The following is a 288,358-nucleotide window of genomic DNA, read 5'->3' as shown; positions in this document are numbered from 1 at the left end:
TTGAGGGTTTTTTTGTTTGTTTTTTTGTTTGTTTCCTTTCAAAGAAAGGAAAACTGGGTAAACAGTCTGGTTGGGGGAAAAATGGATAAGGACACTTTCTAACCAACAATGTAGGATTTTTCTGTTTTTCACATCTGCAATCTTCTCACGCAGAAATAGGCATTCATGAGTCATATCAATGTTCATTATTTATAAAATTCCTGGCATTAATTTATTCTTCTGAAAACTGTGCCACTTACTATGCGTTTCACATGGCTGAAGTCAAGTAATCATAAATAACATCCTAACATCCCTACTTTGAGGGGCAGGTATAGCATATGAAACTTGTGGGATTTTATCTTGAAACCCATTCAAATAAGCTCTAAAGCTGTGACATTTCTTCCTCTTTTTTCTAAACCCATCTAATTTATAGTTACATACTTTCAAAAGTTTTTATATTTTTTTTCCAGTGGTATAACAATACATAATCAAGCTGTCTGGGTTGTTCCTACCATTTCAAAAGTTGCTTAATGAAAGGAAAATACTGGAATTTCCCATGGTTGAAACAGCAGAAATATTTTAATACCCACAGGGTAAAAATTATGGAAGGAATTTCTATGAGTGTAGTTTGTACCTGTGACATCGACACTACTAAGTATGCAAATACAAATATTAAAGAGTTACACAACCACACCACTACAATACATAGAGTGGAAAACACTTTTTTAAGGACACATACTTCTTCTAATCACTCAGGTAATTTGCAGTAATTTGCTTTGTTTCTTCTAAGTGTTCTAATCAGTGAGATAATTTATAGACATTTGCTTTGTTTCTTCTAAGTGCCTGTGTAACACAAGAAAATTTAGTCCTTGAATAACAAAATGAGGGAAAGAAGTTCTGTTTCATCTTAAGAATGAGGGGCAAATATGTACCACCTCTACAGGCTTCAACACACTTTTGTAGTCAATATATGCATTCAGATTCCTATTTTTAAGAACTAATAATTGAACATGCTGGCTATTAGCAATATTGGAAACACAGACATTTTTATTTCAGTAACAGTGGCAAATGCTGCAGAATCTAACCATTTCTACTGACACTACAGATAATCTTCCTGTTTTCTTCCATGAGAGACCATTGCCTCTACCCTCTTGATGATATGGTTATACAATAAATCGTGAACACGCATGCAGAGAAAACTTGCAATGACATCAGGATTAGGATGATAGTCTCTTCCTGAAAATCCTTTGACTCTTCATAGAATCATTTTGGTTGAAAAAGACCCTCAGGATCATCGAGTCCAACCATAACCTAACTCTAGCTCTAAACCATGTCCCTAAGAACCTCATCTAAACACCTTTTAAACACCTCCAGGGACAGTGACCCCACCACTTCCCTGGGCAGCCTGTTCTAATGCCTGACAGCCCTTTCTGTGAAGAATTTTTTCCTAATATCTAATCTGAGCCTCCCCTGGCACAACTTGAGGCTGTTTACTCTTGTCCTATCACTTGCTACTTGTGAGAAGAGACCAACACCCTCCATGCTACAACCTCCTTTCAAGTAGTTGTAGAGAGTGATAACGTCTCCCCTCAGCCTCCTTTTCTCCAGGCTAAACAGCCCCAGTTCCCTCAGCCGTTCATCAGACTTGTGCTCCAGGCCCCTCACCAACCTCATCACCCTCCTCTGCACTGTCTCTACCTCAATGTCCTTCTTATGATGACCGACCCAAAACTGAACACAGGATTCAAGGTAGGACCTCAGCCATGCCGAGTACAGTGGCGCGATCACCTCTCTAGTCCTGCTGGCCACACTGTTCCTGATAATCTTACTACGCATCTATCTAGCCTGGAATGACCGGGCATTGTTCAGCACTGAGGAAGTGTTGGAGTGGAGAAGCAGGCAAAAAAAAAAAAAAAAAAAAGAGTTCTCACTATTGCCTCTGCTCTAACTGTATTTTCATAGAATAGTGGAGCCTAGCGAGCTGTCGGTGTGGCATGTTTCATGACTATCGCTATAAATATACTTAAAAAAAATTGGCCATAAATCATGTTTTGTCATTGGAGAACAGAAAGGGAAATTACAGTTTTTCCACTGACAAAAGCATGGGGGAAAAAAAATATGCTCTAAAGTCACCTCTATTCTTATTTTCCATTCTAATCTAGTATGCTTTTCATTTTGCAGCTGAGCAACTGATTCAGTTAGGCATTAGTTTTCTTGGCTGGCTGGATATCAAAGACTTTAAGTATTTGCAGCCAAAGAGTGGATTCTTTGTTTGAGCAATCAAGGGTTGTACTGCAATGCCTGTGAGGAGGGAGGGTGACAAACCCACTAGTAATACACAAAACCTGGAAACAAAAAAAATCACTTCTACACAGCACAAAAACAAAAAGCTGCAATGGTGTTCTTAATAGCTCTTTTTCACCCCTCTTGACCTCAGCTAATTTTGATATGAAGACTATCTTAATACATACAGTCCAATACACATGTAACCCTTTCAACTTTCATGACCAGCGTTATCCAGAATACGTGAAGACAGTCTCAAAGGTAGCCAACACTGGTATAAAAAATGAGGATTTGGTGAAGACTTTAATGAAATAAGGGAATTAATTAATATATGGTAGCAGAATTTGAGAGAATATGGCAAGTTTCCACCCAAAAACTCATGGTAATATAATATTTTTGTGTTTCTTTATTGTTGTTGACATTTTTCTCTCTCAGCCTTCGTTTTCTTGTACGTATATATCTAGTAATATTTTTGCAGCCATATTGTCTTTTCCATATCAATGACTTCAAAATTCAAATGAAAAAACAACATTGTCAAGAGCTCATGTCTCCATTGTGTGTTCCTGTAGGTGTACACTTATATGATAGCTGGATTTCTATTTTAAATAAACAGTAGTAGACAGAATTTAGAATGTATAGTTTCAATATTAATTAAAATAAAAGTTACTTTTAAATATTGTCATCTTCTATTTTTAAAAATATGGATATTCTTATCTTCTTTAAGCAAGGTGTTTGATGTATTTATTTTCTAAAGTTAATTTCAGTGTAGTACTTCGATTTGTTTGGATTTCATATAAATGATTCATTGCTGATAGGCTTGACACCCAGAATAATTAAAATGGTTCATTTCTTCTGAATGAAACACCTAGATTTGTTAGATGAAGTGCAACCGTATTATGTATTCACCTCACTCATTCCCTTTAGCATTATAGAAAGCCACAATCATTAAAAAATAAATAAATAAATAAATAATACTATATTTCAGAAGGCAGTGTAAATATGCCTACTATTGCATCCTTTCATGCAGTGTAGGTTTCTGGCTCAATTGGATGACAGGCAAACCCTACAATTAAAGGGGAAAATCAAACATGTAGAGGTAGGCTATTCTCTTCATTCTCACAGGCACAGGTGCAGGACTTCCACCATTTCTTCTCCTGCTGGGTGTCCAGGTAAAGGCTAAACAGCAGCTGGCCCTATACGGCAATGGGAAGCACGAGTACTCCATTTCTTTTCTGTGTAGTTGATAGGACGCTTCATGATTTGCGGTAAAAGACAACGTGTCATCTGTACACATGGCAGCAAAATTATAACTCCCACCGCTGAGGAAACTGTGTCAAGGCTTTCCTATTGATATGGAGAGTCAGTAAATGTGAGAGCTGGTAGTTTCATGTCACAGTTGAAAAGCCTTATGACTTACAGCCATGGACGCCAGTCTTTTCTTTGAGGATGTGATATCCCATATAAACTTTTCAAAAAGTAACAACTAAAGAAGCACAACTAACTTAGATTTTTTATTTTCTCCTCCTTAATAAATTCATAAATCTAACGTTACAGAAACATATTCCATGACTGATTTCATGTCTTTAAGCAATGTTTCTTCCTCCAACTTCCATGATCCTTCTTTGAAGAGATGTATTTCAGAGATAGGAAAACTGTAGACACTACTGTATAATTCAGAAACAGCACCAAATGAGCATGAGACCAGGAATGATTCCCTTAAACAACTAGAATTCATTGTATTTGTTCTCATAGCACTCACATTCCACACTCGACTCGCAAATATACACATATATAAAAAATACAAAGAGGAGGTCTGCTATTTGTCTGATGGATTATACCTGTCCAAGGGCATCATAGCAGAAGGATTTATTACTCCTAATGATATAGATAAAGAAAGATCACAGGAAACCAGGGAAAAAAAAAAAAAAACAATACTTGTATATTTCCAATTAATTTACCTCAACATGAGCATTTGATCTGGCATAATACACCCAGCAGTTTCAAGCCATTTTCTCTTTGACTGGGTGTCAGTAGCCATCTTATCAAAATATTGCATGAAGTCAAGCCCCAGAATTTACAGCTAATATATCAGATGTAATTTCAGTATGTGACCGAGTTTTGGGTTATAGGGATCCGTAAAATTTCCCCACAGCAGCAAATGATCAGAGTTCAGTTATAAGTAGAAAAACAAGCTTGATAGCTGATCAGTAGTCTCCTATCAGCACATCAGGCACATGAAACTTGAACATAAGGGCAAGGGGGGGAGTGAAAACTTTGAAGAAAGAAAGACTGTACAAGCACAGCAATTTTGAAGAATTAATCAATAAGGGAGAAAATTACATAGAACAATATTTACATGTATCTGTCAAATTATCTGGTGCTGTATTAATCAGAAAGGAGATGCAACAGGCTTAGAAAGAAATAACGTTGTGTCCTCCACTTGCACAGAGTCAGCTTGTAGATGACTTGATCTTCATGACAATTTACAGCATCTGTGACATGTCTGTTCCATTGTGTATGTGCCCATTTCATCCTGCTCCAAATGACAAGTCTGGCAAAACAGTCTGCTTTATGACACTGACTAGCAAGTTGATCAATAGCTGAACAGAAACTCCTGTTTTTAATACCTATGCTAACATAAATATACATCTGCAAAAATAGAGGAAGGTTACTGTCTTTAACTGGCTTTGTAAAGCCTCAAAGGGTAGTTCAGCTTGCACAGAGCATCCAAAAGCTTATAGACAGAGAGGAGAGAGCAATAGTGCCAGTTATCCTGACGTTGGATGAAAAAAAAGCAGCACATTAATTAGCTCCTTTTTCTTCTGGCATGATATTTTATTACAGAAAATAATGTACATTCCCACACACTTGCCAGGAGGGGCTAGACAACCCACTTTCCCACCTGCACCTACTGCTGAAACTAGCTTTAAAACTCTAATGTACTCTGACACTTCTGAGTACCCTGGGAGAGCAGAGCTGTCTTCCTCCAGTAATCCAGGCTGTTAGCAGGTGCTGCAAATCTAGAGGCAGATGTTAATTGTTTCACACTGATGGCTTTGGCAGGTTCAGCTCGTTAGCCTACCCTGAATGTAACTGCAGTCGAGAGTACCTCCCTGTGCAGAGGAATTGAGGGTTAAGTAGTCCTGCTGTGCTAATAAGACTGCCTTAGGAGGCAGATAAGCTTGTGCCTGCTGCTTGTTTGTAACTTTGGCTTATAGTGTAACTGGAGAAAGACCAAAGTATGAAGAGTATGCAGGTATGGGGGATGTTAAGCTCCAGGTGACTTTGCAATTATCCTTCCATGTGCAAGCAACTAAATTTTTAGCTTTGCTTGCTAATCCTGGTTTTGTTTTATCTCTTAAAGTGTTTTGAATTAAAACTATGCTTTACTGCTAGATGCACTGATTAATACTGACTCTGTCCTTAAGGAGTTGTAGTCAAAAGCATTTCAGAATAGGTTGTTACATCCAGTTTGATGGAAATAAGTCTCTGCCTATGCTTTTCCATATCCAGTATCATGATAAAATAAATAGTGGAAAAAGAGATAAAGAATCTGTTCCTATGAGATGCCAAACATTTTTGTTGTCATTGAAAAGACTAGGATTCCCTTTGTGATGTGATCTAAATTAGGAAATGATACTGTATTTTCTTCCTGATGTGAAAGCAAAGAAGATAGATAAATCTGTATGCCTTTATAGGAAACTGCAAATAACAGTAGGCTTCTGTTTCGTGTCAGTCCTAAAATGCCTGTGGTATGCAAAGTCTTGTTTTTTCTTAGACCAAATGCGATGTGAAACTCTATGTGATGTGAAATTCTACTAAAATGTCTGAGGGAAAAAATGTTCAGGTCTTACAACTCTGTATTTTGTTTCATAAACCAGTCATCTTGTGAAGCTGAGAGCACTTTTTTTCTTTTTCTTTAAAGGTATGTTGTACAATTTCTAAGCTTATAAACTAATATTTCCCCAAGACACAGAAAATAACTCTGTGTTTAAACCTAAGGAAAAAAGCAGACTAAAAATAGTTAGGACTGTATTCCTCTGACTGAAGACATTAGCAAATGAGAGTCCTTGTGTCTAGTGAAGATGCAGCTATTGACTCTCATGAAGATGAAATTACTGTGGAAAAGAAATTGCCTATTCTTAAGAAATAGCTCAAAATCCACAGTTTCATTTTAAAATCTTGAAGTAGTGAAAAAGCAGGTAGATTAGTTTTGAAAGTAAGTGTGGAGGAAACCTGATTTTTCATATTATACAAATGGTACCAAAAAAAAGGCACATCTTTGAGTTTCTGACTGGAAATTAAGTAACAATGGAAGTGGAAACCAGAGTATTCTCTTTTCTATCTCAGTTGTTGATATAGTATACCGATCGGATGCTACCTTTTCTCTCTCCTGCTCTTGAAAATCCACAGTGTCAGCTACAGTATGCACTTGATGGTTTTTGTTGTTGCTTAGTTCAGACCCCAAACTTTACTTTCTTTTTTTTGGTTAGTAGATGATGATCAGCTAAATCTCTACCCATTCCCTCTAAATCCATAGCAACAAATGTTTTTGTGTTGTTGTGGCTGTAGAAGGAGAGTGGGAAGAGATGCTAGGTTGTTTAAGTGATCTTGTACTATTATTCAACAGAGATAAGTTTTTAATCCACTACAGAGCAGAAAAGGAGCATTTGTGTGATAAAGGAGATATTGATATGGTGAGAAAGTGAGATAACTGTTGGAAAAGCTGCCTGCAGGGCCTTTTGTGTTTCCAAGTCACCCAGAACTGGAGAAGCATTTGAAGTGTGTCCCTTAATTAATGCATCAGCATGTGATAATTTAGCCTGAGAAGCCAGGGTTTTAAGCTTCCTTTTTTTAATGTGACAAATGAACCAAGAGGAATTGCTTTTTCTCTTTATGGGGAAGGGGGAGTGTGGGGGGGGAATGGCTAGGAGAAGCACTGAATACCTGAACAGATTTGAGCTAAGGTTAGAATTACAAGTGGCAGCTCATTTAACCTAACATGCTGTCTCATATAATAAATGTTATCTAGGCAGTTTTTATGGGTCGAAACAACAAGTAGTTTATGTAATATTTGTGATATCACAGCTTGGACTAAAAAGAATGCAGAAATCTTGAAAACCAGCTATTTCTCTCTCTCTCTCTGGCAGGTGCTGATAGCTTCCAGTCTTTCTGAGTAGATATGCATTTTAGATGTCTCTCTACTTCAATTTACACTGGGCAAGAAACTAACTTAGAAATTTCAGTGGATCAGGAAACATGTTGCCACAGTTGACACATTTCTACCCCTTAACTTATATTTCCAGTATAATTTTCCTTAAGGTAATGGTAACTTCTAATACCTGAAACTGCAGGCTGCTGAAAGTCAGCAGCCAAACAGACTCTGTTGCAAATGGAAGCAGTAAGGACTATCTATTTGCAGTCTTCCCAGGTGCAGTTCTTTGTCTGTGAGACATTTCATTACACTGCAGGTAAAAAAATAATTTTAGAGGAGGAGACATTGTCCCTGCTGTTTAAAAGAGCATGGTGACAATGTACTTTAAGAAGTATTTCTCTCATCACAATTTTATTGGAAAAATTTACAGGAAGTAAAAGCTGGTCTTCATAATGTCTGTGACAAATATCTCTACAGTAAACAGTGGGACTAAAAATAATTTTCTCACCCCCTCTACACTCTTCGGCTTTTATATTTAAATGTTTGCTGCTATCAGATTTGTTGTGTTGTCATTGGTTTTAGTTAATGCTACTGGGCAGCATTATTTATTGTAGAACTACTGACTTCCAGTTGGATGTGTTAACAAGGAAATGACATGATGTAAGTAGTTATTGCTCACTGTTGTCATCCTAAGCCCTATTGCACTATTCAGGTGTATCCTTCTGGTGCATCTGACTATTATTTGACAAATAAAGACCAAACCTGTGATTTAATACAGTGACAGTAGCTTTCCTGTGATAGTCAGTAACATTCCTCAGCATCACGCATGAAAGATGACTCTGGTTGCCATAGTGATATCAGCATCATTTGTCTCAAAAAGCTGACATTACTTTTTTTCCTCAAGCTCTTTAAATGTTTGATTGAAAGACTCTGACAGCTATCTTATATTGATCACTGAATGACTGAATATCCATTCTAAGCAGCAGCATTTTATCATTCACTAAAATGAGCTTTAATGCACAGACTAAGAGACATTTTTTTCCTGAATCTACTTATAATTCTTTTTTTTTAATAATAAATAAGTTTGGCTTTAGTAACTCAGAAGAACAACAATGCTACAGCTTTCTTGTTTTGAGAGTACTTATGGAGATTGGCCACTCGGGTCATCCTGTGATGGCTGAAAGAATCCTTCAAGTAGAAGATAATATTTCTTTGTAGTTTTGTGGTATTTCTTTGTGCACTGCCTTTTTTTTTTTCTTCTTTTTTTTTTTTTTTTTCCATTTTTTTCACCTCTCTTTTGCTGCATGTCTCTTGTTCCAGAGTCTGAGCTGTTGACATTCTTGGGAAAGGTCTTTAACTTTTGCTGGAGTCCTTTGCCCTACCCTCTTCAAGATAATACTTCATTCACACTCAGATTTCTCCTGTCCCACAAATGTCTCTTTTCCAGGGCCAAGCAGAGCTATGATTAATCTGTCAAGAAACACTCTGTTGAGGTTCCAGCAAGTGAAAGAGACAGAATCTGTCCTGTCTTTTTCCTCAGGACTATAAAAAGATTCTTGTTCCGATGGACTGAAATTGTACCTTTTCTTAAATATATGCATTTATTTCTGTATGATTCTTCAGCAGCTGTTTCTCAGGATGGTGATATCAGCTGCATGGTGTTAGGATTTACCACTACATGAAATTTTCTTCTTCTCAAGCATTTCAAAGCAAAACCATTATGTTTCTCCAGGATTTATTCAGTGTCTTGGATTTGTTGCTGTCTGCCAACTACTACTTCATTTGTGATTAATTTAGAGGAGATGTATAGTTGATGTAATACGTTAGTTTTACTAAGTAGTAGAGAAAGGTGATGCCTCCAGCTAAAGACAAATATCTCAACTCTCTGGTCTGTTACTTAGCAGAAAAATCACACTTTTCTTTGAGGGTATGATTGAGCTTGACCACAATAATTCCTGTTCCATTATTGATGAAAGATTTCTTCCCTTGCCTCCTTGTCTTCCAAATGGCCGAGGTTGTAGTGTTTGTGTGTGGCTAGTGATAAAGTGTTAGTTAGTTAGTTCCCTCTAAGGGTGCCTGGTTTAGAGCCTTATGTAACCAATCATGTTAAGAAAAAACAGAACATCACCAAATGCCAAGATAAGACGTTTTACAGCACCTAGCTGTAAATTTGAGGAGACAAGATATAGAAGCTTTACAGCAAAAGGGGGGAAAACAGTTAGGTTTCAATCGACTTGGCAGCTTGGGTTCCAGCCAATTCAACATAATGAGCCACAGGTAAAGTTCACTGTGACCAAGCTGAAGGAGCCTTCATCCACAGATCACTTTTCAGGACCACTAGGTGGCACTGTGCAGGCACAACAGGGGAGGGTCAAGGAGGAGACTGTGGAAATGATTACCTGGGACTCATTTTAATAAAGAAGTGGGGAAAGGTTATGAATATGTATAGGCATTCCTGGGGTTATTATAAATATGTAACACCTTACTGTTTTAAACACACCTCTTATTGTTAGAAGGTGTGCATAAATGGTGGAATGATCCTCCTTGTGCCTGACATCGAATAAACGTATCTGCTTTATAAACTTGTGAGTTGTAAAATTTTATGACTTTATAGGTTGTAAAGTTGTTTCCATGCATCAGTTAGGAGGTGGGGGTTTTTTTCCTCTTTGATACAGAGCTCATTATTGGCTTCCTGCAAACACCCCAAACTTGTGTCTGCATCTGGTCTTCTGGTATGTGCTGTGCTGGACTCTGCTGAGAGTTGCTTAGCAGTACGAGGCAGCTGTTTCTCAGTAAGCCTCCTATTTCTCACTGACTCTGTGAGTGTTTGTCTTTCTGGTCCTGAGCATATTCATTCAGTGTGAAGTGCAAGTTCAGCTGGAAGCCCTGATTGTCTTTCTTCCAGTGTGGTCTTTTGCAGATGTTCGTGTTCCTCATTAATGAGTGAGAAACACCACAGGATACTGACGTGGGTGGGGAATTTTAGGTGCTTTGGCTCTTTGCATCTGACTCTTTCAATGGGCTACTGACTTTTATAGCACTAGTGCTCTGCTGCCTGTATAGTTCTTGGTTCATCCTAGTTCTGTGGGCCTTTTTATGTAAGTACTAGTTTTATTTCTACAACCTATTAGTACACATACAGAGTGTTTCTAGACTATAGAAATTATATATAAGCAAAAGAGCCTCCACAGCTGCAGCTATCAACACAATACATGGTGATGATAAAGTCTATACATGAGCTCATACTAAGGTGCAAGCCTGTGTTACCCTAAATAGACCTATGGCAAGACTTCAGAAACATTATATCTGATTTCATCAGAGTTTGTAGCAGCGACACCAGTGGAACTAATTCTTGGTGACCTTCATTCACTGCTTCTTAGATAAATGCTAGGCTCATTGACAGCAGCTTTTGAAGAACTGAGTTCTCCATGATAAAACATTAGAAATAATAAACTAGGTAACCATATATTTGGAGTGACTGCTTTCTTGCATTGAATTTGTGGCATCTTCCATTTGAGCTTTTTCAGTTATCATCATGGGAAAAGAGACAAATACAGCAACATTAATGTGTTTTGAAAATAATGTTCTTGCAGGGAACAGTTACTGAACAACATGTCAAGTAGTAACAGGAATTCTTCAAGATGCTCTTGAGCCACTGCTATATTTTAATTTCTTTTTAAGACGTTACAAACCAAATGAAATGCACAGGCATTTTCTCGAGTCTTTTCTCTTAGGTGAAAATGTTTTCTTTTCAGAAACTTTGTTATTTATAGTATATGACACAGAGGAGTTCATGCTGGTTTCTGGCCTTCAAGTGCTACTGCAATAATAATGTTTAATAAAAGAGGTCTGTCTAGATACTTTTTTTTTTTTTCTGTTCCTGGCCAAATCTCTCTCCGGAGTTCATTCTTCCTCCTTGCGGTGACTCAGTAGAGTTTTAGGATCTGCATCTTTGACACATCCACATGAGCAAAGTAAGTTCTGTCATCTCACTCAAAAGTTATGCAGAGCCTGCAGAGTTCCACAGACAGACCTTCTATAGTCTGATATTTACTGCTTGAAATAGATCTGTGGCTTCTCTGCTTGCCTTTTTCTTCCCCCACCTTTCCGCCCCCCACCCCCTCCCCAACTCAAAATAAAAGAACCTTCTGTTGATCTATACTTGTTAAATTTGCATGTTTGGAGTCTTACATATTTGCAGTATGATTTGCCTAATTGTGGAACATAAAATTACTAAGTTATCTCAAAATGTTGTCATGGTTTGTGTAGTTTAAAAATAATTTCTCCCAACTTAATAACCGGTAATATTGAATGAGCAGCCTTCAAGATTGTCTGCTTTCTAAAAATTTCATAAAGCGTGTGACCTTGAAGTATAAAAGCTACATTTATTTCAGATACAGAAAGGATAGTTCCTATAGAATTAATGTATCATAGTATGTTTGGGATGGGAAGGGACCTCAAAAGATCATCTAGTCCAATCCCCCTGCTGGAGCAGGAACGCCTAGGTGAGGTTGCACAGGAACATGTCCAGGTGGGTTTTGAATGTCTCCAGAGAAGGAGACTCCACAACCTCCCTGGGCAGCCTGTTCCAGTGCTCTGTCACACTCACTGAGAAGAAGTTTCTTCTCAAATTTAAGTGGAACCTCTTGTGTCCCAGCTTGATCCCATTTCCCCTTGTCCTATCATTGTTTGCCACCAAGAAGAGCCTGGCTCCGTCCTCATGGCACTCACCCTTTATATATTGATAAGCATTAATAAGGTCACCCCTCAGTCTCCTCTTCTCCAAACTAAAAAGACCCAGCTCCCTCAGCATTTCTTCATAAGGGAGGTTCTCCGCTCCCTTATTCATCTTTGTTGCCCTACGCTGGACTCTCTCCAGCAGTCCCCTGTCCTTCTTGAACTGAGGGGCCCAGAACTGGACACAGTATTCCAGATGGGGTCTCACCAGGGCAGAGTAGAGGGGAAGGAGAACCTCTCTCGATCTACTAAACACCCCCCTTGTAGTACACCCCAGGATGCCATTGGCCATCAGCCTAAGGATGGAAAGCCCGAATTAAGAGTGAAATCAGCAGCCCACTTGAAGTGCATGTACACTAATACATGCAGTATGGGCAACAAACTAGAGGAGCTGGAAGCCATCGTGCAGCAAGAAAGCTATGATATAGTTGCCATCACAGAAACATGGTGGGATGACTCATATGACTGGAGTGCTGCTACAAGCTCTTCAGAAAAGATAGGCAGGGTAGGAGAGGTGGAGGGGTGGCTTTATATGTTAGAGAGTCACTCGACTCTGTTAAACTTGAGGTCAGCAGTGACAAGGTTGAGTGCCTGTGGACCAGCATCAGAGGGAAGTTCAACAAGTCTCGTGGGTGTCTGTTATAGACCACCTAACCAGGACGATGAAGGAGATAAATTCTTCTACAAGCAGTTGGCAGATGTCTCAAAATCGACAGCCCTTGTTCTTGTGGGTGACTTTAACCTGCCGGATATCTGCTGGGAGCTCAATACTGCACAGAAGAGGCAGTCTAGGAAGTTCCTAGAGTGTATAGAGGACAATTTCCTTCATCAGCTGGTAAATGAGCCCACCAGGGGCAAGACCCCTCTAGATCTACTGTTTACAAACAGAGAAGGGCTGGTGGGAGATGTAGTGGTTGGAGGCCACCTGGGGCATAGCAACCATGAAATAATAGAATTTTCAATAGTCAGAGATGCAGGGAGAACCATTAACAAAACCTCTACGCTGGACTTCCGGAGGGCAGATTTTTGCCTATTCAGAAGTCTAGTTCAGAGCATAACCTGGGAAACAATGGTTAAAAACAAGGGGGCCCAGGAGGGTTGGACATGCTTCAAGCAGGTGGTTTTGAGTGCACAGGAACAGGCTATACCAGTGTGCCGAAAGGCTAGCCGGCGGGGAAGACAACCGGCTTGGCTAAACAAGGAGATTCTGAATGAAATCAGAAATAAAAAGAGACTTTACTGACTGTGGAAAAAAAGGGCTGGCTACTTATGAAGAATTTGTGGAATAGCTAGATCATGCAGAAAAAAAATCAGGGAAACAAAAGTGCAATTTGAAGTTAATTTGGCCGATTCTGTCAGGAATAATAAAAAGTCTTTCTTCAAATATGTTAATAACAAAAGGAGGGCCAAGGAAAATCTCCACTCTCTGTTGGACTCTGAGGGAAATATAGTTAACAAAGATGAGGAGAAAGCTGAGGTACTTAATACCTACTTTGCCTCAGTTTTTACCAGTAAGACAGGTGGCCCTCAGGACAACTCATCTCTGGAGATGGTTGACAGAGATAGGAAGCCAAATAGGCCCCTTGTATTTCAGGAGGAAATAGTTGGTGATTTACTGAGCCATCTGGATCCTCACAAGTCTATGGGACCAGATGGGATCCATCCTAGGGTGATGAGGGAGCTAGCAGAAGAACTTGCCAAGCTGCTCTCCATCATCTTCCAACAGTCCTGGCTCATTGGGGAGGTCCCATATGATTGGAAATTGGCCAATGCTAACCCAGTCCACAAAAAGGGCTGCAGAGCTGACCTTGGCAACTACAGGCCTGTCAGCCTGACCTCGGTGCCTGGCAGGGTTATGGAGCAGATCATCCTGAATGGAATCACACAGCACCTTCAGGGATCAGGGATCAGCCTGATCAAGGGATCAGACCCAGCCTGGATGGGTTTAGGAGGGGCAGGTCCTGTCTGACCAACCTGATCTCCTTTTATGATCAGGTGACTCACCTGGTGGATGAGGGGAAAGCCGTGGATGTGGTCTATCTGGACTTCAGCAAGGCCTTTAACACTGTCTCCCATAATATACCCCTGCAAAAGCTGGTAGCCCATGGCTTGGACAAGTGTACTCTACGCTGGGTTAAGAACTGGCTGGAGGGCTGGGCCCAGAGAGAGCTGGTGAATGGGGCTGCATCCAGCTGGCGGCCAGTCACTAGTGGTGTTCCCCAGGGGTCAGTGTTGGGTCCAGTCCTGTTTAACATCTTTATTGACGATTTAGATGAGGGGATTGAGACCATCATCAGCAAATTTGCTGATGACACCAAGTTGGGAGGGAGTGTCGACCTGCTGGAAGGCAGGAGGGCTCTGCAGAGGGATCTGGATAGACTGGAAAAATGGGCTGATTCCAATGGGATGAAGTTCAATAAGGCCAAATGCCGGGTGCTGCACTTTAGTCACAACAACCCCCTGCAGCGCTACAGGCTGGGCGCAGAGTGGCTGGAGAGCAGTCAGTCAGAAAGGGACCTGGGGGTACTAATTGACAGGAAGCTCAACGTGAGCCAACAGTGTGCCCAGGTGGCCAAGAAGGCCAACGGTATTCTGTCCCGTATCAAAAATAGCATGGTCAGCAGGACAAGGGAAGTGATCCTTCCCCTGTACTCTGCATTGGTGAGGCCACACCTGGAGTATTGTGTTCAGTTCTGGGCCCCTCAGTTCAGGAAAGATATTGAAGTGCTGGAGCGGGTCCAGAGAAGAGCAACACGACTGGTGAATGGACTTGAACATAAGACCTATGAGGAGAGGCTGAGGGAGCTGGGGTCGTTTAGTCTAGAGAAGAGGAGGCTTAGAGGTGACCTCATCACTCTCTATAACTACCTGAAGGGAAGTTATAGCCAGGTGGGGATTGGTCTCTTCTCCCAGGCAGTTAGCAATAGGACAAGGGGGCATGGGCTTCAACTCTGCCAGGGAAAATTTAGGCTGGATATTAGAAAGAAATTCTTTACAGAGAGAGTGGTCAGGCATTGGAATGGCCTGCCCAGGGAGGCAGTGGACTCGCCGTCCCTAGAGGTTTTTAAACTGAGATTGGACATGGCACTTAGTGCCATGATCTAGTAAACGGACTAGAGTTGGACCAAGGGTTGGACTCGATGATCTCTGAGGTCTTTTCCAACCCAGTCGATTCTGTGATTCTGTGGCCTTTCTGGCCACAAGGGCACAGTGCTGGCTCATGGTCATTCTGTTGTCCATCAGGATCCCCAGGTCCCTTTCCCCTACACTACTCTCTAATATATAATTTCCCAACCTATACTGGAACCTGGGGATGTTCCTGCCCAAATGCAGGACTCTACACTTTCCCTTGTTAAATTTCATCAGGTTATTCCCCGCCCAACTCTCCAGCCTGTCCAGGTCCCACTGGATGGCAGCACAGCCTTCTGGCATGTCAGCCACTCCTCCCAGCTTGGTGTCATCAGCAAACTTGCTGACAGTACACTCTATTCCCTCGTCTAAATCGTTAATGAATGTATTGAATAATATTGGCCCCAGTACTGACCCCTGAGCCACTCCACTAGATACTTATCTGTCTAACCTGACAGTATGGCTACACCTACTGTGTTTGTGAGGTATGTTCTTTACAGCACCCTCATGGGGCAGGGAAGTACTACCATTGCTAATGAAAAGGGGAGGGGGACTCAGTCTGGAAAGACTACAGGTTTGACTGCACTAAAATTATAAGGTCAACCAGGTAAGGACGCAGAAATGCCAGCATGATGAAATTAAAGTGTGATATTCTTATTCAGAAGTAAACTAGACACAAATTATTATGACCTCATTTGTTTTGTTTGGGTTTTTTTGTTATATAGCTAAATGTGTTACCTCAGCAGTAATAGCAGACTTGCTCTAATTTTGCCAAATAACCCCATGTGGAGTTGGCTTTAGGTATTTATGAAGGGTCTAGATTGGAAGTCTAACATGGTAAGCTTGTACTGAGGTGCAGCAGTTCTGCAACTCAAATTAGTTCTATCAGCCATGGGTGATCAGTGTTCCTATATGATCAGAATATGTTTTTCTTATTAAAAATTAATGTACATTTTTACTGTTAATGTTTTTGCTAATCTCATATTAGCAACATGAAGACTGAAAGGAGAAACAAGTGATTCCTGGAGTGTGGTTGAACTATTCACATGGCATCCCTGTTTCTGTTTTCTCATGTATTTATGCATCACGTTTTCTAAATGTCATACCAAAAAAATTACAGAATAAATACTTTAATTTATTTTACTTTTGATTTCCACTCAGTGATTTCTAGAACTATAAAAATATTGTCATATGTTTTCTATGGCTGTGTTTGAACGCTAAAGAATTGAATACAAATTCAGCAGAGGGATGGGTTTAATATTCTGTTGTTTAAACTCCACTGTAATATAAAATACTTAATTTCTGGAAGACTAAATGCATGATTTATTCTACAGTTGTGTGGTGTTGTGCTTGGTTTGTTTTTATATCAGAAGTAAAATTTGTCATGTAACTGATTCTATGAGTTTTTTTCAGTTTTTTTAACATGCTTTTGTTTACATGACATAATTCATAAAGTTCCCCTTTTTGTGAACAGACAACTACAAAAAGGATTGAGAAAAGCACTGCTTAATTCAATGATGCATTTTGTTGCTTCATTTGGTTGCCTATTTGAGGTTTTTTTAATAATAGTAATAAAAAGCTAGGAAATAATTTTTAATTATATACTGCCTTTCTAGTTTTAATCTTATTTGTGGCTTAACTTCATTTCTTGTTGGTTGAAGTTAAAAACAACCACAACGAAGTTTACCAGATATCACAATGGATAATCACATTGGTGGGTATTTATATTAAGATGGGGCAATTACTCAATCAGAATGACAGAAATGTGATAAATTCATTTAAAACAATTTAACATGTTCCTTCTGGAATGTCATTAATGTTCATATTATTAGCTAATAAAAATGTCATCTTAAGTGCTAGATCATTAGGGAAACAATTAAAACCTAATTTAGTAAATAGCTCAGTATGTTTATTTATAATTCCTAAATAATTTAGTTTAGCTGACCATATAATATTATTGCATCTCAGCTCTGTGATTTCTAGGTAATTAAAGTAACACATAACACTTGTTCGTTCCTTCAGATAGCTGATATAGTTTCGAACATTTTAGTCTTTGATAAATAACATTGTACTTCTAGGTGTAAAAAGAAAGATGACTTAAAGCAAAAGTTCTCAACAGAAATAGGTGTCTATTACTGGAATCTATCTTCAATAGAAACTTTCAAAAATAATAAAAAAAATATTTCATAACTAATCATATGGTTGTGATTTCCCCACCACCAACATTACTGTTCTAAGAGGAACTTTTTTAAAATATATGCTGGTTTTGTTGACCTTTCAATTGATTTGCATTAAAGTCTTTCTTCATTAAATAGTCTTAGAATAGCTAAATTGTTATAATCTTTTTTTTCTTTTTTTTTCCTTTTTTTTTTTTGGCAAGACTGTGTTGCTCATTAGCACATCAGTGAAAATTTTATGGATATTCTGAAGGTTCCAGTTCTTCTTTGAGTTATCATCATGCCATCAATTTAACAGAAATTATGAACTTAATCGGAATACTCATTTTGTCTCCGATGTGTACTACCTGTGAATCATAAGTTAATGTGCGTAGCTGGTAGGAAAATATATCTATTGAATCAAGAGTACTCTGTATTACTTGGTAAAACCAAAGAACTGCAGGCTATAAGAGGAGCAGTCCGTCAGTCCTCCAGTTCTGGAAATCAGTGGTTTGGCAAGTGATTAAAAGCCTTAGTTAGAAAGAAAAGTCTATGGGGAAAAATGGATAACCTTCAGAAAGTTCAGGTCAAAATCATCTGCTTGGACTGCCCAAATAAGTCTTTGTTGATACACAGGTGGTGGCCTGAGCTTGTGTGTAGATCTTGCATCCTACCTGGTTGCAGAAGTCATCAGGCTGTGGTTCCTCCCACTGGTCTGGGTTTCAAAGCCATACTGATAAGTGGCAGACAAATAGGGATTTGTTGCACGGCACTTCAACTCCAGTTATTTTTTTTTTTCCTGGTGTTTTTTTGTTTGGTTGGTTTTGGGGGGGGATGGTTTATCAGTAAACATAGGTATTGTGACTGCATTGTCATACTTATTTTTTTAAAATTCTACTTTCAAAATCCGTTAGCATGCCACCCAGAAATAAAGGTTCAGTCTACATTGTATTTCCAGTCTGGTGCCATAGTTGTGGAAATACTTTTATATTTTAATTTATCTGGGCTGACATAGGAATGAAATCTGCTGGTTTTCTCAGCAAAATGAGAAACCAAACTAACCATTAGAAGAAGGTGTTACTTGTTTAGAGGTTGTAGTTCAAATGTTCTTAATGTTGGTTCCCTTTTTGTAATTTTTTTTAAGGGTAATACTTTGTTTTGAAAATATTAGATTGGAAGTTTTTGATCTCTCATAATTTTAATCTGAAAATACCCATCACTGGAGGAAGGAAAGAATAATTTGGGCTCTATCAAAATGACTTTTTCCCCACTAAGCAGATCTAAATCTACTATTTGGAAGAGCACTTATGTGTATTCTCTGCATGCAATTCACTGGCAACAGTGGGTTACAGCAGGTGATTAACACTAGTGAGATTAAACCAGAAATGCTTTTCTGTCTATGCCCAGCACCTCCAGCCTTTCTGTGTTCTCATTACCATTCTGGTAAACAGTCCGTCATTTCTTGTGTAGGTAAGATTTTAAGCAGTTTACACGTAAGTTATACAACCCAGGAAACAGTTTTGTTGTGCTTTTTTCCATTTAATCTTTCTTCAAGAAAAATTAGAAAGCTTTTTATTTTGTTTCTAATACTTTGGTCTTTCTTGATTAAAGTCAACTGCCTGTTATTCCCAGAAGTGATTTTTTCTGTGGCTCTTTCTTAATAGAAAAAGTAAGATTATTCAGCTGGCAGCATCGTCATGGCTGTTACTTCTCAGTGTTATCAATTCCTTGTGGTATCTCATGGTACTTAATGATGATCAAATTTATATGGGGTGATGTTCGGTTCCTCAGACTTTCTTGCCCTTCTGAATTTTTTCTGACAAGAAGGTTGCAAAACTAAACTTGATATGTTTCTCTTATAGGCATATCAATAGTTTAGAAACCCGTTGGCTACATTGAAACTGCTTAGTTGAGCATGTGCAAAAGTAACCTGTCTAGATGTTCAAGTCCAAGGTGTAAACACCTAGTAGTGAGGAGAAGACTAAACTTAATTTTTCTCAGCAGTTAAGACAAAGGGTGTCCCCAGCTTTAGCCTTAGTGAGAAGTGAGGAGTCACTGTGACAGCAATTCCAAACTGATTTTTGAATGAAATATGTGAGCTCTTTCCTATCTTGTTTTGTAGCATTGCAATTGGATTTGATTTTTAAGTAGTGTATTAAGTTACACTGGTATTGAGAATACACTATTGAACCTTTGAAATGAGATATTTAAATTATCCAGAACTTGAATATTTAAACAACCCCAGGGATCTGCTAGTCCCCCCACCCTGTTCCAGTCTAAGTAGATTTAAACTCTTACAAGATTCAGAACCTGGGTGTTCACTTCTGTATGACTCCTGCCACAAAGCTCTCTCTGGCACGGAGACCCTGTATGTTAACATTTCAGTGAAGACTTGAACCATCTGAAAGGTTCTTTGCAAAGATCCGTTGGTATGTATGAATGCTGCAGAAACAGCTGTTTATGAAGATGAGCTTCTGACTGCACAAGCTAAACGAAGTGCAATGAAGGATGAACATATCTGGGGTAAATACAAACAGAAATAAAAGTTTTAGGAAAAGCTCTTAATGTAAACTGGCAAGGTTCTCCTATTCTCCCACCTTCAAATTGGTCTTGAGAAATCTACTCCTTTGGCTTAGTTTATGGGCCTAACCTAGAGACTCTGGTTTCTTCAGGTATTTGGGTATTTCTTTCTGAGATACAGACCCTTGATTCTGGGCATTGCTCAAACATCACTTAGGCTTGCCAGCTTTTGAATGTGGTGGTTTCTTTGTGCTATGGTTACTCTAAAATGATTAGCACCTCACTGTTGGAAGCTTTTGTCACCTGAGAAAGGAAAGCTCAGTGTAAGAAGCATAATGGTACCTCTGGGCATGAGTGCTGGCACCTGATACCAAGAACTAGAAAATTTTGAAACCCTTTGCCCACTAATGATTCCTGATAACTAGGTGAATTCAAGCAATAACCAATTGTCTTCCAGGAAATCAGAGTTCTGAGACAATTGCACCCTCAGAAGAGGTGCTTCATAAGTCCTGTGTCATGTGTGTTGTTTGTCATTTCACTTCCTTATTTTTTCCTCCCTTCTGCTGCTTCTGTGCTCTTTGACATAAGAATGAACTAATCAGCATTACTTGTTCAGCATTTGAACACCCAGACCCATGCTGGGGGGTGCTGAGAAGCCTGCAGCTCTTCTGTTGGCAGTGTCAGGTGCAGCCCATGCTCCCAGTCCAAGCCACAGAGGAGTATTTCTGCAGAATGCTGCCTTCTGCTCCCAGAAAGCAAGAAAGTACTGAGCAGGCTCCTAAACCCACAGTGGGGCTGAGCCAAAAGAACAATTGAGCTTTCACATGCCACAGGCCAACTGAGGAACAACAGTGGCTCTTCTGCCTGAAAAAGCATTTCTAAGGATGCTTATAGGACAGAGTGCAATGGGGCTGTGGTTAACTTGTTCACATAATTTTCTACAGGGTTTTTATAGGATTTTTTCATCAGAAAACAGTGAACATACAGGTATGTATGTGGAATATCTGTCTGTTCCTTTGTGATGTTCCTACCATTTTTATTTTACCCACTTGGGGGCAATCACATCAGTGTGAGGCTGAAGACAGACTTAGTTCCAGTTGAAGGGTTGTATCCATGTTCAGATCTGTCTTTTCAAAAGGTCATACCAAAGTATATATCTGTGTGTCTGCAGAAGTGTACATATGCAAGTAGGGAATAGTTTGCAAATCACCCCTAAGGTTCTGACTTATGAAAGAGAATACTTTGTCTCTGAGTTAATGAGATCTATTAAGTGTTATAGAGCCTTGAGTGTTGTATTATGCATAGTAAACTGATATTAGTGACAAAACTTTCTCAATCACAGATTTTAGTTCACCCTGAACCTTCAGTATGTGTTGTACAAGACTGTGCATGTGATACTCAACTGCATGAACAAGTAAGCTGATTATGGACAAGCCCCTAGCAACTGCAAGATTTTGTTAAACAAGCATTTTCAGGTTCACATACTAGCTGTTTTTCATGTGGAGTTGTTTCACAAAGACAATGCTGATGAGAAGCATTTGCTGTTTGCTCCTACTGTATCACATTCTGTAGTGATAAATGTGTTTTGAACAAAACGATATTGGGTCTATAAAAAGAAATTACTCATGTGTAAATTGTAGTGGAAGCCCTGCCAAGGGAATAATGAGACTCTAGGAGTGTACTCATTGGTATTCAAACAAGAGAAAATGCTAAAGGCAATGGTGTCAGCTGAATTTTCTTCTCTGATCTAAACCTTGAATACTGGTGTAGTCTGTAGCTCTTAGAGAATGTTCAAAAATTAATTCTATAGGAGTACTATATATTGCTTCAGGGCAATATATTTTTTGAGTAAATTCAATTCCTGTAACATAAGACTCATCACTAGTTATATTTTAATTTGGTACATTAATTCCAGCAAATGAATTACTGAGGTGATCAATAAGAAAACTCTTTATATGGATAATAATGTTGAGGGTGATCTGTGGAGAGACAATGAGTCTCATGAGTCTAAGAGGAAAAAACTACATGTAGATGAGGATGGAAGTCTCATTTTTATACTAGTGCTATTTTCATGGAGTCCAGTTTATGTCCATCTTCTCTGCCTTGCCAACTTTTCAGATCAAACTTTGGAATGTTGGACTTTTTAGCTGTTCTTCTCTGGTTTAAAGAAAAGGAAGTTGTTCAGCTGCTATGAGAGAGGTAAGAAACTTATGGCTGTTCTTATATAAGTCCAATGAATTGTGTAGCATTCTGCAGATTAACATGACAGTAAAAACATCCAGGTATCAAAACTTTTATAGAATGGATTATTTATTTGCTAGGTGAGCAAATCTTTGCCTCCATGCACAAGGCAATATTAATTAGTTGGGCTTGGGTTTTGGGGGTGGGAGACTGGTTTACGGGGGAGTGGGGGCAGGAGGGACAGATGATTGCTTTTCTTGGAAAGGGAGGGCTTAACACAGCAGGAGCTACCTCCTCTCAATATTTTCAAAAGGGGTTACGTTTAGATGTATTACTTGGTTTTTTGTTTTGTTTTGATCCTTCTTCACTTAGACACCTGTGAACTTCTAAAGATTGCTAAGCATCTTTAGTTTTTCACCTCCAAGCTTTGGGATGGAATAATAAACTGTCTCAAACACTCAAAACCCAAAGAACTATATTGGTGGTGGTGGTTTTGGTTTTGATTTTTTTTATTTTTTAAGTTTCTTCCTTTTGCTTGAGGAGGACAGCTAAAGCACAAATGCTATTCTAAATGACCCAAATTGTTTTGGATCTGTTGATTAGTTTCCTGACAAATGATGTTGCAGTCTGGATTGAAGCTCTAAAGAAAAAACCCATGAAGTATAACAACAAGGCTCAACTGTATCTTCTGCTGTCTGCCATGGAAACTCTCCTATGATAAGATGTCAAAGGGTAGAAAAGCAGGGTGGAGAAAATAGCCTGACTCAGCCAGAAGCAAAATCCCAGGCTCAGGTGGTGAGTGCTCAAAGAACCAAGTGCTTGTTTATAAACTTAAGTGGTTGGTTTCAGATTAACTAATCAAGTAGCAGGTGTGATAATTGAAGACATGAAGTCTTATTAATCTCCTGAGTCCATGGCCATGAAGCTGTCACTTTGTGTTTGGGAACCACTTCAGGTGGATACAGAGGTAGTGTATAATGCTGTTCCTTCAATGGGAAGCAAGTCACACCTGTTAATCTAAACATTTCTCAGTTTGTCTGGTTTTCCTGGAACACAGACTTCCAACAAGTGGTCTGTGGAGAAACTGGTATGGTTGTGAACATTTAACAGCGGATCATGGAGAATAGAGTTTTATTTTTTAACAATCTTCCTGCTTTTTTCCCCTCTATAAATTATCATTATACTATATCATGATTTTTAGCTGTTCATATCATGTTCGGGATCATATAATTAAGACCTAGCCAATGTGCATTGAAAGGAGTGTTTAGAAAAGGGTAGAAGAGCACTCTAGCAGGCTTTAATCTAAATGCTGATTGCATTTAATCTCCGCTGATATACATGACAACACTTTCCTTTTAGCTAGTGAAATTATTAATTCAGGAAATAGTTACTAATGAGAGAGTAGTCATATGGGAGAGGAAAGATCACAACCCACCAAAGTGCATCACAAATGCTACCAAGCAGCTGAAAGTCTCTTCTTCTGTGGTGCATTCTTTTGTACTACAGGGGTTTTGCTTCAATTTGTTTACAATTTGCATTACTGCTGGTCACAGTACTTTTACCACAGTAGTATTTAAAATATAAAATGTTTTAGTTACAAAAATCTTATAATAGAACAACTTTTCAAATAATTTTAAAGAGTAATGATACACTGAAATGGATTAAGAGAAAAGTAGTTTATTGGTAAGGTAGAGACAAAAATGTGCTCCTTTTTTCCTTATTCTTACAAATTGGAAACAGCTTCTACTTGTATAAGGTTGTCCCCACTTCTCTTTATTACAGTTTGTTAATGTCCTTTTCCTTGCCAAAGCAAACAGATTAAAAATCAAACTAATTTCCATGACTATGACCTGTGTCTTCCTTCCCGATTTACCCACTGAAGCAACAAGGGCAGACTTCAAATTTTGTGTTTATATATTTCTTCTCTTTTAATATTTTTTTAACCTTTCCAAATCACATGTCAAGGTGAACAGGAGATTTTTCTTTTTTCTAACTTTGTACTGTTAACTTCTTTACAGAAAGGTGCAGAACCAGAATACATTTTCAAAGTATTTGAAAAAAATCATCCAAACCATAAGACTTGGTCAAAAATAATAAAGAAGAAAAATAATTTGTTTGACGCATAATTATTCAAAGCATATAAGCAGTTGTAAATGATGTGATATTAGCCAGATTACTCATTCCCTTCCATGATAAACTAAAAATTTATAACCTTATAAATGGATCACCAGGCCTCAAGCCATCAACTCACCATCTTTACTCCACTAGTGCTATTTTTGTTTTGTTTTAAAGAAACTGTGGTTGGCTGGCAGTGTAAAATAACAGGTTCATGTCTACCCTAATTAAAATAATTCTTTCTTATAATTATTTATTCCTTGCAGTGCTTTAGGTAGGTCTTTTATGTTGTAAAACTAGTATTTCTGCCAGAAATTACAAAGTGCATACTGCTACCAAATGCTTTTCTTTGAAGCATGTGAATATAGTACCTGTATGCTTAACAGTTTACACTCATAAATGAATGGGAATTCCCCATGGCTGCATTATCTCTTCTTTAGATGTACTGTTATGTTTCAGAAATGCTAGCCTGAACCAGTTTGTATCAAATGCTATTTTATGACATTAAAGAAACATTTAAAATGTGTCATAAATCAGAGGTAAACTTAGTTTTGCATGCAACCTATTTGCCTTTGGATGTTCTTATTATAATGACTTGGGGGGAAGGGGAACAGAAGATATACTTCCACACTGGGAGCTAGTTGGCTCACTAATGCAATCTGAGTTGTGTATCAACACATTAATGGTAAGGTCATGAAGTTAATGATGTTTAAAACTGTATTATAAAATTTGCCTCAGCAACCTCATAAAAAGTAGCAACTAACAAGGTACCTTTGATTTGTGGTAACACTAACGTTGTTTCTTCAGCATGAAAGCACTATGTTCATAATTGTAGCTGGTGTGCTGCATTGATTTATAATTATTTTTTTTGTTTCTGACTATAATTTTCACACCTATTTTAATGAGCCCAAGACATAGAGAAACAACATCCATCCTTCCAGAAGTTTCAGTCCTGTAGGCAGTACTCAGGGCTTTCACTGAAGCTCAGCACATAGAGCTTCATTTCATGTAAGAACCTTGACATCACCAAATCTGATAACACTATTGCAGTTCACACTGTGTAAGGAAACACTTAGATTCAAAATTATTAAACTACGATTTTTAATTTTTTTTAGAATTCTTGTTACACTAGGATATGCACAACATGGAGCATGGGTAGAGTTTAAGAATTTACTGTTAGTCCAACGAACTTCAACAACTCTAATCATCCAAATTAAATAATGAGTATGGAAAAGCCTCACTAATTAGATGTATAAAATTATTATATATTAAAAAAAAAACAAACAATACAAACAAACAAACAAAACTGTTAGCTTCTGCTTTGTTGTAATGTTGTTATCACTCTTCTAAGGTTCCCTTAGGCTCTAAAGGTGCTACTACAGGCTTCCCTGGGCAAAATCAGGAAGAAAGTTAAAATGAGTACTCCAGCATCCTGAGATTTTTACTAGGACAAGAAGCATTCTCAAGATGAGAGTGACAGGAGAAGCATGATGTTGATGCTTTCTTCCTCCTGACTTTTGGATCTTCTTAGAGCTATTATTACTTCTTCCCACCTATGCCTGCTCCTTTCCCTGCACCCAGGGAAGGGGTGAAAGTTGCCCCCCAGTACCTCACCGCCTGGGTCTGTCAGCCCCTTCCCTAGCAGTGTTCACAGAGCTGGAGCTCAGACAGTTTGGGCAATGGGCACTTGGCCACAGGGAGCCTGATAAAACCAGCTCAGCCCTGCTCAGGCCTGGGGCAATTCAAAGCCTGTGACCTCTTATTGATAACAATTAAAATGCATCTACTAGATTACATATGCTGTTTTGGAGAATTAACTAAAAGAGAAAAAGGTCTTGATACAAATACATTGACATATTATTTTTTTGTGTCTATACATGTACACATGTATTTTGACTCATGTAAATTCCAAGGTGGAGGCAGTGAGTTTGAATACTGAATGCATATTTTATCTTGTATAGATGTAGTTGCAACTATCCAAGAATGAACTGCCAGGAAACTACTAGTTTTCAGAGATATAGCTCCCCTACCTTCAAGCAAAGGAAGCATTTTACTTATCAAATGCTTCCTCATATTCCGTTTGCTAGGGTTTAGCCAGACCTGTTCAAGTCCTCCGAGTTGTATCCTTCTTGCTCTAATTTCTCCCTTGTGCTATAAATTGGAAATCTCTCAATTAGCAGCAATTCAGAAAACTGAAGTATGCATGCAAATCTTCCCTTTAAAAAACTTTTAAAAATCTTCCTAGAAACTAACAGTATTTTTAATAATTTAGGTGAACTCCTGTAATTTTTCTGTCTTATAACTTCATTAGAAATCTATGAGTTATTGGTTGAATAAGGATTAAATGGTCTGGAAAACAAAATTAATAGCTATTTATAAACAGACCTTAATTTTCTATTTTAGATTTATATCAACTGCATTCCATCTGGCTTTACTCATGGATCTGTTAATGTAGGATTATTCTCACAAGCAGTTATATCTATAATAAAAAGTGCATAAATATATTGTATGTGCTCAGTAAGCTGTCTTAGTATATTTTCTCTTATTTTTTCTATTGCTGTACTAATTCTACTTAAATTGTGACAAAGCTGGGTCCAAGAGTATAATTGAATTCTTCCTGAAACTTAATTAGTTCAGTTCTGATATCTTTTCTATTTCTGGCAATAGTTACTAAATATGGTGCATACATCTGTATAAGGAAGGCACTTAAGATATGCTAAAAGAGAGGCATATAGCTACATACAAATGCAATCACAGACAGGGTCTTCCTATGCTGTCCTTAAATCCAAAAGGAAACTTCTTTTAGACTGGCTCTCACTTAGGTAGGGTGATGACAGTTTCAGAGACAGAAGACTAGATCATCTCCTGTCTGCATCTCTCTTTTGAAGGCTACAACCAGTAATTCTTCTGCCTGCAAACAAGAACAGGTCTAGGACTGACTCATAATGATGTTACTGATGAAATATGTTGCTTACAGGGATTATTTTTTATTATCTACATTGATTGGCAAATCAAGTATGTATTAATGCTGAGGCAGTTAAGAGGCAATAGATGATACCTGCATTTCCTAGTCATTTCCTAGTCTGCCTTCTCTCATTTAGATCCTTATCACTTCCAATTAAAACTTCTTTAGCATTCTTTTTAAATCTGAGTCCTATATAACTGCTCTGTACACCTTGTAGATGTTGTTCTCCTGTGCTGAGTCTATAAATCCCACTTGGCTCCTACTTGCAAGTGCTTTGGTTTGTCTCTCTTAGAATGCTCAAGGTGGTTGATCAAGACACCTTTCAAGTCAAACTAGACAGAAAGGTGCACTTAATGCATACCAGTTGCCAAGGAGCATTGAGACCACGGGACCAGACTCTAATTAGTCTGAGGTGTCATGCTGAGACCCAAACTGCTTGAGGTTTTTGGGTTCCCAGAATTAGATGCATTCCTATACAGATCTGGCCCAATTGGTCTGCTCCTTATGCTAACTTCAATGTATGCATTATTGTGTGGTATTAGTTTCATCTTAAAAAAAAAAAAAAAAAAAACAAAAAAACAGTTGCCTATTGATATTTTCTGTGCTGTTGCATTAGCTTCAAACTTGTAAAAGACTTTAAAAAATCAGCTTAACTTCCACAAGCTATATGTAAATTGTTTGTTGCGACTGACTTTTTTCAACACTACTCAATCATTATTTTACTCAGATAAAGCCGAGCTACCACCTTTATTCCTGTTATTACTTTTTCTGACTGTAGATTGACAATTTACAAGGCAATGAAGGAGTGCAAAATTCAAAAGGAAAAGTGAAGCCTCTTTTCATAGCATCTCTGCAGAAAGCTCTGTTTTGTTCTCAAGTGCCTGACACTACAATTTCTTGACACTTCAAAAGCTCTCAGGCTAGGATTTGGTTGAGATTCCTAGAAAAGTTGATTCGCAATCAATATTTTCTTGGTAAAACTGAAAACACTGTACATATGTTTGGAGCTAAAAGTCATTGTTTGCTAAAGCCTTCATTGAACTATCTGATGTTGGAATTAATTAATATAGAAAAAATTCATTAATTGTACTAAAGTATTATATAAAATATTTTTATAGAGATATTGAAATAGTCTTTCTCTTATCTGTCTCTGTTTTCACCTTTCCAGTGTTTCCCTTAATCTCAGGGTCAACTGTTCCTGTACTTCTCAAGAAAAAATGGTGTATTCTATTAACCATTTCCAAGAATTACCAGCAATTTTTCTTCTTCATGGAAGAATTGGTGTGAAAAACAAAATAGGAAATGGTTAATATTCCGAATTTTGACGCTTAGATGTACTTCTCTTTTCTTGCACTTCTTGTGGTGTCTTTTTTAATTGAATTTGATACAAGTGGTCTACCTTGTTAATTAAAAACTTCTTAAGAAAGGGGCAAAATAATAAAAGAAGCTATTGCTGAATCAGTGGAATTAAATATTTAGATAAAACTGTACTAAAAGTGGTATTGGAAACTACCACAAAAATTGAAGTAAAAAAGTATTATTTTTGTGATTAACTTTACAATGACGGTGAACTTCTACTGTGTATGCATGGCTGAAAATGTGTGTTTACTTTTTTCAGCATCAAGTGATTGTGCCCTCATAATGGTAATGCAGATCTAGCACTAGATAAGAACTTGCAATCATCTACATGTCCTCTCCTATGAGGTGGCATTTTCTTCTAACAGTACTTATTTCAAGCCCCTTTCTTCCCTGATTCTTCTGTATTTAAAAGCCAAGTCCAGAAAGACAGGAATCGGTATTTTAAACTTCTGGTTAAAATGAAGTAAGTGGTTGGGGTGGTTTTTAGTACAGTTATAAGGTACAACAGCTCAAGAAGGTCAATATAACTTCCACTAGAGAGAAGTAACATTAAAGTTCACATACTTTGCAAAATAACTCTATGGAATTAACAGAACCTGGGGAAAAGAAACTGCTTAGAATCATAGAAAAACTTCATTGTCTAAGCTGCATGGAGAGTATGCATACATAATTTTTTAAGACTTGGCTTTTTATACTTTTCAATTTTGATTGATCTAAATTGATACAGGACCTTCAACACATAAGAGGACATGTAATTTTAGCTTCACCTTGACTATGTCCTTTCAAAATAAATTGTAACACTATCTTGGGTCATATTCTGCCTCAGTGTAGAACAGCTAAGTGAAGAGCTTGTAGCTTCTATACCTTTCCAAGTAAATTAATTTTACAAGAACACCACAGCTTCTGTCATTACAGTATACAATGAAGAACGGTGTACAGTATCATTTCATTGTACTGTCATTAGTTTCAACATTGTGCAGTCTCAAGAAGTGATATTATCTGAAAAATCTCAGCTCTTCAACACTTGCATCAGTTGAGCTGATGCTTGTAATAAGGAAGACGAAAAAAATGTAATATGCCAGCTGTCAGTGAAAAACGGAGAGTAATAAACTATCCTGGTCTAAATGCAGCAATAGATCAGGACAACTCTCTAACCATAACAGCTGCTGAAGATCTTAGAATGTCTTTTCTATTTAAACATAGCCCAAGGTTTGCTTTAAATATATCTATGAATACATCTAAAAGAAAATGTCTATAGGAATCATATTCACTTTGACCTAAACAACCCATAGTGCAGAACTTCACTTTGTTGCATTCAGAAACTCCACAACATTTCAGTATGAAGGTTGCATGACTGAAACTCTTTGCCTTAAGTTTTTGTGTGACTTTGTGCAGTCTCTGAAATAATGGCTTTTTTTTTTCCCCCCCTCTCTAAGTTTTGCATTATAAGGAGAGAGGATTGTGCTAAAGGATGTAGGAAGGATACTTCTTCCTTTACGTGTTACATGAGTTTGTATATAATCATAGTTGGTAACTCCAGGAGCTGTTGTTACACAAAACTTATCTGAAAAATTGTGATGAGACAGCTTTGTGTTTGCTCTAGCTGCAAAATGCTTAGGTTCATTCAGCAGGGTATGTGAGAAGTCAGTTCCTGCAGTAAAATATTTGTGCTAGAATATATGCAAAGCTAGTGATGCAAAAATCCAAACCTAGTCTGAGAACTGCATGAGCGAATGCTTATGTCTGTGCCTGGGCTGGTAAATGTGGCCGGTGTGAAGGCTCTAATGGCATGAATCGATTTGTCTGCCCATCTGTGCTCATATAAAATAACAGTGTTGAGGAATATTAAATTGCAAGAATGCTAAGGTAGAGAACTGGCTTTATGGAGTTATTTTGGAGCTGGGCAGGCTTACAGCTGTGTGAGTCACAAGGACTTTCTCTCAAATGGGTTCCTGAGAGGATTTGATTTCAAAGGCAAAATTGCCATGCAGGAGCCAGGGTGTGGTATTAACACATCTGAAAGAACATGCATTTTGGTTACTAAAACCATGATGGCTTCTTTAACACTGTAAGTGATGGAGCTATGTCTCCCTTCACTATTTGGTTCCATTACTAAAAGTGCTTCCACTATTTTGAATGGATATATATGTTAGAAGTATAATTTGGTCCATTTCTGTTTCTGAACATTTTGTTTGCAGATCAAGATGATACTTTTACTAGGTTTTATTAATGAATTAAAAAAAAAAAAAATACAGTAGCTTTATTATTTCTGTGGAGAATATCTTAAATTAGTGGAATAATCTTTTTTTATTTCTTTAGTTGGTTTGTTTGGTGGTGTTGTGGTGGTGTTTGTGGTTTTTTTTCCCCCTCACTTTCTAGTATCCAACATACAAAGAATTGTACTGTGCAAAAAGATTGGTGGGCATATTCCCTTTGAGAACATGAAGATCTGAAATTAATCCTGAAGTTGAAATTCCATTCACGAGAAGTTATGGTTTACACTTCTCATGAAGTTGACTTCAAGTATTTTTTTCATATTTAAAGAAAATTTTAAGTGGAATGTATGTGTTTGGATAAAACTGATACTTAAAATGAGAAGGCTTTTTTATAAATTAAGAAGTTTCCTATGCAAATACAAACTTCCTGTTTTGTTTCCACTTATGTCATCTTAATGGAGAAACTTCACTGAAAGTAACTACAAATGTATTTTCACTTTCTTGTTGTTTTTTAAGTTATACTTGAAGCAGGGTTTGCAGAACTCTGCAAACTTGTTTGATATATTTCTAGCTGCACTAGGTTTATTTGAAAACTGTTGTTCAGTGTAATATAATTTTTTCCATAACTGAATTACATTGCAGCCTTCTCTTTGAGAACATAGGTGAATGATAACAATTGCTTAGTATCTTGGACAAAACCAGGACTCTGAAAAGGGAGCAAAAGTAGTTTCCTGTAGTTCAGGAATGAAAAAATGGAAAGTATATGTGGTATATACATGAATCATAGCATTTATGGCTTATTACAAAAATACAGACACAAGCACGAAAATGTTCAAGTCCACAAAGACACAAAGATTAAGAAAAAAAAAAAGTTTAGGATTTTCAGAAAAATATATTCCAAGTCTTATATATTTAGAGTTGCCACTAATGATTGTCTTACCTCACTGACTTTTCTTAGACTTAACTTGCTTCTTAGTGTTGCACACAGTTATGCTTGAACCTTTGTGGAGCTGTGCATTTTTTTGGTTTTATTTTGACTTACCCATTTATTTGTTCATTTTAAAAATCATTAAGCCATTAAATCTTGTGTGTGTAACCATGTTTATGTCTACAAGAATAATATATAGGTGGGCTACTGTAAGAGGCCTAACTAGTATTTTCTGGTTGGTTTGTTTGTTTGTTTTTTCCCAAGGTCTTGGAACTCTGCTGTTAGATCTCTTAGGTATGTCTTCAGCCAAGTAAGGTATAAAACAGAGTAGTTGTCCAGAAATGTCGAAATACACTTCTTGGACTTTTTTTCCCCCCCTACTTCAAAACATCAAAACATCTTTTCTTTGTTTCCTTTCATTTTGTGAAAGAGATGTATAATCCACATTCAGTGTCAGAATATCTTGATATTAACTGTTTACTCTTTCTACTGAAATGATATGTATATAAAGATGCAATGATTAGTTATCATGAACAGTCAAACTCTGATTCCATAACCATTAGACTTGTTTGAGTCATGCTGCTTCATGCCCATCTGCAGAAACAGTGTATCACTTTAAGACTTTGGTAGAATAAACAGACAGACAGACGTGTTATCAGACATATGTTGTTATCACAGCATGGAAGGCTTTATTCTCTTTTTGTTTTAATGGAAAGCTCAAAGACTTCAAGACACAATATTCACTAATTAAGCAAATCTATTAAAAGCTTTTTGAATAGACAATTGTGATAATGGAATAGAAAAATGAATGGAGTTAGAACATTAAAGAAAACAGAGGCAGGAAAGAAGAACAAAGAAGTTGAATTTCCATTGAAAATAATTCCCACATTATCAGGCTCATATGCCATATTTCTTTTGTTGTTTTTTTTTTTTTTTTAAGAACTGTTGAATAGCATTCTGCAAATAACATTTAAAAATTATGCATTTCTTTATGGAGGCGAAAGTCCTTGAAAGTACTTATTCATGGGCACTTGGGGACTATGACTTGTCAGCATTTGTGAGCATTTCCCAGGTAATAACCCTTCAAAGACATTCCAGCATTTCCAAGTTGGTAATGCTCAGCCTTATTGCATGCTAACATCACTCTTACAAGCATTTAAAACAACAGTTAAACCATCAGTCTTTGCAAAAGAGTCATTGCTTTAGTTCCACTTCTGCAAATGAGCTCTCGAATGTTTACTAGGATGGTTACTTAAGTTCTAGTGGCAGTACACAGCTCCTTAAGCATCAAATATCTAATATTTTGTTCATCCTTGATGGGAATGTGTTTAAGAACATTGAAATGTTTTAAGAGAGAGATCATCTACATTGTTAAAATTCAAGATAGCAATATTTTAAATTTAAGGAAGATGAGAAGAGTTTCATGCTTTCTTATCACCTATACCAGCCCAAAGGCTTGACCACTGCTAGTACGGAAACCAGTTATGGATAAAATATTCTCTTGCTCACCCAGTTGTCTGTGTGTACAACTTCCAAATATGAGTTATCACGGCAATCAAACTTAATAGATGCAAGGGTCTGTGAATGTGCAACTGTGTCACAGCTAATAAAATGACAAGAGTCAGAGTAAATAGGAAAAGATTCCATTAAATTTCCTCAGACTTGCATTGTCTGGGTCTGCTATTCTGGTACTTTATAACATCGAGAACTAGCTTCACAAATATATTTTTTCAAGTTATGAGATAGAAAAAAAAAATTGCTAACACTTGACATGTTTGTAAGGGGCTTTTCTAGAATTTTTTGTGTCCCTTCCCCATCATTAGTTCATTGAGATATCCATAGTTATGAAAGTACATATGCTATGAAGCAGTTGTGTTTAAGATCTCTTAGTACTGATGTAGTTAGATAACAGAATCTCAGCCCTAGAGACAGACACTACATCAGTGCTGTAGAATGTGGAAAACAAAAGGTTATGTGTGAACTTTTAAAACCTTTTGCTGTACAAGCAAAGCACTAGAAACTTCTCCTGCATGAAAGGTTTCCTTCTGTAAAGTGGTGTGAATGGGCTTTTGGTCAGGGTTTCCCCATGTCTCACAGGAAGTTATCTGTCCTCTTAAGTCTCCAAGTGAAAGGCAGCATGTTCTCAGCTTTGTTTGTCCTCTGAACATAGAGGAAATTAACTGTAAATGGAGAAATGTGGAAAACGAATGTAAGTTCCTCCATAAGTTATAGCAGTCAGAGCTGCTAGTAGCTTTTTGTTGATTTTAGCCATGAGAGGTCTGGGGTTTTGACCTGAGGCATGCGGAGCTACAGTATTCCTATGGATACAGAAAACATTTCAATTTGTCTTTTTTTTTTTGACAGACTTTGGTTAGAAGCACTTTCACCCTTGAGAATGTATCTTGCAGTCAGAAGATGTTGATTTAGACATCTTGTATATTGCAGCGACCCTTTGATGTGTTTTAATTTTACAACTGGATTAACAAGTCTCATGCTCATGCCCCTATTAAATTTAGAATAACGACATTTATCTTAGCTCAATATCTTTTAACAAAATTGTGTATGTGTTTGCCTGTAACAGCTGACTCAAACACTAAACTCAAGTCCACATAATCTTTCTGAACACCCTATTTTCTCTAATGTCAAACCAGTTAAATGGCTAACAGTGTATTTAACCTTAGACAAACAAATCGTTTTCCCACTTGCAAAATTTTCATTAAACATTGGGTTTAAGTAAATTGTACAAAAGATGAGTTTTCAGACACACTGAATCCAAGGAGCAAGGATGCTTGATAAAATACCTGGCTAGAGCACAAAACTACTTTTTTTTTACCTTAGAAATTACAACATGAATATACAGCATTAGCTATATTTGCTACTTTGCAATAAATTCCTAAAAAGCCTTCCTTTTAATCTGTGTCTGGGCTAAAAGGGTGAAAACAAAATTTGAGTTATCTTCCTCAATTTAGTGAAAATCTGCAGCGCACTAATTTTACTCATAAAGGACTGGAGCCTAATTTCCATCTGCATCTTTAAAATCTATGTAAAAGTCATTAGTTATTAATTATGGAGAGATTGTAATGAATGATTTATTTCTGCATTACGTAACACCATATGACTGTTTGCGAGTGTTTTTTCAGTCGAGCGTATTTCCTGAATGGCATGATTTTGTGTACCTCTCTTGGTTTTAGTGATATAAAAACTGCATTTGCCCTTTTTGATGATTTTTTTTTTTCAATAATATTCTCTATGGCCCAATTGAATTCTTTGCATCCTATCTCTTTAGAAGAATATGTCAGCTCTCAAGTGTCCACTAGTTCTTTTTATCTGATATGGACCCTTTAAAACCCACAAGCATGTCTAGGTTATCAGACTCACTTTAAAATACTGCCATTCATCTGTTCAGTTTAATGCATTCTCAGTTGGGAGTTGCTATATTGGCTAAAGGCTATGCCACTCTGCAGCTTAGAAAATGAGAAAAAAAGGCAGCCAGGCTAACTATACCATTAACTTTCCTTCAGCCTGCAATACATCAACAGAGCATCAGACCTGATCATGTTTTTTATAGCTGCTCTACCACAGCAAATAATGATTAGATATATTTATTCAGAAAGGAACGCTGTTTAGTCCTCTGGAAATTCGTTGTTCTCTTAAACATGATATGCAGTGATTGCCCATTAATCTTATCATACATTTTCTCTTTAAAAAAAAACAAACTATTCATGCTTTGAATGCTAGAGGAAAGGGGAGAGGTGAAGTCTTTACCTGTAAATGGCGAGATAATGTACTTGACTCAACCCACAGAACATCTAAAATAAATGATGTTGTCTTTCCTGCCAGTGAAAATTGTAAAGCCATGTCTATTGATTAACTAGTGACGCAAAACAGCTCTTTTCTGTGTCCTACTGACTGGGTCTATTTGGTACTTACTAATACCTAATAGGGTCTTAGGGTAGCAAAGCTTGCTTTTAGTTTGTAACCAGTTTACTTTCATTCTGTGTTGATAAGACTGGGTTTTAAATATCATGGAAGCACAAGAGTCAAAGATAATTTTACCGGTAAAACTTGAAGAAAGTCAATTTCAGGTAGGATCTCTGCAGAATGTTTAACTACTAGAAGGAAGGACGATGTATCAGTAATAGGAGAAATACTAGTCCACTATGGGATTTCTCTGTGTGTGACTCGTGAAAGACATAGGGTAAATTAAGTGAAAATTACAACAGTGGCCTGCAAATGAGTTTTGTCTGGAGCATGCATTTTGTGGATTTTCTGCTTTAAATAAATGTATACTTAGATACTATCTGCAAAACAAATATATTTGTATTTTAGTTTAGGTTTTGACTTTTCATTCATTCATTTTCACTCATTTTCAACTGACTTTGAGTAAAATGTAAAGGCTTTCTTTTTTATTTTGTTAGAATAAATGTGTGAACAACCATCATTATCATTTGTATAAAACAGATCAAAAAACAATATTCTAATTTCTTTCTTTTCAAATGTGTACCTACAAACCATTGTCTCTGTAATGAATTACTTCGAAAGGTTGTATAAAACTTGGCATATGGCCAGATGTGTTGTGTTTCAGCTGATTGCAGATGTAAGTGGTGTCACTTGAGGCATGCTTCCTCATCTCCTGAAACAAAAATAAAACCAAACATATTGTGGCTAGCAGCCTGCAGGATAGTTAAACCTCAGGCAGCTCCGATGCTGCTCTGTGTGTGCCAGCAGTGGGGGACACAGGAATCCCCAGGAACACAGGGAAAGGCTTCTAAGCAACAACGTGAGACCATTAAGGATCAGTCAACCTCCAGTTGTTGCTGCTTCATGGTACAAAAGCTGCAGATGGCTCCTGAGGCAGTGTCCTGGTGCTGCTGGCCAACCATAGCTACCAAAAGCACCACAGGAATAGCCATCATTTCTCTGTTTCCACCTAGGTGACAGAAAGTCACATCATGGTATCTCACAGGGCTCCCATGAGGATAAGTACTTCATGGTGCTAACAGTGAATGCAGAGAACAAATTATCAAGGTGCCAAAATTATGCAGAAACACCCCATGCTTTTTCCATAACTTATTTATTTTTTCTGTGTTTGTGGTATAAGAAAAAGAAAGGAACTAATTTGACCAAACTTCAGTCTTGACTGTAAGAAGTGAGCAAACTAGTACAGATTACTGTCTGTATAACAGCCCTGAGTCTGAAAAACATATTGAGGCTAAAAGGGATGTAAGGTGTTTTTGAGGTAGTAGATCTGTCTTTTTACTAACGTTCTAGTAACTATATCTTAGTCTTCTGTTTCTTAATATGCTTAGAAAAATTCTTAACATTTTTGAGGATTTCCTGTTGTTCTCCAACTGCCACTGTACAATCATCGTTTGTTCTCAGTATGATAAGCACATACGCACTTGTGGCTCATTTTTTATCCTACCAACTGTACTCTTTCTAGCATGGCTAGAGAATACTGGTGGCACGCTGCTGACAGAAAAAACACTCCCCTGCTCCCCATTGTCCTTGAATTTTGGTGCACGCTTTGACATTGCAGACCTTCTTACCCTCTTGGATCAGTTCTGCTGCTGTGCTGACATGTGATGTCTTTTGGTCACGGTTCCCATGAGGGACAGTCTTTGAGCACGCCTGGTCTCTATTACATAGCCTATCTACAACTATTATTTTTGTGACAATAACTCCTGACCGTTTGCATGTTATAACCTCTTTTGACTCTTCCCTTTTCACTTTTTTCTGTTTGTACTTACAAAATAAGTTGAAGGAGACCTCAGACCTGAAGAGCTAGAAGCAGTGCTTCTCTTGACTAAATAATTTGTTTGCTTTCAGCAGCTGTAAACTTGGTAGCGCTTCTCATCTTTTCATTTTTGTGCTGCCAGTTTGTGTTGTGAGGAAACTGGAGAGGAGCTGGGAAGGGCTAGCTGTTGAATGTTTGAAAAAATGATGGTGTCAGGAAGCTGCAGGAAAATGCCGGATTTTAAAAACCAAGCAGAGAGATATTAGAGTGATAGTGAAGGTCTAGACTTTTGGCACAGAACTGATAGTGGCAGTCACTTTTATACTCTTCCTCACACTCCAAAACAAGGCACGATTAAGGAAGGAGACCTTAAAAGAGCTGTACAGCAAAATTTCTCCATCTCTCCCTTAATATTTTTCTAGAACTGGGAGCTGTGTAATCAAGGGTGCAAAAAAGTTTCCCTCTTAACAACAGCTGCAAAAGTCTTAGCATTTTCTGTTTGAGCTTTTTCTCCCAACCCTGACCAGTTTCCAGGAACATATGAATCTTGGGCTTTACTTACCGAAGGAGATCTAACAAGGCTTCCAAGATGATCTCTCAGATAGATAGGAAATGAGGTTGGGATGGGATAAAATGGACATCAATATGGCTCGTGCCATGATGAAGTGAAGGTATCTTCTGTTTCCATGCTCTTCTTTTGATAGCCACTGTCCTGAAGAATTTCATTATCTCTCTGCTCAGTACCTGCTCATCTTGTTCCTAGCTGGGGACTCTCAGTGCTATTAATAAATACCGGCTTTACTGTGTTTTCTCACCAAGGTTGTTCTGTGAGATTAATTGCAGTAGCCAGTGCCATGGTTCCAGGTTTGGAGATTTGACCTTTAATCACTTGCCTGAATCTGTGCTGCAAATCAACACACGTTGATTTGAAGGGAGCTTTTATAGGAGGCCTGAGAAAAGTAATGTAAGTAAAAATGTGAGTCAAAACCACATCTGTAATTGTCACATGCATTATGTAAAGTCACTTTCTTAAATCTCCACAGAACTTGTTTCCAGAGAAACTCTTCCAAACCGAAATCTATCTTGCCGCTTCAATGCATTCGCTTTTAAACCTATTAAAACTTCTAAATGGAAGTAATAAGCTAGATATGAAATCAGATCTCTCTAGGTTTTTAAACAGTTGATTCTTTTTATTTATTGTAGTAAACTATGCTTAAAGGAAAAATGTTTTATTCATGCAGATCACTTATATATTATGATGTTTCGAATAAACATTGAATTTATTATTTCCTCACTATAGTATGTAATTCATGCTACACACCTTTTACTGAAAACAATTATATAGTTATAAGAAAGCTTGACGAAGAAAACAAAGCATCTAGTTGATAGTTTAATGGCTTGCTCAAAGTGCTATTTTGCTAAGCTTTATGGGGAACACTGTTGTCTCTTTATTTTCTCTATTGCCTCTAGTAAAAATGTGGTTTAAAAATGTCACCTGAGACGATCTTGAGAAAAGAACCTTTTTGTACTTTACGGGTATGCAAATGTATCGTTTTTGTACATGTGGGAACAGATAGCTAGGAATAAATCTCACTTCATTACGGTAATGAGAAATCACACAAAACGGTACGTACACATTTTCTATATGATTGTTTGACTTGTCAGGATAACCTTGTGGCTTGTTCGCATTGAGAGTTTTCATTATACAGGAGATAGCTAAAGAATTTCAATGGCAAGCACTATTATCTTCTAATAGAATTTGAGTCAATACTGTATACGCAGGCTGTATCTTATCAGACAGGCCAGCAGAGAGTAAAATATACTGATTTGAAGAAATGCTTGAGGGAGCAACATTTGTGATACAATGACATATGTTTAATGAGAGAGCTTATGACTTACCAATAAAAAGCTTAACCACATCCACATGTTACTTAGGCATTCTTGTTCAAAATAAGTTAGATTAAATGATTTATTGACTACCTTTAATTATCTTTAAAGAAAATGATTTTTTTCTGTATTTCTCATATATGATTGTAGTCAATATGCTTAATAAGTGTTTCTTATTCCCAAGAAGATTTTTTTCTCCTTTAGTAGTTTAATACAGTTTTAAAAGAAAAGATTCAACAGCAATCTTGCCATAGTTAAACAGTGACAAAAATCTACAGTTTCAAATGGAGAAAATATACCTCAAAATCCACTCTACATGACACATTAGGAGTTAAGTGATCCTGAGAAAGATAGGCTTGCTAACTTCACAGTTCTTAAACATGGTCATTACTCCTACAACAGTGGGTAAATTTAAGAAAGTGCTGAGAAATTGAATTGTAAGAGGTATAATTTCTGCTCCATAGCCATGTCAGCTTGGGAGGCTTGCCTTTTATGCATAAAGCTTAATCACTGCTGGAAATGAAGTAAGCATTAGTCTTCTTGTAATCAGCATAATTGAAAGCCAGCTCCTGTTACTCTGGCACACGTGCTACTCATGGAAAACACATTCAAACCCTGTCCTTAATTAAATTTCCATGTGGCCAAATGCTCTTTAAAGATGTAGTACACGTAGTGTTGGAGTTGCTATATGAGATGTGGTTCTGTCATCAGCATGTTTCCTGTGTTTTGTAAGGGTAGGAATAGCAGAATGTGGAAGAGAAGAAACTGTGCCTATCTGGGTGCTTCATTCCCTTCCTTGGGGAAGCAGTGTGTATTTCAGGTTCTGCTTTCAAAGCACGAATTGCCAGAAACTAACGTAACAGATTCTTCTGACTAATGCTGAATAGACTAAGAGTTCTGTTATTGCTGCTAGCTTTGCTGAGAGCAAGGAAGTAATAGTGTGCTAAAAACACAATAGTTTTTTTCGGTTTTGTTTTTTTGTTTTATTTCAGTATGCCTATTATTTAAGACAAACACTTCTTTAATCATTGTTGAAGGCTTCTAATGTTATCAACATAACCATTAACTGTGATGCCACAATACATTTTTCATTGAGTAAACATTTTTCTAAGCTAATGGAACTATAAATTATGAATAAGCCTTTAATTAAATACATTAATAGGTAATACCAGCTACAATCTCTTATTATTAGCAGCAGAAGATATTGCCTAATGTTATATTTAAGTTATGCAGATCAGAATAATTTGGTGTATCTCAAGTGATAAATTATATTGTTCTGTGCCACCTTAGTTATATCTTTTGACATGAAAAAAGCTATCTGAATGCTTTGCTAATTAATCTCATCATTCTTGACCCAGAAACATACTGTGTGTGGGTTGTTTCAAATTGCTGTGGTTAAAAATACTAAATATATATTTTAATTAATATTGATACCAAAAGTAGTGTAAATCCATCCTGCTGTCAAGGAAAGTTTGAAAGCTGTTTGTTTCTACAGCATCATGCAAATGAGAGGGGTGCAGAATTTATTTACTTCATATAAAAGGTTATTTACTTTATTGTTGCCCACACTTTTTTTTTGCACTGACTGGTCATTCTTTTTCTCCTATCAGTGTCTAAGATGATCAGACAGTTTTGCATGTTGCAAGCATTCAGTGATGCCATTATACCGCAACTCTCTGAACAAATCAACTGCTCTACAGCAATTCTTCCTTTCTGTATCACATCTTTTTAAAAAATACCGTTTGGGTAGGATCTCCTTAAAGACACGGTACTTTTCCAAAGGAAGAAGCTAAAATATATGCATTTGAAACATAAAGCAAAAGCTGTATCTCTTCTCAAGCTCAGGAAACAAAGTAAATGAAAAAGAGTCTTCGACTTCAAGCACTCATTATACTGTCAATAGATCTAACCATTTCTTAACACCTTAGTCGCATAAAACAATAAGATTGGTACTTAATGTATTCAGGGCTCGCTTAGCTATGAATTATCCCCCAGAATCTCTGGATCTGAAGCAGAATCTTGTTGCCTTTCTCTCCTTAATGCAGAGAATATGTTTATTATTTCACTGAGGTCAATCTCTCTTCCAGTGTCAAAAGGATTCATTTATGCATTCTTGGAATACATATACATGTACTTGTAAATGCACACTTAGAAATGGCTTCCTTGCCAGAATAATGGAGTTTAAGATTCCTCAGAGAAGTTCTAGGGAAGATGGTGATTCAGGCCATTTAGATATGTCTCTTCTTGCCACACAGTGGTGTGTGTGCTCCATTGCAGTGCAAGCAGCCCCAAAAAAACCTGTAGTACATGATAGCACAATATAATGAAGACCTTTCTGGTGAATATCTTTGTTTTCCTCCACTGTCAAAGTTCAAAACTGGTGATTGGTGTCAGTCTTTATGTGGTGTTTGTTTGTTTGTTTTCTTGCTTTAGGGTTTTGTTTGTTTTGTTGTTGGTTGGGTTGGGGTTTTGTGTATTTTTATTTGTTTTTCATTTTGCATGTGTTACAGAGGTTGCCTAACTTAAAACTAACTTTCTTTGGAAATAATTGGAGGAGGGATTTTCAGTTGTGGAAATATTCAGAACTTTTCACGGTAGTCTAAGAACTTGCAGCAGAAAATCAAAAGAATAAGTAGATTATGTGAAGTTATATTAAACCCTTTCTACCTAGTTACAAAACTTAGCAGCTTGGTGTATTCTGGATTTGTTTAACTACTTTTGCTCATTCTCTTCTTACCAGAGGTATTAACACCTCCAAGAGTCTGAGTGAGAAACCTTTTCAAATGCAAGCATAACAAAATTGTTTCAGATGTCCATGAGACAGTTGTTGTGGTAGAAACTATTTGGCCATTAGCAAACTAGGTCTACTAAAATTAATGATATAGAGGTGTTCTCATGTTATTATTTATTTGTCAGTATAGTCTTTTTTTCTGAGAAACTCCTTCAGGAATATGACAGAAGGAAAGAAGCCTGTTAAACACCGGGATGTTGTAGAAAACACCTAGGACTGTGTCGTTTCCTTGACAACTTAGAAGGATTTTGAAGAAGTATAATTGCAATCTGTACTGTTTGGAGAAATCTTCCTAGTTCACCAGTTCTGCTCAGTTGGAACTGAGAGATCATTTAAATGCCAAGTTTGGAGAGATTAGCATATCACAACATTAAACTCTCAAAACAGGATCCAGAGTTTTCAACATGAAGATCTTAACTGCTTTAATCTTCAGGCCGGTAATATTCAACCCTTCTCAGTCCCTCAGTAAAGTTACAAGCTGGTCTCCCAGCTGAGATGCCTGTTCCTTGGTCCTACAGAGCACACAGGCACAGAAAGAACAGTAACAGTCATCCAAGGGGGAGAGGGAGAGGGGAAGATAATTTGGGTTATATCAGTTGTAGCTATTTCTGCTAGAGTTTGATCTTGCCTTCTTATAGACAAATGTGTTAAAAAATCTATACCTTGATTTGAAAATAAAAAATGAAAGATTGTTATGCAAAATCTGGATTCTAGCACAGGTTCTGATATATTACATCAATTTCTTTGCCAAACACAGCCAAACAAACAGTTTAGTAAAGTTAGGAAATGTCTGGTGAACTTGTACTGTCAGTTGTCTAAGGCGTTTCCTTTACACTTTTCTCTCTTATTTAGCAGTAGTTTTCCAAAAGACTTTAGTATTGATTAGCTATGCTAAGTTCATATTAAACCAGAGTAAAAAGATTGCAAAGAGATGACAAGCAGTCCTGAAAAACAGATCTATGAGATCCTTAAATGGAAGTTGCAACTATTTTGAGGGATGTCCAGAGTTTTTGGATTAAAAGCTGTAGCACTCCTAGAACCTGGCGGGATCTTTCACTGTCTTTAATCCCTGTTAGGGTATCTCTTAAGGTCAGGATGATGACAAAGGTCAAGAGTCTTATAGTGGGTCCCAAGATGCTGCTGCTAGTGATGCAGATGTGACAGGAAAGTCTAAATTTTAGACTACGTACTTTTATTAATCTCAAATGTAGTGCTGAAAAGAAATAAACTTTCTCATTGCCCCTTGTGCCTGCCTATTAGACCTGCTTCCACATATTTCAATTTTATGATCAGTGAACAGAAACTATCAGTAGACATTTGTTTTTTGAACTATTGTTTTGTTGTTGGTTGTTGTGTTTTTTTTTTTCCCCATTCCACTTTTAACGTTTGACTTCAGAGAAGAAAAGGAAAGAATTACGGCTAAGCTTAGCAGAACCTGTGTTATCTTGGAAAATCAGGTTTCTCCACAAGCTTTATACCACATCATGGAGCTGTACAGACTGTACAACAGATACAGGCACTTTTTTTCCAGTTCTTAACTAGGTATGCTAGCTGGTGTGACGTAATTGTGGCTCCAGACTTCAGTGGGTACTTTCTTCTATTTCAAAAAGTAAGGAATGAACAGACAGAAAATATTTTTCTCAGAGTAGCTGGTATCTACACAAAAAAAAATTAAGTTATGTGGAGGGTAGGGGTAACAATGGACAATGTAGGAGTTTGCCTTGGTTGATAAGGACTGGGTTAGGGACCAATTAAGCAATCTGGATATCCATAAATCCGTGGATCTGGATGGGATGCACCTGTGGGTGCTGAGGAAGCTGGCTGAAGTCATTGCTGGACCACTCTCCATCATCTTTGCCAAGTCTTGGGAAACAGAAGAGGTGCCTGAGGACTGGAGGAAAGCAAATGTCACTCCAGTCTTCAAAAAGGGCAAGAAGGAGGACGAAGGTGACTATAGACCGGTCAGCCTCACCTCCATCCCTGGAAAGTTGATGGAACAACTCATCCTTGGTACCATGTCAAGGCATATCAAGGATAAGAGGGTCATTAGGGACAGTCAACATGTTTTCACCAAGGGGAATTCGTGCTTAACCAACCTTATAGCCTTTTATGAGGACATAACGAGGTGGATAGATGATGGCAAAGCAGTGGATGTGGTATATCTTGATTTCAGTAAAGCATTTGACACAGTCTTCCACAGCATCCTCAAAGCTAAACTGAGGAAGTGTGGTCTGGATGATCAGGTAGTGAGGTGGACTGCAAACTGGCTGAAGGAAAGAAGCCAGAGAGTCGTGGTCAATGGGGTAGAGTCTAGGTGAAGGCCTGTATCTATTGGAGTGCCTCAAGGGTCAGTACTGGGGCCAATATTACTCAATATATTAATCAGTGACTTGCATGAGGGAATAGAGTGTTCTATCAGCAAGTTTGCTGATGGCACCAAGCTGGGAGGAGTGGCTGACACACCAGAAGGCTGTGCTGCCATCCACGGGACCTGGACAGGCTGAAGAGTTGGGCGGGGAAAATTTTAATGAAATAGAACAAGGGCCAGTGTAGAGTCTTTTTTTTTTTTCCTTGGTGTTTCATATAAGCATGTCTCTCTAAAGGGGGGGCCAGGACAGGAACGGGAAAGCTGTCTAGGAGGAAAGAGATTTTTAAACAAAATTTTTAAATGCATTTGGAATAAATTCTTAATTCCTGACATTAAAAATGTACCTTCTTACTTGAAGCATCAATAGTTAGGCTCCCAAACTAGTCAAATACTTTTAGTCAAGCAAAGTGAAATAAAAATGAAATAGTGAAATAAATCTGAAAGTTAATCACAGAATCATAGAGTGGTTGGGGTTGGAAGGGACCTCTGGAGATCATCCAGTCCAACCCACCTTCTAAAGCAGGTTCACCCAGAGCAGATTGCACAAGAATGTGTCCAGGCAGGTCTTGCATATCTCCAGAGAAGGAGACTCCACAACCTCTCTGGGCAGCCTGTTCCAGTGCTCTGGCACCTCAAAGTAAAGAAGTTTCTCCTCATATTCAGATGGAACCTCCTGTGCTTCAGCCTGTGCCCGTTGCCCCTCATCCTATCGCTGGGCACCACTGAAAGGAGTCTGGTCCCATCCTGAGCAGATCCAGCTGTCTCAGCCTTTCCTCATAAGAAAGGCACTCCAGACCCCTAGTCACCTTTGTAGCATCTTTGTAACATTGATAAATAAGTTAGCAAATTTATGTTACCTATAGTCAGAGTTTATTTCAATTCAATAATACAGTAACCATTCTTAGCATACCTCAGATTACAATGAGATCTGTTTTTTATGGGGAAGTATCATAAAACAGGGCCACTGAAAAGGCACTGGTGTAATCAAAATGTTATATATAATGAAATTAAATGAAGTTCAAACAGGAGAATTTGATAATACAAATGCTTAATGGGTGTGGCCTGTGGCTTCAGTAATGCTGGTTTGTAAATGAGCAATAATTACGCCGTTTATTATTTCTGGGGGAACTATTCACTTTCACTCAAAGGTAACTAAATTTTTTCATTAGTCAACAATTTTGAAGACCTAACTGGTGATTACAAGGCTTTCTCAATCTGCTAAGGGGAGTACTGATTCTGTCTTGTTTCTATAAATACAATATATCTTCTTACTGGGGTTTGTTGGACATAGTTAATCTCAAAATATACATTGCTTTTTTGCCTAGATACTGCAGCTCATCTGTTTTGGTTTTCCATTATGTGTATATATATATATATATATAGTGCAATATATATATATATATATATATAGTGCAAATGAGAAAACACACCTATTTGACAAAAGGCACCCCTCTATGCACTTGTCTGTCTTTATCTAGAAAGCAAGAATCATTGCCCTGTAGTAATCATGTCTGTTTAATTAACTCATTAAAAAAAGCATGCAAGAGGATGCTGCAAACACTTTTTTCATTAGTGCCAAGTAGATGAAATTAGAGAGATTCTTTGAATGTCTAAATGTAATATCCTTGTCAGAGAAACTGTTTGCCAGCAGCCATAGTATACCTCCTTCTAGAACAAGATAAAAATACTCCAAATCAAGCAAAAATTATAAAGTTCACTCAGGAGTCAATGTTGCAGTGACATTTTAGTCAAGAGGTGCCAAGTATGTTATGTGACCTAGAAGACAGGTCAGAACTGTGTCAGTCTTTGCTTCCCTTTCTCCTACCTATACTGAGAATATGTGGAGGAAGGGAAAAACTAATGTTCCAAATAAAAGTGATAAAATATTGTCCTGAAGATTTATTTCAGGATACCAGAACTGTCAACTAAATTAAGGGCACATTGGCAGACTGTCTTGGAAGCCTCATCATCTACATGTCTTATAGTCCAAAATCTCTTAATTATTCTGCTTTGGCACAAGTTTATGAGGAACTGTGAGAACCTTCATAGTTAAGCGTTTCCTTGTTTGTGCTATCCTTAAGTGTGCAATGGCATCTTGTTAGTATAGCTCCCCGTAGCGATTTAGGTTTTGTTAGCTAAAAAAAATTAACAGAAATTTATTTTTTTGCAGCCTCATTTGTTTAACTAATGATGCTATATATGTTATTGAATAGTATAATATGGTTTAATTGGAATTATTTTTTGTAGCTTGATGCAGTGTTTTAGTGTCAAGAGTGTCACTTTTTTCTGTCAAAAATCATGGTCAGAGTCTGTCATTAGGTAGAAAGTGCGACCTACAGAACAGGGGTATCGAATTAATTTTTGCTGGGGGCCACAACAGCCTCATGTTTGTCTTCAAAGGACCAAACACAATTTTAGGACTGTATAAATGTAACTACTTTTATGGCGAAAATTACTTTGACACCACTGCTACAGAAGATATTATTTGTCTTAAGTATTCATCACTTCCAATTTTTCCATATCTGTTTTCTCCTCTCAAACACAGAAATACTCTCTATTGTCCATGTAAATTGGTTTTCATCTTCTTTTTCACAGTTTTTCCAAAATAAATGGTAGGCAAACTTTCCAAGTCAGGGCATCAGATCCACTCCTGTCATAACTATGTTTATGACATAAATCAAATCTAAATCTTGGTATATAGTGTTTGATCTGACAACAGGTGAGACAATATCATCCATCCCTTGTATGTGGCCATATTATTTTAAAATATATATGTCAAAACTTCTTTAAAGTTATGAAGTATTAGCTCTTTCTTTGTTATAAATCAGATGCTCACAAATCAGGATGGATATAGAAAGGGCTTTCTCTAAAACATAAAGGCTGAAATACAATTCAGAGTTTTAGAAGGTTGTTTTGTTGTTTTTTTTTTTTTTTACTAAAACAGAAGGTAACCTGGTGTTTGGTGATAATAAGCAAAGATTATGTGGCTTCAGGCTTTTTCTCACACTGTATTATTAAAAATAAAACAGTGGTACAAGCAGGACTTGTTAAACAAAATTTCCATCTCATGGCAAATGTAAACATTTTCAGATTTGCTATAAATGAAGATAGTTGCATTTTCAGAACTTTTAGAAGGAAAACAACTTAAGTATAATATGAATGTAAACATTAAAACAATTAAATTTCATTTCTCTATGATACACAGACGACACACATGAATACAGGACTGAAACTGTCCAGTCAGTATTCTGAGAACTAGTTTCTGGGTTTCCATTTCTGAAATCTTCAGTCATTGACATAGTTTATATTGACTCAGAAGAAGTGGTATAAGTTCCCTTTACACTACATTTAAAATAGTTAAAGAGACTTGCAAATGTTACAAATTATAATATAAAGCAATGAAATCTCAGTAACCCAGAACTGTATAATTATCTGGAAATATCTGGAAGATTCATAGAGTTGAGGACCACAGTTAGTAAACATGAAAATTATTTTTCAAAAAATAAGGATTTTTATTATAGATTTAGTTTTCTAAGTTGTCTGCAGCTTGATCAGGATTCCAAGAGATACTCTAATGAAAAATTACGTTAAGGACCTTCATCTCCTTTTTGGCATCCCTAAAGTTTCCACCACAAACATATATAATATTTTAGCCTACATTCATCCTAATAGACTTCAAATACAAATTTTGCTATTTAATCTGAAAGCTAATTCACATTAATAGCATGTTAATCTATATGGTTAACATTTGTCTTTGGTCATAATTGCTGTTTAGTTTTATAAAGCATACATTAAATGCCTTGCTAAATTACATAAAGATCATAATAGGCATTTAATGGATGTTTTTTAAAATGAAGTAGAAATTACTTTAGATTATAAGTAACTGTAGGTTTATAGAGCCATCATTATATGTCTATTAAGACCATTTAACTTAAGTGTTCCATAATTAGAGAAGAGTCAGAATTTTAATTGTACATTTGAGAACTGCTAGCTAGGACTTCTGAAAAAAGCTCTCCTTGTATCCTAGCCACTGTCGAAGAGAGTTTGCACTTTCTGTAGGTTTTATTTCTGAAAGGTTTTAAAAAAAAAAAAAATTGTGAGTAGTATCCTACTATACTACAGTCAATGATATGGACAGAAATAAGAAGACATCTATAAAAATGGTTCAGTAAAAACTATTTCTACTAATTGAGAAAATAATTATAAGACTTTTTTTGTTAATTGCTAAAATTGAATCTGAATGGGAACTGTTTGGCCCAAAGTGTTGACAAGGGGATGAAGAGTACTTTTACCTCTGGATGATTAGCTGAAAAGAAGCAACATAATAATTTTGCCCAAATCTAGTTCTTTTGGTGTAAATCTCTCTCTTACATAACTGCCCAAATCATAAAAATATACTTGTTCTATTGTATTCAGCGTCACTGGAGATGTTAAATAGCTCTTTCTTTCAATCATGGAGAACATAAATTTTGTTCAGGTCCCAGGTACACTCCATTGTGGAAACCATGTTCTTCAGGACACCAACAATGTCCAAGTCTGTTCTGTTCCATTCAGTTGTTAGACCTTATTTTCATAACAGATTAAACTCAGAATTTTAAATGTTCTTCCATTTTTTAATAAAAAGAGATATTTTTCCACCTAAAATCATCATTAAAAAACAAAAACAAAAACAAACAAACAAAACAAAGCAAAGCAAAACAAACAAACAACAAACTACTTGGACTTTTTCTGCACTTTCATGAAATTACAAAATAGGTCTTCCACAACTGAGAAAATATGTAGAAAGCCCACTGGTGTCTCATTCTTTTCAGAAACATAACTTTGACTTCAGTGATACATCAGATTATATTTCCCAGGGTATTCATGTGGATTCAGAAAGAGAGATGATCTTGGTGCGTTATGGTCTCCCAGGTGAAATATTATATGACCTGATTCTACTAATATTGGTTTGAATGTCCCAACTGTTTATTGATGTTCGTATTTTCTCTTCAATGTATGCTCAAAGCAGAAGCAAAGTATTTGGAAAAACTGCATAAATAGTTAACCTTCATCTCACAGCCATCGCTGCCCCCCATTCCTTTGCAACCATTTTCATTACCCTCAATTTGAGGCTGGCAAAATTACTTTTTCTCTGTTCAGTTTTCTTATGCTTTGTTTTTAAGTCTTGCATCAAACACACTTTGTTAGTGCCTGTGGGCCCTCAAGAGTGAATTAAATGATGTGACTAACATTTCTGAAGGCCGTTTTCTATTAAAATCCAGTTCTCGTTTTCTTTTGTAATACTGATTGGTTGATTTTAACAGGGCTTTTTTCCCACAAATACATTTAGTTTGCTAGCAATTTTGCAGAGTGTACAAGCATTATACTTGGATAAAGGTATGCTTTCCTAGTCTGAAGTTCATCTAATGTTGCATAGATGGGGCAACCTCAGGGAGCTCCTTCTTTTTTAAAAATCTCAGTCTTTGACACTAACAAGTAAGTTCATCAAGAAACTCAGTTACCCTGCAAACTGACTACACCTCTAAGAGGACATTCTTTAAATGTGTTCTCTCGCCAAGTGGTTCTCCAGTTTTTGCCGTCAAGGGTCAATTCCCTCTTTTAACTTAGTCACAGACACACAGTCCTACTGTGGGCACTAAATCCCATATCTTTTCCTAATGCAGTCTTGAGTATCTACCTTGCAAAAAATTTTACTCTTTTCCATTTATTTATCCTGGTAAGTGACGGAGGCATTAAACAGTATAAGGAACTAGAGAAAAAGAGAGTGGTATATCAGAAAACAAGAATGCAAACTGTTTAATGCCTAAAGATTAAAGCAGAAAAGAAGTAATAGCAATTAAATAAACATATGCAAATGACCTTATACTAAGAAAAGAGGAAGATAAAAGCAGAAGATGGGACAACAAGGAGAAAAGAGGAAAGAAAAAAAAAAAAGAGTAATAACTAAGTCTATATACACATATATATTAAAAAAAAAAAAAAAAAAAGGATAAACAAATTGAAGATTTACTCAGGTAGGAGCATGGTAACACATTTAACAGCAAGCCTGTTAAAGACGTTAGTCAGATTAGGTTAAACCCTCCAAATAGAAATAATGTCATCAGTTAACAGTTGCACTTTGGGCAGGGTGTGCTTTGACTTGAGAAGCAGCACAAGGGAATCAGCGTGTTCTAGTAGAGATACTGGTCTTATACTCTTACATAGTGTCATGTATTGCTATAAAAAAAAAGCAGCTATAAAGACCTTAATTTTTCTGCTGAAAGTATTACAAGGTCTGTGCCTGCTGGAGTTGGCATTCAAAAGGAAAATGTTCACAGGTACCGCCTGGGATCTGTCTTGCTAAGAGAAAGCTTTGAGTCTGAGTTGTTTTTTCCTTTGTGCTCAGACCAATTTAGAATTTTGTGTTGTCTTACATATTTCACTTCTGTATTTCAAGTCTATTCCTCCAATAGCTGAGTTCTTAGGCTTTGTTTGAGTAATAACTCTAGAAGAAACCCCTTTGTTTTCTGAATTCCATATTTAGTTCCTGGTCGCTTGATATTTGAAGCACATATGTATTTGTTCTACTGTAATATCTCGGGTGCCACAGGAGTGTTCCAACTTTATTAACTAGTGAAATATTAAAGCAGGATCTTCCTTCTCATATAATTATACTGAAGGTTTAAGATACATTAGTGAGTATGTTTTTTGCCTTCTAAAATCACCAGTAATACTCTGGTTGTGTAAATGTACAAGTAAAGCATTTAGTGCTGGCCAAAACTGCAGTATTATACTGGCAGCCACAAGTGAATGGCTATAGAAATCAAGAGGTGCAGACAGCATCATAATCACGGCATCAGAAATCGTTGTTATGGAAACTGAGTTTCCCAGGACACATCTGCAGATCTTGAAATACTTCATCTTAGCTTGTAGCTAGAAATTTGCAGCTGCTCTCTACTTACAGTATAAGAACTTACTAGCAGCTTTTCAGACGTCTGTAGTACAGCCAAATAGTTGGCAGCCTATTCAGAAATTGCTTTCCTCTGGGAGTCCATCATTTTCCCAAAAATATTCAGTTTTACTAACTTCTCCAAGATGTTGTTGAATACAAACATAGATTTTTTACAAGTATCCTTAAAAGCAGTGAAGAATTACTGACTTCCTACTACGATAATAAACCCTAAAGTCCATGACACTTTCTTTTAAAACTGCAGTTCATCAATTTTGATGTGTTTCTATAGCTCCATAATTTTCACTTCCATGCAATGAATCCTATACTACATCAAACTATTTGGATTAATTTACCTCTTAAATTGACAAATAGATGCATACGAGAGAGTATAAACTCTCTTAAAAGGCAGTACAATGGAAATCTTAGGAAACAAGACTCAGCAGCTGACCATATACAGTGATTTGTTTTCCTGGAAAGGACTTGACAGTCAATATTTGTTCCCTTTTATTTCAATGCCAGAATTCAGCTGGTATTTTTTTTAATTTTCAAAATGCCATAATTCTTCTAGAAATAAAACCGCTTTGCATATACAAGCCTACAATGGTACTGTCTGGTGTTGGAATACATGATTATTCATTAGGCTGTATTAGCTGATACTTATGTGATGTGTTATAGTAAAAAGATAATGAATAGGATATGAGAGAAAATGCCCTAAGGTCAAATTTTGGCTTCAGTGAAAATCAATGGCAAAACTACTATCATCCACCAGTGGGACAAAGACATTTCTGTCCATGTGAGAACTGGAACAAAATTTAATTTCCCCACTTGTGAGAACTTGTACTATGTGATTATTGTATTTGGGCTTAATTCTCTGATATTTCTTCAGGCAAAGCTCCAATTGAAATCTCTTGTCTCTTGCAATCAGTGGGAATTTTTCTTAAGCAGAGTATTTTGCCAGCACTGCACAATTTGTTCTATTTTGTTGTTCATCTTTTGTCCATTTTATTGTTTATCTTATGGGAGAATATGGCAAATAGGTAGCTTTTGGGAACTGAACAAAATGAAAAGAACAACAGGACCACAAAAAAGAATTAAAGATTAAACAGGGTTGATCAAGGTTCAATTTATATTGTGGATGTGGAATTAAGTTTACGCCACTTGCATAGAGGTTCTATCACTCCTTTATTCCTTTCCAAATAAGTGTAAGGAGACAGCATAGTGAAAGGGCTGAAAGAGCTGGCCCTTGAGTCTGTGTGCTCCCTCAGAGCCAGGTTTTCTTATTTTGCCTATGGCTTCCTGCCACACCAAGTCCCCAGGACAACCTCTGGCATCCTTCTCCCAAGTAGCTGCCCCTCCTGAAGGCGGTGCCTGGGGAAGGGGCTGGGTACCAAACCCATCCCCACTTACCATCTTGTTTTGCAGCTCTGGCTGCAGGCACCTCCCTGCCTCTCCCACATCAGCTGTAGTCCTGCTAGCAGCTGCCACCACTAATGGCCCCCTGTTGCCTCTGAGATGCCTTTCCGCATCCCTTGCCAGTGGCAGAGGGTAGCAGCTTGCAGTGCTGCAGGGATGCCAGCCTTCAAGGGGAAGCACCAGCAGTGGCAGAGTGTGTGAGGAGGAGTGGGGATGGGTGAGGAAGGCAGCACTGGTCCACATGTTTTGCAGGGGTGGGTGTTCACCCCCTCCTGCCTGTTGGAGAGGTGTTTGACAGTCAAACAGATACCACACTTGGGGGAAAATGATTGGAGTCAAACCATTTTCTCTCGCTCCCTGTAGCATTCACCTTAAGGACGGAGTCAGGCTGTCTTGTCTGGCACAGATGTGACCTGACCGTGCTGAACTTCTGCTCTCTTTCAAGAACTTGTGCTACAGAGCCTTCTGGAAGTCATCTAATCTTGCCTTAAACACTTATCAGGGACAAACAGAGTCTATTCCTTGTTAGCTAGTGGAGTGGTTGAATTGTCCTTGTTATTGTTGTATCTACTTTCTAGTATTAGCTTGCCTTTACCTGCTGGACTGAAAAATCCAACTATTGATGGTTTTTTGTGTTGTGCCCATCAGAAAAACATGCTGTATTTCAGTAATAACGTCACTATGATATAAGTAATAAAACCTATTCAGGATTAAATCGATATAGGGCCTGTGTTAACACTGTCTACATCACTGCAAAAAAAGGTATAGTTGTGTTAGTCTTTCAGTAATCTCTTACAAACTTGACAAAATGTGCTTGCTAATGTTGTGCGGCAGGTCAGCTATAACTGAAAAACAATGAAAAAATTGGAATAGAATTTACCCCCAAATTACCATGAGACATCAACATTTATTAGTTTTCTTTCCTTCATCTCAGAAATTAGTTTATTGATTTAATAAATAACAATAAAAATGCAGATCTACCAAAATACTTTAGTGTTTCTAACCCAATAATGTAGATACTCTAAAAATGACATTTTTTTCATGTCTTTTGTATTTTTCTCCTGTGGTTCATCTTTTGGTCAACTTTGCAGCATGTCAGAAGTATAAATCATTATAGGCTTTTAACTGCAAACATTTTCCAGCTGATGCCAAAATAAGCCTAAGAAGTTTTATCTTTGTCGTTCCTGTATGTTTAAGCCATTTAAAGGTTCCAATATTATACTTTTTTAAGATTAATTTAAATGTGTATTCTAATTGGTGTAAATTCTCCCATGGAAAAGCAGAAATGGTGATATTAATTTTAAAAAACAAATCCATCCCTTTCTTATACATGTAAGACAGGCAGGATCCTGAAGAAATGGGATGGGGGGGGGCCACTTCTAGTTCTATATTACGTAAGTGTTAAGCAAACCTTCCACTACTTGTTTGATTCTGATGCAAAGAACTGGATCTGGGATGGTGCCATGTGTCCTGAGGGCTAGCTGCAGGTACTAAAAGAAATTGTAAAAGCTCTTTTACTCTTTGTACACCGTTAGAGTCAACTGGAGGAAAAAAAACAGCTTCAAAAAGTGAAGGGGGAAAAAAAGTTCCCTGCAGTGTCCACATATTTTTTGGTACAAAATGATATAGCTCTTCAATTTTTTAGCTTTTGGTTTCATGAAAGAAATTTGAGAAGACTCTTGAAAAGAACAACTTTGCCTGGAAAAAAAATCCTACTATCTACTAGAAAGAGAAAGCAGTTCAGTTTAAAACAGAATTTATAACTAAACCCACAAGATTTCCAAAATGCCTATTACTAGCAATATATCTATAAACACTATAAATAAAATTAAAATGTGATGTGCATTTAGCTGTATAGTAGATCATACACAGCTCACATCAACCATTCTCATATGATAAAAACAGATCACTCATTTTCAGGTTCTCAGTGTGATCTTAGGTTATGTAATGATTTTCTGCTAGGTTTTCCCATTGTTTATGGTGACTCAAATACCTAATCAGTATCTGTCGGGCATAGTCATTATTAACTGCCCTTTGAATGAAATTATACAATAGGACAATAAAATATCATCTCCAGAGAGCTGTAGAAAACAAAGAGAATATGGATGCTGAATTCCATATATAATATACACATTGTTTGTGTGAACGGAAGATATATAGTAGCTTTTTGTTGGGTGTGTTGGACAAATGTCCAAATAATTATGTGTGAAAATAAATATGGGACAATTCCACTGCATTTTATATAACATCAATTATTTTTCTGTTAATAAGGTCAGTACTATTCTGAACTAGTTGTGAAATTAGGAAATTTAACCCCTTTTTACAAGTACTTTAAAGCTCTTACAGTCTAAATGCTGGAGGCAGAGGACAGGTTGACAGCTTTGGGTTTTGGCTAGTATACGCTAACACATTGATGGAAAATATTTACAAAACTTTTTTTCAGTAAAATAGCTGAACTCCATGCCAAAAACAGCTAATGAAGGGAAGAGGGAATAGGACAAGATAAATAAATTATATGGCTGTTGTTTGATTAAAAAACAACAACAACAACAACAACACACCTCTGTGAACTTAATGATTCAGACTCAACTCCTCAGAGTCAGCATTGATTGTAACTTTAAAGTTATGCAAATTTTACCAGATAGTTTAAGAAATTACAGTTATTTACCTGTTTGAAAATTTTGTTATTGAATTGCTGTTGTTTTTTACAGAGTTTTCTTATACCTCTAATTTTAACACTGCCACTGTAAAAACCTACATCTGATATTAATGAAACCAAGTATTTCCAATTCTTATGGATTTTCTTTATTCTCTTCTCACTCGATATCAGATGGCCTCAAATGATCATTCTTTTTTTTCCCCCATTTCTCTGCTAAACCACTAAAAAAAGAACATGTTCCCCATCTGATGCACTGTGGAAACATGGAGGGAAACTGTAACATAACAACAAAGCAGTAGTGAATCCAATTGCAAATCAGTGTGTTCCCAGCGTGCCTTGCTGTTGTATCCAGAAGAAGGACAGCAGAGAAAACAGATGTCCAGGTATGACTTCTAAGACTTTTAAGACAGGTGGAGAAAATGTGACTCTCCAGTTAAATTAGCTTTGAAAACATATCAGAGTTTCAGCACAGAAGGTTCATCTAATGTCAGCATACACGCGCAGTGCCACACTTGAGTAGTTTTAGCAAGCCAGGCCATAACCTAAGTCATGATACCTATGGACTGTCCCACTCAGCGCATTGAAGGTAGAGCTAGCTTTTGAATACTCGGTGCAGTAACCAGGAGTAAAGACAATTACTCAGTGGGTTCAATTAAGACATGAATTTACTAAAAACTCAGTGGAATTATAGTGAATATTGGCTTGGCAAAGGTTTGTAGCTGTATCATAAAACCAAACAAGACTTCAAAAACAAATCTAGCAACAATATTACTCTTACATGCCCAGAATAAAGTTAGAAGGAGAGAAAGTGAGAGAAAGAGGGAAAAGAAAGATAGATTAAGATATCAGAAGAAAAATAAGATTTCACCACTCAAAAGGTTGATACAGCGATGTTTTCTTGGTGGGGGTCCAATGTCCTCAAGGTGATGAATCATCCACAAGTGTCCCAAGTGAGGAAAGTTTATAAGCCAGTGCATTTGCATACAAGATAGGAGAGGGGTAGCTCGTCTCCTGTGTCTGCTCAGTCTTCATGTTCCAGAAATAGGTCGGTGGTCTTGGAAATTAGGTCGGTGGCCTCAAAAGTGCCTAGAAGCGAGTTGTTTTGTCCTCTAGGGGTAGCTGGTGGTTTGTGATTTCTCCTAGTGGTTGATTGTCCTCTAGATGACCCATCTTCAATGAGGGCTAGGACCTTCATATGTCTTCAAAGTTAATTGTCTTTATCTCAGAAATATATACCTTCACTTTGCAAAGGCCTTCAAGAACAGACACAAGTATTGTCTACACAGCACCTTATCTATTCTTGTCAGAAATTGTAAAAAACAAATGTATACATACAAAGACCAGAGTACCCTTTTCCATGAAGTTTTACATACATTTTACTTCACTAATTAGTTTACAGATGTCTGTTTCAGTATGGTACAAAAAAAAAAATTGGATAAAAATATATTTTACAAAGCTGGATGTAATAAGGACTTGAAGTGCATTTTGTTGACCAAGTGCTTGTGTAATACCTCTGCCTCAATTTAGAGCTGTGTTAACTAAATTATTAAGCACTAGTTTATAATAAAAAACACACTATATAAAAGGATTTTTTTCCTTTTGTCGAAGTTGAAGAAGCCAGAAGATTCTTATTCTACTGGAAACACTCAGCACTTGATAGGAATTTTTATATCTCAGAGTCAGTCCAGTGGGAATATTTTTGACATCTCTTAAGAAAAATTCTAAACCCTGTTCCTCACCCTCTCTCACTCACAGGTGACCAGTGAAATGCATAAGCCATTTCTTGTGGCTCAGATATTGTTTGCAGGATCAAAAGGCCACCTATTGTTGTGAAATTCTGCAGACTGAAATGTTGCTGTGTATTTCCAGACACAAGGTTGCACTTCACTGAAACTTCATATTGGAAGTAAATATTCAGAACTTGAAAGAAAAACAGGTGAGTACTAAGAAAAGTGACCTAGATTATTCTAAATGGTTATTAATATTTTTATTCCCACAAAAATTATTCCTCATGTGTTCCTGATTTAACTTCCCTGATTTAGCATGACTGTATCCATTTAATAAGCAGGTTTCACTGTAAAAATAAAATGCAAGCATAGAAACCTCCTGTTATCTCTTTTTGCTCTCATTTTTTAAAATGCGTCTCTATTACATATTTTCAATGTATTTTCTCATTCAGCATGAGAAAGGACTCAAGTGAAACCGAGACCAGAGCTTGGCATTAGGTATTGATTTCACAGAGGTATTGTAGCTGCTTTTAGCATTTGCATTTGGGATTAAAATGATACAATGTCCTTTTATAGGAACATTTTTGATAGTTGCTTCTCTGCCTGTCAGTCAGTTCTCATCCTCTAATCATTAAGGTTCAAGCAATGAATGTCATTAGCAAAGTTGTAGAAAAGTACTACAATAAGACCTTTTAGAAATAAACTTGAAATAAAATAATTTTTTATTATCCGAAAAGACCTTCTAACTGCAGATATAATTATCTTGCATAATGACATTGCAAATTCTTGTGCCAAGGAACAAAATCAAAAAAATTCACAAAGTAGCACAATATTATGAGGCTTTGTACTAGAATTTGGGTTTTATTATCCCCATCTGTTCCTCTCTTGCACACGTGCTCTCACACTCACCTGCTCACACACATGCACACTCACATATACACTGTACTACCTTACAACCAAAGACGTTTCTTTGAAAGTGTTGTTTGAAATACAGGTGGAATAGTCAAATTGTTCACATTTTGAAATCATCAAAGAATGTTAATAAACCTCTTAATGCTCTTTATTTTCTGCTCTCAGATGTTGAGAAGAGGTGCTTTGTTAATGTGGTTGCTTTTGGGGTTTTATTTTCAGATTTCTGAAGTTTTAGTTGTTCTTTGAGGTGTAAATGCAGAGACTGAATTCAAAACAGACTTCAGCTTCTGTCCTACAGTCAGGCTATGGCCCCCACTGTCATTTGCACCAGGCCTGTATGATGTAGATTGTCCCACTACCCAACATTTGACTGGAATCAGACATAGACATGCAAGTCCATTTTTATCAGTTAACCCTGATAATTCAGAGTGCACTTCAGTGTTTATCCTAGTTTTCTGTTTGTTTTGGTTTTTTGGTTGTTTTTTTGATTGTTTTTTTTCTAGTTCTATATCTCATGCAGAAAACCACATGCTTTTTTGTTTGTTTTATGGTGCTTCATGGTGAAAGAATGTCGTAAAACTACCATTGATCTTCTTGAGCTGCAAGATGATTGTATAGAAAGGAAATGCTCTGCCAGCTTTTTAAAGAAGCCTTAGAGCCAGATCGGGTGTCAAACTGCAATCTGAGACTTCTGTGTCTATGAAACAAAAGACATAATCAACACAGTTCCTCATTTCACATCCCTTATTTTTGAATTGTTACCCCTGTGTCACTGATCCCTGCCAGAGGACATCATTATGTCAGGTACTGTACAAGTGAACAACATGGTTTTGTCTCTGATGGTAACTCAATATATGGCTTTCTTCATTCTGTAGAAATCACCTACAAATGATTTTTTTTCATGCTTCATGAAATTATTAGGGTTTTAAATAACTCTGTACTTTCACCCGACTCTCTTTTATGAATCATTACTGGAGCCTCCTAGTTAGTAGGATCCTGACTATCCTTTGTTATATTTTTCTCTAGGTGATGCCCTCATTCTTCCTTTTCTTTGTCCTTGCGTCTTCCTCCTTGGATTATAGTTTCAGAAAGCTTCACTCTAGTTGAACTTTTGAAGCAATTACTATACCAGGTAACTGAAATACTGAAACACCTAAATAGTTGAAATATTAAATTAATTAAAATACTAAAGTGATTACTTATTTTCTGTTATTGTTTTACCATATGTACCTATCACCAGGTTTTGATAAATACATTTCATGAAGTTAGTGTCAGACTGATGTAGAAATGTCAGTATTGTTAATGACAAAGCACTAATTTCTCTGAATTGCAAAACATAATTTATTTTGCTGAACTACAACAAATAATGTAAAATACATGTATATTCTTTGTGTAACAACAGACATCTCAAATCATTTGTCCCACTGATGGGGTGGTAAACACAACCTGGTTATATATGCCATACTGTAACTCCTAGACTCTGGCAAAAATATCGGTAGGAGCAGAAAGATTAGAATCCAATTGCCAGAAATATTAAGGATTCAAGTTTACTGCCTAGTGCATGCAATCATTTCTGAAAGTTGGATTTTCCTAGTTTCATAAATACACAAGATTGTCCCTTTTTTTTCTTTATCGAATCTCTGCTATAACTCAAACACTTGTAAGAACTCACTTATACAGCTTCTGACTGAATAGATATTTGAGAAGAATCATACAAATTGCTTTTTTCCAGTAAGTTGTAGAAGAGTGTAGAAAGGTGTTTCTTCAGACTATTCCAACTGTTCCCACTGCAAAGTAAAATATTATCAAGTTGATTAGGGTCACAAAGTAAAGGAGAAAGGATATCTTACTTTTTTTATATACAAAATTGATATTAAATCTTGCAGTGCATATAAACAACAGCAAAAACAGAGAAAGGAAAAAAATATAGAAAATAAATGTACAAAACAAGCGTTTCTAGCATGCATCCAAAGACTTGTCTTTCTGCCAAGACAGACCTACAGTCTGTGTGAATCTTCACAACTGCAATAGAATTAATGAAGTGATGTGTGTTTACCGCAAACAAAAACTCTGATCCAAAAGCCAAGTGAATATAGTTATTCTTTGAAGAATTAAGAATTTAAGAAAGCCATGCAAATCTCTAACTTAATGATATGCAGTAGCAGAGTACAGGCTTGATATAACAGGTCTCAAAAGCGGAGGCACAGGGGTATGGGCATGGGATGGTAAGAGATGGGGCAGAGACTAGCACTGGAGGACACATGGCTATAAACATTCTTCCAATGACCAGTTAAAGAAGCACAGACCTGGAGCTGGGAAAAGCTAGTTTTAGGGAAGACAGAGAACAAAAATAAAATGTAGTACATGTAGTAAGTTTGAATGTTACATGGAACTGCAGAAGAAAGATTATGGTGGAAGGCATGTTCCCAAACATAAAAATGACTTGTGGCTTTTTCCTCACTCTGGGATATGAAAGCATTAACTTCAACATCAGTTTCCTCCCATGGGGAAGACTCAAGATGCTGACATCTCACCACACCCATCTATTAAAGTCATTGATGTTAGGATCCAGGTGGGCAGTGGCACAGTAAGTCTAAAAACCTGAGGAATGGGCAGATGCCGGGAAGCTTTTGTACAGCAATTTAAACTACATTATTCTGATTTCTTCTTTAAAAAAAAATTATTTTACTGTGTAATACTAGTTACAAAGAAAATATTAATTAATTCTGTTATTAGACTGGTAAGATAACAATTACACTAACAACAAATCCTTGCCTTCATGTTTAAGATGTCTCATTTTTGCCTATAGCAAGCCTTGCAGCATAAGAGACAGAATGTTGTCAGTTTCCTAGACACAAATTAATGGAAACAGTTACTTGGGAAACAAATTTTTAAGACAAACAGTGTTTTTTTCCATCTCTTCAGTGTTTTTAGATCGCAACAATTTGCCTTTCCAGAAAACATAGTTTAATCAAATGTAATTTACAAATTAGTGCAACATAAATCATTTGGTTTACTATAGAGGTGACTCCATAAAACATATCAATAAGAAACAAGATATCAGACTGTACAATCTACTGATCTCATCTGACCTTAAATTCCATAATTTTATGTGGAAATGGTGTTTCTGTAATGTGAACTTATCCATCTGCTTCTTCCATGAACTGCTGTACTCTTCTGAGCTCCTGGAATGCAATCAATTCAGCTTGAGTAACACCTGTGACTGATGGAGTTCCATTGACTATTCTGGGACTCAATGGCACTCTAATGCTTTGGTCCACAGAGTGTATTCTTGTAAGAAGAATTTTATAATTAATTTTAAAAAATAAAAGGAAAACAGATTGAAAAATATCTTATTATTTATTGCATCCTCATACTTTTAGCATATTCATTTATTGACTTTTTAGTCAATTTTTTTTTTTGCTTTGTTACAAGGTTAAAAATCCCATATGCAAAGGAATAGTAAGCAAGTTGACACAAGGTTTTGTTGTTTGTCTTCTTGGTTTTTTTCCTTTAGAGAGATCTTTTCCGGCTGCTCCTTGATGTTTAGAAAACAGATGGTACTTAATAAGTTAAACTCTAATTGCAATCAAGAGTGAATGATGATCAAATTTAAAATTAAATTATGTTTGCATAAGTATCCTGATATCTTGTTTTGCAAAATATTATATTGCTTCCTTTTTAAAACCCTAGTATTGATCAATGATGGTTGAACGTATATGTGTCACGGAGGCATCCCAAAAGTCAATTTTAGGCAGACAACAAGTTCCAAAACAGACTTTATTCTAGCTGAAAAAGTATAGCAAATAAAACAGCTAGAAACAAGGTTTATACAATTATTTAGCACTCCAACAACATAAAATACAGGTTTGGATATGAGTTGAGGAGATAATTTGGATTACAACAACATAAGAATAATGAGGATCCACAACGTGCACTCATACACTCATAAGAAACAAAACCAGAGGCCTCTCACTCCAGGGTACACGCAAGAAATAATCACTCACCTGGGTTGGGCAAGGACTCATTCAAGGCTATAAGTAAATAACCACTCACCAAACAAGGAGGTGAGTTGCTCTCAATCCCAGGAAGTCTCCTTAGACAGCATCCCAGTCTAAGGGGAGGGCTCCAGTTCACAGACCCGCTGCTCCAAGAAGACCACTCAAAGGGGGTCTTTGGCAGGGATCCTGTTTTATAGCCCAGTCAGATCTGTCTGTAGTCATTACAACATAGTCCAGAAGCTTCTCAGCTACTCTGGGCACCTCCTTTGTTAAGGACCCTGTCAACTGACTGAGGGTCTTACTTCTCCTGTCCCCCCAGCTGGGTAGAGGTGAAGTCACCCTGCCCAGAGGAGGATGTGACTGTCAGCACCTTGTTATCACCCTAAATGTGTACACGGACAGGCACAGTGGGGCACAAAAGGTGCTAAAGAGCCATCAAATGTCCCATTGATGGATCAGGATCTCAGGGGAATGTGCAAATGCCATAGTACCCTCATAAGTTTTACACAATATTCTAATCCTCCTCATCTGAAAACAGTATATTATGGAATAAGAATTCAGAATGAAGGCTAATCTAAAAATTGTGCATCTACTGTAAATATAGTTTTCATATGGCTATAAAATTGCATACGGAATATGGATGCATTTTACTGAGATGAGCATGGTGATGGTAGTAGTCAACACAGGCTCATCTGTTCCCAGTCCAACGGAAGAGAGATGACCCAATCTGAGTTAATACATCCAATCTAAAAGAGAGTGGCTGGGAAAACTAATAGGAATAATACCCAAGCTAGTTGTGACACAGAATTAAGTTTAGTGTTTGTACGAAAACTTTGTAAGTCATACTTTTTGCCTGCAACAATGGATTGCTTATTTTACAGAGAATGTCACAAAAATTACTATTGAACTAGGTAATCCTCTGCTCTGTTATCTAGGCTATCTTCTGTCCATAATTGTTTCATTTCATTATTTCTAAAACATCTGTGATAGATGTTCATATCCAGTCTGCGTAGCCTCTGAATGTTTCTAGCTATGGCAATTCTGTGATTTTCTGCTAGAATATAATTATTTGACTGTCTATTTTGAAAGCTTATTGGCTATTTCATTCTGTTCGATTGAGTCTGTTTTTCATTGGCATATTTTTTTTATTCTCCTTAACTCACTTCTGACATCCAAAGCAGCATGTGAAAATACTATGTAACTGTAAAGATCAGCAAAGGGAAGAGAGAAAATTGAGCACATGCTTCTTTTTTCTCGTGATATATAGAGGAGATTTGAAGAGCAGGACATACAGGTCAATGTAATAGCAAGAAGTGAGATCAGGAAATGGAGGCAAAACATACCTGAAAACTTGGCAGAGAGGCAACAGGTAGGATTACACATTAGAAATACTGATCAAATTAAATCAGAATAACTGTGGATGGAGAGGTTTAAACTGTTAAAATACATATTTTGATGTCTTTTTTGATGAAATAATTTATAAATTCTAAAAAACACTATGAGAAAATAATTCTCTTCTCCAACAGAACGGTGTATTTGACTGATATCTCTGAGTAATTATTCCTGGTTGAAGGAGTGAGATGCATAGCTGTGTGGAGCATATATTAGTTAAGCTGTCTTGTATAGAAATTCTGTGTGCGTATTAGAAATAGAGGTTTGAAAAATTCCAAGGACAACTTCCTGTCAACATCCCCGGTGAAGGCACATGGACATCTCAAGGGACACCTGTGAGCTGCACTGCTTCTGTATCTAGCAAAACCAAATATGTTAGGAGATGAAAGTGGAGAGGAGACCAGTAAGACCCTGAGGCGTGGTGGGTCAGCTTTGGCGAGTGGCCAGAAGCCCACCCAGCTGCTCACTCACTCTTCATCCTCAAACAGCACAGGGGAGGAAAATAAGAAGGAAAGTCTCATGGATTTGGACAAAAGACAGGGAGATCACTTACCAGTTACTGTTATGGGCAAAACAGACTCACTTTGGGGAAAAGTGAATTTATTGTCTCCTAAATAGATTTGGGTAGTGAGTAACAAAGGAAAAAAATAAAAAACATCACCTCCCCCAAAACATTTTTTTTTACAGGCTCATCTTCTCTCCTTTATGCCTGACTCCTCTACCTCCTCCCTATCAAGGGCAAATGTGGAACTGAGAGTTGTGATCAGTTGTCTCACAGCTCCTCTCTGATGGTCCTTCCTCCTCACACTTTTCCCATTCTCCCACTTGGGGTCCTCTCCACAGGTTTCAGTCCTTCAGGATAAACCTGCTCCACCATGGTCTCTCCAAGGGCTGCAGGGGACCTAGAGCACCTCATCCTCCTCCGCCTCTGCCCTCAGGGCTCACAGGGCTGTTTCTCACACTTTTCCCCTCACCTCTCACCATCAGACAGCACTTTTTCCTTCCTTACACAGACTCTCCCCAAGGTGCTGCCATGGTGGCTCTGGGGCTCAGCCATGCCCTGCGGTGGGTGAGTTGTTGCCGCTGCAAGCGGCTGTGTCCGGCATGGGGCAGCCCCAGCCACTCCTCACAGAGGCCCCTGCAGCCCCTGGGCACCTGAGCCCAGTGCAAGGAGTCTGGGTGTTGCTTGAGGTTAAACCTTTTTTACTCTGTCCATGAGAAGAGGGCAGAACCACCAGGGCTTCTGGTGAGCTGACCAGAGAAGCAATACAAATGAGCAAACCTTCCGGCAGCAGCTTCGCTTCTAGATCTCAAACTGTGAATTTAGGTGTTTATTTAAACACAAATAAAGGATAGGGTGTAATAAAATATATGAGCAAGTTAACTGAACACAGACAGAAATTAGGAGGAATATGTCTGAGAGAAATGCTATCCTACTGGGTATTCTGACTTCAGAGACAATGAAGGAAGCTGCTTTGTGACTACTGGAGACATGAAAAATACACTGTAGTAATAAAGTAGAAATAACAATGAAATAGGGCTGGTTTATGATTGTTCACTATTTTTTATTGTTGCTAGGAACACAGAATAATTACTCTTGAAATCTTCGTAGCTTTCGAGAATTGTTGATATATGTTTTTACAGTGAAATTTTCTTTTATGTTATCAAAATCCACATCTTATTAAAAAAAAAAAGAAAAAAAATAATTTAAAAATATTTTAAAACCCTAGCTATGGTAAAGTAAGTAGCTAAGGGCTTAACCACCTGTTTTGATAGTCAGAGGCCCCTTTATTGTCCAGCTGCAGATGAAAGAGTGACTTTGAAGGTAGCTGGCACTGGAGCTGGAATGAAGACAAAGGAATTTTTCCCATGGTAGCCATTGGCCATTACCTCTCTTTGATTTGAGGTCAGGTAGGGACTTTTCTGCTCAGTCAAAGTATCTGTCAAAAAGATCTATGCTTTATGCAGTGTGAGAGAAGAGCTGACCAGCACACTGATGTAAATCTAGTGCATGGTATCTTTCTGGTGGCTGTGTCCTGGTTTTGTTAAAAACAAGTTTCTCTTTTTGTGAATGTGCCTGTCAGCTAAAGCCTTCATATTAGCTGCATTTTCCTGGAGAACCAGATACATGTTTTGGTAAACATAGCAATAGAATGCGAGCTTATTGATAAGGACAGATTCACATCTCGCAAGAGGGGCAACGAGAAACCGGTGACCAAGAAACTGACCAACTCTGTATAACATTCCATTCATGTGAATACTTCATATAAAAGTGGGAGATCATGAGGATCTCTTTCTTTCTTTTTGCCTTTTGCTTATGGCCAACATTAGGAGAGAACCTTGCTAGTCGTCCCTGCGAACTGGGGCCTAGTGACAGACTGAATCCAGCTCTGGTTGGCTGCAGAGTCCAATCCAGGACTTTGGTTGCCGGCTCTGCAGTTGCTGAGACTTTCAAGATTGGTTTTGTATATTTTGTATTATTTTCTCTATTCTTATTAGTAGCATTAGTAAAACATTGTTAATTTTTCCAACTCTCTTCTCTCTGTCCTTCTTTCCCTCCCAATCGCCTGTCCTGAGTGGGAAGGGGGGAGAGGGAGGGGCTGAAAGGGGAAGGAGGGGAGAGGGGGTTAACAATACATCTGCCACGGTTTTATTGTCACCCCGCAATCAAAACCCTCGACACTGTGAAACAGAAACCTTCCTTTGGTTCAGTCACAACATTGTCCAAGTGTTTTGTAACACATTTGGGTGGGATACAGATTATGAGCTCTACTAACTTGCAGAACTTTTATGAAAATGCATATGCTAAAGGCAGAAGAAGGTTGCTCCTGTTAAAAGGCCAGTAGTGTTTAAAGCTGATGTTGCATTGCCATCTGCTCCACAGTTCTAGTTCCTCTGTGAAATCAAAGGCAAAGCAAACTTAAGGGGTGTTTTGGTTTTGTTGGTTGGTTCTGGGTTTATTTTCAGACATACATTATAATAATCTGGAATTACATGGCTTCTGTATAGTAAACAGTTAATGCTTGTTATACTAAACAATGAAATTGTCAGGGATGCATTGCACCTGGTCTTTGTATCATTCTTTCATTAGAGAATATATAGTAATCCAAACCACTAAGAACAGTTTCTGCTTCACATTTTCTGTGACAGCTAGGCTTTAAAAAGTTGATCAAATTAATTTAATTAAAGATGGACCAGGACAGCAAACAATTTCTAATTATGGAGAAAGTTACAAAAAAAATCTAGCATTATGTCTGTAAACTTGTGTAATATACATGGTTTAACCATTTTCCTTACTTGGTCACATGTTAAACTTCTCTTCTGCATGTTTTTTGATATTTGCTAAGTCAAATATTTGCTCATATTTGATATAGTTTGCTTAGCTGTTGTAGTACAAGTGTGCTGGTCAGCCATGGAGACACTTCAATTGAAAAAAAAAAAAACAGAGGAGTTGACAATGATGCAATTAATATTGGAGTATTCTAAAACTAAGATTTACAAGCTTCAGATGAAATTTTGCTTCAGGTATTTCTGGAGTAAACATATTAATTTCAGAGAAGCACAGGTAAATGAAGAGTAACTGTTTCTCAGATCTATGAAAAAAATAAAGAGACAAGCAAAATGAAAAGCCTGGGGAAAGAAACATAATAGACCGAAGAAAGACACTGTACGTGCAAATAGCTTCTCTGTACATGCAAATAGCTTCTTCTGAACCATTCTGAACTTCTAGGTAAATCAGAAAACAGAAGTCTGAGTAAACTGAATAAGAATATGTATCATGGCTTGTTTAAATATTTCAGTTCCTCTGAAGCTGTTTCTGCTATCTGAAGAGGGATAGACAATGCACCACACTTCTATTTTCATGATTGCTGGATGGAGTACCTCATGATCCCCATCTCTTTTCCAGTCATTTGAATCTGTGTGGTACATTATGAGAATTATGTAACTATAGCATGACCCGGTGACACATAAATAAGATTGTACTGGAACTCAAATAGTTTATCTCACCTACAGTCTTCCCTGATTTGGGCTCATCAGTCTCGTAAGCGGGTCGTGATAGACACCCCTCAGAAATAGCTGAGCTCAGGTAAATCAGCAGAGGCTGCAGTGTAGCTGCCTGAGGTATATTGACAGTCACTCGTGGTGGAGATGGTGGTAGATTAGATGAAAAAAAGATTGTCATGAAGGTAGTACTTTAATCAACAAATGCAGAAACACTTGCTTTTGATAAGAAATGTTGTGAGCTTTCATTACATTAGACTCTTGCTGCTTCGGTTTCTGCCTTGATTGATGGTTGAAACAAACCTGAGAACAGGAGGCATTCCCAGAGAAGGTGATTCACAGTCCAAGCCATACAGACACAGCAATTCTTCAAAACATCGCAGCCAGCATTTTCTTAACTGATCACTCAATATGAATTAAGTAAAGTTAATCTTTAGCAGAAAATAAATATGCATACCTGAAGAACTCTCCCCTTTGAGCCAACTGCTGATCAGAATCAGCTTTGGAAAAGCCTGTTCTAAAACTCCTTTAATCAAAATTCCAAAGATGAAAACTAAAATCCTGTAGCTGTGACTTTTCTCCTGTTTATTGGTTTGAAACTCAGCCTCAGAATGCTAATAAACATTGCAAAAGGATTTTTTTAATAAACTGCATACTACAGTAACAAGAATTCATCCTGCTGATAAAATCTTGTAACATGTTTCATTACATGGTCTATTTATTATTTATGGTTTTAGAAAACATTCTCCTGGAGAAGGTCACTAACAGCTGGCTGTATTAATGTGTGCATATTAGTTGCTGTTAATGGTGTCAATGATGTAGAGCCACATCTTTTTCAATTTTTCTGACAAACTATGTTTATAATTAAGGTCTCAGTTTGCACTACAATCTTACCAGAATAATGATCAGAACACAAGTCTATAGCAGTACAAGTAATATTAAAACCAGTAGTTTCTTACATTTGAGATGCTGATAAACTAAATAACTTGGTCTAATATTTGATTCTGCAGCCACTAGATTATTGCTCCAAGGATATTAAAATGCAATTTTAAACGGAGGTTCCTACATATCACCAGCAACGGTACTACAGTGGAAGGTTTCCTGGGCAATCTCAAATATCAGTTATTGGCCAAAGAATTACACCTGCACATCTGAAGATGACTTCGCTAGGTTGCCTTGGTACCAACCTCAGCCCCATCTTGCTCTGCATGGACGCTGGAGCCTTTGTTGTCCACTGGCCTAGAGTTCTTACTTGGGAACCTACTTCCTCATCTGGAAGTTTGAAGTCTTCTTTTTCTGACTTCCTCCAGACATTCAAAGGTTTTGTTTGGTTTTATATGAAGCTCAGGGATAAGGGACTCTGGCTAGTCATGTATTGTTCAGAAACGTTGTGTAAGAAACCCAGTATGACCGATAGTGGAAAGCATGCATATTTTGCAAGTCTAAAATTTTCACATATAAATATACTGTCAAACAAGGAGAAAACTCTCAGTCTTGATATTTCATAGATCTTTTATAGCTTCAGCCTCCTAAAATGAGAATAATGACCTTATGCAAATAAAATAAAATCCAAAACAAACAAACAAACAAACAAAAACACTAAAAAAAACCTAAAAATCACACACAAACTTAGTTGTTTTAGCTGTTCACAGAAATCTAATTTATTTGATTTATTTGTGTGCAGATGCAGGGCCCAATTAGGCTACAGATAAAGGTGCTCAGACACATATAGCATTTTCTGGTTCTGATTTATATTTTAAAAGTAGATACTTTGAATATATGCTTATATGCAACTCCAAGTTCACATTCAGCACATAGTAGCCTTTCTGCGTATGTCATGGTCTATTGCACTGTGTACCTTACCAGATGAATTCCAGTGGGCCGGGGCTTACTTATGTTAAATAGTCTATAAAAAAGTAAGTTAGAGTCCTGGAACTTTTCTAAGGCTAAAAGAAATTTTTATGTACAGGGTGACAAAGTAAATGTGTTTGCTGGAATATCTCTTCTTATGTTATTCAGATGTAATTCTAGCCTGCTTCTGCAGAATATTCCTGATAGCATAGTTGACAGTAGAGCAAATTCTTGATATCTTATTTCTCCCACCTGAACCAATACCAAACTAGTCATAACTAAGGCATTCTCAGTGGAGCGAAATTGCATGGGGGGGAAGGAAAAAAAAAATAAGTTTCTATTATTTTCTTTTATATGACAAATTAAAGCTGAGGTAACTGGAGTATATTTGCTTTTCAAGTCTATATGGCTTGGTTTGGTTTGTCTCCAGAACCCACCTCTTGCTTCTTGGTATTCTAGACTAGATTAAATTTGGAGTTACTGGTACATCTCCCTATATGAAAGTACCACTGAAATCATATATCTTGGAATCTAATTAGAACAATTTGAGGAGTGCTTTAGCCAGCCAAGACTTCCAGCTCTTCAGAGTCACAGCAACATTCATTTTCCAAGATCTGCTACTAAATGAGTATTAATGGTTCCTTGTGCTGAAGCTTGGTCACTTGACAAGCTTAATAGCCTTCTGGAAGCAATTGGGTGTCATTCCAAGTCCCTGCCCATCAGATAAATATATTTGTCCATGTATGTCCTTTTCTAAAGACTGAATAATAATAGAGAAATGTGAAGAGGGACTGTGGGATGCTGAGTCAACTAATACCTTTCTGTAAAGAGATATTTCATTCTTCTCTGTAAAGATAACTATCTTCAGAAATTATGTTCAGGTGTTATTAGGTATGTATTCAAGATGACTTAAGCTTGCCCATTTCGTAAGTCATAAGTATTCACTAGTGGACTCTGAAACTCTATATGCTTGGCAACAGCAGTTGCAGTTTGCCTTGGTTTGCAGATTACTTATTTTCCCTTCTACTTGCTATCATCTCTCATCACTTTGAATAAAAGTCTCCTTAGATAAGCTATCAGCAGATACCAGGGCCGTGTAGGAAACATGACCTGCTTACAAATTACATCTCATCCTGTGTAGATGTATTCTTTTGACACCACAGGATACACAGAATAACACCTTTCTATTTACCTCAGGGAACTGCAACTTCTGCTGAGAAAACAAGTGTAAAGAAATGAAAGGATTCAAATACTTTGTAGAAATACCTCATGCCCCGTTTGAAGCCAGGGAATCTTTCATGCTGTAGGCATGACAAATCTCTGCCGCCATCGCAGCAGTCTAGCAGTGTACGTCTAATCTTGAGTGATGTGGCTCAGACTAAATGGATTCTCTCCTTTCAAAATTACTAACCCAGATTCAGGGGAAAATCCAGGTGGCTCCTTAGCAGATAGGGGTGAGGGCATGTGATCTGTCTTGCAGGGTGAAGCCTGTAAAGTATGGAGGATCTCATTTAAAATACCCCTCTGGTATCTTCTGGGGGCTCTGGGAACAAGGCCTAGGGCCACCAGGGCTCTGTGTGGTGGGATCAGGGTCTGGATAGTGCCCAGCTCAGTGGGTCCCAGAGCTGGACAGGGACAGGGCTGCAGTGGGGCCAGGCATGGGCCAGCAGCAGCCCCAAGAAGGTATCTCCCTGCCTGCCCATCCCCTCACAGCCACACTTTCAAGACCTCCTGAAGCCTGGAGCCTTTTTGCTACAAGAAACACCCATCCTGCCCCAGGCACCACCTCCTGCAGCTGAGATTCTGCCCTGCCCACAGCCCAGGAGCAGGCCTGCGCTCATCACTTATTCAGAGGTGGCTTTCTCCTGGAGGTGTCCCATCTACACCAGAGCTGTCCCTGTGGTGCCCGGCTGGGGAACCCCTATGGTGCTCCTGAGCTAAACTGCTACCAGAAGGAAGAGGGGGAGTCTGGAGCACTAACAAAGCAGCTCAGGAATGACCAACCTCAATCATTCCCATATGCAAAGCTTTCTCCCAAGAGAGGTGACTGAACCTGGAACATTTAAGTTTTCAAATAATGAGCTCATAGCTGAGCTATATTATGTATATTGTGGGGCTGCTGGTTCTCAGATTGGCTGAGTTTGTGGTATCAGTCACTTCATTTTTTTAATGCCTTTTCCTGAACAGTGTTTCGGTTTGCTAGCAAGCTTTTTCTAAGCATGTGGTTTCCTTGATGAGTTCCTTAAGTGTGTTCTGATATAGACTCCTGCCTCTTTTTTGCATTTGTGGAATTAACAAAGAACTGGAAATATTCATGAGACTGCATTTCCTTGACAAGCTTTTACTCTTTTCAGATGAGTGGCTCATTGTCACGTATCCAAAAGAAGTTTCATTCCTCTGACAAAAAGTGTTTAAAGTCCAAAGTAATGTATCTGGAATTTATACTGCAATCTACAGTACCTGTCTTTTTTGTTGTCACGTGCAAGAGTAATTTAACGAAAGTTCTGTTTTTCCCATAGGGCATTACAATGCCTATGACATTGCTTTTTCCAAGCAGCAATGTTAAAGGAAAGAATGCTCTGTCCAAACCCATTTATTTACTCAATGGAGATGACCTGTAACAGGAGAGTATCTTTTATTAGACTTTAAAAAAAACCAGACACATTTGAAAGTGATGAATGAGTGACTTCAGATTTGGAGAAAATACATATAATCTGAGCCACATAAATATTCTTTTTCCTTCTCCAAAAAACTACTGTGTTCACACACAGCTAAAACCTCTGTAAATAATTCCATATTGTCTAGACAGTATAAGCATGATTGTTTCTTCAGACTTCCATAAAACTAGTGTAACGCCTTTGACTTCAGTGGCATTACCACTGATTTAAATTGGTTAATTTAAATTGGAAACAATCTTGTAACTATTGCGTGAATTTTGTAATTATGGGGTGCATACTGAAATTTTTCTTCAGAAGAAGTTCCCTCTTGAAGTTTTACTTCCAGAAACAGTAGAATTTGATGGGGTATACAAAATTCATTTGCCATGGTGTGTACCTTACATTATAATATTATAATACTACTGACTACAGTATATTGTAATGCATACTGTCTTGATTTTTTTTTTTTGCAGACATTAAAATAGGTTGGCTTTGTTTTCGGGGTTTTTTTTGTTGTTGTTTTGGGGTGGGGTTTGGGATTTTGTTTGTTTGATTGGTTTGTTTTCCCTCAAGTGCATCATTCTATCATAACAATAATAAAATTGAGGACAGATTGTGATATTTCACATAGTTAGACAAATCTGGAGCAATCCTACTGAGATTATGTAATGGCCTGAGACTAACAGAAATTTAAATGTAGATTTGCTCTAGATTTACAGCACTGAAGCTGAGTTTACTTTCTAATTTTAACAACTACAGAATTTACTTTAGTCAGGTGTATGATAACTTTTCATGACTGATCTAGTTGTGCATACCACTCCTATTAAAAAATCCAAATGCACCTACTATGATTTTAAATTACCTTTCTGGGCTAAGACTACCACTGATTACGATTTTTTTAGAAACTATTTGTGTAAGCTTCCACTAGCTGTACACAAGACCGCTCATTTCATGATTCAAGCTGATTAAAAGGCATGGCATGAAGCTGAAGTAAATATACCTAGCATTTATATGGATTTATTAGCATATTCACTGAAATGTAGTGATCACTAATCACATCCACATAACAATCAGTCATGCCAAAGACTGGGCAGAATTGATAATTCACCTGTTTGAAGCATGGCAGAGAGACTGGATCCAGGAAAGCTTAAATCCTTTCACTATACACATTGAGTATTTAAAAAGAACTGCATAGAGCCCCATGGCAACATTGCTTTTCGATTTGCAGCATCACATATTTCAGAGTGTTACATTGAGCTCTGGTTAAACTGAAGGTATCTATTTAGCTTATATTTCTGTATATTACTCTATCGATTTCAGTTGGCCCAAACCTCATATGTGTTGGAAAATGTTTTGCCCCAGGAGTGTCTGTGGCTTACAGAATTCAAACCATTTTCATAGTATCTCCTACCACTGAAACCTGATCAGGAAAATCAATCACTGAAAAATTTTTGCTCCCTCTAAAATAATTGTGAACTCATTTCATCAGCCTGACTCCTTTGCAGAAACAGGCAAGCTACTCTGAGCTGCTTTGTGCAAAAAAGTTACATTTTCTAAGGTACCTACTGTTATTCCTTTTACTTTCTCCAGCAAAAACTAATGCAAGTTAGAAATACATCACAACTTAAAATAAAACCACAGTGAACAAAAGGCGCTTTTTTTTTCTTCATTTAGCAGGCTACTATTGGAAGCCAGAGTTACTTCGTAAAGATTTTTATTGAATATTTCTCCACTGAATATTGTCTATATACTGTTTAGCAACTGGCCAAAGCAGACTTGTCTATGGTTTTGATAGACCTGATTCAGATCTCAGCACAGTATAAATCTAAGGATCCTTTAAAATCCTATAAATCTAAATCCTTTAATCTAAGGATTAAAATCAATAGTATGTCATTTGTGCAGAGCTGACAAAATGGTAATTACTGGAAATTATAACGTACCAAGTTAATTTTAAGTATTGTTACTCCTTACATTATTTTGTTTGACTTCTTAGAAATGGTGTATTCAAAACAAATTATTTTGGTTTTAAAGCATATATTACTGCAATGCTACTACTGTAAATTTTCCTCAATCTGTAATTGAATGACTAATCTGGTTCTTCTGGATTTCTTCATCTTTTTCTCCCAAGTGACTGCTTAGCAATAGAATAACAAATACCAGATGTCTTAACAGCAGGCCTTGAATGACATGTGTCAGCTAAGCCCAGCTAAAACCATTGCTTAATATCAGTGCATTTTGACATTGTAGTCAGGAATGTTTGTGTTCCACATAGTACTTTCTTTTCTTTTTGCATGTAAACATGTAAAATCTGAAATTTGCATTTTCTTTCAAAATATAAGACTGAGGAAGTCACTTGCAACAAAAAGCTGGTTGGTTATTTGCCTGAAGGAAGCGAACTATTTGAACTAATAAACTAATTAGACTCTTAGGCATTTGTATTTTACCCTGAAGTCTCTAGTTGGGCATACCTATTTAAATCTTTTTGGAATGGCCTGTAATGAAAGCGGAAGCATGTTTTTAATCCATCTAGTTTGACTTTTACTTTGTTATTAAATATATAACGTGATAGGCACCTGTTTTTACACACACACAGTACCTCATAAATCTGGTTTTATTTCCATTATGCCTCCTACTTACACTCAATTTTTAGAAAATATTTTTTTCTTAAGTTTTCTTTTTTATTGTTGTAGACCAAAAGTCATTTGCATTGACCAACGCAAGTATTAGAAAAATATTTTTTCCTATCATAGCTACATATTATCAGAATTATAGATGTATGGAACTGATGAAACAAGAAAAAAAAAAATATTTTGCTCAACATTTGGAAGTTGTGGATAGGACTTAGTAATATGTTGCAGTCTATTGCCCAAGAAGTCCTGGCAAGTGCAAAGTATACTAGATTAGCAGCTCCTTCTCAACTCTTCCATTTATTGTTTAAAGGTATCCTTTTACAATTTTGAAATCTATCAAACAAATATGCTTAAAATATTTCCTGCTTGCTATGTTCCATGTGTGGCAAAGGCAGATTTCTGCATCCAGGGTGGACTAACCCCTCCAGCAGGATAAGCTAGGAACGTGACTGGCTGGGCAGCTGTTCTAGCTCAAAGCTGAAATCTGGAGGTCCTGGTGGATGGTGAGCTGAGCAGGAATAAGTAGCGCACTCTGGCAGCATCCTGGGCTATATAAACAGGAGCATGGCTGCTAGAATTAGGGAAGTCACTATTTCCCTCACTCAGTTCTTGTTAAATCACATCAGAATTACTGAGTCCAGTTTTGCTTGCCCCCACCTTCTACCCCACCAGTGTATCAACAAACTGGAGCAAGGTCAGGGAAGGGCCACCAAGCTGGTTAGTCCTGGAGCACTTGCCCTCTGAAAAGAGCCTGAGAAACCAGAACTTGTTTGCCCTGGATACATGTGTGTGTGTGTGCCAGTGTAACCTAAGAGCTGCCTGCCCATATCATGGACATGGAGAAGATGGAGCCAAGCCCCTCACAGCAGAGGCTGTTGGGAGGATGAAGGGTATACACTGAGAAAGGGAAGATTCAGAATGATTATAAAGACAAAACATGAGCACAAACAGCAGAACAGGCTGCACCAGGGAGGTGCATTCTCCTTCAGTGGAGACTTTCCAGATTCAGCTTGACAGGCATTGAGCAATCTGGTCTGAATTCAAAGGTGGCCCTGCCTTGAACAGGAGGATGGAACAGAGGCCTAATGGAGACCCCTTCCAACCTAAAAGGTTCTGTATGTACCTTGTTTGAAAACAGCAGTGATGTACAAACTCCTACAATAGTTACCTGTAGGAAGCTGATTTTTGCATTAGCATATTTTTCCTTCTGCCTTACTTCTCACTCAATCAGACAAAGGTAGTACCAGAGGGTTGTTGGTTCTTTATCGACTCACTTTCTAAAGACACAGAACTAGCTATCTAGAATGACATTTTGCTTATTCTATTTTGGCATCTCTGTTCATCATGTTCTTCCAATATTGCAGATATCGATTTATTCCTCTAAAATCTTTAGAGAATCTTGAAGATTGCCATTTTATGGGGAGTGGTTCAGAACCAGCACAGTGGGGTTTTTGTTTTACCTTGGTCTGCATTTTTTCCAAGGGGACTGGACTTTCTTGTGATTTAGAACCATAAAAATCAAGAAAGTTATGCTCTTCTCCAGTGATCCTTGAGTTGTATGGAACCACGGTGATGAATTGCAGAGATATTTACAGAGAAAACTCAAATCGACAAGTTATTTTTGGAGATTACTGTACAGGGCAAAAATTTTCTGAACTCTTAAAGGGATACCCAAACCCCTGAAAAAATCATGTTATGCTTTTGAAATTCATTTTTCCTGACCTTCCCACCTACTTTAGACGTGGCTGATTGCTTGAATTGAATATGGCATATTTTACCTTGATACTTCACCTGTTATCTTTAAAGTATCACAGAACACTTCATAAAGCTGTAAATGAAATACTGATAGTGCACTAAATGTATAAGTAAATGTATCAGCAGTGTGTACTCAGCCATGGCTTATGCTTATGCTAAGGTATGCACTTTAGAATTTCTTTTATTAGGAGAAATGCTGGCAGCAATTCCCAAGTCATGCCCTAACCTTTGAGAGGAGTGGTTCATGCTACCACCTGAACAGACCAGATTTTAAAGATGGACAGAGATTGTCTTATACTAAATCTACCCTTGAAATGTAGGTATGACTGTATAACTCTCAATGTCGTGATGACTGAGATGCACATCCAGTTGTCCACCAGAATGGATGGAAATTCCTAGTATTCCTAGATTCCTACTGTTGGCACAAGCAGGAAAAATGTAAGTACCTTGCACTTCTATTGCTTTCAGACTATTCTAAATTTGCAAGAGCATTTTGATAGTAACTTAGTATTTTAACCACCTGAAGAGCTCTGACTCAGACTCAACTTTTTTCTGATGAGCTGAGTTGCTCTCTGGAGATGTCAGGGTTTTTTTCTCCATAAAGCAGAGAGTGAAACTAGAACAACTAGATTCTAACTTAATGCTTTAACTTAACAGGGACAAATCTGGACTAGAGATGATTGACTAGATTACTACTTTAACTTGACCTACTTCCATTATCTTCTAATCTCAAGAGAGACATTTCCTTTATCAATCAATCCTTGGGGACAGCAGTGGGCATCCAGTTTTGATCTATGACACAATTTAGAGTAGCCTCTGACATTTCTAAAGATTACTGATGAAAATTTTTGCTTATAGGCACTGTGACCTAGTCACATCCTCTCTTGCATCCCATATTTTCATGATGCTGAACCAGTCATTATGGTCTTGAGAAGATGTCTGTAGTGAATGGCCTGTGTGTCTTTTTTGGTCATTCTTATAATCTCTTTCATAGTGACTGTTGAGATCACCCTATCAGATAAGCACGGGAATGTAGCAGATTCCTTCCCCGTTGTCTCCTGTACCCATGTTGGTCTCTAGGGCCCAGGATCCTCCTAGTCCACTTCAGTCCTTGGACTCCCCTATTGCAAGACTGGGCACACATTCGTGACAGAGTGTTTATGCTATATACAATACAGATATACATATATACACCAATGGCCACACGAATAAGATACAGAGAGTACTCACAGGAGCAGTGACAGCATCTGTTTTCTCCTCATGCTGCCCTCTCTGACTGGTCAGGATGGATTTCAACTACTAAAAGTAAGTATATATGTACATATATGTGGAAGGGAGATCTCTCCAGCAGCGGGGTCCAGACACTGGTCTCTGGACCCCTGTCTCTCCATTTGCTGACACCAGGATATACAAACCCCTGCAGCCACAACCCCACTGCAGTAGCTGATACAGACATCCCACCTGCCCCCCTCTTTCACACACACTCCCCTAGCCTCGATATCTGACTGCCTGTGCTCTTGCCTGTAGAGATACACAGGCGCTTTTACAACTCAGAGCCATTGCTTGGAAACTTGTATGTCTTCTTGGCCCTCAGACCTCTACAGCTGCTTGCCAGCAAACAGTTTACACATGACCACCCTTTTTATCCTCTTACCCCACTGTTTTCTCACACTTGTACCTCCTCAAATCACCTAAGACCATCACTTACCCACTTTGGTTCCTCCCTGAAACATCCCGTAAATCATGTGCAATCCCAAAACGCTCTTCCACTGAATCCCATGGAGGTGATGGGTTTCTGCTGGGACAGCCCTAAGAGGGGCCCAGACAAAGTGCTTGCTCCTCCAGAATCTGCAATTTGTGTTCCCACCTGCCATCATGCCTCTCTGTTTGTCAAGGTTTGTGGTGCTGAGCCTTTGATGAGATAGTGTTGCTCCTGTGATGGCCTGGCAGCTGAGGCAGGTTATTAATCAAGTTACTCCTCCTGACATTGGTCCTCTCTGCTTTCTTTGTGTTCAGATGAGTTTCTTATCACTGAACCTAAACTAATCACACAGCGCAGTACTTTTCAGATAGGAACTCCAAATATCATATTGTGTTGGCAAATATATACCACCAACCAGTTAGACACACAATTGTACTCATTTTACAGACTTCAAAAATCAGAAATGTTCAGAAATTAATGAACTAGTGTTGTGGGAAATAGGAAATGTTGATGATAAAAGAAGTGAGATTTCCCTCATTTCTCTTGAGACTGTTGAACATGTTTGAACATGAGTTACCAGTGTTTGGACGTGAGCCAACAGTGTCCCTGACAGCCAAGAGGGCCACCTGTGTCCTGGAGTGCATCCAGCACAGCATTGCCAGACAGGTGAGGGAGGTGATTGTCCTGCTCTGCTCTGACGCGGCCTCATCTGGAGCACTGTGTGCAATTCTGGGACCCATAGGACAAAAAAGATATAAAGCTACTGGAGAGTGTCCAGAAGAGGGCTGTGAAGTCAGTGAAGGGTTTGGAGGGGAAGCTGCATGACGAGCGGCTAAAGACACTTGGTTTATTCAGCCTGGAGAAGAAGAGACTGAGGGGAGACCTCATGGTGGCTACAGCTTCCTCACAAGGGGAGGAGGAGGGGCAGATGCTGATCTCTTCTCTCTGTCACCCAATGACAGAACTGAGGGAATGGCAAGAAGATGTGCCAGGGGAGGTTTAGGTTGGACATACGGAAAAGTTTCTTCCCCAGAGGGTGGTGGAGCACTGGAACCGGCTCCCAGGGAGGCAGTCATGGCCCCAAGCCTGACAGTGTTCAAGAAGAGACTGGACAACGTCCTCAGACACATGGTGTGAACTGTGGGGTTGTCATATGCAGGGATGGGTGTTGGACTCAATGATCCTTGTGGGTCCCTTCCAACTCAGGACTTCTAGGATTCTATTTTCATGATTTCCATCATGGCCCATTCTTCACAGGAAGGCTTGTCAGGCATTGGAACAGGCTGCCCAGGGAAGTGGTGGAGTCACCATCCCTCGAGGTGTTTAAAAGACATGTAGACGAGGATCTTAGCAACAAGGTTTAGTGCTAGAGTTAGATTATGGTTGTACTGGATGATTCTGAGGGTCTCTTCCAACTGAAATGATTCTATATGTATTTCCACTACAGTAGTCTGAATGCTATCGGTATTTTTACTAAAATTATTAATGAGAGCAAAATTTTGGGGCAAATATCTGAAGATATGTTCTTACTATCGATAAAAGCATGCAAAGAAAAGCTGTTGTCTAAGAGGAATAAAAGAAAAATAAAGTAGATATATATACAAAGTAAAAACAAAACAAAACAACTTAAACTAAGTTTGAACTTCCAGTCATACTGTTTTAATGTTTGAAGACAAAGCCTCTACAAGGCAGGGGCATGCATACCACATATTTCTCCAAGTGACCAATATTCTGTGAATCTAGGTTACTTATTTTTTCATATTTCTAGTTTATAAATATATTTTTGAGCCTGTCGTGTTTTCATTTTAAAAAATAAAAAGGTAAAGCAAGCAGAAAAATCCAACATTTGTGTGAAGGTCTCATGGTAGTAAACACACCTATTGTTATATATGCAAGCAATAGAGCAAAATTATTAAGAATAATTATTAATAGAATAGCATATTCTGTGATACTACTTCTTCATGCCTTGCAAAACTGCATTTTTAACTCTAATCAAACGCATAGTCTCATAAATGTACCTAAATTACTTCAGATGTCAGATGATGTCACATGTCACCCACAGAGGAATAACAAGGAATCACAGAATGTCAGAGATTGGAAGGGACCTTGAAAGATCATCTAGTCCAATCCCCCTGCCAGAGCAGGAACACCTAGATGAGGTTACACAGGAAGGCGTCCAGGCGGGTTTTGAATGTCTCCAGAGAAGGAGACTCCACAACCCCCCTGGGCAGCCTGTTCCAGTACTCTGGCACCCTCACTGAGAAGAAGTTTCTTCTCAAATTTAAGTGGAACGTTTTGTGTTCCAGTCTGTACCCATTACCCCTTGTCCTATCATTGGTTGTCACCAAGAAGAGCCTGGCTCCATCCTCGTGACGCTCACCCTTTTTATATCTGTAAACATTAATGAGGTCACCCCTCAGTCTCCTCCAAGCTAAAGAGACCCAGCTCCCTCAGCCTTTCCTCATAAGGGGGATGCTCCACTCCTTTAATCATCTTCGTTGCCCTAGGATACTGTACTTCTGGTCACAGGTCACCTCTTAATGTAAAATCCTTTAATTTTATCTCTGTATTATTGTCTAGTGACTGTTTTCCATTTGCCTTTACATAAAAAATACGTGCTTCTTAAGTCTTTTTTTGAATAAGCAAAACAGTTAATATATATATTTAATTGAAAAGCAATATTTCTCTCAAACAATAGTGCAGTTCTCATCTTCTGACTTGCTTTAGGCTTCCCAGCTTTATTCAAAAACCATACTACAGCAAAATCCTTCCTATTTCTTTTCCACCTAGCTCTCACTAGCAAAAAGTGGTAAGTTTTCTCAAGATGCAGACTGCAGTTGAACCTACAAATGATACTGTGGCAGCAGAAATAATTGGCAGGCTTTGTTCCACTCCTCTTTGTCTGGAGGGCCAAGATATGATAATTCATGCTGACTTTGATGTGGTACCTATTTCCCAGTGCACATATAAACATCCTAGGGAGAAGAAAGTTAACAAAAAAAAAATCTCCCTTCCTCATACAGAAATAGTATAATAACTCAGTCTGGTCTGACTGATTACACTCAAACCCATATGTATGTTAGGCTAATTCACCCCCCATAACTACAATGTGTTTGTTTTAACTCATAATTGTATAAATTTTAGTTAATACATGGTTGTGATTTGGGCTGAATTTATTACACATGCTCTAGTTAGGAGGTTGATTTTTCAATCTAGTACTTCCCAGAGTAATTATTGGCAGTATATAAAGTCATTGGAAAACATCTCATTAAAGAGTTTGTAAAGACTCAAAGATGCATTCGGTCCTGTTTATTTTTATCTTTTACAAGACTTTATGTTCTTTAAGTTATGTTTTCTATACACATTTATGTTTTTCATGTTTATAAGATACACAACCTATAGAGGTTTGCATAAAAGCTTAAAAAACCTATGAAAAATAGGTAATTTTATAGTAAATGTAAGAGTAGCTAATGAACATATGATTTTATCTCCTTTCCCTGCAATCCTCCTTCATTAATCTTTCTTCTAGCTACACAAGCAAAGTATTACATTCCCCAGGGACTTTGAGGTCATCCAGTTGAGTCTATCAAAACTTTCAGCGCCTATCTGACAACTTAGGCAAGAAGATTAAGTTCAGCTTTGGACTAACATTTCACCACTGTCACAGAGTGGACTCAAGAGAGAACCGAGTCACTGGTCCACAGAGGCAAAGAATGAGAGAAAAAACATTCCAAGGGATACCAAAAGCAGATTGCAGGTGATGAAACTTTCCACATTCCTCCATGGAGTTTAGGTCCACAGGGCTACAGTAATGGCAGCTGCTTAGCCAGGAAAAAATGTTAAATAGAATACTTCAAGTGAAAGTATACTTTGCAGAGTAAAACGACATCTAATAAATATTTTAAAAGTGGTCAGGCCTTTTCTTAAAGCAAAATGATTGAACAACATTATAGCTGAGAGAGTCGTGGACTTTGTGCTATGAGAGGATGTCTGCTGGGCATCCTATGGCTGCATTTTGTATAGACAGCTGGGTGTGGATCTCTCCCACTGGGTCCCATTCATCCTTCTGTCCGCACCAGGAAGAAAGCTACAGCTGTAGTTTGACCTCTGGTTTGGACTGTATGAGACCCGTCACCTGATGGGGTAGAACACGTTAGCCCTTATGTCACAGTCTTATATTTTGAAGCCAAGACTTTAACAAGGTTCTAAAAGAAACTGGAAATTTATGTGGGTATTCAAGCTATCGTTTCACTTCAAGATTTAAGACGGAAGATTAATCCATATTTCCCATGAGGGTCGTATACAGACATCTGAAGCACTTGAGCTACTCTCAGCAGTTTACTGAGGATACAGGGTTCAGTGAACCCTGACTTTGATGCAGCACAGCAATTACATGTTCTTAACTCTTCCCTAAGGAATCAAGGTGGCTCAAGCTGACCCTTACAGTGAGTCAGACTCACTGGTAGACTATATCCTGATCTGAAAGAATCCTATATAATCAATGAGCTTACTGCAAGGTCATATTTATGCATCTTTTTTGCATGTCCAGATTGCAGAACTATGACAACGGCTCAAGGGACCTGCTCTAAGGAAAAGTCATTCCAGTGTTTAGGCTGGTCAGAGGCTGTTCTGCAAACAAGAAGTGCCTGGGAGAAGAAGAAACAGAAAATTTATTCTTTAATTGTAATAAATGACTGTTTCCAGACCTGAGAATTGCATTAAAAAAAAAAAAAAAAGTGTTAGTACATCATCAAACACTTTTATTCTATTAAAATACAGTTAGTCTTGCATCTAGAGTTGCACATTTGAAAACTGACATTACTCTGTCCTTTAAAAGGAAGAATTTAGAACAGGTGCAGCATTATGGACTTCAGAATGTTATTATGGAAACATGAATAATATCATTCAGAAGGTTAGCCATCTGCTTTCTGAATATCTGTCACTGATGCAGCAGCAGCAATGTAAAAGTGATGCATGGGGGTGTTTCTGCAATGGATTTAACACAAAGATTGTGCTTTTTGTGGAGAAAAATATGTTCCATTTTCAGTTTGTTTTATCAAGCCTATGTAGAGTATGTGTTTTGTAAATATTGTAAAGATGACTATAGTGTGATGCTTTTTACTAGTGCAATTTGCATGCTATTTTACTGCTTTTTAGCACAACCTTTTGTGCAAGATTAAAAATAAAAATCAGGAGTTTTGTGATTTAGGATAATTTTACTGAAAAGTGAGTATTTACGAAATATAAAATGTTAGAAAAAGCATACTTTAGATTTCAAACACTAACTACAGATAGCATATTTCTAGAGCACTGGTTGTGACATTAGTACTAAGTTAACACCCAAGATTTGAGGCAACTGTCATATGATAAAGAACAGAAATGTGAGAGGACAAGCTAACTTCAAAAAGCAGTAGAATCTATCAGTTGGAGTCAGCATTTACAGGAGCACTGTTATACTATATTTATGAACAAGCTTTTTGAAAATGACAGAAATACCACCTCTTAATGTTGTGAATAACAAGTAAATCTGTCTTTACGGGGACAAAATGTTTTCATTATTGCACAGAAAGTGAAACCTTCCTAGAAACTGACAGGAAACAAGGAAAACTAAATAACTGCTTAGAGACATGCAGCAGAAAAATAAATTTTAACAAGGTCAGGGCAGAATTCATATTGTGCTGTAAACACCACACTAAAAAACTGCAGATGCAGTGCTGGCTGCCAGGGATACAGCAATCACAGCTGCCCTAAACACATATTTACAACACAGAAACTTCTAGAAGTATTTAGTGACTGATAATGAGGGTCCAATTATATCAAAGAAATTCAAAACTTACATCAGACAATGTTGTGAAGCACTGGAGCAATGATAGAGGAAACAAGCCAACTGTGAGTGCAGAAGATAGAAATCAGACCACAGAAAGCAATTTGACTTGCTCAGCCAGAGTAGAAACATGTCATGGGGGAAAACAGTGAAATTCTTTTTAGGTGGTTGATGAAGTGCTCTGCACATGGCCTGATCACAGACATCAGCTCCCCAAAAGGAGGGCTTACCTGTTTTTGTGTTGTACAGATGGGGAAATCAGGAGAGGGAGTTCATCAGTTGCAGGATCAGGACCCCCAATTACTGTAAGAAATTTCAAAGGTACCTAATGCGGGCAGCTCCCTCTGTGAGCTGTGGCGGCACAAGTACAGACCTGGGTGCCCAGCAGCGCGACTCGTTGCTCTGCTGAGGCCTCCCAGCTGTGTGGGAAGAAGCCACTCACTGTACAGGCACGTGCTTATTCATTGCCATGAGGGAGGCAATCAAAACAAGATCTGACCAGGGCACTACATATGCATCCTGGAGCTTCAGGCAGAATGACAGGAAAAAGAAAAAATTCCAGCTACAGCCCCGGAGTGGATGATCTTCACTATTTGAAGCAAACTGGGCTCAGTGCAAGGACTGTGTAGTTAACCAAAACATCATATTGCCTACGCACGAGGGAGTTCAATTACAGTTGATAAGAATACAACAATTTGACTTTTCCTTGTTATGGAGTATTTGGCTGTTCAGCTTTAATACTCCTTTAATGCAGGTTTTTGTTTCCATAATTCCTTTTGGTTGCATTTCTTTATTTTTACTGCATATAAACATGCCATCGATCTCTAACTTACCTCAATACTGAAGAATGAGAAGGTCAGTCATGATGAAAACTAGACATTGCACTATTAAATAGTTAGCTGACAGATGGGAAAACTACTGCATAGCAGCTGAAACAGCTAGGCAAGGAAAGGAATCCACTGTGATATGCCTTTGAATTTCCCTTTGTCTGGATGAGAAAACACTACAACCAAGAGCGCCTTATAAATTTCACCATACACATCAGCATTTCTCTTTGTACAAAATATTGGATTAAAATTAAGGATTAGGAACACATTATTTAATGAAGAATTAGAAAATCATGGATTCATTACTAAGATTCACAAATCCTATTCTTACTGGTATTTCTTTCTGTAGTACTATGGTAGTAAAGCAATTGGGTTTTGAGGCTTAGAGTTAAAAAGTAAGAACAATATGTGTGACGTTTCTAAACTGAAGAAGAATAAACATGATTTTATAGGTCTTTTCCAACCAGAATGATTCTATGATTCTATCACACAGGAGGAAAAACAACCCCATCCACAATAACTGGGGGAACATTTGGACCAACTCGGGCAGCGATACTAGTCCCACGTGCAAGTAGTGACTGATGCCTGCTTCTGCCTGGGTTTCTCTAGAAGTCAGGATTCAGGCCATATGTGGAAAAACTAATCAACAAGATTTCTACTTACTGAGATGTGTGAAATGGAATGAAAGAGGTCAAGTAAGTGCTTTACTTTTTGTGAAGCATGGTTATGTATTTCCTTTATTTTTTTCCTCCACTTTGAAAAAAGGCAATTCCTTTCATTCAGGCATGTAAATGTTTTCTTTTTGCATGCCCAGAGACACTATTCTCCTAATTTCTGTGTCCTGGGCCATTCAGTCAGTTTACAGTTTAGCTCATTTCCCAAGTCAGTGGCGAGTGGCCAGCACAGCAGCAGCTACAGAGCAACCGTGGGAGATTTAAACGCGGTGAACCGACATCCACAGCAGCAACTACAGTAAGAGCTGAGGCTGGGCATAGATTGAAGAGATGAGGAGGAGATCCTGGAGCCATGGTCCTGCCAAGAGAATCACCGTGAAAGTGGGTGTACTCTTCAATGGATAAAGAACTGGCTGGATGGACAGGCCTAAAGAGTTGTGGTGAACGGAGCCAAATCCAGTCGACAGCTGGTCACAAGTGGTGTTCCCCAGGGCTCAGTATTTGGGACAGTTCTGTTTAATCTCTTTATCAGTGATCTGGATGAGGTGATTGAGTGTACCCTCAGTAAGTTTGCAGATGATACCAAATTGGATGGGTGTGTTGAACTACTGGAGGTCAGGAAGGCCATATAGAGGGATCTGGACTGGCTGGACCCTTGTGCTGAGGCCAATTGCATGAGGTTTAACAAGGCCAAGTGCAGGTTCCTGCTCTTGGGTCACAACAACCCCAGGCAGTGCTACAGGCTCGGGGAAGAGTGGCTAGAAAGCTGCCTGGTGGAAAAGGACCTGGGGGTGTTGATTGAGAGCTTGCTGAACATGAGACAGCAGTGTGCACAGGTGGCCAAAATGGCCAACAGCATCCTGGCTTGTATCAGGAATAGTGTGGTCAGCAGGACTAGAGAAGTGACTGTGCCAATGTACTTGGCACTGATGAGGCCCCACCTTGAATCCTGTGTTCAGTTTGGGGCCACCCATCATAAGAAGGACATTGAGGTACTAGAGACAGTGCAGAGGAGGGTGATGAGGCTGGTGAGGGGTTTGGAGCACAAGTCTGATGAGAAGCAGCTGAGGCAACTGGGGCTGTTCAGTCTGAAGAAAAGGAGGCTGAGGGGAGACCTTATCGCTGTCTACAACTACCTGAAAGAAGGTTGTAGCATGGAGGGGGTTGGTCTCTTCTCCCAAGCAGCAAGTGACAGGACAAGAGGAAATGGCCTCAAGTTGCACCAGGGGAGGTTTAGATTGGATATGAAGAAAAAATTATTCACAGAAAGGGTTGTCAGGCATTGGAACAGGCTGCCCAGGGAAGTGGTGGAGTCACCATCCCTGGAGGTGTTTAAAAGGCATTTAGATGAGGTTCTTAGGGAAATAGTTTAGTGCTAGAGTTAGGTTAGGTTATGGTTGGACCTGATGACCCTGAGGGTCTCTTCCAACCGAAATGATTCTATGATTCAATTCACTTGCATGATACAATATGGTCATGATTACATCGCACAGTAACTATTCACAGATTTACCAGAAACAGGCCCATAATTGTAATGCTGCCTATAGAAACGAAATAGCTGAAAACAGAAGAACAAATAGAGTATTTAAATAAAATTCCAAATAAATCAAACCTGGAGTAGTTTGTTTCATGAGATTAAACTTAGAATGGAACTCACCAGACCAAATACTCATCTTGAGCTACCTGTATTGACCCCCTCTGCAGTCACCTTCTATGTAGTTTACTTTAAGGCAAATATTTAGAAGAGGTCAATGTGAACAGTATTTTTAAAATGTATTTACACTGGCTATATAGTAATAATTATTATTACTGTTATTATTATAATCATCATCACCATTATTATTGCTTTTGTTGTTGTTATTGTTATTATTAACTAGCAGTATATCAGCTGCCTAGTTTCTTGAAAGAAAGTAGTGAACCTGAAAAACATATTTAAACTGAGAGGTAACTATGGCCTCTGACTGTCTTTGGTCAAGGAAGCCATTTGTATGCAAACACAATAGTGATATCAGATAAGGAGCATTCTGACTTACCATGAAGAATAGGGAACTTGATAAGAAGCTGAAGTTTACAAAGAAAAAGGCTAGAATGTAGGAGAAACATTCAAAGGGAAGGAAGGCACATTTCAAAATCCCAGGAGAAAGTTTTAAAATTTGGTGAAAAGGCAGCAAAAGGGATAGGGGGAATGATAAAGCCTTAAATCATGTTTTCTTTGAAGACGATAATTTAGTGAACTTTGCCTCTCAGCTGTGCTCATGCAAAGGACTGTTAGCAGAGACACAACCATCACCATTATGCCCTGAGTCTTAAATCATGTCAAATGGTCACTGTTCATCATACTTCTGTTAACATAAAAACTCTATGCCTACTGTTAAGACAGTAAATACAGTGCTGTGAAACTAACCAGGTTTTTAGTATTTATTTTTATCCCAAATGTAGAATTCTAAAATTTGGGAATACCCCATGACCTAACTCTACAGTGAGTCTGACACCACTAAGTAAAATTATGCGTTGTGGGTTATATATGTATATATATGCATGAAGCACTTGAAGATACAGAGTATTTACCTGGATCATATTTTGTAACTTCATACTATGTATTTTTTTCAAGTCAAGTTATATATCTGTAAGTAGCACAAATGCAACGGTCTGCATGTGAGATGAACTAGCCTTATTCACAATAAAATATGCATCTTTGCTTTTCAGATTTATTTTTTTTCTCTCCACAGAAATTCTCAGTAGAAGCTGTGTTGGGTTTTGGTAGCCAAATGGCTGCTGGATTGAATTCTATGAGAAGGCACCAGGAGTTGCCCCCATGCCAGAAAGAGCCAGTTTCAATCAGCCCCAAGACACGCCTGCCACCAGCCAAAGCTGAGCCCATCAGCGATATTGGTGGTGCCTCTGTGATAATGCTTTTAAGAAAGGGTAAACAATGCTTCATTAACAGCAGTTGAGAGAGAGGGGTGAGCAAATGGGAAGAGAAACAACCCTGCAGACAACAATGTGAGAGAAGGAGTGGGATGAGGTGCTCCAGGCACTGGAGCAGAGATTCCCCTGGAGTCCATGGAGGACCACAGCGTAGCAGATATCCACACTGCATCCCACTGAGGACCTGAGAACATGGATATGCTCTGAAGGCAGCTGCAACCTGTGGAAAGACCACACTGGAACAGGCTTCTTGCAGGAACTGTGGCCTATGGAAAGGAGCCCGTGAAGAATCACTGTGGCATGTGGGGGACCCACGCTGGAGCAGTGTGTTCCTGAAGGACTGTACTCTGTGGAAAGGTACCAGACTGGAGCAGTTCTTGAAGAACTGCAGCCCATGGGAAGGACATGTTGGAGAAGCTCATGAAAGTCTGCCTCCTGTGGGAGGCACCCTATTCTGGAATAAGAGAAGAGCATGAGGAGGAAAGAGTGACAGTGATTGAGCATTATAGACTGACCATGGCACCCAATTCCTCATCCCCCTGCACCACTCACGATTTAAGAGTGAAGGAGAACCTGGGAAGAAGGGAGGTGGAAGGTGTTATTAGTTTTGTTCTTATTTCTCACTATCCTCCTATGTTACAATTAATTGGCAATACCTTAATTTTCCCAAATCACATCTGTTTAGCTGATGACAGTAATTCATAAGTAATCTGCTCGATTTATCACAACCCAAGAGCTTTTCATTGCATTTTGTCCCCCTGTCCTGTTGAGGAAGGTGAGTGATAGAACATCTTGGTGGGCATCTGGTGGCCAACCAAGGTCAACCCACCACAGAGGCTTTAAAGTGTTGTTCTGCACAGTAATACTGAACTTCTTGTTTTTATCTCTGGTGATTCAGATTATCACTTTAGGGTGGTTACCTGAATTTCTGTCAGAAAAAGGATTTAAAACCCAACAGTAGGGAGTCTCTTTTTTTCCTTCCTGGGAGAGCAATTCAAACACAGTAAATCAGGTTATTCTTAAATAAAAAATGAAAGAAATCACAGAAAGAACAAAAAATGAAAATTAAAGAAAACTCCACTCCATAAAAAGTAGCACTATCTACAGTTTCTTGCAAAGTGAAACATTTTGTCTGTTAGTTTATTTCTCTAAAAACAATGCTAGAAGTTAATAGTCCAATCCTACATTTTTAAAATACTTTAAATAATGGGCTGGGTCTGTCTAGTTGTTGTTTATGCTTGAGGATACTTTTCTAAGGTATGCACTCACCACTAGCAAGACCAGTCTAGCTTTTCCCTTCCTACTGAAATATATGTCCCTTTCAGCTAAATCAGTTTTCTCTGTGGCAAACCCCTGCACATGAACACGTCGCTTATTCATTTTAAGGAGTATTATCTAGTGTGTGATAAACTCACCGGGGAAATGCGAGGTCTGGAAAAAAAAGTGGTCAGAAATCTTTTAAATGAGATTTGCCACCAGAGAAACTGTGACATGAAATTTCACCCTGGGACCTCCTGCTCACCCTCAGTTACCGTCCACCACGAGGGCATATTGGTGCTCAGCTTTATTGATGAGTAGTCAGTGGTGTCAGAGTGAAGGGACAGGAATCTTCTCCACTGTCTTTTATTGAGTGACCCCAAAGGACACACATTCTAAAGCTGCTGTCAAATTTGTGTGAAATGCAGCTACACGTTTACTTATATTTACTTGTATATAAACGTGATTGACTGTTTATTAATCCTTTCTACAGAGAGAACTAGATTGTTAAAGGGTAGCATAGAAAAAAAACCCAACGTGTATGTTAGGAAAGGAAAACATACATTGTTGCATACTCATGTTTGTTTTAAAATTAGTCAATTTTATCTGCTTCATTACACATATTTTGCTTATCAGATAATTGTTAAACTGTCTGAATGCAGTCAGTCTTGTTATTAACACGATTTAAATAGGAATTAACCTTTTTCTAGCCCATAGTCTTAAAAGAATGATCTTCATGTCTGTAGACTAATTGCACTGAGAAAGTTCACTACAAAGACATAATTAATAGTCCATAATGTTTGGGAAGGTGACATTTCCTACTTTCTTTGAACTCTCAGTTTGGCATTTGAAAGCCAGTATAAGGTATTGAATCTAGGATATTTAATCTGGAGTGGTGTCTAGTTGGTAGTTAACTGAAACTGCTTCCTTTCCCCTAACAGCAATAAACTAGAAAGGACTAATTACCCCATTTTATAGGTGCAATTTGAACTTAAAACCCTAGAGAGAACACGAGTAGTAAACCACTGTTATAGTCAATTTCACCATCTGCACCTCAAAATTGGGACTGTGGAACTAGCAAAAGCATACGCAGAATTCAGAACTGAAATCCCCTAAATAAATGTTGTTGGTTTTGTAAGGAAAATTGTCACAAGGCGGTGATAACTCACTAGTAGCTTTTGATTCCTTTTAAAACCACTTTCTTTAAATAAATACATATTCCATTTAATCCATCATTAGTACTTAATTTAAACTCATTCATCTAAAGATGATGATGTATAGATGTTGTTGTGAGTTTAATGAACCCCGGTACACTAATATATTTTTTGCTTCAGCCTATCTGAAGAAAGAAGCCTTAGAAGATTCCTCTAGCAAGAATGGCAACCATCACTTTTCTAAATCTAGCAGAACTTATTACTATATTTTTGTTTTCTTTTGTTGTTTTTATTTCTATGAATACGCAGGATTTATTAACTTCAATATAATTCCTTAGGCTGAATATTTTTTCTGCTAAATTGCAAAGTTCTTTATGTTACTTTACCTTTGTAGTTGTTTCCATAAATGAGAAGCTATAAAACTTGTTTGTGGCTTCTTAAACATGCTTTTTTGTTAGGCTGGAGTTGTCAGAAAAAGAGCAAGTTTTGTGATTGTCAGCTGAAGAGTTGTCCTCTTTCATCATGTTACCATTCCTCTCTCCCTCTGCTGCAGATTTTGGAGTCCTGAATGTGGTAAACTCTGCATTATTTTCAAAATTTCTAGCTCTTGCTCAGAGATTTTGTTTGCCGGTAGTGTTACCAAGCCACCTCATTAACATTTCCTGAAATATTGCAGGCTTCTGCAGTACAGGGTATGATTGTGGCCCCTTGATTGTATAAATTTCCATTTGAATTGTCTTAGTATCTAGAAGAACTTCCTGTCCTGAATCTGAACTGCTTAGAAAGCAGAAAAAATTCATTTTCGACAATACTTTTACTCTTCTTTTTTTTCCTTTCCATGCATACCTCACTCACCTCCCCCCGCCTGCTCCCCCAGTAGTTTTTCTCCTTCCACACTTTCCTGAAATAAATAGGCAATCTAGAACTATGTCAAAAGGTAAAAGTCAGAGTTTGTCACCATTCCTCTTAACATAAACTGTTGGTCATATGGGGAAGAGATTCCTTTTGGTTTTGGGGGGTTGTTGTTGATGTTGTTATGGGTTTTTTTTAGCAAAAGATCTCTGAAATTTCAGGAAAAGTAATATAAGTGATAACCGCAATATTTTAGAGGATCAAAAAATCTCACAGCCTCCAAGGAGCATTGCTTTGCCTTCTCATAGTATGTGGGTGACGCTATTTTGTTCTATCCATTGACTTAATACAAAGTCCAATAAATGCTTCTGACTGTGTGTCTTTCTCAAGTATGCCTGGAAATGAAATTACACTTTAAAGGGGTTTTATCTTCAGTTGATAGTAGCCTGAAAATTGAGAGAGACAAGCAAAAGGTTCAAAGCAATTTTGCCAGAGAGGCAAAAAATAATGTAAATATATTGCTAGTGCAGGGTAAACTTTGAAACAGAGAAAACACAATATGATTTTGACCGGTTTCTGTAAAGCGTAGCTTGATTGATTTTGAGGGATAGAGGACTTAATTAGTACTTCATGATGTCATGTATTTGCACATGTAGCTGTTGCTGTACATAGAGTTGGCTTAGTCATGAATGTCTTTAATTCACAATGAATTTTTTTATATATAGTGTTTTATATATACATACGTGTATAAGCCATATAGAGGTAGTCTTAGATGGTTTAAAAACAATACTTGACAAATTAATTTAACTAGAATTTCTCTAATACATATATGCAAGGACTAATTTTATCCTTTTTTTGAAGTCTCACTGTTCTGCCTCAAATTATCTCCCAAACTTGAGTATACATATAGGGCTTGAGGTCTATTTTGCACGTGTTTAATTTACTAGACCAGTCAGGTTAAACACACAGTCTCTTACCATTCCATGTAGTAACCATAATATACAAACAAATATGAAGGATCTCTAAAAAACAAAAGAAAAATAATATTTGATAAATTCACAAAGTTCTCAAAAAACTTTCTTTAAATAATATGTTGTTAGAATAATAGCTTTTGATTTCTTTCACTGACTATAATTGCTTAGTTAAACATAAGATGCACAAAAGTAGAAAATATGTCCTTTTGTTTACAAAATTTTTTATTGATCCATCAATCCATTGTTTGTGACTTTGCCATAATCAATAAGTTCTGACAGTATCTAATTGGGGATGACTGCTGTCTCTTAATTTGCTAGAAGTCTAAGAAAATCTTGACAAAATTCTGTGAATTGAGATTTGAGCGTGAAGAAATCTTTTTAGTTGATAAGAGAAATAACATTATTTTTAAATTCATTTGAAATAATTCAAAATGTGAAATCTAGAATCCATCCTATTTTTTAGCTAGAGAGTCTACAAGAAATTGTTAAAAATCTTTTTTCTGGTGGATTTTTAAAAACCAACACAGAGGTTCCTGAGCCTAGAAGGCAAAGTATTGTTAAAACCAGAAAGAAAATAAACAACTGAGAAAATGTAGCTCTTTAAATAGGTACTTTTCATCAGATTTTGTCAGAGCTGGGAGCAATAAATGACAGACAGGAGAAAACATGGCACTGGACCTAACATACTGGAGATGATAAATTTTTCTAGACCAAACAATGTTCTTTTCTCTTTCATTTCCAGACATTCCAGTTTATTCCTAACATGCGCTCTGGGACAAAGTTGTGTTTCTTTTGATTTACATTGCCTCAGAGCATTCTTCTCGCCAATACTGTTGGCTGATGCTTCTTGCCATGAGCTGTGGTTCTAATGTGAGGATATGCCAGGAGATAGGAGAAGAAAATTAAGAAGTTAGAAGAAGGAGGGGCAATTTGATCAGAAATTTTGGCCTGAACTGTGTTTTTTCTCCTCATGCACAAAATATATATATGGAGAGATTCTCTTATGCATAAGGAGCACAGGAGATGTAGGAGCTTGTTTGGTTTAATTCTCCACTTTTCCGAATGTTTATCTTGAGGTTTGGGGTCTGCAAGAGTACGAGTGAGTTGAAATTGCAGCCATCTCAGCTGGAGATTGAATTTGTTATGTGTGAGGGAACATAAGATTCCCCTCTAGTCAAACATACAGACGCAATAGCATAGCCCCAGCTCGCCTAATCATCTCTGTGGTGCTCTCAATTGACTAACCACCTTTGAGCTGTTGCAGTAGGAAGACTTCACCCCTACAAATTCATCTTCAGTGGCCAGAGACAGTGCAAATGCAATGATCCTTTATAATAGCTACTTTTGAGAACTGTCTCGTTTGTCCTGTCAGAGGTCAAGGAGATACCTGGAGTACCTAAGAAGTCTGATGTAGAGGAGGGCAGTCCTAGGACTTTCTGTCCGAGGAGCTCTCTTATAATTCCTCAAATGACACAGGAAGGGACTGAGTTATCTTGAGGTGAAGAAATCAGCTGACAAAACAGAAAATTAAAAAATGTACTTGGAATTTCCCAGCGCCTAATACAGTACAAGATGTGATCAAGCTTTTCCCACAGCCGAGACACTTGCAACATGTCCTGAAAGGGGGAGTCTCTGATTTGTAATAAGGGGCAAACCCATGTTGCAGTCTTTCTTGTGCTGGAAACCAAGACATACCCACCTCAGGGCATGGCTGAGCCCCACAGCCACGATGGGGGTGCCTTGGGCAGAGTCTGTGTGAGCAAGGGCAAAACGCTGCCCAGCAACCAGGGTGGAGGGGGAAAGTGCGAGAAACAGCCCTATGACCCCTGAGGAGGAAGGGAGAAAAGGGGCAGAAAGTGCTCAGATACCCCAGCAGGGCTCCCCTGCAGCCTCTGAAGAACACCACATTGGAACTGAAGAAATAAATAAGAAGAAAGGAGCAGCAGAGAAAAACTGCTATGTATTGACCAGAACCCGCTTCCTGCACCAGAGGCAGTGAGTATAATCTAAGGCAATAAGATGGGAAGGAGAGGTGCTTGGGGAGGAACCCACACTGGAGCTTTTCATCTTATTTTTCCCCTCTATTTTGTTGAGGCAGGGGAGTGAGAGCGCAGCTGGGTGGGCTTCTGGCAGCCAATCAAGGTCAACCCACCACAAGATAAAACATATCATTTTTACTTGATCTGGGATAAATCTAGTTACTATGCTCCTCAGAGGGGTGTATAACCTTTCCAGTCAAGACCCAGCTCCAGATTCTGTAACAGCTATTATTCTTCTTATTGTTATTATTATTACACACTTCTGTAATAGAAACAATTGAGAAATTTATGTTACACTTTTTCACTTTCTCATATAGAAATTTCCATTACATCCGGCTGTAAAACAAAACAGCATAGACACTTGGTTTTGGTTTAAAATTGGAAAAAAAAAAAAAAAATGAAAACAACATTCATCTCTTCTCCAACCCCAATGACAATAGGTACATATACACAAGTGCATGCACATATAAACTGAAATAAAAAGAAAATACTTTAAACAACACTGAAGTACTGCAGAAATATAAGTAATTAAGTCCAGATTCAATACATCCCGTGTTTTTCTTCAAGGAATATCACATGAAGGTAATATATTCTTGGGACAACCCAGTGCCATCATGAAAGTAAATATGTTTGAATGTCATCATATTATTACACATTTAGATTAAATTAATGCATATAATTTTTTCAATATAAGTGAAAGCTGAAGTACAGTTTCACTTTCTAAGTTCATCTCTAAGATTGAGTTTTTAAAGTTTACAGAATATTAAAGCTACCAAAATGTTAAATTCAAGAGGAAAAATATTTTTCTTTCTCTTTAAAGAAAAAAGTATGTCTTAAGCAGACTTTCTAGTCAGGGATGTGGATACTATACCTGCAGGCGTGACACTATAAGCAAGCATCTTACCAGACATCTTCTGATAAATATGTCTTACTGGAGAATGTTAGTTCATCTCAGCTGAAATTAAATTACTTTCATAATTAGAATTGTATTTGAAAATGTTAAAAAGTTATATGTTGTGTTTGTTTGTTTGTTTTTTCTAAGGGCACTGATTTGTTGTTTCAAATAACATCTAAAGCCAAATTTAATCCATTTGTTGTGAAGTTTGTGTATTGAAATCGAAAATAAATAATTTGATTACCTTAGAAATGAATACAAAAACAATTGAACTTAAATATTCCCAAAAATATGCAAAAATAAGATTGATTTTAAAAAGCAGATGAATATTAAATTCTCCTGAATATGTTTCACAGTACTGATAGATAATCACATCAGGACCTTGAAACATTAATTTTAGGATAATTTGGCATAAGTAGACAATAATAATAGTAATAATAATAATAATAATAGCAGTCTAATCACACTTGTACCGCTGTAACTTTTGACATTTTAAACTTTCTGGTAGATTAACCTCCTCCAGCTTCAATGTTATAGTAAATAGTCAATAATTGCTACCTTTCCACCTTCTATTGTTTATTTTCCTAATGCCCTCTCTCATCTCTTTGCTAGGCTCAAGAATCTCAGTGTATTTTGATCTTCAACATATGGAAGTTTCTCCTGAATCTCACTATCCTTTTCTGGGCCTTTTCTAGTTTTATCATGCCTTTTGAGAGAGAGTGAATTTGGGAGCTATAGAACTGCCACTGTTTTTTACCAGTTCAGTTTTTATTTCATATGTGTGTACACGATCTATTTATACTATAGCACAGTGAATATTTTAGGATTTGTTCTTTTCCTTATTAATTGGCAAGTCTCTTCTAGTGGTCATATTGTGTCTTATATTTTGTCTGGTGGTGGAAGGGACTGCCACAGGTTTAAGGGCATAAGAATTTTCATATCCTAAAAGCAGAACGTCTGGGTTTGGGTTTGTTTGTTGGGGGTTTTTTGTGTCGATTACTGCCATTTGTATATAAACAAAGTCATTAGCAGCCTTCCCTGTAAGCAACCAGAAATAAAACAAAATCCCGCTCATATCTATCAAAATGTAAACCAAGAGGTTTCTCTCTGTTTCATTCCACTGACAAACCATCCTTTTGTTTATACAGATTCATGACTGGGAACCAATTCGTAAAGGTAATGCTCTCATTATGCACTATTCTATTTTCAGGATATATGTATCTTCGTATCTGTACCCAGATTCCCAAAGATTCTGTTCAGATTCAGTTTTCTCTGTTAGACACAGAATCATACAGTGTCCCTTTTTGAAGTTGTTATATGATAGGCTGTAGCTCTTTGTACCCTTTCATAGTTTTGTTTTGGAGAATAATGTTTTTATGATGAAAAAATATTCCCTTTATTTATTTTTTCATTTGTATTTCCACTGCCTTCAAATGTTTTCTAGGATTATGTATATGGGAAGCAGTTTTTACTTGTATGAATTTAACAAATTGAAATTTTAATGGTTTAAAAATACAAATAAATGCAGAACTAAGTAGTCTAAAATTCCTTAGGTAAGTATAAGGTTCTAATGGCTCTGAAAGAGTCAGATAAAAATATTGGTAAGAATAAAATAAAAAATATCTGCTTTTATGGTACAGATATACTAGGAGCCTTAATGTGATACATACATTTTTGGATGGATAGCTGGGGGATATGTGTCAGAAATACTGACTGCTGGTTCACTTTGAGGCTGTTAACAGCTGATCGTAACCCCAGTCACATATTCCATCTCTGGTGTCTGTAAAGGAGAGTGTAAAAGAGTGCAGGTGGAACTGTTGCTTTTGCGTTTGTTATTGACTTTGAGGCTGGGTTTAAAATCTCCATAGACTGAGACGCTCTTTGTGTGTGAAGAAAAAAGAAAGAAAACTGAGCCATATACAAGTTGAGCAACGAGACAGAGGTTTGAATATGTCATTGCCCTCATCTTCTTTTCTTTTTAAATCTGTTATGAAAGCAGGTTTAAAGAGATGTGAAAAGGAGTGTCTGTAAGTGAAGAGATTGTTGAAGAAATGTAGTAAATACCAGCTAGAGGGAAGACACAGACAGCTCACTAGCTCGTTTGCTTGCTTATTAGCAGTGATACTGCAAACACAAGACTGAAAACCCCACCTCAATTACTACACTGCTCACAGCCATGTTGTGGGCTCTTGCCTCTGAAGAGTTCCTGGAATACGTACTTCATTTATCTTCCCAGGACCCTCTGACACATGTAAATTCCTTAGTCAAGGACATAATCTACAACTATACAAACCAAAGGAAAACACTGGGAGATATTAAGACCAGTATCTAAAGTACCAGATACCTGCTGAGTCAGGAAATCTATGGGGTGGTGATAACAATCCTAGGAAGCAAGTTCCCAACTGTGTTACAAAGAAAGGGAGGGGAAAAACCGCTCAACAATAACACCCCACCAGTCTTTTCCAAACTAGCATGGGGAGATATCCTGTCCTGATCTTTAATCATCAGCTAAGACAGGGGGCAGGTTGGAAGAGCTCGTGTTTCCACGTTGTGTCAAGGACATTAAAAGAGGAGAAAGCTCCTTCCTCCTATGGCTTTTGCTCCCATGTTAAAGAGACAATCTTCTACTGATATTTCTGGGTGCTTTGTTTGTTTGTTTTTATACACCAGTCCTTACCTGTAGTGGGATTAGCTGTTTAGGATAGGGGCTCTGGATTTCATTCATCCAACAGCTCATGTGAGTCCAAGTTCTGATCTCAAGATCAGCTGCTGCTGTTAAAATCAGACTGTGGGATCCACCTTCACAAGCAGTATCTGCAGGATCACCTTAGTCCTTTCTACTAATTGGCAGAGGAGCTATCAGTACCACAGGTGATCCTAGAGTAAAGCTGGAGCCCAGAAGTGTTAGAAATGGTATTCCTCTCTACTTATCTGCTTGCAGATTTTTGCCATTCAGGGTGACTCACCTAGGTGTTCCTGCTCCAGCAGGGGGATTGGACTAGATGATCTTTTGAGGTCCCTTCCAATCCCTAACATACTGTGATACTGTGTGATGCTGTAGCACAGTACTGCAGGGAAGAGATTTAACTTCTCCCTCGATTTTCTTTTCTTGCTGAACTTCCACAGCTAACAATGAAAGGAAGATGGAAAAGCTTCATAACCCCTTGTCTGTTACCTAAATACTGTTTAAATTCCAAAGCAGAGGTAAGCCATTCCAACCACCTGAACTCTGTCCCAAGGCTCTCCTGAGTCTCAGGTGAGCACTTCACCAGTCTAAAGAGGAGATTAATTAACCTGGACTTTGTGTTCATTTTGAATATATACCATGGCATTGAAGATTCCAATGTAAATATATGTCTAGCATCTCAATATTCACCATATGTCTTTCAGGGCTGTACAGATCAGCATCGTCCCCATGCAGACACATACCTGCAGTTCATAGTCAGACCCCAAATAAATATGTTTTTAATGGATGCTGGGGAAAGTCACTGCAATTAGGATTCTCAAAGGTACTGCAACAGCACTGGATATTGTAGGAACTTCTGGATGTACAGTCCCTCTGCAGTTTCATTAACATAATTGGAACTGGAACTTACTTTAGTGCTACTCAAATTTGGATTCATTATATAATTGGATGATAATAGTAATGCTTAGCACTTTAACAGTGCTTTACATGGTCAGAGAGCTGTGCAAACATTAACTAAATAATCTTCACAGTGCCCCTGTGAGGTAGTAATTAGAGATGGAAAAGGCCCATTACTAGATCATAAAATTCCATTCTCTTGCCAGGGCAGAATACATTCGCCCAGTAGAGGACATAGCAGATATTAAACTACTGCTATGTTCGATCTTTGCTCCCCTTGTGACATTATTTCAATCTGGGACTCCCTCAAGACTGTAAAGGGACTTTGCAAAGTTTTTAAATAGTGTTGTAACTTCAGTGCTTCTTTTCAATGAAGGCAAAATAGACTTTTACTGTCCTTCTCCTTGAGTACTTTTCAATGTCAGTGGAAAGTAGTGGATTTGATTCTCCTCAAAAGGAATAAAGAAAAGGACGAAGCTGTTTAAACATGGGTTAGCAATCTCTTGCTTAGAATAAAAAGAGATGGGAAAGACTTCTGTCTCTCCAAAATAAGCTCCCCTGATACTACCTACCTGCCAACAGTTCAACATTGATGGTATAAGAGTGAGACATTTCATCAGTAACTATATAAAATGTCTTTCCATTACCAGATGCTTGGATGGAAGCATCACTCAATGTTTATATCCTGTATTTCATCAGGTTTCCAAGGCTGCAAAGCTCTTTGGATGTTAAATACCTGCTCAAAATACAATAATCAATACAATGATAACCTTCACCACTATCAATCTTTGTCTTTTTAATGTTGTTTTGACCAGCTGCTTTTCTTGATAGTTGCTATAAATCGACTATAATCATGACAAAACACCTCTTCTGAATAATTGCTGAAATTGTATCCATAAGATAACTTTCAGTGTGTTCAAGGCCATTTTATTGTGTTTGCATGAATATCCATGCATGATGTAACTCTTTGTATAACCGTGGGAAGTGCAGGTCTCAGGAGCACATGTGCTCTGCCACTGATGCTTGCGGCATTAGCAACAGGTCTGTTCAGGGTGATGAGCCAGGGGAACTGGAAGTAGCTGCTCTTGGCCTGGGACAAAGCTCAGCCCATAATTTGCACAAGGTGGTGCCTGAGGAGTCACCCAGGGAATGTGAATGAGGCAAGGGTATAGGAGGAAAAAGAAGAGCAACGCTTCAGGAGGGAGGAGGGGCAAGTTCATACCACTACATCTAATTTATTCTATAATAGTGATAGATAGCAACCTTAATACAAATAAAGGGAAAAATATAGACTAAATATAACTTGCCTATTTGTCAACAGTGTTGATTCAAATAGGATTAAAGAGTTTCTTTTCCTCACTCTTGGTCAGAAGATGGACTTCATACAAGCTTTGGCAAGTTTTCTTATATCAGTGCTGATATCTTAATGTTATGCTTTTAATATACAGAGGTTTAGATGACAACCTTTATCAATTAACATCTGGGCTCGTGTCTGTCCATAGGCTTTTCTTGAACTTTTTTGCTTTTTACTGATGTAAAAAAAAAAGATGTTTATAAGTTTAAATAAGGTATACAGTACAGATTAGACAAGTTTCTCCTTGAGTTCATGACTTTCAGAGTATTAGTTTTTGACCCACATTAGCGACTCTGAAACTCCAGGCAGCCAGCTGTAGAAGCTGGATAACTAAGGACCTTGGTTGGTAATTTTCCAGGAAGACCAGGCTGGAAAGTGAGACAAGTAGAAGCCAGGAAATTGGGGGCACTTATCTGACATACCGTTGTGCTGATAAGCACAAAAACCTTAAGTACTTCTTAGCTCCTTCAGCTTGTAATTTTCAAGTAATATTCATTATAGAATCAACAGAAATCATTATCTGTGAGTGCAATAGCACCCTTGTAAACAAAAGCTTGGGTTTTAAATTATCACAGTTTTGCTGTGGTTTTGTTATCAGTCAGAAGCATTACTTCTTATCTACGTCAGTGTAACAGTGGCAACACCCGAACTATTAAGAATCAGAGGGAAAAAAGTCATATTTAAGTCACATTCACAGTTAGTTATAGTTACTATAGTATTAGCTTCCATGTTAGCATTAGGTTCCTTTTGCCAAACACATTTGAGACTGAGCTTATTTCCATCAGTCAAGTTTTATTGAGCTAATAATAACTGCAACTATCTTTTTCCAATGTTAACAGCTGTCTTGGTGCCTTAATTATTGTTAAGTAGCTTTGAATAGAAGCCAATCACACCTGTGGCATAATTGTGGTTATTTTTCATTTTGGATGTTAAGGAATAATTGTAGAGAGTGTCAACTGGCGGGGGGGGGCAGGGAAGGAAAATATAGAAAACATTATTGGTGAACATGAACTGAGTGACTCCTTATGAACATTTCAATAGTTGTATAAACATTGTAAGGTTACAGAAAAAAAATCTGTTTACTTCAAAGTAGATCAACAACAATAAAATATGCTTTTTATCTTTTTTAATACATCTAACTTTGAGTTAGTTACAGATAAACACAATTCGAGGATGTGCTAGATTGAAAAGGCCATTTACACATTGTTTTTGAGAAAGAGTAGCCCTGATTTTAGGCAACGCTTTTTTCAATTACTAAATGAAATGTCTGTAAGACTTGACTAAAGTCAGAACACTACTGTGAAAAGCATTATTCAAACAGAACAAGAAATGTGACATGGTTTGAAGATCTTAAAATTCCATTATTTGTAAATTTACACACTTAAAATATACTAGCAAAATAAAAGAGTCATTGATAAATTTTGAAACATTTTAAATACATTTGAAGATCTTTTGTTGTCTGCTTTTGATTATTTTAGAAATCGCACTCTCAAACTCTTTTTGCACCCTTAATAAAAATCTCTAAAACAACAAAGCTGGCATTTCAATCATATGACCTTTATATCTGCAAATCAGATTCATAACAACAGTGTGTGAGAGCTGGCAACTAAAAAAAAAAGTAGCAAAATGAGATGGTGTCTTAATTCATGAAGTATATCACTGATAAAGCTAGGAGTATAATCCAGGACACAAAGCAGTCACTTGTGCCATGAGCATCAGACTGTCTTGGCTACGTCTGACATTTTAAGGTTGAGCTTTACCAATTTAGGTGCCTTTTTTTATCAAAGGAACATGAGGATAGAAATCCCCTTCTTAAACTGTTCTAGTAGATATTAAAAGTAGATAGAAGATGGTAAGGGTCCTGCCAATGCTTTTATTTGGGAAAAGGAAATTGCTTTTGTTTTGTTATGAGTTTTGAGCTAGCTAACTTGATAATGCACAGGGCAAACTTGATCCTGCTCTAGCAAGTGCAAAGTCATTCTTTGGGAATAAATTTACACAATGATGATGCAGAAAATGAAAAACTTGAATGAGTTTTGATAGACTAGAATAAAATAAAATAAATGTTGTTGGAATTTGACCTTGATACTGTAGCTGACAAGGCTACTGTATTTTATGAAAGCATAAAATGAGTGATACCAAGGTCATACCTTATTCCTCTGAACTTAAATTATCCTATAAACTAGACTGGTCCTATTCAAAACACATTTCAAATAATTGGTTAAAATTATTTGGATATTTTCAAGATTTATGGTAAGTATATCATACCTGATTAATGGATTTAGCTGAAGATAAATTCTGTGCCTCCTTTTATTAAATTGTAGCTAATCTGAGGTACAGCTGTTTGATCTAAAATAGGAGAAAGACTGAGGATCCCGGGTTCAAATCTGGAAGAATTTTTGTTTTATTTCCCTTCGTGCTTTTGCTGTCTTTCATACTTCAGATTGTTCCATTTCTTTCATTTTCTAAAGTGGTGATTGAATGGAAATGGATACACATTTGAATGGATCTGTGCAGGTATTTTAGGAAAGTGTCACAACTACACGTGACAATGTAAAAGACGTTCATTTTCAACGGATCCACGGAATCTAGTCTAGTGGCCTAGGTATATAAAGCCATAATGATAAGAAAAAGATGAAATCTGAGCATACTGAATCTGATAAACTGACTCTTGTAATTTTATTTTTTCACCTGTACTGGAGAACGTACACTGGGAGGTAAAATTTCTAAGGGTTTTCTTAGCTTTTATTTGTTGGTTAGTGTTGTTTAATATATTTTAATGAATAATCTGAGGAAAAAAAATACTTGTCAAGATGCTGAGGTGTATTTGCAACACAGTTCCCTTCTAATAGAATAGAGGAGAACAAAGAGTGCTAAAGTAAATGTCCAAATAGGAAATCTATACTGTGCTTGCAACTTAGTTTTCTTAAGTGTTTTGTGAGCTTGTTTATAGTGTTACCATGACCTTCAGTTGTGTAGGACTGTTCAGATGAATATCTGTCCTCATTTTAGTAGCTGTATGGGCTCTGTAGCATATTTCATCTCTTATACAGATGAATAAAAGACTAAAGAAATTCTATTGTCATGCTCGGAACAATGCTTCTTTACATTATGTTGCTTTAATATCCATTGACATGGTTGTAAATGTGTTGTTTTCAGAGGGCTGTATATTAACTGAATATCCAGTGGAGGATAAAGCTATTCCAATGTCTAAACTTTGATTCAGAACTCGTGGCACTATGCATGACACCAGAAATCTGCCAATCAAAACTTTCCTTATCCCTTGAACACGTGTCCTTGACCCAAGGTCAGTATGTTAAACTTTCCTCCTCTCTGTACCACACAACTTTGTACTGTAGAGTTGATGAAAATCAAACCAAGCTTGAGTCCATTAGTGAGACAGACTGCTATACTTCTCTGAGAGCGCAAATGTCTGGTTTTTTTAAAAAGACAAACTGTTTTGGATATCGCTTTCACTTGAGAAAGTGCAATTTATTCTCTGCAGATTCAATTCTCTCTTGTATAATTTAATTAATGGGGATCCAGGTCCAACCTCATTACAATTTCCCTTTTGTTTGGATTGTGATCGGTATTATAACAGTAAATGAAGGCAAATGACGAATGACTGAAGATACAGTGTCTTTACAGCATCTCTCTTGCAGCTAAGGAAAAGGTTTTATTGATAACCTGGACAGCTGCGCTGTCTGCTGCTTGGTCATTTTTGAGCTATCCAAAAAAGTCTTCTCCCAAAGAACAACCCTTAAAGTGACTTCCTTTAACAAGGCTTCTCTGCTAGCACAGAGTACAGGACTAAGCCTGGTGTGGTATATCTTGTGATGTGCTTTAACAGATTAAAAAATTAGTTTGTCATCAAAAAAAAGAAAAAAAAAAGTCTTTAATACCTTTACATTTTATATCAGTTAGTTATTTGGAATGACAAGGGTGATGTTTCTTTCCATAACCTCTGGTTTCTAAATCTTTAATCCTTCTCAGCTGATTTCACATTAGAAAGTGCTGGGTTTAATTGAAAACTCACATTCCTCCAGTCTCCCTTGTTATGCCAAAAGCATGAGAGGTGATAACGCTCCTGTGTGGCAGATGCACACAATAGCGGCAACCATGATTCTGTCACTGTGTGTAGGATGCGATGCTGCAGGTAAAGTAGTTCAATATAATATTTTCTTCACTGTGTCAGAAAAGTTACACTTGAAGTAACATCTGATAAACGATTATATTTTAGAAAAGTAAACAGTAAAAAAAGCATGTAGAATAGGAAGTGACTTGAACTGAAATTGCATTGCTAAGATGTCAGCATGGTGTGGTGGCTCAGTGATGTTATTTCCTGCCAGCATTTATACATTTATCTTGTTTTGCTTCTTAATAGAACTTCTAAAAGCTTTTTACTCTCTGATCTCCAGCTGTCAGTAGTGACCACCAACAGTATTTCATAGTTTTGTTTTGTTGGGGTTTTTTATAGCAACAATTGTGCAAACATATGTAGATTGGACATACTAAACAGCTTTTTTTTAATTCCATTTTGGGCATCACTTAAGATAAATTCCCAGAAAGATCCACAGAGGTTTGAGCCTTTTCTGTGGCTTGCCAAATATGTTTTCTGTTCACTGCTAACAACTAAATGCTTCAGGAAAATTCACCCTTGGTTCTGTGGGGGTGGAGAAAACATTTTACAAGAGTTTATGCAAAGGTGATTTGAACTAGCAGCAAAGTCAATGTTGGTGCTGCACATGCACAGATGTTTTAAGAAAAAAAAACACTGAAGCATGCACATAATTTTTAGCAATTGATGTGGTGGCAACCACTGAAAGATAAAATTTTAAAGTATCATTTTATAGAACACTGCATTGACACATACTAAATTTGTGGTGGTGTGATTGTAAATGAGATTATTTCCCACACAGTACACAAACATGCCTTTATATACTTTCAGGCAGTCATCTGTTGCTTGTTAGATTGTTATCGTTTTTTTACCCTAATGATCCCCCAGCCACTATCCTCTCCGAGTATCCTAAATTATGGGCAACAAATGAGCTATGGGAAACATATCCTGTTCCCCAGGCTCCTGTTAGTTCATTTGCACAACTCTGACCCTAACCCATGGATCTGAAGTGCTGAATCATTGGCATAGTGTCCTGACTTTTCCCTTTTCAAGCTGGCAAGCACCTGCAAAAAGTAGCCATCTGGCTTTGGCATAACAGATTGAGACATTCCCTGCTCGGCAAAAAGATGGCTGCCAGGTCTGACTCAGCTGTGCAGTGTAATTAAAGGTCTCAGGAGTGAGCAAAAACCATATTATAAAATTTCCAAGCTGAGGATTGGCTCCTGTTTATTTACATTAGCAGTTTACTAAAGCTCCTACCATAGGATTGTCTGGTTATGCTAGTGCTGTAAGAGATGCATAGTGAGCTCAAATAAAATAGACACCACCACTGACTGAACTTCTAAGCCAGAAAAAAATTATAGTGAATATTTCTAAATCTTTTCTTGGGCCTTTGGGTCTTGAAAAATCGAGGTTTTAATGGAAAGGCTGATATGGGAAAATTGGTCCTCGCATTTTTTTTTTTTTTTTTTGTCAGAAGATTACTAATGATTTACCTTTTCCAAAAATGCTACAATCAGCCAGCACAACAAAAAGTGACTTCTGAATCACCCTGCATTTAAGTCTTTGGTTTGAGGGACAGGATAATGATAAATTTCCAGGTATTAAGAACAACCTACTTTTACTAATCTAATCTAATTTAAACTGAAGGAAGGTTCCAGACAGAATCTCCCTTGCAGTGCTGCTCCTTATTTTCAACATGAGAATAATTATCAAATGCCAGGATAATATAGGCAGTGATATTACTCTTGGCACGTCTTTATCCAGTGGAATGAAAAGGCATCCTATACTTTAAATACGTGGTAGCTGCCTGGAAATACAAAAATGATCGAGACTCAAAAGCTTTCCTTATTTTGTTTCCTGCTAAATTCCAACCTTTCAAGCCAACAAAGGTAATTAACCTAATACTAACTACTCTGTGTATTCTTATTGTAATCCTGATAGACCTAATTTACCACTGACAGCACTAAAAGGATTTCCCTTTTCACTTGTTCTCCCATTCCCCTGATAACTCATTAGTGAGCCCTGGCTTTGCTTAGTGTCTGCAACACAAAGAGTAAATTGGTTTGCATAAATCATTCACTACCTTCAAGGGACAAAATATTTTGGCACACTCTGAGTTTGTATTTCCTTGGTTTTCTGTTCAATGGATTTAGAGGCCAATTTTACATTTTCCCCACAGGCAGACCCTGTGTCTAGTTTGGTACAGTGAACACTGAATTTATGTTAAAGTAGGGCCATATCAGTAAGCAAAGTGTTTAAATGTGAGTCTGTCACGAAATAGAATTGCATCTGTGGGATTCAGCAGTGACTAGAGCCGCCTGTTCACTGATGCACTGAATGTAACAAACAGGAATAATGATAACAGCTCTAAAAGGGACATCTTGAATTTCCTTCTGGATATTACCAACTGCTCAGAAAATCTCTACATTTCCTATTTCAGCATACAGATATTTCTAATTTATAAAGTAAATTTTGAATAGTACAGACTGATGTTGTTATGTCAGAGAATGCATATAAAGCCCGAGTAAAATTATGGGGAATTATTGAAAAATGTAGCTAATCAAATTTAAAAGAATTTTCAAGTTAGCTCACAATCACTGAGCAGAACAGTTAACTAAAGTTGAACCTGCAAACATATTTTGGTGCATGTTAACAATCTTTATATGAAGTATTTTTTTTATTATAAAATGAAAGGCTTTTCAAATTTACTGTTGTTATAACATTTGTCTAAATGGAGTTGAAACCCAAGGGAGTTTCTCTCCTTTCTTCTCTGATTTTCCTTACTTTTGCCTCATGTTTTTATTCTACAACTCCCCTTCCAAAACTGTGGTATCTCCTTTCCTCCCTGCACTGCTTATCTTGGTTTTGGCTTTGATAGTCATTTTGGTGTATTTGGGAGTACATTCTGCCTGTTTATAGTCCCTTTTGCTTAACTTGTCCTCTTTCTGACAACTTTTTTTGTTTAACTTAGATGTCTCTGACGTGACTATACCTGTCTTTTTGGTGCCTCTAGTGGTCACATTACTCACATACTTAGGTAAAAAGTTTATACAAAACTTATATATTACCTCTTACACTGTTTTAGTATGTTTATATTTGAATTCAGTGCAAGGTAATGTTAATTACAACTCTATTTGTAATTTATAGTTGTCACAGGCCTCCAATTTATCTATATCCCCCAAATTACTTTCTGACAGAAAAATGCATACTGAAGGAATTTTTGGTGATTAGGGATTTCCAGCTGTATGATAGTTCCTGTGCAGTTCATCTTGACATCTCTATGAGTTTTTTGGTTGTCTCTGTAATGCACATGCAGGCCTACTGTACCGCACATGTGGAACACATCTAGAAACACTGGATTTATTATAGATGAGCTCCACAGAGTGTGCATGCATCTTTGTGTCTGAAATCTAAGAAAAACGTTACAGTATTTGTCAGTTGAATAGATTTTTGCCTGTCCTTTTGAAGTAGTGGTTGTTTTAATCCCAGTTACCATGTTCATGTGACTTAACTCATCTTCCTGCTCATGGGTGAGGACCATATAATGTAGAGATAATATGAGATACGATGTTGCCTAGCCTAGTTTGTGTTACTGAAGATTCTCGTTCATAAATGTGCAATAGTTTTGTTTAAATGGAGTCGAGACTTCGTAAAAGCTCAAGAACTGAGCAAACAAACTTAAAGAAGAGAGGCTAGAGCAATATGATATAAAAGATTAAGTATACATGCTTCCTAAGATGAAGTATACTGAGGTTCACGAGGCACTACAGTGACAGCACTACTGTTGTAAATGAACATAGTAAAACAGTCATAGGATCTGTTGGGGAAAAGAAGTGAAAATGGAGTATGTTTTCAGCAGAAAACCCCTTATTTAGGGTCAGAGTCGAGAGAAATGCCACAGGAAAGCACGTTATATGCCCTCCTAAGAAATGTATCTGTTTGTCCCCTAGGGCTAGTGAATTCCTTCACTTCCAGCCTTGGACTCTGAGTCCAATACGGCAGATTTGGGAGACTGTGTAGCCTTTGTCTTGTTGCTACAAATGTTAGTTGTATTATTGGGTATTTTGTCTCAAGGCTGAAGGGGATGGAAACACATTAGCAGTTAATGCTCTGAAAGGCAAGTGGAGCTATTTCTATGAAAATATATAAAGGAGAAAAATCAAAGCAACTTCAAGGCCAATAAAAATAATGAATGAGCTATGCTGCCCCATTAGATGTCTTCTTTTTTTTTTTGTTAGCTAAATAACAAGTTTATGCCTTACTGTTTCTTTTTGATTTTGCTTCCTCCCACCCCATCAGGAAATCTTCTGACAAAAGGGAAGACATTTTTCTTTCATCCCTAGGTGTATGGCATAAGCCTTAAAGGGACCATAAAGCAACTTCCTAATAATTTCTTAATAATACCTTATACAGCACTAAAGGCAGTAACACATTTAATTACCTTATGACTAATGTGAGTCTCTGCCAGACTCCCACCCAAAAAATGCACAACTTGTTAAAAAGAGAGCTCAACAGATTTATGTCTCAGATGCTTCTCATTTAATTCTCACGGGCACCTGCCCCCACAAGGAAATCTGTATTGATTACCACAGTGATCTACCACTCATTTTGAATAGAATAGATGGCAAGCTTGAACGTCAGGCAGATTAAATTCTTTCAGCCATCAAAAAGAAACTTTTAAAAATTGAGACTCAATTTTGTAGAAGATTGTAAGTAGCCTGAATGTCTGTCTGAATGCATAATATAAAGGAAAGCCCTTGCATGATCAGGGAAATTAGGGGTATAAAGGGGGAATTTGGATTATTCCTAAACAGAACCAAAAATACTCCCTTTTTTGTTCCTGTTGTTTTTCTAAGCCACAAAGTATGCACTTGAAATGTCCAGAACTTAATATGTTCACAGAGATCTGTATGAAAGAGCAGCTCCGTGAGCGCTCTCAGTACACATTGCACACTGTATGTAAAAAGCCTGATCCTTCAGCAACTGAGAATGGCTGAAAGACTTTCAGGCTTTAGACCATGATAGTGTACCAAGTCAGCTGCTCACAGGCTAAAATCATAAACAGGCCTTGATGACTACTATGGCTAGTTAGGTAAGAAATATTTAGGGGTTTTTTAAGAGTTCTATAATAATGTATTTTTACAGGCAATTTCTTGCAGAATAGATTATTCCTATTTCAGAAAAATCTTTGATTGTGAGATTTTTGTTGGAAATGATCATACCTCCACTAGCCGATATTACAAACTGCAAAAATACTACCCTATGAGGGTGTAGAGAAGCACTGGTCCAGAGAGGGAAGAATGAAGCTAACAGGAGAAAGAGCTAAAAGATGATAAATAAAGAGGCTCCTACCTGTTGGTGGAACTGTTAGAAGATGGTGAGGATCTTCCCCGTCCTTCACACTTTATGAGGTATTTTGGAGGGGAAGAAGAGGCTGCAAGATCTTGTTTAAACTTCACCTCAGCTTTTGTTTGAACATACATATTTTACAACATAAAGATCGTCACAGGCATTTTTTAAATATATGACCTAAAGTTCTCACAGCTAAATAGATGTTAAAACCTGACATCTGTTCCCCTCAGAGGCTGTAATGGCTCTGGAGGAAATAGTTTCTACTGAGAAAGTTTGAAGAACTTTCATATTATCTTTTAGTCTTTTATGCAAAAAGAAACTATGCTCTAGTAAAAATTTTTAAATATCAAAAAGAAGTGAACTGACAATTACTTCTCTCAAATGTAATAAAAGCCATGCTGTCCCACTGACACTGTTGCCAGATTCATGCACCAAACAAAAAGTAATGTACTTTCTTCAGACATTTCCCTTAATCAACATCAAGCTTGAAATAAAAGCTATATCTGATTATTAGCCTTAAATCTTAATCTACTTTCCTTGTCAGGTCCCTGACATTATTTTAGAATGTTTAAATATAGATTAATAGAGGGAAGGCATGTCTATCCTGTGTAATCATGTAGCAATTAGAAGAGCAAATATCTTAACAGCTCAAACAGAAGAGAAACCAAAGTTTAAATTCAGCAGAATGCAGTTTTCAATTTAGAGGAAACCAGGGTGGATTATGAGTTGTTTGTGACTGCCACCTCACTGTTTATTTTGCTGAAGATTTGTAGAGGTAATTAAACGATGACTTCCAAGTACTGCTGAGTATGCATGGAAGTAAATAGAGCCTGACTTTATAGACACAGAGATGAAACAAAGGTATTTGTGGAGTGAGAATTTATTTGTAATACTGTGCAAATAGCTGTCTTAATTTAAAATATTTGTTTATTTGCAATTTCTGTGGTTTCATTTTTGGTCTTGTAGAGGGAAAACAGACTTTTAGGTGTTTAAAATACCCCCCAAAACTTTCCACTGCACAGTGTCTTCACAGGATACTTACAGCAGAGTTCAGTTCAGAGACAGTTTTAGACTGAAATTATCAAGGTATTTGCAAATTATGGGAAAATTATCCCTGGTTCTGATGTCTAGGAGTTTTCAGAACATCATTCTGTCAGGATAACTCTATTGCAATTGAAGAATAGCAGCTTTTTCACTCTTTTTGTTCCATTGTTTTCAACCCTTTAGTTCTCTTCCCTATTCTTTGACCACTGTAACAATAGGTATAGTCCTTGGACAGTTGCATGCTCAGTACAATGGTACAAAATAGGAATTTTCCTTTGACTGGATTCTCACCACTTGGTCTGATTTTTCATTAAAATGCTGTTCCCATTTCAGCTGGATAAGGTTGGGTTTGATCAGAAAACAGGACAAATTTCCATTCTCTCCTAAAAACAACACAAACAAACAAACAAACCAACCAGCAACAAAAACAAAACCCCAAAACACTGCAAGAAGTGATAGTTTATGTTCAGACCCAAATGTTATGCCTACTTTGTGTCACTGTTGTGCTTCCAATTGCATATGGAGTACTCCTGAGAGAAAATCCGTTCTCTTCCTCAAATTAGCAAAGGAAGAAAAAATGAGCATCTGGTTTATTCTTCTGGCTCCCATCTGGATGTAAAGCGTCCAGGGCTCATTGAGACCATTTTGATATGATTGTTGTCCTGCCCCCTTTTCATTTCTCATAACAAATATATGTCAAACAATGTTTCCAGATTTTTTTATAATCTCCTGGTTTGGCAACTGTTTTTGTTCTTTCTTTTCCTCATTTTAAGGCTACATTGACAGTGTCTTTCAAAGCATTTGAAAAATATATTTCTTCTTATAGCACTCTCCAGGCTTAAGTAACCAAGAATAAAAGTAGAAAATATGATGCTAAAACATAATTACGAATGTCTACATTGCCTGCACTTGTGACTGGGGAGTTTTTCTTGCAAAAAGCAGGCAATCTTGGTTGGTTGGTTGGTTAGTTGGTTGGTTGGTTTGTTTGTTTGCTTCTGAGAAGGAGGTTCCCTTTTGTCCCCTCTTCCTTCAATGAGTATAAAAGGATTCAACAGTAAACTAAGTGCAAGAGTTAGGTATAGGAGGGCCTGTCTAGCTACAGCGTAGTTGGAAAACAGTACCAAACATTGTATATCTTTACATGGGTAATATGGACAATAGAATGGCACATTTTTACGACCTGCCTTATGGGGATCTGATGCTAGTCAAGCAATTAAACTAAATGTAAAAATAGTTTTGATCTCTCAGTGATTTCATCATGAGAGTGTTATCCTACTTGGCCAGACAGTTGAACAGACATAGAGCTGTCTGCCTAATGGGTATTTCTAGGTGCTTCCCAGAGATTTAGGAGATGAAAGCATGAACAGCAAGTTCTCACTGTGCTTCCAAAGCACTGCATTAGTGATGTTCCTTGGTAGAAACAAATGACACTTCTGAGTCCGGGTCTGATTAATGAGAAGTTTTCATACTATAAAAAAAATACAAGATTTTGGGAGTGAGAGTGAATACTACACATTTTCAAAATTATTTTTGCTTGGCTAAAACAAAAGTAAATATCTAAAAATATCTCAATGCAATTTTTATTAAAGTATAGTAAGCACAGAATCAATCATATTTATCACACATTTGGAACTAGTGGCAATGAAATTTTTTCAAATGTTCTGGGTTTGTGTTTTGCTCTTGTATGTGTTTGCACACATAACTGCACAACATTTTTGCCACGAGGGACCTCCAGGCCTCTAGTACTTGTGAGAAGAATTAGAGCAGTAGATCTTTTATGTTTTAATGTGGGAGCTTTCATTTACATTTCTCTTCCACCATCGACCAGCAATGCATTTGTGGGAGTATCTCCCTCATGTCTGTGTATGTGACAATGAGATGCACACAGAAGATACATATCACATTTTTCTCTCTGAGGTATCTCCTTTCTGATTTCTCATGGCATCTTTCTAGACTCTAAAACAAATGTCATCATACACTGATTCCACATGGCTGACCTTGAACTCTGGAAAAAGTTCGCATATGGACTACCAGCGATTAAGAGAGCCAAGAAAAGAGGAATCATTGTTTGCAGCATCTCTGGATGAGCCATTTCAGAGTGCATCATGGATCCACTACGGAAGCAATGGCAGATTACTGAGCAGTTTTAGAGGTTCTACTTGAATTCAGTGATCCACTGATTTGTCTATAAAATATGGCATTTGGCCCTGCAGGCCTCAATAAAGGAAAAGAATTTACCTTTACTATGCTTGATGTAATATGAACTGAAGTCCTAAATCACAAGAATTATAGGAACAAACATAGAACGGAATTGTTACATATACATTCATGGATGAACTTAAAAGTACACATTATTTCGGTCATAGATGTGTTCTCAGATTGCAGCATTTTCTTATAAAAGTTTCAAATAGAAAGCTAAATTTTGTTATGTCCTGATGAGAGCAGCTATTAACAGTATCACACTTCCAAAGCAAGTGATCTAAATCTGTCCTAATTCAAGCAGAAGAATAAGAACAAAGTAAGTGATGCAGTGCTAAGTGTTTCTCCAGGGGGAAGACTGAAGAGCACTGAAAAGAGGAATACCACAGTTTAATAGCTGTGGGCTTGTGTATCAGAGTACCAGCAATTATCGTACTGACTCCTGAAACCTGGACTATGCTACTTAGGAAAGCACAAATGGTCATTAGCCAAGCAGGGATACAACCTTCAAGATATACTTGCCACATAATTTCTGTGCAATAAAGAAGAATTTTCACAAAAGGGCTGGATTCACCCTCTTTTTCCAGTAACATATTTCAAACCAGGGTTGTGAATGTCTGTAAAATTATTGATCAGTCCAATGGAAAAAGCTTCTTCTCAGTCTACCTACTTCATTTTTGGTTTCCTAGCCTGTGGTCTCCATAGACTGACTGAAATGTCATCAGGAGAATTGATTTCATTTTCTACCTAATCAAAGATACCTTATGCTCTCCTAACAGCTCTTTTTTCTTCTTTTTTTTTAATTCATTTGTCTTTCCCCAAGATGATAGTTGCTCGCAGCTGCTATCCTTTCTAGATGCTTGGCAGTCCCTCTTCTGTCATGCTGAGAACAAACACCTGGTCATGGAACTGAGGGTCTACTGGACCCTTTGGAAGGATGACAACTAAGCACCAGCTGTAATCACTAAAACAGTTCATCCTTCTTTCATTCCTCTTCTCACCATTTCCTGAAATGCCTAGAGGAAAAAGCAGTGACCAAGAGTGGGCTGAACTAATCGTTCTGTTCGACACAGCCTACTCCTAGCTGCCTTCTTTCCACAGGGGATTAGTAGCATATGTGCACTAGGTCAGTTGGTTTCTAGAAAAATGTGGTCTTGCTGTGCCTGTACAATATAATTTGTGTACAGGTTTACCAGGCTCATAACATCTATACTTCTGCTCCTAAAGGCTGTGTACTCTGTCAAGCTAGAAAGACTGAATGCAGTTGCTCTGTTTTGTTCCAAGTCTCATGCTGTTTCTATTCCAACAATGCTAGAGAACTTTTACTGCAGTTTAAACTTTTGCTAAAAAATACCAGGTTTCTAACTCTCATCCCAGTCACTCACTTACTTGTCAACTGTAAGCAAGCCCAGACTGTCAGGATTGATACACAGGAAACAGACAAAGATTCTGTTTAAATTCTAGTTAAAAAATGGCAGATCAGGCCTCATCTTGAAACTTCAGGAGAATTTAATTACATTTTTGGGGTTCATTGAGCGGATTTTCTCTGTTTACTAGTATCAATCATTTGACTTTCTCTACTTTTTCAAATACAGGAAAGGAAAAACCACCCCAAAGTAGAATGTATCTTATTAGATAACCATCTCTATCACTGTAGCTAGAACTATTTCACAGTCCACTTCTCTAACGAGATTATGAGGCAACTGCTACGTCAGCTGGTGGCTTTCTTTCTATCGTGGAGTACTCGTCGTGTTCATAGTTTGCTCTTCTGAAGGTTTTGCCTGGTAGCAAGCCCTTACCTAAGCTGCAGCTGATCCAATGCCTTGAGCTGTTTCTCTTCTGTCACCTATTCCTTACTTCTCACACTTCTGCCTTTTGGTCAGCCATTCCCTACCTCACCGGTCGTTCCTTGCTGTCCCTTCCCTAATCGCTGCTTGCTCAGCAAGCTGTTCTGATTACTGCAGTTTTACCAGTAATTTCTGTTAATTCAGCTAGTATAATACAAACGTTGTTGAGGGTTGACACAGCCTATGCAACATCACTTATCCCACTTTGACTGTTTACTGGAAACTCTTAAGTAAAATATCCCGCTTTTCTTTTTTTTGCATACACAGCACTACAGAATTTCTGCTTAAGGTGAGCATTTCCTTCAGAGTTGTGAGTTGGCCTGAATTTTCTTTCTTGTTTTCTTACAGCTTCAAACTTTTCTCTGGTTAGCTATGGACCTCCTTTTCAATAACTACCAAGCACAATAAAATAGCATATGTTTAAAAAGATCACATTTGTTAGTCATTTCCATCTATCTTCTTTTCTCTCTAGCATATATCCACAGAGCATTCTTCTCTATGCTCTCTGAAAATCTCCTGTGAGTTTCTTTTAGGATCTAGTCACCACATTTAATTGAGAATGCAGAATTTCCACTCCGCAATTGTAGGACTACAGTAGTATATGGAATAGGATGAACACCATTCTCTCATCCCAAAACTAATTTTGAGCCATCTGGGTGTGAAATTTCCTTATCTGCCTTTTTCCTTGAATGTTTTATTCCATTCAAAATTCGGAAGATATCTAGTACAAAAGTAGGTTTCCATCCAGTAGAAGTTAGAAAAGCAGCATCAGAATAAATTACAAAGCCACCAGATTTAGGTCACACTCTCTGAATTCCTCACTAATCTCAATTTAATCAATAGAGGGAAAGCCTACACTAGTAATAGAAATAGAAATAGTTGGTCAAAACATAGAAAAGTGAGTAAGGAAAGGAATCCATTTCAAATGGATGAAACAATCAAAGAGGAAAAATCTTGATTTTAGGAAGATTAGGCATACCAATTCAGTGTTGTATCTGATTGATCGTAACATAGCATGCTGTGGACAGCCAGTAATATTAGTCATTTTAAGAGAAATGGAGTTCAACAGTGTAGCACCACTCTTCTCCTTCAACAACCTAGTGTTCTCAGATAGCATCACTAAAAATGCCCTAGCCATATATATGGCTGTCACAGAATACCAGTTTGTCATCCCACTGACAGCACAGCTTGGTCTGAATAAAAGCAGTAAAATTGTTTGCTGAGGAAACATATTCGTTTTTGAAGGTCATTAGGTTTCTCCTCCAAATTTGTGTTGACTGGGCTGTTCTGGGAAAATCGTATTTGCCTTCCTGGAAAAAGAGTAAGCACTTGCTTTTCATACAATTCCATAAAAGTCTCAGTAGCTCCCATTACTGCTGTGATGTATCACAGACCTATTCGGTACTCCCTCTCAAACAGCCGCAAGCCTTTAATGGATTAAGATATTTACAGTTCATCACACAGAAGCAAATTCTCTATCTCTATCGAAACTCAGAACTTGCTGCTGAGTATCATACACCTGGCTGTTTCCACATGCAGTGTTCCTTGCACTGTTTGCTGGATGCACCACTTTTTTTCCTTTCTTTCTCAGCAAGTAATATTCTCCATTTTCTCCTGATCTTTTTACTTTGTGCTGGCACTGGACTGCACATGCTGTGAAGAACGTATGTGTTAAGTCACCTTCAAAGCTAGAGAAAGGTTTTTCTAAGAAAAGGCTGGCAAATGCAAGCTCCACATTCACAGTAATAACAGTGATGTTTTCTACCTTAGTCTTCTTTTACTGAGAGATACCTTCATAATACCTGTACTTTCTAAAGGTGTTGACTGGCTCTACCTTTTTCTTGGTGTGAGTCGGCTACAATACCTGTGGGCTATGGACAATAACCCTGACACAAGCAGCTGCTTCTGTCTGTCCTGAGAAAGGACAAAAATGCTGGACTGTCCTCCCTTCAGCACTGACAGAAGGAATGCCTGATAGCAAGAACTCAGGGTGGAGGAAGAGCCTTCAAAGAAAACAAGTATATTTTATAGACTGCTATGTACTATTTTCGTGCTTAGTGACAAGAGAGTTTGCAGTACCCCCAAGGGTGCTGACGTTCAACAACAAACAGACCCTTGCCTAGTCAAGAAAAAGGTGTACAGTGCTTTGTACCATCTTTCTAGCTGCTTCATTATTTAAAGTAGCTGAGTCTCACCCAGAATCTAATATTTTGCAAGAAGTGTACTTTTGCAATTGAATAGATAGTATTTCTTGAACAGATACTACCAAACGGGTGTGGCTGCCCTATGTGCCAGAGGTGCCTCATATCTTCTGCAGAGTGACAACTAGATACTAATTTTAAATCTCTGAAGATCTGTCCTAGAACAAATTATTTAAGCCAGTTTGGTTTTGACCTTTCTCCTGGTGAGTGCTATGCTCAGAGTGGGAATCTGGCATTCAGAAGATATTTGGTATCACACATTCAAAGGGCAAGTGAATAATCATCTGGTTTGAAATGACTGACAGTAGGCCGAGGCATTGAAGTTAATAGGGCTTTAGCAAAAGTTTCCTGCAAGGAAATGATCCTTCTGGTCCGCCCATGAGGGTACCTTAAACACTTGAGTAAAAATCTGTTCGAAGCAGGCAGTAATATGGAAGTAGGCTGAAAATTTCTGTCAGAAGTATTGATAGAAACTGCCTTAGATGATGTCATTAATGGCTGGTAAAATGGAGTTGGGTGTTTAAGTAAAGCAATTCCAGCTGAGCAATATATATTTAAATTGGCTGCTAGGCTGGCTGTGAAGAAAAAAATGTCTCCTTGAAGAAAATGTTACTTTTCATTTTTCACAAAGTTCTTGCCTGTTGAGATCTCTTCTTCAGCACACTTGACTTAATTGAGTTTCTAAAAGTAAGAAATGTGTTTTGTTGAAGATGTGAGACTTAATAACCGTGTAAAGTTAAGTTATATTTGGAGTATGAATATGCAGTATGGCACAGGTATTTTAACTTGAGCACATCTCCTTATTCAGAGGAAATATTGTTGTATCTACAATGAACCTGTTAATTCATTCTAACTGATACTTACCTAATGCAAATAAACAGCCACTGGTATGTACATTTGTCTAGTATTTGCCATGAAAATGAACATGGATTTCCCTGGAGAAGCATCTAGCATGCATACCATTTTGAGCTTGAACTCTTTTAGCAACAGCTCCATTTGACTTACGCAGAAAGGAGGTTTAGCATGCTCATTCACAGTGCTCTCACAAAAATGTAACTCTTGATCAATTACTGCCAGCATGACCTTGGAGTCTTAATTATTAAATTGTTTTATATTATTCCTTGCAGAGATGACATTTACTCATTAATTTCTCTTCACTCCTCATTCTCAAGATATTTTTCACCAAAGGACTAGCAATTTTATTTGGCTGCTTATTATCTTGATTTACAGGTTGCTTATATAGATTATAGACTGTATCTATTTAGGGCATTAATATTTATCATTTAGATGCAGCAAATAACCCCAAGTGTATGGTCATTTACTGTCCTGTAAACGATCCTATTTGTCACAGCAGTTAGATTGAGCTGGGGGGATGTAACCTCTGAATGCTGTGTGCTTTCCGTAGCAAAACTTGTTAGCAGAAGACAACTACCTACTTTTGCCTGCCCTGAATGGATGTGGCAGCAGCAGCAATATCCAGAAGATGCTTAATATGATGTTGCTCGTGTTAGAAAAATGGCAAAGGTTAATTGTGAGCATATGTGAAGAAAAGCATGAAGTCCAGTCTTTAAATATGATTTCTTTTAACTCTAGCTGTGTTTTCCCAAGGGTTTACTAGCACAGGAGGCTTGAGAATTATGTTCACATGATGTATATGTTGAATTTTCCTTGGTAGCCACTATTTCCTGCACTCCTTACTCAGTGACTCCTCCTGAGCAATATAAAAAAGGATGAAGTCACTACTTCTTGTCTGCCAGTCAATATCAAACAGGTCTGTTCAAAAGGTTTTCTTTCCATGACCTCCATATTTACTCTTTCACAGTCATTGCTTATTTTAGTCTGTGGAAATGTCTCTTCATTTTGCTTGGCCTTAGGTGTTCCTTCTTCAACATCCAAGGAAGGGCGAGGGACCCTGGCCACCCCCCAGGGAGAGGGTATTTTGTTCTAGGCTAGGCAAGAGGACCACCCACATGTTTTCTTTCTTGTATTCCTCGTCTCACCCTTCCCCTCCATAAAAGATGCATCACTGCACATTAACCCCAAGACTGGAAAGACTAGCAGTTTCAGAGTTAGCCCTTTTTTAAGCTTCGCTTCATCATCCTCCTCCTCACACCAGAGATTGAGAGAGAGAATTGTCATAGGATGCCCAGGGAGAAAAAGCAAGAAACGTGGTTAAACCATCACCGTCTGATAGAACAATGTACTCACTTTGTCTTCTGGGACAGGAGCTGACTCCAGGACTCTTGCGTTAGTCATATACAACATAAACCGTTCTGGAATTATAATGATATCTTTCTGCTGCTTCCCTAACAAATTTAGTTTCTCATTAATCTGATAAAATACTGTAGTTGTTGAACTTACGTGTGACTGTTTGACCGAGTGCTGAGGTTATGAAAACCGCTTACCTGCACTTAATAAAGAGCATTCGCAGCCATTTTAAGAGTATCTTGGCCATTCAAGTCTTGTCTTCTGAATATATTGTGGATATGAAACAAACAAATCTGCATTTTCTTTTAAAATTTCATCAAAGGCATAGTTCTTGAAAGTGACTAGATTTCTGATGGTCCAGGAGTGCCACCCACAGGATGAAATTCATATTTTTTTTGTGCAACCTCATTTCTTTAATCCTGTTCTCAGAAAATAACAGTTTAAAGAAAAAAAATATATAAATTCAGCAATTTAATTTTGATATCACTTAATAATTTACATTGCACTAGGAAAACCTTTCTCTCAGCCAACTTGCCCCTTTTTGCTGGAATTGGCTGACAGGCAAAAATATGAATCAGATCTTTAAACAATTGATAATTGATTTTTAACAGTTCATGGAAAGTTAATAGTACAAATATATTAGAGTTTGGTTTTCCACCAAATAACTTAGCTATGATGTATTTTATTTCAAAGACTGTCCTATGACATTGATACAGAACATACTACTTCTGTACTAACTGAAATCACTCAAGGAAATAGCACTTTGCTTAAAGAGTTCATTGGATATTAAAACCATGAACTTCTGCAGGTCTGGATTATCTAGCTAAGATAACAGTGCATAAAAGCCTATTTCCTAAACCAAGATTATATTCTCTGAGATAACTGCTTAAATAAGAAAACAGTAATTCTTTCAGGTATGATCCTTTGTTAAGTCTAACACTGTCTTAATAAACTGAAAAAAAAAAATAACGGGAGTTTTGTTAAATGTAGGAGGAAAAAAATTACTGCTTAAGTAGAAGGAAATCTGCAAGTAAAATGCTCATTTATTTATGCTTATTAAAAGGTAACTGTGCAGAAACTGTTGTAAATTTCAAAATACCTGTGAGTTAATTTACCTTTAATATTTTTATAGTGTGAGTTCACATACAGAAATTACTTGAAATTACATTTTTTCAACATGAAAAATCATTGAAGTACAGCTTTACGATATTTTTGGCCAGTGTCAGTAGCCAAAGTGTCTAAATCAGGCTCTGATGGGGAGTCATAAATTGTCTTGGGAGGGTCTTATACCATTAGTGATATTTGTACCATAGTTCTGGAATTGCTGGCCTGAAATTTTTTTCAACCTTCTATTAGTTGAAATAAAACAAGAGATGAACAGCTGTTCAACATCTTCTTATTATCAGAAAAAGTTATCCTTGTCTTTTCCTTTCCCTACTCTCTTTCCTCCATTATTGTTTTCTCTGCCTGTTATGTTTCACCAACTCACACTAAATATGCTTTCTTTCCTCTCCTCTGTGCATATTTTTCTGTTTTACTACCTTTTCTGGTTTTGCCCAGTACAAGGCTGTGTGCTGCTCCAAAGAATTAGGTATGAAAAAATGATGAATGACCTCAAGTCAGTACTTTCTGAATCTGTTTGTTCACTTCTTTGGCCTTGAATGTACTTTATCTTAGGACAATTGCTAACACAATAAGTGTAATTATCTCCCTACTGTCTGAATTCTTCCCACACTGTATGTTTTTTATACTGTTTGGTCAAGCACACCACATTTTGTTTCCAATCTACAAAATATGTTCCAAAAGATTCCAAAGCAGAAGTGATTTTGATCCAGGTATCATTTTGGTTTGAGAAGCAAGTGGGATTGATTTGATTAGAATATTTTTGCAAAATCTAAGCCAGGGAAGCTGAAGACCAATAAGCTTTTCAATTGCCCAGAATACCTTGCAGAATTAACCTTCCATAATTAATTAACCGTCTCTACTCTCGGCTGTAATTAGGGTGGATGGGACAGGACTGCTTAAGTGCAATTGTACATACATGTAGAAATACAATTATTAGGACTGACCCAAGAATACACTATCTAGATGGTCTGATTCCTAGCTAAAACTGCGAGAATGGTAATTTCAGATTTGTTAGAGTATTGGGCAAAAGCAACTAAGGGAAGTATGCAGAAACAATCATTATTGGTCCCATAATCTTATTGTACAGAATAGTAATTCAGAATATTCTCCCTGCAAAGTGTGACCCAGAAATGTATGCTATTTTTTTATTTGTCAAACTGCTGGTTGCCATTGCATAGGTCAGTGCTCAAATAATGCGTCACTTCAAGGGTTATTCTCCCTGCTTCATTTCTGATGGAGAGTAAGCTCTGGTATCATGGGAGTTCTTTGTTTACGCTATTAATCTCTATTAAGTTCACTGCTGAAAATGGAGAATAATCCTGGACTGTAGAGAGAAAAATGTCTCAACAGTTTTAAGCATTTTACTGGACTTCAGATATTTTTCAGGGTTTTTTTCCTTGAAAAATCTATAAGGTTTCATCACTAGACAAGCAACATCTTGTATCTGTTTCTTTCTTTCTACACTCTCTGCAGCCTCACTCCTTGATATCCAACCCTGCAAGCAACTCTGTTTGTAAGTACTGATATCTTACTCTGTTGCCAACAACATGTATTAAGCTGACCAAAACGTCTCATTTTCTTTCAATTATCCTATGTCATTACTGACAGTCTTGTACTCAGCTTGGAGCTTTTCATAACTTGGGAGGTCTTTTTCTTTTTTTTTTGTTTTGATTTGTTTTGTTTTGTATTTGCATAGTATTCATTACAATAGAATCTTGGCCCATAATTAAAGATGCAAAAGGCTACAGTTATATAGGTGTTGGTTAACACTAATAAAACAACCCTTCCCAGAAATAGGTACCCCTTCTAGGATCATAAAGAAAGACTAGAAAGAGAGAAATATAACTGTTAATGTAGCTATGTACAAGATTTAAATCAAAGGTTCTCTGAGATACTCAGCTACTGTGTTCTACATAAAGAATGCATAGTGACCAAGAGAAGTGTGTCACCAGTACACACTACAATAGTTTGCTATAATTTTAACATACAGAACATAACCACTGAGAATTCTACCAGCCATTAGTTTCCAATCAAGCCACATGTATTGCCTGATCAAATACTGACATGATGAGAGGTTATACTCTTTTCTGAAACCCCAGTAGCAACCTGTATACTGAGGAGGCGGTGGCTCCAGCATTATTTTTAAACTTGGCCACTTTAGAAATTCTTGACTAAGATATCCACAAATAATAAGTATCTCAGGACCAGCCTAAAAACATCGAATTCACTCTGAGCTGCTGGTCTTGGCAAAAACAGATTCCAAATGGTGGAGGACATGTGATTTCCTCAGACTTCTGTTTCAGGACAGCTCACAGCATTATGGAACAGAAATGCTGATGAATTTTAGGTGGTCTCATTTGAGAGTTAATCTTCAAAAGTAACCTTCCCAAACCTGCAGGGGAGATGAGCCCATTGAATATTAACCAGTTTCTGAAGCAAGGGCAGGGACTGCTGGGGGAAGGTCTAAGGCTGCAAGGAATTGTCATCTTTGTTTGCAGAGTTTAAGGCTGAGTAAATGAACAGGAAAAGTAAAAAATAAATTGCACACTAGGCCAAGGACAGATTTATTTACCTTACAGGCAGTACAGAGCACGGTGCATTATAAGCACACTTAACAGGTTGCTTGGGAACCATCTCAGACATTTATAACATGATATGCCAACCTCTGCTCAAATTTGTGCAATACCAGCCTGGATGCAGCTGTTCCAAGAGCTCCTTATCTTGCTTTTCCACCTGGTCCATGAATACAGCAATCATTAACAATTTTACTGACCCCATGGCTCTTGCTACTAATGATAACTAATAATAAATTTAATATGAACATTCATAGTATTATTATTTGTTCTAAACACAATATCACCTATGCAGCAGAGGAATGTGAGGTCCTATTTTACAGAACGTTATTGTCATGGTCTGTTTGAATATCTCAAATTTACAGGACAATGTACTCCATAAATTAATCGTTATTTTATGAACTCATTAGCAAAAAGAAAACCAAACAAGACAGTGTCTCAATTCCCTGCATACAGACTAGTCTAACACATGAATTCAGTCATTCTTTATTTCTTTAATTCGTGGATTCTCTTACAAGTTCCCTAATTCCTAACTTGCACAACTATAAAGAGAATGGTTGCCTAGCTGATGGCAAGAGATCTCATTCTTCCTCCTCCTCCCCTGCATCGTTCTGGGAAGCATGAATGCCTCAGCAGTCCCACTGCTGTTGGATCTGCTTCAAAAGCTTTTTTGGGTAAGCTGATGTATTTCTACCTTCCAGCTTGGAAGTTTGGTCTATACCATTTCCATTAGTTAGTGGATTATGAAGAAACTTCCAGGCAACTGCTCCGCAAGGATGCAGGATGTGTTATCTGCAGTAGACAGCAAGCTGCTGGTGACCATGGCTGCATAGTGACCTCTATCCTCCCTGTCCATTGCATCCAGCCAACATGTTGGTCTGGCTTTGACCTAATGGCACTGCACCTGGTATACATCAGTCCTTGGTATGAGCTATATGTCAGGCCAAAACTGAAGCAAGAGTTAACAGTCAGTGTTATGCAGTCTTAAAGTGTTTCAATAATCCAGATCCTAGGAAGACAGAACTTACAGAATTCACAAGTTGTTTTGAATACGACTTAATGCAATGCAACATCTGAGTAATGTAGTGAGCTAGAACATTCAGTCAAGAAAAGACTCTAACCAAAAAAAAAGTGTTAGTCAAAAAGAGGACCATATTTCTATAGGAAAATCATCTCAAAGTTTAATGGAAATAAAAGCGGTGAAAAACTTTGGTGAAAACTAAAAACATTAACATGGAAAACTTGCATACAAGATCCAGGGTCTTGTCACACTGAAAACCTGACTGAAATGTGAGGATATGATTGATCATTTTCAGAAGTCATATCAAATCACACAGCTCATCCCCATTACATGTATTTAGTTTCAACACTAGAGGGAAGGAACATTCCATCTTATCTTCTGTTCACTATTGCTCCTTTCTGTAATGTTTAGTGTTTCTCATGCCTGATACAGCACCATTGTGTTTATCTGTAGTACCACGGAGGAAAACTGTAATGTTAGCTGAAGTCCGATGACACCAAGTAAGGTTCTTGTTTGTCTATTTTCCTTGAGCCTCATGTCATGGTCCAGAGGTCTTAATCTAAATTAACAGAAATAATTTTTTGAAAGTGATTAGTGGACATCACAATAATCAGAAAGTTTGAAAATATGAAAGAGTTTCCTCTCACATTGCAGATGAGAGTGTATCTCTGGTGCACTTTTATACAGTTGTTAAAGAGTATTTTTTCATAGTCTGATCTATAACTGGCATTAGCAGAGTAGTGGGGAAGGATGTGAAAGTCCTTAAAGATCACAACATTGCCAAGAATTCTAGCTTCGAATGTCTTTGAGATCCATTGTTCAGATATGTGCACATCTGACATCAACCTTATTAATGCCGTATAAACTTAAATTTTGCTCATTCTGTTCAGTAGCACTGAATCTTGTCTTCCATGAGTCATCAAAGTTACTAATATTATCCATACACCTGGACATCTTAGTAAAGAAAGATAGGAAGTTAGCCTGATGACACCTAATTTCCATGAATGTAGATGCCACTAGCATTGAAGATCATCAGTCTACTCAAATACTTGTGTGCAAGGTTCAGTGTTCTGCTTACCAAGGTGCCCCTGGATAATCAATAGCCAAAGGGACTCAGCAGACTCTACAACATTAAGGCACTTCTAATTACGCTGTCATTACATTTCCAGAAAGAATTAATGGGGCAGCTCGGGAAAAATATCAGAAATTCTGTAAGTGGTAGATTGTGCTAGATTTGTAATTAATGTGAAAATGCCCATCTGGCAACCTTTGACTTTTCAGATAGTTAACAAGTGTGTATTTCAGAAGCTATATCATATCCTCCATTATTTTCCATGAAAAATATAGGTAGTTATTTGTGAATTTTATCATCTCACATGAACTCTATGTTATCAATGATCTTTGGAGCAGAGATTATAATATAGACAATGCACTTTTTCAAAGGTTCAAACAATCATCACCACATTCTTGCTGATTGCCTAAGATAACATTCCTGTTTTTACTGCAGCGACAGGTAAACAGGTTTTATCTTCTGGTGGTTCCTCAGTTGAAGTACTAAGCTTCTCAAAGTCTGGTGGGAAAAGTATTCTGTCTCATATAATTCCATTTTCTGTACCTATGGATTGAAATGAAAATTTCCAAAAATAGTCAAAGAGATTGTCGGCTGCTATAATGTTTTCTTTATTCAAATGAGAACTCATAAGGACATTTTGGTATTTTATAGGTCACATAGGAAGGGCTATATGTAATGTATTAGCCTCAAATGCTATGGAAGTGTCTAAAAGACCACCAATAGCAATTTCAGCCTCTTCAAAAACAAAGCCATTTTAGAAGTAGTATTCAAATAGAGTATTCTATAACTGAGATATCACAACTGACCCAGGAAACTGGTTGGTGGCTGTTCAGAACTTCTGTGACAGGAGCTGCAGGCATCTGCTACCATGGGCAATGCCAAGATGTTTTCTTTATAGACTAATTACTTACCTTTTTAAGACAGGTCCATTTTTGCTATCTCTTGTCTGATCAGAGTAAATATTTTTTACACAGCTAGAGATAGCCTATTAAATGATCTTGCTATCAGAGAGCATGAAGACTTGGAGTCTTGGATAATTTGGAGGGGAGGAAGAAAGAGAGGGGAAAAGGAAAGTTTTTCCAAGTGAAAAGCTGTCACTTAAGTAAGAGAAACAAAAAGTAATATCCTTTCTTCCAGTCTGAGCTAATTTATTCTTCTAGATTAATTACTGACTGTACATGCTAAATCTTCTCTTCCAAAGACATTATTAAAAAAGATAATATAACCTATCATTTTCCATATGTACATCTTCTGGATCCACTCATGGGAGTAGCCTGACTGTGGAAGAAAAGCTCTTCCTACTGCTGTGCAAAAAGTAACTAATTACTGTGGTTTTAAAATACATTAGAAGGGGTTTTTTTTCATTCTTTTGGCTATTAACTTTAGCAAAAATCAACTTTCCAATATAAAATTGGGTATCTCTGGTGTTTCTTCATATTTTTCTTCCAATTTCTAGAAAACATTAGGGTGAGTTGATGTTCTAACAATTACTCCAGTCATTAAAATAGATGTCATTTATATTTGGAACAGAATGTTTTCTTGCTGTACCAAATGAAAAATTATTTTTATGACCCTTGAATGTATTATCATAATGTATACATTATATTTAGAGATAGCATGAACAAAAAAAAATTGTAATAGTCGTCACCAGCTAAGCCTTAGGACAACCTCACATAACTCACTCAGAAAGGTCAGTGATATCTTTTTCTTATGGGTTTTACTTGCACTGTTCTGCTTGGGCAGGGCTAGGCAGGGCTGCCCTAGGCCTGAGCAGGGCTGAGCTGGGTTTACCAGGTGGCCCATGGCCAGGTGCCCATTGCCCAGCCTGTCTGAGCTCCAGCTCTGTGAGCACCACTGGGGAAGGGGCTGACAGAGCCAGGCTGTGCCTGCTGGACAAATGGCACCTGGGGATACTGGGGAGCTGCAGGACAGCTTTCACCCCTTCCCTAGAAGTGGGGGTGAGGGACCAGGTGGGGCAAAGAAAATCCACCATCAGCATCAGTGTCTTGAGAAGAATTAGGGATACCAATGTCTCCCTGCATCTCTCTGCTTTAAGAAAACTGTCGCCTTTGACCCTACCATCCAGTGGAAAGGTGAACATAGGATAGATAAGCATAGATAACTAGTGACTCTCCCTGTACAACTGTTGGAAGGGTATTATTGTCAGTGAATTTTTCCTTTACTAGTTTGAACTATGAACATTAGTATTTAGTAACTGGATTAACTACTACTTCATTTTCATTAGAGTGTCAAGATTACCCTGAAAGTAATTTCTTGGCTCTATGTATAAGGTGTGTTCCCTTCCACCCATAACAAGGTTTTTAACAGTGTACACTGCCATTCATACTGAAGCTGCGTACAGAGCAATAAGCAAAAATTATTAACACATCTACTTCCAAGTCACAGCAAATTCTGAGGCAAAATTAAGGCATAGCATGACATATGTAATAAGAGTGGAAGATAAGGGATGCATGTATATGAAACTTTGGAGGAGTTCATATGTGGTAGTGGAAACTATAGCTATATCTGCAGATTTCACTTGCCTTCATTGCAAGAAAAAATGAACTCTGATTTAAAATAAAGCTGAAGCAATAGAAAAGTAAGAAAAAGACACCAGTAGACACATGAGTCACAGAGATGCTGTTAATAAACTGACAGCTATTTTTCTTCTTATTTTTCTTCAAATCAAAGCCCTTGTTGATGATGTCAGTAGCATCTGAGATACAAAGGACATTTTGCAGGTGATTTGTGGCTATTTAGCTCTCCATGTTTCTTGTTAAAAGGTTAAGAGTGAGTTTTCTTATTTATTAATTCATTGTAGTCTATGTGCTTAAAATCCCTTAGCAGAAAAAAAAAAGAAAAAAAAAAAAAGGAATAATGCTTTAGGAAAGGTCTCTCTTTCTCCTCATGGTTTCTGATTGTAGTTCAACATTATTAAAACATCCGAATAGAAAAATATGGAAAAATAAGGGTGGAATTTGTTGTGGAGCTAAAAAAGTCAGTGAATTTGGAAGACACAGTGATTTTATTAGAATTGAGCTGAGGATTGAGAAGCAAGCTGGAAGGCGACAATATAAAAATTCTCAGAGATGCAGACCCCTGTCATTACTATGCAAAACTTGTCCTAATTTAATATCAGATCAGGTCTTGCCTTTGCAGCTATGAGAAGCTCAGGTGGTGTCAACAGAGAGTCAACAAACCCAGACAGAGCCAACAGGGAGCTACAGTTTCAGTATCCAAAGCCTTTAAAATGGCAATATGAGCAAGAGTGAGTAGAAAATGATAAACAAACAGATGTAATCAGAGTATCACTGGATTCACTAATCTTTATATGATAAATTCTTCCTAGAAATTATTTTTCAAGCATCAAGTGAATTTTGCAATTAAAATAAACAAGCAGACAAACTAGGGCTATGAGTTCACAATCAAGTCATCCTTATTCTTATCATTATACCCTTTTTAAACCTATGTGACTGGATCAGAGTTTCAGGACCATAACTCTTTCCCCAGGATCGTTCTCATTTTGTTGTGCCCAGAAATAACAATTTACATAGAGATCTCCTCTGTCATATACAACCTTGTTCCCTTGTTCCACCACTACTGATGAGCTTGGTTGTACTTTGTTATAAATCCTATAGAAAATAAAATTGTGCATAAAATCACCACCATGCTGGAGATGTTACCACTTCAGAAAGCCTTTTGGGATATTTCTGGGTTTTGTAAGCAAGGTTTCCATTAAGAAAAAATTTTGAGGCTTTATTTTTCCATGCTGGAAAGCCTGAGTGATTATAGCCCATTGTGCCCCCCTTCATACATTTGAAGTTAATAAAACAGCAATATTTACACAGTTAGTGGTAAAGCAGAACCTGAGAAATGCTTGTCTCATCTTAATGTGCAGAGCTGAAGGTGAGAATTAATGCTGCAAAAAAGTATCTCTATCTCTCTGAATAAAAAACTGCACTAGCTTTCACTCTTTTTTTTTTTTTAATCTTTCTTAAACTGAAAGATTTCAACCAAAAAAAAATCTGAATTCATTTTGTTGGTATGTTCCATTGTTTTCAAGGATTTTAATAGAAAGTGGATCTTGCAGATACATAGGTGCATGTGTTACTGAAAGATTCATACCAAGGAGTTCATGCAGCCATCTGGAATTCATTTCCTTTTCTGATCTTTTTATGAAGAGGCAAACATTTTATAAAGAGGCGGAATTGTTCTTGCATAGCGTATGTGATAGTCCGTTTCCAAGTGAATGAAAGAAGCAAATAATTTTGGTAATTACTCAGAGACCAAAATGTAATGTTTAAAGCATAAGTGGAACAATTTCTGCTAACTGTACCTTTTCTCAGAAAAAAAAAATGTTTGCAGCAGTTTTATAAAATTTAATAACTGTAACAGTAACAACAAAACAGCAGCAACTGTGCTTTGGAGCAGGAAATCAAGGCTGTCACTTTCAGAAATATAATTTATTGTTAAATTATTCCATTTTTGTGTAGCTTAAACTGAGATCCATTATTTCTATCAAAGTTGCATAGACTTAATGTAGTCAAAACCAGGATGAAACTGTAAATTGCCGAAGCATGCCTAAAAAGCATCCACGCGTAATGTGTAGCTGCCTATCCACTGGTTAATTAACTACATACAGAATGTAGCTTTCTGTGGGAACGTTCCTGTGCATTTTCCCTATTCTAAACTGCCAGTGCAATAACGGGAACAGATCTTTTCAGAGCTGCACTCTGAAACCCAGGTTTGTTATGGTTGTCCTTTTTAAATTCCAAATAGCCGAGAAGAATTAAAAAAAATAAAACAAAAAAGAGAAAGAAATTGGCGAAGAGCAGCACTGCCCTCCGGTGGCCACATTAATGCTACACAGAGGTAGGGCTTAGTTTTTCCTTCATCACTTGGAACAGATTTGAAAAGCGGTGCATAAAACTGTACTGCCAGACCAACATATGTGCGTGGGGTTGAAACTTTCAAGTTAGGGTTTCAATATGAATAACGAAACCCCTTTTTTTGTAGTTGTTGAGGGTCTTGCAGAAATCTATAAAATATTTTTAGCCAAGATTAGAAATCACTGCAAAATAGAAGTGGAGTAAAATTTTCTTTGTGACCTATATGCACTACAGTGTCAGTAAAGATGAGTTCATTTGCTTCATGTGTCACGCTCCGTCTCGTGAGTTTTATTCACTGTCTCACAAGTTTGCAACCCTGAGATGAAACATAAGGATTTGTCATGAACCTTTTTAGAATAAAATATTCAGCTTTTGGAGATCTTAATCTTTTAGTCATTGGACAAAACACAGGAGACACTAGCTCAGATAAAGAGCAAAAATAGTCCTAGTTGAATCTAATCAGAAAGAAGCAGGAGAATTAAATGTGTGTATTTTAAGATTGTGTACATATAACTATGTTTACACAGAAATAATTTCATTGAGCAGTTGTTTCTTCTTAAAAGTAATCCTTACAAAACCCTTTCACAGCTATTCTTCCAGTTACTGAATCACTAATGGCAGCCTTCTGAAAATTAATTTTCAAAAGCTTTGCATCCACCTTGCAAAATTTTATTATAATAAATTTTCATAAAAATCAAAATCAGAAGTCTACTTAAGCCAAAACATCTGACTGACCCAATATACCACCTTGTCTACTCCAGGCAAAAAAAAGATAAATTAGACTGTTCTGACTGAATTGTTCTTGAAATGTCCATGTTCTAACTTCTCTGTTTTCCTAACTTCTCTGTTTCATTTGGGATGCTTTAGGATGCTTACAACTAGTTGGTGTACCTTTTCCTTTTTTTTTTTTTTAATATGTTTGTCCCAGGAATTGAACCTGCACTGAGAGTTTTGTGGGTTTCACCCAGCTGTTTCTTTCTTTTTGTACACATATTACACGGTAGTCCTCCAACCTCATTCAGCATTTGTATTTTAACATTCCTTTAGAGAGGCGTTTTGGAGTTTTTTAAGTACCTTAAGAAAAAGTTCCTCAGATCCAGTTAGCCAAAAACACCTAACTAATCCAAACTACTCTTTAACCTGTTTTTTTTCCCCACATACTTCAGGCTGAGGCCTTGACCCACTCTTGTTAATGTTCATTTCTTTAGCCACATGAATATGGCTGAAATGTCTAATAAAGGAGTAATATTTACTCCTTTGCTCTATTTACTGGCTCATCTTTCCTTAAAAGTGTATTTTTCAAGCTCCAACATCATTTTTACCTTCATATATTTTCCCTGGATCAACAGAAATTCCTCAGAGGGAGAATTTTTTACTCCCCTTGTTCTTCACCTCACTCTCTGATCTGACTTTACCAGGTCTATGACAGTATAAGATGCATGGAATTCTTGACTGTGACATACGCTTGTGTTTCTTGTTCATTCAGATGCCATCTGTTTTACATTAAGAAGAAAACAAACACATTCTACATGATCTTCATTTTCAGACAGATCTTTGTCTGCCATCATCATCTCCTAGTATCTTAGTTTTCTGGACAGATTGCCACTTCTCCCTGCCCATCTTCTCAAAAGATGTAAACTCATACTTTAAATCTTACGCTGGGGCATCTCTTTTTTTAGCATGTTCTCTATTTTAATTTATTCTTTCATGTTGGCTGTACATTACAGACAGGATTAAGCAAAGTATGATAGAACATGCTTAGCTTTAAGCATATGTTTCCATGCTATACTGAATCAAAGCTAAAATTATGAGTTAAGTTTAATTTTCTCTTGATGATTTTCTAAATATTGTGGCAATATGTTTCCCTCAACAACTGATTCGTTTCATATTCATGAACATGAAAGATATTTTTAAACTATTCTCAAGTTGAACATCAGCTTATCCCACCTAAACACTTTTTAAAACGTAGGACTATACATCACTGATTTTTATGTAGACTGATTAGTCAAAAAATGTAGAGATTTTAATGTAGAGATTTTAGCTTCTTTTTAAGTATTGACAGATCAAAGATCAGCTGACACATTTATAAATACAGTAACTGAACAATATACATTACCTTTTTAATTACTTTTAAACATGTTTTCTTAATTAAATATGTATTTAAGAAGTTGCATTTGGATACAGATTTGAAATACCACTGAAATCTGTGATGTTCACAGTGAATTTAGATTTTAATTAACTGCTATAAGCGTGTAATGCAGCAAGATTCAAGTGCAAGTATGATTTTTTTTTAAACACAATCACATCTTTGTGATCTCCTAGGGCTTTCCTCACAACCAGTTGACATCAGTGATGGCAGCAAAGATGATGCCAGTGAGAGCCTCCACATTCAAGTGGGCTTTGAATCAGGCCTGTTAGCATAATTTTCAACTATGACCAACTGTTAGTTGACATAATTCTAAAAAATCTGTGGGCTATTCCTCAAGAAATAAATGCATTACACCCCTAAGCTTAGCTGATCCTCCCAGATATTAGAACAGGTAACTTAATTATCTGTATCTCTACATTTTGGGTGATAAAAGAGACGTATCTCCTTGCTATATAAATGCCAGTATACAAAAAAGACCTAATGAAGCTGGACCCACAGCTCCAGGAAATAACATTTTAGTTCTATTATTCTGCAAAATTGCAAGACTAATACAGCCTGGGGAAGATTGTAGAATGAATTATCCTTAGCTGCGCTTTCCTTTATGGCCTGATTCCAAAGCAAAGCACTTTCCTTTCATTCCCTATAAATATCTTTTTTTGTCATCCCCTAGTTTATTTTACTTTAGGGACATGAGCAGCTTTTACCTGCTTTTTAAATATCCATTTCTGACAGCAGGTAGTGGCATTTGGAACCTTTTGCCTTCACTATCACTTTAGATGTTTTTTGCCATGAAATTGGCCTTTTTTTTCCTTCTTAGTTTGGAGATAGTGAAAGCTAATGCATCAGCCTCCTTGATGTTTCCTGCTGGGGACCAAGAAATGACCAGGCAAGAAGCCAAGTCCGAATGAGATCAACACAGAGACAAAAAACTCAACAATGTAGTATTTTCCTCAACTTTTCATTTAGCTAGAATTTCATATTGACTTTACAAAGTAGGAAAGACTGACTCTCTCCAAAAACACTTTGTTTAACAACCAAAAGCCGAAGTCCTTCTTTACTGTGGATGAAGGACACACTCCATAATTAGTTTCGTCACTTTACACACGATGATGTCTAAGTTCAAGGGAGCAATGAATGACTTGGTGCTTGCAGGGCTGCCAGACTCTGGTTCCCTATATAGTCCACTGGATTGATCCTGAATATAGATCCTGAATTCATCTCCTTTGTCCATGCTACTTAACCTATATATCCCTTCATCAGAACCAGAATCCCCATGATCCATCTGCCTGGATACACATGGCTGTTGGTAGGCAGTATGGGGAGTCCATGTGCTGTGTTCTGTGAGCAGCTCAGTGGTATGGAGTCAAGGATTAACGCTCTCCAACCTCTCCCCAGTCATGTCTGGCACAGCTGAGCCAGTGCAAGGAGCACAATTACAATCTGACATAACACGGAGGGGGAAAAAAAGGAGAAGAAGAAGAGGAGATAAGGGAAAGGGAAAGGGAAAGGGAAAGGGAAAGGGAAAGGGAAAGGGAAAGGGAAAGGGAAAGGGAAAGGGAAAGGAAAGGAAAGGAAAGGAAAGGAAAGGAAAGGAAAGGAAAGGAAAGGAAAGGAAAGGAAAGGAAAGGAAAGGAAAGGAAAGTCTGTCTCCTTCAAAGAACCCATAAAGCACGTAAAAGCCATAAAAGGTTGTGTGACAAAGAGAAATATGTCTGGGGTACAGTTTTTATGGGCTTTATCTAAATCTCTACTTAACCCTTATGAGTAACAGAAAAATGTCATACATGGTCTTAGTACAACTGAAAATAAGCTGTTTCACACCCACATTGAAAGAAAAATATTATGTATTATCTTTAGGCACTCCTTATGTTATAGAATGAAAAATTATGTCAAGAAATTTGTAAAAGAAACAGGAAAAGCATGATTAAACCAATTAATAATTTGTTGGAGAATATTAGATTTATAAAATGAAATCAGGGATATTTTTCATTAACATGTAATTTTATGTTCATAATTTTCTATTTATTAAAGATTTTTTAGAAGTTCATGTCTACTTAAATTATATTCATCACAGTATACATAAAGTACATAAACGCATTGTTTGGAAATAGGTAATATTTGATTAAAGTTCTAATTTCAAATTTGTATTAGAGAGAAAAGCACAATATCACTAAAGTTAATTATTAACTGAATTAAGTAACTGCGTTACGAATAAGAAATAATAGAAAATTAGAAAGTAAAATTTGCCTACAGAAAATTTAAGGAAAACACTTGAAGCTTTCCAATGTGTATTCTTCTGGGAAAATCTGTCTTAATCTTTAATATACATGATAATGAAGAGAAATGTTCAGGAACTCTCATAAGTTCTTGGAGAAGTTCCTTTGACATATCATGAGCGTAAAATCCGTGTAAATTAACCACTTCTTAGAAAAGAGGGCTTTTAGAATGATGCATCTTACAGTGGCTGAAAACAGACTCCTATTAGGAAGGTTCCAAAATGGTCACTACTAAAATGGTGTTCAGTGAGCACAGTGTACAGGCTGCAGTCAACTGTCTGATTGTAATTTGTAAGATCTACTTCAGTGCACAGTGAAGCATCACAATGAAAGTTAAACGGAAGAGTTGATTACTGTTACTACTGTAGCGCAATGCAGAAATCCTAGTGAATCACATGGTAATACAAAACCTCATCACTCAGAATCAAAAATCTTGTTTTCTAATCATGGAAGAAGAAGAAGAAAACTATGTTTTATTCATCTGAATTAAAACAGGAATAATGTGAAAAGAGTAAGATTCAACAATAAACAAAGTTGCTGCCTCCTGACACCTAATATGTTTTTCCCAAGGAATGCCAAATCAAGCAGAGAGCATGATTTTTAACATAGGAAAGACACTGAAGTTGAAAATAAAAATGTTTTAGTTTGTCGTCTTTTGGAGCTGCACTAATGAGCAGAACAAAATTCACAAGAGTGACTAGTAAGTAGTTCTCTTTTTCAGAACAAGGGCCAGAACCAAAAGTTTTGGTGCAGCTTCCTGAGAAATTAAACTCTATTCCTTAACAAATTATGAGTAAAATTTGGCATGTATTAGTCTTAACACTTTGGATTTTAATGCCTTAGAGCACATACCAGACGGGGGTTTTTTTATTAAGTCATGGTAAGGACTATACATAAAGCTGGAAAGAGTATCACAGAGAGTACATATACCTATCTCTGCCTATGGGGCAGAGAACAGAAGCATGGGGTGAACATGGATGAAAAACTGTGTGGCTTTGGTTGTAAGCCTAACTATTCCATTCTTCCATGTACTGCCATGTTCAATAGATGAAGTCATTTCATATATATCCTTCAGTAGTTTCCTACGTGAAGTGTGGATAGTATAGGTTAGCAAACTATCTGGCAGTAGAAGAGCAGTGATAAACTAGCCAGCATATCTAAATCATATTAATAAATATTATGAAATGTCAATCTGTAAGAGATATGGTACTAATTCAAATTATGAGTAAAGGTTCAACATATAAAGCATGAAATTAAAAGTGCATTTTAATAACCAAAGTGCTGAATAAGATTACATAATGTTCCTGTACTGTAGTGTCATAGAAGAATTAACTTGTCACATCATATATTATCTGTGTTAGTCATGGTAAATGGTCAGGAAATGACATAAAAAAGAATTTATCAAGTGTCATCCACTTGTAACTCTGTTTCATTCTATCATGGGATTTACATTCTAAAGTCATATGTTTCACTAAAACTGTTCAGATAAAATCTTCTGTTATATAATGTATTTCCCCTTTCAGTGCAATCAGAAACTAATTTTTTGTATTTTAAAGTCTAGGAATTTTCTGCTTTATCTTGATATTATTAGTTTAATTTTCAATACCTTTTATAATGAATTATATAAACTGAAACGGATAGAAAGTGACAGCAGAGAAAAAAAAAAATACCTTAAACACAGGCAGAGAGGTAACAAATAAGTATATAGACTATGATGAGTCTGGTATTCTCTGCTCTTACATCCTTTGCCAGTTGTTGCAAAAATGTAAAGATATACCTTTTCATAATAAGTTGCTAAGAAATATGATTGAAAAGAAAGTATTTTATTTTAATGAATATTCCTGTAATTTAGAGTTATACATTTGAACTTAATAAGCACCAGTACTTTACTGGTTCTGCTGAATAAGTAAAATATAATTTTCATTGACACATTACTTTCAGAGGAATTTTAAGGAACCTAATAATTAATGAAATATCCCTGGTCATGTGTCCATCCAATTGAATGTCATGTCTAATCACAGAATAACAGAATGTTTTGGGTTGGAAGGAACCCTCAAAGATCATTTAATTCCAGCCCCCCTGCCATGGGCAGGGACACCTCCCACTAGATCAGGTTGCTCAAAGCCCCGTCCAACCTGGCCTTGAACACTTCCAGGGATGGGGCATCCACAAATTCTCTGGGAAACCTCTTCCAGTGCCTCACCACCCTCATCATCAAGATTTCTGCCTTACACCAAATCAAAACCTACTGTCTTTTAGCTTTAAGCTGTTACCTATTGTTCTATCACTACAGGCGCTGGTGAAAAGCCTGTCCCCATCTTTATTATAAGCCCTCTTTATACACTGAAGGGCTGCAATAAGGTTTCCCAGAGCCTTCTCTTCCCCAGGCTGGATAACCCCAACTGTCTCGACCTGTCCTCACAGGAGAGGTGTTCCAGCCCTCTCATAATGTTTGTGGTCCTCCTCTGGAACTGCTACAACAGGTCCATATCGTTCTTGTGTTGGGTACCCCAAAACTGGATGCTCTACTCCAGGAGTGTCATGAGAGTAAAGCAGAGGGGGAGAATCACTTCCCTGTCTGCTGGCCATGCTTCTTTTTATGCAGCCCAGGATATGATTGGATTTTGAAGAAATAAGGGCTATAGTTTTATATTAGAGGAAATAAAATCCGCACAAGTCAAAAAAATATCATCTTAGAAGGTAAATTTCATGCACCAGTCAACGTTCCGTCAATTCCGGTTTCCTTAAGGAAAGCTTACAGTGGGAAGACTATCTGGAAGAACAGGTGTGCACACATGCACTGACTGGTCAGTCTCCTTAAGATCTGCCATTTGTTAGAATTAATGCACATCATTACTGAATTACAAAAGTAGCTTGTCCCAATCATGGGCATCAAGTATGGATCTTCGAGGTGACTTCCTTAAACCTGTGGGAATGATCATGCTTTGCTTTTTGACATCAAATTCATTGAATATGTCTTGGATAATAAGAAGCTACCTATAAAATTGCACTGTTTATAGTACAGGGTGTTTCAAAAAGATGGACCCAATTTCAAAGCTCTTTCCTTTCAAAGTGGGTCCATCCTTTTGGAACATTTAGTATCTTTAGCTTTTCTATTCTGCATTAAGCTTCTGGTCCTGAATTCTCATCTAAACAGAAATGCCTATTTCCTCACATAAGCTTAAAAAATAAATTAGTACAATTTTACCAGAGTGCAAAACTTGCTCATCTCTGTATGCTGCTGACAACTCATTAAATCCACCTTCCAACATATCATACAGAACTACAATAGCCCATTTTCCAAGAGACATGGCATATAGCTTGCATTTTTTCTATAAATTTGCTCCACAGCTATAAAGTAACATGCTTCATTGTTCTTCTAGTCATTCGCTAAGTTAAGACTAAATTTGCAAGTGCTTTACTTATTAAAACTTTCCTGTGCATTACTCATTTCCTTTATTTGAAACACTTTAGAAGGGAAAAAGTATAACATGAAGACTATATGGCCTTTTTATTATGTCTGTACCTATTTCTTGTAATTGATTGTCTTCTTTCCTTTGGCTGACGATATCAAAATCAATCCCAAGTAACTAGGTAGGTTTTACTCATGCAACATCATGTGTTTTTTCATGCCAAACTATTCAGACAACATTTCTCTTCCTTCTATAGATAATATCTCTTCCAGTGCAAGATCTGAACTGTGCAATTTCTTCTATGAAGACCTAAGCTACTTTCCCTTGATTTTTCTTTTCCCTGTTTTAGCTGGTTTTACTGGCATACTTTGTAGTTCTGTTTTTCTCAGACATCTATTTTTTCATTCTCATCTTTCTCACTAAAATTATTATCATTTGTATTCAGAAGTGGCCATACCTTCCATGTGTTGTATAACCTGAAAAGAATGCCCAAAACAACAAACGCTCAGTATGAAGATTACTCATTATCTTGAAGGTGCAGAAGGCTTCCTTTCATTTTCTCTTATTTATTTTTTGCATAGCAAATCACATCCTGAAAAAGAAAGTTAGATTGTAGCTAAGCAATTGCTACCCATTGTCTGAAATCAGTGGTGTTTGCTTTTATTATGATAATGTCTAGAGATCTTATGAGCGTGGTGCTATCTTGCAATAGGGGGTGTCCAAGGTCACAAAATTACCTCTATTCAGCTTTCTTGTTTCAGTGTCAGCGAAGCTTAAGGACATATTTACAGATAGGTCTGATCTCATATGGTCTTCTAAATTAAGGTCTTAGGCTTTGCTTCAGCAACCAGATCTATGTAGGTGTATAGTGTCATTTCCATGGCCACACAGTTCTCTGCTCACAGGATATGTGATTAAATGCTGAAGTCTTTGCTGAAAAGTTATACTGAATGTGCACATCTGCAGGCAGGTAACCACTGCGCACAAGTCATTAGAAACAGCATGTATACGTTCAAAAAAGTGAGATATGCCACTGCAGCCCTAATTAATAATGGGTAATGTTTGAGCAGATACTGGACTAAAAAGTAAAAAAAAAAAAAAAGGATTTTTAAGGAATACTTTTACTATATACTTTTTTCATTCTTTTAATATATACAATTTTTATTATTTATTTTTGTATGTATTATATAATTTATATAGATATAGATATATATATATAAATATTCCCACACAACCTTAGCAAAGTGTTTTACTACCCAACAGCACGAGAACAGTTAAGGACTTATACCAAAAGTGAGTTGTATCCCACAATGGATGGCACAGGGCTTCTTCAGGAAAAGTAAGGGAGCTGTAGCCTTCTCTGCTCTCTGACTCCAGTATGTATCAGAGTCAGAAAGTTCTGGTGGCTTTTAATTATGTTCATTATTTTTTTCCTGGTTGTGGTTTGTCACCTAAAGGCAACCTCAAATTTCACGTGCTCTAAGTTTAAGTCATGAATACTTCAAATTAATACCAAAAGGATCTGGGGATACAGAAGATAACCTAAAAAATTACTTTAGATTAGATTTATTTAAATCAACTTCAATAAATAGATGTTCCTCTCACAGATGATAGAAGATGATTATTGCCTAGGAAAGAAGGTAAACAAATCCAAGTAACTAAACAGAGAGTGTATGTGTTAAACAAAACAAATCTTAAGAAAAAGAATTGCTAAAACCATGGTCTCAGCATTACACGTTTACTCTGTTCATAATGACAGACAATGACTCAGTCCAATTCCTGCCTGATTTGAGATGCATAAGTGGGAACAGACAAAAATGGGAATGTGCAAACAACACAACAACAATGAAAAGAAGAAAAGAATTCCAGTTTGTTCTCTCTACTAAGTAAGCTGAAATGATCTTAATTTTTCCTGGAAGAATGTGCAGTAGAATAAACATTTCCTTTCCATGCAAGTAAAGGATGCTAGTGAAAGAATATGCCATATGAGCAGAAACTTTCAAATAGTACAAGTAATTTCATGCAACTTTTAGTATTGGTTTAATAAGAGAGGGGATATGACTCTTTCTTGGGTGCAGTAATGGGGGTACAACCCTAAATTCAGAGTCTGTAGTAGCCCTGCTTTTTATATTCAGACAGAACAAGAACTCCCACAGCCCCTTTATGAAAGGAGTGCTGAAAGCCACTGACTTGTGAAGGAATTCTAAATAAGAAGCACTCATTTAAGGCAGCAGCAACATGGCTCCCTCTCTTGTGGCTCGGCCCTCCTAGAGGAATGTTTCTTGCACCACCTGGCTTGTTATTCTCCACTCTGTCCCAGGCTGAGTAGCTTGTAGCAGTTATTTTCCTTTGCCTCCTACTCCTTCCAATGCCCATCCCAAATCAAGCTATTTCCAAAGGGTTTTCTACATAGCACAACAAGCAGAAGTTCCTAATCATAACAACTGCAGCTATAATATAATAATGCCGTTGACTATTAGCCTCTGCCTCCAGTCTGCTCTGATGCCCACAGCTGCTACCACCATGTTAACAAAAAACGGTGAAATGCTATTTGATCTTCATCAGCTCTGCTAATGTAAGAACGCTTCTAGTTGAAAATGCTTCTCTCCACTACCTAAAGTTACCTTCACCTGTCCCACTCTCTCCATAGCACATACCAGCCTGTGCAAAAGATTTCTAAATAACCCCCTCTGGTTTTTGTTTGAGCTTTTTGTTGTAAGTCTCTGGGTGGTTGGTTGTTTGTTTTTAATATGGACCTGACAGTGAAATCAAGAATTCAGCCTATGATTTCACAGATAATAGACTTTGAGCTCAGTGATTACAAGAGCTGAGGCATGTAGATTTTACATTGAACATGAAGTGTTAGGAATGTTAAGACCAAATGTATTTCCTCAGATTCCTATTCTGACACATCCAGATGAGAAGAAGAAATATTTGGCTGCACTCTACTACAATGATGTATTTACAAGACTAGGGTTAATATTATATTTTAAAATCTGTTTTCTGCACTCCATTTTCCTGAATACTACTGGGATTATATGACCTTCTGTTTGAGTTCATTTGTCATCAGAGGCTGAAACTGTCTTGTGCGTTATCATATCATGAGAAGAAACAGCCTGTAAGCCCTTGCTAAGCCTCACAACAGTCCATGATAGCAAAGTGAAGTTAAATGCAAGCAGTTAATAAGCCAGTTACTACCCAAAACTGTGAGCAAGATCTAACAAACCTGCCTTTCTTTGCTGAACAGTAGTTCAGCAGAATCTGGTTTTACTCTCAGGGAAAATACAGTATTTGACTATTACATAGTGTCATAAGTTTCATATGTAGTGTGCTAATTTTCTCTTTGGTAGTGATGTGCCAAATAATATAAAATACAAAGTCTTTCTGTTGGGTGTTACGAGCAAATATGTGAATGGGTTTTTAACATGTGAAATACAGTTGATGTGTTTCAGCTTTTTTTGTCTCTGAAACTGGAGATTTCCATTAATATAAAAAGTTGGAATATCTTATGTACCTTATTCCATAAAGCAAATAAAGACCTTTTTTCTGTTCTTGTATAGATTTACCAGAAGGAGAATTAGGTAGACTTTGTGCCACTTCAGAGTATTTATCTCTTCAAACCACTCTGATGTGGTTTCTTTATGCAGCTGAAACTTCATACGTGTTGTAACCTATGGAATTCCTTTCAGAATGGCTAAATATACATCTCTATACAGAGCCATGGAAAACTTTATTTAGGCCAAATTTCTGAATTCTTGTGGAAAACAGGAAATAAATACATTAATCCTTCATCCACAATATTAAGATTCACAGATTTCAGATCTTTTCATCTCACAAAAGGAGACCATATGGACTTACAAAAAACTTCTTTGAAGATGAATGAGTATTCTGCCGGCTAAAGAAATTTAGGATCAAAGCAAGTGTGACTAATAATTGTTTTCTTCAGAATGTTGTTAATTGTATTGTGTTAATTTAAACCCTCATGTCTTAGTCAAAAATAATTTGTCTAAGTAACTATTTGAAGGTTCTCTACTGTTCCGTTTCATGCAGGAGGTGCATAGCTGAGACTTCAGCAACAAGACATCTCCTCGAAATATGATCCAGGGAGTTACACCTGTCTTCCTTCCTTTCTGTCTTCCTTCCTTTCTGTCTTCCTTCCTTTCTGTCTTCCTTCCTTTCTGTCTTCCTTCCTTTCTGTCTTCCTTTTTCTTCCTTCCTTCCTTCCTTCCTTCCTTTTTTTCTTCCTTTTTCTTCCTTCCTTTCTTCCTTCCTTCCTTCCTTCCTGCCTTCCTTCCTTCCTTTCTCCCTTTCTCCCTCTCTTTCTTTCAACCTAGTATTTAACTTCCATAGTCTGGGGCACTTTAAAATTTTAAAATCTTTCTTGTCTTCTTACCTGTTTCTAAAAAAAATAATATTTAGAATGACTTAACAAAAGGACTGCTTCAAATACTAAACAAAGCAATTCAACAGACTGTGAATACAAGAATATGCTGTTATTATTCATAAAATGTGAAAGCAAGTTTATAAATTTAGATTTAGGAAGAAATTACTTTGGTTATTCGATTTTCTCTTTGCCACATGCTCCCCACTGTCCTCTGTGGCAGAGTACATACAGGAAAAAAAGGACACAAGAAGAAAGCTTAGAGAGAAATAAAAAGGAAAAGTGGCATATGGAACATACTTCAGAAACATGTATTTTTCAGTAGATGGTCCTAAAAAATACACTTTAAAAAATCGAGAACTTTTTGAAAGTGAAATAATTTTAAGTAGCATAGTTACACATTTTCACAAGACATCTCTATCTAGTCTGACAGGGTCTACAAATTAAGGAGACATACTCGTCAAAATTAATACATTTTGCAATTATAAAGTATCTGAAGCACTTCAACCATCTGCCTTTCAGAAGTTACTGACACTTGGTAATGTTTGGTTATTTTCTCTATATTACATTTTGTTGCACATCATCAAACTGATTTAGAACTTATTCAGAATAAGGCATATGGGAAAGTTAACTTCAAAAGAAGTTTTATTTCATTTTTCAGAACAAATCAGATAAATTACTCTTGAAATAACAAAGTTTCCAGGCTGAAACCAAGCATAATATGGGTCTTGGCCACCATTTACTTGCAGGCCTAGTAGACTTTAGTGTAGGAGAATGTAGAAAATTCTATCATGCAATAATTTTTATAGAGTGGATAACTATATTCTTCAAACACTATCATTGTCGCTCCACATTCTTTATTATCTCGTACAAAATACTGTAAAATAGAATAAGGAAGTAGATTAAGAGTAGTCTGACACAGAAAAGCACCACAACACTAACTACACAACAGTGTAGTTGTGTAGTACCTTAGTACTAGGTTGGAGGTGGGTAAGAGATTAGGTAGGGACAGAGCCATGCCAGCTGATACAAATTGGCCATATTCCATGCCATGTAACACCATGCTTTGCAATAAGTAAAAAAATACTCCTGTAATTAATCTTACTGGGGAAATAGCCTTGAACCTTTGTAATTCTTTGCTACTGTTTGGAAGCGGAGGTCTCAACAAAAGAGTGATGGTACCTCCATATGTCAAGGGGAGTCACTTGGTGCAAATGTGGCCATTAATATCGAACTGTACTGCAGAGGTGGCATTTGTTTCAAGAAAGTCACATTCAGGAAAAGAAATTTGGAGCACCTTTTCATAAGCAGATCACTCCTGAGCTGAGAAGGGAGCAGATCACTGGAACCAGACTCAAGCATTGCAGGCAAATGCAGTGCTCTGACACATTTAATAATTACATCAAGCTTTCCACACAAAAATTTAGAGGTGAACAGATTTCTCATTCTCCACCAAGTCAGGATAACCCGCATTCTGTTGAAGGCTCAGTAAACATGTAAACTTTGGATCTTTATTGGACTTGTGTTTAAAAAATAAAGCAACACAATATATGTATATAAAGTTAGCTTTTGAAAAACACAAGGCACAAATAACTTTGTCAGACCAATGGTCCATCTGTCCAGGTAATTTCAACAGGATGGTCTGTCTCTCAATAAGAGATGACACTTAGGAAGCATACAGAAACCTGGTTACTCCCAAACCAAATAACTTTAGTTGCCCTCCTCTGTACCTTCCCTAAGTCAACTCTGTTATTCTTAAGATACAGAGAATGGAAACTGCCCATTCAGCAGAAGCTACAGGCAAGATGAGAGTGCCCCAAGGGTTTTAAGTAGCATTTTAAGTGAATTTTAATGACGTCCTCTTTATTGTTGCCATTAACCCTCTTAATGATGCCCTCAACATTTTCTTTGCTCTCCTGGCTGCCACCGTGCACTGTATTAAAGATTTCAGACAGCTGCTAACAATTCTCCCAGGATCTTTCTCCTGAGTTATAACTCCTACTCCCAGCTTTAGCATCATGTAGTCATATTTTAGATTTTTTTTTCCCCTAGATGTACGATCTTGCACTTATCTACACTGAAGGTCATGTTCTACCTTTTTTACCCATTAACTCAGCTATGAGAGAGAGTTCTAGACTTCCTTGTCGTTAGTGCATCTGACAAGTACCTAAAGCTTAACATCAGCAGCAAGCTTCGAAATTTCACTGATTTCTCCTTTCTTTAGATCATTGCTTTAGGTCATTTAGCTGGCTAAAAAAAAAATTAAACGACAAAAAAAGCACCAGTTCTCGAGGGACTCCATTACAGGCTCTTCTCTACCCTGAAAAGTGAAAATTAAGCTGTCTCCTTTGCTTTCTATACATAAACCAGCTTTATGGGGCTCCATTAAGGGACCTGTCTACCAGTTCTGTAGCAAATTTGTTTCTTTAATATTTCTTCGAGTGAAATCTTGTTAACGTTATTTTGAAAACTAATATATATTTCCACTATATCCCTTTATCTAAATGCCTATTGACACCCTCACAGCACGTATTTCCAAGATACTGATTTAAATATCATGTACAACCATTTCAAAATGACACATGCATTCTGTTCATCCAAAAATATAGACATTCAAAACATTAAAAGTTATTGTTTACATATTCTCCCTCTTATATTCTAAAATTTTAATCAAAAATCATAATTTGTATCCTTGATTTTATCTACAACAAAATTACTACAGTCACAGTTTCTTTCAACACAGCTTCTATTAAAAATTACATTTACTAAATAATTCCTTCACTATTTCATACAAATTTTCACATTACTGTTGAGAAATCAATTAGTTCCTTTAAGAAAGAAAAACTGTAATAATTAATGCCTGAATTACTCCTAGTTGACAGAAAATATTTTTTACACATTATTTATTAGAAATGAGGTGAAAATCCACCTTTTCTACTTTATTTAACTAATCGTTTGTCTCCATGCCTGTGTTTTCTGAATAAGTAGGTGTATTCTGTTGACTTTCCATGGGGCAGTGTAAATATTAACTAACCCATTTTCACTGTTTCAAAAGTGTCCTGTTTTTCATGCTTTTTAAAAAACTAAACAGTTTACAAGTAATTTTTTAAAAAAATCTAATTATTTTATTTTTTCACATAATTCCTGCCCAAAGGAAAACTGAAATTATACAATAGCAATAAATGCTATTTATAATTCCATTATCCATTTGTTACTCAAATTTTTACAGTTTGCGTAAATATTCTTGCTTCTATAGTTGTATTATTACACCATATAATAGGCATTTTACTAGACTGCTTCACTCTGAAAAATTGCTCATTTTCTTTGTATTTGACTGTTAACATTATCACATGAGACTGCAGTGAAAATCATTGTTCTGTGAGATTATGCTCTTTTCAGCCTCCACATAGTCTCTTTTTGAAAACACTATAAAAATGCATGCGATGACACAATTTGACTTTATAATTTATGACCTTCTTTTTTTTCTTGGATAAACTTGGTCTCAAAGATAAAGTCTCAAAAATAACCAGCAAGAACAAATATCACTGGGGACAGGAAAAGAAAATGTATGCTTGTACAAGCAGGACGTTAGTGCCCCCAAATGAAACTGTAAGTTTATTGAAGAAAGTCCGGTGTTTGCTACAGTGTAGGAAAACATTTTATTTACAAAATAAGGAAAAAAAAAAAAAATAATGCCTATTCTTCTAGAAGGGGTCATCTATCATGATTATTCTTTGTTACTTCTTGAAAAAAAAATAGAATTTGTTGTAACAGATGTGGGACTCCACTAATTCAGCATTTACAGATTCTGAATATTACTTCTGCATTGTTCTGCCACCCTAAATCTCTGAAAACCTGTTAGATCAATAGGTTCTTATTCCTCCAGAGCAGTGTCTTGGAGGCCAGTTTCTAGCAGACTGAGCTCAAATATTTTTGTCCCCAAGACAATAGCTCTAATACCTCTGAATATATACGGATTTTTTTCAGTTGGTAGTAATAGGAAAACCTTGGAATATTACCTTGGAGCTGCAACAAAAAGGTATCCTTCACCGTTAAAAACAAACCTTTCTCACTTTTCATTTCTTTTTTCGGTACATTGGTCATAAAAAAATCAAATGCTACATAAGCATTAACAAGTTATTACCAATTGCAGCTGATGGGTAATTTCCCTGAAGGTAATCATTCCTTCCCTACTACTTCAACAAATCATGGGGGCAAACATAAAATAAACCCCTGACTTTCCAGATCCAGCTTCTCCCTGGTGAGCTAGTTCCTTCAGACCTAATCATTCCCACTCATGCCCTGTTGCACAAAGGCTGTGCCTTTTTGGATCCCATTTCCCATTAGGCCTTGCCCTGACTTGACTATGTGCTCCTTCTGGGAGCAGAAAGCCTTAAACTTACCTACTTCCTCTCCTGCTTGCAACCTGATCTTAAAAAGGACCTTCACGTCACCTGAGCTTCATCACTAAACCAATTCCTGTCCTGTGCAACTAATTGTATTTGTTGAAAAGACATTGAGATTAGGCTTACTTGTTGGAGATTCGTATTTTGACTTCTCCATGCAACTTTAGCACTCCACTACGTGCCGTATCATAAAACTTCTACACAGAATGTTTTGAAATCCTTGGAGAACAGCTACATGTCCAGAGAAGGTATTTCTCGGAACTGTCAGCTGTGGAAAATCCATTTTGGCATTCTAGGAGTATTTTCAAAGTCCATGATGCCCTTTGCTAAGGGACTTGTTTCATGTCATCTTTCACTTAATTATTATACTCTTTGGCCTCACTGTATTTCTCCCAGTCTCCAAAAACCAGCACTTAGCTCACCCTCTTTTCAACAGCATGAATGTCCACTACCTCTACTTTTCAGTATTCTGTGTAGCTGTGTCTGAACCGCCAGTGGAGGCCTTAAGTTCCCTGGTTCACCACGTTACATACTTGTTAGTTTATTCCTAGACTGTGAGCTGAAGCAACTTAATTCCCTTGGTCAGGAATCCTGGCCACAGAGAACACTTTGCTTGAAGGCCTTCAGGAAATGGAAACACAAATAGTTCTACATCACCTGACTGGGGAGCATTAGAGATCTTAGACCAGATCTCATGGTCAAGTATTACTGTCTTGCACTGCAATGTGCATACCCACTGCTTTCCCTTCTACATCTTTTCCAGCCTCTTTACTCACATCTTGTCTTTAGTTCTGCTTCATTTTGGCATTTCTAGTATTCCTTTCTGCTGGGAAAACACCCTCAAGTAAATACTACTTTCCCCTGTCCCCCCTTTCAAGAATTTAGAACTCGTTTTCCACTAATCTTCCTTGCTGCACCACTGGTCTCACCATTAATCTCACGTCAGTCTATCTTGTAGATTTTTCATTTTAAGAGATCCCATGTTTCAAGGCCCAGAATTTGCCTCCAGTATTTAGAGACCCTAAATTTTTAATTTCCCTCTCCTTTTATGAAGTGTTGGATTCACAGCTATCAATGGTATTTGACCTGAGGTATAAGAGACAAACCCAGGTGGCTAAACCATTAGGGATGGAGGTAATAGATTTGAAGTGCAAGGAGAATTCTTGGGGTCAAGTATCTGGGACCACTTAGAAGGATCTAGGATTCTTTCTTCCTCCTCTGTTTTGTTTTTCAGAACAACTGAAAGCAGTGCACAGAGGAAACTGACGTGTATCTCATAAGCAGCAACAGGACATTCAGCACCATCAACAAAACGTTTCTTTTGGCTTTGGATCCTTGTGCACAGAACAATGTTGTAAGGAGGACTATATCGTGACAATTTCTGTGATGTAGGAATGATTTTTCTACTGAAATCTGCTTTCACTGTAAGCTGAAACACATTCCTATACAGTCCCTTAATTGTTGTTTTTATTTTGTCCCTTTTTTTTTTTTTTTTTTAAGAAAAAATAAATGTAAAATATGTTTGATTTCTGGTAATTCTGCACCATCTATAAATTTCAGGGTCATAGGAGATTTGGAAAAGCTCCACCAATCTGTCAAACAGTTTTAAGAAAAAATAATTTTGTCTTGACCAAACAAACTATGTGGGGGTTTTTTTTCTCTCTCTCTTGTTGTTGGTTTTTTTTTAATCCAAATAGAAAAAAATATTGTGCTTAGCCTTTTTGGAAGTGTTATGTGCACTGTGCAAAAAATATATCCATAGGGCACACACCAAAATTAGAGGTATTTATTTTTATTATTATTTAATTTTATTTAATTTTTATTTATATTTCTATTATTTTGCTTCTGAATTATTTTTATTTATTGTTAATATAATAACTTAAGAAGGCAAAAGAACTATATTAAATCCATCTTAGGGCTATCCTTTGTTTTCAGTCTCCTGCCTGTCCTCCAGTGGAGCGGCTTTCTCAGTTCTCAGCACTCTGAAACATGCCTCTAGATGGATGGGAAACCCTGATTGTTTTAACATAGCACATAGTTAATGTGGCTGTGGAGACTTGAGCTCATTAGGTCTTCAGTGTGGGTTTTTGACAATGACAACAACTCTTTTTTCCTCTCTTCCACCCCTCTTTCCCCGGTTCCACCCTATCCCGAGAAGAAGCAGAAGAAGAGCAATCAGGCAGGATGACAGGCAGGATGAATATTTCAAGTGTTTTTTCCATTAAATGCTTCAATTTGAAAACTCTAATCCTCATTATATTCCATCTGACACCACGGGTACTTATCAACTCTGTCCTAAATATTCAGAATTCCAAAGTCAGGATCCAAGACAGAGACACAACTTACCCGTTGATATGTCCTGTATATGCTTGTGAGGTTTGTTTTAGTTTTGAAGCAACACATCTACCCATATAGCTTACAGTTTTGCAGAAACTGAAGTAAACAGATGGGAAGCATCTTAAAATGCAAGGAAACAGAAAGGAAATATCATCAAAAAATAAGATTTTTTTTTAATCTCTCCAATACGCAAGTGTAACAACATTCCGATGAACTGATTTCAAGAACAATTTTTCTGATTTATGACCACCCACTGAACAGCATCAATTTCTTTAACAACTTGTGCCCTCTCATATCCTCTATTAATCTTTGTAGATAACAGCTTTAGATTGTAACTATTTAAAATTTCACCATCCATCAGGCAGATAGAAATATTTTTTTATGCTATAACATGCAAGTTTCAGGCTATTGCATGTCTTGGGGCACTGCATTTCACATTAACATCGTTAACTGGGATGCCATGAGGTAGATACAAGATTGTGAAATGCACAGTTTAGGAAATTTTATGCCAGACTGGAGAGAATGACTAACTGCACCCCTGCCACCATCCCCTGGATACAGTCACAATGTCAAATAAGAAAACTACAAAGATAGTACTCCTGTTGTTGTTGTAAAGAAAATTTACACAAGGTAGTCTTTCACAATACTTAGTGGGATAATCTATTTAACTGTAAGAGTCTTATTTCCAAGCCTGTATTATACAAGATGTCAGGATGGACTTAAAAGATGTAAGAAGCAGCAATCTTCAAGTATACCACTGTGGCTCAAATGATTTCCAGATAATGTTGCCAAGGTCTATGAGAGTCAACTGTGAAATTACTCATGTACATCAGAAAAACAAGCAAACAGAAAGAAAAATTAAGAAAGCCAATAGTTATTTCAAATATTAAGTTGTGTTAATTCAGATATTTTGTGTGGCTTAACATTGCTCAGTGAAGTTACTCAGTTTTGTCATAATCTCTTTTTTATTACCTTCATTATTTTTATATTTTCAAAATTGGGATAGAAATAAATTCTTCCTTACAAGTGACAGCAGAATGATTCCAACAAGTTCACTCTTTCAGACAAAGCCTTCTATTTAAACTTTATAGACCCACTTAGCTTCACAAAACTGAGATGAAGTCTGGAGACACCAGAATAATTGGGAAAAAGGATCTCACATGGCACGCTCAGGAACAACTTCCACTATTCACCAAGAACAGAGGCTGATATAAAAGCTTGAAACAAGCCTATAAACCCATGCTTTGGGGCAGAAGTTGGTTTTAAGAGCAGATTAAATTCAGTAAGGAGTTTTTCATAGGAGTTCTATAGCTATCTGAAATTGGTAGAGAAGAAGGACCAGTAGCAAGATGTATGTATATGTACAAATTAATCTAATGATAAGAGGACACGTATACTTTGAAAAATATGCTTTTCAAATAAAAGTATTAGCTACAAAAAGACATGCAAAATATGTCTGCCACTGTATTTTATTTCCTTTCTGAAGTATTAACCCTTGGTTAACAAGGCAAACAAATCCTACTGCTCAGCCTAAAGCTGTAGCCGGTTCTGTTTTACCATGTGAGAAGCCTGCCTGTACAAATGCTTTCTCTTAGCTCAAGTGCATGCTCCTCTCTGATATTTCAGAGAACAATGGCACTGCTCTGGGTCAGGCTGCAGACAGTTTGGGTTTGATGTTGTTTATGGGATGCTATTCTATTCATCACATAAGAGAGTTTTTGTTTCTCCATCAGTTCTATTTGTTTTTTAAGCAGCCACATTTTAAGCTATAGTCTGTCAGGCACCCCAAGGCATCTAAACACTGGGTGCCCCATAAATCTAAAGTTATTGCTGCTCAGTATTGCCATAAATGAGTTAGACATATTTTCTCATAAAAGCAGCAAAGGAATGGACTGAAAATACAATGCAGCTGCACCCTACTTAAAAGCATGTCTTGCAAGAAGTACACGATGTTGACATGCCCTTTCTGAAATTATAGGAGAGTCTGCCCAAACTATAATAACTCATCACAGAATGGCTGAATTAAGCCCTGTCTACACTCAAGAAACAGCCATAGTTAGCTCTTCTTGTGCAACATGGCTGTGGCCAACCTGCCTCCTTCATACAGTGTGGAAGGAGCCCAAGTGAGAAGTGGGAGAGAAAGGAGGACACGGGATGCAGAGCACTCCATCTGCAACTGCTGCTACAGGCCAACCTGTCTAACCAGTGGCTTTTGGAACCCACCCAACACAGCTATACACACAGAGCTTCCTGCAAAGAACAGCACAAGTAGAGTTTCCACTTCCCTTCTCATGCTTTCTTAGAAAGAAGCCATCTTTTTTCTATTTGAAGTTGTTGAATTTTACCATTTGTGTGATAGCTGTTCAGTCTCTGACAAGATCCCATTTGAGAGCATTGCCCATCCCATTGCCATGTCTCAGGTGCAAAATCCCGCACTTGCCCTGGTTGAACTTCATGTGGTTGCTCATTTCCCCAATTTGTCCAGATCCCTCTTTAGGACCTCTCTGCCCTGAAAAGTGTTGACAGCTCCTCCCAATTTTATGTCATCAGCAAACTTACTAAGTATTCCCTCAGGTCCTGTGTCTAAGTAATTTATAAAGGCATTGCAGACTGCTGGCCCAGTGGTGTGAGAACAGGGAGTCCTTTCAATCTGGCGCCATGATTGGCTTCTGCTCCTGCCTCAGGGATGGTTGCACACGAGCTGGCACCGGCTGGTATCCAGTGCCAGAGGCTGAGCTGGGTGGGTCACGTCACCCACAGGATCAGGCTGGGGGGATCTCAGGATGACCCTGGAATCATGCTGGTGGATCTAGAGTCAATCCCGGGGTCATCTTGGGCGGGTCCCATGGCGGGTCTCAGGCTGACCTCAGGGTCATGCAGGGAGGGTCCTTGGAGGGCCCTGTGGTGACCCAGGCATGTCATGGGGGTCTCAGGATGACAACAGGGTCATGCTGGTGGTGTCCTGGGGTGACCCTGGAATCGAGCTGGAGGGGGGTCTCGAAATGACCCCTGGGGTCATGCAGGGAGGGTCCCTGGGGGGTTCTGGGGTGCTGTTGGGGTCATGCTGGGGCTGAGGGGGTGAGTGTCTTGGGATGACCTTGGGGTCATGCTGATACCCCGGGGGGTATCAGAGGCTGAAAAGAATTACCTCAAACTTTGTAGCAAAACCAGTTCCTCCAGCTGCAGGAAAAGGATATAAAGCTACTGGAGAGTGCCCAGAAGAGGGCTATGAAGTTGGTGAAGGGTTCGCAGGTGAAGCTGTATGAGGAGCAGCTAAAGTCACTTGGCTTGTTCATCCTGGAGAAGAGGAGACCGAGGGGAGACCTCATCACAGTCTACAGCTTCCTCACAAGGGGAGGAGGAAGGGCAGGTGCTGAACTCTTCTCTTTAGCGACCAACAACAGAACCCGAGGGAATGACAGGAAGGTGTGCCAGGGGAGGTTTAGGTTAGATATTAGGAAAAGGTTCTTCCCCCAGAGGGTGGTGGAGCATTGGAACAGGCTCCCCAGGGAGGTGTCATGGCCCCAAGCCTGACAGTGTTCAAGAAGAGTCTGGACACTGCCCTCAGACACATGGTGTGAACTGTGGGGTTGTCATGTGTAGGAACAGGAGTTGGACCTGATGGTCCTGTTGGGTCCCTTCCATTTCAGGACATTCTATGATTCTATTATATGATTCTATGAAGGCCCAAGGAACATCTAACAGGCACAAGGCAGACTTCCCAAACTACACAATGACACAGACACAGGCTGGAGCTGCCCTGCCTGGCACAAGCTAGCATTATGCTAAAAAGTTACCTGCACCCTTTAGCTGTCCCAAGGTTGTTCCTGCAACCCCTCCCTGCAGATCCCAGAGCCTCCCCAGCCCCAGTCCATCCACTTAGCTTTTAGAGGGCCAGGGGTCTGAATCCATCCTCCGCAGAAAAAAACACCACATCAACTCACGGGGATCTTCCTGGAGTCACCAGGTTCCTCCTCATCATCTGCAACAAACAAGCAAAACCAAACCAAAACAACAACAAAAAAACCCAAATCACCACACACACCTACTAAGCAAAACAAAAGCCAGACAAAATCCACTTACAAACATTCTTCCTATTATATACACTACTGAACCTTGATTGGTCCTGAAGCTCTTAGCTCAAATACACGCCTCCATTTTTCTAGCTCAGACAGCTCAAAAGCTGCAAACTACTGAAGAGCAGGAACAAAGGAGACACAGAACACCAACACCAAAGCAGCCCAGGAGCAGACTGAGCTCCTTGAGGAGAGGCTGTGACTCATATACCCCAGGCCTTGCCCACCACCCTGACCACAATCACCTGGACACCTACCAGAAATTACAATACCTGCTCTTTTACTACATCTATTGCATCTGCAATGTGACTGAGTAAGAATTTAAACTTAATTTTTCTAGGGCATAGAGAGAAAAAGATAGATGGCATGCTAAACTATGTAAAAATGTAGCTCACTAAATGCAGTAACTATATTATTATTAAAATTCTGTGCTGAAATTTTCTATAAAACATTAAAATGCTATTGCATTACACTGAATTTCTAGCAAGACCACACATACTGCCTAACTTCTACCACAACTACATTCTGGGTAGGACTAAATAACAAAGCAGAATTAGATTCCACAGAATCTTTTCTAAAAAGTAAACCAGGGCTTGCTTTGCCTCCCCAGGACTACAGAAGGACTCCTCTCATCTCCCCAGGGCTTCCCGGATTGTCCCCAGGCCTCGCCTCATCTCCCTAGGGCTCCCCAGAGATCCACAGTCCTCTGCAGGGCTCACCTCAGTTCCCCAAGGCTCCCAAGTCCTGCCCAGTGTGCGCCTTGGTTCCCCAGGGCTACCAAAGCCTTGCTTCATCTCTCTTGGGCTTCCCAGCCCTCTCCAGGGCTCACCATGGTTCCCCAAAACTTGTCTTGGCTCCTCAGGGCTTCCCGTTCCTCTCCAGGGCTCTGCTCAGTTCCCCAGGGCTCCCCAGCCCTTCCCAGGGATTGCCCCGCTGTCATCAACAAGTACCACAAACCCTCGAAGAAATGCAAAAACATGAACACCCCCTGAACTGGATTCTAGGAACTCCCCCAAACTCAGAACCCAACCCTACTCTAGAACCATGTGCTGACCTGGAACCTGCTCTAGAACCCCTGTAAATAAGATTACTTTTATTTATTTACACTCTAACATTTTATTTGTTCCCTTACTACTAAGTGGATTAACCAACACACATTTTTTTATTTTTAATATGAACTAGGGTTTTTTTCTCTACAGGTGGTACTTCTAATTAGTGCTCTGCTATTTTTAATTTTATTTTGTAAGTTGGGGGTAATCACTGCCTGCAGAGTTTTAAGTAATAGAGTAGATTATAGGCATTATTTACTCCCAAAGCCTCTTCTAGTTACTCTTAGTTGAGTTTTTATTCTAAATGTTTCACAGTAATTAAGTAGTTAAAATTAAAATAATAGAAACCAAGCGCCTTGGAATTTTAAGGAAAAAACACCAGAGTGCCTCGATGTGACTGGAGATTGTCGACTGTCGGCTCCGCCAACAACTCATCCAATGAAACCGGGATGCTGCTGAGGCTGTGGCGACATGATGGAAACAACCGTGAGCTGTGGGGAGGACAGATTCACCCCAGCTGGTACGACATGTAACGCTGAAACACCGGGCAGCGCGTCTTTATTTCAAAGACAGAACACATGCGCGCGGCACAAAGAATTTTGTTCTACGTGAGACGCTGGGTTGTCCCGAGCAGCTGCAGAGCAACATCGTCCCTGTGAGCTGGAGTTCTGGTGGAAACTGAGGGAGATCTGCAAGTTGCAGTGGACCCTCACCTGCCAAACCTGCACACAAGAATAACACTTCGCCCATCCGGTGACACCAGAAATTGGGAAGGCTCTGAAAAACTAGGAATAAAAGGAAGAAAAAACTAGGAAAGCAAGGAAAAACTAGGGGAAAATGAAAAAGAAACATTAAAAGAAAGCAAAAGTGGGGGGGGGAGGAAGGAAAAAAGAGGGAGAATAAAAGGAAAAAGATGGAAACATGAAAAGAAAAAAAGAAAAAGTAAATAAGAAGAAAAAGTAAAGGAAAAAAAAAAAAGGAAAATAACGGGGGGAAAGGAATAACAAAAAGGAAAAAAAAGAAGGAGAAAAATAGCCTCTGACAAACTAGGGAGATCCTCAAAAGAATTTACAACGCCACGCTCACACAAACCAGTTATACTCACCTCCTTCACGTTCCCCTCGGACGCCTGGGTGCCCCACAGACACCAGGTCTACCCAGAACCAGCCCCCCGCCGCCAGGGGGCCCCGGTGTGCCCTGTATCACGTCCCCCACTTGCCTCGGTGCCGCCTTTTCTCCCCGCCATGACCCCGTGACCCTGAACTATGGTTCCGCTCAGTGTCACATCAAAACTCTTCCCCTAGGTTCCCTTTTTTTAAAAAAAAAAACCCTTCCCCCAGCTCCCGTTACCCTGAACTTTGGTTCCACTCAACTTTGGTTCTGCTTGGCATCAACCCTTCCCCTCTGTGTCCCCTCTTTTTACCTTCCCCTCACCCCCATGACCCTGAACTTTGGTTCTGCCCAACTGTAGTTCCACCAGGAGTCCTCCTGGATGCCTGGGTTTTCCCCCAGTGGTACCTCTACCTTGCGGTCAATCAGCACGTTGGTGTTGAAGTCATCCCTGTCCTCCCTGAAAAGAGTAATGAGCTCTGCTCTGCAGGCCCATTGTGTCCCAGAGCCCCAGCATGTCCCCAGGCTGTCCCCCTGTTCCAGATGGTGACGAACAAATTATCCATTCCACAGGTCTGCTTTCCATTCAGAAATACCACCTAGAGTCCAACTACAGCCTGCCACTCAAAAAAATAGCAGACATTAAGCCTCACACATACAAGCCTGAACTCCTTTGAGATTAAACCTGCTTCACCCCCTCTGAACACCTCCTCCCAAAAGGCTCCCATCCAGTCCCTAAAACACTAGTGAAGGGGATGTCCACTCACCCTACCCATGGCTACTCCATTCCAGATGACTGTACAACTTTTGCCTACACAATCTAGGTATATCAACAGATTAACCACGGACTCCTAGTGCTAATCCACCCACCTCTGACTCTACACCTCTGGGCAGAGCAGCTCTAAGCCAAACACCCACATGCGCAGACTGACGCTGCACAGAATGCTACAGAAAACGTGACCAAAACAGCACCAAAAATGCTCAACAACAAGAATGAATCCCAGACCAGAAACACCGCTAAGTTAAAGAACCTATGGGGAGGCAGCTGTGAGGCAAGAAGCCTCTAATGCAACTCCAAAAGAAAAATGAGTTGAATGTAATGGCCCCTTACAAGACAGTACTGTCAAAACAGAAACAACGCATGCACGAGAAGCCAGCTCCAAGGACTAAGAACCTCGGGATGCTGGGAAGTGCCAGTCCATTAAACTGGATGGCTAGAGAACAGAGCTGCCGACGCAGCCCGGAATGATGCCAAAACACAACCAACCACATGTTTATTAGTATTGACCGTAGCATTAATATTGGTCTGCTTTCTTTTTAGATATCCATTTAAACATGTCTTACAGTTACGTAAGTCTTGGCCTGTAATATGGTATAGTAAATTCACAGGCTGTTAAATCAGGAGAATCCATGGACCCAAAATGTTCATTTCATGATGATCCAGAAGACCATGGAGAAAGCTGCCAAGACTAGTTGCTGGGTATGCACACATTTCCTAGAAAATTCCAAAAAAGGGTGTCTATATTAGGAATACTCCTTCCTATTAATATATCTTGGGACCAGAGAGACCCGAACAGGCTGGAGAGTTGGGCAGGGAATACCCAGCTCCCTCAGCCTTTCCTCATAACGGAGATGCTCCACTCCTTTAATCATCTTCATTGCCCTGCGCTGGACCCTCTCCAGCAGTTCCCTGTCCTTCTTGAACTGAGGGACCCAGAACTGGACACAATATTCCAGATGTGGTCTCACCAGGGCGGAGTAGAGGGGAAGGAGAACCTCTCTCGATCTACTAACCACCTCCCTTCTAATACACCCCAGATGCCATTGGCCTTCCTGGCCACAAGAGCACAGTGCTGGCTCATGGTCATCCTGCTGTCCACCAGGACCCCCAGGTCCCTTTCCCCTACACTGCTCTCGAATAGGTCATTCCCCAACCTATACTGGAACCTGGGGTTGTTCCTGCCCAGATGCAGGACTCTACATTTGCCCTTGTTATATCTCATTAAATTTTCCCCGCCCAACTCTCCAGCCTGTCCAGGTCTCGCTGGATGGCAGCACAGCCTTCTGGCGTGTCAGCCACTCCTCACAGCTTGGTGTCGTCAGCAAACACTCTAGTCCCTCATCCAAGTCATTGATGAATCCATTGAGGGTCCATTCATCTTTTCTCCACTTTTGGCCAGTGCCACTCGTTAGAGTAGACAAGTCTTTCATCACTTCTGCCCACAAATCACATCTTCTATAGACCATTTTCTCTGATTGCCTGGACTGTCTTTACTGGGTGATAGAGAAGCGCACAAGGAACACCACAGTCAGGAGAAAGGGACATGCTACCTTTAAGATTACCCCATCTTTAAGATTACTGTCTGTCTGTCAAATTTAGCTGAAATCCGTTAAGTGGGTTTTGAAATTATTGGGGAGAATAGAGGAAAGAGAAGTTGTATAAATTATAGTGAAAGTCTTATTGCTGTGAAGAGGAAAACAGCAAGCTTACCAAGTTGGTAGTGTCTGTCAGGGACTGCAACCAAGTTCTTTCTGTGAATGCTCAATGCTCTTATGTAGAGAACTGAGAATTAACATAAGAATTATGGGCAGACGGTGTACAGTGATGCCACTTCTGTGACTCTCTCTGTTCATCAGATTCAGCTAAAATATTAAATAGGACAAAAATCCAAAGTATAGAAGCTAAAGATCTTACATGTCTCTCATTGGTGGCTGTGGGATAAAGTTACAAAGATCTTGAAGTCTTTAAAGGAGGTAAAAATTTAAGAACCTCATCCTTGTGGGGAACCTCATCATTCTGAGCTCCAAAGAGGAGTAAGGAGACTACCAACCTTGCTCCACTTTTGTTCACACCTTAAATCATTTGTAGCTAGCACTTAGAGGTTAGCAAGCTGGTTTTGGAAAAAGGGTCTCCTCTCCTAGATACATGTCATCATATGCGTGACTTCAATTGTTGTATTGTGCACTCCCAGTCACCGCACCCTTCCTTTTGCCTCTTCTCTTATGTATCTGTGTGTTAGGAGAAACTGGGAAAGGCAGTTTAATTGAGGAAGAAAGTTCGTAACTGGGGAAGGAGTTCCCGAGCAAGTGATGTCGAAGCCTACTGGTGAGCTGGTGTGTCATTCTAGCTGGGAGAGGAGTGGCAGACTGAAGAAGAAGCACTTTAGAACAGACTGAGGAAGTAGTGAACCTGTGATGCCATTGTAAAGCACCCCTTCAGCTAAAGCCAGTTACCTGCCCGGCCACCTACAAACTACAAGGAAAAGTGCCTTCCTCATTTCACCAAAGGACAGCTGAGAATGACAGCAATGAAAATACTTTGGCTGTGCGTTTTCAGTGCAAGTGAGTACTAATTTGATTATGTCCTCAAGGGTTGAGTAGAAGGAAACAGCACTACAAAGTCTGCGTGTTCCAATGGACCTTGTGTGTTTCATTTTCGTTTACTAAAAGTTCCTTCATGTTTATGATCAGGCAAGTGTGTTTACCGTCTGTGTGCTGAATGTCCAGACTCACAGGCATCTAAAGCCACGAGACAGTGTTGGGACAGAAGAGAATGCTATTCCTTATCAGGCTGGAAAATATTTTTTAAAAAAACAGTTCTAATGTCTTCCGTTAAATACATTGTTTATCTCTGAAGAAGGAACTTCCTCAACTGGAAGTCCTTGGGTTTTATTCTTTTATACATAAATCTGCATGTAGCATATCTCCATAAGTTTAAATCCTACTGTTTATATGTACTCCAATACAACTTCTGATTTCCGTATATTATTCATGTCAAGGGGATGCACAATGATCCCTACTAACACATATACATCAGTCAGCTTGCCCCTGGCCCTCATCACAGACTTGCCCTTTCTCAACCTGCTTGCAGAGCCTCCCTGCAGTCTCAGTTCCACTGGTGTTCACCTGTTTCATTTTCTTATACCAATGCTCTCACACCTTCTTGCAAGCTTCAAACAAAGCTACACACCTGGAAATCGCTTGTTGGTGCGGAAATCGATTTTTGGTGTGGGTTCTTTCTTTTTTTTTACCAAAAGTCCTAAAAACCTCACTTCAACAATGAGACCCACAAGAAGGAAATTCATAAAGTTTAATGCAATTACAAAGAGTGGATGTGCTCCACATGCAACAAATGTGACTTGGGTTTTGATTTTATGATCATTATGTAAATTGTAATTGGTATGCATTCTCCTTTTTCATTATTCTCACTTTTCATGCTATTCAAATTATAAATGGGAAGCTTTTCAGAGCAGAAATAAGTATGTTGGGTGAAGCTCTTCTTGCTTGTTTCAGTGGGACTCGAATGGTAATAACAATTCAGTGTTAAAATACTGGCCTGTAGAAGTTTTTTTGAGAAGGTGTAGTAGTTTCCTGCGCTGCACCAGAGACAGAAACCGCACGGCACATGGCAGTGCAGTGTTGGGATGCTGGAGCTGCTCTGAGTGAGATGCATCAGGACCTTGGCACAGGCCGACTTCTGCTGTACAGCTTTTCACTGCAGTTGTGTTAATAACTGGTACTATATACTTGCTGAAGGAATAGGCCCTAATGGTCATTCTGAATTAAACAAAATATTTACTTTTAATGCAAATTTCACATTTAAGAGGTTTCCCCTCTCCCACTCTGGAATTAAATTTCAGCTAAATTCTAAGGTATTGAAGAATTAAAATCAGAGCATTTCCTTGTAAAAGCAAAGTAACATATTTCCACTTTTCCTACTTTTCTCACTAGCCAAATCTACCAAGACAAACTAGCAATAATAATTTTGCTTGATTTTTTTCAGCAAACAAAATATTCCTCTAATTGTTTACAGCTCTATCGATTGCCCTTCATTCTGTTTTGACTAACACGACTTTGATTTTCTTCTTTCTTTGTACAAGTACAAATGTTAAGTTGAACAGAGAGAGACAAAGCCTTTCTCTATTTCTTAAAATGCTATAGACATACTAATTAATAACACACAAAAAAGAAATTCTAAGGCTTAAATCTAGGTGACACCACCCTTCTAGTACTACATAGGCTATTTACCCTCTCTCCTTTGCAGAGTTCTTTCAGAATTGGCCCTCTCCTCCCTTCAGCTGTACTTTGAATAAGTTCTGTTTTCTCTCAGAAAAAAACCCAACTCCTGAAGACTAAACCCTAATTTTTAGACATGCTGTGACTGGGTGGCTGTTGGTGACTTTGAAAAAGTAAAATGTGGTGAGAAGATGGAAGGATGAAAATAGCATAAATGGCACCCCAGAATGACACCAGGCAGCTTCCCAAGAGCCAGAAGAAGCCCAGACAAGGGAGTAGTGGGAGCCAGAAAGAAATGCCGTGGGTGAAAAACAGGAGAGCATCAGAGGTCAGAAACTAGGTGGTAGCAACAGAGGAATAAGCAGTCTTGCTTGTTACGGGCTGTGTCTCTTTTACACGATGTTTGGTTCAGCTGTTTCCTGACTCTGCACTGAAGACATGCTTGGAAAAAAACCAGAGATCTTATTTATTGTTTGATTTGAATCACCCAATTGGAAGAAGGAAAAGCACTTGTAAAGGGGAAGCCTTAGGGCTGGGCAGTTTCTTTGCTGCCTCAGGACTAAGTTAATGACCCCGGCCTGGTGGAACGAGTTTTTGAGTGACAAAAGAATCAGAAAATGTGTTTTGCTCCATTTCCTAGTACACATGGTGGTACTTTTCAACTAAATTCAGGAAAGCATCTCTATCCAGTCATGACAGGCAACAAGAAAGTTTTCAGAGGTGTCTCTCATATAGAAGGCATGATGAAAAACAGACAGAAAGAGCCCTGGAGCTACACTAACACAGCCATTGCACTGGGTGCTCCAGAGCAGGGAAAGACGTGGGAGTGGCTGCAATAAAACCATGCTAGAAGTACTTTGCCCTGCTGGTTTCCTTCTCATAGCCATCAGCAGCTGTAAAAAAACCACTACCACCATATCACAGAGGAAAACACTAAAACACACTCTTAACTAATTAACTATGCAAGACCACAGAACAATTTGGTTATGGGACGGGAAATGCAGAAACGTGGGAACTTCAGCTAGAAGCATCCTGCTGTGGTCACTTGGCCCCTCCTTACCAGGACACTAAAAAGCACAGAAGGCAGCCTTTGTAGTCCTGCTGAAAATGCCTGGAGCTTCTTCTGAAGACTGCTGTGGAAGGGAGGGCATGCCTGCCTGGCAGCGAGGACAGAGGGGTGCAGGGGAGGGAAAGGTTTGGCTGCTGTGAATATTCCCATCAAACTCCTCTCAGGAATGGGGAGACGTAGCAGTTCTGTAAGTACAGGCCATTTTTAAGAAGAGGCTTGAGGGATCATTTGCTATGGAGAACAGACTGGATCCGGGAAGCTGTTACAGAATTTCTTGCCTCTCCTGAGGGGGAGCAGATCCCCATGCCAACCGTCCCACATGTCCCAGTGCAAGTATCCGAATTGCTACCAGCAGGTTCCCAGTGCAGTGACAACAAAACCTTTTGGGTCCCTATGTTGTTTTCTAAGGGACACTATCATTCACTGCTGTTAGAGTCAAGGATCTGGCAGTCCTCAGCTTGCCAGTGGCTTACCCTTACTGACCGAATGCACGTGCCTGTGGTCTTTTCCTGACTGAAAAAGCATGTATTCACAATCAGTTTGCAACTCAAGGTGGAATCTAGATGTCCTTTTTCTCTCCCTTAAACATTACATTTCCTTATGGACCTAATCTGGGTAGAGATATGGCAGAATGAGGAGCCAAAGCTGTCTAGATGGTGACTTTTCAGTCAAATCCTCTCTGGGGAACACTGACTCAGTCTGGTTCTTTCGGAAGCAAACCTTCACCACCACACACAGTGTGCCCCTCTCAGGTAGAGCATACAACTCTGCCCTCCACTTTCCTCCTTACTGGACCATCTTCCTCTTTGCCATGGGACTGCCTCTGCGCAGCACGCCCTTTCTTGTCTCCCTGCACTCTGTTTAACTGGTTTTAGACTCAGACTTTTTTCAAATGGTTCAGTCATTTAAAAAACAAAACAAAACAAAAAACCCACACCACCACCACCAACCAACAACAAAACACCTCTAAGGAGAAAGCAGGTGTTTTTAAACATAGGTTGCCACATGAAGGTCACCCATGGCAGGGCAGAGATAAAACTGCAGCCCAATTCTGACAATAATTAAGACCTGCCACTAGCCAATGCTCAGGTTTGATGAATTAGGCATCAAGTCTAATGGAACACAGTGTACAAGAAACACCTAACACTGCGAGCTGCATGCTTCACCAGGGCACAGAGGTACTTCTGTTTTACTCAACCCTCAGCTATTCCTGTGCTCCACAGGCAGCAGCTACAGTTCTTGGAGAAAGGTGACTACTACCCTACTCATTTTTAAAAAACGAGCAGTTATTCTTCTCTTGTCTTTGCTTTTCTAGATTTTTCTCTTTTTAGGGCATTACATGAACAGGTTTTGATTCCCTCTCACAAAATATCATTCCTCTATGAACTTGGATTGAGACAAGTTATTTGATAGTTTTCCTGATCCACGAAATTTGACAAGATCAATTTGTTCACTGAGCCTGAATCCTTAAGACTGCTGATGAACTTGTATTATTTGTTTACCTGCCTCCCTCTTTACATTTAGAACTGTCAAAGCATGTCAGTCACACTGAAGAGGGCTCAAAAAAAATTATCTTTATAAACTCCATAGCAATGTATGTCCAGGTAAAGAAGAGGGAAGCAAGGAACAGAAAGCAGAGTTTAGCTCTTAGCCATCCAGTGCAGTAGCTTTCTATAGTCAATCAGCCACAGCAAACACCACCTCTTGCTCAGTGGGGAATCTCATAGATGCAGAAGGGATATGGGGTTATTATGGCATGTAAGAAAGCCAAAGAGACAAAGCATGGAATCCAGATGTTGTTAATTTTGCTGACTGCAGAATTTATTCTCTTCCTAGTTTTGGCGACTGCTCATGCCCTCACTGTGGAAGCACCTGCCAAGGAAATACAAGTGGCACGCGGGAACAACGTTACTCTCGGCTGTAATTTTAAAACTGATGCTGCTGTTGACTCAGCAGACATTGTTGTCTGGAGTAAAATCAGTACTGCGGTAAATCAACTTGCATAAAGAAACATATTAGGACATGTAAGAGGGGTTGGGAGGAGAGATGCAAGCAGGACTGTGGGTGGGAATGTGTGTTGGAAGAAAAAGATTACTGCATGACTTTCTTTAATCTCCAAACTATACAAACCAAAGTTCTGATTCTAGATGAAACTTATTCCAATCTATTGCATGATCCTAGGCATGCCCACATCCTTCTCTTTTCTCTCTCTTGGTCTTCCATCTGTATACTGAGGATGCATTACTGTATGTACTGTGGGTTTACATCTATTAACATATGTGAAATACTTGGATACTTTCTAAAAATATATTAATATTTTAACTATGTCTATTATACATATGCATATCATTGATGCTATATAAAAAGTTTTAAATTGATGATAATAGTACATGGAGAGAATCTTGAAGTCTCCTACATTCACATGGAATATTTGAAGGTAAAGAAACCTCTGAAGTTCTCCTTGACTTATTGGGAATTAGCAAGAGAGGAAGCAGCCTTTGGAGATCTCTGCCAAGGGTTTCTTCTCTGAAGATCCTTGCTGGAAGAAAGCAAGGGAGTTTGTGTAATCACAGGGAGATTTGATTGACAGATGGATCTCTGTAGACAAGTCTCACAGTGTTGTGTCATGGAGAGAAAAGGTGAATAAGCCCCAGCAAAAGAAGTCAGTTTTCTCTGACTTCAGATAAGGTGGGAGAAGGGAATTCCACACAGAAACCCAGATTGGTTTGAATTTTTATGTTTTTCTTGGCTTTTTGACAAACTAGGATAGCTTAAGACTCTCTTTTCCAAGCTGCTCTTTTCCAAGGGTGGGCTAATCCACTGAGTTAGCTTGTAGGCTCACAAAGAATAAACTAAGATTGATCATTTTCCCTCCCTATCAGGTTGATGTTGTCACTAGGTATTTTGACGGACTTGTACAGTATGGCAACGGCTATGAAAACCGTATACAGTTTAGTGGTGATTTAAACAAAGGAGACATCAGTATCACCATCAATGCAGTGACCATGGAAGACAATGGGACATACGTATGTAGTGTTCGTCTACGGCAAGACCCCCCCAGGCAGGCTGCAACCACGGCTCTTTTAGTCCTTGGTAAGCATGAGGGAGACAACACCAGATCCACTAGATAAAACACTGTCCTTCCTCTAATATTCACATTGCTTTATGCAACAGATTTTTTAAGAGAAAAAAACAAAAATTCCAGGAAGTCATCATCCACAATTTCATTTTTGGTCTTTTCCTGCTGCTATGGAAGTAGGTTGAAAGGTTTAGACCACCCAAATCCCTTAGATACCTGGCTGTAGAAAACAGTCTTTAGAGTTGTATAGTTCACTTCCTCGATAACCCCTGCCTCATCACAGGGCATTCCTCATTCCCCCTGTGGCTTGTCATATTCGTTATCAAAGGAGGAGTTACCCAACACTATTAGACATATCTCAAAAAGCATCTTACAATTCCTTCTTAGCTGATCAGTGCCAAGAAGGGAGAAAAAAATTAAAGACAAGTTCACTCCAGTTCCTTTGAGAAGAAGGTGGAATGTGCAAACCAGCCTTTGTTTAGCAAGAATAAAAACCACAGGTGCAGCAGACAAGATGAAACAAAAAACTACTTCTGATTAATGAAATCCCTTCCTTTTTTCTTCCTTCAGTTGCACCATCCAAGCCAGAATGCAAGATTTTGGGGACAGCAGAATACGGACAGACAATCAATCTGACCTGCATTTCTCATGAGGGTTCCCCAAAGCCCAAATATACCTGGCAAAGCTTCAATGTACAAAATGAGCCCCGTGTACTACAAACAACACAAGGTATGGCAAATTCAAAGTCATCATGTCTTTGAGCTCTCTGTAGATTAGGGTTGGGAATACTTTGAAAAGCAAATACAAAAACACACTTAAGGCTTTTTCTAGGAAGTTCTCTGACCAGTATTTTGTAAAGCTGTCCTTTTGATGCAAGACATGCTCATGAGTAACTTAGCAGGGGGAAAAGGACTGTTACATGAAGTAACAATGGTCAGTAGGATTTTCACTTCAGCTCCCACTTGGTGAGAAAGCTGACTGACTCTGGAAGCAGACAGAAATAATTACTTCTCAATTGCTGGGTTTAAGCGGGGCATAACATGACAAACAATATCAGGGTTTCTAACTGGCCTGCCTTTATATCCCAGCTCACTCAAAAATGACCAGTTCACTTTCTGTGGCGCAGGCAAACAAGTGTTGGCTCTGGAAGCCACTTTCCTTTCAGAGGTGACTCCTCACATAGAGGAAGGTGCTATCAGAAAGAGTTATACCATTCCTGCTTTGAGCATAAAAGAGGCTTCTGGTTCTTTAGGACTGTCACATAGGCCTCAATATTTTATTTGCTTTAAGTCAGAATCTGGGCGGGGGGGAGGGGGAAAGGTAACCAAGTTTCCATGACAGGACCTTTCATAGAACTATTCACACAGAAATGTGGTTTTAATAGTCTTTGAAGTGTAGTAGTGGCAGAGGGCTCTCTTATTCCTTTCAATAATTTTTTTTCTTCCTGGTATGTTCAGCTCCAGAAAGATGGAATATTCAAACCTACGCTTTTTGGTTTAAATTACTGTAGCACAGCTAAGGCGGTAAACAAAATATGTTCAGACTCAATTCAACACTCACTTGACAATTCTTGCACAAATTACGCAAAAGACAAAATGTCACCAGACACACAAACCTTATTCACTTGACTGTCCACTAAGTGGTGCCAGGGCATCACACACAGCAATGAACATATAGGAATTTGTCATCTTAAAGCATCATCCTGTTCTTGCCTGGGACAGGAGCCTCTTCTCATACATTTCCACCTCATTTCTGTTTGCGTCAGACCACCAATGTCCAAGTAGCATGCCAACTGTCCTCTTCTGCCCCAAGTTGGCTGCATATCCTACTGTCGTGACAAGCAATTTCTTTCTGTGCCAAGCAAGTCCCAACGCTGCAGGGTATGCAGAAGCCCCTTAGGAGCCACTCCAAAACTGACAATATCTGACCTGCATTGTTCCCACTTTGACTCATCGGTCAAGTATTTTTCATTTAATATAGGAGGATTTACAGTCCGGTAATAGACTGCAACTCTGAGAGCTACAAACAACACTCTGCAAAAAAAAAAAAACAGAGAAGTATGCAGGGACAGTATGTAGAAACAAAACAAAAAACAAACAACAAAAAAAAAGAAGCATGCAGCCTGTTATTTCTTGGCTTGCATGCTCTCTTACTATTTGCCGCTAGGAGCCAGCAGAGACTTAACAGAATCCCAGTCCCACCAGCAGACTGGAAAGAAAGGAGATCACAGTGAAAATAAAACAGGAAAGTCACTGAAAAGCATTCAGACCCTTTTGCTTTTAGAGTGGGAATCTGGACCTTTATCAGTAGATCACAGGCAAAAAGCATGGACTATGCATACAAATGTCAGCTGGAAATGTAAGAAAAAAAACAAAAACTGACTGCTTGAGCAGACAGAGCTAAGCTTTAGTATATGATTCTGAGCTCTGCTAGACTGGACAGAAAACACTGGTATCATAGCAATCCCATATCACTACCTTTCTGTTCCTTCATTTACTTTCATAGCCTGCATGACATCTCCAGACTAGAAAACTATTTCTTCCGCCACTGCTAAACAATTCAGATCTGAAATCCTAAGAGCTGGAGGATTAAAAAGGTTTTTGCTGTTTTACAAGTTCATTCATCAGATGGCCAGTTCTCAAAGACAGATGCTGGTTTGGGCCATCTTACGTTTCTCAGCAAAATTCACTGGAAAAGAGCCTTCACACATACTTCTTTACCCTCCACCTACAATTTTTTTTCTAAAAGGAATGCTCAAATCCCACACGTTCCCTATAATCAAAAGAGCACACTTCCGTTTGTCCTCCCACAAATCATACTAAGACTTAGGGACTAGGATGGCAGGTCCTGAGCAAGACAGAGCAATCTATCAGCTTTAATAACCTCTCATCACTCCCACTGCCCAAGGCTGGAATTGAAGGGCCGCTGCCCTCACTTCCTTCTCTGCTTTAATTATTCTCTTTTTTGGACTGGGTTTGTGTTTTGCAACAGGGGAACAAATAACTCTGAAGAACATCTCGGCAGATACCTCTGGCTTTTACATCTGCACTTCAACAAACACCGTGGGAAAGGAATTTTGCAACATGACAGTCACTGTTCTGCCACGTAAGTGAGGAGGTTCCTTACTACAAGAGTAGTACCAGAGAAAGTACCATAGCCAAGTGGAAAAGTATTAACTGACTGCATGCAGACAGAGTATAAAATTCTGCTTTCTCTCAAAAAACAGCACTTTTTTACCTTTAAGATAGATTCTCTGCATTGGTTTACATGCTCATAGAGCGCTCACTAACTCATAAGGTTAGTTCACAGATGACCAAAAAAAAGTGTAGAGTGAGATAGGCCTGAACCCCCAAAGTCTGAATCTAAACTTTGTTGATGTGCAGCAGGTGTTCAGATCCAGAGGCTCCTCTCTATCACCATCGAACTGATTGCTCCTGCAGACTTATCAGCTACCCCATGCAGAGTAAATTCCAGTTGCTGTAGTCAAACAAGCCTGGATCTGCTAATGAGATCTGACATCTGGTGGTGGGATTTGAAGTCCAGTGATTGCACTGACTGCATTTGAGATCATTCTCAGTGCAAAGGACTAATTCTTTTCTTCCTGTATAGCTTCCATGAACATAGCTCTTTACGCTGGCATCATCGGTGGGGTTGTTGCTGCAATTATAGTTGTTGGTATTATAGTCTATTTCTGCTGCTGTCGGGAGGAAAAGAACAAGGACTACGAGATGACGTAAGTACCTTTCTCTAGAAAACTGAATGGAACATAGGAAGGGCTCATGTTCTCCCTCCAGCATCGACATATGGAGTGGAAAGGACAGGAGAAAAAAAGAAATCAAGGGAAGTGTCCACTGCTTTCTCCTTTCAGTTTCTACTCTAGTGGCTCCCATTTCTTCTTATGGAATATACCCAGTATCACCAGACATCTTTCTGGTCTCTGGAGTAGAACCCACACACTCAAAGCTTGGGATTGAATTAGCAAGCCCAAGTCAGTCAAGCACACAGAGTTACTTGATATTTCTCTGCATCCCTATAGCTATTTCTGCCCTTGCCATCCTAAATCACCATGAGGCTCTGTATTCAGAATTATCCCTCCACAATAGAAACCTTTTGTTTATTCTCACAATGGAAAGAGATCATTGAAAGAAAAGTAGGATAAGAAAAAAAAAAAAATAGACCAGTCACCCTTCCTCTACATACATACTATGGGGAAAAACAACAAACAAAACACAAACAACAGCTCACACACCTCTTTGATCACCAACACCACTTAATTTATGGATTTCAGTTTGGTACACTTCCAGGTCAGCTTAGAGCAGTCTAAAACCATTCTAACACAAAATCTCTCCAGTAAAATTTCTAGTTGGTTTTAATTAACATCTCTACTCCTGAACAATGTTCTAGGGAGAGAGAAGACAGAAATGAACCCTCCACAGAGCAGCCTACAAGGAATCAGAGAGCAGAGGATGAAGTTGAAAATGAATGAAGCAGCAGCACACCAGTGTCATCTTCAGGATTTGTGAAGACACAGACACCACCAGAGAACATAAATCAATCCATCTTTCTTACTGCAAGAAGGTTTTTTTTTTTTTTGAACAATAAAATGAAAGGTAATGGCTCTGCTTTCAAGTTCTGGGAGAGAATATCCTCGTCTCCCTCAAAAGAAGTGCCTAACATACGATGAGTACTAATATATAACCTCACAGCACAAAATGCATGTGAAGCACTGTTTTACCCAGTCATCTAAAAATAAGCCATCTTCTAGTCTTCCCACTCTCCGAAAAAAGAAGCCAGTCAGGTCTATTTGCAGAACAGAGTTGCTGCTGTATGCCCAGATCTACAGAAGCTTTCAAGGTCACCAACTGCAAGTCATCACCAAAGGATTGGCATAACACCATAAAGAAGACCATGTCACAGCTTACAGCACTGTCCAGCATATAAATTATTTTATGCAGACTGAAGCATTTTAAGGACATTTTATTAAATGTGTTCTTTGTATACATTATACATGCACATATAAATAAAAATATGGAAAAAATTCACAGATGACCACTGAAAGTCTCTTCTTTGGCAAAACAACACATACTAATGGAATGGATAAGGTAAGAAGTTAGACAGATTTGTAATTGGCAGCTGATAAGATCTAGAAACAGTCTAGCAGCCTATATACTGAACTTCTGAGTTCCAGCTCAGGAGTTTCTAAATACTAATTTTCATTACATTATCCTCTACTCCTAACTGTTGCATGGGCAAGTCAGAAATAGTCCATTGCTGCTTCTTCTGAAAAAAATGACAGTGTGAGAACATGTACGTGGCAAGTACATATTGAATAAAAAAAAAAGGGGGGGGGATGAAAAGGAGAAAAATTATCTTTTTATTCAAAATTGTAACACTTAATTTACTCAGAATTGCTGTATGTGCAAAATGTGTGCAAAAGTAGGGAGAACTCCCATCACTACTATCTTATCTTGGAAGAGAATGGACTGCCTGTCTTTGTACAAAAGACTGTTACTACAGTATTAAAGCTAACTAAGAGCTGCTTTGTTGGTGGTTTAATAAAAAAAAAAAATATTCAATATATGTTTAGACTAAAATATTTGTAATTTCGAATATCTCTATTGCATCTTTGACTTCAGGACTTTCAGATACTTACTGCAATGCCTCACATACATCCTTTAACACCAAGAAGTCACTTTTAAATCTGTAACAAAAATCTAAAATGTAACTTTAAAAAAGAATCAGCAATCCTCCTACACATGGGCAGCATTTTCTAGATTTTCAACTATGCAAATCAGACTACCAGAATTGTTAATCTGACTTGCTTTCTGGCTGCCTTTATTTTACATGGTATTTCAAATATAATTATTCATTTGTACTAATAACAACTGCGAAGACCAACAACCAGAGTTCTTCACGAAGTACATACAAACCCGAATCTCTCCGGTAATAAACAACCTGAAATGCAACTCAGCCAAGACATTCTGAGGACCTATTCCTATGCTTAGTTCAGATGCATGACAAAACATTGAAAGAATGGATGACTAAAAAAGAATTTCACACACAGAAGCTGAAAGCAGAAAAATCCACAGTGCATAGCTCAGAATCGATATGTAATTTATTCTCTTTTGTAAAACGTATAGTGTGAATTATCTAATTAGCATTGTAACAAGTTTTTACTGTGAAACAAAAGCCATTTATTTTATAAATGTTGCAGACAGTAGTCAGCACTCTGTGTTTCTTCATTAAAACCTTTACCCTGGGGCTGAAGAGGGCTTCTGCTGAGGGATAATAGTGGGGACTCTCATCACAGATCATAACTGGGAAGACCAGCAAAAGGACTTGACAATTACCAGAAATATTTATAGCCAGAAACTGGTTCTGGTCTCTCAACCATTTTAACACTGTGTTACCTATCACACACTCTTCACTCTTAGGATACGTGAAGCATAATTGTTGCTTGTCAGCTGAAGTCTTGAAGTAACATTTGCACATTCGTCATTTCCACCATAAAGAAAAACACTGATTAATAAATCTGCATTAAGTTATCTGAAAAAAAGAGGTGCAAAATACAGAAGACCCCCAATAATGACCCCCAAACCCTTTAAATTCAATTCTCTGTAGGCAGGTTCCATATGAAATATTAGGAAAAATGTGAAATTCAAACTTGACAACTATTTAAGCAGAAATACTTGCATTCTTCAAACTAAGCTCAGTCCTACACTGGAAAATAAACTAAGTGATAGCACATGGAGAGATGGCTAAGATATTTTAGTAATGTTTATAAATTTTCTTTTTTTCTTTTTTTTTTTTTTTTAATAAGACCAACATTTTGGGAGATGTGTATTTATCAGAATGCTACATGTGTTTTTCCTCAACCAATTTATTAAACTCAGTCAACCAGAAATACAGATATTCAAATTCCTATCTTACTTCAAGGTTTTCCTGTGACTGAATTAATTACTTGTCCTTCTTGTGTGTCTTTTGAAGCAGGAATAAATCCAAGAGCCTGTAGTATACCCACAACTTTAAACAAAATTAAAGCAGCACTAACATATTTGGGGAAAGGATGGGGAAAGCTAGCGATACTTACTTAATTTGAAAGAATTAATGTACCTGTATCCGACTTCAATACCCAATTCCCTCAAAAGGCAGGAAGTTGACAGAAAATGAATGACCGGGTGGAAAAGTATTGATAAATTCCTACTTTACTCTTTACACAGCCAACTGATCCCTGACTCCATCCACTCCCTGAACCCTTCCTGAATACACAGATCTGAGAGACCTTGTTAATAAGGCTGAAACAAAGAAAGTACTGAGCACCCCAGCCTTATCTGTGTTACTCCGGCCACATTACTACCATCACTCACACCACTAAGCAACAGAACCACTTTTTCCCTGTTCAGTCTTCCACTGTTAACAAAGTCATAAAAGTTCTTCTTGTTGACCTTGATCCCTTGCAAGTACCAACTCCAGGTGAGCTTTGGCTTTCCAAAAACCAGCCCTATGTTCCTGGCTAGTGTTTGTGAATTCTTCCTCTGTATCTCACACCTGCTCCCACCTGCTATACACCGCACTAGAACTAAGCTGCAGCCACGAGTTCCGTGTAAAGACAAGACAGTCCCCTGATAGATCTACCTGAATTCCTGGGCTGTTTTTGCATTTGGAAGATGCTGCTCTTAATGAGCTGCCAACCTTAATGAACTTATTTATTTTTCAGAGTTGCCCCCCAGGGATTCCACCCCTACCCATTTCCTGCATAACCCCCAAGGTTTGCCCTCACTGCCTTCCTCACTCTTCTCATGATTTTGAGAAACACTTCCAGCATTACACAGACACAAAAGCCAGCTCTGCCACTGCTTATTACAAGTTTCAGTACAGTGCACAATTCAGAACTGACTAGACAGACAAGAGTTAATTATCTCACAATTCTTGTTGCTAGAGTAACAGCACTACTTTTCTATTTATTTGTATCATCTGTTCCAGGAAAGCCACCAAGGCAATCTTCTATCTGAAGAAGTTCACAGTACAATGAACAAACTGTCAAGATAATTTCTGGATGCAGTGGAACTAGTACTAAATTTATTATAGCCCAACATAGGGGAATTTGGAACTTCTCTCTCCTGCCTTTCACCTGTTCACTAGGAAGTGAGGGAAATTATTTCAAAATAGTAATTAGAGAAGCTTGTGGGAGCTTCTAAGACAAAACCAAGGAAAAGTGAGGGAACAGAGATAATACAGGGTTAGACTAATAAAAGCGTTTGCCAATATTTTTCATTTTTCTGAATCACTGCAATAGAAAATTAATTGGCAGCTCATTCTAGGGTGAAAGTGAGCATTGATAACCCTGCAGAAGACATGAAGAGAACAGAAACTAAATAACAAACTTGCTTTTCCCCTGCCCCACTACAGTATATTTACTCTTCCAAATGGAAAGATGTAGTTAAAGCCTTTTACAGTCAGCTGCATATGCATCTATTGATCAACCAAAAATTAAAACCTCAGTCTCACACATATACTTGAGTCACTTAACTTTTGCGCAAAGTTGTAAATTCTTGCTAGGGGAAAAGATTAGCATTTTTTAATTCAACTAACAGGTCAAAAAGCACGATCCTTCTCAATTATGCAGGGTTTTTTAGAGATATCAGGAACAGAAAACTACAGCTATTTTGCAAGGAAATCCAGACAGGGTTTCCTTGAATACACGTTTTCATTCACCAAACATAAATTTTTAGTTGGAAGAATCTGACCTTCAGCACAATGGCATCTGAATGTCATGGCTCAAGACCCAGGGTCCCCAAAATGAAAGCCAGTTTTCCCTTTGGGAATGACTCAGCAGAGACCTCGCCCAAGGTAGCTGGTAAAGAACACACACAGTGGAAGGAGTATCAACTGTGCCATGTGATCAAGGATCACAGCACTGCTTCCTGTAGTTTAACATGCACTCAAACAGCAAAATCCAACACCTAGTATTTGACAGACCCTCCACCCAGAAAATCCCCAACAAATTACTGTCTTCTGTTTAAGATTTTGATAACAGATTGCTAAAGATGTAATAAAGACTAATATTACTTTAGACACAGCAAAGACTCTCTAATAACTAGTTATCATGCAGATCCTAAAACTGGCACAAGTATTCAGCCTAGAGGCCTCAAAGAGTAAAGAGATTACTAAGCCTCCCTTCCCATGCATGACTTACTGTCCAGCTTGTTTTCTCACGCCTGGGAGGGGAGAAGGAGAGTTGCTCTTTATGTGAGAGAGCAGTTGGAATACACAGAGCTCCACCTGGGGATGAACAATGAGTCAGTCAGGAGCTCACAGGTCAGGACCAGAGGGCAAAGCAACACAGGTGACATTCTAGTGGGTGTCTGCTGTAAACAGCCTTATCAGAAAGACATACACGAAACCTTCTTCAGACAACTGGAAGAAGCCTGACACAAGTGACTGAGAAGGCAAGGAGGGGAGGTTCTCTCTGCTGGACCTCATACTTACAAGCCAGAAAGAACTGGTCAGGGATGTGAAGGCTGGGGGGGCAAACTTTGCTTCAGTAACCACGACGAAGTAGAATTTGGGATCCTAAGAGGACAGAAAAAAAGTAGGATCATGACCCTGGACCTCAGGAGAGCAGTCTTGGGCCTGTTCAGAGATCTGCTTGGAAGAATCTTGTGGCATATGGTCCTGAAGAGAGGTTCAGGCAAGCTTATAGATTTTTCAGGTATAAACTCCTCCAAGATAACCAGGAAAACAAGTGGAGGCTGACCAAAGAGCTCCTGACAAAGACATAAAAAGGAAACATACAGGAGTCAGAAGCAGGGATGAGCAATCTGGAAGAAATACAGAAATGCTGTGTGAGTGTGCAGGTGTGGGGTTAGGAAAGCCAAAGCCCATCCAAACCTACATCTGGTGAAGTACATGAAGGGCAAGAAGAATTACTTCCACAGGTGCATCAGAATGGGGACCTGGTCATAAAGGACAAGAGGAAGGTTAAGTGGCTGAATGCTTTTTTCACCTTCACCTTTACTGGTAAGATCAGCCTTCCAAAATGAATTTCAAATTAAAGACATCAAAACCAGGTATTACTGTATCTACAGTATATATTTATATATTTAAGAGAATATTCCTGCTAAATCAGAATACAAGGTACTGATAAGAATATTCTCAGCTGAGGTAGAGATGGTGGTCAATAGAACTTCTTCTGCATACCTGGTTTTTACAGCGTATTGAAAGGAGAAGGCAGACAAGGCAGAAGTGCACAAGTAACAGTCAAATTCATAGATCATACTAAACAGAAGCAGTAACTTCATATTACTCCACATGAACATGACTTCTTTTTTCCAGTATCAGTTACCAGTTGCATACTCTTTGAATAGAACAAAATAAAAGAAATATGTGATCACAGGTTAATATACTGATGTCATAGACTAGATCACCAAAGTTGTCACCACAGTCCACTCTTTTTATGACCCTCAGACAACTGTTTTCCTAGTCAAAACCTTTATAGTAGCGAGTAACACACAATTCATCTACTTACTCGTATAACAAGAACAAAAATACTTACTAACTTTTTAATGCACATGCAAAGCCAAGATGACTTTTACCCAGTACTGTCACAGGACTGAGCAAGCTACACTAATACGAGGAGAAAAAGTCACATCTGATAGAATCTACTAAGCATCTCCTTTACAAAAACAACTCTTCAGACAGTTCCATTTCTATTGTACCTATACAACCATACGCAGGGAGTACTAAGTTAGTTACTTTTTACCATGTGGAAAGTACATGTTTAAAGCTGCCAGGCTGCATCACTCAAAATATTGGATTTAGTTCCCCTTGAGAATTTTGTCATGCAAATTTTGTTCCAATTTTGACGCACAATTTGCACCTTACCACTACATTGCACTTAAGAAGTGTGCTAAGGCTGTAAGTCATCATCTTTTCCTCATCTTTTCCATTAAAGGAGAGAGGCATGACTGTATTGTGTTTATTAAGCAGAATTTATTTTTCAACAAATCAAACAGTTTCAAATGGCAAAACAGCCAGGGAAGCAGAGCTCCAAAATGAAAACTTTTTCTATCATCCCCCAATAACTGTTAGGGAACCTCCTCAATATATGCAGAACACGAGTATTAAATGGGTTACATCAAGTTAGCATACTCATTCTTATTACATTGATCTTACAATTTTTACTACAAAAACCACCACAGGTTGTTGGTTATTACAGTAAGACAATTACTGCCCTAGTTAATAGCCCACTGCCTACAGCACATAGCTGAGTCTTACATACTATTTTAAGTTACAGGTCATAAGGTATAGGCATGCCATGAAACCCTAACTCTGCATTTTTCCATTTCTGCTCAGATTCTTATCTCAGACTTGAAGATATATAATAACTAAAGCACAGTAACAAATGCTCGAAGGTTAGCGCACTTACACTGATACTGAATATTTTAATTATAATGAATGACCTTCTTCATAAGAACTGAAACATGAAACATTTATTGCAACACTGACCTCTGAAAATAATTCAAAGATTAAAGTTCTGTGTGTTTTAAAATGTCAATGCAGCAATGGTTCTCAGTTAAGAAACTTAAAACTTGAACAACCCCATTTCAGTGAAGAGAAGCCTTTATCACTACTAAATATACACTCTTAACTCTGTTACAACATTCCCAAGTGCTTCCTTAGTAAATATCAATCTTAGAGGCTTATTGTCCCCTGTCTAGTGAAATTTAGCAGGAGCCTCAAAGGAAGGAAATACAGAATAATTCAAGAAAATTCAGTGATATAAGCAGTTAGGTATATATATATACCTATATATATACACCTATATATATACTATAGCAGTTAGATATAAGAGGCATCAAAATTGTTCAGTGATCCTGCAATACTGGCAGAAGGGCCTCAACTGGCTGTAAAGCAACAGCAACTGTATGAGGTTCCCAACTACACCAGCAAATGGCCTTTTTGACATACTGATGAGCATGCTTGAGTTTATTAATAAATGTGATGACCTCTTTGTGTGTGTGTGTTTTCCCCACCCCCCCCATTATCCAAAAGAACTACCTAATTTTGAGTTTCAGTTCCAACAGGCGATGAAATAAATATCTTCTCATAGTTAGTTGCTATGGAAATAGTATTTCACAACTGGACCTCTGTTGGAACAAAATGTAGAAAACAACTCAAAAAAAAATAAAAAAAAAATAGGCGCTCTCATTCCTGAGAATCATTCGCTTAAAGACACATGGACTAAGGATGGGGCTCAGACAACATTTTAGGGACTAATCCCAGACTTGTACCTCCATAAAATGGAACATGTAACTTCCTAGTGACACATCAGTCTCCCTCTTTTTATGTGCCCTCAAATAATTATGACTGGTATCTACCCATCCTGACCAAACTTGTGAAATTATATCTGGAGATTAAAATCTCAGATAGAATTTCATGTTCCTTTCAAAAAAACCCTCATATCACCTACACTCCTCTTTGGTCTGTAAGTTTGAGGCATATGCATTTTTTAAACAGAAAACCGATGCAAAGGATAAAAACAATATCTATGTACTTGTTCCTGATGTATGTAGTCTGTGCCACTAAAAGAAAATTGAGAGGTAAATTTGCCACCGCATTTCTTCCAAGACAGTCTGCTTTTTTGCATTGAATGGCCACTCAATTCTTCATCACTGGAATTAACAGATTATGAGCAAACCTTCAAGACCATTATACCTTTAATTCCCCTAGTGCAGCCCTTCATACCTCCAGTACTCCCCACCCTTGATCATTTTATGGGAAGAGACTTATGCACTGAAATTCTACCTTCCTCACAGAGAAGAGCGGAAAGAGGTTATTAAAGAAGAATTCAAGCACTGCTTTAAAGTCACGTTGGCCACTAAAGAATTATTCTAATCGAATGATACTGACTCAATCTTGAATTTGCACTCCACCCATTAAGAAATAGAACTGGCTTTAAAGACAAGATGCAATTGTTGCGTCTCTTCAAAATAAGTCTTCCTGTATAAAATAAACAAGATTTTCATCATCTTTAAATCCAGTCAATAGTTTTATCATTCTAACAAAAGCTTGAACTGCCAAAGGTTGCACATAAGATGAAAAACTCCAGTCTGGAGAAGCTGCTGGTTACCTTAGGGAAACAAGGAAAAAAATCAGAATTTACAGATGTCCTGGATGTAAAAAAGATTATCAGTTACTAACAGACTTGGACAGATCAGATGCACTTTTCAGCAAACGAGTAATTCCTCTTCCTCGCATGGTACTTATTCCATAAAGGGAAGTCTTCACACCACATGGAGAATCACCTATTAAATTAAATACAGTTTGCAAATCAAATCAGCCTTTAAATCTTACATAAGCTAATGGAACTGTTCTTCATATGCTCTGGAGTTGAAGCTATTCAATAGCTCCAATACAAAAAGCCAGAGACAGAGGTTGTGTCCTCTATAAACATCAAGACCTCAAGATCCCATGATTTAAAACTGGAACAGTTTCAGAGTTTAATTCAGCATGTTATTTTATATGCAAGAAAATAAGCTACAAAGAATTCTTAAGAGTTATTTATCTTGCAAACTTGATTCTGTTCCTCTGAAGATTAGCCATGAACTGCCCAGATGAACTGAGCTCACGTGCCTTCTATTAAAAAAATTTCATCCCTCAAAAAAGACTTAAAATGAGCAGTCTTTATAAACTGAGTTATAACAGATTATTTGCAACAAATGCCAGATAAGTGTGCCCATACAATGACTTAAGAGCGAGGAGAGTATTTTAAAGATGGTCCTGCTTCAAAGCACCTCAGCATATGAGAATGTATTTCATGTAGCAGAAAAATAAGGGGGGGTATAGATCAGAGAGCAACATCTAAGAAAAAATTTTGAGAGACCTTTTTGACCTTAAGATTGTGTCCAGCAAGAAAAGGGCAGTTCTTTATGTCTGCATCTTCAGAAATTTGGTGAAATTCTCATGCAGGAATAAGTGCAGCTCATACAGAGTTATTTAAACTTTATGCCCCAAGAGGCAACATCTAAACACAGCACTCTGAAAAAGCACCCGTTGGATTAAGTTTAAATAACTCTTTCCCCTTACGAATGTGCAAATTTCAAACTCACAATTAGAAGGGACAAACTCTTGATCCTGACTTGGAGAAGTGAAATGTCTGTCACATCCAGAATCTTCAGCCTTCATTTTCTGTAGGAAGAAATAAACATTCAAAATAATATGCGTCATCTAAAACACAGTATACACACCTGTCCAGTAAGCCTACCAACTGTGGTCAAAAATCACAATAAATGACTCAGCTAGTGATTATTTTTGTTTCATCAGTCTGCCCAACATATGTTTCAAAAGACAGCATCCAAAGCGAAAACAGTTAACCTGAAACTGACAAGTTTGCACACTTGAGTTAACTAGAAATACAACATGATACCAGTTTAAAGAATCTGACCTGAAAACGTCCAGCAGCCAGCACCACCATCTTGGTATTTGTGCTTTTACCACAATCAGAGTCTTGAAGAGGCAGGTGAGCAGCTGTGAGTGAGACTCCATACACATTAGCTAAAGATTTACTGATGCAATAACTTGACCAAGAAAAAAAAGAAAACAAGAAAAGTTTGGCTAAGAGGGCTGTAATGCTTATGTATGGAAGCACAGCATTTTCAGTTCTTTAGCTGGCAAACACAAGCAACCACAGACTCAGCTGCACAGAGCAGGACATTATTGTAGCAGCTAAATAGTAATACAGCATCCTTCCAAGACCACCAGCCTGTTCACATCAAATTAAAACAATTGCTTCCCCAGACTATCAAATGCAGCCACTTAAGACGTGTGAAAAGCAACTTTTTTTTCTGCAAGTTACAGAAGTACATGAGTTTTTTAAATTAAAAACTATCCATTATTCTCTCTCTTAAATTGCTACTACCACCAACATCTTACATGGCATTTCCTTGTTTCCCAACTATTTACTTTCCCTTTCTGCACAACAAAAAGACTACAGAACTGTATGTATCTACATTACATGTAAGGCAGTATAAAAGTTTCCAAACTAGAGACGTATTAGAATTTCTCACCAAATACAGGTATACTAAACCTCTGAAGAAAAAGTGTGAATTCTAATTTAATTAACACTTCTCTCAACTCTCCAATAGTAAGTAGAGGTAGTGAAATGAACACTACAGACTGATGGACAATATCACAGAAGTTATATTACATCTAAGTGCTAAGACTTACAGCACAGTCCTAAGCCATACAAACAGTGATGAAAATTAGAACAAAATCTTGGGGATAGATGGAATAAATAAAACTCAGTATCTAGAACGACAGCGCTCCAGGCAGTCAGAGAAGCCAGAGCCAAACACATGTGTCTATAAAAAAATAAGAAGTCATCATACTGGAGATAACTCCTTAGCAATACTCACGCAATTTTCTTACAGGACGCCAAAGCACAGCAGAGTATATCATTCTCTTCATGCCACTTGCACCTACATGAAATGAAGTTCAGGCTTATTTCAGAAGCATCTACCTCATTAATCAACATGAACAGTTGGTCTGATCAGAAGGAACATAAAACAAATATTAAAGATGCCATCTTTTTGTCTCAGTGACCACATAGTACCTTTAAAATATCACAGAGGACCAGTGTTCAATATCTAAGCTCTAAGTGGTTATGCAGAGTTAAGAGGCACGCTTAACACACAATCTGCTTCATGGGGAGGTGGAGGGAAGGGAGAAAATAGAATCTGAAGAGACAAATGGTATTTAAAGGTAACAATTTGATGTTTCCCATTAATGTGAAATAATTCCTGTTACTATAAACATCCACACTTTCCTCTCCAAATATGTGTTTCAAAGTACATTTTCCCATTCTTGTTAAGGTCTCTCTCTAGTGTGAAAATACTTATGGAAATGAAACTTAAAAGACAAAGTGACACTGATTATCCCATTGGACCTTAAAATCCATACTGTAAGCAGACTTACAGAAATAATCTTAAAAAAAACAACCACCCAAAAAACTAGAATTTTATATCAAATCATTGGTTAAATTACTTAAAACAATAGCAGAGGAAAAGTTGGAAGTATTTTTCTAAGTTAACTATGTCATCACTAAATGTTCCCCTGCAACATCACAAGCTACATAACACCTCTAGAATCTGAAAGCAGGAAAAGCTTTATTGTTCAAGTCACATAAGGGAAGAAAACAAAACCAAAAAAAAACAACAAACAAAAAACACAACCCACACCCTATAAAGTAAATAGGATACCAAATGTGTAATAAAGAACAGGCATTCTAGAGAAGAAATATAGGATCTAGTTTAGCAGTTATGCTCAAGAACTTGATATATAACCACTGGCAAGCATACCTTGTCCCTCATCACAGTAGCAGCATAAGGCATTTAACGTACAACACCAGCCAGGTCCCATCCAAATTACACTTCTAAGGAGTCCAAGTCTTCTCATTTCTATGATTTACAGTTGAACATCACAGTATATTTTATTCCCATTTTTTACCCCTTACTTTAAATTAGGCCTCAGAATTAACAAGCCATCTATCTTCACACTTCTCTTGGGAAAGTATTTTTCATTTCCAGTTGTACTCATGATGTGACAAGAAGCATTTCCAATTAGAAGGCTTGCAGAACATCCTAGCCTAACAGCATACAAGCTGTGTGTCAGGCACCAAGACAGGAGAGGGTAATACATGTTTCCACAAAGAAGAACCCAACATACCTGGTATTACTGGAGAAATCCCACAGGAAGGCATCCAGTTCTCTACACACCCAATTCTTGGATGGCTCCTTCTGGTATTTCTTATGGTAAAGTTCTATTACCAGGTCTTCTACAGCAAGAAGCTCTGGATGGCTCTCAATGCCTATAGCTCAGAGAAAATCCAGGTCAGGCAAACAAAGAGTCAGGGAATATTCTACTCAGCTCACTTCTCGGTCAGTCCCCGTTCATTACCCAGCCTCTTACCAGAACATCAAAGCTCTTGTAAACCTTAAGCTATCCCACCAGTGGTTTTAATAAAACTAGCAAAGTGCATTGTCCCATATTGCCATAATTTTGTCCATCTCAGGAATTATGTATCCTACTTGCAGGCCATCTCTCCTCAGAAGCTGTTAGTTTTCCTTTGTGTTACCATACACTCACCTTTCACAGTAATCTCACTGCCTCTAGTGCTCCTTTAACTGGCTGAGCAAGAAACAGTGTATGTTATTCTATGGATGTGCTCATTACCCGAACAGCTGATCATGCTGCTGTCTTACTGTCACTGATGCGGAGCAAAAGAAGAGGGAGAAACAGGCAAAGTAGTTCTGGCTATCAGTAGCAGCTTTTATGAAACTTTTGAGACCCAAAGACTTTCAGACAAATACAGCTGTCCATGATTACATAACCTTCTTTATTGGGAAAAAAAAAAAAAATAAGGCTAAAAAACAATCAATTTCCCACCTGTTAGGCTAGCCATTCGATGGAGACACCAGTTAATTCGGAATCTGTCGTTAGACTAAAGGAAAGAAAATTTTTGTCACATTGAAGCCGTATACAATTCTGACACCTGCAAGACTTCTGATTACGTCCCAAAAAGTCACCTCCAAAACAAAATTCAGTGTTTGTGGGACTGAATGTACACTCTTCCCGAAAATTAGCTTTAAGAGGAACAAATGCCACAGAGGCTTTCCAACTAAACCCCAGGAAAAATTCTGGACTAATGTTGGGGGACAGGTTAAAGGTTAACCTATACCACAGATATCTCAGCTAAGTGCTCTGAGATCTTTTTCAAGCATATTTCTTCAGAGCCCTATATTTATGAACAGAGGCCAAGATACTGATCCTCTCTGCCTTTTTAAGGATTAACATTAGGCTTGAATGGAGTCAAAATGTATTATAGCTGTCACGAAGCTTAAACGCCACTGAATCCTAATGGGTTTTTTTGCTCATTGGCAAATGAAACTTGAGCAAAAATTAAGATGTACAGTATTCCCATGGGGAAAGAGTAATAAAGATGTAAAAACATCCCTTAGACAAGCAGGATTGTGCAACTATTATTCAGCATAATCAATTTAAGTAAATCTTAAAAGCCCTTAACCTAAGTCAAAACAATGTCAGAGACCAAGTGAAATGTTCATTAGTAGGCTAGAGCTAAAAGTGCAGACTGAAAATAAGAAGGTAGAAAATTAGGTCTCTGCTTTATAAAAAAGGTTGGCGTCTAGGTGTCATTTCTTCCTGCATGGAACTGGGAAGCTTTGGAAAAAAAGAGAATCTTTTCCCACTCACTTACACACTGATTATGTTTTAGAGTTAAGTATCTCCTTAATCATCCAACAGAAGTGAAATTAGAGGTTTTGATTTAGAGCATCTTACTTCAACCTTGACCATACCCTGCAGTAAAAATATGGCCGAACACCTCTGGCTGGCTGGACAAACTCAAGAAGTTCCCGTAAGACAACAGCATAACAAGTACGTAGAAGATGAAATCCAGATATAGGGATCTTGTGAGTGGCATCACCTAATGAAGGAGGGAGGGAGAGGCAGAAAAAAAAAAAAGTTATGAGAAGTGCTGTTTCTTTAAATGATACAGTTCCCCTCCAGCTTTGTATCTTTTTATGTACTTATATGTATACACACACAAACACACACATCTCCTCCTCTCTAGAGGCACTGTTTGTGAATACGCTATTAGAACCTTGCTTCCATCATCAGAAAACTAGCAGGTCTGGACTGTGAGCAAACACACACACATACACCACTTTTAAAAGGTCATTATCTAAATATTTGATATAGGAAAACAGGGGCCGAGTTTGTTCCCTCTATACAGAAGGAGGGAAGTGTCCTAACAGAAACAAACTGAAGTCTATAAACACTACTTAAGAGTCACAGGGGAAACAAAGCAGGCCAAGCCAGACAAAACGACAGTATAAATACTGTAACTTTGTTGACATACGTAAAGCTGCAAAACACTTACAACTTCTAAATACAAATTATTATCTTTTAGTTATGCTCTTATGAATTAGCACTTCATGCTGAAGATATACACAAGGGTTATCGAGGGAAGGACACTGGTCACATAGGCTTGAAAGCATTTAAAGCCATTCAGAATTGTCCCATTTAAGAACATTCTGCAGTTATTTTTCAATTAAAATACGAAGACAAAGTACAAATAACTCTGCCATTGAAAAATCCATTTTGGCTGAAGTGCTCTGGCATTCATGGCTACAAGAAACATAAAAAAGGTGACTGCAACAAGCTGCTCTGTCACTCCTTTAAGGTCTTCAAAATTTGACAAGCTCCCAGAAGGAGAAACTATAGACTTACAGAACATTTGGATCCAGATCAGATAAGTTCAGTGTAAAACTGTACAACTTTGCATACCATTCTTTTTCTCCACTGATACTCACTAGCAGCCTGGCAGTGGTACCGAAAACCACGCGGCGGTACTTCTGCAGAAGAGCAGGGGAGACAAGAGAAAAAGAGCAATCATCATTCAACATCCACAATGACAGATCCTTTACTCTCAACTATATACCATAGTTTCATGTACAGAAACAAACAGCTTCATCTTGCCTTGTGGCCTCATACAAGTGCCACAACTATTTCTGAAAGTTACTTTCAATTACATGTATTTTAAAAAACAAAGCATATTTTTAGTGTGTGTGTTTATGTTCAATCAAGACAAATATTCAATGGCATGAAATATAAAGCACAAACACCTGAAGGTCATCCTGAATTTATTCTACCCTCTTCATGCAGTTCTGATGCTTAAGTCCATCTCTTCAGAAACAATCAGTATTGCTCTGACATTAAGAAGTCCAACCACTTACAGTCAAATAAATCAACCCATTTTAATACGAGAAATCTAATCTGGGCAGCAGTAAGTGACACTAGAAAGCCTCCCTCTCGCCCCAAAGCAAGATGAACTATTTCTTGTCTCCCACCCTTGGGATTTACCTGGGTCTATGAAGTGATGGAAATCAGCCATTATGCCATCCTGTAGGGAGTACTTGACACACCCAATCTCGCAAGGAAGGAAGCGCTGTTCACAGTGGGATGGCAGCTTGCCATGGCTGTAAATGTTCAGGAAGTAGAAGATATCTGTGACCACAGCTGAAAGGGGGGAAAAAAAAATAAATCAGAAGAGCCACCAGAGGTCACAGCAAGTCATCCCAGCCTCACTTCCTCCAGTGAAAGCTTCAATGTACTTTATCATGAGTGAGTAAGGTAGGGCATCAACCGAGTAAAACACACAGATGTTTCTCTGTATCTGAGATGACAAGGTAACTAATACTTATGCAAGAGTCAGGCATATCGGTAGTCCTGCTACACCTGCCATAGATGCTACAGTGCACAGAGAGGAAAAATAAGTTTAAAAAAAAAAAAAAATCAAACCCCAAACCCACGAGAATGGTAAGAGGCCTGGAATCCAACAGGAACTACTACTATTCCTTTTTATGATAGGTCAATAAGGCTAGGAAAAAAAAAAGAAAACACACCACAAACAGTAAATGCCTAAATCCGCAGCAGTCTCACAAGCTCAATTCAGTAACTTACAAAAGTTAAACGAGCTAGTAATAATCTTCCGGGATAAAAGGAGATGAGAAGTCTGCTAATTAAAAGCATTACTTGTCTTCCACTAAATGAGCTCCCAAAGAAGGTGGCTAGAATACCCAAGGCCAATGTTAAGAAATAAATTTATTGTCTACTAATTTTAAAAGTATCCAACTACAAAAAATATTTCACAATACACTTTAATCCTTCTCTTCACAAATATCACATAACATTCTCATTGAAGTTCAAGGTAGCTATTTAACCCTTAAGGTTAAGCTTTGCCCCTCATCAAAAAATCCTACTTGTTCTACTAAATAATAGAGATGTATAACTGTTTTTACACAGAAACAATGCCAAACTTTATAGCATTTAACACCAGTTGTCCCAAGCTTGAATGCTGGTGCGCTCTTACATGGAACTTAAACTTAAGCTGTGGGGTCATAAGACAGATACCTCTCCTACTTGAGTTGAACTGCTTTCCTTATGAAGAAATGGATATAGCTTCAGGAAACCATACAGGACTTTTACTGAGAAATACCATCATCACACCTGTCTCAGTGATCCCTTATTACTATCCCTCTTGTTCAATTTAAAGATCAATTGTGTCAGCTCAAGCCACCAAAATCACCCTGATCAAACCTGTATCACAATGACAGGGAAACGTGACCTCCGGCAGGCAGGATGCTAACAGGTGTTACACTTCTTATGGAGCTATACTTTCCTGCTCCCCTATAACCATGACAACATGAAAATAGTTCAAAAGACCTGTTAAGTAAAAGGCTTGAGCTGAAACTTAATCACACAGTAGACACAGCTTATATTAAATGGCCGGTTGACTTATCTTGTAAGCACCACCATTTATCATCTTTCAGGATAATGTAATATTCATGGGGAAAAGATTGCAGATGTGTTCATTACTCAATTCTAATCAAAACATCCACTTGAAGAGGGGACACAGATTAGAAAGGTTTCGTTTTCAAGAGTTCTTTCAACAAGGAAGCAAGCCAGGATGTTACAAGTACTGACAAATTACAGATCCTCTCTTTCACTCTGCCAAAGGGGCCACATCATCATTTTATTTTAATGCCTCTACGATACAAATTTTGAACTTGGATACCTAACAACTCTTCACCCTTTAAAATTGGTACAAGTATTCTTTTATGCTGAACTTGGATTAGGTCTTGTAAATCATACATGCAAGAGTTGAAGAATTACCTTTTTCTTAAAAACCTTGAAATCATTGTAAAAAAAAAAAAAAAAACTATTAGGGGCTCTACTCCCATCAAGCTAAAAACAGAAGACCAAATTATTCTGGGGCAGGGGAGGAGGGAGGCAGACAACTGCACTGACTTCCCTCTATACTACAAAAGACTTTTTTTTTTTTTTTTTTTTTTTTTTTTTTTTTTTTTTTTTACAGCAGTAGATTATTAGCTTAAAACAAAGAAGCAGTTGACACAGATGGCTATTAGCAAAATGTAAATATCCTTTGTATAGGCATAATTTAGATTATCTATAAAGGGCAAGCTTTCATCTACTAGGATCAAATGCTTTAATACTACTATACCCTGATCGTTCTTCCAAGACATAGAGGCATCTGGAAGAGAAGTAGCACTGGGCACCTTCGTGGTCAGATGAGCAGGAACTGGATGAGCCAGATTACGCATCTGGAAAAGATGAGAAAGTTACACAAAATCAAGAGTGTACTAACCCCCAATAAGGTCCTTCACCTTCTTCTGTAAGAGGAACATATGACATCCACTAACAGTTATGGTTAGGTGGAACAAGTCTGCAGTTTATATAAAAGTGCCTGTGTACTTGCAGACTAGGAAGACAAGATTTCTCTTCTAACAAACTGAGAGACAGGTATCTTAGTATCTTGGAGAACCCACTACAACTAAGCTAAATTTACAAAATTGAATTTTTAAAAAATAAAGGATATTTCGTTAGGTTCAAACCCTTGTCACAAACGAGGAAACTTTCAAATTGGTATTTCAAAACTTTTTCCATAAACTTTATGGAAAAGTTTGGCACATGTATTAGTTGCCTTTGACTAGGAATGGAATTCATTAAAAGCTGATAAAGCCTCAAGGAAGTAATGAAATTGCTCTGGTATGAGGCAAGTAAGAGGTGCACGTATGACCCTTAAGCACTGTGTTTTAAAGTCTTTAAACTTACCTTCACCAGTAATTTGTAGTTCATAGTAACATAGGATAAAGAAGTAAATGCAGTATTACCTACTTACTCAATCAAGCTCTTTGCTTTGACACACAAATTTTTACACTGCCAACCAAGACCGGAAGAAAAAAGCTTTCTGACACCTCACATAATTCAAATTCTGAAGCAAATTATGCTTTGAGGAACTGCTGGGAGAAGGAGAGAGACAGAGAGAAGAAAAAAACAAACGAACAAAGGACACACACACCCCTTTTCAAGCCAGTAAATAGCAGAAGGGATCTGTTTAGCACTATTTCTGATCACAACTACATTCAGCTTAACATTAACTTCTTAATTCTACATTGGGGGATTTTGTCCTCCACCATAGCATTACAATTGTCTCCATAATCAAACCAATCTAAAAATAATGGCAAGGTATAATTATTCTATTTGTGTGTAGTTTGCAACACTTCATTGATGTGGTCCACCACACAGCCACTCAAGAATGCCAAATCAGCTGCGTATAATGTATGTTTCAGGCTGTTAGACAAGAACCACCTAGATAAGGACAGCCACAAAGCAAATGCAACATGAACCTATGACCAGAAGTCATACCAATTTACAGTATTAAAAAAAACAAACAAACAAAAAAAAAAAAAACAAAACAAACAAAAACACTACATTGTAAGTCAGTCACTGCAAAATACCATTAAACATAAAACTAAGTTGTTAGAGAACTACATTTTACTTGGTAAGAGAGCCCAAAGGAACAAGCTGTGCCGGTTTAAAATGGCATATTCCCACCTTCAATTCAAACTAGAACAATATTCTGCATCACCTTCGTAATGGCATGGACTACTACAGCAGCCACAATCTCCAGAGGTTGAAGACTATGCAGAGCTGGTGATCTTGCATAGTGTCATAACTGACCAAACCCCAACACCACTTACACCCCCTCTTATTTAGCTACATTAAATGGTCTTCCTTTCTCAATGTTCACCTGTTCTGCTGTCTTCTGAGAGCGTTTCTTTACATTCCACTTACGAGCCTTCTCGGCATATGCCATCTTTTCTTCTTTAGTCAGCAACTTGAAGGAAAGCAAATTGTTAAAAAAACTTCTCACTGCCTCCTTCTAGTAGTCCAACAAACTCTGGGTAAGAAATTAATTGTGCATTTCTAAAGGACGTTATCAATGCTTGGCAATAACTGCCAACTGCTAAAACTGACTCAAACATTTCCAGTAGCTTTCTCCCTAATGAAGCCATAAGCTTTGATCCAAAACACCTAACAAGCATGTGCTTTTGAAGTATCTTCAGACAAGGGCAAATTAGCACTGCCCCAACACGAACAACAAATCTTCTGAAACTACTCTTGCCACCCAGGGATGCCACTACCCATCACACACCAGCCAAAGCTGATACCCTTGCTGCTGAGGGGAGGACAGAGGAGCTTCTGCTCTTTAGCTCAAGCCAGCTGAGGCCACCCAACATGCCCATTTGAGCCACTAAACATAGAACAGCTGAGCTGCCAACTAATTGCTCTCCAAGAAAGGCCACCCTGACATTTTGCCCCCCATGCAACCCACACACGGGTGCCACACAGATCCACCTGATGGGTGCTGCTTCCTCACCCTCAACAGGCAGGTGAGCAACTATGAAACCCACAGCACTAGCACACAGTGGCTGGAGCAAAACACACCACAGGCCTCCCCTCTGCCCTCCCCGCTACTGAGCTGCATTAACCCAAGACCGTTCCCCTTTCAGGAAGCCGGAAGGGCAGGGGGGATGGACAGGAGAGGGCCCTTCTCCTCACCGCCCACGCCTCGGAGCAGTAGGGCACGGCGTCGACCACCCCGGTCACGGGCAGCCCGCGCCGCTGCAGCTCGGGCAGCTGGTCGCACACGAAGAGGCAGTAAGGGCTACGAGAGCCCTTCCGCTGCGCCATGGCAGCACCCAACCCCGCCTGGCCTCGGCCTCTCGCCGCCACGCCGCGGCAGCATCCACGAGGTGCCGACCACAAGCCCCAGCTCCCAGCCCGCCTCTGCGGGGCGGAGCGGGAACGCGCCCGCCCTCGCTTTTGGCGGCAAGGGGGGAACGACCGTTACGCGTAACGGCCGCCCGGCCTCCCGGGTGCCGGGGTCAGCCACGGGCTGAGTGGCCCTTGGCCCGTCCCCACCTCGGGTGTTAATCTGTCACCTCAAGATGGGCTTACAGGAGAGTGTGGCAGGGTTGTTTGGTGGTTGTTTTTTTTTTTTTTTTTGATGTTTTTTGAGTGCTGAAGGATGAGAGATGCCAAATGGGAGCGATCGCTGGCACCAGGTTCTCATAGACATTCAAAACGCAGGCTCCCCCCCTCACAAAATGGCAGCATACCGAGCTTTCAAAATGAAAGACTCATACTCCTCTATACCCTCTCGATCTGAATTAATGTTATATACTGAATCTAGTAAAATCCTTACAAAGAGTCACTAGGGTTATTTATGCAAATAGATATGTCCATCTGTGTACACACACAAAATGTTCTCAGAAAGGCAAACTTGCTTATTAAAAATAATTGGGGAGTTCTGCTGTTCAGACTCTCTTTTTGTGGTTTTGGTTGGTTAGTTTTGTGGTAGGTTTGTGGGGGGCGGGGGGAGGGGTGTGTTGTTTTGTTTGGTTTCCTTTCATCTATCTCATTGACATAATTGACACTTCCTTCACTGAAAGTTTGCATAGTGAGTCACAGTTCTGATAAGATAAAGGCTGGATATAATCTGATCTGCATCATCTCGAAGTACCAGTTGCTTCCCCCCTTAAGATTTCTATCGATCTCTCAAAAAAAACCAAATTATCTTCACTGGCCGTAGTTAAAAAAAAAATATTAATTAGCAGGGCAAAAACTACAAGTGGCTTTAAAACAAAGTTTAATTAGTTTACAGAAGGAATTGTGAAATCTGGTGACCTGCAACAGAGGGCCCTGTGTTTGACCTGAGACAGGGTTACTGAAGTGGTAGTGTTGTCATAGGCTCTCATTAAATTCTGACCAAGTTTTGCTGTCCCAGGCATGCAATGTGTCCCACATTCCTCACTGTTCCCCTTGTCTTTTGAGAGATCTCCTCCAGCATGTTCCTGCAAAGCCTGCATAGTGCAGCAGAACAGGAGCTAGCACACTGTTTCTCACACAGCCATTGTTAGTGGAGTTACCCAGACAGTCTCGATAAAAATGTATGGTGTAGCCCCAGCCTGGAAGATTCTTTCTAATACTCTATTCCAGAGTCCTCTTGAATTTACCATAAACCTGCACATGACGATAAAATGGTGATAAAACACTTCCATGCATTTCCAAATCACTGTAAAACTCTACCTCTCCCCCTCATTTTAGCTGTTTTTTTCATCTTTTGTTTAAGTATCTTCAGTCTGTTTAGCTCCAAAGGATGTAGCTGTTGTTTAAATCCTTGGCTTAGCTGATTGTGTTTATCACTGCTGTAACTGCTGGCAGGTAAGGTCAGATCAGATTGCTCTTGCATCTCACTAGTGGCTGGTTTCTCTGAAGGTTAAATGATGCTGGCACAGTTTAGTCTTCTGGAGGTTACTCTGTCTTGCTCAAATCTGGTGAAACAGTTTAGTTTATATTTGTGAACCACTTACTGAATTTGCTGTTAAACATACAGGAGCCAATCATATTGTTAGAAACATATAAAATGGTGATGTAAACTCAATGAGAATGGGTAAGAGTTTTTAAAGTCACTTTCACTGTTGTGGAAAATAATTTATATTCTGGTCTAGTTCCTGATACATTAACACTAAATCTCTGAGGAGAGACTGCAAGAAATAACTCATAAATACAAATTTCTGCACAGAGTCTAGTTTTTCAGCCAGAAGGGCAAGTATTTACTGTTACATTACTCTAAGAGTTGTTGCTAGGATCTGTGGACATTTGTTTTACTTTCACACCATATTATTTTCTCTAGTATGCTGCTTTGGGACCCACCCTTTAGCAGTCCTTCCTTTTAAAGAAATTCAGATAATGCATGCATCAACTGTTTGAAAAACACAAGGCTCCAGCAATAGCTCTCCTAGGGCTAGAGGTGTGGTTGGAAAATAAAATTCTTAAGCAGTGGAGAAAGGATTTTCCTTCGTGGGGTGGGCGCCAGAGAATAAACAGGGAACAGATACTCTTCAGAGCACCATGTCATCAGTATTCTTCCCCAGGGCACTGGGGAGAGCCCAGTGTCTGAAGAAACTCATGTTTTAACTCTTCAATTCTCTGTTGTTTAACCTAGCTGGCAAATGAGTTCTCTGGACCATTTATACTGATTTGTAAATAACTTTTGTAGCACTGGGGCCATTCCAGCAGATAAAAGCAAGTGTTGTGCCAGTATTTATGTATTACTTTTTTTTTTAACCACTTAATTCAATTCAATAACTTTATATGCCATCTTCTAACTCTGAGGTACCTGGCCTTGGAAACTCAGCTCCAGAATTGGGAGCCTGTGCTTTCCCATCAATACACGGACTTTGTCAGGTATCTCAAAATGGGGTTGTCGAGGGTTTAGATTGCAGGGTGACAATAAAACCCTGGCAGATGTATTGTTAACCCCCTCTCCCCCCCACTTCCCCCTTTTTGCCCCTCCCTCTCCCCCCTTCCCACTCAGGACAGGCGATCGGTAGGGAAAGAAGGACAGAGAGAAGAGAGTTGGAAAAATTAACAGTGTTTTACTAATGCTACTAATAAGAATAGAGAAAATAATACAAAATATACAAAACCAATCTTGAAAGTCTCAGCAACTGCAGAGCCGGCACCCAAAGTCCTGGATTGGGCTCTGCAGCCAACCGGAGCTGGATTCAGTCTCTCACTAGGCCTCAGTTCGCAGGGACGACTAGCAAGGTCCTAATGTCGGCCATAAGCAGAAGGGAAAAGGGAAAGGGAAAAAGGGATGAGATCCTCATGATCTCCCACTTTTATATGAAGTATTCACGTGAATGGAATGTTATACACCGTTGGTCAGTTTCTTGGTCACCAGTTTCTCGTTGCCCCTCTCGCAAGATGTCCATCCATGCTTATCAATAAGTTTGCATTCCATTGCTAGGTTTACCAAAACATGTGTCTGGTTCTCCAGGAAAATGCAGTTAATAAGAAGGCTTTAGCTGACAGGCAAATCCACTAAAAGAGAAACTTGTTTTTAACAAAATCAGGACAGGGGTCTATGCACTTTTCTGCTACTAATGCATTTTCATTCATTCAGGATTGATGGCTATAATTTTCTTTTCAAGGTATGTTTTACAGTTGTTCCTCAGAAGAAATAAGAAAAGTTGTTCTAAAAAACATGGCAGTGACCACAGCTGCTGCTGCCCACTTATGTGCTGGCCTGGGGCTACAGCACAAAGTGAAATATTTTCTGTTTCCTTTTGGGTAATAGGACCAGTTCCATCAGCCCAAGAGAGGTGAGACTGACACAGTTCCATGTTCCCAGGTCCAACTGAAGCGAGGTTGAGTATGTATTCCCAGTCCAACATGCCAACTCCTCCGGGGGTCTTGCCACGAGAGATGCACAATCTGCTCTCCCTGCCTCCCACCCCTGGCTCCCAGGGTACATCAGCCCCTTGCCAGCTAGTCCAGCTTGATGGTTACTAGTGCTCACACACTCACAGTCACACTCTCCCTGGCACTACTGACTTAAGGGCTTCTGACACCTGGTCCATTCGAGTGGACGGCACTTGTCACTCACTTGGGTCTCTCCAGCTGCTGGCACCAGGCACATGGTGCCTGTGGTCCCAGCCCAGCTCCTGGCACCCAGACGTTCACTCACTCCAGTTGCTGGAGGGCCCCTATGACGTGAGGACCCATTCCAGTTGCTGACACTTAAATTGACTCACTCCTGTCTCTCCAGTCACTGTCACTCAGGCACACAGGCTCTCCAACCCACGGCTTGACTAAAGGCTGTCACTGAGAGCCCCATACACCCAAAATAGAGACTCCGTCACTGAGAAAAAGTTTTAAAGGAATTTATTAGGAAGATAGGAATGGACTGTGCTAAGCAGGTGCAGGGCATGTCAGACAGGCATATCAACCAGCAAAGCCTTATCCCTCTATTTTCCCAAACATTTCCCTTCTCAGATCACCTAGATCCTTCCTGTTCTTTGCCTTTGATTCTTCCTCTGAACATCCATAAGAAGTCCAAAATGCTCTTCCCCTGCATCCCATAATGTGTCCTGTATCCATAGGCTGCAACACCCCTCAGTCGTGAAGTTGCTATGGTGTTGACCTATCTTGATGGGTTTCATGCTTGTACCCTAGGGCTGAGGCTTTCCCCGGTCAGCTTTGGGAGGGGTTTTCCCTTCCTCAGAGTCCTTAATTTAGGTTCCTCTCTGCTATTGTGGCCCTGTGCTCCTCTGGACTTGTGGAGATGGGCCTTTGATGGGCTGATGTATCTTGTGATGGGTGTGGGAGGAGCCAGGGCACACCTATGCCATTGTCTCTCAGCACTCCTTTGTGGGTGTGTAGAGAAGCTTTCACCACCTAATCTCACAGTTGAAGTCTTTCTCAGACTGGTTATGGAGGTTTTAAACCTGGTTTCCCTGGAGAGTGGTATAAATTGGGAACTTTGCCTTTCGAGTCTGGTAATTATTATTGTTTCATATGTAACGCATAAACATTTAAGGGATCAGAACCTGCAGGCTACCCCTTCCCTAGGCAAATGATTTAACCAGTAAGCTATAGCCATCAGCTTTCTCTTGCTCTCACTCCTTTTGACATTACATAACTTGGGTTTCTTTCTGAACAGTGCCACAACTGCAAAATGAGTGGAGGGTGCCTTGCATCTCAGCTGTATGATTAAAGATGTAACTTTGAACAACAAGGCGTCAGGATGCCTTTTTACAAAAGGCAAGCCACATCCCCACACCTTGTGCCCTTGCCTGCCTTTGCAGGGCTTTGCTGAGTGCTAGACCTACTGTGAGTGTCCTGGATCAGGCCTCATAGGTGCTATCAACACCTTCCAGGTTTTTGGGGGAACTCAAGTGAGAGCTTTTATGCTTCTGTCTGCTCTTTAGGAATATTAGCATTTATGCTTGGAGTTGCAGTGCAGCAGGTCATGGGGCTGTGGGATGCATGGGACTTCCTGGGCAAGCGCTGTAACCCTGCTGACCAGCCTATCTCAGAACAACTAAATCTGTTACAAGGTACGTGGCAACTAGCAATCCATGTGTGGTACAGCTGTATCCCCTCTATACCATCAATTTCAAATATCTTTAATGCCGTGGCTCCAGTGAAACCACCACATTGTGTCAGTATCCTGGACAAATACTGAAAATCCTATCTGATAAGACTGGGTTTTCAGGTAGAAAATGGACCTGGCTGTGACAACCCAAAGATATGTAAACCTTAGATTGGGTGCTTGTTAGACAACTGAGTACTCAGGACTATCTGGGAAAATAGGAAGGAAAATTTTAAGTGTATAGTAAACTTTGACAGTACATGTGTTCTTTCAGTCTCAAGTTCCTGCTGAATTAGAGGTTTTTAGGTTGCAGTTCTAAATGTTAGGAACCAAAAGTCTTCCAAAGTCTTGTTTTGGATCTGGCCTTAAGTAGGATGACCTAGGTAATTATAGACCTGTAGAAGAGTTGTGTCAATAACAAATTAAAGAAAAATAATGTAATTAATGCAAATCAACATGGGTTTGCAGATTCTGTCATACTGGTTTCTAATTGTATCAAAAAGATACTAAGTGTGGTTTCTAAAGGCAGTACATTCAGACATGTGAGGCACATGGCTTGAGCACACAACACTAAATCAAAGAAATGCAATGATACAGACCATCCACTTGCCAGTTAAAACATTAGCTTAGGATGTCTCAAAATAAAATTTTAAATGAGGAATTGTAATTGCACATTTTCAGCAAGATCTTTTTTAGGTCATTTCTTGGCTGCATACAACTAAATATTTGTTGGTATCTTTGAAGGAAACATTCATTCATCACAGATACTTGCAAATGACACAAAGATTGAGGGAATAGCTAACGATGTAGGTGATAGAGTGGGATATCCACCAAAAAGGAGCTCCCCATACAATGCTATGTCAAAAGAACTAACAGCACGATCCCTGTAAGGATAAACAAAGAAATACTAACCAAGAGTGATGAAGCTGTAGTATTTCTGCTTTCATGCTTCTAGCAACTGTGTCTGGGATGCTCTCTTCAGATCAGGTGTTAGCTCAAGAATATAGCAAAACATCAGTCTGTTGAACTTCCAAAGAGAATGTTAAAGAGTGCTTTGATCATAGTCTGTTGTTTCCTCTGTTCAGAAATGCCTTAAGAAGGCCCTTACATCTAGCTTGTCAGTATTAGGAAGTTAAGTTAGATGAAATTAAGGGCAGGGTGAGGTCCCTTCCAAAGCATGTTCCAAAGCATTCTGTGATTCTTTTTCTAATAGTTCCACTGTAGTTCAAACAGGACGTAGTGTGGCAAGTGATGGGGCCTGTTTTATTAAGAAAGCTGGATTAGACAATCACAAAAATCCAGTTTGTGAACTCAAGCTCCCTGAAGGTATCTGTGCTCCTCACAATTTCTCTACAGCCAAAACCATAGAGGGCTTAACAACCGTTATCTCCTTGGCTATCTATAGATATACAAGCAGAGTTTGCCTCATTCCTATTCTGTGTATTTTTGCATATAGTGACACACAAAAGATTGTGAGCTAGGATGATTCACTTATAATTGTGTACCTATACAATAACTTCACAGAATGTTATTGCTGATGTGCACTTAGAATTTTACTTAAATGAAAATATCAGGTTCCCTCTGAAAGTGTGAACGCCATGATTTTTAGTGTCTAAAAAAGAATCAGGAGCAGCACAGAAATGTATACAGAGAAGTGAATGCTATAGAAAGATGCTGTCCTCTTGGCTTTTTTCTGGTGCTGAATTTATGTTGCAGAACTCAAGGTTCACTGGAATCAGACGTCAAATTTATCCATTAAGTATTCAAAACATTTGTTGGTTAAAAATGAAAGCAGTTTATATATCTATATCACCCACTCCTGACGTTAATGGGAAATAAAAGCTCTGTATTATTGTGCTATCAAATGTAGCCAGGCAGCTCAGAAGAAACAACATATACAGAGAGTGCATATATTTCAGCAGTGTCTTGCTGTGAAGCTATCAACGATTAATAAGAGATTCCAGTGTAACAAAGCAAACAAGGAAAAGTTTTAGTTAGTAGCTATTCTAAGAGACTCACTAAATGCTATGATTTGATGATGTGTCACCTAATAGCTTCTGTAATGTGCTGGTCTCAGTACTAAATCAAGAGAGCAGTGTTTAATGGCTGAATCTAGTATGACATCCCAGAAAGCTGTTGAAATCACTGTTTCTATGGAAATTTGTACAAGGGAAATCCAAGGAGCTGAATGGATGTGCAGAAGTACGCATGAAGAGAAGTATTTTCATGCAGCATAGTGGGTTGTCAGGGATGTTGCTGAGATGGGTCATTCTGAGTGAGGTGCTGGTGTAAATCAATCCCGATGCTGGTAACTTATTAAAAAGCTGACTCTACTCTGCTTATCAACAGAGGAAATGACCACGAAAGACTGATATTGGAAGATGAAAGGAGCCAGGGAGGAATGAAGTAGTGGAAAAGATCCAGCAGCTGCTACAGCATGAGTAAAAAGTGATTTTGTTTGTTTCTCTGTTGTTCAACTGAATTTGTTCATGATCCCATTGCTTAGGCAACTTCTCCAAACAGAGTTGCAGTACCACTAATATCAAATAGCGTTGTAGCATGCTATTCTTCCAATTCAGTCCGGGACTAAACTATCCAGGGTAGGTATGGGAAATGTGGTCATCCAGTATGAAGGTTGTCAAGTGCCTGAGGGAGATAAGGTTGAAGTCTACCAGTATGCTGTTTTCCAGGGGACAAAGAATCCCTGCTGGGCTGTGGCTTGAAGAGATCTGGCTAATTGCATAGGAATGTACCCACTGTTTGAAGGTGAAATGGGGCTAACTGCAGTGTGCTGTCTCCAAGAACTGGCTAAAATGAAAGACAACATCCCAACATTAACTATTAAGCCAGCTCAGATGTTGTAATACTCAGATCAAAGGTCTGCAGAGATCTGGAACATCTATTCAGGGCTCGGGCATTCATCATACGTGCATATATACAAATGACAGCTCACATTAAGTGAAAAAGAACTGTACAGTGAGTTTGAGTGTATGAAAATTTCAAAGCAGCTATAAATCCAACATTACATGCAAAACAATGGTGCTTCCTTGTATTGAAAATCTTTCCTTCCTTTGTTGTGAGTCAAAAGTTTTGCTAAACTGATGTATGCCAAATTTATTTGCAAAAGCTGGAGTAGATTAAAAAAAAAAACCCTAGGAGTAGCTAACAATAGTGACGCATAAGGGATTGTACTGCTCCCAAAGTTAAACATATGAGATAATATCAACGTTGTCTCAGGAAACTCTGGATCAGACTCCTGGCCAATTAAGTTACAGAAAGGCAAGGCAGCAGGATTTCACTTGAAATTTTGAGGGTTATCAGGAAAAACGGTTAAGGAAGGGAGAGAAAAAATAGCTTTGTGTTTCACCTTTTAGGAGTCTTAATTCAACCCAAACAAACCTTCATGGATTATACCCTATGGATACATAACAATGGCGAGGCAGGTCCCCAGCTGGTGCAAAGTATTATAGCTCCATCTGAGCTTTCTGGAACTACATGTATTTCTTGAGGCTGAAGTTGTGGCCTTAATGAGAGTTTCTACATTGCCTGCAAGTACGCACAAAAGCAGTGGGATATCAGATCACTGTGTGCTGTTATGTATGTACACTATATAGTATAACAGGGTCATAGCTCTTAATAGTGGCTTTTAGCTAGTACTGCAAAACAGTTAAACTCATGATGTGTCAGGTCAGAGGATCATCAGGGCACTGATTGCAGTGGGCGTGTATTTTTTTTTAAAGCAATGTTGAATAAAAATAAACTTCTATGTGAAAAGTGTTTTTAAATAACATTGAATACCTCTGAATAAAACACTTGAAACCAGATTGCCTGCCTAGGGATTGTTGCCTTGCTTAATTCCACTTTAACTATATTAACAGCGCGACTACAACTGTTCAAAACCAACCCAAATGTTTCGACACATCTTTTACCATAGCGAACATGCTGTTTTGCTTTTTCACTCAGAAATTATTGACTGATTTTTATTCACACTTTTGAAAAAAGTTTATCTTGCCTGTAGAGAAGTTCAGTCTGAAAGGCAAAATTATGAGGAATCTACAGGCAACTGGAAAATACCTGCTAGAATGCAAATGGCTTGTACCATTTTCCCGCAGGCATCTCTGTGCACCCTGCCTTTAGTAGCGGGACACACCTAGCGCAGCTCCCTTCTGGGGCCCAGCTTAGTGTTAGAAAATCAGAATTATGTTCTTTGGCAGATTCCAGATGAGAAGAAGCCGAAGACTACTCCCATCTCCCACGTGGATCATCAACATTTGCAGAATGCAAACTTTGGTTACAAACACCCGCCAAGCCTCTGAAAGAAAAACGCCTTAAGATGAACAACGTGCAAAGGGAAGCGGTGCTGGATTCTGGGAATGGTGAGTGCCGTGTTGTAAGGTGCTTCTCTTTGGTGCTGAGCCACCAAAGAAAGCATGCTGCTGTTTAGCCAGCACAAGGCCTATGAATAAATCACTGGCTTATTTAGCTTTCTCAGAAAGTTTAGAAGTTTTAAAGACAGTAGATATGTACACATGTGGGGCCACTGTGGTCAGGACCATTTAATTTCAGAGCAACATAATTTTTTTTTTAAAAAAGGATCTTCTTTAGCTGTATTTCTAGTTGGCTGTCCCTTTCCTTCCAAAAAACTTACATCCCCTTCCAATATCTTGTTGGCATTAAAAGTTAACACCCCACAACTCAGCTGTCCGTTGTTAACTGCCAGAACACCTCCTCTTCATCTAAAATTATATCCCCTCGTTATCTAAAATTACAGTAATTAGTCGCAGTGCCCATGCTGGAAATGGAAACCCCAGGGAAACTCAGAATTGGAACAGGCTACATGCATTTCCCAAGGTACACATTTGGTTAACTTGAGGAGGATAGATTACCAGACTGGACATTTTTAAGTGCTTAGTAAAGAAGCTGTAAGCCGGGACGGGGCCACGGCAGAGGCCACTGCACGGCCCGAGGGGAGCCGGGGGCTACGTGTCGCTCTGGGCTCGGCGCCTGAAGTAGTTGCAGAGAAGCGTGCCGGGATGCCCGTGGGCCGAGGAGGGCTCCGGCAGCCCCCCGGCGGCAACCCCCCAGCGGCACCTGCCAGCCGAAACTCGCCTTTGCCGGAGGGAGGGAAGCAGTTTCGGGAAGCCGTGCCCCCGCCGCTTGCCTCCCGGTAACGGCGCCCTCCGTCCCAACCCCGCCGCGCTGTCCCCGCCTGCCGCCGCGCCCGGACAGCCGCGGGGGCGGCCTTGCGAAGCGGCCCCCCCGGCCGCCGCCGGGGGAGGAGCGGAGCGGAGCCACACGGTACCGTCGCTCGCCGCCAGCCCGGCCGGCTCTGCGGGGAGGCGGCTGCCGGAGCGGCTGCGGGCGCGCCGGGCGGGGCTGCCCCCGGGCCTCTCCCACCGCCCCGCGGCATGGTCGTACCCGCCCCGCGGCGCTCCCGCCCCGCGCCCGCCGCCCGCCCGCCGCGCCGCTGGGGCCAGCGGGAAGATGGATGGGCACGTCCTGGGCTGGATCGTTGTCCTGTGGCTCGCAGGTAGGGCCGCGGGTGGGGGCACAGGCATCCCGGCCACCCCGACGTGCATGTGCGGTGTCCTGCGGGCTCTATGTCTTTCTTTAGGACGAAAATGGGAGGTTTGGAGAAATGCCCCGGTAGGCTGCGGGAGGGTAGTGGCGGAGAGAGCCAGCCTGGGCTGGGGGTCTTTGCGAGGGCGTCCCGTGGTGCAGTTTGAGGAGACTTCGGACAGGACTGATCCCGTTGGGGACGGGGAAAGGCAGCCGGCGGCTTCTGCCTGGCCGGGGGCCTGTGGGTGCAGGTCCGCAGGGTGCAGGGGGCGTTTGGGCTACTGTTTATCGCGGGGTGTGGGGGGGAGGTGGAGAGGAGCGAGCTTGCGGCGGGGAAGGTGGGAAGCAGCAGGAGCTCAGGGGGTGGCCAGAGTGTCCTTGGCCATGGTGTAGGGGCGATGGTGAGATGGTGACAACCCCCGCACGGCCACGCTGGGCCGGGAACAATTGCAGGAACTTGTGCTTTCCCGGTGTCCTGGCCGCACTCACCGTTTAACAGAGGTGTGCAAGGAGGGAGCTGCCTTGCCTCTGCCCCGGCATCCAGGGGGCCAGGATCCGGCCTTCCCAGTGATGGTGCAGCTGTGCTCAAGCCTTTGTGAGCACAGGACGGGACTACCGCCCCCAGTGCAGGTCCCCAAGCACATCTTGCCCGGACGGCTCTCAAAGAGGTCCGGCAAACCCTCCCTGAGCAAGGAGGAGGGGAGCCGGAGAGGCCAGAAGGGAGGGCTCTGCGATGGGGAGATAACAGGGGGAACAAGTTGGAAAGGGACTGAATCTGAGAGCTAGACAGCAGGGAAAGTAGAGGGTAGGAATTACAGCAAAATGAGAGCGGCAGGGCAGCCGGGAATGAGGGAACCCTGTCAGGTCAGCAGCAGGATCTGTGTCCTCTGGGCCAGTGCAGCAGCCAGGCACAGGCAGGAAGGCTTTAGGAAACGCTGCAGCAGGCTGACTTAGCCAGGCAGACTCATTACAGGCTGAAAGAAGTAACAGACACACTTGGATTAAATGGCATATATTTCCCACCACCACCAATGTATCCCACAAAAAAGACCTCGGGCTCTTCCTTCTTCCTATTCAGGTTTAGGATTCACAAGCAGTAAATTCAGCTTTTAGTCATAACACCTCTCTCCCACCACCCACCCACCCCTTTCCTTGCTTTTTCACTCTGAGTCATCTTCACCGGTGCCTGCCTACTGTTCCCTTCCAGGATTTCACGGCCTCATCTGGGGCTTTTGCAGCTTCCAACTCATCCTCCCCCCTGGCCTCCCTCCCTGCCATTTGGCTGCTTCCGAATGTATCCCACTTCACTGAGTTGGTCTGGAGTGCCAGCACACCCACAACTACCACTCCTACTAGCCATAGTATGCTGATAAATATCATCCAGGGACTGGTAAAGGAGTACAGGGTGTAGATAAACATGACATAACATTCCTCCCTCCTTTTAGCGAGCTTTGTTATCTGGACGTGTCTGGCTAAATCAGGACTTCCATCAAGCTAAAAGGCTGGGCTGTTGACACCTTTCTCCCTCCATTAGAGGTAGTTCATGATTACTGGAAGCGACTGCCGTTTGGAGCATGCAAGGTGTATGCAGAGAGAGGTACCACTGCAGTAGGAAGACCTTCCAGTCTCCTCTAGTCCTGGGTTTTTGAGACAGGACTGGCTGCTGCTGCTGCTGCTGTCCGCTGCCGGCAGGCAAAGGCTTCCGGCAGGCAACAGGTTAGCCGTGTGCCGAGAGATGGAGGCAGCCGGTGTCGGCTTGCTCCCCTCCAGCCTCCTGGCCCCTGCTGCCCAGCGACAGAGCAGCACTGCTGTCCTTTTTCATGGCTGAGAGAAACAAATAAGCAAAGGTGTGTGTGTCAGCATGAACGTGTTTGCACAGAAAAGGGAGAGAGGCTAGAAAACGGGAACTCAAAATTTTCCTCTCCACAGTGGCTGTACAAAGGAATGAGAGGTCTGCATCAAGGTAAGAGCCCTAATCGAGCTAGAGTGGTACACTCCACTCTGGGAAAGAGAAGTGGGGGTTGGGAGGTGGAGAGGCCAGGGTAAGAGACAGAGTGTAAAATGGGGAGGAAGCAGGGAGACAAAAGGGAGCAAGTAGGGAGAGGCTCTCGCCCCTTCTCTCCCCTCCTCCCTCTTCGAGATGGGCCGAGAAATTTCTGATCAGCACTTGCGGTTCCTTTCCTCACAGCAATAATTCCTCTCTGTCCTTTGTTTGTCTTTAATTTTTGGCACTTGCATTTATCTTCTGTTTGGTTTTGTGCATTGTGACTACTTATAACAATTTCAAAAATTCCTGGGTGAGATACAGTGGATTTGGTTTGGCTTTTCTTCCTTCTGACCTGCTCTTCCATGTACCTAAAGCTACTGCTTTAATTACAACATCAGAAGGATGAAGAGCAGGTCATCCTTTATTCCTTCATGTGAAGTGGCATGTGTTAGGATGTGTGTGGGGCTGTATTCTTCTCATTCCAGAAATAGAAGGTACAATTTGTCAAGTATCCGTAAGCACCTGTGTAAAGCTGTTTCTTGTAAACTACCAAGTGCAGCTTTACTCTAGACTGAATCCTTCCCTTGTATTTACCATTATTCTTGTTAATGCTGTCATTCCTAGTGCATTTAAAACTAGAGAGAAGTGTTGCACTGGAGACAGAGCTTCAATTTTACCTATCAAACAAGTAGAGCAAATTTTTTTCTGCCTCATGACTCAGGCTAATCTTGGAAAGATTACAGTTAGAAGACTGTCCACATTAAAATGTGGTCTTCTATCCCTGTTAAGTAATTTTTCACCAATAATTTAGCACTTGATACCTGTTTCCTCTCCCTATGCAGAAGAGCCACTGCAATGCAATGATACAGTACAAAGACTGGTAGATTTACTACCTCTGCTTTCCCAGCCACAGTTAAGGAGAGCAGGCAGAGGGGGCATGCACGAGCACAGTTGTGCTTTGCCGTTTCCTGGCCAACTGAGCAGACTTCTTGGGAAGGCAGGGAAATGGATGAACTGTTCTATCTGCCTTGACTTCCCTTGACTGGCTGAACACAGCATAAGCTGGGTGTAACTCAGAAGAAATCTCACATTTTTATTTTTATTCCTGTGAGATCACCTTGGCTGGGACTGATACTAGCAGAAATCCCAATGCCATCCCAAGGACAGGTGTTATGGCTTGGTGTTATACAGCTTGAAGAGGCTCTTCCCATTTCTTTTCCTTTGTTCTCAGGCTTCTGATGGTGACCAATTGCTTAGTGGTAGTTCTGGGATTGATGTCTGGGATCCTGAACCAAGACTGTAAACCAGGAGCCATCTGACAATTGTAACAGCTTTCAGACAGTAATAAGACAGGGTAGATTTGATCTGGTGGCCAAAGCTGAGGCAATTCACCTGAAAACATCCAGGGTGACTATTGTGAATGTGTGAAAGGGGCAGGAGGTTGTAAGAGAGTGTAATGAGAGCCAGGAAGCAGGTGATGACTGATACCTAGAAAAACCCATGAAATGTCCTGAGCTCTTGTGAAAGCTCTTTTGCAGTCCTTGCCATTTCAGGGCTGTGTACTTCCCTAAAGAAGTCAGGAGCATGTGGTATCTGGGGGACAGCATCAGAGAGGATGGGAAAGAGCAAGGACTCGTCCAGTGTCTGCTGGCAGTCCATTTACAGTCTGGGCTGTGTCCTATATGGAGTGGTTTCATACTGAGGTTCTGTGCTGTGAGTGTTGGGAGTGCAAGGCCATGCTTTTCTCTGACTGCTTTGATTTTGCCCCTTTGCAGGTTAAACAGTTAGTGAGCTGAAATTTTCAGTTTTGCTACGGAGCTGTAAAAAGCAGTAGTATGCTTTCACCTCAGCAGCAGCTGACCTATTTAGGCATTGGTTTCTTGCTGGCTAAAAAAGTGGACAATTAGTGGCCACAGAGCTAAGAACGTAAGTCTGATAGGAACCAGACAAAGACATCCAATTCATTTCCCATAAGCCACTCAACACAATGTGATGGTGATGGCTTTTGATGATTAATTGCATGGATTTGCTTTAGTCCAGCATGAGTACACAAGCTGTATAACACAATCTCAGTGATTCCGCTGTCTCTCTGCTCACCTGTTTACACATCTCTGACTTTTCAGTCTCCCAGCCCAGATCTTGCACTTAGTGATTCAGGCTTGATCCACCTTTGAAAGTGTGGATGGTGTGCCTGTATTCAGTAGTGGGGGAAAGAACACGTAATTGATACATAGTAGCCAAGGCACAGAAAGGAAAGATGAAGCATCCTTTTGTCCAACAGTTTATTTTGTTTAGGGAAGTGATGTAAATTACCCTAGGAGCAGTATCTGTTACTAATGCAAGTATGCTTTTCTGCCAGAGCCCTTAGGTATGGTCTAGGAGTAGTTTTCCCTGAGGTGCCTGGTCCAGGGCCCAGGGATTTGGTTCTCCTGTGTGAAAAACTGCCACTTCTGTCAATAAAGGTGCATAAGATAGAGGGATGTAGTTTTTGTAGTTTTGTAGCATCAGCTGTCCTGCCTCAGGCAAGTAGTAGTGTGAGCCAAATAAGTGCAATGAAAGAGATTTGATGTATGCACAGATAGGGAGACCCATGGTGACCTGAAGAATAACGTGTGCTGCCTTCTCTGGGACTCAAATCTTATGTGCTAGAAGGATGCCATCTGAGACCTATTACATGGAACTACAGTATTTGACTTTGCCATTATTCGTAGGGATTAGTGCCTCAGGTCAACTTCATTCTAATTAGATGATCTTTAAGGTCCCTTCCAACCCAAACCATTCTATGATTCTGTTGAAAAAGACTAACTTAAGGCTGTGTAGGGAAGCTTAGTCTTCCTGGGATTCATCTAGCCTCAGGGAGGCAGAGGCTTCTCTGGAGGGCAAGAGAAAAGCAAGAGCCTAAGTTATCAACTCTCAGTTCCTTCTCTCTTACTCATGTAAGGTGCTTATGAAGATCAGGCTCACAAGGCTCAAATGTGCCCTTACAAATATCCCCCTCTATAATCACTTCCTGGAATTTTTTTTAATCACCACTAAAATGTGTTATCAATAGCTTGTCTGTAATGTTGATTGCATAGTTTGAATGCCTAATCTGAGGACAGTTCGGGAAGAGAATCAGAGAAAGGAGACAAATACACATTGCCAACGAGAAACAGACAAAACCCATGCAATTATATTTCTGAAGTGTGATTATTTTTAAGCTTTTTCCCTGGGATTGTATATATACACATGCACAGACACAAACCATTGGATTCCTTTTATTTTCTGAGAGTAAGAATATCTGTGTTTTTAGGATGCACTTGATTAATATTTGCAGAGGTTTTTTTTTCTGGGGATTTAGGAGAACAAGAAAGAAGGAAAGCAAAATTGTCACGTAGTCATGAGACTCCCACAAGCTAGATTTTTCTTGTGAAAGTTCAAACATTGTGAAATTCACAATGAACAGGTTGCTTCTCTGGAGTGCGGGAATTATATTTCCATGATGATATTGAAATAAGGGCTAATCTTGCTCTGTCTGCATTAGTCAAAACGTAGCAGAGCACAATTCAGTTTCTTTTTAGTCCTGCTTGTATTAAACTAGACAAAGAGCTACCGTGATGCTGTCACTAAGCTTGTCATCTTTTTTTACGTCTTTCACTCTTTTTTTTGCTCTACTGTATAACCAGCCCAGACTTCTGTCCTGTGATACATCTGAGGCTTTTCTTATCTTGGCTCATTTCTTGAAGATTTTTGAGGTCAGCAGTTTCTTCTTGAAGTTGAGGAAGTCCTGAGCAGACCTCTATAATTCACGTGTGTGGAAATAAATGACATATGAAGCCACCATTTTGTCTTCAGGCAGTTGAACATCCTGCTGGCCTTTTTGATGGGCACTGTTACAGCAGTGACATATTACATGAATCAATTCCAGTCTCTTTTTTTGGCAGAGGAAATAACAGGTGTATGATTTCCCAGTTCAGCCATATATAATTATATATAATTTGACTTAAATAGATGTAGAGTTTCCACTGCTCCAGTCTCTCAATCTGAGGCACTGGGTTGCTCTTAAATGCTATTTCTGGAAAGGATCCGAAAATAATACTTTAAAAGTTAATAAAGAGCTTGGGATAGGATATAGAAGATGCCAGATAATTTACTGCGTATGTCCCAAATGCTTTTGGGTAGAAAAAGAATTCCTGTGTTTTCCCAAAAGCTGCTTTTCTTTTCTTGATATAGGCATTCACATGGGCATGGGGTGGGGAAAGTTAGTCAGAGGAGAATTTGCTAAAGCTCAGCTAATCATTTATTAAAGCAGTCCCTGGCTTGCCAAACTCATTAATCTCATTAACAGGAAAGGAGGGCTATGGTGCATGGTTAGCTGAAAGCACTGTGTTTACTAAGCAGTGCACTTCGTTCACAAGGGAAAGATTTAAATATTCACTGTGTCACTGTTTTATCCCTGAAGCTGAAGTAACGTGATGAGTCACTTGACCAGTCCGTGTCACATGCTGGCTTTGGCCACACACTGCATGGGGTCAGGCACAGAGTTGCCAGATACAGGTCTGACCTGGACTCATTCATTTTTCAAGGTGTTAGTCATTTCTCTTGCATTCAGATGCAACCTGGGAAGCACGGGTCTCTGGAGAGGAGGGAATAAGACAATGTCATCACTTGATTCACCTTAAGAAGCAAGTGGTGACATTCTCTTAGTGCCACATGGACCCACTTGTCCCCGGGAACAGGCAGCCTGGCAGAACCATCCCAGCTGCCACTTCCTGAGTTATTTCTCTGCCTGTGCCTTGGGAACGTGGAGGAGCTGCCACATGCCCCTCCCTCTCCCATTGGAGCATCTTGTTGAGACTTCAGCTGTGTTTCGTGGTATTCTCGAGAACACCCACACTTCAGTATTTGGATTTGGGTCCAGCCACTTCTGGCAAAACTGGTGACATCTCCTGTGCAACTTCCACATGGCACAAGTACAAATTGCATAATATACCATTCTTGTGCAAATGCCATAGCCCCCTTGTGTGCTGCAAGAGTTCACGTAGTAGTACCCAGGGTCAAATCCCCCCTAGATCAGTAAATCTTTGTTGGTATCAGTGACCATCTTGCTTCTCTGAAATATGCTTTCCCCTAGAGTCTGTCTATATAGTGTTTTTATCCTCTGACAGGTGTTTATAGACTTCATTGGGGTTTATAGTTTGGACATTGATAACTTGTTGAAATTAATATTCAGTTTTGGTCCAACATCTCCACTTCCCTTTGGTTCTGACTTCTCATCGTGGGATCTTTTCTTGCTTCTGTCTTTCAGGTCTGAAACAACTTGACCTTGTTCCTTTGTGCCTGCTGCTATCATATTGTTGATGCATTTATTGCTCTCTGTTTTAAGCTCCAGTGCTTTAGTCTATGCCTTTTTTTTTTCCCATCCTAAAGATACCTCCTGTCATTTCACTTTCTTTTGCCAGCTTCCATCTACTTTTCATCTCTGGTTTCTGGAGTGGGTGGTTTATTTTTGCTGCCTCCATTTCCTCTCGTCTCTACATAATGTCTTAATCTCCTGCAACCCGGCTCCAGCCTTTTGAAATTATTTTGACCTAGACTGAGAACACCACCTTCAGCTTCTTCCAGCTGAATATAAGCTTCCTGCTTCCATGTCATCCTGCTTATCCTTCTGCTTCCTATACTTACCTTGATACTTTGTCCTTACTCTGTTTCCTTTCTTGGCATTTGCCCTTCTCTTGTACTGCTTCCCAACATCAGGAAACCTTTCTTTGTCTTCAGTCTTTCATTCCTCCTTAAGCTTCCCCTAAGTCCGTCAGTTGATCCTAATGTGGTGTAAATATCCTCTTCTGCTTTATGCTCTTGGGTCTTGTCCTCTTTTTCACTGTGCACTGCTCTGGGCCTTGGGGTGTGTGGTAACCGGGTATAGGGAGCTGCCATCATCAATATCGCCCATACTGAAACTGATTCCCTTTTCTCATACAAACCACTGCAGTCAGGCCCTCCTACTCCTCAGCTGCAGAGGGTGTCCCTGGTTAGAAACATCCTCTTTCTTAGATTCTCCCATCTTGCTCCTGAGCTGTTTCTGTGCCTCCACAGACGAGCAAATCCCTGCTTGGGAAAGTGTCACCATGTGTTTCCTGTGTTGTATAAGCCCTCCCAATCATTGCTGCCCGCAGTGCAAGAAGGAGGGAAGCAATGAAGGGCACGTGTGGGAGGTTTCGGCCGTTCGCCTGTGGGTAGATGGAGTACCTCACTCTCCTGAGGCCTCTCTGCCGGCATTGCTCACTGACTCTTGGCTTCTCCCTAAGCTACACAAGGATGTGGTAGCAGTCCCATGCATTTTCTCTGAGCCTTTAATACATCAGCTCCAGGCTGCTGCTCTCCCGTCAGCTGGTAGATAGACATTATGTGTGGAGATCCATCTTCTCCCTGGGACTGTGAAAAACTTGAGTGTTTGGGCCATTTTTCTCCCCACCTCCCACATGAAGCAATTTCTGTCAGTGCTACATGCCAGCCCTGGCAGGAGCTATGCGATTTGGATCCACTCCTTCATGCATCTCTAGAGTTTGGCAGAGCAAGCAGCACTAACTGGGCACCAGTGCACAATGGGCTGGGCCAGGCACTGTGTGCTGCCTGACTTTAAAGAGGAGGTGTGATGCCACCAAAATTGGCAGGGGAGTGACTTATTCTGTACTGGGATTATGATGAACTCAGGATCTGGCCACTTGGTTGACCTGCTGTAGAAGTGTAGTATGACCATCCCTAAACTATCTCTTCCTTATCTGTGAACCTGCCACAGAAGCTGAGAATCATTATGCCGCTGTGTTAGGGTCTCTGCAGAGCATAAGGATTTGAACCTTCAGCCCCATCGTGCTGTGTTTTTCCTTGTGTCTGTAGGTTATTAAAAAAACAAACTTACTTCTGCTGCCAACATCCGTGCTTACATACATCGAGGCATATTGCACCCTAGCACCTGAAGCAGATGGACATTTAAATTTTATGTGTGTGGGGAGAATGATGCTATGATAAAATGCAGTGGGTCCCTCTTCAAGCAATGCTGAGGTGTATGACACTCGTGTTTTTGTCTTTTAGCTGACGTGGAAGGGTTGCAGGTCACCGTGCCTGAGAAGAAGAAGGTGGCAATGTTGTTTCAGCCCGCTCTGCTTCGCTGCCATTTCTCTACTTCTTCCACCCAACCAGCGGTGGTACAGTGGAGGTTTAAATCTTACTGCCAGGACCGGATGGGAGAAGCTTTGGGTATGGCAACTTCTGGTGTACAAACAATGAGCAAGAGGAACCTGGACTGGGATCCCTACTTGGACTGTGTGGACAGCAGGAGGACAGTCCGTGTTGTGGCCTCCAAACAAGGATCTGCTGTTACTATAGGGGACTTCTATAAGGAAAGAGATATCAGCATTGTCCACGGTAACTCTGCTGCCCTTGTGATGCTTCCTGGGGGTTGGAATGGACCCTTAGCAATTTGGGATACTGGAGGCTGGCAGTAATTGGTCAGCCAACTCCCATAGAAAAGGCTGCTGGAAGTGGTTGTGTCAGACATTTAGGTTTTGACCAGCCAACCTTAGACCCCAACGTCATTTCCTTTGGTGTTTCCCTTCATCCCACTCCATGTAGGCCTCCAACCCTAATGCAGTATTCTCTTCTCTAGGTTTTTATTCCTGGCTTCTGCATATTGCTCTGTATATAGATTTTTTTTTTTACCAAAGTGGTGCCAGCAAGAGAGAAATGAATTCAGTCTCTGCGGTCTAGATTTTTCTTCCTTGCAGACTCCACTGATTTTTTTTTTTTCCCAGTTCCAAAATACTGAAATTATCCTATACCTCATGTTTGCTCAATTCTGGACTTTACCAGCTTACCCCATCATGAGCCTAAACTCTCACAGCATTGAGCAGTGTGAAAGGAAGAGATTTCAATGGGGTGAAGTCAAGTTGGATGGAGGTGGGGGATAGCAGGGTCCTTAAATATTAGATCTGGAAGGCTGTGTGAGAAACCTTGTCCCTCAAAATACAAGGCTTCTGCTTGACTTAGGAGACCATCTAGCCAGAAGCGGAGGCTCCTTGATGCGGAGAACCAGGGATCAGCCTCAGCAAGGGGGAGTGTTTTCCTTTATCTCCAGTGGATGGCTGTGGAGACACTGTCTAAGCCCTTCTTGCACAGCATGAATACTGTTGGGATTCCAGGCCTTCGGTGATAGGATGGACAGAGATCGACATCAGTTACCCCTTCTGCTCTCGGCACTTGCAGAGTGAGCTGCCTCTGTGGCATTACGTGTCTTCCTACTTAGAGCCACAGAGTCCTGAGCCTGTTATTTTTACTGAATGCTGTGATATTCTGGATAAGGTTAAATCCTCTTCTTAGTAAGGAAATGAAATGGATTTGGGACATGGAGACAGACCCAGTGCTTTCATCACTTCACTCTATAGGTGTTGGAGGGAAAGCCTGAGTTTTCTTTTTTGCCTTTCAGATGCAGACCTTCAGATTGGGAAGTTGATGTGGGGAGACAGTGGGCTCTATTACTGCCTTATTATCACACCGGATGATGTGGAAGGCAAGAATGAAGAAGCGGTGGAGCTGCTTGTGCTTGGTAAGACCTCTTGCCAGGTTGTTTTTTCAGCAGATAGCTGATGTGTCTTTCCTTCTGCTCTCTCTCTCTGTCCACCTCTCTGTGCACCATATTACTATGGGTGTAAGATCTATGTAAAACAGTTCCTGCAGTACCTTCACCATTTCCTTGCACCTTGTGCAGTCATTCACACCTAGGCGAAGTGGGTGGCAAATGCTACCAAACAAAAATAGTAATGTTTACACCCACACTGCTCACACGTTACACAGGCGTAAATGACTACAGAAAGTGCAGGGCTGTGGAAAGTCAGAACCCTTGCTTTTGAGGCATAAAACAATAAACTTGCAGCAAAGTGAACACTTGAGACAAGAGTATTTTAAAAATAAACACCCAGAAGACATCGAGTCATATGCTTTTTGCAGTCTTAACATTCTCTTCGTCCCACTCTTCTGACCTGTGAGGATGTCAGGCAGCACTGTGTTTTTCTGCTTGAGTGTGTCAATTTGTGAGATTTATACTTGTCCAGTTAGAGGTGCAGTTTCACAAGCACCCTAACCAGATCTAAGCTATTACTGCCGCAGAAAGGACCTGTCCTCTTTGTGGTATGCATACTTGGCACTGTGTTTCTTTTAAGCTCCCTTGAGCAGTGTGGTGACCAGGATCAGTTTCTTTCCTGTTCGCAGGGTTAGCTTTCGGCGATGTCTTCCACAGCCCAGCTCAACTATGAAGGTCAATAAAACACCCATCCCAGCTAGAGGGAATGGGATGGGCCTTTCAGGTGCATTTGTTGACACTGCCTTGAGCCAGCTGTAACGCTTCACCCTGGACTGCCCCGGGAGAGTAAGATGAGTTTTCTTCACCTTACATTAAGACCTGCTGACACCAATGTTTGGTCAGCGTACTTGCATAGTTCTTGGGTCTATAGATTCTGTACATTCTGTGAAGGAAATGTTTAAAAGCTTGGTTCTATAGTGTATAGGTTGTATGTAGAGGCATATGGTAGAGCATGTCTGTTAAGTGCTTTTGCTCTCATGGCTAAGGTCAGCGTTTATTTGGAACTGTGGTTGTCGTCACAAAATAAACCAGATTGAATTGCTTGGGTGAGTGGCTATAACAGCGCCGTCACCTCCCCTCGCTCCGTCAGGTGACAGTCAAGCAATGGACAACTGGAGACAGTGTCATACCCCTGTCTAAATCCAGTGTGACTGTGTATCATATGCTAGTTAATAACAGGCCCAAGACTGACCTGTGTTGGTTCAGGTGAGGTTATCTCTGCCAAGTGGCAGTTGTAGCTGTTACGTAGCCTCTCCAGAGGAGCTGCCTGTGGCTGCATGGGGAAGGGCTGCTGAATTTTGTACCTTTGCCTTCCTGTCCAGGATTCAGTGTCTTCTGTTACCTGTGTCTACAACTGTGCTCAGATACCAGTGATGAAACAGTGCCATGGTAACAGGAAGAATCTGTTTTTCAGTGTGTACAAAAGACTGGCGGGGGAAAACAAAGAAATCCCCACCTCTGAGGCTGGTTTGATGATGTCCCCAGCCCTGGTTCTTTGTGGAGGAAACAGCATAAGTTGCATTACCTTGACCACATCTGCTCTTGTGTTCATTACAGCCTGTGGGTCTGCCCTTGCACTTTGTGCAGCACTCTAAGCTTGGCAGCAGCATGAAAGCATACTTGTCGTGGGCATACTTTGTTCTGCCTCATGCTGTTTGGCGCAGCTTGTGTGTATTTCTTTTCCTGGGTAGTGTGTATGGAGGCAACATTCCAGCTTTTGGAGCAATTGCAGATTACCTACCCATTTTCCTTCCCTCCTTCCTTCCCTCCTTCCTTCCCTCCTTCCTTCCCTCCTTCCTTCCCTCCTTCCTTCCCTCCTTCCTTCCCTCCTTCCTTCCCTCCTTCCTTCCCTCCTTCCTTCCCTCCTTCCTTCCCTCCTTCCTTCCCTCCTTCGGTGGTATTCGTTTACCTCTCCATGTTGATGGCTAAAGGAGGAAGCAACCAGTGGTAAAAATACCATTTCTTAATATTTTGGTATTTGGGACATTTTTTGTTCCATCCCACTGCTCTGCTAAGTATGAGTGACTTGCAGGGAAACAGGAAGTACAGGTGTAGATCGGAGCGATTCTGCAGTCCTAGGGGACATGTGGTAAAAGAGTTTTGTTTGGTGCTCTTTGAGTGGAACCCAGATTGTCTGTTAAAATGATTGAAGCAGTAGAGGGATAGTGTCTGCAAGAGACACTACAGTTCCCACAGCACGTTGCTGTTTGCTCTTGGATGACAGTAGTCTTTCAACTATAATTTACATTGCTTATTTTGGGGTTGCTGCATGATCAGTTAGAATTTTGAATAGAGCAGAGGTTCTGCCCGCTCATGTTACCAGTGGGGGAAGACAGGAAAATCGGAACGGAAAAGGAAATAGGAAAAAATCCCTTCAACTGGTTTTATGTGAATGCCAAGATGAAAGATGTGTTTTAGCTAGAGAAAGATACTGCTGGACAGGTAGTTGCATATAATGTAGAAACATTGAAAGGTTTGAGAGGCAAAAATACTGAATAGCATTAATAAATTAATGGAAATTTGCTTAGCTAGAAGTGGAGGATCCTGATTTTGTACAGTGAATTGCACCATTAAAAGTTGGTCAAAAGCTGCTTTATCACAATTGGGAGCAAAATCCAAAACCTGAGCGAATTACAGCATTCTGTTTTTCTTCGGGAAGCAATCACAGAGACTTCCAGTGAAGTCTAAGTAGCCAGTCAGCCTGGGTCATGATGGGATTGCATGTTTAGTTCTGTCACCTGGATGTGTTGGATGTGTCACATTGACACACAGAGAGTCTGGTTAGCACCAGAGGATCCTATGTGCTGTCTTCATTTCATGCCTATTTCAGAAAAACATGTAAGGATTTATTTATATCCATTTGTGCTGAACAAAGCTGATGGGATTTATAAAGCATACCTTATGTTAAGCATGTGCTTATGTGCTGAAAGGACCATTCAGTAGGTTTTGCTTAGTCAGGGACTTTAACCCTCTCTAATGGAATCAGTGGAGTCAAGGGAAGAGCAGTAGTAACCTGTGTGCCTCAGAAACACTGAAGGAGATTGGCTGGTAGTGAACCTCCTGTAGAGTAAGGAAAGAATTTAAATTAAAAAGTACTATTTTTGGTGGCATTAGGAATCTCCAAAGCGGGTCTGGCACGCTGGAAACTGTATGAATTCTGCTTCTGCTGCGGCAGGACTAGACTGGCAGAGTTGAGTAATTCCACAACAGGAGTCAGGTGGTGCTCTCTGTACTTACGTGTTTTACTAGAAATGCAGAACCCTTTGCTGATTACAGCTGAGCAAGTAAATCCATTTGCAACTCCAAACATGTTTATTTTTTAAAACTAATGTGATTGAATCAGAAAGGCTGAATCCTAAATTTAAGAAAGTCTACATTTCTATCTTTGTAGCTAGCAGCTGAGTGCCCCGCTCTTGAAACACAGTCAGTGCTATTAATTAAATTGTTATTGGTAGCACCTGTGCAGTGCTTTTTATATGAGAGTGATGCCAGTGGGCTTTAGTGAAGTCACTCATGGCAGCCTTTGTTGAAGGGAACCACAGGTGCACCAGTGCAGTGGATGCAGGATGCCTGGAGTAATCTTCGAATCAGAAGTACAGGGCAGTGTCAGCGGACACCCTGTCCTGGCTTTAGATGACCCAGTTCACACCAAGAAGCAGTCTAGCTTAATTGCCTGGGGTTGGTAGAACCCAGTAAGGCTTTCCAAGAGCTGGAATTTACTAATCAGGTGTAGGGTCCTGTGGAAGCATCTATACTGCTCCCTTCCAAAGCTGGTACAGCTATACGGCAGTGGCTGTAGGTACAGGCAGGCACAGCTGGCTGTCCTGAAATGCATAGGTCTGCGCAAGCTCGGCAATGTTTGCATTGCAAGATTTTTGCATAGCTTAGACATGTTTCACGAAGCAGTGGCTTCATTCCCAAGGATGTGTCAAGTTCCTGAAAGAGGCAGGACAGTGATCCGCTAATCACAGTTGTTAGTTCGATACTTTGGTTATTTATCCATGTGCTCTGCTAGACAGCTATTGTCTGTTTTTTTTTTTTTTCCGTCCAATTCAGCAGCTAATACGACAGAAATGATGTACTAGTGAAATATTATTTTATAATTAGTCTTTTAGAAGATTCAGCTTCTACTGTTGTTATGCTTTGAATAACAACCATTAACATTTAAGTTTTTTGTTAATTTCTGAAGTTAGCCAGTGCTTAATGTTGGTAAACTGACATGTTTGGTAGTTTGTGTTACCAGCCAATATTGATATAGGCTAAAGCCAAAATTTATCCAGTCTAGCACCCATAGGTAGAAAAGAATGTAAATACATATACACACAGCATATTGCACAGTAATTAATGTACTAATAGAGACATGCGTTGGCTTTCAGAGAGGATAAATCTCTACTGGGACGTGTGTGTATGGTGTGCAATGCTAATAAGACAATTCTTACTCAGCAAAGTGACTCAATAGCTGGTATAAATATAGCCAGGTTTGGAGTCTCTTGTGTGCCAGGAGAGACTGTATTCTAAAAGTTCATGTGGTTTCGGAGACAGAAGAGTTCTTGGCAGAATTTTCCCTTAGGAGGTGATGGTATTAGGATTTTGCTCAGTTTCACTGAAAAGCTGCCAGTAGCATTGAAGCCAGTACTTGATCACCGCGGTTGGTAGAGATGTCAGTGCCATTGGCCATGTGTTGGGGATGAGTGGGCCAGATCTCAGCCGGGGAGGTGTCTGTGTACAACTTTGCAGTGAGAGGGCTCTCTGACCTTCAGCTGTGCCTTTATGACCAAAGGCAGGTAGTGCCAGCAGGTGAAGGAAGTGATCGGCATGGTAGCTTTCCACTGAAAAATCCAGGCAAGGCATTGATGCCAGGAAGGCTGCTGGTGTCCTCCCACCCCCAAAGTGTTCATCCTGTCCTCATTAGGTGCTGCTTTCCTGTCCCAGACCACTGTGCTGCCACCTTTGTAATCTGGGTCCAGGCCCCCTCATCCTAGCCCAACCTACTCCTGGTCATTTATTTCACGCCATTCAGAAGTGCTACTTGTTGACAAGGTTTTTTTTACTCCTCTTTTCCTCCTTATTTGCCATCGACAGCCACATGCTGCTCACAAAGGAGACTGGCGTGATTAAAAGACCTCGGTTACTAAGGTAGCCATGGCAACAGCCTCCTTGGCGGTCCTTGTTGCCTGCTAAAACTTTGATCTCCAAGAAAGGCTGCTGCTGTTTCTCCCTCCAATTGAAGAGAAGGAGGGGAAGAAAGAATAAAGTTTACTCTGAGCAGAGGGAGAATGCAGGAACTCATTGCAGAGCCATGCTCTCCCAGTAAACCTCACAGCAGCTTTCTTGGAAGAGTATCTGATTTACAAGGGCCACACTTCCTCTTCTGTCCTTTCCAGCCTCCTGTGCCAGGGGCCTCTTGCCATGGCATGGCTTGGCAAATTTTTCTGCCACTGAGGAAGAAACAGTTCCTTCTGTAGTTGCTGCCTCCTGTGGCTGTGGTTTCACTGCTGCAGGTAGGCCTGCAGAGGCAGCCCCAACAGGGAAACCGATTCAACAGTTATTCCCATATTTACTCAATATTTATCACATTTATGCAATTGTCAGTATTTACCATGTTCCCATATTTACCCGATTGGCGTGTTCCTGACTGCATCTGTGCCTACTTTATTCATGTCATCATTTCTTTTCAGCTGCACCACTTACCCTAATTATTTTTGTGTCTCTTCTCTGCAGACTCTCTGCTAATAATCTGCTTGACTCCAGTTCCTCGCTGATCTGCTGCTGTTTGCTCTCCCGCTCTATCACTCGCCCTCCTCCTGCCTATTAACTGCTGTCCTCGCTTGCCTCTTCTGTATCCCTGCACCTTCTGGACCCGCTCTGCAACATCTCAGCTTTTCCCTCTCCCATTCCTCCTCCCTGCCCTCTCCTGCTGCATTCTGCTGGTGCAGACTGGGGGCTTGCAGGCTCCCTTGCACTTTGGGGCTAGCTGGGGCCTGGGGTGTGTGGGTTGCCTGGTGAGAGGCTGCTGTGGGCAGGTAAAGCCCCACGGCAGCACAATGGGAATACAGACAGGAGTGTGTCCCAGATCTGCGCTGGAACAAGAACGAGCTCCTAGCTCCAACAGAGCTGCCTGGGACAACCCTGGTAAACGGGGCCATCGTCTATTCCCTTTCCCCTGAGGGTGTCTGCTGGGGCTTTTTGGTGAGAGCTTGCACAGAGGACACATAGCCCTTGCAGGGCTGCAGAGCTGTGACTTGGCAGCTGTGCCTGGCCATGTCTCAGAGTGCCTGTGGTCCTCTTTCTCGGGTGGGCAGAGCCTCCATGCAAAGGTGGTCAAGCAAGATGTCTCTTGGCAGGATGTTTTACTAAATTGTTTTCTTCCCTCAAATTGTTTTGTAGCCCAGCTCTCCACCTTCAAGTTTCCTTTAAAAAAAAAAAAAAGAGGTGAGGTGAGCTTATTGTCCACAGAAGGAGCAGCTGGGTACAGAGAGCCAGGAGGTCAGTGGCTATGATCTCCATGCCCCCCCCCGGCTGGCATTTCAGCCACAGGTCCAAAGGGTGGCTTTGCTCACTGAAACATTGCACTCTCTGCCCCGGCTTCAGGCACCGTGCCCACCCAGTCTCCCCTCCGCCAGCTACTGTCTGGCTTTGGGACGCACCCCTGCCTGGACCAGGCTTGCACAGGGCAAGTAAGCGAGGGTCAGCAGTTGCCCTTGCGCCCCCAGGGCCCCCTTGTCCCTGCACCCGCTGGTGAGCTGAGTGATTTTACTCCACTTGTTGCTGGCGGTGGGAGGAAAGTCGCCTTCAATGAGGGCACTGCCGGGAGCCTTCCGTCTCCGTGGCAACCGTGAGGTGGCCATGGTGGCAGGCAGCCTGGCCTGTTGCTTTCACGCGCTAAGGGGGAAATGCATGGTGGGGGGAAGGGGGAATTAATTCAGTCACGAGGAGGGGCGAGAGCCGGGGTGCATTGAAAGCTGCTGGGGGCACGGCAAGGCAGAGACCGGCTTTGTGCTTGCTGGCAGAGTTCAGGCTGAGCCATGCTGGAGTTTGCTGCTGCCTTGAGCTCTCCTGGACTTTGTGAATCGCCTTTGTGTGGTTCTGGGGACCCTCACGGCTGTGTGAGCCCCACTGGCAGGGCAGGGGGAGCAAATTCTCAACGCAGATACTCAGCAGAGCTGAGTAAGGGCTCACAAACAAGGAAATATTTGACTGCTCGTAGGTAGCACAGAGGAACTACTTCAGCTGTCTTCATGACGAAGTTACCAAATTTTCAAGTACTCTTATTTTTGAGGGATGCTTCTTCCTCCTTGAACATGTGGTTTCTCCTGGGGATCAGGAGGCACCATAAGACCCAGCACTAGCAGGGATCAACGCTCTTTGGATGGGTTCAAAATAAAGCAGGTGCTTATTTGGACTTGTGAGATGGAGTTTCTGCTCTTTATAGGTGTCACTCCTTTACCTCTGGTACCATACATCCCAGCCCTGAATTAGCTACATGCCTCCAGCTGTTTGTCCATTGACATCTGCTCTCAGATTAGGGCTGCACATGAGCTTGTGTGGACATAACAACACATGGGAGGCAAGCTGCATGCCAGAGTCTGCCAATACGTTCTGCATGTATGTGGTTCATCTGTACATTGTTCGCACACACAGACACACACACAGAATCCCATATTTTTTTGCGCATGCTGGGGAAATGAGGAATATATTTAGTATGCATGTGGAACATAATGTAAGTCTAGCATACAGTGACACAAGGCATACATTTCTTGCATGTGTTTGGAGCCCGCTTGTAGCACCCAAGACTTAAGCCACATATGATGTGTACATGCCTGTATCTTGTGAGCAGAAAGTGTACATGAGCACTTTCCCATAACAAACCAGCTGTGAGCAGTTTGGACATCTGGTGCTTCCAGAAAACGGACTGCAAAGAATGTCATGAAACTCTTTGTATATGTAGATGAAAATGTTGCCGTAGACTAATGGCAGGAGTCCTCCTTGAAAATAATTTTCTGAAGGATCAGCGTTGTATCTCTTGCTAAGGCTTCAGGAGCACCTCATCATGATGGCGTTACTGTGAGTACTAGACAACTTTGATGAGATGCATCTGCTTGCAAAGCACTGCCTGCATTCGGACTATGTTTATTATGGCTCCTGCAAGCATCCTTGTAGATTTTTGATCTCTACAGAACCTCTGATGAAGCACTGAGAAAAAACAGACGGTGGGGATTTGATTATAACACACTTTGAGAACAGACTGGATGCCAAGGAACTTGGGATCCAGTTTACCACTGTGTCTGAGTGTTGCTTGGTGTAGGATGTGAAGGGCATGTGGGGAGGTTAAAGGTAGCTTTCTACAACTGTTGCACTGGCTTACCCTCAGCTGCTTCTGTTATGCTGTATCCACAATGTATGCCTGTCTTCAGAGTGCAGTTCTCCTACCTTATGCATGTCTTTAAAAAAAACAAGCACGGTCCTGGTGCTACATAAGAGTATGCAGCACAGCTGCACATAGGGTTGTTCTGCCAATGCACAGTTGTGTGTAAATTATAGCTCAACACCATGCAGGATGTTTGCTGTGTGTTAGAAGCATCCGAGAAATTCAGTGCCAAAACAAGTAAGCACCGAGCTGCCTTTGGGCTTGGATTTTATTTGCATTCAGTTATGAATTAGAAGTTGACTTGCCTTTTTTTTCTTTATTTTTTGCAAAGTGTTTCCACACATTTCTACATGAATCCTTCCCTGCTTGTTTTGCTTTGCTTGAGAGTTGGCCTTACATCACACAGTCTCACCAAGTTACTTGTGCATCTTGTAATAAATAGCACATGCTCACTTCAAGACTCCTTTCCTGGAGCCCTGCAGAGCCCCACATGAAGAACACCACCCACGGGTGTAAGATGCATGTGGCTGATTTGTCAAGGGCCTCGGGTGAAAGATGTTTCACATCCATCCAAACTACATCGCAACATTTTTAAAGTAAACTAAATCCTTCTGAGAGCTATTGTGCATTTCCAGGATCTTTTTGCATGTGTAGAGCACAACTCCAGAAAGATGTTACCATGCAACCATGCTGAGGGGACCTCCCTCTTCTTGTCATTTTGTGTCTAGATTGGAGAAGCTCTGTTCCAGGTTCTTTCTCCCCAGCTCTGCTGATAACACAAAGTGCAAGGACACAGAAATGGCAGAAGTGCAGAGGCAGACACACCAGGCATCAAGAAGGATGACATCTATGGTTGATAGGAATTCACTTAACAGAGTGCATATGGGCAGATGTGGAAGGGGACTGGAGGCTAAGGCAGGGGCTGGGGAGTGTGTTTTTCTTGCAGTAACCTCTCTCCTTGTTCTCCTCCTTCTATCTTTTCTAGGCAGGACAGGGCTGCTTGCTGATCTCTTGCCCAGTTTTGCTGTGGAGATTATGCCAGGTATTCAGTCATTTCACCCTTCAGTCACCCAGTCCTCTGTCATCTTGTCTGTTTATCCTTCTGCAGCATCTTTGTGTGGTGTATGTGCCCTCTTACATGTGTTTTGTCTGGGGATAAAAAGGGAAAAGCGTGTTGCTTATTGGGAAAGTGTGTTGGGCTGAGATGTGAGAGAGCCCATGCTGGGACTTGGGGGAGGAGTGGCCCTGTTGGGAGCCAACACAGAGAGATGGTTGATCTCATGTCAGGATCAGTGTGAGGGCAGAAACGCTAGCGCTTTTCAGGGGAGGTTTTATATCAGGCTCTCTGCTCTCCCCCTGCTAGCACCAAGGTAACGCTGCTCCAGCTTGCGAGACCTCGGCGGCCTCGCATGCCCGTATCCTTTGTGCATCAGCTGCTCTTGTGAGGTAGTAACTTCCGCTCCCCAGACCCTGTCCTGCGGGTACCATTATAGCCATCAACACAGATGGTAGCACAGGAGGTGCTAGAAGTAGAGTGCTGCTTAGCAGCCCATCAGTGGCACAGCCCCTCTTGTGCTGCATGGCGGGGGCTTTATCTAGGTAACACCAGGTGGTTGGACCAGACATGAAAGCTCTCTGCCCATGATAAATCCCTCATTGGCCAAACTAATGAGAGCCACCAGTTCTGGCACTTATTGCAGAGGAAGCAGAGACTGTGCAACAGATTGTCCTTGAAAGGGAAAAGCTGTGAGAACATTTAGCCATTGAATCATCTGATCATCCCCTGACACTGCCCAAGGAGTGTTTCTTTCACACATTTGTGCAAAAATGCGACTCCACGTAAATGTGTGAAGCTATTTTCAGGTCTGTCCCAGAGATGCAGAGAGAAGGCAGACGCTCCCCCCACCTCCTGTATAACCCAAAGCTCCCTGAAAGTTCAGCATGGCGGGAGGGGGATTGGTCTTTTCAGCATAGACAGAAGTTGATTCTCTCTTGCCTAACACTTTCTCCCCTCCCCACACTATTTAGAATTTTATTGAATGGGTACAAAATTTTTGTGTGTTGGCCAGGTGGCTTTCTGGTACCCTCACTGCATGGCTGTAAACAACAAGGAAGTATAAAAGGTGGTGGCAAATCACATTTCAGCTGTTAGCATTGCCTTTTACCTGAAAAAACAAAACCAGATCCTCCTTCAAGCACAAAACAGAGGTTTCCAGACAGTGGGAACACACAGCATTTCAGCTTGGTAATCATTTGAATCTCAGGATTACACAGTTGTATCTGGAAGGGCTGTGATAGAAGATAACAGTTGTACTGGAAGAACGATTAGGGTATTGCAGGTCAAAGTGGTTGAATACCAGTTTTGTGCATGAAGAAGGAACTAGCAGGCTTTTTTGCTGTTTTCTTAACCTTATCAGAAAAGCAAATGATCTCACTTCCTGTGAAGTAAAATCCTTTGTGATTCATAGGTCCCTGTGACTGGGACACTGATTTCAAACATCCAGTCCTGATGCTGAGTATCTTGCAGTGTGCAGGGTACATACTAACCTGACCTCCTTTTATACTCCAGAATGTTTTTAGAAAGACCACAGATACACTTACAATGGATTTGCTGTTAGTTTTTTTCCTCTTCCAGGCTTTAATCCTCAATGGAGTCATTAGGAACTGTTCACTAATAGCTCTGGAGATCTGACACCTGAGCTTCATTGCGTAACTGTGGCTGGCCACTTCTGTCTTGTGATACTATTTCACCTCCTTCTCTGTATCAGTGATTGTCATAGAGAACAAGATGAGAACATGACAAAAGAAAAAGGCACTGAGCTGTCGCCCTGCAATAGATTAGGAAGTAACAGGACTGGAAAGGATTGTCTGCCTTTGCTATCTTACATGCTTACTGAGAGCTGTGTAATTTCATCCTTTCCATAAGCTTAGCAAGTTTAAGAGTAGTCTGGGTTTGGCCTTTCTTTCTCCCATTGGATCGATTTCGTTGATGCGCATCTTCTAGCTTCCATATACATTACTCACAGCCTATTTATGCCCATTCCTGCAAGATCTTTAACTATAGTACCTGCTTTTCCTCCTAGCATTTGTCCTCCTAGCATATTTACAGGCAGCAGCCACATCTGCTCTCAGCCTTCTTTTTAATAGACTAACGCAGCAAGTTTCATCTCTCCTGCTGTAAGGCAGGTGATTGAGTCCTTTCATCTCCTCAAATCCCTGCTTTGCATCTGCTTCACCCTGAATTAATCTTTTCTTCTACAAAGGTGACCAGAGCTGTATAACATGAGTAACTTACATGGAGGCCTTTTATGATGGCATTAATATTTCCTTAACATTACTGGAAATTTGTCCTTGACTGGACATGTCATTACATTTGCCATTTTTGTGGCTGTATTGTGTAGGCAGTTACAGCTGTCCTATGATGGAATAGTATACTGGCTCATTTCTTGTTTTTCAGTTGACTTCAACTAATGAGGTCCTGTTCAGAACATAAATTGTTCTTAATCCTTGAACGTGTGACTTTGAAAGTATTGCTGCATTCCTTGAAATTCAGTGTATTGCTGCATTTTGTGTTTCTTATTGCAGGCCCAAGGACAACTGGCCCTTTCTATAACATACCCCAGTATTCATCTTCAGTGGCAATGCTTCTTTACCTCTTGTCTTGAAAATACATTAATACATTCTTATTTTCTGTGTAAAGGTCATTTGTGAAAATAGTAAATAAGCACTTGAAGAACTGTATCAGTAATCTACTCTAAACTCACTCTTTTCCATTCATGAATGTTTCCCTCCAGCAATTTCCTTATTCATTAGCTGAATTTTTCTCAGCATATAGTAACTTCATAAAAAAATCCACCAGGACCAAAATTATCTGCAAATTCAAATGAAATTAGTCTGTTTCAGCCAAAAAAGAAATAAAATATTCAAAAACATAAAACATTTCGCATGACACTTCTGAAATGAAGTGTTTTGATTTGTAAATGCCAGATCTTTCACTGACGTTTTTTTGAAGCAAATTGTAAGTTCTAGATTAAAAATGGCATTTAAAAAAAGGGAATTGCTTGTAGAAGAGTTAAGGAAAACTTGAACAAAGCAAAGAATTTTACTTCTGTTCAAACAGACTGCTCTGGATGAATCAAAAATCGCACTTCTTAGTTTTGCATTTTATTAAGAACTAGAAAAAAACCTTCTGTTTTGATTGTTCCAGCCTGAACATTTTTCCTTGAACTTGCAGCTTAGTGATGCAGGTGAGCGGTGCACTATTTTTCCCATGTGATTCAATACTCACATTACAATCCTCGTATCAATATTTCATTTAAATATTAATGTACCAGGAGACCCCTTAGTGAATGCATGCTGGACTTAGGAAGCACTGGTCTACTGCTTTATTTTTCTCTGCAGAGCAGCTCCACCACTTCTTTCTTTGCTTTCTTACCGCCTTTCCGAGGTGGTTGCATAACTGCCTGGGTATACCTGGAGTCTTTCCCCACAGATTTTCCCTCACCAGCCATCTGGCTTCTGGATAGGTTGGTGCACCTCTAATGTAAAACCAACTCCAGGCCTCCTATACATTCCGAGTCTTGAAATTTCTTGGTGCAGATGTGTTCACTCATCATTCCCGTAGTCCAGGGAATTGCCATGTGGCGGTAGGCACAGCCCTGTGCATTCAATCCCCTGTGAAATGCAGGGTAGCTGGATGCAGAGCTGGGAGCTGCTGCAGCGTGGGCCGGGCACCTGTCACTGCACATTTCCCAGCAGTGAAGCTTAGGAAACCTTCTCTTGCTCCCCTTCCCATTCAAACCTCATCCTGGTTTTTGTGGACCAGCTCTGTTGTGCTTTCACTTGTAGGGTGTATTTCAACCATTCCCTTTCGGGGCCTGGCAGACGTCATCTGAGGCATCAGCAGGGGGAAGAAAGAAATAAAAAAAAAATGGTTGTTAGGTTTCCCGGCTGGCTGCAGTGCCTGAATAGGATGTTCATTTGGCACATTCAAAAGAATAATTGCATGCGTGGGCCTAGTTGTGAAGGGGCAGGCCTGGCTCATTTACTGAGCTATTTATAGCGTGCTTTTCACCATCGTTTGTCCCATTAAAACTAGAATATGGGTAGGGAACAAACACACAAGCAGGGCATGAACATGGTCAGGAAGAATGGGTCTTTGATGAGATCCAAATGTTAATGGAGTAGATCCTGCAGCATTCGTACAGGTCTGACTTGGGGCAAAGGGTTTCTGTGCGGGGGAACAAGAACTCCTGCCTCCCTGCTGCTCGCCTCGCAGCCAGCCAGAGATGTCGCAGGAAGGGACCACATTTCCATAGCTCCATTTCGTACTGTCATGTGCCATTTGTACATCGACACAGATGAGGACAGAGTCCTAGACCAGCAGGAAGTCCACTTCTGTTATTCACCTACCTGTTTTGCCCCTGTGCTCTCCCCTGGGAGAGTGTTGCTGATGTTCCCTTCTACAGTGATACGCAATCCTGTAAGTATGTGCCTTTCTCCCCGTGTTTTCCAGAGTGGGTTTTTGTGGGCCTGGTGATCCTCGGGGCGTTCCTGTTCTTCCTCCTGGTGGGGATCTGCTGGTGCCAGTGCTGCCCACATAGCTGCTGCTGTTACGTCCGCTGCCCCTGCTGTCCTGAGTCCTGCTGCTGTCCCCGGGCACGTGAGTGACCATGTCCCAGCCTGGCGCAAATCTTCTCCTGCACAGCTTTTGCTCTCTGGCAGAAGAGGAGGAGAATGTGCTTCCTTTGCTCCATGCATTTTGCTTGACTAAAGAACTAGTTCTTAGGGAGTGAAGCATCTGACCTATTGCTCCATGGTTGAGTGCTCAAAGTTAATTACAAATGTAATTCCCTGAGCCCTCCCTGTCTTGGCAGCTCTGCCTGCTTCTCCAAAGTGTTGTGCTCCTCTTCCAAATTTGTTGTCATGTCAGTGGATGTTGCAAGTCAGAGCTAAGGGCGGCCTGGGAGGTTTCTTCCTGGCAATGCAAAGCAGCTGCCCTCTACAACAGTGCAAAATCCTTGCAACCCAGCAAGGTTCCCAGTCAGGCTCAGGCAAATCTGTCAAGTCTCATGAGCCTCATCCCTGCTGCTTCAGTTATCAGTTGTTTTTAAAGCTGAGCTGCCACTAAGTCATGGCAGCAGTAATGCTGGCTGTAACACCCTGAATGTTTTTTAATTGCTGAGCATTTTGCAGTGCTCATTTTGCAGTGCTCATCTGATCTGCTACGTACATATTTTAAACTCTCCTCAGTGCCCTTTGAGGCTTCGAAAAATTCATATTGGTCCTTGTAATTTCATTTGTCCAGTTATCTCCTGCTGGGTTGTCACCAGTGTAGGTGATGTGCAGGTTTTGGCCACATGCCATGTCAGGCTGTGGGAGCTGGTGTGATACTAACTGCTGTTCTTTTTCTTTTTCAGTGTATGTAGCAGGTAAAGCAGCAAAAGCTGGGTATCCCCCTGCAGTCTCCTCCATGCCAGGTCCATACTACATCCCCAGCGTTCCTGTAGCTGGTGTCCCGTCTCCTGCTGTGCTGATGGATAAGTCGCACCCACCTCCCTTAGCCCCAAGTGACTCCAGCGGAGGAAGCCAAAATGGTAATTTGCAGTGCCAGGCACAACATTCAGTCCTCTTACTGGGAGCTGTGTTGGGAAAGGGGGGAATAATTGTAACTGATAGAGTGGTATGAACAGAAGAAACACAGAGAAATTGCATTTTGATCCTGGCTCTGGCAATGACATTTGCATCCCTTGGGGACACATGGTCCAACTCTTCTAGTACCCTCAACCCAGTGTCAGTGTGAGGGTGCCTAATTAGATCAGCAGGGAATGGGAGGCCAAGTTCAGGCCCAAGTTCAGGCCCAAGTTCAGGCCCTTCGTGACCTCTCTTGTTACTGCTGCAAACCTTTACTTGCAGAGGGGAAAGGATGAAGATTAATTCAGGGGAGCAGAAGCAGTGGCTGTTTTCCCCTTAGATCTAATGCCTTGCAAGCTGATCTCTCTTGGTAAACTGTTCTTTCTGCCCTCTGTAGAGCACTGCTTGCCCTCTGCCAGCAGTTCTTTGCTGCAGCATGTTTTACTGTCCCAATGGCATTTTGGGCATGGGGACATGCTCCCCCAGCATTTCTGCCCAAGAGCGTTCGGGGCTCCCGTACCTTATGGAAGCCAGTAGGTTACTTTTTTTTTTTAGCCTCTGAATTTGTGAAGTGTGGCTGATAAAAGGCTTATAACTAGAAAGGAGTTGTGGATCTGTGTCAGACATAGAGCATCAGTATGACAGTTCTGTCTCAGTGAGGGTCACTTCTGCGAAGGAAGCTGCCATCAAGGAAGAATAGTGTAGCTATTTAGCCACATGCTAGCATTTCAGTATCAGCGTGGCTGTCCAAATTCAAACATGCTGCAGCAGAAATGACTTTCACTGGTGTAGAGCCACTGTACTGGCACAGTAGGTTTGCCATTAATCAGCCATGTCTGATTTCAAAGCACCATACTATTAACAGTTGTTAAATATTGCTCATGAAAATGTTTTGATAAGACACTCCCAAAAATACAAGATCAAGTAGCATAATTGAGTAATTAAGGTTTTGGAACAACCCTATGCATCCTTCCACTGCCCCAGTCAGTATACTAACCTTTCTGGAATTACAAAAAAGTATTTTCTGTCAACAGTCATACTTTTTTTTCCACTGAAGTCAAAACAGAGCTCTGGAGTGGAGCATTTTGAAATAGGAAATAAATCAATCAGTGATCCAAAGCAGAACATACCCAATTCAAAAACCTTTGTCAGAAAATGATGAATGACAGCCCAGCGCTTAATATTTTTCCTCTGTGAAAAATGTCACCGCACGTAGAGCGTGGTGTTGGCTGTGAGAACTCCGGGGATTTTTTTAGGAGTCAGATCACAGCCCCAATCTCATCTCTGCTATATGTTACTATCAGGGCACAAATGCAAAATGATAAATTGGATGTGTTTGGTAACCAAAAGGAACAGCTTTTAACATCCCACGTTCATTACACAGAAAGATGCATTTATTATATAATCCAAATCAGATGGCTGGTCTTAATCCCTCAACTCAGGACCTGACAGGAAATACTACATATTGCAAATAAAACTATTATTACAGAGTTTTAACTGTTGTGGCAAGACAACAGAGGTTCTTAAGCTTTTTTTTTTAATTTTTAATTGATATTTTTTGCAATTATATGGACAAACTCATAGTCTGGATCACGCATGTGTTGTTCAAGGTGTTCCCTGAACTGTGGAGCTAAGGAAGGGTGATACCCTGCACCCTGTTCCTTTTTCTCTTAAGGTCCTCCACAATGCCAGAATATCCCCTAATTACAGGCTGTAGAAGAGAAAACATTATGTGGCTGTTCCAAGCTACTTATTTGCTGGTTGGCCAGACAGCAAACTAAACAGAACAGGTAATGGTTGAGTTAATAATAAAGGCGTTTTGTCAGAAGGAGCACCAATTATGATCTGTGTGTCCTCCACACAGCCAGTGTAGGTCTGATCTGAAACTTGGTATCTTTGAGACTTCAACCCTCTGTCAAGTTTATTTAAGAAAAAGGGATCAGAAGTGCTGGGGGACAGAGACACCAGGATTCTCTAATCCTGGCTGCCATGCTAAAAAGGACAGCCTTTGCCCTAGATAGTTTCTGTTTATAAATGACCCCTGTGAGGTGGTCTAGTGAGCATATTCAGGCATGAGGATATTTAGAAAATTTGCCTAGGGTTGCATTAAAGCCATGTGAAAAAGCTCCAGTGAAGCCTAGAAACTCAGTCCTAAACTTAAGGTTGAACTGGGAAAAAAAGAAAAAAAAATCAGCTTTCTTATTTAGAAGAGTGTTGACAACATACAGGATGTGTGCTATGTCTGTTTTAATTGCAGGGGTTACCTGGAGACTTTTGAGTAAATTCCTTAAACCATGCACACATGGAAGCTTCTGATCCAAGAGCTGGACTGTAGACCTTTAATATGGAAAGTGTATAAGGATGAGACATCATTTACTTCCTAACTGCTCTTGTCTGAAAAAAAAAAGTAGTGCTGTCCTTTCTGGAGAGGAAAACAGCTTACAGTTTTGGCTGACTTGATTCCACCCACAGAAGAATAATTTTAAAAGTGTCTAGTTAAACACAAATTAAACATTAGAAATTTATGAACCATTCAGGAGAAGAAAATATGGTCTAACAGGGAAGAACGTTCTATTCCCTTTGACTTCAGTGAATGGTTCTGGGCAAGTGGTTAATGTCTCTGCATCTTTATTTCCTTATAATTAAGATGGGCCTAAAAATATTCAAACCTTATTAAAGGGTTGTGGCAATTTACAGATGAAGAAGGGTCTGAGAAGGAAGCAGTATCTTTGGTTCACACACAAAGGAATAATAAAGAGATTTAATAAGTTGAACATTCAATATCATTGCGAGAAGTATTTAATAAATAAACGTAGAGACAAAATATGCTTCATCTATAATGGAAAATACTTTTTTTATGAGCTGTTCATGGTCATCTTTGCAGATTCAAATCCAAAGTTAATTTCTAGATGCTTACAAAATTAACCAAGAAATTCATTTCCTTTTGATACACAGCTGCAATAGCAAGCCGAGCATGAAGCCTAGCTAATTCTCCATCAGTTCCAGGAGCAATAGATGTTGCCCAAATAGATATTTGGTGCAGCCTCAGCATGAGTAGTGGCTCTGGGGAGACAGAGTCTGGAAGCTGCCTGTTCAAATTCCCCAAAGTTTATTAGTAGGTCAGAGAAATTTCCAGCTGATGGTTGTTTTCTGGCTCGTGTATAAATGCAGTGGTACCTTAGCTGAGATCCTGGTACACGCAGTGGAAGAAAGAATAGTGAGAGGCCTCTCTCTTGGCAAGGTACTAGGCAGAGGTCAGCCACGATGGTGAGATATAGTGGAGAACTTGCCTTGCTGTTGCTCATGCAGTGCAGCTGGAGTCATTTCTTCTGCGGTCAGCCAGTCCAGCCCTTCTTCAGAGCAGCAACCTCCCTTCAAGACATGAGATGGTCTTCCAGTTGGGGAGGCAGAGGCGGGGTTCCTTGTGTTCTGTAAATCACCGTGCACATTTGCAGTCAGTGTGCATACATTGGTGGGGGTAAGAAAACAAAGCAAAACTCCAGACTGCTGTCAGCTAAGCTGCCTGGAGACACATTGAAAGCAGGACCCTGATACACCCATACTATGTTTAACATCTGATACCTTTCCCAAGTATAAGGTAATATTTCAAGATGTAGTTACTTACCTTACACGTGCACAGTCAAAACGCACAGTAAAGCGCTTTCCTCCTGGAGCAATTTGTGGGGTTATTTCTGGAATCCTTCTAGCCATTTCTATGGCACTGGCGTTTCTAAAGCAGAGCATGGTTATTTAATAGTGTACAGACACATGGCCAGCAGTTTAGGACAGAAGGTGCCTAAGAATACCTCTGCCAAGTCCTTGTTCAGCCCACACAGTGCATGCATACTATGCAACATACTACCAGACCCATATGTTAGTAGCTTGATGTATTGGGGTGTGGGATAAAACAGAAAGAACAGGTTGGCTCAAAACCTCCATCCAAGTATTTAGATCATGCCCCAAGAGGAGTGCTCATGCAACACTGCAGTATTTACACAAGGGACCATACTAGCCCCATGCAAAGCAGAGGTTCCATTTTGTAGTGTTAAGTGAATTGTCCTCATGACAGTTCTCTAATGAGGCTGAATTTGAGGACTGTAGTCCTCTTTTATGCTTAGTGCTGTGTTTCTGTCAATCTTGAAATACCCCCAGGCTGAGACCTTTCATAAATAATCTGCTATAAAAGCCTTATTTTCTTCAAAGGCCTGATAGGTGGAGTTCTCTGCTTGCTGACTGTAGACCTGCCTTGAGGTAGTCGGGCTGTTTACAGGGTTAGCAGGTAAAGTGTGCACGGAGCCAGCCTGCCAGAGTTACAGCTGCTGTGGCTCTGGGTGTACAGGGGCTGCTTTTCTACACACAGGAATGTGGAAAAGCCAAAAAGGCTTTCCAGACTTCCCCTGCAAATGGAGTAATCCCAGCAGTCAAGCACTTGATGTATGTGTAAGACATACCTTTTCTGTAAAATAAAGCATGTAAAGAATGCCAGAGCAGGTAATGTCACAGTTACCCAGTGACCTGATTGGCCCCATCACTGGATTTAGTATAAATCTCAAAGTAGCATGATGTGCTTTGTGGGGCTTTCTGTGTTTCCTTGTGTATTCTCTGGGGCTTCTGCTACCACATACTCTTCAACCTGTGAGCAGAATTCATAGGGATGAGAGGTTGGAGTGGTCCTGCAGAGTGACAGCCCCCAAATGCTCTGCCACCTGTTTCCCCTGCAAACTGGGAGCTTACGGCCATGGCTGCATAGAGGGAGCCTGATCTCTGGGACTGCATCTCCCATACCATGACGAATGCTTTCTGTAGTGCTGAGGAAGGGGAAATCAGTGCTACTTTTCTCTCTGCCATCCTCTGTGGGAGGTGGAATCACTGTGGCAATGACACTACTTGATGCATTTGATTGTACAGATTGGGCATTTCCAAACCATTTTTGCTGTTACTGCAAACTTTATAAATGATGCGGCTGTGCTCACAACTTCACATCCCACGTTACAGACAGATTTCTTCTGAAGCAAGGACTGACTCACTCTGTTTTGGAAGACACAGCCTACCTGCTTGAAGATGTGAGCTCAACTATAGGAGCAATATTGTCAGAAAGTCTCCTTGGACTTAAATGTGATTTCTTCTAATGCTTTTCTTCTCTCCCTAGCAGTGCGCAAAGGGTATAGGATCCAGACTGACAAAGAAAGGGACTCCATGAAGGTGCTGTACTATGTCGAGAAAGAACTGGCTCAGTTTGATCCAGCTAGGAGGATGCGAGAACGATGTGAGGAACAAGCATGGTTTGATTTTTTTTTTTTTTTCTGACCTGAAAAAGACCCTGCACATTCATAATTAGAAGTTAACTAAGTTAACTAGTTTTGCCTTAGAGCCAGCCTGTAGCATATGATGTCCAGGATATGGTACTTGGGGCAGGTGAAGTCTAGATTTTAGGCATCTACAAATGTGTTCTGATTTTAAAGATCTGTCACTTACCTAATCATCATTCATTAGAGCGGACAAGGTGAGAGATACTCAAATGTTCGTGAAAATCGTCCATTCAGATCATTAAACTTTTGGATCATCAGTATCTGAAAAGCCAAGTGCATACTCATGCCTTCTGCAGCCTATGGTGTGATAATAGCTGGGATATTGTCCTCACAACTTGTATATCTTACAGGGTGCTGCCTGTAAATTCCCAGTATGGCAAAACAGGAGAGGGATTTTATCAAAAGCATGTTTTGTCGGCTGCAATGACCACAGTGTGGTTTGCAGGATGCACAAAAGTGGTTTGGAGCGGCTGTTGCCTTGCAGAAGAGGCAGGGACTACAAGAAAGATTCAAGAAACCAGGGGATTGTCACATTTTGTGACACGGGTCAACATAAGATCGGAGGTGGCACATGCATCAGTACTGACAGCTTGGCAGTCGGACAACTGCAGGTGAAGGCGGAAGGACAGTGAATAGGGACAGGGTGCAGACTCAGAACTGAGCTTCTGTACGGCACTTCTCACTGTCTTCCAGTAGCCTCTTGCAAGCTTTATTTCCCTAAGTAAAGGCTGAGGCTGCACTTAACAGGTGCCAATACAAACCCAAGTGAAGAGTCTTACTTAACACATTAGGAGACAGAGGTGCAGTGACAGGACTGAGTGTGTGCATGAGGAGGGCTTGCAGTGCTGCTCTTTGTCCCCTAGCTGTTCTGTGTGGAGGACAGCAGCAGGCTGGGGACTTCGGGCAGCATCTGACTTGTGTGGAGCTAGACCATATTAAGCACTGGTAGAGGTTTATTTAAAACAAACACGTGAGATCCTGCAAATCAATGAAGGTAATGGCTTTGGGGAATGACATTACATCAAAGCTCTGTACAGATTAGGCATAATTAACAAATTATATGTACTTCTAAAACAGTCATCGCTGAGCACACTGTCTTCTCCACCCACAAGATTTACTATAAAAAGACCTCTCCAGATTGGTATGTCAGGCCTCCAGATGTCAATGTGCTTGACAGGGTAGAGACTGACAGTGATTCAGACAGTCAGTCTCTTACTTTTTTTCTTAATCTTTTTTTGAGGGGGTGGTTTTTGTTTTAGCTGGGCAAGTCAGGCCAAATCCAGAGCCAGCCTGTCTCACACCAGGAAAGGGGGTGGTGGCACAACTGCTGTGATGATGTTCCACCAAGCTCAGAGCCCAGCTCGTAAGAGTGGAGAGGTCACATGTATCACTGAAGCAGGGCTGAGGGGGATTTTTGCATGAAGGCTGAACTCAGTTATCTGGGACACAGAGACCTGATGCCATTTGCAGTACACCTAGAATATCTTACCTGGCTGCCAACTATCAGTTCAGAAGACCTGTAGGTCTAACAGCAGCTCTGTCTCCAAACTGAGCCCCAGGAGTCTTGGTCAGTATAAGTCAAGGCTTTAGAGAAGGGCCTTCGATTCCATTTTGACTTTTTTCTAACAGAAGGCAGCTCAGCTTCTTTCTGAAGAAGCTGCAGCAGGGTCCTCCACAGCCTTCCTGTCCTCCCTTCTCACACACGCCATCAGGTGATGCCTGTCTCATTGTTTTTCTGCAACCTCCCCTGCAGATAACAACACCATCTCTGAACTCAGCTCTTTGCATGAGGATGACTTGAACTTCCGTCAGCCCTACCGCCAGGTGCGAAGGAAGCCTCTGCCTCCTGCGGGGGACCTGGATGGCGATGCTGAATACTGGGCAGGAGTGGTTGGCGGGGGCAGCACATCAAGATCACAGGCTGTCTCCGACTACAGAGATGAGCGGGACAGTTTCCGGCACAGGTGATGAGCACTGCATTGGAAGGCAGCTCTATCTGGCAAAATAGTAAAGAAAGGAGAGGGAACAGATGGACTGGTAGCTCTTCTCCATTTCCTGCTGCTCTAGTTCTGCTTAGCAGGACAGAGGGGTTAGAGAGAAACATGAAATCTGGAGATGTCATTAGATGAGGTCAGAATTAGTCTGATTCCCACAAGCCTGCTGAAACCTACCCAGCTGGGCAAAGCTAGGTACCAGCCCCACTCCAGGTGGGATGTAAAAGTGATATCAATAGGAAACCAAGCCGCCCTTTGCAAAGTGCTCTCTAGATATTTGCACCCAGTTCCTCCAGCACTTCCCAGTGCTGGTGTGCTTTGTTAGGAGTCACACCGTGGTGCTTTGATGCAGCAAGACCTGTACTCCAGATATAAAGGACTGGCGCATCCTTCCCTCACATAGCAGCAGGCCAGTCTCCCAAAAGCAATGGCAGGGATCTCTTTCCCTCAATGCTGGACTATGGTGCCACCTCAGACCCTTTAAACCTGCTTCAAAATTGCCCTGCTGTGAGCTTCTGTAGCCGAGTTCTTGGGTTTTCCCAGCAGGACATATACCTACAAGCTTTGGGGTCAAGGCGAAGTGAGTCCAGCCCTGCGTACTGGGGGACAGGGAAAGTGTGGTCCAGGTTTAATTTCAGGTCACATTAGACATGTAGAGTCTGAGCTATCTGCACTAAGCTGCCTTTAGACTCAGCAGAGAGAAGCAGGGATATCTAGGATATGATGCATCTCTTCCTACAGAAGATGATGAAAACAGGTCAGATGATTAATGCCTCAGGAATGCCCATTTCCCTCCATTGTCTGTGAAGGCAGCTGAGGGGACGAGCGCAGCTGAATCCTGCCCTTCTAACACTACCCTTCCCTCCCCCAGCCAGCAGAGATCCAAGTCCGAGATGTTGTCCCGTAAGAGCTTCTCTGTGGGAGTGCCGGCCGTCTCTATGGACGAGCTGGCAGCCTTTGCGGAGTCCTACAGCCAGCGGACCCGGCGGGCGGACAGCCAAGAGACTCGGCGTTTTGAGCGGTCAGAGTCGCACGGTGGGCGCAGCGGAGGACTGCACCACCAGGATAGCTCCATGGAGGAGTACTACACCAAGCGTAGCAGAGGGAACCGAGAGCCGCTGACGGACTCGGATCGGGGCTGGTCATACAGCCCACCCCGGAGACGGGCCCATGAGGAGAAGCACCTGCCCAGGCTGGTGAGCCGGACGCCTGGAGGGAGCCAGAAATATGATCACTCCTACCTCAGCAGCGTCTTGGAGAGGAAATCCCGGAGCTACGATGAGAGCGGGGACCGGAGTGAAACCCCCTCAAAGCTGAGCTCGCAGCCCAGCCAGAGAGGAGGGGGAACATACTATGCCTGGTCACCACCCTCTACCTACAAAGCTGAGAAGTCGCAGCAGCAGTCGCAGCAGCCACCGCCTCAGCAGGAGGAAGGGGAGGATACCCTGCCCCCATACAGCGAGAGGGAGCTGAGCCGGGGCCCTTCGTACAGGGCCAGGGAGCAGGCCTACCTCAATGCCTCTGACAAGAAGAGGAAAAAGGACCCCAAGAAAACAGTAAGGCCATGCCTGGTGCTCCTAATCCAAACAGGCTGAGCAAGGGATACTAACCAGAGTTTGCAGGCAAGAGGGCTCTCCGGGAGGGTAGAGCCTGGAGCCTGAGTGTGGGGAACCCTAGATAAGGGGAGTCACTGTGGGAAGAGGAGAGTCACTGTGGGTGTAGGAGGCCAGAAAAGGAAACAGCTCTTACACAGGACTTTATGATGGAGGGGAGAGACAGATGTGCCTGGGCCTAGGGATGTAAGGGATGTTTTTGGTATCAGTGGTTTGGTGATCCAAGGAATTAGAAGTTTAGGGATTAGGATTATGGTAGGGAAGGGAGTTTACCAGGTTTACAGAAATGACAGGGCATTGCTTTGGCCTTGATCCTTGTTACGGAAGCGTTGAGAGGCTCTCTACTTCCGGGCTGGGACAGGGCTAGTAGCAAGGTACGGTTTGAGACCTCATCTTTCTGAAAGGGGTGAGATGACAGACTCCTGTGGGTACATGCCCATGGGCATGTGTAGGGGCCATGAATGCTGAAGGCATTCCTCACACAGAATGCCAGCAACTGTAAAATACTGTGCCACAGTCTGGGCTAGTGAGGACTGATGAGTTCATGGTCATTTGGTAAGGGGAGCTGGCTGAAGTCTGCTCCATGAGGGAGACCTTGTCGCTAAAGCAGCTTGTCAGTTAGGCCTGAGATGAAGTGTTTTGAGAAAGGGGTGTGAGTGAACAAAGCTGTTGTTGTTTGGTTGTGTCTCTGTCAAAGCTATGTCTATCTCTTTGTCCATTCCATGGATGATTTTCTGTTGACATTTCTGTTCTCTCTTCTCAGAATGATTTCCCAACAAGGATGTCCCTTGTAGTTTGAAGTTGTTGTGGACATATCGTGTTGATGGGCTGGATACCATGAGGTGACTGCAATGGAAAAGATACAGAGCAACACGCAAGAGAAGCCTCTGTGAACCTTTGCAGCCATCAGCCATGGATGGACTCCGCTTCAATTGTTTGTTTCATCAGGGAGAGCAGAGGCTTTTGTAAGAGACAGACTCCCATGAACAGCACTCGTTCTCAGAGGCTCTGGGAATCTGCCAGGAAAATGAGGCCAGGGCTCTCTTTGGCACCCTGTTTTCTAGTGCCCTCCATTCTGCGCTGGAAGGCAGCCACATCCCCACTGTCCCTGCTGCCCTGAACTACAAGCGAGGCTGCCTTTGGTCCTCCTGCCTGTCTCATGTGCAGAGAGAGGCCTGTGTGCATACCTCTTGCTCTCTCTGTCTCCTCAGCTCTCTGTTTGGATCAAAATTGTCTCCATACATAGAGCCTTTTCTGTATCATCATCCCTATGCTGGGAGGAGGCCTTGTTCTTACAGCTGCAGACTGCCTCCAGCTGATGGAGCCCTAAATCATGAAAGAAAATCTACATCCTTTCAGATGCTATAGAAAAGTACTGATGAGGTGTTAACTTTGGTAAGGGCTGAAAAGAGAGAGACAATTATGGGCTGTTTTGTTCAATATATTTAGTTCTGTTCATTATGTGATGAGAGTTGCAGGTGAGATTGATGTATTGTTTTGAAAGTGGATCAAAGTAGCCTTTGTTGTGATGAGAGCATGATGTGTTTTTTTCCCCATCCCCAGCTGTGATTTGTTTTGATACAGTTGCATTTCTTTGCAGCTGAGCTACAACCCTGTAGAGCTTCAAGCTAGAATATCTACTCCACCGTATCATAAGCAGTGCTCTAGCCTTGCTGGTGCGGTGCTTCCAGCACCACCAGGTATCTCTGCTTAGTGAGCGGCCTTTTTGTTTTATAAAAACAAAAGGGAAAGTCTCAGTGAGAGGGCAGCTGCAGATCTTCATCCTGTGCTACTGGTCGTACTCCTTTCTGGTCATTTTTCCCAAACACTGAAGAGAGCAGTAACAACAATGGAAAAAGAATTAACACTTTTAATGGACACAGGCTTTGAAAGTCACCTTTTTCATTTGCAACCATTTCATTCACTTCAGTTGTGATGTGGTTTTAGTGGCTGTTGTCTCAGGAACAGTTGAATTTAGAAGTGAGTGCTTCACACCATTTGGAAGCCTGACATTCTGGTTTTCCTAGGGTATAATGCAGTCATCTCTTTAATTTTTACCTGCTAAAATCATAAAGTGAAAGAAGAATGTGGATACATTTTAAGGTCTAATATCTTGATCTCTATTACACCTAAAACCACCTTAGTGCCCTGTTGTGTTACAGGCATTTGTCAGCCTCTGAAATGCCATCTCTGTTGCTACTCTGGAAATCTGAGTAGCTGTCTGGCCTCAGGTGCTCACTCTGGCAATACTGTTTAGAACATGAGATTTATTAGCATCACTGCTGTTCTCCATAAAAATGACAGATTCATTTCTGTGTAATTCCTTTGCCAGATCAGTTCACCAGGAACGGTCAGGGGAGAGGAAGAATAATCTCCATAGATTAATGACAGCGCAGTTTTCATGCTAGAAGGTGAATTGAGGAAAGGATGGCATTCTTATCCTCCCATGTTCCTCTAACGATTACTATTGTTTTGGAAATCCCAGTCCTGGGTCTTCCTGGCCAGAGAAGGATTAACCTGCAGGGGCATGCAATCATGGAATCACAGAATGGGTTGTGCGGGAAGGGACCTTTAAAGATCATCTAGTTCCAACCCTCCTGCCATGGGCAGGGACACCTTCCACCAGACCAGGTTGCTCAAAGCCCTGTCCAGCCTGGCCTCGAACACTTCCAGGGATGGGACATCCACAACTTCTCTGGGAAACCTTTTCCAGTGCCCCGCCACCCTCATAGTAAAGAATTTCTTCCTTATATCTAGTATAAATCTACCCTCTTTTAGTCTGAAATCATTGCCCCTGGTAAAAAGTCTCTCTATATACTCTCTAAGGCCCCTCTAAGTACTGAAAGGCTGCAATAAAGTCTCCCCAGAACCTTCTCCAGGCTGAACAACCCCAACTTTCTCAGCCTGTCTTCATAGGAGAGGTGTTACATTGCTCTGATCATTTTGTGGCCTCCTCTGGACCCACACAGCAGGTACATGTCTTTCTTGTGCTGGTGGCCTCAGAGCTGAACACAGAACTTCGGGTGGGGTCTCAAGAGAATGGTCAGTAGTTTGCAGGTTCCTCCTTTGTACCATTTTAAAAAATGGGTGTGATTCCCTTTTTCCAGTCATGGCCTGTACCATGACTTTTCAGATAGGCAGAGTGGATTAGCAACTATGTTTGCCAGCCACATGCCAACTACATCTGCTTGTATTATGGCTGAAGAGACTAAATTGTAAATATTTTTATCTTTTCTCATCTTTAATGTATGTTCCTAGGAAAATCACAGCACAGTTAACAAGGGGTAGGCAAGTGGTTACCGTCTGAGGTCTCTGTGGCCTTGAGAAGTCTGCAGAGCTACACTAAATGGTATTTTAAAGTAAACATTTTGTCCCTAATATATGATACTAGCAGCAAGAAATGTTGATTCTTTTTAGTCTGAAAACCTTGGAAAGCCCTGTGCCATGAATTTCAAGAGAGGTTAGCCTGCCATCTTTTTCCATCAGACATCCAGCAGACCCAGGAAACATTTTACATAGCAAATTGAAATTGCATCTGCAACAATGACTATGTCAGAAAGGCGCCAAAACAGTGATTTAACAGTCTCTGAATACCTGTATCTTTTAAATCATACTGAGAACTGGAGTGTTGCAATCTCCTCATTTCAGTAATGTCTGTCCCTTATCTCAGTCACTGTAGTTTATTTGATCAAACCCTCAGGAATGAGTTGTGTGTATTAAGAATACAAGACTTCCCCTCATTTATTTGAATCACTTTTGTTTGCTTGATGCTGGTACTTTAGGGCATTTGTACACTATGTGTTAGAAGTTGCCGTTTATGCATCTAGCTTATAAATAAGTAGTTGGAAGCTAGTTCTCCTAAGAAAACTATGTTCATAAGAACCGTCCAACATTTCTTTTGAATCCAAGTGCCTGGTAGAGTATTGAAGATTTTATGAGTAGTGATTCTACAAGTTTTACAAGATCATAAGAATTTCAGCCTCAGAAAAAAGGGTAGGTCTTGGTTCCCTGAAGGCAGGTCTGGGCAGCACCCATCAGTCAGCTCCATCTTGCTCTGAAATCCTAGATTTCATATCTGCCTGTACAAATCTGAAGGAATTTTCAGTTACTGATGGTGTCTGTCCTCAGGCTATCTTTATTTTTCCCATTAGAAATGCGTCTGCAGCAGCACCAAGTGGACCAAATCAAAAAGTGAGGGGTGATGTGGAGTAGGGCTTCCATCTCTATAGCTGCATAACCCTAATGACCCGTGACTCTTGCAGCAGAGGGGAGCAGGTGGCCAGAGGCTGATGGAGGGGCTGAGAAGAGCCTCTTGTTTCAGAAAAGAAGTAATGGTTCATGTCTGCACCATCGCTCAGAACACCTGCAGAATGCTGGCGCTGGGAAATAATGAGCCTGATTATTATGGGGTCTCAGATTATAAGTTTTCCAGTGATCAATTTTTATTGCTGGCATAAAACTAAAGTCCTTTTCGTACAGAATATGGATGTCTGGGTCATGTCAAGGACACAGATGGTTTTGTGGCCTTAAAATGAAGCATCACAACAGTGAGTTGCTAAGAAGTCAACTGACATGATCAGTGAATCCTGAAAAAAAAGCCCTTGCAGTAGCAGCAGAATCAAGCACCAGCAGTAAGTTTGGCTGTGCTGTGAAAAATGTGATCTGAGTTACTGTGAAAAAAGTTTTGACATAATTAAATGGGAAAATAAACACCAGTGGTAATGACTTCTCAACAATGCCGTTATCCCTTTAAAGTGCATTGTAAAAGTTTCAGGGAGTGGCTTCAGTGCGAATATCCTCAGACCACTCAGTTTCCAGTGAAATGGAAAATTAATAAAGTTAGCACTCTGAATACTTAAAAACTTTGAGAAACTCCAACACGTATCACCTGAGACAGCCAGCTGGAATTATTCAGGTCTTTGTGCTGGCCTGTAATATAGGAACTGGACCTGTAAGCATCCCAGCCATTGTTCCCATCACTAGATCAGAGGTGGCCATCACCAGGGTGCCCCATACTCACCTTCCCTGCAGCCAGCTGTGGCAGCTTCATCTGCTGGGTCTCCCTGAGAAGTCGCAGCTCCTGCTGCGATGTCTGAGTCCCTGCGTAGCTCGCTGAATTGTGTTTTTCATTCTGGCTTGTGACTCTGGGTACCTGTGAGTCAGCGGTTACGCGGCTTTCCTAATCTTTTCCAACAAGCCCCCTCTAGATGGGCAATACCAGTTCACCAGTCATATAAGCCAAATAGTTTTGCAATCACCAGAGAGACTTAGACACACCAATCCTCTCCAGCGTTACCTAAAACTGACCAGAGAAACCTGTGGGAGGGAGCAGCGTAGAAAGTATCAAGCATTATAAGATGGAACTGGCATTTTGCAGAGGGAAGAGAAAGCGCATTCTCAGAGCATTTTTTCAGGGGATTTCAGAAGAGTTAACACACTTGGATGCCACTGTGGGCTGTGACCAGCTTCCTCTGATAACACAGTGATCTGACATTGAGCAGAAGAGCTTTGCTTGGCCAAGTTGCTGAGCTGCTCCTACATTTCCAGGTTGTCTTGAGGAAAGTAACTGCTGACTCTCCATATGCTCGCAGAGGATTATGTCTCTTTTGAACTAAGGTCTCTCCCAAAGCTGCTTCTGTGAAGAGATGCAGGACGGGCCCTGGGCTGGACAAATATAGATCCTTGAGAAGGAGCAATCACAAAACACTTTAGAACTCAAACTTCATCACAAACTGTTACAGGTATGTAAACAGAACACCACAGTGTTTATCATGCCTGGGATGTTCTGAAAATAATTTTAATATCATGGAGATTGTTTTGCTGGGAATCCACTTGGTGCTATCTTCCTTTTCCTCCGGGGAGCTTTCACACAAAGATGTGGGTGAGGATCTGTTCTGTGTCACTAAGGAAAGGCTTTGGGACATGTGGAAACAGAAGCTAGAGGGACTTCAGCTTATTTCTTGGCTGGGTCCAGGAGCAAAGAGACCTTTGGCATAAGCCAGGTGCTGCAGATCTGACCCTATGACTGCAGAAATTTCTGTGGTACAGCATCTCCATCTCCATCCTGGCTGTATGTGCTTTCTACAACAGATGTGACATTGAAACCAACCTCATCATCACTTTGGACTCCTGAAGTCCCTTTCCCATTGCCTGGAAGATCACAAGAGAGATTCATTACGTGATGGGATGGGATGGGATGGCTGTTATTTTGATATGATCTTAAATATGCCAGCTAGATTACCAGCATTAGAAACAGAAAAATCTTAAGAATAAAGTTAGCCAATAGGGAAGGAATGAATCTGCCATGAGTCCCATATGAATTATCTTGTGACATTTATAATTGCTTTTTGACATTCACCCCTGCATGCACGGGGGCCTTTGCCAGGAGACCTTCATCTCCTCTCTCTTTCCGCTGGTCATTTTTTGTCATGCTTGTAATCCCTCTCTGACCCCTCTGCTTCCCTTGGCTATTTCCAGTTAACTTTCAGTGTTGTGCCTAAGGGTTTCAGTCAATTTAGATGTAGAGTGTGTGACATTTTGTAAAAAGACTGTTAAAAGACTTTTACCCCCTATAAAGGCAAAAATTACAGAATATACAAAACAAAACCAAAAGCCCTCCAGATATTCTCTCAGGCCCAAGCAGGAATGTTACTGGAAACATTTTAAAAATTAAAGCTGAACATAATTTCCAAACTATGAAGTATTGTTTTCAACCCCAGGACAGCTGCAGTCAGAGCTCTGAAGTGCAAACAACAGAAGCAAATACATTCAGTTTTCATTGTCCTTGGTGGGAGCAGTGGCACAGAGCAGCAGCATTTCATGAGTCATAGAAAGCAAATGGGATTCCAAGATACTGTTAGTTACATTTGAGTTCAAAAGTATGAATTAGAAGTTGTCAGGCTCATTGTAAAACCAAAATTCAGTTCAGGGAAATGGCAAGGTTTTAATCTCTAAGGCCTGGTGGTGGCTCTCTGCCACACCTGCTCACTATATATAGATTTTTTTCTTTTTGCAAAGCTCTACTCATGTTCAGAGAACAACATGTCCTTTCTATCCCAAGCATAAAAATGTAACTAAAGAGGTGAAAGGAGCATCTTCTGCATCCCTTCCCCAGGCAGACAGCCTGCAGAGCACCAACACTGTCCCATCGTGCATCCCAACAGACTGGCCTTCAGTTTGGTTTGTACAAGCTACATAGTCCAGAGGCTCTGGGCTGGGAACTCGGTGCCTCCTGTGTGACTTCCATAGACCCTGTTGAAAGCCTTTTCTTTGCTGTTGCTTGCCTACAACAGCCGCTTCCCACCCATTATGCACTGAGTCGCTTTCTTTGCTATACTCAGCTGTTGTTATTTTACTTAGATTGTCCTTCTCTGCTATGATGAACTTATTTTTAATGTGGGGGGGAAAAGGACATGAGAATACTCTGTATGATGAAAATACAACATTTTTATAGCTTTTTGGGACACGTCCTCATCTCCAATTACCAAGCGTTATACATTTGCCATGCTTGCAGTTTCAAGGTTGTTGCTTTTGAGTTGTTACCATGGAGAATAAAAGGAAAAGCTACTGCCAGTCTGCCTTTTTATTATCCTGCAGGCAAACAATTTGCCCACTTTTTGCTAAAAACAAGCAGTTTACACAAGCAGTTTTCAACCCCTTTTTGATTAATGGACTATAAACCAAACATATTCCAATGGAGCAGCAGACCCCTTCATAAATTTAATACCCAGCTCACAGGATAACATACACGAGCACATTCTGCCCAGCATCCTTTCATACAAGAAATCCCTGCACGTACCCCATGGAGCCACACCACAGAAAGGATAAACTCTGCTCTGGTTTTGCAGACCTAAAAAACATTTTCCCTGTGGATTTCATTTGGGAACTTTATCCTTTTTCCTACAGACATGTTCTTTCCTTTTGGCAGGTTGACTTAAATGTCTGCAGTACCCTGCAGCAACGTGTTCCGTCTCTCATGAACAAGCGACTTCATTCAGACACTGCCTCGACGTTATAAATAATGGATGGGGACTCTCGCTCTGCTTGCAGATGTAATCTGAACGGCATGTGTATGTTCAGATCCACACCCGCTGGCCGATACCAGCAGTGCAGAAGTGCAGGCAGCTCTCAGCCTCGGTCTGTAGGTCGCCATGTGAGGCGCATCACCCCTTGGCTCTTCAGTTTGCTCCCTGTGGAAAGGGAAACCACCCAGGGCCACCTGTGTCCCAGAGCGATGCTGGTGAAGCCCCAGTCAGCTCAGCCTGGCTCTGGGCACCTCTCCCAAATGCCGGGGTGCATCGCAACTTGAGCTTTCTGCCTCTGCGCTGAACTAACACCCCGGATTTGTACCCTTGGCAAATATGGATCCAGGCGCAACCGTTACAACACGGGCTCCCGCAACCGCCTGTGGAGGCGCGCCCTCTGGCGGCCCGCCATGCCGCTGCGCGCGGCGGGGGGTGCCATAGAGTCACAGAGGCATTTCGGTTGGAAGAGACCCGCAAGATCGAGCCCAACCATAACCTAGATCTTGCACTAAACCATGTCCCTGAGAACCTCATCTACACATCTTTTAAATCCCTCCGGGATGGTGACTCCATCTCTTCCCTGGACAGCCTGTTCCAATGCCTGACAACCCTTTTCGTGAATAAATGTTTCCTAATATCCAATCTAAACCTCCTCTGGTGCAACTTGAGGCCATTTCCTCTTGTCCTATCACTTGTTACTTGGGAGAAGGGACAAACACCCTCCATGCTACAATCTCCTTTCAGGTAGTTGTAGACAGCAATAAGGTCTCTCCTCATCCTCCTTCTCTCCAGCTGAACAGCCCCAGTTCCCTCAGCTGCTCCTCATCAAACTTGTGCTCCAGGCCCCTCACCAGCTTCGTCACCTCCTCTGCACTCTCTCTAGTACCTCCATGTCTTTCTTGTAGTGAGAGGCCCAAAACTGAACACAGGATTTGAGGCGGGACCTCACCAGTGCTGAGTACAGGGGGACAATAACTTCTCTAGTCCTGCTGGCCACACTAGTTCTGATGCATGCCAGGCTTTTTGGCCACCTGGGCACACTGCTGGCTCATCTTCAGCTGGCTGTCAATATCAAGACCCCCAGGTCCTTTTCCACCAGGCAGCTTTCCAGCCACTCTTCTCTGAGCCTGTAGTATTTCATGGGGTTGTTGTAACCCAAGAGCAGGACCTGGTACTTGGTCTTGTTAAACCTCATACAATTGGCCTCAGCCCAACAATCCAGTCAGTCCAGATCCTTCTGTATGGCCTTCCTACCCTCCAGTAGTTCAACACTCCCACCCAATTTGGTCTTGTCTGCAATCTTACTGAGAGCACACTTAATTCTCTTGTCCCGATCACTGATAAAGAGATTAAACAGAACTGGCCCCAGTACTGAGCCCTGGGGAACAACACTCGTGACTGCCCGCCAACTGGATTTGATTCCATCACAACTCTTTGGGCCTGGCCCTCCAGCCAGTTCTTTACCCAGTAAAGAGTACCCAGCAAAGTCTGCTCCATTCCTGCCCGAAGTGGCAGGTTTGACGGGAAGACGCTGAACAAATGGAGTGTGTAGCGTTAAAGATCTCAAAGGTTAACACTTGTCCCTGAAAATTGTCATTAGTCCTTTTTTATTTTTTTCTTCCATATGTGAACGTGCTCAGCATTTCTTTGAGGCTCTTGATTCTTCCTTTTCCCTCAACAGAAATCTCCAAACCTACCAGAATAAGGAAAGGTGCACATACCTTAAAGACAAATGGAGGTGAGGAAGCCATGACAACAGAAATGCTGAGAGGTCACCTGTCCCTGCGGGAATTCACTTCTGGCTGGGGCAATGTGTATGTTGGCAAGGTAGAAGCCAGAGGTGCCCCCCGCTGCTCCCACAGTGACTTCTGGTGACCCCTCGTACAGGTAAGGCTCTTCTGTGTCCAGACCCAGTTGGTGAAGAGCTCTTGGCTGTAAATACAGGTTTGTGATTCAGGGCCATTTCTGAATCGGAGCAATAAGCCTGAAAAATGAATGCCTATACAAGTGGTATAGGACCACTTGTTACAGGAGGTGTAGTGCTTTCAGTTAGTCCCCACTGTGGGGTATAAATCCTTTCTGGTTATTTCTCAAGTTTGTTTCCACTAGCCCATCTAGAACAGGTGTTGGTGACTTTCATGTCCTAGTTATCACGTCTTCTCTTTGAGCAACACATTAGTCAGCACACTTGTCTCTGAATAGGTACTCCACGGCAGTGAGAGTTTGAGTTCCAACTGGACGCATTTTACACTCGAGAGCCTGCTAAACCATTACCTAGTCTCTTAAAGTTCCCTCCTTCCTGGCAAAGCCAGAATGTGTGCATTTACACGCTTTGGTCCTGCTCACCTTGGAACTGCAAGTTTTGGCAAGGACTTTAACATCCAGTAAGGTGGAGATCAGGTAGAACTGTAGCATAAAAAGCTAAAAGCTTTATCTCTTATGGATACACTGCCGTGTCCTACCGAAGGACCACCAACATCCATTTGTCGTTACTAAATCTGTGTACAATTCCCAGAAAAGACACTTGTGGTCCATGCAAATGGACTGCTGACTGGAGGATGTAGGGGTAAGTATGGGTTAAAGCAAGTCAGCCAAACCAGAACTGCCCAGAGGCTGCTGGCACTGTGGGGTTGTGCCCTATTGGGGAGCGCACAGCCCAGTGTGGCTGGTTGCTGCTGCTGGCTGTGGGGTCCCCTGAGGGAGCAGCCCTGCTGCTAACTGCAGCCCCCCGTCCGCATCCCTGACAAGGGGCATTTTAGCCCCTCTCTCATCTTTGGATCAGTAACATTCTGCAAGAAGGGTGAGAATACTAAAAGGAAGACTACCTTAGCAATATAAGCTCTTATCGGATTTATCTCTCAAGTGTTTTGGCAATCTTAGACTTTGAAGGGTAGGCCTGCACAGTTAAAGTTTGAGGAATACCTGCCTAAAATGCACGTCTTACAAATCTTTACGCATGTGCTTGGCTACTAAATGCATATAGAAAGGATGTGTGGGCCTTGAACCTGGAACTTTTTTTTAGAACGTGGAGCCCCAGCACATTAAGATGAAACTATCAGGCCAGTCAAGTGCTTGGGTTTTCTGAGAAAGTAAAACTACTCAAATTAGCAAAGCCACAGTCCACATGCATCCCAGTGCAGCCGATTTGCAGAGACTGCACTGTGCGCACCCAACAGCCAGAACAGACTGATGCAACTCGGAACCTGCAGTTTTGCTGAACTGAGCTGCTAATACCAAGAGGAGAACACCTGGTCCCATCCACAAATAGGTCTTCAGCTGACAGAACTTGTGTGGGTAGCAGACTTGAAGCCCAAGGTATGTTTTAAGTAGTACTGGGGGAGTGAAGTGTGGTTTGCTTGTTGTTTTTTTTTCGTTGTTGTTTTAAATAGAAATAAACATTTAAATATAGTAATTTTTGTCTTCACTTCCGAGAAGAAGTGAAGGTGAACAGAAGGTTGCCTTCTGCTCAGGTCAGTAGTGGTGCCTAAGTGGAAAATTTCACTCTTCAGTTTCAGTAAGATGCAAGTTAGGCTCGTTCTTCTGAATAGTTGTAAAAGGAAAGTTGCTGCAGCAGAGCTCTGTCATCAAGTGGTCTCTGTGTACAGCCTGTCATCTTGATGAGCGACACTTCTTAATTAAGCAGAGGTGCCACATTGTGGTTGAAACAATTCTTAACTGTCCCCGCTTCCCTCATATCAATGAGCCTGGAGTTACAGACCTCCCAATAACGAGAGGTTTTAGGGGATTTCAAATTAATTATAAGTCTAAAAGTTCAACACTTGAGTGTGTGCAGCATGCAGATAACACATTTCAAAACGTGTTTGAAGATTATTAACACAGTTTTGTGCTACTGCAAAGATCTTTGAAAGGAAGAGTGCAGGTAGCATCCCAAGTATTGCTGGGGAGACCTGAGATCCACACACTTCCAAGGAAAGCTCAACTTTCAATTAAGAAGCCTGTGCATCTAGGCTTAACTGATTTCCTGTTTGAGCACTTCAATTACACTGATTTAATGATTAAACTTGTTCAAATAAATGAGAAAAACAGAAAGAATCCATGGTCAAAATTATTGGACAAACTGTTAAAGCTAATGAAGGAGGACACTGGCGTTTGCGAAGCAGCTGTTAGTAAGAGCCTGGAGGAGAAAAGGAAAACAGCTGCCTGCAGATAAGCAATAAATTCAAGCACAGGAGCAAAATGAAGAGGAACACACTGTTGTGCTTCAACATGTCAAGTGGCAACACAGCCAACTGAGAAATGCTGCATGAATATTGATCATCTTACTTAGCTGATTAGTACCCTTAGGTATTTATCTACACAACTGCAAAATGTAGCCCCAGGGAGTGAAACCTGGGTGCTCAGTTCTTGATCATCTGCTCTGCCTAATGTATGCTATATTCTGGAGTAAAATTGTTTGCACTGGTCCACATGCAGCGACTCTTAATTGCTCCTGAAGGACCACCAGTTGAAAAAGGCTGTCCTTTAGGGCACCCTGCAGGAGCCACGTGTCTAGGACATCAGGGCACAGGCCAGCCAAGAACAACACGTAGCCTGGGCCACATCTAGCTAGCTGGCAACCTGGCATTTTGGGAAGGGGTTCACCTGGGCTAATACCACTTGGCTTCCGTGCCCCTGGCACCTTTTACTGTGTAGATGTAACCATTCTGTTCGTTGTGCTGCTTTGCTCCTTCTGCAAACAAACACGATAGACTGATACTCCAACTCTGAGGGAAGACACGTTTTCAGCCAGTTCATGGGGGAGAACTACCCTCCAGAATAAATACGTTTGGTAATGGTATGTGTGGCAAGAGCACCACAGAAATCAATTGTAGTTTCCATCACACTGTGGCAGTGGCGTCATGTCTTCTCCTGATGGGGCTAAGAAACAACCAAGGCAAGGTGTCAGGCTTTTCCAGGTCTAGTCTTCCCCACAAACATTAAAAAAAATATATTAAGAAAAGAAAAAGAAACATCTTAAGTGTTTCTTGGTAACTAACAGCAATACTGGCCACATTATTTATTTCCATTTTAGCCTGTCTGTTCTCTGAGGCTAAGCCTCTCAGTGGTATGTACCCTACTGCTTCTGAGGCTGTGGTCTAGACTGGGCTAATGCAGTTTAAAATGATCTCCCCAAAGTCTGTCATTTAAAAACTGTGGATCATCTTACAGATAAGACTTAAGGCACAGCCATGTGAACAGTTACTCAGCACAGTTGTATTAATTCAGGCTCTAGGAGGGAAGGCGGGACAGTGAGACCCAATGTCTTAAACCAGACCTACTGCCAATGGAGCGTGAAGCTGTGCCCTCTGTGATAGCAAGTGGTGGCTAAGGGAGGTATAGATGTATCCGCATTATTAGCCAGTAATTCCAGTCACATTCCTACTGTTCACAGCTTGCTTGTTCCCTCAGGATCCTGTGCTCTTCAAGCTGGGTGTTCTCTTTGCCCTGTAGGGATAATCCCCCATTGGGGAGCTCATCTCCTTGTGAAAGCTCATGTTTAGCACTAGGCCTATGTGTGGTGCTGAAAATAAATATTCAACAGCACAACATATCTGATCGCTTCATTTTCTTGCCTAAAGCACACTGTGATTTCTTCCTGTGTTTGGCTCCGTGGGAGGAACAGGCATTTCAGTATACACTGCCACGTTCATTACAGGGAGTTCTATGCTAGAGATATTAACATCTTTGTTATTACTGCCAGTTCTCTCCTCCCCCGCACCAAGCGGTCGCCTGAGCAAGAATTCCTTTTAAGGACAGGCTCCCACTAGTAGTATTCTCCTTCTCGAAGTGAAGACGATCTCTTCAGAGGTCAGTTCCTTCTGCTTTCTCAGAATCCTGACTCCCCCATATTCCTTAGAAAGCCATTATTAAAGATGTCAAAACCAAAAATATTACAGAAATTCTAGAAATCGGTCATAATTACTTCGTCATAATCATAAACTCAAAATCATAGCATTTCAGTTAAAAGTTTTATGCAAGAAAAAATGTTTAACATTTAATATAAAATCAAAGTTTGACATAGCTTATTTTTCAAACAACAACCTCTTTATCTTCATTAACATACAATTAATTAGAAGATTACAATTTAAAAAGTCATCCTAAATGCTTTTAAAAGTCTTATAAAAACATTCATAAAGTGCCACCCACAAAAGTACCTAAACAAGAATTTGAGAGAAATATCTATTAGGATGTTAATTTACTTAATTGCTGCTGAGGACTAAGCTGTCCAATGGCAGCATAATTTGTAGAACTGCCAATTTAACAACCATACAACCCAGCAAGAATACAGTTCCATAGATGTGGCCCCAACAGAGCATCATCTGGGCCCACAACATGTACACAGAGGCACACAGCAAAGTGTTGTGGGGTTTTAAAATAAATAGATGCTGACCCTACCTAAACCTGACAATATTGGCAAGTGGGAGATGTGGATTCCAAGCGGAGCGATCATCCCAGACTGCGGCCTTACAGCGAGGGCAAAACACAAGTAGCTTGTACAAAAAACAGGTACAGATTTTAGCTGGTTTTTACTGGGATAAAAATCACTCGCCACTAGAAATAACAGAAAAAGGCACTGATCCTTTGAACACTTCCATGATCTCCTCTCTGGCCTTGAACGTACTGTACTGTAAGCACCTTTGTTTTCCCCATCCCCAAAAGAGGGGCTCAGAACAACCACCGCATGGCAGTGAACACGCACTAGTTTGTTTGACAGCGGCCTCCCACTCTGCTCGAGCATCTGGGCAGTGCTCACTAACAGACTTACCCAGAAGGGGACAGGCCCTGAGGGCTCCCTCCCCCAAAATTCATACCCCGTATGAGGTGTCCAGGGAGCAGATGTGTGTCTTCTCAGCACCAGGTAGCTGCCGGTGGTCCATGTGGTCTTCTCCACTCTGCCAGCTACTCTGTATGGTGCTTCTGGTGGCGAGCCAGCTGGGGCTGGAACCGAAAGCTCTCCCCACACTGGGTGCAGCGGTAGGGCTGCTCCCCAGTGTGGATGCGGATGTGCTTGATGAGGTTGGAGTTGCCGCTGAAGCCCCGGCCGCACTGGCTGCATTTGTAAGGCTTCTCACCGGTGTGGGTTCGAGCGTGGTTAATGAGGTCAGAGCTCTGCCCGAAACGTTTGCCACACTGCCCGCAGGTGTAAGGCCGGACACCGTCATGGGCTCGCTGGTGCTGAAGGAGGTGAGAGTGTTGGCTGAAGCTTTTCCCACAGGCTGGGCACTTGTAGGGCCGCTCGCCTGTGTGCATACGCTGGTGTTTGATGCAGGTGGAGCTGTCGCTGAAGATCTTCCCGCACTCGCTGCACATGTAGGGTTTGAGCCCGGTGTGGATGCGCTGGTGCTTGAGGAGGTTGGAGCTCTGGCTAAAGCTCTTCCCACACTCGGCACAGGTGTAGGGTTTCTGGCCCGTGTGGATCCGCTGGTGCTGGATGAGATGGGAGCTCTGGCTGAAGCCCTTGCCACAGTCCCCGCACAGGAACGGGCGCTCCCCGGTGTGCATTCGCTGGTGCTGGATGAGGTGGATGCTCCGACTGAAGCCCTTGCCGCACTCGGAGCAGATGGTGGGCCGCTCTGCACGAGGGGCTCGCCGTGAGGCTGTGGCCACCCTTCTCTCCTGTCTTTTCACCAGGCTGATACCGGAGCAAGGCAGCTTAGCCACCGCTTCCCCTTCACAGCCACCTCGCTGAGTCTCTGAGGAACTGCGCTGGCTTCCATGGCTGTCCCCCAGATGCTCCTCTCCTCCTCTGGACCTTGCTGCCAACATGTCCAGCTGATCTGCACTTGCAGGGTGATCTGGAAGGAGACCTAGCTCACTACCTGGAAAAAAACATATGACTCTAGCTGTGATTCTCCCTGGGAAGCGGCACAGCAGAGAACAAGCAAACTGTTTTCCTAGGAAGCCTGCTCTGTACCGTGTTGGAGAAGCAGTAAAGGGAAGTCTGGGAGCAAATGGAAACCTAGCTGCAGGACAGGCTGTATGGCCTCATCATCCAACCCAGAGCAGACGTGCCATGAACAGCAGAGCCAAGGGTAATGCTACAGCTATGTCCTTGACCCCAAGAAATCTTCACATTTTGTCTTCTTAATATTCTGTCTTCAAATACATAATTTCAACAGCAGGCTGACAAAGGCAGGCTGTCTGCATGCCCTGATGGGGAAAGAGCATGTCTCCATATGAGCTGCATGAAATGAAGTGGCTTAAATAACACTGAGGCAGCTCAAAAACCATTTTGCTTGCTCTACGTTTATAAACTTATTCCTCACCTGTGTGTGTCTCCTCCAAGGCCTCAGGATCTTGTTCTTCTCCTTGGTCCATCTGGGCAGTTACACCAGGTTCAGCAATCAGGAATCCTTCTTACAAAAACAAACAGAAGTAATCTTAGTTGAATATTCAGCAAGAGCATGTCATATGTTTTAAAATCAACCTCAAGCAGAGTGGCTCCATAAAAGAATGGAGTCAACCGAGCAACAAACATTTATGGACATCCTGCACACTGCTGAGGTATCTGGTGCCAGATACTTTCCTTAAAGGAGATTCAAGGTTGCCCCTCTTCTGATAAGCAATATATATTAGGACATACACCAGATGTGCTGCACTCAGACTGGCTGACAGTGATAGTATAAACGGGTGTAAGCAGAGAGCAAAACCCAGCCATACTTACATTTCTTTAATAATGACAGCCAAAAGACTAGTTACTCTCCTAAGATTATTTTAAATGGAAAATGACTCTTTAGTCACCAGAACCTACTTGCTACCTCATCTCTTCTTTCTCCTCCAAGACCCTCAGGCTGAGGCAGCAAAAAACAATAAAACAGGCAATTTGATGTCTTGCCCACTCCAGCTGGATTCTGTTAGTCCCCAGCCTGGCATCCCTACTGAGTTCCAACAACTGCCATAAATACAACTATTGAGCAGGGTGTCCTTAGAAATGCCATCAGCACCAAAGATGAGATTTTTTTTCCTTTAGTATTTACTATTTTAAGGCTGAAACCAGCCAAACAGTAGGCAACAGCAGTTAGCATCAAGAGGGCAGGGTTAGGCAAGTACTTGCCTCTGGGCACCAGCTGCAGAAAAAAATGCAGAAGAACAGAGAAAATACAATGGTAAGAAAAATCCCACTTTATTGCAAAAAGTAAGAATCAAAGATGACAAGGAAAAGACACCACATGGATGAATCTAGGACCAGAGACTGACATACATAATATGTAAAGCTGTGATCACTTACGGGAATATTTTTAAAGCATTTAAGACACTACTTTTTCCCCCCTTTTTAATCTTTATAGTTACTTAATACTAGTTTGCATCACTTCAAAACTACAACTACTCAAGCTCCAGATGGAATTGGCTAACTGGATAGATTGGCACTGGTGCAAACAAATGCTGCAAAATGATGGGTGCCTGGTCCTGGACCACTTATCCATCAGCAACAGCTATTTAATGGAAGGTAATGGATAATAAGAGATTAGATAGGTCAGAATCAAGGAGATAACTCAGATGAAGGGAAAAGTTTTGGATCTCAGTTTGCAGTGATTATAAAACCGCCAGTCTTGTAGTCTTTGATTCTAGATGGTAAAGCTGGACAGAAAGAAAGGGAGCAAGCAGAAAAGAAAGGCTGCAATCTTGAAGTGCAGAACCGTGAAGAAAAAATAAAAGCCTTAAAAGGAAATTAATCCGAGTCCCTACTTTAAATATTTGCTGAACACTGAAGTGGACCACCCTTGCAGGTGCACCAGTTCTGGCAGTTCTGAGCCAACATACAGAGGGAGGTTGCCTTCTGCAGCCCTACAGCTCTCAGGACTATTTCACTACCAGGAATTTCTGCTGCAACAGTCTGGCAGTACAAGTTGACCAAGCTATGTACCAGATGGCCCACCTGCACTCCAGAGCAGGAGTCAAAACCCTGTCCACACAGACACCTTTCCCCCCGGCAGCTGACCACAAACAGCAGGGTTTCCCTCTGAAAGCTGTCAACAGGAACTTTGGAGGAGTAAATCCCTCAGCATTTCAGAAGTGGTACCAGCATCTGACAAATGTCCAACAATTACCAGCTGGGGAAACATCTAAGCAAGCAGACAAGGTAGAAGGAAGAGTTCTGTTCTGACTCTGCAAAAATTTCCTAGCTTGGGATGCCACTGACAGGTTTGCTATGGCAGCTCAGCAGAGAGCAGACAGTCTTTATACAGTTAACAGCCTAGTATGGAGTAAGGAGTTTCTTCCTTTCCCATAATCACAATCACATCTCTGTGAAAGGAAAGGACAAACCTCATCAACAGAGGGCACATTCCTTCAGGGATTTCATCTGTTACTGGGAGAAGCATGTCCTTGGGCATATTGCATTGCTGCTTGAATGCGGAAACCAAAGCAAGAAGAACACCTGTGGGTACGTGGCATTACCTTAGGCAACATCCACAGCTTTAATAAAGCAAGATATGAAGGGCATCTAATTTGGACCTTCAGCAGCAGCTTTGCAAATACAACATGCTGTTCCTGGGGCCTTGGCTTTAGTGTTGCAATAGCATACACAGATTCTGTACCTGGGTCCTACAATTTATGTTCTTTACCTTAGCTATTTGCAAATAGCTACTTATTTTCTCTTCCAGCCACTCAGCTCTGTATTTTTCCTGTGGTTGTACCAAGCTGCAGAGGTTATGGGACCCATCCTAGCGCAGAGTGTCATAGTTTCAGCTTCTTGGGCTCCTTGGGATCCTGTAGCCTGCTCCTGAAGTGCTGTCAGAAGCTAAGCATGGTCCATGTGATCATGGCAGGCACAACAGCATAAACCTGCAATTCAGAAGAAGATGTTCAAATCTTCCTCACCCCGAACACAAGAGGGCAAATTTTCATTAGGAGAACAGTCAGCCATTGGAATTAATCTCCACAGGGAAGTGGTGGATTCCTCAACATTGGACACTTTTAAGATTCAGCGAGACAAGGTGCTAGGCATTCTTGTCTAGGCTGTGCTTTTGCCAAGAAAGGCTGGACCAGATGATCCTTGAGGTCTCTTCTAAGCTGGTATTCCATGATTCTGTGATTATCTGGGACAGATAATGTTTGCAGTTAAATCAAAAGGTGAAGACATTTTCACGACAGAACACAGTTAATTATGCATCTGCACACATTTCTCTGGGGTGTGAACAGAGACACCTTCCCCTGCACCACCAGATTTGCTTATAAACTACAGCACTTGCCAGTGACCGCCCTCCTGCCCAGCCCCGTGCCCAGCTAGGGATGCTGGGGGGCACTGGGAGCCAGACACAGGAGGTGGAACAGGAGGGCCACTGCGGGCCAGAGCACCCGAAGGCAGGGGGCTGTGTGGGAGGGGGGTAAGTACGGTGTGGTTTTTGGGAACGAGGGCTTCCCATGGAGCAGAGGCAGGGGTGCAAAGCTGCCCGTCTGCAACAGTGAATGGACACTGGGTGGAGAATGGGGAAAGACACGCGTTTGCTCCGTGGCAGGTGAAAAGGGATGGAAATGGGGGAACTGCATTACAGGTGAGGGATTCAAGCAGACAAGGATGGCAACTACAGCGGGGTAGGGTCCGTAAGAGAGGCAAGCTCCCCTCCTCCAAGCTGCATTTTTTCTTCTCCTCCGGGTAGCTCCTTCCACCACAGGGCCGACAGACAAAGGCTCTGACAGGGGTTTTAAAGCCCGGCTGTCGGTGCCATTGGCCTCCTCCGAGAGCCAGCACAGACCCGCTCAGGCGCCCCCGGGCCCTGCCCCTCGCTGCCGCCCTGTCCCCCAGCCGAGCGGCTGCGGGAGGCCCGGCCCGGCCCCGCCGTGCCGCTCCGTGCCGCTCCGTGCCGCTCCGTGCCTACCTGCAGGGCGCCCGCTCCCGCACGGCGCCCGCCCCGCTGAGCGCCGGCAGCTGCTTCCTGCTCCGCGGGCAAAGGGCGCTTCCTGGGCGGAGCGGGAGGCTCCGGGAACGGGGACGGAGTTCGGGCCGGGCCTGCGGGAAGACCCCACAGTGCCTGGGGCATCCCGCAGCGCCGCCCGGATGCGCTCCCTGCGGGGGAAGCTGCGCCGCCCTGCGCCTTACGGCTCGGAACCCTGCGCCTGTGTGCCCGGGGAAGCGCACCGGGGAGGGCTGCGCGGCGGGGTCTAGCGGGAGGAGGGATGGATTATTTGCGTTTTTAGTTGCTGCGGAGCCGTAAATCCAGCACCTCTCAGCGGACTGGTGCCCAGAGGCAGGTGCTTGCCTAGCCCAGGGTTTGGAAACAGCCCTGTTGTTTTATGGCCCATATGCAGAGATAAGTCTTTCATAAAATCATAGAATCATTTTGTTTGGGAGAGACCCTCAAAATCATTGAGTCCAACTATAACCTAACTCTGGCAGTAAACCCTGTCCCTAAGGTCCTCATCTGCTACATCTTTTGAACACCTCTGGGGGTGGTGACTCCACCACTTCCCTGGGCAGCCTGTTCCAATGCCTGACAACCCTTTCTGTGAAAAATGTTTCCCTATATCCAATCTGAAAAAACTTGCAAAACTTGAGGCCGTTTCCTCTCATCCTGTCACTTGTTACTTGAGAGAAGAGACCAACACCTTCCATGCTACAACCTCCTCCTCCATGCTGTTATACAACCTCCTAAAAGTGCTTTCCCTTAGCTAAAGTGCTTTGCTGAAGTGCTTTACCTTAGTGCAGCTTTGACATCAAACTATCAAGCTTAACTTCAGGGCAGAAGGGACGCAGCTGACGTGGGGTGCGTAATACTTGTCTGTGGTAGAAAATGGGACACACAACAACACACAGCAGCTCCTTGCGAGGACACCATGCCATGCAAGGTGGAAGAGGAGATGGGAAGTCACTTTTTTTTTCTGGAATTATTGTCTCATTTGGAGTTTTCCCGAGGCAAAGAAATGTACACATGGTTTTACAGCATGGTGCCTGCTCTCCATGAGTTTACTCCATGTAACTCAGAGGGAAGAAGGTCGACGACTACACATTTTCATGAAATCAGGCAGGAAACCTGGGAGCTCAGGTGAATAAATGAGTTAATCCGTCATTTATGAGAGGAAGTTCTCCCCACGCAGTAGGTGACATAGGAGAGGGTTAACCTAGGCCTCTGCAGTTCTGATTTTAAGCCCATGCCTGGAGGGCACTGGAACACAACTGCTGGTGCTGGAGAGCTGCTGTGCTGGAGTGCACTAGCCAGCCCTTTCCTGGGGCAATTTGCAGCACTTAGAGCAGTCCCCATGTTACTGCCTACCAGTATAAACCGGGCCATTCCACTTTGATACACGCACCGTGGCACAGGCCTCCAGCACTATCGCAGCTGTCCGCCTTCTTGTGTGGCATGGGGTGTTCGTTCCTTTGGCCTTGTATGGTCAGAAGTCTGATTTGGGGGGGCTGCACCTCAAGCCTGACAGGGACCAGCTATCTTTGAGATCACAGCTTTTCTTGCCTTAGTGACCTGCATGTTTGCTGTTTTCTGGCCATGGTGACATTTGGTTTTCCCTGCCACCTTACCAGGGGACCAGGACTGGGTTTGAACACGGAGGAAGCCACCCTGTGGCTACAGGCAGGAGACAGCAGATGTGCTGTCAGGCCATAAAAAGCAGCTTTTCACTTCGGCCCCTCTATCCCAACTGATAAATGCATTGCTTTTTCAAGCCACCTCTTGCTCCATGGTGAAAATACGGAAAATTACCCAGCCTTTCTAGGAGCTAAAACACCCAAATGTGCTGTATGTGCTTAGCAGCAGTACAAAACAGGTTGGCCGCCAGATGAGGACTCAGATGAGGGCAAAGAAAGGAGTGATTTTCCAGGAATCGGGAAATGTTTCCTACTAACTAAGTGAAAAATACTCTCAAAGCCTCCTGATTCCCTTTCTCTTTCAAGCTACTCTTAGCAATGTGAATTAGTCACAAACCTTAGTGACTGTGTGCCCTAAACTGTATGGGAATTGCAATGAGAGGAATGAATGTGGTTCAGTTTTGTCATGTAGAGGCTTTATTTGTTAAGGCAGAAGCATCAATTTGCATTAAAGACTTTCTGCTGGAGAAGTGATGACTGGTATGGGTTTATTAGACTTGCAGTCTGTAATTTCACTGGCTGTGGACAGATGGAGAAATGGTCATCAACAAAATAAGATGGGAATAATTAAATAGAAAGGGAAAACATAGCCACATCAATCTACAAAACAGGACAACTGACAAGCCTGTTGCTGTATCCTTGCCATGCTTGTAGCATACAGCACATTTGCATGGAAGTGAAGGGGGTTGAAGATCAATATTTTCACAATCAAGGTACAAATGTATGCAAAACAATGAAACAGAAAATTAATCCTGGTTGTTGGATCTCCATCCTTGGAGATTTTTGAAATATGCCTAGACAAAACTGATCTGGTGCTAGTGATAGTTCTGCTTTGAGCAGGAGGCTGGACTCCAGACGTCTATTCCAATCAGCATTTCTGTGACCAAGATGTGGGCAATTATGGGTTAACATACATGCAACATCTTGCAAACAATTCAATAATTAAAAGTTGTTAAGTTGGGAGAAATCTTCCAAAAAGGTTTTGGCTGTCTTAAAAATGCATAAAGCAATAAAGTGTGCAAATTTTGTAATGCAACCATATTTCAAGGAAAAGGGAAAGAAGCAAAGTGTCTCCAGGTGGATAAAAATGGTAAGCCAGCTTTTATCAGATTACCATTAAAATGCAAGTGCCTGAATCTAGAGAGATGCCCTCAGAAAAGTTACTGCATTTCAAAAGAGCTGTATTAGTTCAGAAATACCACCATGTCAAGCCTTGGTTCAATTTTTTATTACTTCAGAGCAATTTCACTGTTTGATGATTTTGAACTTCAGCTGGCTAATGATGTGGAAGTCCCCTTTCCTTTTCTTGTTTTGACAAAGCTGATGTATCATCTTAAAAGGTCCTATGCTTTTAGTGTTAAAAGTATTTTGTCTTCACAAAGCCCAGAATGCTTGAGTAGCTGAAATAACCAAACCCCCATGTTGAATGAAGAGGTCATTAGAGAATAGTGAAAAAGCCCTGGTGAGAATGACAGATAAAGAGAAGTACTGCACGTGGGGAATAACTGTTTTTCCATGTTGCAGTAAGCTCTAACTAACCTTTAGGTGAACCATTCTCTTCTATTGTAGTGCCAAACTGAATGCCATACCTACTCAACAGCCTTATCACAATTAATTTACAGTCAGCAAAACTGCCACCTGAATAGAAGGAAGTTTACTAAAGACATTTGAAGCATTTTGGCTGCCCACTGAATATGGTTTCTTAAACTTATGTATTGATCAGCCATTTTCACGTGCACTGAAAGAGCTTTTGGTGTGGAGTAATATATTAATCACTCGTATGTAAAGCAGCAACACTCTCCACAGCTGCTAAAAGAAAAATAAACAACAAGAGCTGTTTGCTGTTTTACTCTTTTTCAACAGCATTTGACATGAAACACTATTCCAAGCATTTCAGCAAACATGTGCGGTTTTCTAGAGCCTAGGTAAGATTGCTGGTTGACACTGCAAAAAGTTAAGTGCAGCGCTTTCCAAGAAGATAACAACATCCGTTGGTTTGGATTTGAAGCATTAAAGCTTCCCCCTCCCCACCAATAGTTTCTGATAGGGGAATTACAGAATCACAGAGTGGTTGAGCTTGGAATGCACCCCTGGAGATCATCTAGTCCAGCTCCCTGCTCAAGCAGGGTCAGCCAGAGCAGGCTGCCCAGGACCATGTCCAGTTGGGTTCTGAGCATCTTTTTGTTTCCATTATACTTCAGGGATGGAGGGGAGAAGCGGTTCAGAGGTGAAGAGGACGGTGTGGAAAGGGCTCGGGAAGACGCCACTGGCTGAGGGAGCGTGAGGGCTGCTATGTTTGTGAGCCTCCAAGGAGCAAAAAGGAGAGGGCAAAGTATGTGCTGTGCCTGATTGGGGAAGGCAGAAGGTTAGCCGTGAACTCTATCTTTCCTTTTGACCTGTGCTGCTTATTGCCATTAAAAATGGCATTTGTTTCCATGGTTGATGAAAGACTACCGCACCGAGTCACACTAAAGACCCCTCTAAAGGCAAGCCTGTAAGAAGGGCAAGCGTGGAGGGATGTTTCCTCCGTGAGGTCCTTCCAAGTCATACTTACTTGAGGCCTGGCTGGCTAAAGGTCTTATCTGCAACTTCATATTCACATCGATGCAACTCAGTTACTCTCTGATGCACTTGTCTCAGGAGCGTAACTTATGTTATCATTTATGTCATACGTAAAGGCCTCAAGTGGTGCCAGGGAAGGCTCAGATTGGATATTAGGAATAATTTCTTCACGCAAAGGGTTGTGAAGCATTGAAACAGGCTGCTCAGGGAAGTGGTGGAGTCACCATCCCTGGAGGGGTTTAAAAGCCACATAGATGACATTTTTAGGGACATGGTTTACTGCTAGAGGTAGGTTATTGTTGGACCTGATGATCTGGAGGGTCTCTTCCAGCTGAAATTATTCTATGATTCTAAGTTTTACAGATTTTTTTTTAAGTGTTTTGCTTGCAAATGTCTGAACGTGATATTCTAGTAAACATCTTACTCTCCCTTGAGTTTTCTGTATCTGCAAACAATACTACTTACTGATTTTTCAGTTTTAACTAAGCTGAAAATGTAACGTTAGTGGTCTAGAGGAAGAACTCATATATATGGGGAAGTGCATCTGAAGTAGAAGGGTTACAGCAAAGCACTGTAGTTTGTTCCTCACGTTGCAGCGTTTCAGACTGGTCAAAGAGTAATGCAGTCTCCCTTACTTAACTGACCCTTCTGTCTGTGGTAGGAAAAAAGGCTTGCTTAAGCATCATGGATGAAGCACTCAAGAAAAAGGCAAATGTCATAGATCGTGCCATGCAATAGGGTTTTGAGTCTGGCATAGCTGAAGCTTGCTGTTGTCTACTAGTATATTTTTAATACCCAGATATATTTCAACATTGTACTTAGTGTCTTATAAGTCTCTACTCTCATTCTTTTATGTTTGTGTCAAACAGAGTGAACTAGGAGTTCAGTTTCATTTGGGATGTACAGTCTGTGTCAGGGCATTGATTAGATATTTAGAAAATGCATGCAAAAAGAGCAAACTGACCAGTGGAAGTCAGGCAAGGGGAAGTGACAGGTGTGCATTCAGTTTTCTGGGAAGCAGTAAGATAGTGCTGATGTCCTGTGTGCAGAGGGACATCAGGCAGTTAACAGCATAGGGAAGCCAACCAGAATAGGTGAAGTATAATGCCTTTTACAATTGTGGGAGAATTGGAAGGAGAACCACAAATGAGGTGCTTGTCATTTATATTTGAAAGTTTATTTTTTTGCCAGAGGGAATTTGCGACTCGTTGTTTGTACAGCTTTAACTATGCTCTGTTATTTTTTTTTTTCCAATTAGCTAAATGTCCCAGGGTGCACTAAGAAAGCTAGATTTTGCTCTCAGATATATGGGGAATAAGGTGTTTGTGTACTGAAGAGGGCAGTCTTTCCTCGTATCTTCCCTCAGGCAGGCTGGTGTTGATTTCATTTTAGGTGATGGCTGATCCAGGAATTGAGCTGTATTAATGTGGTTATTTGTTTAAATATGTATTTTGTCAGCGTCATCAAGGCAATTGTGTCATGCAAAGCGAAAGAGAGCAGCCTCGAGTCCCATTACAGCTTCATTTCAATTGGAACCGATCGGCTGACAAGTTCCAAGTGAAACCACATACCTGAAATTGCATGCACATGCCTTATCTGCCCACAGATAATGGTATATGCAAATTATTTGGGCTTCAGTGGTCTGTGGGTGCTGAGAACAAATGATTAACAAAGAAGATTTTTTTTTAAACAGTTCAGGTAATTATGAGAATACCGGAGGCTAGTACTCCATGAAGATCTTGCACGACAAGCCCATCAAAGGGAGGCTGGAGTCACTCAGCTGGTTTACTTGTGAGCCTTCTCTGATTACAATGTCTGCCTGAGGGTCAAACAAGCAAGACAAAGCTTAAAACAAAAAGCTCAAATAGAGCTGCACATAAATATGTGCATAGACAAGGCATGTACACCTGCACAGAAACGTTTTCATCATCACATGTGAATTATGAAGGGCACACTGTTGTTAAGATGACCAGTGTGACTAATGGTGCAAGTCAATAGTTTTCCACTTTGAACCCAGTATAAAGCTGTAGCTAAAATGCTGACTACCACTATACAACAAGTCCTGCTACTGTTTTGGTCTGTGTAAAGACTCAGCCATTAACTGACTGCCTAAGAAATGTGCTGCTATTTTTCCACGTAACAAGGAACATCACCAGTTTAGTGTGGCAGGAAGGAAGAGGACCTGTCCCATTACTAGTAAAGGTGCAGTAGGTCGAATGGCTGCCTTTGGGGACCCATGCTGCTTGTGGGGCTCATTTAATTAGTCTAGACCTAACTACCATGCAAGGATTGATACTGGGGGGGGGGGGGCATGTCTGAGGCAGCACACTGTCCATCTCTGTTACAGCAAAAGGTGCTAATTATTGGTGTAACTGCTCTCGTTCAGAGATCTTTTGAAGCTGAATGATGTTTGCTGCTGATGGCACTGACAGACGTGTGGCTATTTACCTGGCCTCATTAAATCGAATTATTCATTTACATCTCTGAATTGCTGCAGGACTGCCCATGGTTTAGACGTCTTGCATTTACTGGCTTTTTGTGCTCGTTTCTTGCTATTAATCTGAATGCTCTTGTATTGAAATAAGCTAATTTACAGTTTTTCCTCCCTTTTCTTTTGAATGTGTAATCATAGGTTGGTTGTTTTCAAAGTGCTCCATGTTTGTTGAAACAAGGCAGTAAAGATGACACACAGAGCTGTATATTGTGATCAAACACGTTCAGTGAAGGTAGCAATGAAGATTATGGAGGCTCTCTGGTAAAGTTTGCAGACGAGAAGTGCTTGAATTGTTGATTGTATGGCAGCATATTTTTAGTCAGACTGAGGTCTCTCGGTCACCTTTGAGATGTCTCTTCCGTCTCTGTATGAGCGCAAACCACAGCAAGCAGTTATTCTGAATAGTCAGTGTGAGTCAGCTGACATTCATTTCATTTTAAGGCTCTTGCATGCATGCTCTTCTGCGACTGACTTTGCTGAGCTTGGTCCAAGGTGTTGCTTGACCAGCAGAAAGAGAGGCAACCCGCTCTCCTCCCCAGAAGTTCTGTCCATTTTGCTCGTCCTGGGTGTCAGCTCTGCCCTACATGCTGTTTTCCTTGTTGAAGTAGAGGCAATGACTTGGGGAAAACTGAGAGACAACAAAAACAGGTTCAATCAATAATTTGCTGCGCAAGTTGCAGTCTTGGTGTGGTGCATGTACTGTGAAGAGAAACTTCACCCCAATTTCTAGGCTGTCTGTCAGGATTGGAAATCAAATTCTGTGAAGTCCAGAAATAAGTTTACTTTCTGAGGTGACCACTCAGCTGGGAGAGATGTGTTGGAACCACGGGCATCTCTAGAGTTTGACTTCTTCACGCGCTCTCCTTTGGCATATCAGGAGGTGCTTTGCGCTGTGCCTGTATTCGATTAGTCACATACAAACTAGAACAAAACTGGAAGCTGATCAGGATGCATGACACTGCTTTGTCTTGCTGCATAGTGTTACACCATTTTACTTAAATATTGTCTCCTTGGGGAAAGCTCTGATGCTGCAGGTAACTGCAATGTAGTTCTTCGTTGTAGAAATCCTCACGCTTTTGATGAAAAATCCATGCACCTTACCAAATACAGATAAGAGCTTTTGCAGTGTTGGAGTATTTTTGCAGAGGAGGAGAGGAGCAGTTGTACAGATGTGCAAGTCCATCTCCAGCAATAAGTCTTTGCTGACCTGCAGCTACACCTTTTCCCTGGCTTTCTTTTCACTGGGAAAAATTATCTGATAGTGCTAACTTCTACTGTTGCACTTGCAGCATGTAAAAAAGGGCAATTTAACCACAAGTTCATAGCTGACACTGCTCTGACAGTGGTTGAAACCACAGGATTTATTTTTTTTTTAACCAAATAGTTATTCAATCTGTTCAGGTTCAGTAAGGAAATTATTAGGCTACAGGAATACTTTAAATATTTCTCCTCACCTTCTTACTTCAAGACATATAATTTGCTAGGGATTTAAGTTAGTGGGATTTAAAGGTGTCCTGGTGAACAAGCCCATAAAGAAGTGTATACATAATAGCAAAGAAAACGTCACTTCTGAGATGTTACTAGTTTTCACCGTCCAAGTGGCATTGTGTGCACTTGTTACTTTTGAAGGCAAGAAAATGTATTTAATTCTAAATAATTCCCTAGTAGCAGCAGGCTTTTACAATAAACTAGGATGGAATATCTGGTTTGGTTTGGATGTGTTATTAGAGGTTTATACTGCTGGGTTTATTTGCTGCAGGACCAGGAGAATATTTGAGTGTTGGGTTGAAACAAAATTATGTTCACGAAGTGTTTTAGCTTGCTGCACTTGCTGTTGTAAGTCGCTTCTGCTTGAAATTAATTCCACTGGGAAATAAAATACCTCAGCTAATGGAATTATGTCAGTTTATTTGGAATATGAAAAAGCCAAGCAATTAAAAATAGAATATTAATTAAGCTTCCTCTTAAAGATTTAATGTTTAAAGGAGTGCTGTAATAAACTCTAGCAAGGTAATACTAATAAACCAAATATAATTTGACAGAGTTGGCTTATTAGATGTTATTAATTGAGTATGAGTTGAGTTGGGTATTCATATTTACAAAGAATAAAAATGGCTGATTCATTAGCTGTCAGGAATACTTTTCATCATGTATCAGGTTATGCCATTTGTGGCTTTATTTAATAAAAAATCTCTTACAGGAGTTTAAAGCAATTTCTCGCTTAAGCTTTATGAAATTGCTAAGCAGGAAGACTAGTGAAAAACCACCTGCACAAAGTCTATGGCATTTGAATGAGCCAAGGTTTAGTGATTAGTTCGAGATCATACATTTCAGTAGCTGGATTTAGAAGTGGATCCCAATTTTTGCTCTTAAATCCCATTTCCCAGGTGATGTTCTCAAACCCGTGTCGTTGACAGATTCAGCCTGATGGCTGTAATGATGTTGAACTGTTTGGTAATGACTTTTTTCTCTGTGTGTTGTGCTTTCAGCTCACAGTGATGTGACGACGATAGATGGGAGAGTGTGCGACTGTGTTATATTTCACCTTGACTATCCCCAACTGGAGCAGCCTTTTCGAATCAGCTGGCGCAAGGGAAGCACATCTTCACAGTGTTGGACGCACGGCAACACTGGGCATGACCAGTGCATCCATGTCTTTCCTAATGGCATGCTGGGGTTCCATTGGTCGGTAAAGAGGATGTGGGACTGTACATGGCCATGGTGTGCAACAGCCCGCAGCATCATCTCTGCCAAAGAAAATTTCAGCTACGTGTGCGTGGTGGGTGTGAATTCTCACTGCAAAGTCCTTGTCATTCCGTGTTGGGCTGCCTGGATCAGACACTTGTTTATGTTGCAATGTATAGATTAGGTATTCACAGTCGGCAGCTTCTGCTTTTGTTTTTGAGTTCCTGTGGTAATCTAGATGAGAACACTTGCGTGTTATATTATTGATTAAAGGTTTGTTACACTTGCAATTAGCAGCTACACTTGTGTTAGAAGTCTGAAAACAAGATGTTACAGTTAGGCTTCGAAACCCAGCCATTAAGCTCCTAAATGTGCTGAGCTCGTATTTAGCTTCCTTGTTTAGTTATTGGGTGCTAATTTTAGACTCTGTTTCAGATCTTGTTTTTTCTCTCTTTACCCAGTGCTTGAATTTAAAAGCTAGAAAAAATAGATCTTTATTTTGAAATACATGTTAACATAGCCATTGAGGTCAATCGAGGCCAGCAAGGTTTGGTGAAAGCTGCCTTAGCTTTCATGCAGTCTGACCCACCATGGAATGATGTGTAGGTTTAGGGACCTACAAAGTGCTGATTAGGACTCTCCTCCCTATTCTGAGCATCCTGGTTGTTGAGATGTTACAGTTCTTCAGGTGTACCATGGCACAGAAGATCAGTCACAGTTATGCATTGTTCTGCCTTCCTGCTTTCCTCACTCTCAACGCCACCTTCTGCTTGTGGTTTCAGGCCTGCCAGAGAGGCCACAAAAATAAATACTCACTCTCTTCCCAATAAGCCCCTGTCTTCCCTGTCGCTTTTCACTCTGCTTTGTGCATTTCCCAGCCAGGAATAGAGGATGAGAATGAGTTTCCTCCTTACGCTGCCCCCTTGATATCATCAGTGCCCAGCAGAGCACTCTGGCTGCCTGGCTCTCCCGATACCTCTGGATGCTGAAGACAATTTCATCTTTTGTGCTTCAGTGACTTGAGCTTCCCATCTCTGAGCTGAGACAGAGCAATACAAGAACACAGAACAGAAAATGGGTTCTGATGACACTACTGTTTGAGGCAACTCTGGTTTTGTGCCTTTTAGTTCGTGCCTTTCCTCTGTTTCCTGGAGGTAGGAATCAGAGAAGCTATTTTTTGTTCTCTTTTGGGTAGACAGACCAGACAAACAGCAGGCGTTTTAGGCTGTTTGAGATACATTCTCTCTTATTTTGAAATAGCTAGGCAACTGAACTATGTTGCGGCAGGGGTTTCAACATAGACAGAATCTTTGCTTGTCAGGGCAAAAGAGTCTTTGCCCAGAAGTAGTTAGATTTTTAGAAGAAAGCAATTATCATTTGTATGGGAGTTATTTTCATTTGGACTACAGTAATTTTATAACTCAGACATTCCAAATTCAACTTATAACAAAAGGCAGAGGGTTTGTTTCTACTTCTAATATAGCAGCTGTTGCAAATGTCAGGATCCAATTTTGCAGGGAAACTGTTAAAAGTTACTATTTGGGTTTTGGACCGTGTCAAAGACAATCTTCTAGATGTGCCCCTAGGCATTAATACATATGACAGATGCTGATTCATAATGCTCTCTTGCTATGTCTTGTGACCTCCCAGTAGGATTCTTCTTTCCTAAATCACATCCAAGTAAAATGCTTCCTCAACGTGACAAGGAAATGGACCCTTCTCATGGTTCTCAGGGAATTGTTCAGGTACTTCATTTGTTATCTGCCTTCTTAAAAGCAAGCTCTGGCTGCATGTGGATTCCCAGTAGATAACTTGTAAGCCTGTCTGGAAATGCTTCCAAAATAGTAAGTGATTTCAAAAAACATATATATATGATGTCCTGTACATCCCTTAAGGCAGGGATGTCAAACTCATTTTCACTGGGGGCCACATCAGCCTTGCTCTTGCCTCCAAAGGGCTGAATGTAATTTTATACATTTATACAGCCCCCGGTGAAAATGAGCTTGACACCCCTATCTTAAGTAATATGCATGTGCTCTCTTTCAACAAGACACCTCATCAAAGGGTTTGTAGGTTACTGTGTTACTTTTTATCTGAACTGCCTGCGATCAGCCAAGTCGTGTGGAAGAACAACCAGCAGCGAGTGGCCAAGATAAAACAGGCAGCAGATGTCCATATGGCAACAGAGCCCATGTGTTCCCCAGCGGCAGCTTGAGCCATTGCCCCACACAGTGGGGGGATGAGGGAGAGCATGTGGCAGATGTATTCGATCAGGATGGCATGCAATTGCATCAGGAAACTTTTAACCTGAAACTGAACAGGAAGTCTGAGCGTGCAGTATGTGTGTGATGATGTATTTTCAGCAGGTGGGCTAGAACTTTTTGCATGCCTTATTTTGTCTTTGGGGTCTTTTCCCAAATGGTGTATTTTGTAGAGGAATGAAACATTCCCGCGTTTCTTGCCTTCCACTCTATGAGCGTAGTTATGTTGTAGGTCTTGAAGTGTAGTTTGGCTGGAGGTAGCAGAGCAAGGAGATGCATTCATTTGTATGGCAAATCCTGGAAACAACACTTAGATGGTGTGTGCCACTGTGGCACGTTTTCTTGTCCAGGACCTGTGTTCAGAAGGTTTCTGGCTTCTGAAGTCCAACAAGATGGTAAGCCAAGAGTGGCCTGCTTTCCCCTGGGCCAGGCCATACTTGGTTTACTTGCCAGCACGGAGGAAAATAGAAGTATAGGAAAACCCAATAACTCAGAATTGGGAGAGAGTCCTACCAGGGTTCAGACTCCTGTGGTTTCCCTAATGCTTGAATCCAACTCAAATTGCCTTTTGTAACAAGAACCCAGATTTCAATCCACCCTTGTCACTCCTGTGTCATGTAATAGTTTGCATAGGTGGAGGGAGTCTCTGTGTATGCAAGTTAACTTCTGGAATGACTGCTTGGGGCAATTGTGTGCCTGACGGTGGTTCTTGTGTTGCTAAAGAATTAGAAGTTAATTTTGGGAAGTCCTGCTGCATTTCATGCCTTCTCCAAAGTGCAATGGTCTGCAAGAAAACCTGTCTCTTAGGTGGGATTTAAAACCAAGCCCTGAACAGAGGCAAGAGCAGTTCCATGTCCAGTTTTTTGAAGGAGTCCTCCAGCTCCAAATCTCTGCGTCTGCTTCCTCAAGTTCCCTTTGCTCTTTTTAGCACACGCAATGCCCTCCTTCATTTTCCAACCTTATCTCTTGTTGGAAGGAGGGTAAAAGTGGGATTGGTTCAAGTGTGCATGTTGGGTACAGTTTCAAGCTGACATAGAGCAATTTACTCACAGGTACAGGTTTAGCTCCTGTGGTACCAATGACTCTTTACCCATGCGGACCCAGGGGTCAGTGTGAGCTAAGTGGTGTCCACCTGCCCCAGAGTTTTTGTAGCTCACCTTAATCTTACCTTAATGCTTCTGCATTCTCAGGGTGGTATTCTACCACTACCTGAGGTATGTATGTGAGCTGCAGTGACGGTAATGGAGATACAAAATGTGAAGGAGCTTCCCTCAATTTAAACAAGTCTGGTGCAGACAGCAGCAATGCATTTTTCAAGGCTGGACAGAGACCCATTAACCTATAGCTTACCGACCTCTGGGCCTACTTTGTTGTAGTGAGGAAAATCTGTGTTGGCACATGGAATGGAAGAAATACTATTGAAGTGGAAAAAAGCTATCTTATTACAAGCTAAGATGTTAAAGCGGTCTTATAGTGAATCTGTCTGTATTGATTGCAGGCTGATATTTCAAATAACTATAGTAAAGGAAGAACACTTCCAATTAACAAGAAATATGATGAATATTCCTGCTTGTGGTCACTCTCTGTGGAATATAAAATATCTCAGTAATAAGCAGTTATGTTTTTCTCCCCTCAGGAGTGGAAGCATTTAAAGAAATCATGGAACTTACTGGTGGATCCATTTTCTTGAATCTGAGACAAAGCCAAAACACATCTTCCAGGTAGTCTGAAAAAGAGAAAACACAGAAATTGCTTGGACAAATGGTTCTTGGTTTTGATACCGTGAGGAATGCGTTAACAGGACTGAGATTGTGGCTAATTACAGTCTCAGACTAGACAGGATTCAAGAATGTGTCCATGGCAGATATTCTAGAGAATATGGGAGAAGCGTATAGAATAGATGGGAGAACTGTATATGAATGCATTGCTAATGTGAAAGTTGCTGAGTATCACTTAGAAGTGCTGGCTCTCAGTTAAGCAAGGCTTTTTTTTTTTCTTGCATCCAGATTCAGTATACAAGCCCAGATGGATTATATGAGAGACCACCCCAAATGCACTAGCAATTAGCTAATTAACAGATGGATGAAACAAAGACTAGCTAGGGTAAGCCTTGTTGGGTGAAGCTGGGTGTTCTTTTGCCAGCATGACTGCTCCAGCAAAAGACCTATACTGGCAGAAAGGGTAATTTTGTTTCTAGTCTGTTGCTCCAATGTATTTTGAAAATGCTATGAGCTATGATAGAAAAATGACTTTAGCCAGTAAATGTCATATCAGTTCTGGCTGGTTTAGATGTATCAGGAGAACCTTCTGGTGAATTTGAGTTTATGACTGTCCTCCAAGTTGGCAAAAAATCCACCCTTACATCTGCAAGCATTACTGTGGTGGGGAAACTGGGAAACTTTTAATTAAATACTGCCTATGATTCTAGTTTTGTTCTAAATTTTGCAGTGTAAAAGGTTTAAGTAGTGTTGTTACATCAATACAACTTTTTGGTTTGGGCCAATATTAGCCTTTTTGCTGGCTGAGGGACCCATTTGAGAGAGAAAAACAATTATTGTAAAATGAAAAACAAATATTTTGTGCTTGCCTCTTTTCCTTCATTTAATGCCAACAGAGTCTTATGTTCATGGGCTGGGGCAGCTCTGGGCAGTGACATCTCAGCTTCCCAATGAAAAGGCATGAACGCTGCTTCAGTACTGCATGTACTTCACTGGAATACAAGGCTGACGGAATGCTTGGATATTTCTGCAATACAGAGTGAAGCAGAGAGACTTACAAGTGTACCTGAGTATCACGCAGGGATACTAAAATGCCTGGTGTGTGAATGTGTCTCACTAGCTGTTCTTATCACACCTTTCAGATTTCTCAGTTGGTGGAGCCAGCCAGAAAGATCAGCCAGTGGGCCAGGCTGTTGACTGAGGTCTGTCCCAATATCACAGGTTACAGGCTCTCATATATGCTTTGTGAAAAGAGGCCCTTTGGTTGTAAAATCCTTAAAGAAAAATAAAGAAGGTAACCTTTAATTTTAAAAGTCAGCTTTCTGATGGTAATGTGCTTACAGGATGTTGCAAAAATAATTAAGATGAATAAACCTAACATGGTACAACGTGATGAAGGTACAGTAGGTGTTTTTTACAACTGAATTTTCCTTGTAGAGGAAAAGGAGGCGTTTGGAAGAAACGCTTGTCATGTACTCTTCTATATTCTCATAGTATCATTAGGAGTTGTAATTATCACTGTTGTGGTTGCGCTGCTGTGGCATTTTAGAAGCCCAGAGACAGGGACAGGTAAGATATCCTATTGAACAATTTCAGAACACAGAAACTCTGTTGAAGTAGCCATACCTGTGTAGATCCAGTTCCCTGCATTTTGGGGAAAATCTCACAGTGCACTTTCTACTATGAGTTAGGTTCAGATTAGAAGGGTGCAGCTTTATGCTGCTGTCAATACTTTGTGAGGGCACATGGATCTGCAGGGTCTGACTGACTGAGGCTTTTCCACACTGATGGGAGGACTTTCAGAAAGGAAGCTCAGATGTTCTACTCGAGAGACATGGCAGAGACTCTAGGTTTCAATTTAGATTTTATCCAAGTTTTCAGTAAATAAACAAATCTGATAATATTAGAAACTTGGCTTTAGCTGCGAAATATAGACATTTCTGATTGCTTTCTGGTTTAAATGAGATACTTTGTCATGGAGAATGTTACTCAGTCCAGATCCCTGTAATTACTTCTGGAGCATCCTGTAACTATTCCCTCATGCAAGTACCCAGACTGGCTACTTTCCTGCCAGCACTGGATTTGTCAACCTGTGCCTGAGAAAAGCACGTTGAACTACTATGGGAACATGTTGCGGAGTGAATTGTAATGATGTTCAGGTGAAAATGCTGTAACTGTAGGCATTGGTGATAAACTGTCTGTGCTGGCATGTTTGCCAAAGCCATTATTTATCCTGTCTGAAGTCTGAACCTTGAGCTAGTGTTTTTTTCTTTTTTTTTGTACTATGAAAATCTCCATTCCTGTCCCAGAAGCAGCTTCAGAAGAGTGTCTAAAGGAAGGCAGTCAGGAGTCAGCCCAGGAACTGACATCTGAGCTCCCTCTTTGCTGTCATAGTCCACTCTCTAAGTTTGTTTTAAATTAAATGAAGTGAGCAATGAGGGAGTGTGCGCTGTGAGCCATGACTCAGGGTGCCCCAGTGTCTGCGAGCAGCAGGTCAGCAGCCTCTAGTTCACCAGCTTCTTTGGTGAGGGGCTGACCTGGCCTCTCTCCCTCCATGCTTCCCTCCTTCCCTGCGGATGGGAGGTAGAGGTGGTCTTTTGCACGTGTTTTTGACTGCTTTGCACATCTCTTTTGGCTAGCCTTTGCCAGCTTCTGGCTGTGTTTTTTTTTTCCTGTGTCTTGTTGAGTCAGTGGCATTAGAGAGATTTCTACTCCATTGAATTTTTTCCTTCCAGATGGAGATAGACCCAAACTCCCAGGGTGCAAAGGTGTGAAAGTCATAAAGCCTCCTGCTTCAGTTAATGAAATGTGTATTTCCTTAAATGTTGAGAACACCACCCATCCAGAGACTGAGCACTGCAGCCTTCTAGGACAACTGTATATTACTTTGTGTAGTTCAGACTCTTTTCCTTCAGGATCCATAGAGTTCTGGAAATACCATGAAGGAGACATATCCTCTCAATATGCTTTGATCAAGAGCAAAAGGGCACTCCCAGAAGACCAGTATGGAGATTCAGTATGCAGCTCTTCCCATTAGATTTGTAAGGAAGAATGTCCACAGTATTGAACTGGAGGTTTGGACTCTTACCGCCTCTCACAGCCGGCTTCGAGTTAACCTTGCAATTCTGCTGTTCCTCATATAAATCTGATTCTGTATTTCCTTTGAAGAATTGGCTGGAAGCCTGAAGAGAAATCTTTCTGTGTATCAGTTTGTTTTCCAGAGCTGGTGCCCTTCTCTTCCCTCTGCTCAAGGTCATCCAGGAGAACACATGAGGAACCCCTTGGAAAGCAGTCATGGTAGTTTACCCTGAGAAGAGCTGGGTCCCTGCTTCTCTTTGCTTGCACTAAGAGGTCTCCCTGGGAAAAGAGAAGGAGCACAGGGATTTCTGACCTCAGTCCCCATCTTCTCTTGGGTGGTCCAGGCCCCTGACTCAACGGATAGGGGGACAAGGCCAACACCTTAACAGTTCAGTGGACATGGGTGGTTTGCTTAATCCTTCATCTAACACATACAGTGTTAATAAAATATTGATTTATTTGTTTATCTTGTTAGATTTTTAAGCTTTATTTTGCTTCTGTTGTTAACTTAGAGGAATGGGCCACTTAGGTGGAAGTCAATTCAGACCGTATCAGGAGATGGGAACTGCACTGAAGAACACATGGCAGCTTTTCTTTAGGAATTGCTGTTTTAGAAGGAAGAGAAAACAGGAGACAAAACAGAACATTGCTACCAAATGGGTATAGCTATATGTGTAATTGCCATTAATGAACAGGTCTGATAATTAGATGTTTTATTTTCTGCAATGCCTATGTTAAATTTTATCTTACATGGTGTGTAGTGATTTTAAGATGGCTTTGTGCTAGCTATAAGGTGTTTCTTCTATGTTTCATGAAGTATCTTTTTTTAGAGAATGTTGAATAAAAGTTCTTGTTATTACTAAAAAGGTGTTTCTGAATGTCATTATGAACTGGGATTGTTTATATAATCTGTTTTGGTGTTTAACTATATCTTAATACATTTTTTTTCAGTAGATAAAATCTATGGCTTTGTGTTCTAACCCTGCTGTAGGCAAAGAGGCATTGTTGGTGTCTCTTTTGAGCAAACAGCTGATTGTGATGACAATCCCACTTCCTGACTTCCCTTCTTCATGGGAAAGAACCCCAAACCCAGCCCCTTTCTCATCTTGTTCTCACAGGGTCATTCTTGCTTTGCCATGGAGTCTGCAATCTGTCCACATCCATCTTAACTTTTGATTCTCAAAGCCGACCACAATATTCTTGTTGAATTTTAAAGTAATCAGGGTAATAACAATTCCCTATCTTCATAGTTCCTGCTCTTTCTACTGTGTTCAGAAAGGCAATGTGCATTTTTTTGAAGGAGATCACCTGCTGGCTCACATTCAGACTTATCACAGAGAATATTTTGTCTGAGGCAAATTTCAGGTTTACCTTCCAGTCTATGGTGTGAGCTTATGAGTCTTCATGGTGTAAGATCTCTTCAAATTCCTATGAGGTATTCATAGCAAAATAATTAAAAAACTGATTCTGCTGTTGGTCTATGAGAATTGACTGAGTGTAGGTGTAGATTGATGGGCAAACATCATGATATGATCACAATGAATGACATTTCCAGAAATACCCAGTCTGGTAGCGTGATGAAAAATTGGGAGCTGATGGTATCTGAAAACTGAGGAAGATTCGATAGATTAGAGAATAGCTACTAAAAGTTGTGAAATGGAGGGTATCATAGGAAAGGAGTTTCCAAAATGGGTTGTGAGCTTTGGGTGTCATCCTGCTTACGAGGGGAAAACCAAGTAAACATTGCAAATCCCTTGACTGCTTCTTCAGATTAGTTTCAATTTGCAAAGTGTTTTAGTGTCGGAACTTGACGTGTCTGCTGCACTAACCGTGTGACTTGGCACTGGAAAGCTTAGAGGTGTCTGTCATGCAGTTGAGGGTACAACAGGTGTCAGTATACCACGGCTTTGATAGAAAAAGCAACTAGATTTTAATGGTTGAAGTTCCTCAACTTTCAAAGAGGAATGACACACATGGAAATACCAATCTTACAGGTTTATGAGTAAGATCTACATTCTGTGTTTGCAATTGACTTTGTGACATTATTAAGAGCAATTTGCAACTAATTCAGCAAGAACTGTGCAAGCTTCCTCAGCGTGTCAGACCTGTCCTTCCTACAGCAAGTGCTGTAAGGCACGGGCTGGTTGAGGTGAGTCTGGCTGGCTGGGGTTAGTGGTGTTGAGCTCTGGCTTGGTGGCGAGAGCAAATGGTGTAGTGCTGCTGGTGGTGCTGTGCGGCGTGACCCTGGGCTTCAGCTGAGCGTGGAGCTCAGTGTGAGGCCAGGGGAGACCTTGTGCCACCCCCACTGCTCTTTCTGGGGAGGTTTTGGGGTCTGGGTAGCTCTGCCCTGCTGGGGGTTTTGAGCTTTGCTTATTGCAGGGTTGGAGAGCTGGGAGGAAGGGCCTCTGCTGCAGTTCAGCTGGAGCCAGTGGTGAGTGAGGATGCAGGGGGAAGGCTGGGCTGGACAAGGGCTGGGGCAGAAGCACCAGGCTCTGGGGCAGTTTCTAAGGCTGGGGCGAGCACTCAGCCACTGTGGCAAGTGCCTTGGGCAGGGCGGGTGCTGGTCTCGGGGCTGTCAGCCGTGGTGAGTAGCCAAGGGGCTGTGGGGATGTGTCCCCATGCCCACAGTGCTCACCAACCTTTCCCTTGCTGCCTTTGAGCTCTCTCACGCCCTCTCTTGCTTGTTCCCAAGCCCCTGTGTCTCTTGCCCCAACTGCCATCTCCCTACTACCCAGCCTCACTGAATCCCTTCTCTCTGTCCTCCTCCTCCAGGCCATGGCTGTGAGCATGACCCATGTCCTGAGTGTGCTGAGCATCATGCAATATGCGGTGAGGGTGGGTGATTGGACAGACACAGCCATGGAAGAGCCCCTGCAGCAGCACGAGGAGCAGCAGAGTCAGATGGTGGCTTGGATGCTGGAGGAGATGGAGTGGAGGAGCCAGGGTTTGCAAGAACTTGCCCAGGAAGACGGCTTTGCCCAGGAAGGTGTGCTCATCACTGCGTGCCAGTACTGGTGGGTTTGGGTCTCTGCCAATGCCCTGCTTGTGCTCTTTGGGCTCTACTGGCGGTGCAGGCAGAGGAGCGTTGGCTCTCAGAGCAGCAGCCAGCAGGGAAGCTCCAGCAGTGCAGAGAAGGAGTGGAAGAAGGACGACTGGAGGGACAAACCAGAGCCTGGTGACACTCTGGGTCCAGACAAGTGTATGGATAATGGAACGTCTTCCTCTGCATTGGACATTGTGCTGGTTTGACTGAAAACGAGTTAATTTTATTTATGTAGTTAGAAACCTTTCTTCTTCATAGCTAGCACAGTCATTATTTGGACTTAGTTTGAGAACAAGAGATAACACCCCAGCACAGAGTTAATGTTTTTAGTTGCTCTGCTCAGAGAGCCAAGGACACTCTGAGCTCTGCCCACAGGTGTGAGGCATCGAGGAAGTGGGGCATGGATGTGGCAGAGCTTTACTGACATCCAGACTGATCAATAAGAGTATTCCATCCCATTAGTGTCATGCTTCATATTTAAGGAGCATGGAAGAGTGGGGATCTTCCAGTCTCTCTCTTTCTGGGGTGTTCTCGTTCTTGGTCTCTCTCTCAGGTGTTTCTCACTCTTGCTTTTTTGCTCTTTTTGTTGGAGCCAGGGGAGTTTGGATTGGGATGTTTAGTTAGACTTTTTGCCATTTTGCAGAGGCCTATGGGCTATTCTGCCTTTTTTTCTGCTGTTCAGGACCAGGTGTGTCTTCCTGGGACTGGCTGCTCAGTTGTGGACAGAGTTTGTGAGGAATTTCCTTGAGTATCTTTTATTTCTATTTTATATATGTATTTACTAGTAGCGTATTAGTATTTTGTTATTTTATTAAGCTGTGTTTATCTCAATCCAAGTTTCTCCCTTCCCTTTCAATTCTCTCCCCTACTGGGGGACGTGAGGGGGCAAGTGAGCGGTTATCATGGTGTAGTGCTAGCTCAGGTTAAACCACAAAAAGTACCCATGGACGTGCAGGACAGTAGGATAGTCTTAGTAGACATAGATAAGGTAGCTAGGAGTTGTTTCTTGCTGAGTTTAGGCTCTTCAATAGAAATGGATCTGCTTGTAGTAAGGGCTACTGTCCAGCTGGCTTCCAGGCACTCAGCAAAACCAGGGTCCAGCAGAAGATGCGGCTGCAAGGAGGTTTACAGCAAAGACCTCTGCTACCACTGTGAGATGCCAATAAATGAGTTTGTTTGAACAAACACTCTGTCCGTGTATATCTGGGCAAGGCTTTGTCAGGGAATGTGGGCCCCTCTGAGATGCTTCCATGCTCAGCTGCTGACAAATCAGGGGAGTGTTTTGTGGAGAAGCAGGTTCAGGGAAGCAGGTTCACCTCTGTGTTCACCCCCTCTGTAACTCAGGTTCCCACCTGCCCTTGCTCCTCCGTGGGGGACAAAGCTGGGTGGGAGAGGCTGGCTCTGGCATGTCCTGGGAGCTGGCAGCACTTCTCTGTGAGCTCACCTGCCTGCCAGGGCTCTGCTGGGCATGGCTGGGAGGGGAAATCCTCCTCCTCCTCAGCTACATGATGCTTCCACAACCTTGGTTCCCCTCCTGGAGTCCTTCTTGTTGCTGAGGGCTGCAGCTCTGGGGGAACAACCAGCTGCTTATAGGCACACACTCACTTCCCCTCCCATGGCTGTGCCCATTGGGAAACACCCTTTGGTCTGTCAGAGCTTTATTCCCCCTACTTACTGATGGGACTGTAGCCTTCAAGTGGCCTCCGGTGTCATGGTATGTGACCATACTCATCGTTTACAGCTTCTCAGGATCTCTGGCCATTTCCACCTCTGTAAATAGCATTCACACTGAAAGAGAAGGGCTAAAGTTCTGGAAAAGTACCACTGCCACACAGTTGCCTCAGCCTCATCTTCTCCTAGGACATAGATGTGTACATGCTGGAATTGCCTTGGATGTCAGAGAGCAACTGCCAAATTCCCATTGGAAATGAGAAACCTAGGAAAGCCTGAATCTGAGATGCTTTGGGAAACAGGAGCTAAGGCTGGCAAGGGCCTTTGAGAGCTGCTTTCAATGGAAAACCAACCTGCCCCAATTCACTGGCGGCTGGCAAGCATGGCAGGGCCCTGGCTGGCTGGGGCAAGCAGGATAGGGCTCTACGTGGCCAGCCAGAGCAAGAGGCAGAGATTTTTTGTTGGCCAGCTGTGGCAAGTGGTGCAGGGTGCTGTCTGTCTGTCAGAGGAATGGGTCCTGTTCTGCCTGCTTGGGGTAAGGGGTAGGGGGAAGGGCTCTGGGTGAGTGGCTGATTTGGTTCTGGCTGGCCAGGCTGGGGTTGAGCACACGTCTAACATGCCAGAGATAGAGACTATGGATGCAAGTTCTGGAGAGCACCTCTTGCTGGTGGATGCCGATCATATCTCTGGCAGGCCAGTTGTCAGGAGATGCTTCTCCTGGTTGGCTAGATCCACGGTCTGTTAATCAGGGATCAGCAAATTTGGTGTGGAAAAATTTGTGGTACAAATTACAGGTAGAGTTGCAGTGTACACCACAGGGAATTACATTGTGACTCATGAGGGATAATGTACCAAAAAGTCATGACAGCTATATAAACTGAAAAAGGGATAGCAATACCCCGGAACTCAAAGATGTACCTAGAATTTTATGGACCCAGTGTTCTGCAGATGTAGAGTTATTAAGGTCAGCTAATCCAGTACAGATAGAAATAAAGGGGGGCAAACCTCCCTCCTTAAAACAATACCTATTGTCTCAGGAAGTAAGGGAAGGTGTACGACCAATAACTGAAGATTTTCTGCAAAGAGGGATTTTAACTCTTTGCAAGTCTCCCTGTAATATTCCTGTCTTCCAGATGGAAAACCAGTTTATGGATTTGTCCAAGACTTATGAGCAGTAAAGAAATGGGTAACCGTACTGCATCCACTAGTTTCTGATCCTTCAGCAATTATAACCATGATACTGGCTGACACAATATGTTTTACAATAATTGATTTGTGCCCAGCTTGGTTCAGTATAACAGTGCATCCAGAATGTCAGTTTGTTTTTGCCTTTACCTGGGAAGGGAAACAGTAAATGTGGACTAGATTTCCACAAGGGTTTGTAGGACCGTCAACTTTGGTTTTAAAATCCTAGCAACAGATTTATGGGACATAGAGTTAACCAATAATTCTGCACTAATACAGTGTGTGAATGATGTGCTAATAGCAAGTACAAATAGGGAAAACTGTGTTGAAGACACAAATAATGCTCATTGCTTTGGCTGATATATTGCTTTTGACTGAACAAAAACTATCTAAGATATGCCTAGGCCTACAACTAAGAAACAGAAATAGAGCAATAGCTGCATACTCTGTACCAGCCTCCATCACCAGGGAAAGCAGAAAGAATGAATCAAAGCCTTGAAGATATATCAAAGATTTATGCAGGGACTAGAATGGCCAGATGCTCTATCTGTTGCTTTAATGCACAAAAGGTGAAGATCAAATAAATCGAGATTGACCCAGCAGAAGTGTTGTTTGGCAGGAATATTCGAATTCTGAACATACAAATGGCTGTGAAAACTAGTCTGTCCAGTCTGTTGCCTTTTCTTCTCATTACTTCTTCTCCTGGAGAGACCCCCCCAGCTCCAAACCTCTGGTGAATACACCCAGATTTCAGTCTCCAAGGAGACAGAAATAAATGTTTATGAAGCAGGGCGCTATAGGAAAGAATCAGGGGTGAGTGTCAGCTTGATCCATCCGCCTCTCAGTGTCCAGGTAGTACTTTAAGGTCATTGTCAGCATTGTGAGAAATCTGCTTTATAGGGTACATGCCTTCACTGCAATAATCGTTCACACTTAGAAGTGATCGGAAGTTCTGCTGCAAAGGACCGGAAAACGTAATGTGGCAATCCCTTTGTATTCTTAAACTTTCAGGATGTAAAAGTCCATCTCATGCTGGCCTTCCTCATGGCAGTACGTTGGTTTTATTTCCATGGAGCTGAATTGCTTTGTTGCACCATGGTCCGGACCTGCACAGGGACTACTCCATCAGCAGTGCACTGGGCATTATGCTGTTCTGGTGTTCCCCCAGGCAGATCTGACCCAGTCTTTCCTGGACTCTGGTTGGGGAGTTTCCTTCTCTGGACACATTCAAAACCCTCCTGGACACATCCTTGTGCGATCTGCTCTGGGTGAACCTGCTTTAGCAGGTGGGTTGGACTAGGTGATCTGCAGAGGCCGCTTCCAACCCCAACCAGTCTGTGATCCTGTGACTCCTGTCATGAACGGAACCATCAGTCCAGGAGGCCACATCTGTTTCCACTGAGTGTGGGAGAAACACAAATCAGCCTTCTGGCATTGCCCAATACAGACAAGAAATGCTTGCACTTCCTAAAAATATTACTCATTTCAGATTTTCAGGGTATGAAGGAATATTTCCTAGGCTGAAAAGGCCATATTTATTTGCTATCTTGGCCTCAGCCAGTGCTACATCGTTTAAGAGTGTTGTGACCAAGAACTTTTCAACCTGCCTTTTAAGTTCTAGTTGGCACGTTGAAGCTGTGTTTCCAGCTTCAATCATATAAAACACTGCTTTCCAGCCTATTTCAATTTGTGGACCCCTAAATTTTTCTTCTCAGTGGAGCTCTGCTACCTCTACAATGAATTTCAGTCTGCTGACAAGATAGCTATTTTTCTAAATACCTTAGTCTGTGTTCGCAAAGCACTTCTAGTAAGCAATGCAAAATGAGATAAGCTGGATCTCTTTTTTTTTCTTTTGATCAAAGAGTATGCCTGTGCTCCATAAAAGAGTCTTCTTAAAGCTCTTGAATGCTTCGTTTTTCTGCAGGTACCAGAGGCTGCAGCCTCTTGGGCCCTGGTGGCAAAGCTTCAGCAAAGGGCACAAAGTGATTTTTGCTACTTTTACAAGTCTTTTGACTGTCCTATTAGTATATTCATGGTGCTACAGTGTGATGAGGTGGGCAATCCCTGTCATAACAGCCTGCAATCTCATGGCTGTAAAACTGTTTTGGTGGCTTTTGTCCCCATTCTGTATTGTGTTGAAAGATTTTCTTAAATGAGCCTGGCATTAACCTTCTCATAACCACAGCAGATATAGGGCTAAGACATTGTTAAGTGAATCCTGCAGGAAATTTTAACCTATGGAATCTCTTTTCCTTTTTATATAATGCTTACTTTATTAGTTTGAAGATGGCAACATTAGTGAAATTTTGCAAGTTCATCTTCCAAGCTGGGATTTTGCCAAGTTGATTGTGGCAAGGCAAAGTAAGGAGAAACAGGAAAAGATGAACAAGATGACCTGGTACTTGAGGAGTGGGTGGGTGGCTGCAGAAAAATCCTGGTTGATAGGAGCTCAGAATCTCTGCCAGGGACAATTCTGGCTGTCTCTGTCTCAGTTTTGGCAGGCTAGGCCAAGGACAGTGCGCTGGAGTTACATGGTAGCAGCCTCTGATCAAGACCCAGGTGAAACTGACTGGGGGCTGAAGTTCATCTGAGTCATTCATTAGAGAGGAAAGCAAAAAAGCACAGCCGACCTGCACTAGCGTGTGTCAGGCTGGATCCTAACTTGACTTCTCCTAGTGTTGTCCACTCACAAAAACAGATTTTCCTCTGACTCTAGTGAAACAAGGCAAAGCCTATAGATCGTAGGCACTGTGCTTGCTGTCCTTGATGTGGTCCTTCAGTTAGACCCTGTTCATGTAGCAGCACAATTGAACCCATATGTCTGAATAGCTCTGTAATAATAAGGCTTTTTTTTTTTTAAAAAAAAAAAAAAAGCAAATGCAAAGTGTTTCACCCTGCACGCAGTGATGCTAAATATAAATTGTGTAGTTTCTAGCAGTTGTTCCTTATATGGACTCTTCTTTTTCTCTCGTTGTCGTGAGATGAATTAGGAGGGCTGTCAGAGAAACTGTATGTGATTGGTACGCTTGACTGGGACAGCTGGGATCCTTATGTTCCTGTTCACCTCCTGTGGCAGTGAGGTGACAGGTGAGTGCCCAGAGGAGATGGCAGTGTAGCTCAGTACCTCCTCCATGCCTCTGCTTTTTTGTGGACCTGCCTGGGTCTCTCCCCCCATAGTGGCTCAGCAGTAGTGGAGCTGGAGGTGAATTTATGACATTCACCCTGAGCTGCATGAATTATGGGATCTGTGACAAGCATGTGGATTTTAACTTGTCAGAAATGAGAGCTGAAGAAGACCTGTCTCCAGCTTGTCATTTACATTTTATGAAGGCATGAGACTGCTCTGCTGACAATTATAGGGCAGCAGAGAGATGGGCTCTCCCAGAGCATGAGACAGGTGGGCACCATGTGCATGAAATTAGAATGAGTTTTCCTACTTGGGTTACTTTCGGCAGAGAGTTTCTGCAGATTAGATCTTCCATTTGCTCCTGGGTACTATGTGGAGTCTCATCATCTCTGCCCCTTCAGGACACTCCCTGTCACACTCTGTGGCTTGAACTGTATGTTTTAGACAAGACAACAGCATCTGGTGTGGTGTATCCCAGATAGCCTCAGCATCACATACCAAAAGCAAAGGCTGTGGCAGGAAGAGCAAGATAAGGGCCATTGTTATGTGTCTCAGTAGAGAGGTGTCTGAGGCATGGCAGACCTGCTGCTGGGAGGTCTCCCAGGTTCCTCTTTGTGCACCAGAGCAGGTATCATACAGGTTTTCCTTTTATTAGTCCTGTTGCTAAGCCCCCAACACAACAAAGTCCTCATCTGTGTTTGCAGGATCTTGGATGTTCCTTCCACTTCTTGGCAAGAGAAAGCTGAAAATATCCACAGATGCTCTGAAGAAGAGTGTTCCCTTGGGCCCCTGTCACCAGAGATTTGACAGTCCCCATGGAGGCATCTCAGGAGCTCCAGAAATCCTGGCCCTGACTCCTGCAAGCATTGGACTGTTCCTTCCACAGAGGTATTACAGGCTGGAGAAACCATGTGTACCTTGTCTGTAATTAGGCCCAGACCATTTCTGCGGCAGTTCCTGATCTCAGCATGTTTCCACAATGTGATTTTTTGTAATATGTGGGTAACTTTAAATGGCCCTGTCACAGAGGTAGCATCTCTAGCTAAGGCTCTGACATCAGCTATGTTTGAAGACAGGCTAATCACTGAGGTGAACTTTCAGTCTGATCCAGGACAAACTTTTTTATGGTCTCTTTGTACCAGCAGTTGGAAAAACAGTGTGGCAACGTGTCCCCTTCACTCTTTTCCCCTCACTGTGGCCTCTGATTAAACCACATTGTGCAGCTGGTTGGTGGCTGCGAGGTGCCACAAAGGGCTGGCTGTTATCTGAGGGCAGAGGACCAGCCCTGTGGAAGTTGGGTGGGTTGAGCTGAAAGGAGAATCACCTGCAGGTTGTCTCTAAAGCAGAGATAGGAGGAATTAGAACGAAAGTCCAGTTTCCTTCCCTCCTCCTGATTCACCTTATTCAGGATCCAGCTAAAAGCTGGTCAGGAGAAACTCCCTGGGTGCAATGTTCTGTGGAAACTGTGGCAAAAGGGCAATTCAGGAGATGGGGACAAACACCAGTGACATGTGTCTGGCCTGTCTGCTTTCCCAAGACTTGACACGAGACATCTCTGCTCTGGTTCATGTGGTGGGCAAGAGCCTGTCCTCTGTCAGACATGCTGGCAGACAGCATGGTGTGCATCCTTTGAGGCTGAGTAGCGCATGTGCTTAGTGTGTGGGTCAGCTTTGAGAATGGGCTGCCTCCAGTAGAATCATGTTTATCCACAGCTGCAGCACAGCCTCTTGGTTTCTCTGCCTGTCAAGGACCATGTACACCAGCTGCAGCAGGCTGGGTATCGTGGATCAGGCCGACAGGCCCTCTCTGGTGTGCTGGGTCCCAAGCAGCAGCCCTGCTCTGCTGTGTCACAAATGTGTGGAGTACAAGGGCTGCAGAACACTGTGTGGGACAAGGACTGGTGGAGTAGGTCTCATGCAGAGCACACAGTATTTGGCAGGCCTGTGCTTTGGGGCTGTCTTGGAAATCCTGTGTATGTCCACGCTCTGGGTTGTCTGTAGCTGGGAGTCTGGGAGTGTGCAGGTTTATTTCCATTTTATGGCGTTATGCAGGGCTGTGGAGTCCCTGACACAAGAGAGCCTTCATCTATGACTAGAGGTCCTGGTCACTCCTCTTGCTACATCAGTACAACCTGTTCTGTCCAAAAGTTACTTGCTCTGAACATGATCTACAGGAGTACCCTGATTATGCATGTCTAATTCCTAAATAAGTTGCAAAGTAGCTGTAATTTTACAGCTTTGCTGTTAGAGAAACAAAGGGCATGACAGTCTCTTTACCACCATGGAAGCATACACATTTCTGTGTTTATCTTTACTATTTTTTACTTGCTATTGCTATTTCTTTGATCAAGAAAAAGTTCAGAGTTCAAGCACAGCTCTCTGGCTAGTTTCACTTAACAAAGGAAAAATTCAAATTCTTATGAATATGAATCTTCATCGGTCTCAGGGGTCCTGCAGCCCCCACACAGAAGCATCTCTCAGGCTTGTGCCCTATTCCTGCCTTGTGGTTTCACAGTTAAACTCCCAAAAGAGCCGCTCAAAGTGTGTTAAAAAAAATTGAATAGCTGTAGGTGTGGATTGCACAGGTAAGCTAACAGGGCTGCAGGCTTCTCCCTGCTTCCAGTGCTGCACCGTCCAGGTTGTACCTGCCCTGGTAGCCTGTGGTGCAGCCATGGCCATACCATCGCACTGCAGGGGGATGAGGAGGGATGGACGGACAGACGAGCTGACTACCCACAGCCAGCAGTGTTTCTTGGGGCTGGTGCTGGGGCAGGGAGCCCTCAGCAGCCTGCAGAGCTGTCTCTGTGCAGCGCCGAAGCTGCAGCCTTATTTTCTGTTTCCACCCATTGAGTTTCTGCTATTTAGCTCTGCTGCCTCCCTCTGTGTGAAGCTAGGCCTGCGTATTTCCCCAGTTATCACTGTCATGCTTTAACAATGGTAAAAATAGGTCCACTGCTTGTGCTTACCAGCCTACTGAAAGGAAGACGTGCAGAGTTAGTATGTACAAATTTCTTTGCAATGCTTCCAGTGCTCCATCAATGCCTCATGTCATGTAAGGAATGAATCCCCATTCTCCTTTCATTATGTGGTCATTTGCTGAAAGGACAAAATGACCCTGTGAGCTTGCAGCTCACCAAATAAAAAAGATTTAAGTTCACCTTCCAACTACAAGTTCTTGTCTGTTTTTCCCCCTAGCTTCTCCTACTTGCAGTTTCTGTAAAGCCTCACAAGGTGTTTTTTGTCTGCAATGATTACACAAAACTTTACGCATCTCTATATAAAAAGAGGAAGTGAATTCTCTGGCTAACCGAGGGTGTTGTGTGCATCATTGGCCAATGTCAGCAATTAGCATCTAATCTCATCTAAAAAAATTGTTATATACGAAATTTGAGAGAGTTGCTTGTAAGAGGAAGCTGTTAATTGATGACAACACAGATTGTACATGTGCTGTTGTCTTTAGCCTGCCTGTGGTTTCTTTTTTTTAGCTGGTGAGGGTGTCAGGGACAGAAGGAGCCTAATGTGATAGTGATAATGGGAATTCATAATACTGCATGATGTATGGGGCACTTGCAGTCAGAAATATTGAACTCATAAATGTACTCATTGAACTCATAAATGTACTCATTTGCCCTGGAGCCACTGAGAGGGAGACTGAATACAGGACACCGCAATGTCACAGTCATGCAGAGTCACTTCTGTAACAATAGAGTAGAAAGGCCATATTTTTCTTTGCTTTTACTGCAAATCTGTAAATGAGTTCTGCGAGGCTGGATGAGATAGTGAACTTTTCCTGGATTTGGCTACGGGCAGACCCCCTTTGCATTTTGTTGTTTTTCTGAGATTCTGAACAGTTTGGGGTGCTATTTTGAAGTGACCTTGCACATGCTGTCTGTTCTGTCGCGTGTCTTCACCACAGTACTGCAACCCTAAGCTCTACCAGCTTGCCCTTCAAGCATGAAGGCGAAATGAAGTTAAATGTGCACTACCAAGGTTAGCCCCAATCTTGAAGTGGTATTTGGGAGAGATTTTCTTCATGTCATTTGACTAGCACAGAAGGAAATGAAAGTGTTTCTTGCTGTAAATACTTTTCTCTCTCCCCCTTCCTCTGTGCTCCTGTGAGTGTCTGAAGACTCACTTCACTGCGTTTCTCTGAGAAGGCTATTTCTGTCACATCTTAGATCAATTTAGACCTGTCCTATGCATGTATGATGAAGACAGCATGGTGCTATGGTAGCCTTGAACAAACTTGTAAATTTTGGACACTGGGAGCAGGAGGTGAGATGTAATTGTCATTGCTAAGAAGTCAGAGGGGCCAAACCACTGACTGAAACGTGGAAATATCAAGCAGAGCCAAACTGTCTGAGTAACAGTGCATACCACAACATAAGGGGTTTAACCATTTATTGGAAATGCAGGTATACGTGTAATTCCACCATATGGAGTTTCCTCAATGGGCTGTGTCTATGTCTGTGTCCAGAGAAACAGCATGAAAGATTCCCAGCCGCATCCTGAACTGCTGTCACAGTTATGCCCCAGCACATCTGCTAAGTGCATCTAAAAAAAATCCAGATGTTTGGTCTAATGCTATGGCAGTTTACTTCCTCCAGCGAGACAGACTGTTTCTGCTGTATTGCTTGTGTAATACACCTCAGCACTCACTGTGAAAAGCCACTGTGCTTTAGGCCATCTCAGTGAGTGCAAAGTATCTGGCCCTGTGTGACCCTGCAGATAACTGATTCACAGCTTCTGATTCACTGGCTTTTCAGTCTCATTTCTGGGACCTGCACTCCAAGCAGAGCTGGGGAGGCTTTTGGACTGCATTCAGTCTAGTTTTGCAATGCAACTTATAACTTTCCATAGCATTTATTCATTGCCTGGGGCGGCTGTACAGAGCCCTCTTCTGCATGGCAGGTACCACTCAGCCACTAGAAGAGCCCAGCAAAGTTCAGACTCTGCATACGGAGGGAGAACCTTCTCCCACATCTCCTGCTGGTGAGACTTTCCATGAGCGATCGTTGTTGGTATTTCAGAAAATCACCTGCTCTGTACATGCAGTGCTTTATCTGACTGGACTGATTTCTCTTCCCTGGGTGGGGATGCTGTATTTCAATACACTGGAAAGGGATGAAAAATTAAGTGTTTTGCCTTTGCACGGTCTCAGCATTAGCATCTTCCTAAACGGGGTGAGCTGACCAGGAGATATTTTTGTCTCTCCCCACTTCTCAGCCCTATTCTCACACTTGCAGCTAGCTTGAGGGTGCGGGACTTTGCAGAACACCTTGTGGCTCATGTTGGTTCAGCCTGAGTTCAGTCACCCAAAACCTTGCAGGTCTATTTTGAAACATTATTCAAACTGTCCACGATGGAGTTTCTTTTCTTTTTTTTTTTTTTCACTCTTGCTTCTGACATCATTTCCTGAATGCTATATTCACTGAGCTCTGTAGCCAGATCGTCTTCGCAGCATATGATGCAAGGAGCCCTTTAAAATGGATTTCAGCTCTCCTTTTGCTCTGCAGTGCTTGCTGACGATAATAACTGTTACTCATGGTAAGTGGGATTTCTCTTTATGAAGTTGGCACAGATTTGCCTAGATGAGCAGAGACCTTAATTTTGCTCCAAGATCTTTTAAAGACTCTACCAGTTTGGGGAGACATCAAACAGTGTAACTGCTAATGCATGAAAGGGGTAGTCAGACCAAAGTAAGACAGATTATTGTTTTAGTAAATGAATTATAACGAACAGTATAGTACTTTCTCAGTGTATTGCGTCTGTAAAAGCGTTACAATGGAGAATGTAAGGTCCTTGTATGCAGAACACTGGCTGAAGGGGCTGGAGAGCAATGTGGTCCTGCTCCTAACGCTCAGTATGACCTTGGATTAGTCCCTGAGCTGCTGTCGCCCTGCCACTTACCCATCTCTGATTTGTGTACAGCAGCTTAATAATGTGCAAGGACACAGAGAGACTTGTTCAAGTTAAAACTGCGACCTTACCCTTTGGGTGAAAGCAGCTGTGCAGGCAGCAGTTGTTTTTGCTGCCCTCTGTACAAGATCCATGGCAGTGATGCCCTGAGGTTCTTTCTTTGCACAGACTCTTAGCTCTGAGAGGGGTGGTAGATGGTCTTGTCAAATTTGAGGAGCGAAAAGACCAGCTTCTCAGCCTTCCGTTGCCCTGTGCGCATGGTGTGCGCACCACTCCCATGTTATTGGGGGGAAAGCTGGCCTTTACAGAAGGCTTCCCACTCCTCTGATTTTCAATTAATGGTAACTCCAGCTTGTCACTAGGGGTGGCTCTGTCTCTCTTATGTCTCACCTGGGTATTTGTCTTTCTGGGAAGCAGCTGAGAGGGGTTGGATGGGCACGGCAAGCTTACTGCCCACAATATGTGCTTCTTCTCCTTTCAGGGTCTGTCACCTGGACTGGTGTGCTCAGTGGCGGCTCAGCAGTCTTTTCTATGGGAATTCAAAATCTGCAGAACCTCTCCAGAATGAGCAAGAGGGATGCAAGATGTTTGACAGCTGTCTTAAATGACACTTTGTTGGCTGAGTGCGGCACTTCTGCTGGCAGATGCCTGAGCTTCCAGAACGGCTCCCTAGTGCTGAGGAGTGTGGAGAAAGAGGACGAAGGAAAATATGAGTTTGTTTTTCACAACACCACCAGATTTTTTACACTGGAAGTATTTGGTAAGTGGCTTTCTTAGCAACAAATAGCTTTTGAACTTCTGAGCCTGGGTGGAAATTGGTGTCTTGAAATTCTTCCTAACAGGTCACTTCAGCTTGCAGGACCTATAGGTGCCTCTGAAACAGCTTTGTAAGCCTTTGGCATCTCAGGCAGCAGTGAGTGTAAACTAAGGGATGCTTTTTGCATCTATGTTGTCACTCTCACCTGTCCGTTGAGCCTTTCTTGAAGTAGCCAGTCAGTTGAGCAATGTGCAGTTTTTCCCTGATGTAAGAGGCAGCAGGCAGCAGCATGATGCACCTACGAAGTTGAGCGTACAGTATGTAGACACATAGCTGGAGATTTCACTCTGTTTCCAGAGTACTCTTCCTGATGGCTCTCATGAAAACTCTCACTGATCAACAGCATTTTGCTGCCTGTGGACAAGCTTCCTTAAGGACTTAACCCTACCTGGCTTGGCTCTGGAACTGAACTGGACTTCTGTGTAGGTCTGGGTTGAGGCATGCTGGATTTTTCCCCTGCTTCATGCAGCTGAGTAAAGGTACTAAAGGAATCTGGGTGTGACTTTCTGATTCTTAGCCACCCTGTGCATCTTGGAGGTCAGCATCTTCTGGCCCTGTTCAGCAATAGGTACCTTACGGTGCCAGCCTCCTTGGTGTCCTCCCTGTGGCCTTAGAATAGCTGCTCCCTTTCACATGCCTGCTCATCCCTCTGCAGGGTGTAAAGGCAGAAGTAAAGTCACTTCAGTACAGGATCTGGCTCATTGCTTGGGTTAATATGGAGAAGGCTTAAATGGGTTTGCCTGACCACTGAGTAGTGTTCCAGATAGTCAGCGACCATTGCTCTGGTCCTCATCTCCACTGTGCCTTTTGCAGGGCTTTCACTTACATAAGCTTCAAAGAGAAATTGAAGTGTATGAAATTGTAATGAAAACGTCTAACCCAATTTGTCTCTCAGTGAAGACAAATGAATCCTTATGCCATTTGGGTGCAAACAGGCGGAACTGTCGCCGAGAGTAGGTCAAAGATGTGACCCCTTCACACGATGTTCAAGGGGCTTAGACTGGGAGTAGGCAAAGGCTGCAGAAGTATCCTGTGCTTAACTCCATTTCAGTGGGTTTGCTTTGGGAACTTCTGTCTTCTTCTTGTGGTCTATTGCCACACATAAGTTAGAGAAACAATTTCACAGCAAAGGTATTCCTGGAGGCAGTGAATTTTAGCTGAAGATGATGTCCTAGTTGAATCAAGTGATTTCTGAGCTTATTTACATAGATGTTTGTATAGGTGTTCTCAATACAACTCTTACTGTCATAAAGCTGCACCACTTCTCTGTTTAATCTGTATTTGCAAAGTGGCAAACATGGGAAATATGCTCCTTGTGAGAGAAATTCAGGAAAATGTAGTAACATCGATGATTCATTCCTTTGTTTTAAATTGTCCTAGTCTGGGTCATCCCATTTAACTGCAGGTGTCTGGTGTTGGTACCAACACTGGGTATGATTTGTACTAGTTCCTCTCAAAAAATGGAAGAAGAGGCAGACTGACAGCAGAAGTACAAACCTCTGGTTGAGGTGAGGGCTGAATCTCCCCTGAAGCTACAGTTATCCGCTGGTTACAGAGGGAGCCTCTGGCAGGCAGATGCTTCGGGTGTTTCCCCCGCCCTCTCACACTGGGGGCTTTTATTTTTAGCTTTTTCAATTTCAATAAGGAAAATGAAGACACGCCAGATTTTTGTGGCATCCCCAAAATAGGGACCAAGATCTGCTGGCAGGGTTGGGTTTGCACTGCTGAGCATTTCAGGACCAGGGGAAGGCACTGAAGAGTCT

General features: G+C 40.6%; 5 protein-coding genes and 4 long non-coding RNA genes across 24 annotated transcripts in view; 6 read left to right on the top strand and 3 right to left on the bottom strand.

The window, feature by feature from the left end:
* The first annotated feature begins 22,638 nt into the window (after window positions 1–22,638).
* Window positions 22,639–58,176, top strand: LOC110365289 (uncharacterized). The gene is made up of 3 exons (XR_002424683.2): window positions 22,639–22,935; window positions 55,741–55,892; window positions 57,265–58,176. It is a non-coding gene; the product is annotated as an uncharacterized LOC110365289 (long non-coding RNA).
* A 62,307-nt stretch (window positions 58,177–120,483) lies between these two features.
* Window positions 120,484–155,556, bottom strand: LOC110365438 (uncharacterized). The gene is made up of 3 exons (XR_002424933.2): window positions 155,343–155,556; window positions 149,122–154,959; window positions 120,484–125,804 (listed from the first exon to the last, which is right to left on the bottom strand). It is a non-coding gene; the product is annotated as an uncharacterized LOC110365438 (long non-coding RNA).
* A 2,951-nt stretch (window positions 155,557–158,507) lies between these two features.
* On the top strand, window positions 158,508–170,930 carry GPA33 (glycoprotein A33). The gene is made up of 7 exons (XM_013370015.3): window positions 158,508–158,689; window positions 163,269–163,420; window positions 164,315–164,525; window positions 165,082–165,240; window positions 167,503–167,616; window positions 168,121–168,244; window positions 168,916–170,930. Exons 1-7 carry the CDS (start codon window positions 158,647–158,649, stop codon window positions 168,995–168,997), a joined length of 885 nt encoding a protein of 294 aa, XP_013225469.2. The 5' UTR covers window positions 158,508–158,646; the 3' UTR covers window positions 168,998–170,930.
* A 366-nt stretch (window positions 170,931–171,296) lies between these two features.
* MAEL (maelstrom spermatogenic transposon silencer) lies at window positions 171,297–189,788 on the bottom strand. Its single transcript, XM_005511411.3, has 12 exons — window positions 189,016–189,788; window positions 188,204–188,290; window positions 186,614–186,713; window positions 184,453–184,608; window positions 183,903–183,944; window positions 182,886–183,013; window positions 181,957–182,011; window positions 181,237–181,378; window positions 179,928–179,990; window positions 178,958–179,090; window positions 178,623–178,701; window positions 171,297–177,818 (listed from the first exon to the last, which is right to left on the bottom strand). Exons 1-12 carry the CDS (start codon window positions 189,145–189,147, stop codon window positions 177,703–177,705), a joined length of 1,233 nt encoding a protein of 410 aa, XP_005511468.2. The 5' UTR covers window positions 189,148–189,788; the 3' UTR covers window positions 171,297–177,702.
* A 9,745-nt stretch (window positions 189,789–199,533) lies between these two features.
* On the top strand, window positions 199,534–242,047 carry ILDR2 (immunoglobulin like domain containing receptor 2). 6 transcript variants are annotated; one of them, XM_065065446.1, is made up of 10 exons: window positions 199,534–199,928; window positions 209,016–209,348; window positions 210,406–210,525; window positions 219,912–219,968; window positions 224,442–224,588; window positions 225,346–225,522; window positions 230,709–230,825; window positions 232,622–232,832; window positions 233,734–234,418; window positions 235,239–242,047. In XM_065065446.1, the coding sequence occupies exons 1-10, from the start codon at window positions 199,883–199,885 to the stop codon at window positions 235,272–235,274; spliced, it is 1,929 nt and encodes a 642-aa protein (XP_064921518.1). In that variant the 5' UTR covers window positions 199,534–199,882; the 3' UTR covers window positions 235,275–242,047. The 6 variants fall into 6 exon arrangements, with proteins under 6 accessions (XP_064921518.1, XP_064921472.1, XP_064921512.1 ...); XM_065065400.1 differs by having other exon boundaries at window positions 199,750–199,928; window positions 230,712–230,825; XM_065065411.1 differs by lacking the exon at window positions 199,534–199,928 and adding an exon at window positions 201,547–201,920.
* Window positions 242,048–248,454: 6,407 nt separating this feature from the next.
* Window positions 248,455–254,459, bottom strand: LOC102086803 (zinc finger protein 572). 10 transcript variants are annotated; one of them, XM_065065477.1, is made up of 4 exons: window positions 254,319–254,459; window positions 252,898–253,538; window positions 250,767–250,856; window positions 248,455–250,319 (listed from the first exon to the last, which is right to left on the bottom strand). In XM_065065477.1, the coding sequence occupies exons 3-4, from the start codon at window positions 250,816–250,818 to the stop codon at window positions 249,400–249,402; spliced, it is 972 nt and encodes a 323-aa protein (XP_064921549.1). In that variant the 5' UTR covers window positions 250,819–250,856; window positions 252,898–253,538; window positions 254,319–254,459; the 3' UTR covers window positions 248,455–249,399. The 10 variants fall into 10 exon arrangements, with proteins under 10 accessions (XP_064921549.1, XP_064921557.1, XP_064921524.1 ...); XM_065065485.1 differs by having other exon boundaries at window positions 250,767–250,853; XM_065065452.1 differs by having other exon boundaries at window positions 253,065–253,538.
* Window positions 254,460–263,459: 9,000 nt separating this feature from the next.
* LOC135579620 (uncharacterized) lies at window positions 263,460–268,611 on the top strand. Its single transcript, XR_010473125.1, has 2 exons — window positions 263,460–263,871; window positions 267,675–268,611. It is a non-coding gene; the product is annotated as an uncharacterized LOC135579620 (long non-coding RNA).
* A 4,378-nt stretch (window positions 268,612–272,989) lies between these two features.
* LOC135579618 (uncharacterized) lies at window positions 272,990–275,062 on the top strand. Its single transcript, XR_010473124.1, has 2 exons — window positions 272,990–273,265; window positions 273,607–275,062. It is a non-coding gene; the product is annotated as an uncharacterized LOC135579618 (long non-coding RNA).
* Window positions 275,063–285,246: 10,184 nt separating this feature from the next.
* LOC102087116 (hypothetical protein) overlaps window positions 285,247–288,358 on the top strand; it is an 11,822-nt gene continuing 8,710 nt past the window's right edge. For both annotated transcript variants that reach the window (XM_065065370.1, XM_005511415.3), the window contains exons 1-2: window positions 285,247–285,406; window positions 286,260–286,538. In XM_065065370.1, the coding sequence (XP_064921442.1) occupies window positions 285,346–285,406; window positions 286,260–286,538 (340 nt within the window). In that variant the 5' untranslated portion in view covers window positions 285,247–285,345. The remainder of the gene's footprint in view (window positions 285,407–286,259; window positions 286,539–288,358) is intronic.

Source organism: Columba livia, chromosome 1, assembly GCF_036013475.1.
Source record: "Columba livia isolate bColLiv1 breed racing homer chromosome 1, bColLiv1.pat.W.v2, whole genome shotgun sequence".
NCBI classification, from domain to species: domain Eukaryota; kingdom Metazoa; phylum Chordata; class Aves; order Columbiformes; family Columbidae; genus Columba; species Columba livia.
This window is presented reverse-complemented; position numbering and strand designations above follow the sequence as displayed.

Bases quoted from the DNA above. Each gene is read 5' to 3' on its own strand.
- GPA33 (XM_013370015.3), top strand. From the start codon at position 158,647: ATGACAGCAATGAAAATACTTTGGCTGTGCGTTTTCAGTGCAA. The intron at 165,241-167,502 runs GTATGGCAAATT...GTTTTGCAACAG, and splicing joins TGTACTACAAACAACACAAG to GGGAACAAATAACTCTGAAG. The intron at 167,617-168,120 runs GTAAGTGAGGAG...CTTCCTGTATAG, and splicing joins GACAGTCACTGTTCTGCCAC to CTTCCATGAACATAGCTCTT.
- MAEL (XM_005511411.3), bottom strand. From the start codon at position 189,147: ATGGCGCAGCGGAAGGGCTCTCGTAGCCCTTACTGCCTCTTCGTGTGC. The intron at 181,379-181,956 runs GTGGGAAATTGA...TCTGAGCTATAG, and splicing joins TCGAATGGCTAGCCTAACAG to GCATTGAGAGCCATCCAGAG. The intron at 178,702-178,957 runs GTCAGATTCTTT...TTCTTCCTACAG, and splicing joins TGGCTGCTGGACGTTTTCAG to AAAATGAAGGCTGAAGATTC.
- ILDR2 (XM_065065446.1), top strand. From the start codon at position 199,883: ATGGATGGGCACGTCCTGGGCTGGATCGTTGTCCTGTGGCTCGCAG. The intron at 225,523-230,708 runs GTAATTTGCAGT...TTCTCTCCCTAG, and splicing joins CAGCGGAGGAAGCCAAAATG to CAGTGCGCAAAGGGTATAGG. The intron at 232,833-233,733 runs GTGATGAGCACT...TCCCTCCCCCAG, and splicing joins CGGGACAGTTTCCGGCACAG to CCAGCAGAGATCCAAGTCCG.
- LOC102086803 (XM_065065477.1), bottom strand. From the start codon at position 250,818: ATGGACCAAGGAGAAGAACAAGATCCTGAGGCCTTGGAGGAGACACAC. The intron at 250,320-250,766 runs GTGAGGAATAAG...GTTTTTTTCCAG, and splicing joins CTTGGAGGAGACACACACAG to GTAGTGAGCTAGGTCTCCTT.